The sequence below is a fragment of the Macaca mulatta genome, chromosome 1 (genome assembly GCF_049350105.2).
Source record: "Macaca mulatta isolate MMU2019108-1 chromosome 1, T2T-MMU8v2.0, whole genome shotgun sequence".
Taxonomy (NCBI): domain Eukaryota; kingdom Metazoa; phylum Chordata; class Mammalia; order Primates; family Cercopithecidae; genus Macaca; species Macaca mulatta.
In genome coordinates, this window is record NC_133406.1 from 2,047,320 (window position 1) to 2,335,677 (window position 288,358).

The window sequence follows — 288,358 nt, forward strand, 5'->3', positions numbered from 1 at the left end:
GGTAATTGCAGCGCACTGAGATTGCGCCACTGCACTCCAGCCTGAGCGACAGAGCGAGATTCTGTCTCAAAAAAAAAAAAAAAAAGTGGTGGGGAGCAAATCTTAGAGTTTGCATATTTCATTACTGCTTTAAAAAGTGAAATTAACAGCTTTAGGTATAACAGCCAAATAGTACAGGTCTATAGGAAGTGACTAAATGTATCATTTTATAAGGATAAAATCAGTCTTTAAAGGCCATTTAAAAATATATAACTGATTGATAAATTATGTATTCAAACACAACATAAGATTTTTTTTTTTTTTTTTTTGAGACGGAGTCTTGCACTGTTGCCCAGACTAGAGTGCAGTGGCGCGATGGCTCACTGCAAGCTTCGCCTCCTGGGTTCACGCCATTCTCCTGCCTCGGCCTCCCGAGTAGCTGGGACTACAGGCGCCTGCCACCACGCCCAGCTAATTTTTTTTTTTTTTTTTTTTAGTGGAGACGGGGTTTCACCGTGTTAGCCAGGATGGTCTCCATCTCCTGACCTCGTGATCTGCCCGCCTCGGCCTCTCAAAGTGCTGGAATTACAGGTGTGAGCCACTGCACCTGGCCAGCATAAGATTTTTATGTGAGTAATTGGGAAGGCTTCTATAAATATAAGGTAAAACTTAACGAGTTATTTAGAATGACATATTTTAATTTTTTTAGAAAAATTAAACAGTCAAATTATAATTTAGTCATGGGGATAATTCATTTTAAAGAATACTCAAAACTAACAATTATGAGCAAATTATATGAAACAAAAAGATTGCCTAAAAATAAATTTCTCAACCATATTCATAGTTTAAGAAATATGACTAGATTTGGAATGAGAAATTCATTTAGATAATTTCACCTAGCGAATGGGTAGTAAAGATTTCAGTAACATTTCCGAGGCTATCAATGAAAAACAATTTTCAAGGGGGTAAAAGTAGAGGAGAGCTGAAGGAGGCCTCAAGGATCTGTGTGGTATGATGCACATCCTTCCTGGAAATGGCAAAATCAAAAGCCCAGTCCCCTGGTTGAGATTCTTCTAATTAGGTAAATTACCCAGGATGCTATCCTGGCTGTGAAAAGCAGAATCAGGAGAAATGAGGGCTGTATTCTAAGTCTGGGTGTGGTCCCGTACCCCTCAAACCTCCATTGTCACCACCACCATCTTCTCCACATCTTCCCCCATATCACCCCCAAAGCAACAGGAACAATTCTAAAAACAGCCCCCCCAAAGGACCCTATTTTTGAATTATCTCCCCTCTTGGATCTCAGTGTTTCCTCCAGGTGTGTTCACACAGAGCAGGTCTCTAGGATCTGAGACAGATTCCAGAGGAAAGACTTCAGATCCTAGCCCAGGTTACATGTGTATTCCTGGAATGGATATGTACCTGACTACTGTAGACTTTGAACGGTCGTCAGGCTTCCAAGGTGAAACCATAGAAGTCCAACACACATGACCTCGTTTCTCACATTTGGATAAACAGGACCAGAGTCCACTTAAAAGCATTCATGATCACTGTATCTTACTGCATCCCATGCGGGCCACTGTCTTTACTGGAGAACATCATCGTACTGTGCTGCCAGACAAGTTCTTCAAGTCATTTCCCTGGACAAGCGGCTTTGGAAACACCTGAAAATTTGCAACAAAAGCAGACCAGACTGCTGAGTGAATAACATGAAGGAAAGGCCCAGCAACCCGTTATCCTACAGCCCTCCAGGTGGCTCCAGCCCATTCTACGTGCAGCAGCCTCTGCAGTACCTAAGCCATAGTTTATCCTGAGTTAGTGTAGTCATACTAGGAATACACCATACACATGTGGTAACATTAGAGTTGGACTCAAAACTCCGAAAATATGTGAACAAAAACAGGTCTGACCGACTCCACAGGCTTTATTGGTTTCTTGCTCTTTCCCATCTTCCTTCACTGCTTCCTTCTGTTCCTGGGATCACCCCCTTCAAGTAAATCACTTTTATGTGTCGCATCATCATAATGCAAATTAAAGCACTGTAATTTATTGAACATTTTATCAAAATGTAAAACATTACAAAAGATTAACAGGTTATGTTTGATTGTGGGATTGAATACTACATTCTCACTGTTGCGTTTGATCATTTTCATTACAAAGTCATAAGTAATCAAATGATTAGACAGCTCTTTAGTTAAATGTGTAAGAATAAGCATTCCATTTGCATACATAATTGTGAATCTGGGATGAACGTATTCTGAATTTGAGGGTTTTTTTTCATAACACCCTGTTCCAGTGCACAAGGGAAATAGGCTTTTTGTCAGAACTCATGATAGTACAAGTAGGAGCAGCCACTCCCAGTCGTGTTCTCATGTGTTCTGCTGTGCTACAGAGAAATGTTTCTGCTTATATTGGTGGCCAAGTGATAGCGTCCTGCTCAATGAGATTCAGAGAGAAGTGCCTGAAGAGGTTGGCCTTCTCTGAGTTAAAAACACTGGTTTTTAATAAAATTCCCTGTGTCCTCTCAGCTTCACATTTTTCTCCTTGTTGCTGTGTGGCATGTGGTTTGATTGCCTGGAGGTGGATCAGCCAACTTGGGCTCGCTCGAGCACAATGACCAGGTGTAGACAATTTCAGAGACAGGAAATGGAAAGAAACTGGTAAACTATAATGTCACTGCACTTCTGTATCAGTTCTGCTGCCCAAGTACGTGAGAGTACACCTTATATATTCTGATACTATACAAAAGTCTTTTCTTTATAGTTGAACACAAGCTAATTGCTTCAGAATGAGAAGTATGAAAGTTTTTAGAATCAAAATGAAATCACCAATGTCATAAAAACTCTGACAAATAGACATGCTGGAAGAAAGTGTTCTTAAGCTTATATGCCTGATAACAAAACCATCCTAAAAGACTTTTTAAAACCTTATCCTTTCGCCGGGCGTGGTGGCTCATGCTTGTAATCCCAGCACTTTTGGAGGCCGAGGCAGGCAGATCATGAGGTCAGGCTTTCGAAACCAGGCTGCCCAACGTGGCAAAATCCCATCTCTACTAAAAATACGAAAATTAGCCGGGCGTGGTGACAGGCACCTGTAGTCTCAGCTACTCAGGAGGCTGAGACAGGAGAATTGCTTGACCCCAGGAGGCGGAGGTTGCAGTGAGCTGAGATCACGCCACTGCACTCCAGCCTGGGTGATAGACCAAGACTCCATCTCAAAAACAAAAAACAAAACAAAAAAAAACGGTTATCCTTTCATAAAGACCTTCACAACCTTGTACAAAACATTTCTATCGAGCCATTAAAATACCACTGGGCACTGAAGAGTAGATTTATTTGTGCATATATGAAAGTTTTTGTTAGCTGGCACAAAGCTGTGTCTTACGTTTATATCTGGGGCTTGAGGGAACATAAAAAATGCTCGTAAACTTTGCAAATGACAGGGAACTGGGAATGATAGAAAATGTGTGTAATTGATCTGAGGTGGACTTCATAAGTATTGATATACTTTAGATATGTGTCCCTGCCCAAATCTCATATTGAATTGTAAATTTATAATGTCTAAAGTCTAAAAAGTAGCTGCTTCTCATTCTGGTTTTCTGAATTTTATAAAGGCAAATAAATTTTCAATCTGATTTGGGGGTCTCTTATTTGGCTTTGCATTTTCTCTTCAGGATAAATTCAGTGTAACTTATTCCTTTCTTCAAATGTTGTTTATTTATAGCAAATGTGGCCTACTATATCATTCCCACTGAAATAGAATATCTTATGTCTTTGAATGCCTCAAAGGAATTTAAAGAAATAATAACTGATCCTTGAGCACATATACCTACAGGGATATAGCAATCAGTGAGCTAAAGAATTAGCTAACTAAAAAATTGTTTTGCAAATGTAGAAATGACTATTTTCTTTTTTTTTTTTTTTCTTTGAGACGGAGTCTTGCTCTGTCGCCAGGCTGGAGTGCAGTGGCGCAATCTCGGCTCACTGCAAGCTCCACCTCCTGGGTTCACGCCATTCTCCTGCCTCAGCCTCCTGGGTAGCTGGGACTACAGGTGCCCACCACCATGCCCAGCTAATTTTTTGTATTTTTAGTAGAGACGGGATTTCACTGTGTTAGCCAGGGTGGTCTCGATCTCCTGACCTCGTGATCCTCCCGCCTTGGCCTCCCAAGGTGCTGGGATTACAGGAGTGAGCCACCACACCTGGCCAGAAATGACTATTTCATTCTTGTTCTGGTGCTTCTGTAACCTTGTGTTCTGTCCCGCATGTGGACAATGTCCCTTATCTAGTTTCTGCATAGATTTCAAGAAAGACATAAGGACAAGTTTGTCACATCGCACATCAGTGAAGATGCAGCTTAGGGCAGCAACATTACACACCAATTATAAACCAATAAAGTTCTCCTCCCTCGCTCTCCCTCAGCCTCTCCCTCACCAGCCAGTATCAGCAGATGGTCTATCTCATCCTTCATGGGAAAACAGAAATTGTTCAGCTTATGCTTGGTAAGCCTCTCTCCCTCAACCTTAAGATTTACCTTCAGAGATGCTCATTGCTTCCTTCTTCCCCACTGCCTAATAGAATAAGTTCTCTTCGCTTTCACCTCTTTTGAGACTTGGCCTCTTTAAAGATTCACTTTTGTTTTAGTTATCTTCGATTTTTCTTTCACTTGGCTTAATTCCCTCAGAGACATAATCATTTTCTTGATACTGTGTCTCCTGCTCAGTTTACACCTTAGCTTACTCCTTAGTGTCAGTCTTGGGAGGGTTGTATATGCTTCCTAGCTCCTCTGCCTCATGATTACTCCTCAGCCCTCTGCATTTGCATGCCAAACTCTGAACTTTCATGTTCTCAGCATGTTAGTAAAATAGCGTTCTTGTTTCATTTTACTTAAGTTAGAAGCACTTTGTTATTGCTCCCACAGCCCTCGGTCCAAAACTTCAGTGCATTGTAATTGTTAAAATCCTCAGCACATTGTATTTTAATGGTCTGTGTTCATATGTTTCCTCAGTAGACTAAGTTTCTAAAAGGCAGAAAAATGCATTTATATAGATTGCCTATTCCCTTTGGAGTTAAATGTAGGTCATGACACATAAATATATGGAAAATACATTATTCAATAAATTAATAATAAATACTGGTGGATGTAAGTGTTCCATAGTTACAATTTCTGCTTATATTCATTTTGCCAACAGTATGTCACTCATTTATTTATTTATGAATGCAGTACATATTCATGGAATGCCTACACTGTCATAAAGTCTGTCCGAAAAATTGGTATATACGGTGAATGACAATATATGTAAGGTTCCTTAGCTATGGAGCTCACAGTGTGGTTAAAGGAGACTAATAATAAATGCAAAAACAACTAATTAAGATACTTTCAAGTAATACTGGAGAAGAAAGATGAAAGGAGTCAGCCATACAAAGACCTGGAGAGAGACCATTCCAATCACCGGAAGTTACAAGGTTGAAAAGAATCCAAAGCAAAGGAAAGCTGGCCATGTTCCAGAAAAGTCAGTGAGGCCCTTGTGGCCATGGGTCAACAAGAGGGGTGGCGAGAGGAATGAAATGCCTGGGACTAGATGTGCTGCTTTTCTGGAAAGATGTAGGCTAGACAATGTCAACTTACCAAGCTTATTTCTATCTCAGAGTCCTCATGTACCTGTTATTCCATATCCACGTTGATTTTCCCTTTTCCCATTATCCTAGGAAACAAGGCATCTCCTCTCCCTCTCACCTGAATATTACTCTTCTGTTATCCCCACTCTCTTTTATAGTATAATATCTACATTTTTTATTTTAATTGTGGTTTTAAAAAGCCACATAATATGAAATTTACTCCCTTAAGAAAATTTTAGATGTATGATACAATATAGCTATATGTACATGGTAGTCCACAGATCTCTAGAACTTTTTTAGTACATTTGATCTTTGCCTCTCTGTTTCTTCTCCCCAGAGGTAAAAACAGGTGTTCATCTACTGTATCTTAGCTCTGGAGGGACTCATAACCCAGTATTTGGAATCCTAGACCAGAATTCTGATATTCCAGTGCATGCCAGAGATACTCTTGCTGGTCTTTGTGCTGGTCTTTGGGCTGGTCTTTGGATGGTCTTTGTGCTGGTCTTTGTGCTGATCTTTGGGCTGGTCTTTGGGTGGTCTTTGGACTGGTCTTCGGGTGGTCTTTGGGCTGGTCTTCGGGTGGTCTTTGTGCTGGTCTTTGGGTGGTCTTTGTGCTGGTCTTTGGGCTGGTCTTTGGGTGGTCTTTGTGCTGGTCTTTGGGTGGTCTTTGGACTGGTCTTTGGGTGGTCTTTGTGCTGGTCTTTGTGCTGGTCTTCGGGTGGTCTTTGGGCTGGTCTTTGGGTGGTCTTTGGGCTGGTCTTTGGGTGGTCTTTGGGTGGTCTTTGGGCTGGTCTTTGGGCTGGTCTTTGGGCTGGTCTTTGGGTGGTCTTTGGACGGTCTTCCTGAATAACTGATAGTAAGGTGCTCCTGCAGCGTAGCTCAGACTCTTTCCTCACAAGCTCTGTGGGTTCTTGTTAACATGTAATAAGTTTTTTGTTGTTGTTTTTCGTTTGTTTGTTTTGGTTTTGGTTTTTTTTTTTTTTTTTTTTTTTTTTTGAGGCGGAGTCTCGCTCTGTCGCCCAGGCTGGAGTGCAGTGGCGCGATCTCGGCTCACTGCAACCTCTGCCTCCCGGGTTCAAGTGATTCTCCTGCCTCAGCCTCCCGAGTAGCTGGGACTACAGGCGCCGCCACCACGCCCAGCTAATTTTTTTGTATTTTTAGTGGAGACGGGGTTTCATTGTGTTAGCCAGGATGGTCTCGATCTCCTGACCTCGTGATCCGCCCGTCTCGGCCTCCCAAAGTGCTGGGATTACAGGCTTGAGCCACCGCGCCCGGCCTTGGTTTTGGTTTTTTTATTCCAAGTAAGCTAGGCAGTTAATTCACAGTTAACAATGAATGGCCTGGAAAATTTCATTACCCAAGCCTTACATTATCAACACATCTGCTTATGAAAAAAATACTTAAAAGAGTGGCCTAAATATGCAAATTATTATTTCCAGGAAGAAGGAAACCACTGACAGGCAACCTGGGAGGGAGTGAGTGGGTGTACTGAGGCCATGAAAGGCACCGACATTCACACATAATAAGGTCATAAAAGGGAATTCACATCTATCGAGTACGTACATGGGCCAGGTATAATTTGGTTCTTAAGACGCACCAGCTTTGGAGTCCGTCAGAACTGGATTTGAATCCCAGTTCCATCATTCATCATTATGTGATTGTGGATGTGTTTTTAACCCCTCTGATCTTCAGTTTTCTCATCTATAAAAGATGCCTTTTTCAAGTTGTTATGAGGCTTAAATAAGGTAATTGTGTACAAATCTGGGCAAAATGCCTGTAATTTTGTGTCTAATACATGGAAGAGTATCATCCTTCTCTCATTTAATTTTTAGAGCAAACAAAGTCTGTGGTAATCATTTTTTATGGTTAAATTAAGGATCAGAAAGATTAAATCACTGTAGCCACATAGCAACTCACAGTACACATTCACATGATAATTGCTAGTTGCAAGTAGCAATGATAATCACATAATCTCACATTATGTAGTGGTTTTACTTTACATAAGCCTCCTTATTTGTTGGAACCATAGATTCTAAGTTGCTCTATCAAAGTGATCATTAGGAATATGTGATGTTCAGCTGGGCATGGTGGCTCACACCTATAATCCCAGCACTTTCGGAGGCTGAGGTGGGCAGATCACTTGAAGTCGGGAGTTCGAGACCAGTCTGACTAACATGGAGAAACCCCATCTCTACTAAAAATACAAAATTAGCCTGGCATGGTGGTGCATGCCTGTAATCCCAGCTACTCGGGAGACTGAGGCAGGAGAATCGCTTGAACCCGGGAGGTGGAGGTTGCGGTGAGCCGAGATTGCCCCATTGCACTCCAGCCTCGGCAACGAGCAAAACTCCATCTCAAAAAAAAAAAAAAGAAACAAAGAAATATATGTTCTTAGTGTACACATTTTAGGAAATTTCTTATTACTGTTCTGTTTGATTTAATGTGTGTGATATTTTCAGAGAAACATAAGAATTTATATAGTGTATACATTAAAAATATAAGTTGACATCACAGACTTAACTCATGACAAATTTTTTTCTGAAAGCACCTGCAGAAATCGGTGTTCTTTCTCATTTCTAAAAAGCTCAGAGGCTGCTGGGCTCAATGGCTCACGCCTGTAGTCCCAGCACTTTGGGAGGCTGAGGCGGGTGGATCACAAGGTCAGGAGTTCGAAACCAACCTGGCCAACATGGTGAAACCCTGTCTGTACTAAAAATACAAAAATTAGCCGGGCGTGGTGGCAGGTGTCTGTAATCCCAGCTACTCAGAGGCTGAGGCAGAGAATCGCTTGAACCCGGGAGGCAGAGGTTGCAGTGAGCCGAGATCGCGCCACTGCACTCCAGCCTGGGCGACAGAGGGAGACTTCATCTCAAAACAAGCAAACAACTCAGAGGCCACTGGGGAGAGGAGGCTTTTTGGATTCCCAGTAGTGCATAAGACTTAGATTTGATTACAGTAGTAATTTAAGCGTAATCCACTTTAAGGTGATGATCCAGAGATACTTCATAACAATGCAGAAACTTAAAAGCTCCCAGCAGCCAGAAAGGAAGGAAAACCGGAATTATGGTGGGGCAGGGCAACCACTTGGGGGGTCGCTGTGGGAGGGGACAGCCATAGGTTGGGCAGCCACAGGGCATTGTAAGCCAAGTGCCTGGGACAGGAACTCTAGGAGTGATTGGTTCCTGGTAACCAGGTGACCTAGGAGGCCTGGTTAGTAGGCACAGGGGCAGTCAGTGGCACGAGGAGGCGAAGCACCGGCCTCCTACAGCGCTTTCTTCCTGCGTGGTTGCGCTTCTCTGTGCTTGTTGGACTCCACCCATTTCAAATAAGCCAGCAGGGGGGCAAGTTATCTGAGCAGGAGGAGGGAAGGAGCTGAGGCAATCCCAGCACTTTGGGAGGCCCAGGCGGACGGATCACCTGAGATCAGGAGTTTAAGACCAGCCTGGCCAATATGGTGAAACCCCATCTCTACTAAAAATACAAAAAATTACCTGGGTGTGGTGGCGCACTGCGGACGGCAAGCCACCCAGGTGCTGAGGCAAGGGACCGAAGGCACAAGCTGTTCCAGTGTAATAAAGAAAATACATAGAATAAGAATAGTTATACTAGAAATAGATTATAGATATGATTATACATGAATATCATTAGTCATTAGTTTGTAGTATTACTCTTTATTCCAATATTATAATAATCTTTGTTCTACAGTTATAACCTAGGAAAAACCAGACCATACAGAAATAGGAGCTGAAGGGACACGGTGAGACGTGACCAGAAGGCGTGTGAGCCCTCTGTCATGCCTGGACAGGGCCACTAGAGGGCTCCCTGGTCTAGCGGTAGCATCAGTGCCTGGGGAAGGCACCTGTTACTTAGCAGACCTCCCTTTCCCCAGGGAATTTAGAGACGACTCTGCTCCACCACCTCTTGTGGAAGGCCTGACATCAGTCACACCTGCCCGCAGCTATCCGGAGGCCTGACCGTCTCCCTCTGATGCTGTGCTTCAGCAGTCACGCTCCTGGTCCGCTTTCATATTCTGCCCTGTACACCTGGCTCCACCTTCTAGATACCAGTAGTAGAATTGTGAAAGTACTAAAGTCTGAAATGCATAGAAGAAATAATGACGAGAGAGCTGTCCTCTCTCTCCGCCTGGGCTACCAAACAGGGAAGGGCCCCCTGTCCAGTGGACACGTGACTCACATGACCTTACCTGTCATTGGAGATGGCTCACACTCCTTACCCTGCCCCCTTGTCTTGTATCCAATAAATAACAGCGCAGCCAGGCATTCGGGACCACTACCGGTCTCCGCATTTAGGTGGTGGTAGTCCCCCGGGCCCTGCTGTCTTCTATTTCTTTGTCTTGTGTCTTTATTTCTACCATCTCTCCTCTCCACACAGGAGGAGAAAAATCCACAGACCCAGTAGGGCTGGACCCTACCGTGCACGCCTGTAATCCCAGCTACTGGGGAGGCTGAGGCAGGAGAATCGCTTGAACCCGGGAAGCGGAGGTTGCAGTAAGCCAAGATTGCACCATTGCACTCCAGCCTGGGCAACAGAGTGAGACTTTGTCTCAAAACACAAAAACAAACAAAACACTTTGTTTTTAGCCCTTCTACTAAGGGTCTTTACTCCTCACCCTAAGTCTTCAACAAGGGTTCTCCGCTCTGCATGGTAGGAACTCACATTTACCAGCCGTGTGTCAGATTTGGGGATTGTTTAGCTTATAGATTCCCATCAATTAATTGTTCCTTGCCAGGCTTGGTGAGTTTCACCTTATACATGCCAGATTAGTATTCATGAGAAGTCTCCAGGGGACTCGTATGCGGATTTCTGGAGCTCTCTTTACATAGCTTCTTCCTCTTCAATACTCTGCCTCACAAATTGCCAACTGCCTTAGCCATCCCCACCTCCAGTTTTTCCTCAACTCAGCAAGATCTCTTGGGCTCTGTTTGGATTCCTTACACAACAACTCAAAAATTGCCTTCAGGCAAAGAACTGGGGTGATTGTAGGGCTCACCGTCTCTGTTTTCCTCTTCTCAGAGATCACACTTTACACTACCTACAGTCCTAATATCTGAATACAGTTGTTTAATGTATTTTGTCAGTTTTCTAGTTGTCTATGCCAGAAGGGGAACATCTGTCTCAATCACTCTTTCATTGTCAGAACAGAAGTTACTGATTTGTTCTTAACACTAGTTTATTCTGAATTAATGTGTGCTTTAAAACTCAAAAACACTTGTGTTAGAAGAGCTGCTCTGTCTGCTAAGTGCTATGATAGCAATACTACAAAGGCTTTTAGAAGATACTCAAGTTGAGTCTTTAAGTATCTCTAACTTTACAAGGCCTGTGGTTTGGCTCTGTGTCTCCACCCAAATCTCATGTTGAATTGTAATCCCCAATGTTGGAGGACGGGCCTACTGGGAGGTGCTTGGATCATGGGGGTGGACTTCTCCCTTGCTGTTCTCATGATATTAAGTTCTCACGAGATCTGGTTGTTTAAAAATGTGTAGCACTTCCCCCTTTGCTCTCTCTTCCGCCAGCTTTGTGAAGATGTGCTTGCTTCCCCTTTGCTTTCCACCATGATTGTCAGTTTCCTGAGGCATCTGCAGAAGCAGAAGCCTATACAGCCCACAGAACCAGAAACTGATTAAATATCTTTTCCTTGCAGATTATCCAGTCTAACTAATACAGAAAACTGGTACCAGAGAGGTGGGGCATTGCTATAAAGATATCTGAAAATGTGGAAGTGACTTTGGAACCGGTTAACAGGCAGAAGTTGGAAGAGTCTGGAGGGCTCAGAAGAAGACAGGAAGATAAGGAAAAGTTTGGAACTTCCTAGAGACTTGTTGAACGGTTGTAACCAAAATGCTGATAGTGATATGGACAATGAAGTCTAGGCTGAGGAGTTCTCAGATGGAGATGAGGACCTTATTGGGAACTAGAGTAAAGGTCACTCTTGCTGTGCTTTAGCAAAGAGACTGGTGGCATTGTGCCCCTACTGTAGGGATCTGTTGAACTTTGAACTTGAGAGAGATGATTTAGGGTATCTGGCAGAAAATATTTCTAAGTAGCAAAGCATCAAGATGTGACCTGGCTCCTTCTAACAGTGTACGTTCATATTTGTGAGGAAAGAGATTATCTGAAACTGGAACTTACATTTAAAAGGGAAACGAAGTATTAAAGTTTGGAAATGTGCAGCCTGGCCATGTGTTAGAAAAGAAAAACCCATTTTCTGGGGAGGAATTCAATCTAACTGCAAACATTTGTGTAAGTAAAAGGAGCCATGTTAATAGCCAAGACAATGGGAAAAATGCCCCCAAGGCATTTCAGAGACCTTCCTGGCAGCCCCTCTCATCACAGGTCTGGAGGCCTAGAAGGGAAAAATAGTTTTGTGGGTCAGGCTCAGGGCCCTGCTATTCTGTGCAGCCTTGGGACTCTGCTCCCTGTGTTTTAGCTGCTCCAGCTCCAGCCATGGCTAAAAGGACTCCAGATATGTTTCAGGTTGCTGCTCCAGAGGGTGTAAGACACAAGCCTTCAAGGCTTCCAGATGGTGTTAAGCCTGCAAGTTCTCAGAGGGCAAGAGTTGAGGCTTGGGAGTCTCCACCTAGATTTCAGAGGATGTATGGAAACAACTGGATATCCAGGCAGAAATTTGCTGCAGGGGTGGAGCCTTTGTGGAGAACCTCTACTAGGGTACTGTGGAAGGGAAATATGGGGTTGAAGTTCCCACACAGAGTCTCCACTGGGGCACTGCCAAGTGGAGCTGTGAGAAGAGGGCCACTGTCCTCCAGACCCCAGAATCGTAGCTCCATCAACAGCTTGCACTGTGTGCCTGGAAAAGCTGCAGGCACTCAACACCAGCCTATGAGAGCAGCCATAGGTGCTGAGCCCTGCAGAGCCCCCGGAAGCAGAACTGTCCAAGACCTTGGGCGCCTACCCCTTGCATCAGTGTGACCTGGATGTGAGACATGGAATCAAAGGAGATTATTTTGGAGCTTTAAGATTTAATGACTCCCCCGCTGGGTTTCGGACATGCGTGGGGCCTGTAACCCCTTTGTTTTGGCCAATTTCTCCCTTTTAGAACAGGAGCATTTACCCTTATTGTATCCTAGAAGTAACTAACTTGCTTTTGATTTTACAGGCTCATAGCAGAAGGGACTGCCTTATCTCAGATGAAACTTTGGACTTGGACTTTTGAGTTAATGCTGAAATGAGTTAAGGCCTTAGGATACTGTTAGGAAAGCATAACTGTGTTTTGAAATGTGAGGACATGATATTTGGGATGGGCCAGGAGCAGAATGATGTGGTTTGGCTCTGTGTCCCCACCCAAATTTCATGTCAAACTGTAATCCTCAATGTTGGAGGAGGGGCCTGGTGGGAAAGTGATTGGATCATGGGGGCAGACTTCTCCTTTGCTGTTCTCATGATGAGTGAGTTCTCATGATATTTGGTTGTTTGTTTGTTTGTTTGTTTGTTTGTTTGTTTGGTTTTCTTTTGAGATGGAGTCTTGCTCTGTCACCCAGGCTGGAGTGTAGTGGCGCGATCTTGACTCACTGCAAGCTCCGCCCACGGGTTCACGCTATTCTTCTGCCTCAGCCTCCCGAGTAGCTGAGACTACAGGCGCCACCACCATGCCCGGCTATTTTTTTTTTTATTTTTAGTAGAGACGGGGTTTCACCGTGTTAGCCAGGATGGTCTCGATCTCCTGACCCCGTGATCCACCCGCCTCGGCCTCCCAAAGTGCTGGGATTACAGGTGTGAGCCACCACGCCCGGCCGATATTTGGTTGTTTAAAAGTGTATAGCAGTTCCCCCTTTGCTCTCTCTCCTACCAGCCATGTAAAGATGTGCTTGCTTCCCCTTTGCCTTCTGCCATGATTGTAAGTTTCATGAGGCCACCCCAGAAGCAGAAGCCTGTAAAGCCCACAGAACCGTGAGTTGATTAAACCTCTTTTCTTTATAAATTATCCAGTCTCAGGTAGGTCTTTTTTTTTTTTTTTTTGAGATGGAGCCTCACTCTGTTGCCCAGGCTGGAGTGCAGTGGCACAATCTCGGCTCACTGCAAGCTTCTGGGTTCCTGCCATTCTCCTGCCTCAGCCTTCTGAGTAGCTGGGATTACAGGCGCCGCCACCAGGCTGCCTAATTTTTTGTATTTTTAGTAGAGACGGGGTTTCACCATGTTAGCCAGGATGGTCTCCATCTCCTGACCTTGTGATCCACCCACCTCGGCCTCCCAAAGTGCTGAGATTGCAGGCATGAGCCACCACGCCGGGCCTCAAGTAGTTCTTTATAGCAATGCAAGAACGGATTAATACACAAAGCCAGGTCAGAACTCCTGATCTTCCGCTGAAACCTGCCCCTGCAAGTCTTCCCCCATCTCAGCTAATGGCAACTCCATCCTTAGTGTTTCTCAGACCCAAAACTTTGACGTCATAGTTGTCTCCTCTTTTTCTCTTTTATCTCCCATTCATTCCATTAGGAGAGCCTATCTGACCTTTAAGCTATATCCAGAATTCAACTATGTCTTGCCACCTCTACTGCTACCACCCTTGTCCAGGTCACCAGCATTTCTAGCTTGGATTTTTGCAACAGTCTTCCAACAAGTGTCCTTTCCTCTACCCTTGTCTTTTTACAATCTATTCTCAACCCAGTGGCTTTTTAATACATAATCCTTTTAATATGTAATGTTTAGGCTGGGTGTGGTGGCTCACGCCTGTAATCCCAACACTTTGGGAGGCCGAGGCAGGCACATCACCTGAGGTCGGGAGTTCAAGACCAGCCTAACCAACATGGAGAAACCCCATCTCTACTAAAAATACAAAATTAACCAGACATGATGCCTCATGCCTGTAATCCCAGCTGCTGGGGAGGTTGAGGCAGGACAATTCCTTGAACCCAGGAGGCGGAGGTTGTGGTGAGCTGAGATTGAGCCATTGCACTCCAGCCTGGGCGACAAGAGTGAAACTCTGTCTCCAAAAAAAAAAAAGTAACATTTAATATATTTAATATGACTTATTTAATATGTAACTTCTCTGTTCAAACCCTCCAATAACTCCTCATCTCACTATCTCACTTAGAGTAAAACCTTGCAGTGGCTCACAGGGCCCCCCCTAACTTTCTCATTTTGACTTTTTTTTCCTTTAAAGACAGGGTCTTGCTCTTTGCCCAGGCTAGACTGCAGTGATGTGATCATAGCTCACTGTAAACTTGAACTCCCAGGGTCAAGCAATCTCCCACCTTAGCCTCTTGGGTAGCTAGTACTACAAGAGTGTGCCACCATACCTAGCTGATTAGAACAAAGAATTGTAGAGATAGGTTCATGCTATGTTGCCCAGGCTGGTCTTGAACTCCTGGACACAAGTGATCCTCCTGCCTCAGCCTCCCAAAGTGCAGGAATTACAGGTGTGATTCACTGTGCCCAGTCTCACTTTGAATTTTTTTTGGTGGGGGAATGAAGTCTTGCTCTGTCGCCCAGGCTGGAGTGCCATGGCACAATCTTGGCCTGCTGCAACCTCCACCTCTGAGGTTCAAGTGATTCTCCTGCCTCAGCCTCCGAAGTAGCTGGGATTACAGGTATCTGCCACCATGTCCAGCTAATATTTAGTAGACATGGGGTTTCAGCATGTTGGCCTTGTTGGTCTCGAACTCTTGACCTCAAGTGATGTACCTGCCTCGGCCTCCCAAAGTGCTGGGATTACAGGTGAGAGCCACCACGCCTAATTTCACTTTGACTTTTATTCTCTCACTTGTTCACTGTCTTCAGGCCATCTGGCCTTTTTCTACTTCCTGGCACATTTGAAGTATGCCTCTGCCCCAGGGCCTTTGCCCTTATTCTTAACTTTTCTCTTAATATTTTCCTCCAAATACTCACATGGCTTGCTCCTTCACTTTCTTCAAGTCTTCACTCAAACGTCCCCTTTCATGGAGGCCTCCCTGACTACCGGTGATATTGTGATTTATAAAAAAATATATATATATATATATATATATGTATTTAATTTTCTGGCTTAGTTTTCTCTTGCTTATAACAGAATACCTGAAACAAGGTATATAAAGAGAAAGGAATTTATTTTTTACAGTTTTGGAGGCTGAGAAGTCCAAGGTTGAGAGGCTGCTCCTGGTAAGGGCCTTCTTGCTGTGAGGACTCCAGAAAATTTTTTTTCTTTTTCTTTCTTCGTTTTCTTTGCACTGTCACACAGGCTGGAGTGCGGTGGAGCGATCTCAGCTCATTGCAAGGTCCACCTCCCGGGGTCAAGCGATTCTCCTGTATTAGCCTCCTGAGTCGCTGGGACTACAGGTGCGTGCGACCACGCCTGGCTAGTTTTTTTTTTTGTTTGTTTGTTTGTTTGTTTTTTTTTTGAGACGGAGTCTCGCTCTGTCGCCCAGGCTGGAGTGCAGTGGTGCAATCTCGGCTCACTGCAAGCTCCGCCTCCCGGGTTCACGCCATTCTCCTGCCTCAGCCTCCCGAGTAGCTGGGACTACAGGCGCCCGCCCCTGCGCCCGGCTAATTTTTTCTATTTTTAGTAGAGACAGGGTTTCACCATGGTCTCGATCTCCTGACCTTGTGATCCGCCCACCTCGGCCTCCCAAAGTGCTGGGATTACAGGCGTGAGCCACCACACCCGGCCTACCTGGCTAGTTTTTGTGTTTTTAGTAGAGACAGGGTTTTGCCATGTTGGCCGGGCTGGTCTTGAACCCCTGACCTCAGGCGATCTGCCTGCCTCAGCCTCCCAAAGTACTGGGATTACAGGTGTGAGCTACCACACCCTGCCGACTCTGCAGAATCTTGAGCAGTGCAGGAAATCACATGGCAAATGGGCCAAGTGTCCCAGCTCAGGTCTGTCTTGCTCTTCTCATAGAATCATCAGTCTGATTCCCATAATAAATCATTAATCTGTTAACCCATTAATCCATGAGTAGACTAATCCATTCATGAGGGCAGAGCCCCATGACCTGATCACCCCTTAAAGTTCCCCCATCTTGCCATACTGCCACATTGGGGGTTAGGGTTTTATTTTCTAACTTATTTTTTATTTAAAAAAAAAAACCTTTTTTTTGGCCGGGCGCGGTGGCTCAAGCCTGTAATCCCAGCACTTTGGGAGGCCGAGACGGGCGGATCACGAGGTCAGGAGATCGAGACCATCCTGGCTAACACGGTGAAACCCCGTCTCTACTAAAAAATACAAAAAACTAGCCGGGCGCGGTGGCAGGCGCCTGTAGTCCCAACTACTCGGGAGGCTGAGGCAGGAGAATGGCGTGAACCCGGGAGGCGGAACTTGCAGTGAGCTGAGATCCGGCCACTGCACTCCAGCCTGGAGACTCCGTCTCAAAAAAAAAAAAAAAAAAAAAAACCTTTTTTTGAGACGGAGTCTCACTCACTCTGTTGCACAGGCTGGAGTGCAGTGCCGCAATCTCAGCTCACTGCAACCTCCACCTCCTGGGTTCAAGTGATTCTCATGCCTCAGCCTCCTGAGTAGCTGGGATTACAGGCATGTGCCACCATGCCCAGATAATTTTTGTATTTTTAGTACAGATGGTTTCACCATGCTGGCCAGGCTGGTCTCAAACTCCTGACCTCAAGTGATCCACCTGCCTTGGCCTCCCAAAGTGCTGGGATTACAGGCATGGGCCACTGCGCCCAGCCAGGGATTAAGTTTCAACATGAGTTTCTGAAGGGACAAACATTCAAGCCATAGCAATATTTGTCTCCAGTCCTTTGGCACAGAGTTCCTAAAACCCTTTAATTTCCTGAGTAATCAGGGCATTAGGAGAATCTTTTGTTCTGCTATGTGGTCTTTGATCTTGGTTCCTGACACAGAGATCCGAATCACTTGGAATTTCCTGGGTAATAGGAGCATCTTTTGTTCTCGGGGGCACCTCTTGATGGGCTCCTGGATAGGGCTGGTCACCAGAAAGACCAAGCCATGATTAGAAGCTTGGAACTTTCAGCTCCACTCCCCATCCTCCACGAAGGGGAGAGGGGCTGGAGCCTGAGTTAATAATTGGTCGTGCCTATGTGCTGAAGCCTCCATGAGAATCCCTGAACTGTGGGGTTTGACGAGCTTCCAGGCTGCTGAGCACATGGAGGTGCTGGAAGGGCGATGCACCCTGGAGAGGGCACAGAAGCCCCCTGCCCCTTCCCTCATACCTGGCCTGATGCATCTCTCCCATTTGGCTGTTCCTCTGTATCCTTTGTAATAGCCTTTCTAATAAACGGGTGAACATAAGTAATGTGATTTTCTGAGTTCTGTGATCCATCCTAGCAAATTATCAAATCCAAGGAGGGCACCATGGGAACTCCAGTGTATAGCCTGTCAGTCAGGAACACGGTTCACAGCCTGGGGCTTGTGACTGGCATCTAAAGTAGGGGCAGTCTTGTGGGACTAAGTCCTTAAGCTGTGGGATCTGACTCTAACTCCAGGTATATAGTGTCAGAATTGAGTTAAATTGTACATCACCCAACTGGTGTTGGAGAATTGGTCAGTGTGGGGAAAACTCCACACACATTTTAGCAACCGGAGAGAAAGTATTCTATGACAAGTATGACTGTAGAAGAGAAAGCATTTGGTTTTTCCTATTATACACCACTCCATTTAAAATCGCAGTATGGCCGGGCGCGGTGGCTCAAGCCTGTAATCCCAGCACTTTGGGAGGCCGAGACGGGCGGATCACGAGGTCAGGAGATCGGGACCATCCTGGCTAACACGGTGAAACCCCGTCTCTACTAAAAAAAAATACAAAAAACTAGCCGGGCGAGGTGGCGGGCGTCTGTAGTCCCAGCTACTGGGGAGGCTGAGGCAGGAGAATGGCGGGAACCCGGGAGGCGGAGCTTGCAGTGAGCCGAGATCGCGCCACTGCACTCCAGCCTGGGTGACAGAGCCAGACTCCGTCTCAAAAAAAAAAAATAAATAAAATAAAATAAAATAAAATCGCAGTAACCCCCACGCCCACTTTGGTACTCCCAGCCTTCTTCCCTGCTGGATTATTCTCAATAGCACTTCTCTTGTCATCTAGTGTAGAATTTACTTGTTTGCTCGCTTCATTGTTCCTCCCCTCCCACCACCATCACCACCACTAGAAGGGAAGCTCTACAAGTGAGGAAGTTTGCCTGTTTTTTATTTTTATTATTTTTTGTAAAAACAGAGTTTCACTCTGCTACCTAGGCTGGTCTCCAGTTCCTAGCCTCAAGCAATCTTCCTGCCTCAGCCTCCCAAAGTACTAGGATTACAGGCATGAGCCACTGCACATGGCCAGTTTTGTCTGTTTGATTCACTGACGCCCAGCACCTAGATTAGTGGCTGGCACAGTCACCTTTAGTAAACGTATCGTGAATAAATGAATGCAGAAGCAGTGGCAGGGGTGGGCTAGTTAGTGGAGGATGGCCACTTCCGGATGAGGGACTAGCACGGAAAAGCACTAAAGGCAGAGGAGTGTGACATGATCAGGAAATGGACGTTAGCTGAATATAGCTGGAATGAGGGGCATGGAGAAAGGTGGCAAGAGACGGGCTGGTTTGCCTGCTGAGGTGTTTGAACTTCAGCCTAAAGGCAACAAGGAATCATTGAAAGGTTTCAAGCTGGCAGAAGGGGGTCAGAGAGGTGGTGAAATCTGATGTTAGTAATTAAGAAAGATCATTTGCAGAAGACATCAGTTTAGAGGTGAAGAGGCCAGTCCCAGGGAAGCCATTTGCTTCTAATCTTAGTAACTCTGATGATCAGTGATGAGGACCTGAATTAAGTCAGTGGCCAGAGCCATTGAGAGGAAAGGGGATGGATTTGAGAGGTATTTAAGAAGTAAAATCTTTATGACTTGGCAAACAAATTGGCTGTGAGGTATGAGGCAGAGCAAGAGGCTAGGATGACAACCAGACTTCTTGCTTGGGTGACTTGAGGGATGTGATGCCATTCCCTGAACTCCGATGTGAAGCAATCGTGCTGCCTTGCCAGCCGTGCTCCTGTTACTGGGCCATGAGGGCCCAGTGGTGACGGGCACAAAGCTGAAGTCATTCGTCAGGATTCACCACGTGTGCAAGCCCAGCTGGCGACAGGAAGCCTGACCTGAGCTCCGTTAGTCAGCAGCCTCTCCTTCACTGGGAAAGACCAGACCTATCATATAAACATGGCTTTATTTGTTAGCCAGGGCTTTGCGGCTCCTTGCCACCTTGACTGCCCTATGAAGCAACCAGAGAAGGAAATTACGCGTGGATTTCCTTAAAGAGAAGTTCAGATGTCTCTAAGGTTATAAAGATACAGGCAGCAGGGCTCGTCACCACCATCGTCTGCCATGACAACTCGTATGTCTGGAAAGGACAGGCCCTTGAGGTGCCTCTCTATGCCTCTGCCTGCTTGAGATCTTTTCTCTTAATTGAATGATGAAGGGAGTGATGAAGAGGACCCTTTGCTAACCAGCCCGGTGAACACCGAAGTCAATGATCACAGTAGTCAGATCACCCTTACTACTAAGTTCAAGCTATCTGAAGTCCCTTCCGGGATGGGAACGGGGCGGCGTCCCTTCCGGGATGAGAACGGGGCAGGCTGCAGGATGTGGAGCCCAAGGGCAGCACCCAAGAAAACAGTCTAAAGCATCTTTCACCTATCTGAGGGACCCGGCCCGATGGGTCACAATTGGGTCTGAAGCAAAAGACTATAAGCAGAGGTAGCGAGAGGGACTAGGTGAATTCAGTAGAGTGGATGGGAAGCATCCTGGAAAGGTTCCCTGAGTGTCTCGGGAAGGAGAAGCAGAGCCTTCCAGTAAGTATGAAGAGAGCTGTGAAAGCAACACACTTAAACCCAAGCAGCTTATAGAACAATGGCCCTGCAGTTTGTGGAATGGAGGTGGCAGGGAATAGCAATAATGAGGCTTAGGATGTAAGAACATGCACTGTGGGAGGCAGAAGATTTGCATTCATTAATCTTAAAAGCCTTTATCAAGTATCTGCGTGCACAGGAAATAATAGGTAGCAATACAAGATTGTCACATGAACAAATAAACAGCTCATTATAGGTTGGTGCAGCTGGAGGTGACTTTCAATGCAGATATAATTCTAATGGAGTGTTATTTTTTTATTTTTATTTTTATTTTTTTATTTTTGAGACGGAGTCTCGCTCTGTCGCCCAGGCTGGAGTGCAGTGGCCGGATCTCAGCTCACTGCAAGCTCCGCCTCCCGGGTTTACGCCATTCTCCTGCCTCAGCCTCCCGAGTAGCTGGGACTACAGGCGCCCGCCACCTTGCCCGGCTAGTTTTTTGTATTTTTTAGTAGAGACGGGGTTTCACCGTGTTAGCCAGGATGGTCTCGATCTCCTGACCTCGCGATCCGCCCGTCTCGGCCTCCCAAAGTGCTGGGATTACAGGCTTGAGCCACCGTGCCCGGCCTGGAGTGTTATACCTAATTAGAGGAGTAACGTGTATGATTTTTGAAATCATGATGCTAAAGATGAGAAGTTTGAGTTATGTATGCATTATTTGATGTTACGTATGCATTATTTGATGTTAAGACTTATACCCCAGGATTCTGAAATAGCTAAGTTTCTTGGTCATCAACTGACCCTACTACGAATTTCAGTGACTGAATCAAGTCAGGAGGCCCACCTTCATCACGAACGTCTTTGAAATGATAATCGAAATAACATTTTTGAGCTGAAAAGACCTTCATAGATTCTTTACTTTTGCAGCTCTCCGTACCATTCTTTGTGTTGTTTTTTGTTTGTTTGTTTGAGACCGGTCTCCACCCAGGCTGGAGTGCAGTGGCGTGATCTCAACCAGTCCGGGCTCAGGTGATCCTCCCACCTCAGACTCCCAAGTAGCTGGGACTACAGGCGAGCACCACCATGCTCAGCTAATTTTTATATTTTTGTACGGACAAGTTTTGCCATGTTGCCCAGGCTGGTCGTGAGCTCCTGGGCTCAAGGGATCCACCTGCCTCAGCCTCCCAAAGTGCTGGGATTACAGGTGTGAGCCACCATGCCTGGCCTGTACCATTCTTTGTAGGATAGATAGCTGCCTTGAACTATTGAGAAATGATCTGAATTTGTAGACAGAAATGAAGAAAAGAACTTGTCTTGCATGACCAAGTAGGTCTTGTATAACCTTATCACTCTGAATGGAAACATAGTTCTCTGGGGCATATATGTAAAGAGAACATGGGCAGTATTCTGTACTACTACACAATACCAGCTGTCTTTACTTTTACATATATGACAAACAGCATCGGAGAAATTAGCAAGCCACTCCAAAAGAAACCCCGCTGTATATAACATACATTTTTCCCCAAACTGCAATCATATCAGCCTGCTTGAGTACAGCAAAATGCATCTAGGTTACTGGGAAATCTTAGGGTGGCAGTGTTGTTCAGTCTCTAAATATATTAGTGTTCCAGATAAAACTATGGTTCCCTTTTTGCTGATATGTTTACAATTTCTTTGAATAGAAAAGAGGAAGTATTACAATATGAGAAAGTTTCCTTAAATAATGACATGGCAAAATGTGTGAAATCTGACAGGAAAAGCAAGCAATTAAATTATTCATGAAGCTTCTCAACTGGGTTTTTCAATGAGATTGGTTTGTTTCAAATAATACATTGTGAAATGTATAATCTAACATACTTAGAGGAGTTGAGATTCAGTGAATTTGACTATTTCTTGAAGACAGCAACCTACCAGAATAACCACAGTTATGAAAACTCATACATTGCTATGGAGCTAATGGATCAGAAACACTGGAGAGTTTTTGCTTCTGAGGAACAGTCCACTTTCACCGCCTGTCTTCAGAACTGCTGCAGAGAGGGAGAACTGAGAACATCTAGCTGCTAACATCCTGCATCATTGGAGCAGAATGTGGCACGTTGTAAGAGAAAGTGACAAGTTCAATAGTCTGGGTTCTAAAAATATGCCCATTTTGGGCCGGGCACAGTGGCTGACACCCATAATCCCAGCACTTTGGGAGGCTGAGGCTGGTGGATCACAAGGTCAGGAGTTCAAGACCAGCCTGGCCAACATAGTGAAACCCCCATCTCTACTAAAAATACAAAAATTTGCCGGGTGTGGTGGCACTCGCCTGTAGTCCCAGCTACTTAGAAGGCTGAGTCAGGAGAATTGCTTGAACCTGGGAGGTGGGGGTTGTGGTGAGCCGAGATCACACCACTGCACTCCAGCCTGGGCAACAGAGTGAGACTCTGTCTCAAAAGTAAAACAAAAAAAATGCCCATTTTGGGCTTCTCTAGAATAAGCAGATAACGTGTTTTCAACATTTAAATGCTTATTTTCAGAAAGGAGATTTTATATATATATATATATTATTTATTTATTTATTTATATTTATTTATTTTTTTGAGACAGGGTCTCACTCTGTCACCCAGGCTGGAGTGAGTGCAGTGGTGAGATCATAACTCACTGCAGTTTCAAACTCCTGGGCTCAAGTAATCCTCCTGCCTCAGTCTCCCAAGTAGCTGGGAATACAGGTACATGCCCAGCTAATTTTTAATCTTTTTTTTTTTTTTAGAGACAGGGTCTTGCTATGTTGCCCAGGCTTGTCTCAAACTCCTGGCCTCAAGCAATCCCACCTTGGCGTCCCAAAATGCTGGGATTACAGGCGTGAGCCAACGTACCTGGCCAAGACACAGGATCTGATTCACTGACATCCAAGGAGAGTAATGATGGTTTACAGTGTCTGATCCGCTGACATCTGAGGAGATTAGTGATAATTTACAAGACACTTCTTCTTCCCCACGAGTGGCACTCGCTTTCTTAAATCAATAGCAAACATACGTTTTACCTTAGAGGATTTCACTGTCCCAACGTGTTACTATGGCTGCATAACAAATCACCCGAAAGTGGGGTGGCTTAAAGTACAATCGTGCATTACATCGTGTATTATCTCTCACTGTTTCCATGGTTAGAAATTCAGACCAAGCAGCCGGGCGTGGTGGCTCACGCTTGTAATCCCAGCACTTTGGGAGGCCGAGGGAGGTGGATCACCTGAGGTCGGGAGTTCAAGACCAGCCTGACCAACATGGAGAAACCCCGTCTCTACTAAAAATACAAAATTAGCCCAGGTGGTGGCACATGCCTGTAATCCCAGCTACTCGGGAGGCTGAGGCAGGAGAATCGCTTGAACCCGGGAGGCGGAGGTTGCGGTGAGCCGAGATGCGCCATTGCACTCCAGCCTGGGCAAAAAGAGCGAAACTCTGTCTCAAAAAAAAAAAAAAAAAAAGAAATTCAGACCAAGCATAGAATGGACGGCCGGTTTCTGACCCACGCTGTCAGGGATATCGTCTGGAAAACTCAAAGGCTGGGGCCCGGACTCTGACGGATCATTCACTCAGGATCATGACAGCAGCTGATGCTTGCTCATGGCTGGGGACCAGCTGAGGATGTCAGCTAGAATTCCTCACTAGACCTTTCTGTGGCCTGGTCTCCTTACCATGTGATGGCTGAGTTCTAAGGGTAAGCATCCCGAGAGAGAAGGAAAAATAAATAGAGGTTGCTTCATGTTTATGACCTAGCCTTCAAAGTCCCATATTTTGTCACTTGTTGCCAAACTTCAATACTTGAGGCAATCACAAGGCAAGTCCCTGCCTAGATTCAAAGAGACGAAACATAGATCCCACGTCTCTGTGGGAGGAATGTCAGACTCATCATAGGAAAGGCATGTAGGATGCATGTAGGGATAAATACACAGGTGCAACCATCTTTAGAAAATGCAAGGCTGGGCGTGGTGGCTCGTGTCTGTAGGACCAGGAGTTCAGGACCAGCCTTGGCAACATGGAAAAACCTGTCTCCACTAAAAATACAAAATATTAGCCAGGCATGGTGGTGTGTACCTGTAGTCACAGCTACTGGGGAGGCTAATGTGGGAGTCACCTGAATCCAGGAGTTCGAGACTGCAGTGAGGCAAGATCATGCCACTGCACTCCAGCCTGGCCAAGCTAAGTGACACCCTGTCTCAAAAAAACAAAGCAAAACCAAAAAAACCCAATCTGCCACAATGTGTTTCTAGAAAGGTATTGGAGGTTCATCTCATATTGCTACATAATTTGAATTTTAATATATTTTATTATAATATCTGCTCATGTGGAAAATTTAGAAAAAGATGAAAAGAATAGTCCAATATAGTCCTACCACCCAAATTAACCATAATTAGAGAAGATTAAAGTTTTCATATAGTCATATATACTATTTTCTGGTGTGGTTTCTTCCATGGCCTGTGTTCCCAATTTTTTTTTTTTAAGACAGTCTCACTCTGTCGCCCAGACTAGAGTGCAGTGGAGTGATCTTGGCTCATTGCCACCTCCACCTCCCAAGTTCAAGCGATTCTCCTGCCTCAGCCTCCTGAGTAGCTGGGACTACAGGCGCCCATCACCACCCCTGGCTAATTTTTAATATTTTCTAGTAGAGATGGAGTTTCACCGTGTTGGCCAGGATAGTCTCCATCTCTTGACCTCGTGATCTGCCCGCCTTGGTCTCCTAAAGTGCTGGGATTGCAGGCGTGAGCCACTGTGCTCGGCCTGTTCCCCAATTTTTAATGAAAAACTTGAAAGAGTAGTACAAAGAATACCATTTATTCTCCATATAGATTCAGATCATATTAACATTTTATTAATATTTGCTTTATCTTTTTTTTTTACTGAACCAATAGAAAGTTCATTTCACATTATCATGATACCACCTGTAAATACTGCAATCACAACATGCATCTCTTAAGAATAAGGACATTATACTGAGTGATCACAACAACACCGTCATCTAAAGAAGTAGGCCCAGCACAGTGGCTCATGCCTGTAATCCCAGCAACTTTAAGAGGCCAAGGCAGGAGGATCACTTGAGGTCAGGAGTTCAAGACTAGCTTGCGCAACACAGCAACACCACATCTCTACAAAAATAAAAATAAATAATAGTTTCATGATATCTAATAATATAGAATGGGCAATTCAATATTAAAATATCCCCAATTATCCCATGACCGTTTTTTTAATTTTTGGAGGCAGAGTCTCACTCTGTCCCCCAGGCTGGAGTGCAGTGGCATAATCTTGGCTCACTGCAACCTCCGTCTCCCAGGTTCAAGCAGTTCTCCTGCCTCAGCCTCCCGAGTTGCTAGGATTACAGGTGCCTGCCACTACACCTGGCTAATTTTTGTATTTTTTGTAGAGACGGGTTTCACTGTGTTGACCAGGCTGGTCTCAAACTCCTGACCTCAAGTGATCTGCCCGCCTCAGCCTCCCAAAGTGCTGGAATTACAGGCGTGAGCCACCGCGCCTGGCCCCCATGACCATCTTTTATAGATTTTTAAAAAATAATTATCCAATCAAAGTTAGTATCTGGCATGTGGGTATCTTTGGTTAATTTCCTGATCTGGCTCCTGTGCCTTGGTACCTAAATCTGTCACATAAAGGGTTAGTGAGGAGACCCTTGTCTACCCATGGAGTTCTTGTGAGCATCATATTCACTTTCTTCAGCTGGGAATTACTGAGCACCTTCTGTGTGCTGGATACTGTCTGGAAGACAGTAGTACTCTTAGGAGCCTTCATTCTAGAGAGATGGTAGAAAAGAATGGACTTTGAAAAGTTAACATTGCAAGGTAAATATAGGGGGTTATCATTTTAGGCTAAAGGATTGAAGCAAATCTTGGGGAAAAAACCTTTTGTACAAAAGAAAATGGATTTAGATTAAAATTCATTAGTTCTGTGTAGGTGTTTGTTTACAAACTCAATGAAGAGATCGGCAATACTGAGTAGAATGATAATTTTAGAGTTTAGAGTATATCAGAACACTGCAGGAGAGCTTCGTCTACTCTTAATTAAATAAAATTACTTATGTACATTTTGTCACGTAATACAGGTAAGCACCGTATAACGGCGTTTCAGTCAATGAGGGACCTCGTGTACGACAGTGATCCCCTAAGATTATAATGGAGCTGAAAAATGTCTATCACAAATACTTACCATTGTGTTATTATTTCCTTACACTATTCAGTACAGTAACATGCTGTACGGGTTTGCAGCCTAGGAGCAACAGGCCTGTATTGGTCCATTTTCATACTGCTATGAAGAAATACCCAAGACTGGGTAATTTATAACGAAAAAGAGGTTTAATGGACCCGCGGTTTCACATGGCTGGGGAGGCCTCACAATTGTGGTGGAAGGTGAAGGAGGAGGAAAGGCACATCTTACATGGTGGCAGGCAAAGAGAGAATGTGCAGACTTACTCACTATCCTGAGAATAGCATGGGAAAAACTCACCCCTATGATTCAATTACCTGCCACCAGGTCCCTCCTATGACACGTGGGGATTATGGGAGCTACAATTCCAGATGAGATTTGGGTGGGGACACAGCCAAAGCATATCAAGGCCTTACCTGATAGCCTAGGTGTATAGTAGGCTATACTATATAGATTTGTGTAAGTACGCTCAATGATGTTCTCACAATGACAAAATCATCTAACCACACATTTCTCAGAATGTATCCTGAGATGACTGTATGACTGTATTAAATTTTTGTTTTCTCAGTTACTATTTTCCTGAAAACTTAGTGAGCAAGAAAACCCTGTAAGAATACAGAGACAGCAAGTCAGAGTTTCGAGCTGCAAGTGGCCTGAGAGATCATCTAATCCAGATTCCACATTTTTACAGATGATCTGATCAGTGATCATTTTACAGGAATTTGCGTGAAACATAAGGCTCTAGACACACATGGTTTCCATATATAGAAGCCTGATTTCAAATCCTGTACATTAGACAAGACAATCAGAATCTTGTGTTATCCTGATCTTTGTTCTTCATCTTCCAGTTACATGGATTTTCTTGACTGTCTTGTGAGCGCTGAAATAATAGTATCACCTTTGTGGAATGGTGACTGCCAGTTTTGGATCAATCTTAGGCCACTGGAAGGTTGGTGGATCTTCTCCAGCAATATGGGCTGAACTCAAGCAAAGCTGAGTCTAAGATCAGTTTGAACCCTTTCCCCTGGAACAGTTGGCAGGCCTTGCCTGTTTCTGTCCTTGGCTTTCAACTGCTGGGCAATGTGTTTGGGGAGTGTGTGCCAATACTTGGGTTTTTATTCTTCTGGTTTAACAGTTGTTACTGCTGTTGGCTCTCAGGGAAATTCAGGACAAGCTCCTTCTGTAGCTTTAGGGTTGAACTGATTGGCAAGACAGTCTGTCCAGTTGAGGACAAACTGGAGTCATTTGTTCATTCATGTGCCGGCATCCTTGTGCTCAGAAACAGTTGTTTTAAGGATGGCAAAATGGCAGACTTCAGGATTTACGATAATACTGAATGGCTATCCTCTAGGGAGTCTTAGCAGAGTCCCAAGCTCTACGCTTACCCTGAATTTTAGGTTTCTTTGTTTTTGTTTGTTTGTTTGTTTGTTTGTTTGAGACAGAGTCTCACTCTGTTGCCCGGGCTAGAGTGCAGTGGCACAATCTCGGCTCACTGCAACTTTCACCTCCTGGGTTCAAGCGATTCTCCTGCCTCAGCCTCCTGAATAGCTGGGATTACAGGTGCCCGCCACCACGCCCAGCTAATTTTTGTATTTTTAGTAGAGACGGGTTTTACCACGTTGGTCAGGCTGGTCTTGAACTCCTGACCTCAGGTGACTCACCTACTTTGGCCTCCCAAAGTGCTGGGATACAGGCATGAGCCACTGCGCCCCACCAATTTCTTTGTTGGTTTTTTGTTTGTTTGTTTTTGAGACGGAGTCTTGCGCTGTCACCCAGAGCTGGAGTGCAGTTCAAGCGATTCTCCTGCCTCAGCCTCCCGAGTAGCTGGGACTATAGGCGCCCGCCACCATGCCTGGCTAACTTTCTGTATTTTTTTTACTAGAGGCGGAGTATCACTGTGTTAGCCTGGATGGCCTCAATCACCTGACCTCATGATCCGCCCACCTTAGCCTCCCAAAGTGCTGGGATTACAGGCGTGAGCCACTGCACCCCGCCCACTTTATTACTGAGGTTATTCTGTAGGTTTTCTGAAAATAAACAATCAGCATCTAGGTCCAAATTTGCAGTTTTTAATGACATTCCAAAATTCGTCAATGAATAAAACAATAGCTAGGAATGTCATGTTAATTATTTAAATATATTGGAATCTGCCAATGTTTCCTTAAGCCTCCCTCCAAAGGAGGCCTGAAGTTGAGCGTATGACAAGAAAATATATAGTAGAGTACAGCAAACTTAGTATTACACCAAAAGTCTAGGAAAGTATTACAATCTGACCATTGGGAACCTCAGAGAATTGTGGTGTGGACATGCCCTTCTAAATTGTGGCTCAAGTACGGTCAAATCCTTTTCCTAGGTTTTCTTCAATGTGGCTGAGACTGGCAATAATTTCTTTTTTAAAACAAAATTTATAGAGAGAGGGCCTCACTATGTTTCCCAGGCTGGTCTTGAACTCTTGAACTCCTGGGCTCAAGTGATTTTCCTGCCTCAGCCTCCCAAAGTGCTGGGATTACAGATATGAGCCACTGCACCTGGCCAAAAGTCAACAGTTTCTAAAAAGAAGTTGCTGAATACTGTTGAGGAATAAAAGGTGATTAAATATGGAGGATAAAGGAAGCATAACACCAGCATGCTGGAATGCACCTGTAGCCGCAGCTGCTCAGGAGGCTGAGGAGAGAGGATCACTTGAGCCTAGGAGTTCAAGCTTGCAGTAAGCTATGATTGCACCACTGTACTCCAGCCTGGGCAACGGAGTGAGACCCTGCCTCAAAAAAAAAAAAAAAAAAAAGCATAACATTATTTATTCTAGTCATTCATTCAACAGATATTCATTGAATACCTAATATGTGCTGGATATATGAACTGTGAACAAAACTTTATAGAAGGTTTATAGTTTTTAATATCCTATGTCTGATTAAAGAGGAAAACAACTGGCCGGGCGCGGTGGCTCACGCCTGTCATCCCAGCACTTTGGGAGGCCGAGGCGGGTGGATCATGAGGTCAGGAGATCGAGACCATCCTGGCCAACACAGTGAAAACCCGTCTCTACTAAAAATACAAAAATTAGCTGGGCGAGGTGGCGGCGCCTGTAGTCCCAGCTACTTGGGAGGCTGAGGCAGGAGAATGGTGAGAACCCAGGAGATGGAGCTTGCAGTGAGCCCAGATTGCTCCACTGCACTCCAGCCTGGGCGACAGAGTGAGACTCTGTCTCAATTAAAAAAAAAGGGGGGGCTGGGGAACAACTTGCAAACTGCAGGGAGACACAAAATAAATAAAAATGTTTAAATCACCTGTGCAAAATACAAAGCACACTAAAGAAAATTTGAAATGATCATCTGTGGTCCCTGCTTTCATAGAGCTTCCACTCTGGTGGTAGAAGTGGTACTTGGGGACTGGGCACAGTGGCTCACGCCTATAATTCCAGCACTTTGGGAGGCCGAGGCAGGCAGATCAATTGAAGCTAGGAGTTCGAGACCAGCCTGGGCAACAAGGCAAAATCCTGTCTCTACTAAAAATACAAACATTAGCCAGATGTGGTAACATATGACTGTAGTCCCAGCTACTCAGGAGGCTGAGGTGGGAGACTCGCCTGAGCCTGGGAGGTCAAAGCTGCAGTGAGCCAAGATCACACATTGCCCTCCAGCATGTGTGACAGAGCAAGACCCTGTCTCAACAAAATATAGTGGTACTTGGGAAGCCAGACAGTAAATGAAGATAAACTGGTGCTATGAAGAGAAAGCAAGGTAAGAGGATAAAGACCACCCTAGGTAGGGTGGTCAAGGAACCTCTTTGATGAAGCCTATGGGGCTCATTCTGTCCCTTTCTTGTCCCAAAGGGCTGGCCGAGCTCTGCCAGCACCTGCCTTACCAGGTCTCAGCAGTTCCCACAGGAAGCCTCCTCCACACAGAACCTGGCTTTCCTGACAACTTGGATCCTTGTAGCTAAGGACCAGGCCTCTGTGGTTGACCTGAGACTTGCCTCTTTGTTCTAGTTTCTGGTCTAGGAGCGTGTAATAGTCTCCTAAGGCTGCTGTAACAAAACACCACAAACGATGTGCCTTCAAACATCAGAAATGTATTATCTCAATTCTGGAGGCTCAAAGTCTGAGAAATCAAGGTGTCCTCAGGGCCTGGCTTCTGCCAACGCCTCTAGGAAAGCATCCTTCCTTGCCTCGCCCAGCTTCGGGTAGCCCCAGACATTCCTTGACTTGTGGCCACATCACTCCAACCTCCACCACCGTTGACGTGGCCATCTCCTCTCCATGTCTCTGTTTTCCCTTCTCATTGGATTAGGACCCACCCTATTCCAGCATGACGACTTAACTAATCGCACTTGCAATGACTCTATTTCCGATAAAGGTCACATTCTGAGACCGGGGGCTAGGACTTCAACATACCTTTTTGAGGAACACAGTTCAGCCCATAACAGAGACCAAGGGTCCAAGCCCAAGGGCTAGGGTGATTTCTACAATGATGACATAAGGACACATACTGAGGGTGTCTTGGTGCCTCCATTTCAGACCAACTATATGCAACAGTTAAACTGAGTAAAAAGCACAATATTCCTACAATATGAATTGCACTCATTCTGTAATAAAAGGAACATTAAGTCATACCTTTGTTTTATTACTAACTGTATATTGTTTGGTAGTAAACAAGTCGACATGACTTTGGAGAAATAAGGTATACCCGTTTAATATTTTTCAATTTGGAGTGGTCATAAGAATAGCTAATACTTCTTGAGTACTTGCTAGGTGACAAGTACTGCTTTAAGTGTTTTACACGTTTACTCATTTAATTTTCACAATAATCCTAGGAGGATGAAACTACTGTCTTTTTGCACTTTACAAACGAAGAAACTGAGACATAGAGTGGTCAAGTACCTTGTCCAAAGCTGCTCAACTGGGAAGAGACAGAGCCAGGAGAGCAATGAAGTGTTAATAGCTTTACAAATCCCTGTAATTGTCATCTGTTTCTATATTGGGTGGATTTGGGGTTTTGTTTGTTTGTTTGTTTGTTTGTTTTGAGATGGAGTTTCACTCTTGTTGCCCAGGCTGGAGGGCAGTGACAAAATCTCTACTCACTGCAACCTCCGCCTCCTGGGTTCAAGAAATTCTCCTGCCTCAGCCTCCCGAGTAGCTGGGATTACAGGAGCGCGCCACCACGCCCAGCTAATTTTTTATGTTTTTGGTAGAAATGAAGTTTCATCATGTTAGCCAGGCTGGACTCAAACTCCTGACCTCAGGTGATCCGCCCACCGTGGCCTCCCGAAGTGCTGGGATTACAGGTGTGAGCCACCACGCCTGGCTTGGGTGGATTATTTTTAAAGGATTATGTATAATCAAAAAGAATGACAAGTCTGAATCTTTTCAGTAATTATTTTTAAACCATTTGAGAGGCCTTCCTAGTTGTATATTCAAGCACAGTCCTTGGTCATAAGCACACACCAATTTTGTCTTTCTCAAATTATGAAACTAAGCAAAAGCAGGAGGCAACCAGTGGGGAAACATATTCTCCTTTTAATCCATAGACTCTTTTATGAGTTACATCAAGAGCTCATGAACTAATTTGGCTTTCAGTAACTGAAGCCTAGTATACGACTTTAGTACAATAAGATTTTATTTCGTAAAATGGGGCACGTCGCCACTTTAAAAATAAAGACACAAATATCTCTTCTGTGGCATAAGATAATAAAAATATTACTTAAGCAGTAATCTGAAGCCAAATTAATTCCGTATACATTTTCCTGCTACAGAATGTCACTTTTATATGATTATATTTAAAGACAAAATTGTTAGTATGTAATTGATGGTTATACTATATAATAGAGAAGTAATTAGTCTTTTCCGTTTGTTTGCAAAGTAAAAAAATAATATCTCAAAAAGTCACACTGACCACAAACTCAATAGCAAGAAGGTGTGGGGAAGTAAGGGACCTTTGATGAGGTGGAACGATCAGTCACTTTTGGGAACCTGTAAGAATAGAACATGCAGCTCAGTCAGGGAGGAAAATCCAGGGTTCAAGAGATGGAGCTAGAGTGCAGTAGCGCGATCTCGGCTGACTGCAACCTCCACCTCCCTGGTTCCAGCGAGTCTCCTACCTCAGCCCCCCAAGTAGCTGGGATTACAGACATGTGCCAACATGCCCGACTAATTTTTGTCTTTTTAATATGGGTGGGGTTTTGCCATGTTGGCCAGGCTGGTCTCAAACTCCTGACCTCAGATGATCTGCCTCCCTCGGCCTCGCAAAGTGCTGGGGTTACAAGTGTGAGCTACTGGGCCTGGCCCAAGAGATAGAGCTCTTTAGGAGATATTAGTCTCATTAGAGCCAACATAAATGGATTCAACCAGAGCTAAAAATTCCACCTGCCTCTCACAGAATTACTTTTAAAAGAAAATACCATAATATGGTGTTCCCATTTTCGCTTGTAGCAGCAGGGCCCTTCTGTTTCATCACTCCAATCTTTAATTCTTTTCTGGAGTTCTGGAGTTGCTGTTACCATTAGAAAAGTTTTGCATGTGGTAACTGTTTCCCTAAACATCATGCAAATATTCTTGAAAGCATCTCAATGCCGTTGAAGTGCAAAAAGGAAACTAATATTCATCAAACACTTACTACTAAATATCTGGCAGTATTCTAGGTGTTTTACATAGGGTGTGTAATTTCGTTCTCAGAACAGCTCTGTGAGGGGCGCTATTATTTCAGTTTACAGATGAGGGAATAGATGCTTAGGGAGAGGCAAGGCTTAGGGTCTTCAGAGCAATGAGGCAAATGGCAGGGTATAAAGCCCTTAGACTCTTACCTCTCTTGTCTTATGAACCTGTTGCTGGTTTTAAACTTGCTTGAAAAGTTTGCTCTTAGTGCTAAATTGTACAACTCAGGCACACTAAAAAAACTATTTATTGTACACACATCGTGCCAGACACTTTTCATGGATCACCATTAATTTAATCTCTACAGCAGCCGCCCTGTGAGGTTAGTCTTGTTTTCTAATTTTATTGCTAAGGAGCCTGGGACAGAATGTAAATCAAGGTACTGTTTCCTTCATTGAGAAAGTCTGACTTTGGAAAAAAAGTCAGCCAAATTAAGCAGTGTGTTGAGTGACATGGGTGATTTTATTTTCTGGTACAATCTCCTTATCTCCTTGCAGACTTGTGCAGACAGTTTGGGAACCACACTTGGAGTGGCACTGGCTGAGAAAAGGTCAGTTACAGCCGGGCACAGTGGCTCACGCCTGTAATCCCAGCACTTTGGGAGGCCGAGGAAGGTGGATTATTTAGGTCAGGAGTTCAAGACCAGCCTGGCCAACATGGTGAAACCTCGTCTCTACCAAAAATACAAAGATTAGCCGGGCGTGGTGGTGCACGCCTGTAATTCCGGCTACTTAGGAGGCTGAGGCAGGAGAGCTGCTCGAGCCTGGGAAGTGGAGGTTGCAGTGAGCCAAGATCACACCACTGCAATCCAGTCTGAGTGACAGAGTGAGGTCCTGTCTCCAAAAAAAAAAAAAAGAAAGAAAAGAAAAGGTCAACGATGTCACTCATCGCCTCACAGGTAATGAGTGGTGGAGACAGAATTCCAACGAAACTGTGCTCTTTCCCAATACCACATTATCTTTCCAGTATTCAAGGAATGACGCTGCAAACAACTCTGCAGAAGTTTCTCCTGCCACAGGGCTTTCCTTGTCCCGTCCCTTGCAATAATTTTGCAGCACATATGTTATATTAGAAAAACAAGAGCTACTTGTTTAAGTGTTCTATTAGAATTATAGAAGGCTGTGATACTGGTACATAGTAATTCATGGAGGTGAGCATGAGAAATTAAAGTAAGGGATAAGATTGTCCTCTGAAAATAAAACAAGTGGTGTCCGTACCCATTATGGATAGAATTATCCATCCGTGGGATTAAATCAAGAGATTGTGTGAATAAACATGTGGTTGAGATGCACGGAAACACCATTCACAGTGTCCCAGAAACAATGCCAGGGAGAAAAGCCTGACTGTAGCTTCATCAGCAAAAACCCAATCTGTTGTTCTGCGCCCTATGCGGAATGACCTTGTGCTTAGAATGGCAGTCGCAGCTCCAGTGTGGGAAAGGAAGTCAGAGACCCAGAGTTGGCTGTGTTGATCTAGAACAGACTGTTCTCTGTTGAGAGGCAATTGTGAGTCACCAGGCTTCCCAAACCTTCAAAACAATCCCTACCCCATGTGCAGTGGTGCATGCCAATAGTCCCGGCTTCTCAGGAGGTGAAGCAGGGGCTTGTTTGAGCCCAGGATTATGAGGCTGTGCTGCACACTATATGACAGGCATGACAGTGCCTGTGAACAGCCACCGCACTCCAGCCTGGGCAACAAAGTGAGGGTCTGTCTCTGGAAAAAAAAAAAAAAAACCCAACCCCCCCCAAAAAAAACAACCTTATCACCCCTTTTACTCCTTGATTTCATGTTCACCAAGCAATATTTTGATTACTCAGTTTCCCGCATATCTCACTATCTGAAGAGGGTTCTCTGGATCGAGCATACAGGAATCCCAGTTAAGGCAAAGAAGTGTCCACTATTATAAATCAGTAAGTTAGAATTTTCATTTCTAGATACACTTCTTAGGATTGTGGTTCCCCCAAGTCAGTCTCCTTGAGACAGATGAGCTCTAGGAGTCCTGGTATGACCAAGTTTTCTCCAAGAGCAAGACTGGAGCCAGGTTTGTGGTGTCCCCGGGAGGGGGCCTGCCTGGCTGCCAGCCAGATGCCACCTCTCTCATCACCCCTCCTCTCAGCCTTCACAAATGAGTGCAGTTGTTGGCTATATAAAGTGCCAGGAAGTAAGTAAAAGTCTGAGAGGGCATGAAAATTTATCAGAAGGCTAAAAATGAGTAAGAAATCAGATAGCATAAGAATTGAGAACGCAATAGGGACCATGTGGTTCCGAAAAGACGAAAGGCACACAGGCAAAGGCTTTGGAAGAGAATGAAAGTACATTCACGTTGTAGGGAGAGATTGTCATGGTGTGGATGGGAGATACTCTTATCATATAATGGTAGATAGACTCAAGAAAAATCAGCAATCAAGATGGGGTGGGACGTGGGGATTAGGAAGGTGAAGAGACTAAAATGCAGTGACGGGAGGATGATAGCCTCATCAGGTGTGACGGGCGGAGCATTTTCATTGTTCACTCTTTGGGGGAACGACAATGAGCTGAAAAATAAAAGCTCAAACCTCCCATATTTATGGAACTATTGTATAACCTTAGAGTACTTCATCTTTTTGCCATCTAAAACCTCGCAGAGGCCGGGCACAGTGGCTCACACCTGCGTGAATTTGAAATGGCAAGGGACAGAAAGACTTCTCCAATGGAAACGAGTCTTCAGTCAGAATCGGTTTAACACCTCAGCGTAAATCATATCCCAAGGAGCTACTCAGAACCTTCAGCTGCTTTTCTTTCTTTTTTTCAGGGTCCAGTTGTTGACCATGGAGCTGCTTTGAAGACCCTGCAGAGGTTCTGTCGCTTCTTGAACACAGCGCCTGGACTCCCTGCTCAGGCGAGTTTCCACCAGGTCCAGCTGAGTCAGCCCGAGCTCTCAATTAAAACATGCCTCTCACAGAATCTATTTCTAGTGGATGTAAAAGGAAGATTGTTCTTCCATGTTTGTTTCTGTTGAGATATCTCTTTTTTCCCCTTTTGTTTTGTTGTCCTAACTCCATGAATAGAAAAGAAAACGTATTGGCCGGGCGCGGTGGCTCACGCCTGTAATCCCAGCACTTTGGGAAGCCGAGGCGGGCGGATCACAAGGTCAGGAGATTGAGACCAGCCTGGTCAACGTGGCGAAACCCCATCTCTACTAAAAATACAAAAATTAGCCGGACATAGTGGCAGGTGCTGGTAATTCCAGCTACTCAGGAGGCTGAGGCACGAGAATCACTTGAACCCAGGAGGTGGAGGTTGCAGTGAGCCGAGATCGTGTGACTGCACTGCAGCCCTGCAGCCTGGCAACAGGGCAAGACTCCATCTAAAAAAAAAAAAAAAAAAAAAAAACCGGCTGAGATTCATGCCTGTAATCTCAGCACTTTGGTAGGCTGAGGTGGTCAGATCACCTAAGGTCATGAGTTTGAGACCAGCCTGGTCAACGTGGTGAAACCCCGTCTCCACTAAAAATACAAAAGTCAGCCAGGCATGGCACGCACCCATGATCCCAGCTACTTGGGAGGCTGAGGCAGGAGAATCGCTTGAACCCGGGAGGGAGAGGTTGCAGTGAGCTGAGATCGTGCCACTGCACTCCAGCCTGGGCGACACAGCGAGACTCCAACTCAAAACAAACAAGGAAACAAATAGACAAAAACAGCTGAGTGTGGTGACTCATGCTTGTAATCCCAGTGACTGTGGAGGCTGAGGCAGGAGAATCACTTGGGGCCAAGAGTTCACAACCCAGCCTGGGCAATATAGGGAGACCCTGTCTCTACAAAAAATTTTTAAAATTAGCCAGGCATGGTGGTGTGTGCCTGTAGTCCCGGCTACTTGGGAGGCTGAGGCAGGAGGATCCCTTGATCCCAGGTGTTTGAGGTTGCAGTGAGCTATGATAGCACCACTGCACTCCAGCCTGGGTAAGAGAGTGAGACCCTGAGTCTAAAAAAAAAAAAAAAAACTGAATGCCAACTCTATGCTAGTGCTTTGCTAAACATTGAGGAGAAAAAGATGACGACTTTGTTTGTTTCTTTGTTTTTTGTCCTAACAAAGCTCACAGTAGTCAGGAAAATAATTTACAAAAGGTAATTAGAACATAGCGTGATAGATGCTGTAATGGACCCTTGTTCCATTTCCTATTTCAAGGCACCAGGCTTCTCAAGCATGTGCAGAGAGCACCATGATTCATTAACTTCCTTTGTCTGGAGCGCCCCTTCCATTAATTTGGTGCTAACACATCAGATAATAGTAGCAATTATAGTGTAAGATTTTATTTCTAGTTCATTAAGCTGGAAGTGTTTTGTTTCTCTTTCATATGTAAACTGTTTTGTTTCCTATCTAATTATCCATGTTGATGTTTTAAAGTGGGCGCGATAATAGATTTTGTTTGCAGTTGTATCATAAGGGTAATTTCTTCTAAAGAGGAAAAAGAGAGACAGGGACTGAGGGACCGCTGGTGGTTGTCTGTCTAGGTTTACCAAAAACTAAAAATGATTTTGAGCAAAAATCTTCCCACTGAAACAAGATGGAGTAGGTAATTTTTGTTTGTTTGTTTGGTTTTTTTTTTGAGACGGAGTCTCGCTCTGTCGCCCAGGCTGGAGTGCAGTGGCTGGATCTCAGCTCACTGCAAGCTCCGCCTCCTGAGTTCACGCCATTCTCCTGCCTCAGCCTCCCGAGTAGCTGGGACTACAGGCGCCGCCACTGTGCCCGGCTAGTTTTTTGTACTTTTTTAGTAGAGACGGGGTTTCACCGTGTTAGCCAGGATGGTCTTGATCTCCTGACCTTTTGATCCGCCCGTCTCGGCCTCCCAAAGTGCTAGGATTACAGGCATGAGCCACCGTGCCCGGCCTAGAGTAGGTAATTTTTAAGGGCCTGACTCTGATAATCTATTATTTATATACAAAATTATACATTAGTTCGACTAACATTCAGAACCAGTGACCAGCAACTCGAAAGAAAAATCATAATACAGTGACGGACTATAGCCTGACATTTATGTAGAATAATTCATCCAAACCAATGGAGAAATGTCTTCCATACTATCGCAGTTTGTTGCGTATCAAATAACTCATTGAAGCTATAGAAATAAGAACAATATTTGCTATTGCACATGTTTGGTAGCAGTTCAGCTTACTATGTGTTTTCACACATAATCCTCACAATAGATAAGGAAACTGAGGCTTAGGTAGCTTAAGGTCTTTATCTATGGATGCACAAGTTGCATAGGATAGCATCAGAGATCAAAATTCAAATTTACATCTTTTTTGCCCAAATTTAGGACTTTTCATATTTCAATACACTGTTTCCCAGCTGTTTGAGTGACTCACACCTGTAATCCTTGTGCTTTGGGAGGCTAAGGTGGGAGGGTCACTTAAGGCCTGGAGTGGAGTATGAGACCAGCCTGGGCAACATCGTGAGTCCTTGCCTCTACAAAAAAGTTTGTAGGCCAGGCGCAGTGGCTCATGCCTGTAATCTCGGCACTTTGGGAGGCCAAGGTGGGCAGATCACCTGGGGTTGGGAGTTCAAGATCAGCCCAACCAGTATAGTGAAACCCCGTCTCTACTAAAAATACAAAATTAGCTGGGCATGGTGGTACACACCTGGAATTTTTTTTTTTTTAATTAGCCAGGTGTGTTGGCAGGTACCTGTAGTCCTAGCTGCTCAGGAGGCTGGGGTGGGAGGATCACTTGAGCATGGAAGTTCCAGGTTACAGTGAGCTATGATACAGCCAGCTGGACAACAGAGCAAGACCCTCAATCTAAAAACAAACAAACAACAACAACAACAAAAAACAGTACTTCTCAAAGTGTTTCTTATTTTCTTTTTTTTTTTTTTTTTTTTTTTTTTGAGACGGAGTCTCGCTGTGTCTCCCAGGCTGGAGTGCAGTGGCGTGATCTCGGCTCACTGCAAGCTCCGCCTCCCGGGTTCACGCCATTCTCCCACCTCAGCCTCCCAAGTAGCTGAGACTACAGGCGCCGCCACCACGCCCGGCTAGTTTTTTGTATTTTTAGTAGAGACAGGGTTTCACCATGTTAGCCAGGATAGTCTCGATCTCCTGACCTCGTGATCCACCCGCCTCGGCCTCCCAAAGTTCTGGGATTACAGGCTTGAGCCACCGCGCCCGGCCGCCTCCCGGGTTTTTACGCCATTCTCCTGCCTCAGCCTCCCGAGTAGCCGGGACTACAGGCACCCGCCACCTCGCCCGGCTAGTTTTTTGTATTTTTTAGTAGAGACGGGGTTTCACCGTGTTAGCCAGGATGGTCTCGAACTCCTGACCTCGTGATCCGCCCGTCTCGGCCTCCCAAAGCGCTGGGATTACAGGCTTGAGCCACCGCGCCCGGCCAAAGTATCAGGAGAATACTGCTTTTAAATAATGTGTTGGCCGGGCGTGGTGGCTTATGCCTGTAATCCCAGCACTTTGGGAGGCCAAGGCAAGAGGATCACCTGAGGTCAGGAGTTCGAGACCAGCCCGGTCAACATGGTGAAACCCCATCTCTACTAAAAATACAAAAATTAGCCGGGTGTGGTGATGGGCGCCTGTAATCCCAGCTACTTGGGAGGCTAAGGCAAGAGAATCGCTTGAACCCAGGAGGCGAACGTTGCAGTGAGCCGAGACTGCGCCACTGCATTCCAGCTTGGACGACAGAGCGAGACTCCATCTCAAAACAAATTTGAAAAAATAATGTGCTAGGCCGGGCGCGGTGGCTCAAGCCTGTAATCCCAGCATTTTGGAAGGCCGAGACGGGCGGATCACGAGGTCAGGAGATCGAGACCATCCTGGCTAACACGGTGAAACCCCGTCTCTACTAAAAATACAAGAAAATTAGCCGGGCGAGGTGGCGGCGCCTGTAGTCCCAGCTACTTGGGAGGCTGAGGCAGGAGAATGGCGTGAACCCGGGAGGCGGAGCTTGCAGTGAGCCGAGATCGCGCCACTGCACTCCAGCCTGGGGCACAGAGCAAGACTCCGTCTCAAAAAAAAAAAAAAAAAAAAAAAAAAAAAAAAAAAACTAATGCGCTAATGGGGTTAAGCCTATTGCATTTGTGTTAGGAGTCTGGTCTAGAATAGCACATGGCCCACTCTGAATGTTCTTGGCCTGTGGGCGCCTGATGGTCTCAGGGGAATTGAAGGCTGACAGGAAGTTGGAGATACTGTTTCAGATCTTCTCCATTCCAGGAGGTTGACAGTGTGCAGGTTTGAAGCGTGTCCCCTAAAATACCAAAGGAAAGAAATGATTCTAATTAAATAATGTTTACAAAAGCACTTAATTCTTAAGGACTTCACCAACAACTGTCATTGAACATCTTATTGAGATTGATACTATTTAAATGGTTTCTATGATACATCAGCTGGAATTACACTCAAGTTTACCAAAATTGTTTTTCACACATCATTTTATCCTTTAGTGTTTCTGCAGCATGACTCCATCTGAGTCTCACAAAGTGCAGGACCGTATTTCACTCTTTGAAACCTTCATGATCTTCAAACTGAAAAACTCCGGATTTTTTTTTTTTTTTTTTTTTAAGCAGAGTCTTGCTCTGTCACTCAGGCTGGAGTGCAATGGTGCGATCTCGGCTCACCGCAACCTCCACCTCCTGGGTTCAAGCGATTCTCCTGCCTCAGCCTCCCAAGTAGCTGGGATTACAGGTGCCTGCCACCACTCCCGGTTAAGTTTTGTATTTTTTGTAGAGATGGGATTTCATCATGTTGGCCAAGCTGTTCTTGAACTCCTGACCTCAACTGGTCTGCCTGCCTCGGCCTCCTAAAGTGCTGGGATTACAGGCGTGAGCCACCACGCCCAGCCAAAACTCTTCATCTTCTTTTCTTATCTTTGAAGACTGTAACTCAAAGAGAACAATTCTTAGACTATGGTTCTGGTGTATTTATCTCCGCCCTTCTTTTTTGGAGGTTAAATTTTCACACTCTCTACTCTCTATTCCGCTGGAATGCCATCTTCCCAGCCTTATTTACTAGAGATGTATCAAGTGTCGGCCGGGTGTGGTGGCTCACGCCTGTAATCCCAGCACTTTGGGAGGCCGAGGCAGGTGGATCACGAGGTCAGGATATCGAGACCATCCCGGCTAACACAGTGAAACCCCGTCTCTACTAAAAAATACCAAAAAACTAGCCGGGCGCGGTGGCGGCGCCTGTAGTCCCAGCTACTCCGGAGGCTGAGGCAGGAGAATGGTGTGAACCTGGGAGGCGGAGCTTGCAGTGAGCTGAGATCCGGCCACTGCACTCCAGCCTGGGCGACAGAGCGAGACTCCGTCTCAAAAAAAAAAAAAAAAAAAGATTTATCAAGTGTCTATTTTCCAAAAGCTGCTCCACTGAAGAGGCAATTTATATTTGAGATAGAATTAAAAGATTGCATAATAGACTGGACGTGGTGGCTCACACTTGTAATCCCAGCACTTTGGGAGGCAAAGGCAGGAGGCTAGCTTGAGCTGAGGACTTCCAGGGCAGCCTGGATGACAGAGTGAGACTGTTTCCAGAAATAATAAATAAATACAATTAAATTTGCCAAGTGTTTATGTCGGTGTTGTGGGAAATTTAAAAAAATAAAAGGCCGGGCGCGGTGGCTCAAGCCTGTAATCCCAGCACTTTGGGAGGCCGAGACGGGCGGATCACGAGGTCAGGAGATCGAGACCATCCTGGCTAACATGGTGAAACCCCGTCTCTACTAAAAAATACAAAAAACTAGCCGGGCGAGGTGGCGGCACCTGTAGTCCCAGCTACTCGGGAGGCTGAGGCAGGAGAATGGCGTGAACCCAGGAGGCGGAGCTTGCAGTGAGCTGAGATCCGGCCACTGCACTCCAGCCTGGGCTACATAGCGAGACTCCGTCTCAAAAAAAAATAAATAAAAAAAGATAAAAAAATAAAAATATTTATTTTTATAGGTTGCAGTGAGCCAAGATTGCACCACTGCACTCCAGTCCAGGCCACAGAGAGACTCTGTCTCCAAAATTAATAAAAATAAAAATATTAAAGTAAAATAAAATTTGCCAAGTGCATTAAACTTTCATGATCTGTAATGAAGGTAATGAAGGGTAGTTACCTAACTTTAAAATTAGGCCTTTTTAAAATAAGAGAATTCAGGGGCTGGGCATGGTGGTTCACACCTGTAATCCCAGCACTTTGGGAGGCTGAGGGGGAAGGATCACTTGAGCCCAGGAGTTCTAGACCAACCTGGGCAACATGGTGAGACACTGTCTCTATAATTTTTTTTTTAAAAGAAGTCAATTGGATGTGAAAAAAAAATTAAACATTATCTCTGACTGTGAAAAAAATAAAATAAGGAAATTCAGAATCATATGAGTAACAGAAGTCTAAAAGATGATTATAGAGCTGTCATTTGAAAAAGTGCCGCCTTTTATTCAACTGGTGGGGAATTACCCAACCACTTCTAGTGAATTAATGGCTGAACCAAAACCAGAATGTGGGGTTAGAACATTTCTATGACTGACTAGAATGCTGAGTGTTTATTGTAATTATCAGTAAGATACTTATGAGAGAACTGTAGCTCTCCTTAATTTTAAAGTTGCCTTTATAAAAATATTTCAAACAAAAAAATGTTTTTTAAAAATAAATAAAATTTAAAAGAAGAAAAAATGTTTTCATTGAATTATGTTGTTCTGATTACTTTGCTGAGGGACACAGACACTGGTCTTCTTAAGCTGTGGCTTGAATGATGCCGACCCCAAATATTCAATAAATATTTGATGGATGAACCACTGAATAAATAAATGAATGATATGCAACTGAAACAAAGTAACACTGTACTAAAAAAATACTACCATAGAATCATGATTTAGGCTGGGCGTGGTGACTCACGCCTGTAATCCCAGCACTTTGGGAGGCTGAGGTGGGTGGATCACCTGAGGTCAGGAGTTCAAAACCAGCATGGCCAACATGGCAAAACCCGTCTCTACTAAAAATACAAAAATTAACTGGGCGTGGTGTCGAGTGCCTGTAATTCCAGCTACCTGGGAGGCTGAGGCAGAAGAATCGCTTGAACCTAGGAGGCGAAGGTTGCAGTGAGCCAGGATTGCATCATTGCATTCCAGCCTGGGAGACAGAGCAAGACCCTGTCTCAAAAACAAAAAAGAATCATGATTTACAGTTTTAACCAAGTAATTATAGTTTAATTAAAGTTCTTTATTGTTTTCTGTACTAATCATGTGGTCTGCTAATAAATAATTCATTTCTAAATCCTAAAGATCTTTAACTCATTTTCAGAAGAGTGGTTTAGGGCATACCGAATTTTATTTGATACATTCCATTGCTGGCTCTCCACATATGGCATCCTAGTTAACGTCTTGTTTTTTTTTTTTGTTTTTTTTGTTTTTTTTTGAGACAGAGTCTCGCTATGTCGCCCAGGCTGGAGTGCAGTGGCCGGATCTCAGTTCACTGCAAGCTCGGCCTCCCGGGTTTACGCCATTCTCCTGCCTCAGCCTCCCGAGTAGCTGGGACTACAGGCGCCCGCCACCTCGCCCGGCTAGTTTTTTGTATTTTTTAGTAGAGACGGGGTTTCACCGGGTTAGCCAGGATGGTCTCGATCTGCTGACCTCGTGATCCGCCCGCCTCGGCCTCCCAAAGTGCTGGGATTACAGGCTTGAGCCACTGCGCCCGGCCAACGTCTTGTTTTAATTTTGGTCTGTGCACCATCGCTCATGCCTCCAATCCCACTGCTTTGGGAGGCCACAGCAGGAGGATCACTTGAGGCTAGGGGTTCAAAACCAGCCTGGGCAACAATAATGAGACCCCATCGCTACAAAAAATGAAAATGCATACAAATTAAAAATAATTTTTTTCTGAAACAGCACATAGTGAAAAATTGATACTGCATCACCTACACTTATGCCTAATCAAATCCAACAACTCTACCCAAAGTTTATTAAAGAACCATGTAGAGGACCCAAGAAATAAACATCAGAAAAGGCGAAAATCAAAAGAAGCCCTACCCCGTCACAGCACAATTTAAACCAAGTAGAGATATTGTTTTGACAAGCAATTTAAAATGCATTGAAACCTTAAAACACCATGCAAACACCATAATTAAAGTAAGCTGTGTAAGCTCAATAAGATTAAAATAAATTCACCAGACTGGGTGCGGTGGCTCACGCCTGTAATCCCAGCACTTTGGGATGCTGAGGCGGGTGGATCACCTGAAGTCAGCAGTTCAAGACCAGCCCGGCCAACATGGTGAAACTCTATCTCTACTAAAAACACAAAAATTAGCCAGGGGTGGTGGCCCGTGTTTATAGTCCCAGCTACTCGGGAGGCTGAGGCAAGAGAATCGCTTGAACCTAGGAGGCAGAGGTTGCAGTGAGCCAAGATAACACCATTGCACTCCAGCCTGGGCAACACAGCAAGACTCTGTCTCAAAAAAAAAAGAAAATTAAAATAAAATAAATTTACCAAACAAAATAAGACTGGGAATCTATCTAATAAACATGGCACAAAGCATTTGTTAAAATGGGTGACCTATTCCCTCAATGGAACGTCAGACTTGACTGTCCTCATTTCCATCACTTTCTACTACAGAACCAACTTGTCTTTTTTTTTTTTGAGATGGAGTCTTGCTCTGTCGCCAGGCTGGAGAGCAGTGGCGCGATCTCGGCTCACTGCAACCTCCGCCTCCTGGGTTCAAATGATTCTCGTGCTTCAGCCTCCCGAATAGCTGGGATTACAGGTGCCCACCGCCACGCCGAGCTAATTTTTGTATTTTTAGTAGAGACAGGGTTTCACCATGTTGGCCAGATGGTCTCGATCTCTTGATCTTGTGATCTGCCCGCCTCGGCCTCCCAAAGTGCTGGGATTACAGGCGTGAGCCACTGCGCCCGGCTGGAACCAACTTTTCTTACCTGGGTTTCCTTAGACAGAGGCAGGGAGCCTCAGGCAGGTGACAGATTTGCAGCTCATGAGCAATGCCTGCAATACCATTGACTGAAAGAAGCTTGTAACTCCCTTGTGCCCTCTGGAATCTAACATAACAATGCCAGAAGGCAAGCATGAGTCTTGAGGTAAAGGTTGAAAATAAATAAAAACCGCAATGGTATCAGAGTACACAGTTTATAGTCAGCAACTGCAGGGCAGTCATACGCTATGCCACTAGGTTTTGGTCAACTACTGACTGCAAATGTAACTATGGTCCTCGAAGATTATAAAGGAGCTGAAAAATTCCTGTTGCCCAGTGACATAGCCATCATTGATGCCGTAGTCTAATTACTTGATTTCTTTATAAATGTAGTGTAGCCTAAGCATATGGCGTTGATAAAGTCTACAGTAGAGTACAGTAGTGTCCTAGGGCTTCACATTCACTCCCCACTCCCTCACTGACAGCAACTTCCTGTCCTGCAAGCTCCATCCCTGGTAAGTGCCCTAGACCGGGGTACCATTTTTTATCTTTCATACCACATGTTTACTGTATCTTTTCTATGTTTAGATACACAAGTACTCACCACTGTGTTACAAGTGCCTACAGTATTTGGCACTGTAACATGCAGCACGGGTTTGTAACCCAGGAGGAACAGGCTGTCGCATATAGTCTAGGTGTGTAGTAGGCTATACCATCTATACCATTCAGGTTTGTGCAGGTGCACTCTGATGTTTGTACGACAATGAAATTGTCATTTCTCAGAATGTTTCCCCATCATTAAGTGACATGTAACTGTATTTCAAGAGCTGTCATTAAGGGTGTTTGTTGGGTTTAAGTAACGGAGAAATCAGAACCTGGATGGTTTTGATTTTTTTTAAAGTAACATTTGAAGAAAATAATATTAAAAAAATGGAGAAGTAGAAAGAGGAAATATTTTAAAGAACAGATTAATCGTGATGCCTGTTTATGACAAATATTACCAGTGTTTGGAGAAAGAAATATAATCTGTGGCTTTTGGGGGAGTACCAACCATGCAAACAATTTTTAAAATGCATAAAGACTATGATGAACGGCCGGGCGTGGTGGCTCACGCCTGTAATCCCAGCACTTTGGGAGGCTGAGGCGGGTGGATCACCTGAGGTCAGGAGTTCGAGACCAGCCTGACCAACATGGTGAAACCCCATCTCTACTAAAAATACAAAAAAAAAAAAAATTAACTGGGCATGATGGTGCATGTCTGTAATCTCAGCTACTTGGGACGCTGAGTCAGGAGAATCACTTGAACCCAGGAGGAGGAGGTTGCAGTGAGCCGAGATCATGCTACTGCACTCCAGCCTGGGCGACAGGGCCAGAGTCTGTCTCAAAAAAGTTTTAAAAATTTTAAAATTTTAAAAATTAAAACTTAAAAATGTTGAAGGGTGGCAGAGGATGCCACCCCAAAATATGCCACTTTGGCATAAGGATTATTTTGAGCTAAAGGCACTTGAGAAACAGCTGATACAAAAGGGACATGCGGCCTTCCTTGTCCCGGGAGAGAAGAAACATTCTGGTCATCAGAGATGTGGCGTCAAGGCTGAGAAAAATCTGAAAAAAGTTCATTGTTAAATTAACTTGTATGTTTAGCCTCACGACACATGTCCACAACCGTCACTCTTAGTTCAACCTACCATAGAAGCATTTAGTTTTTGTTATGTCTTTGAATCTTCATTTTCCTATGGGGGCTCCCATGTACATGTAAAAATCTGTATACTTTTCTCTTGTTTTGAGACAGGGTCTCACTCTGTTGTCCAGGCTTGAGTGCAGCAGTGCCATCATAGCTCACTGCAACCTCCAACTCCCAGGCTCAGGCTCAAGCAATCCTCCTGCCTCAGCCACCCACGGTATTGGGATTGCAGGTGTGAGCCACCTTGCCCAGCCCTTTTTCCTGTTAATCTCACTTGTATCAATTTAATTCTCAAACCCAGTCAGAAAGCCTAAGAGGGTAAAGTTTTGCTGCCCCTACAATGTTTTTTGTTGTTGTTGTTATTTCTTTGTTTTGAGCTAGGGTCTCTTGCTCTGTCACCCAGGCTGGAGCGCAGTGGCACAACCACCGCTCCTGCAATCTCGACCTTCCAGGCTCCAGTGATCCTTCCACCTCAGCCTCCCAACTGGCTGGTACTACAGGCATGTGCCACCGTGCCTGGCTAACTTTTGTATTTTTTGTAGAGATGAGTTTTTGCCATGTTGCCCAGGTGGTCTTGAACTCCTGGGCTCAGGCGATCTGCCTGCCTCATCCTCCCAAAGTGCTGGGATTACAGCTGTGAGCCACTGCACCCAGCCTATTTTTTAAACAAAACAAAAAATCCATCCCAAAAAATTTGTAGCAAATCATTTGACAATTCATTTCCCCACCTATAAAATAAGGTGTTTGGCCTAGAATATCTCTAAGGTTCCTTATAATCTAATATTGCATATTTTGCTCTTTTTTTTTGCATATTTTGCATATTTTGCTTATTTTTGCATATTTTGCTTTGAATGATGAATTATTATTTACTCAGTCACTAGACAATTATTTTAGTATGTATTTATGCTCTGGCCATTGTGCCATCACTGGACATATAGTGGGGAACAGGAAAAATATGATTGTTCATTCACCCAGTTTATGGTCAGTTGGAGAAGTCAAGGGTGGGCACTGCTTGCTACAACCAGTCATCTCCACAAAAATGATGAAAATGTACCTGTTAGGACAAAGACAATTTTCTCTATTTGAGACAGATAAACTCCATTTTTTCTGTTGTTAAAGTAATAAGGCTTTTCCTGTTACTTTGCAAAACAATTGGAGATCTAATTCAGAATGCTTCAATGAAGTCCTGAATTCCCTGAAATCAGATGGCTGCTAGTCACTCCCAGGATGCTGGAATGGTATTAAAATATTGCCTCTTGGCCGGGTGCAGTGGCTCATGCTGTAATCCCAGCACTTTGGGAGCCCAAGGCGGGTGGATCACTTGAGGTCAGGAGTTCAAGACCAGCCTGGGCAACATGGTGAAACTCCATCTCTACTAGAAATACAAAAATTAGCCAGGAGTGGTGGCACGGGCCTGTAACCCCAGTGGGAAGCTAAAGCAGGAGAATCACTTGAACCTGGGAGATGGAGGCTGCAGTGAGCTGAGATCATGCCACTGTACTCCAGCCCGCGTGATACAGTGAGCTGAGATTGTGCCACTGTATTCCAGCCTGGGTGATACAGTGAGATTTCGTCTCAAAAATCGATCAATAAATAAAATTTAAAAAAAAATTACCTCTTTAATCAAACATTCCAGATGGAAGCATGAGGATTCTTACCAGTTATTATCCATTTCTAGGCCTTTTACCAACATAACTTAGGACCATATAGGTGAAAACGGAATGAGGTTCTAAGGGAGGCACATACTTCCCTTCCATCTTTACAAGAATTCTGCAAAGTGACATGATCTTTTCTTCTTAGCTGAGAAAAAAGGCTCAGAGACTGAAGTAATTTAATAAAAGTCATGTTGCTAGAAAGTAGTGAAACGCATTAAAACCCAAGTTTGTCTGGCTCCAAATGATTTCATTCTTTTCACCACACCATGCTTCTTCCAGTGCGAGAAAGCTTGGAAGCTGTGTTTACCACAGTCTATTCTGTGGAGCACTAATAAGGCAAAAGATGTTACACAAGCACAAACGGATGCCATGGTCATGGTCAAGCAACTCTGGGGAATGCCAAGCATAGTGGAGCACTAACAAGGCAAGATGTTACACAAGGGCAAATGGATGCCACGGTCAAGCGACTCTGGGGAATGCCAAGCATATTAAAGCCAGTGAAGTCTTACAAAAAATACATTTTTATTTTTATTTAATCAGCTTTTCCCCTAAACTCATTTGATTACCAAATCTAGATTTTTCTTCATTTAACACTTATTAACATCTCTTGAAACCAATTAAAATAATCTGGTATTGGCTTAGTTAAATGACTGAAAGAGGAAAAAGGGTTGAATGAGAGCTTTAAATTGGAAATTCAGTTTGCGAAGCAACTAAAATAAAAAACTAGCAGTTATGGGGGAAGCATGTTAAGAAGATACAGTCTGTGCTCCCAGCGCAGCTGGGAGATGGAGATAGTGGGTGGATGGAGAGAGTCAGAGGCAAAAAGGGAAACAGACGTGAAATAATTCAGACAGCATATTTTCACTCAAGTTTTTAGTGATTCATGTGGGCTGAAGCTGAAGAAAAGATTGGGAAGAGCAAAGAGGCTTGAGCTGGCCCCTGAAGGATGTTAAGATTTACTCAGGGAGAGAAGAGGCTGGGAGACACTGAAAGAGAAAACAGGTTTGGAGAGTTAAAAAAAACAAAACAAACAAAGCGCTCAGGAAGTATATAGGGAAATAAAATAGGACAGGTAGAGCTGGTCTAGATGATAGACAGTTACACAGGCCGGGCCGGTGGCTCATGTCTGTGATCCTAGCACTTTGGGAGGCCCAGTCCAGCAACGTCTGTAATCCCAGCACTTTGGGAGGCCGAGTCCAGCAACGTCTGTAATCCCAGCACTTTGGGAGGCCGACTCCAGCAGATCGCTTCAGCCCAGGAGTTCGAGACCAGCCTGGGTAACATGATGAAATCCTGTCTCTACAAAAAATGCAAAAATTAGCTAGGAGTGGTGGTGTGCACCTGTAGTCCCAGCTACTTGGGAGGCTGAGGTAGGATGTCAAGGCGACAGTGGCCCGAGATTGTGCCACTGCACTCCAGCCTGGGCGACAGAGCAAGACCCTGTCTCAAAATAAGTAAACAAATAATAAAAATATAGACAATCATACAGAAATCATCCTGTCGATAAAGATGGAAAGGATTAAAATCTGAAAGACTACGTAGACAGTCAATCTGGATAATGTGTGCAATTGAAATAGATTTTTTAATTTCACAACTGGAAGGGCTCTTAGAGCAAAGTTAATAAATGTCTGTCTAATGAATCAGTCAATCCCTTGCTCTACACATCTGATAACTGAAGCCCAGAGAGGTCACTTGATTTTCCTGATGTCACACAGCTCACTAGCAGCACACCTGAGTTGATAATTCATGTCTTCTGACTACCCGAGAGGTATAGTACTCATGAACTGGGCATAAAATAGTGCCAAAGAAAGTGTAGAGGCCGGGCGCGGTGGCTCAAGCCTGTAATCCCAGCCCTTTGGGAGGCCAAGATGGGTGGATCACGAGGTCAGGAGATCGAGACCATCCTGGCTAACACGGTGAAACCCCGTCTCTACTAAAAAATACAAAAAAGTAGCCGGGCGTGGTGGCAGGCGCCTGTAGTTCCAGCTACTCGGGAGGCTGAGGCCGGAGAATGGCGTGAACCTGGGAGGTGGAGCTTGCAGTGAGCTGAGATCTGGCCACTGCACTCCAGCCTGGGCGACAGAGCGAGACTCCGTCTCAAAAAAAAAAAAAAAAGAAAAAGAAAAAGAAAGTGTAGAATGTGGAGCATGTGACATAAATCAGCACATCCAACAGAGGGTGGTTTCTGTTTGAAGAGGCCTCTTTAAAAATAATTAAGACAACGAACCCCAAACCTCCTATTGCAGAAGCAGTGCTCTTTTTAACTGTTTCTGTCACAACTTGGTCCAATACCTTGTGCAAACAAACATGATATGTATGCAGGTTGCTGTTACTAAAGAAACAAAAATTAGAGAAAAAAGAAAATTACATTTCCAAAAAGCAGCATTATCTCCAAAAGCATATGGGCCAGGCATGACATTCATGCCTGTAGTCCCAGCTGCTCGGGAAGCTGAGGTGGGAGGAGAGCTTGAGCCTAGAAGTTGGAGGCAGCAGTGGCACTGATGAGGCCACAGTGCCTGCGAATAGCCATGCACTCCAGTCTGAGCAACATAGCAAGACACAGTCTCTACAAAAATAAAAATAGGCTGGGCATGGTGGCTCATGTCTGTAATCCCAGCACTTTGGGAGGCTGAGGCAGGTGGATCTCAAGGTCAAGACATCAAGACCATCCTGGCCAACATGGAGAAACTCCGTCTCTACTAAAAATACAAAAATTAGCTGGGCGTGGTGGCACGCACTTGTAGTCCTAGCTACTCTGGAGGCTGAGACAGGAGAATCGCTTGAACCTGGGAGGCAGAGGTTGCAGTGAGCCGAGATTGCACCACTGCACTCCAGCCTGGTGACAGAGCGAGACTCTGTCTCAAAAATAAATAAATAAAATAAAATAAAATAAAATAAATTAATAGGGCGTAGTGGGGCATGGTGGTCCACACCCATAGTCCCACCTACTTGGGAGGCTGACGTAGGAGGATCATTTGAGCCCACGAGTTCGAGGCTGCCATGAGCCTTGATCACACCACTGCACTCCAGCCTGGGCAACAGAGTGAGACACTGTCTCAAAAATAAAATAAAAATAAATAAATTTAAAAAGCGTATAGGAAAGGTAACAGAAAAGTAGAAACTTTCTTGATAAAAGAGCATCTTCTTAAAATCCCCACTCTACCTCATGTTATAATCCTTTTATTTACTACTTAGTATTAAGGACTTGTTCCCTATGTGTTTGAAACATGTTTGGCGCTGGGATTCGCTTCAAAGGAAGATACTAACAATAAGAAATTCCACAATGAAAACCCGCAGTGACCAAAAAGATAATAGTGATTTGGGGTATAATTTTGACTAAAAAGATTAGGTCAGGCTGTGCGAGCATTTTTGGCCATGAAAGTACAGAAGGATGCTAGAAAAACACAGTACGGTGGAAAAAGCGTTTCCCCGGAAGTCTGGGAGCCCACCTTTGGCATGAAAAGCGGGAGCACAGGTTGTAGTGAGCTAAGATCGTGCCATTGCACTCCAGCCTGGGCAACAGAGCAAGACTCCGTCTCCAAAAAAAAAGAAAAAGAAAAAAAGAAAGTGGGAGCACAGAACAGAAAATACAGAATGCAAGCTGCCAATTATGGGGGAAAGATTATCACTCGGCCCCAGCTGGCAGGGCCACACGATAACGTGACAAGAGAGTCCGCCTGCAATCGCAGCCCTGAGGCTGCTGGTAGAGCCCGGCGCGACCCCCCGCGAAGACTACCACTCCCAACTGCGCACGGGGCGCGCCGCCGGGGCCGCCAGGGCGGCTTCACGCGCAAGGCACTGTGGGACTCGTAGTCTTTCTCCCCACCAGCTCCTCGGAGCGGGAGAGACCCGAATTTTTGTAAATGATCCGCCCTTCCAGGCCCTGCTTCTCTTTCCTCCCTTTCCCTCCCACCTCCTTCTTTCACCGAGAGTTTGAAAATTCCCGCGGAGCCAGCGCTCGAGCGCGGAACCATCGCGAGAACTCTGGTCCCTGCAGCCGCGATCTCCGCCGGTTCTCCCCTCCCTCTCCGCCCTTTTCCTCCGCTCCCTCCCTTCCGGGGCGTGTGGAAGTCGGTCTGTCGGCCCGAGGTAATGCGCAGAGCGGCGCCGGCGCTGTTCGAGGCGACCAGGCAGCGTTGCAAGGGGAAGGACCCAGAACCGCGGCGGGAGCAGCGACTGCGTGTTAGCCGCTGAGCGGTCTGCAGAGGCCCACAGCCCGCGAAGGCACCCTCGGGGGCGTGTGGCTCTCAGGTGGCCGGGGCGGTCGCAGGCGGAGGCCGGCGCGCGGAGGAGCGGCTTCAGCCGGGCGGAGGGGTGTGAGCCCGGCCCGTGGCGGCCACGTCTCCCGGGAGATGCTGTGACGGACCCGCACGGGAGGAGCTCGCGCCTGGCCTGGCGACCCGGTGGACTCGGCCCGCGGCGGCGCGCTCACCCGCCCTGCTCAGGTAGGGGGAAGGGAGGGAGGGGGTTGGGCCCGCGCGGCGGAGGGCGGGTCGCTCGGCCTGGGCCCGCGGCGGCGGCGGCGGTGGGGCTTCTGCTCCGCGAGCGCCGGGCCTAGGCCGGGCGTGCGCGGGGCCAACGGATGGGGCTCGAGGGGGCGAGCGCTGGCGGTGGCGGGTACGGAAGGCTCGCGGGCGCCGGGCTTCGTTACATAACCTCGAACCGGAGGAGCGGCGGCACATGGCGGCGGAGCGGCGCTGGTGGGTTCGCGTCCTGCGCCGGCAGCCGGGTCCTTTCCCGACCCGGGAGGGCCGGGGCCGCGACCCTTTCCCACTGTCCTCCCACGCGATGCACTCGTTGGCGGGCCTTTCCCCGAGGGAAGTGGCCGGCGTGCTGAGCCTGTCCTGTGTTGGCGCGTGTTCCACATGCGCCTGGGCCTGGCCGCAGTGAGTAGTCCGGGCGGGGAGAAGTTGGACTCGGGGCCCAGACGTGAGGCTCCAGCTCACCCGATTGGTCAGATCAAGGAGAGTTAAAAGCACATCTTGGGGTGCTTATTAATTTGCCTTCCTTGTTCCCACCTGGGAAGCTGAGGGCGATTACTTTTGCCACTGGTTGCCTGTTTTGGTTTGGGTGTTTTGTTTGGAGAGATGGGTAGATTTTGTTCTCAAAGCTTACGAGGTTCACACTATCTGTGAGCAGAGTTTTGTGAGATGAGCGTTTATTTCCAAATGGTCAGTTGTAGAAATTTTTGGAAAAACTGGGTTCTTTGTAGAACAAAACGTAGATCCTTTGGGGAAATCCTAAACGATAGTTTATTCTCAGAATACCCTAAAGAGCCTGTAGATTTTCACAACTGTCTTTACCTGGGCGCAGTGGCTCGTGTCTGTAATCCCAGCACCTTGGGAGGCCGAGACGGGAGGATCGCTTGAGCCCCGGAGTTTGAAACCAGCCTGAGCAACATGGCGAGACCCCCTTTTTTTTTTTTTTTTTTTTTAAACTGTTTGTGTGTGTGTGTGTGTGTGAGCTTTCACTGAGAGAGTCCCTTCGGAGAGAAGAAATTAAGAGTGATTTACTGATTTCGGAGGATTTGACCAGGGATGACAAGCCCAGTTAAGGTTAATACTTGAAGGGATGTTTTAAGTGTGCTAAGCGCTATGGGAAGTCTACATTGTCGCTTTCTCATCTTTCAGTAACATACTACCAAACTGTCACGAGTTTGCAAACAACAATAATTATCTTTAAAAAAATTTTAAAACACCATGTCAACCGGGCGTGGGTGGCGCCTTTAGTCGCGCGGCTACTCGGGAGGCTAAGGTAGGGGGAACATTTGAGCTTCAGCCTCAAACCGAGATTTCCAGGATTACAGTGAGCTGGGATCGCGCCGCTGCACTCCAGCCTGTGTGACACAGCGAGACCCTGTTGCTAAAAAAATAAAGAATAAAAATAAAAAAGATCGTTATACGTCAGTTTTGAGACTTTTTTTTTTTTATGCCTCTCCTTTTTCATAGGTACAGATACGTCTTAAGAGGACAGAACATTGTCTTTCACGCCTACCTTTAATATTTTCAGGGACTTCTCTTTCTTCCCAGAATGAAGTCTGACTTCCCTAAGTAAGCTCAAAGCCCTCTACAATAAGTGTATGCTACTATCTATCCTCATATATTCACAAATTTTATGCTTTTGCTATTCCGGAATCATCACCAATCCTGGGCCCATTCTGTGGAATGTTTCTTTGCTCATGTTTTTCATCCTGGAGTGCCATCTTTCCTTTTTTAAATTCTCAAATTTCAGGACCTCCTTCGAAATCCCATGTTTTCACTGTATTCTTTTTTTTTTTTTGAGACGGAGTCTCACTCTAGCCCAAGCTGGAGTGCAGTGGCGCGAATTTGGCTCACTGCAACCTTCGCCTCCAGGGCTCAAGCAATTCTCGTGCCTCAGCCTGGTGAGTAGCTGGGACTACAGGAACTAGCCGCCACACCTGGCTAATTTTTTTGTATTTTAGTAGAGAGGAGGTTTCACCATGTTGCCCAGAGTGATCTCGAACTCCTGAGCTCAGGCGATCTGCCCACCTCGGCCAACCAAAGTGCTGGGATTACAGGCGTGAGCCACCGCACCCAGCCCACTGTACTCTTTTATTTCCCTTTATCCCACTTTTTTTACTGGGATCTCACAGCATATTAACCTCTATTGTGGCATTTATTCGTTGTGTCTGATATTCTGATAATTGACTATGTATCTCCTTTTCTAGATTGTAAACTCCTTAAAGTCAGGAAGTAGGTTATCTTCTTGCCCTTGCATTCCTTTACTAACACGGTGTTTTAAAAGTAGTTCGTGATTTAAAAATGTTTGAATTAAATTGGAAAGAAATTTCTGAAAGGCTTGAAGTTTCTGGGTCCACTGGTAGTTTACATTTAAATGACAATTCGTCTTTTTATTAGTCAAAAAGAAAAAAAGTAAAATTGCATACAAAGTGGTTTATGGAAATGCTTGCTTGGTACAGGTTGCAATATAATTGTTGAACTAGATTACAGTTCCATTTTCTGTGGTGGAATTCAGTTACTGCAGGAATTTGTGTATTTCACACAGAAAACTGATTTATAGTATTCTGTTTTTAATATCTGGCCTAGTAATTTTAATAATTTTGTTTTGCTTAATACTGAACCAGTGTATACTTAAAAATAATTGGGCTCAATCTTGAGTTTTAAAAAATTGATTTTATTGTTTAACATGGCTATTCCTTGTCCCTGCTAGTGTCCTAATATCCTGCTACACAGTATCCTGTTATCCTAATTTATTACATTTAGGACCTATTAGTCCAAAGGCACTGTGACCTTGTCGAATGCCCAGGAATAAGATTTGGTGATTTTTGCCTTTTAGGAATTCGTAGTGTAGTGGAGAAGACAGGCAAGCAGAAGTAATGAATTTTTTTTTTTTTTTTTTTTGAGAGTGAGTCTCGCTCTGTCACCCAGGCTGGAGTGCAGTGGCGCGATGTCAGCTCACCGCCAGCTCTGCCTCCCTGGTTCACGCCATTCTCCTGCCTCAGCCTCCTGAGTAGCTGAGACTACAGGCGCCCGCCCGGCTAAATTATTTTTGTATGTTTAGTAGTGACGGGGTTTCACCATGTTAGCCAGAATGGTCTCGATCTCCTGACCTCGTGATCTGCCAGCCTGGCCTCCCAAAGTGCTGGGATTACAGGCCTGAGCCACCGCGCCCTGCCAAACATTATTTTATTTAATTAATTAATGTATTTATTTTTCTGAGGCAGAGTCTTGCTCTGTGCCAGGCTGGAGTGCAGTGGCGCGACCTTGTCTTTTTGCAACCTCTGCCTCCCGGGTTCAGCGAATCTCCTGCCTCAGCCTCCCAAGTAGCTGGGACTATAGCCCGCGCTACCGCGCCCAGCTAATGTTTGTATGTTTAGTAGAGACGGGTTTCACCATGTTAGCCAGGATGGTCTTGGTCTCTTGACCTTGTGATCAGCCTGCCTCGGCCTTCCAAAGTACTGGGATTACAGGCTTGAGCTACCACACCTGGCCATGAAAAGCCGTGTTTTCATTCAAAGCCGGTAGAACATTCCTGCTCTGCCTATCTAGACTTTGGAAAGGAGTTGAAACTTTGTAAATTACTTTCTTTTTTTTTTTTTTTTTTTTTTTTTTTTTGAGACGGAGTCTTGCTCTGTCACCCAGGCTGGAGTGCAGTGGCGTGATCTCAGCTCACTGCAAGCTCCGCCTCCTGGGTTCACAGCATTCTCCTGCCTCAGCCTCCCGAGTAGCTGGGACTACAGGCGCCCGCCACCTCACCGGGCTAGTTTTTTGTATTTTTTAGTAGAGACGGGGTTTCACCGTGTTAGCCAGGATGGTCTCGATCTCCTGACCTTGTGATCCGCCCGCCTCGGCCTCCCAAAGTGCTGGGATTACAGGCTTGAGCCACCGCGCCCGGCCGTAAATTACTTTCTATAGGTTGCGAATGCTGGCATGTCATAAAAGGCTGGGACTCTATTTAATTTTGTACAGTACTGAACGTAGATGTTTCATGTGTGTTTGTGTTTTCATATACCTTTGAGATATTCTTTCTACTATAGTTTTTTTTTTTTTTTAAGACAGTCTGGCTCTGTCGCTGAGGCTGGAGTGCAATGGCACCATCTCAGCTCACAGCAACCTCCACCTCCCGGGTTCAAGTGAGTCCCATGCCTCAGCCTCCCAAGTAACCGGGGTTGCAAGCGTCTGCCACCATGACTGGCGGCTAAGTTTCATATGTTTAGTGGAGGCGGGGTTTCACCATGTTGGCCAGACTGGTCTCCAACGAACTCCTGACCTTAACCGATTCTCCCATCTTAGCCTCCCAAAGTGATGGGATGACAGGCGTGAGCCACAGTGCCTGGCCTGTTTCTTTTTTTGAGACGGGAGTCTCGCTCTGTTGCCCAGGCTGGAGTGCAGTGGCAAGATCTCGGATCACTGCAAGCTCTGCCTCCTGGATTCACGCCATTCTCCTGCCTCAGCCTCCCGAGTAGCTGGGACTACAGGTTCCCGCCACCACGCCCTGCTAATTTTGTTTCTGTATTTTTAGTAGAGACAGGGTTTCACCTTGTTATCTGGGATGATCTCAATCTCCTGACCTAGTGATCCGCCTGCCTCGGCCTCCCAGAGTGCTGGGATTACAGGCGTGAGCCACCGTGGCCCAGCCATGCAGTTGTTTTTGTTTGTTTTGAGACTTGTTTGTTTTGAGACGGGGTTTCACTCTTGTTGCCCAGGCTGGAGTGCAATGGTGCAGTCTCAGCTGACTGCAACCTCTGCCTCCCGGATTCAAGTGATTCCCCTGCCTCAGCCCTCTTAGTAGCTGGGATTACAGGCATGTGCCACCACACCTGGCCAATTTTTTGTATTTAGTAGAGACGGGATTTCACCCTGTTAGTGAGGCTGGTCTCGAACTCCTGACCTCAGGTGATCCACCCACCTCAGCCTCCCAAAGTGTTGGAGTGACAGATGTGAGCCACTGCGCCAGGCCCCTATTTCTAATAATACAGTGTTTTGATGTTCTCTGTAGTGTGCTTAAATTGTAAAAGTCTTAAAACCAATTTTGCCCCATAGATTCAAAGGCTGTTAAATTTGGAAAACTTTGATTTATTAAACTTTTTTTGAAATCCTTTGTGCTGGGCACCATGATGAAGTCTGGAGAAATAAGTACTCCTCTTTTCTAGAAGCTTGGATATGAAAGGGAGGAAGACAGAATATAGTAAAGCACATTACATGTATTGTTAAGTGCTAGAACCTGGATTCAAAGTTTGAATTAGAAATATGTTAGGCTGTGTTGCTATAAAGGAATATGCGAAACTGGATAATTTATGCAGAAAAGAGGTTTATTTTGCCTCATGGTTCTGCAGGCTGTGCAGGCATGACACCAACAGCTGCCTGCCTTCTGGTGAGGGTCTCAGGAAGCTTCCAATCATGTCGGAAGGCAAAGGGAGAGCGGGATACTCACACGATGAGAGTGGGGAGTGAGGAGGTACCAGGCTTCTTGTTGTTTTTTTTTTTTTAAATACAGGGTCTCACTCTGTCGCCTAGGCTGGAATTCAGTGGTGCAGTTATGGCTTACTGCAACCTTGACCTCCCAGGCTCAAGCAATCCCAGTAGCTGGGACTGCAGGCATGCGCCACCACACCTGGCTAATTATTTTTTGTAGATACGAGATTTTGCCATGTGGTCCAGGCTGATGTTGAACTCCTGGGCTCAGTCAATCTGCCTGCCTCAACCTCCCAAAGTGCTGGGAGCCACCACGCGTGGCTTTAAACAGCCAGATCTCACGTGAATTCATTACTCTGGAGAGGGCACCAACCCATTCATGAGGGGTCCTCTCCCATGACTCAGACACCTCCTACCAGGCCCCACCTCCAACATTTCAGTATGAGATTGGGAGGGTACAAATATACAAACCACATTAGGTTTATTTTTTATATTTTTAGAAACAGAATCTTGCCCAGGCTGGAGTGCAGTGGCCTGATCATAGCTTACCGCAACCTCCAACTCCTGGTCTTAAGTGATCCTTCCACCTAAGCTTCGCAGAGTGCTGGGCGTACAGGCACGAGCCATCATGTCTGGCCACAGTTTAAATACTGTGGCTTTATTCTCTTTGAGCTAGTACTTCTATATCATCTTTGTTTTGCATTCAAACAAAGTAACAAAACTCACCCAGCCTAAGAAATAGAACATTTACTGTATTTCATTTTCCAGAAAAATGCTCATTGTGTGTTATCCTTTGGACTTTGGATTTTGTGAAAATCTTTCCAAAATTCTATTGGGATGATTTTGATTGAAGTATAGGGATCATGGAACTTTTTTGCTTATTATTCATTAGCACTCCTTTGAATACACTTTAGAAAAAGCTACTGCGTGGAATTCTGAAGGTTTTGGTTCTGGTTGAATTACTTTGGTTTTAAGTTTAGTAGAAAAAATGTGTTAACTTCAGTTCATCATTAAACTGGTTTTATCAAGCTTTGTAAAAGGCTGTCAGAGGGGAAAACAACATAGTAACAATGTGATTCTGGCCTTTTTCTTTTGTTTGTCTAAAAATTTTTTGGTACCTACTTAGTAGGAGATGAATAGGATCAATTTGTATAAATATAACAGCAAGTAAGGCTTGAGTATAGGACCCTCATGAGGGTTTTGTATTGGAGGCTAATGGTCATAGCTTCCTGTTGATGCACACACCCTTTATATTAGGTTAGACTTTTGGATCTGTTTTGGATAATAAAAAGCAGACTTCTGCTTTTAATGACTTGGAAATCTCAAACATAACTTCCTAGGGTTTGTGACTTAATGGTGACATATGTGGTTAAGTTTTTTGAGGCAGTCTATCAAGTTTTTGTCTAGGAGATAGCATTTATAGCCTGAACAGAAAATGATAACTCATGTATTTTAATTTTTTGAGTGAATCTTTGAAATGTTTTTTTCACATAAACTTTTTGGGGGGAAAGGACTCATGGAGAGAATAAGAATGACAAGAAAGAACGTTAGGTTGATTTTTGCCTTGTTCCCATCCTAAGGCTACATAAATATCTTCTGTATTTTTAAAGTTGTATAAGTAATTATTGATTTTATAAGAAATCCAAGCCATACGGAAATGAGCAAATCACAAATTTGCATCACGCAAAAGTAAACGGCACTAATGCTTTGTGAATATTTCAGACATCTCTGTTTGAAGATAAACAGATGGAAGAATTCATAGTGACTATTGTATGAAATGCTAATTTTTAGAAAAAGTTAATTTTATAAGATAACTGAAAGGAAAGGAATTGTTAAATTTATAATAGTTCTTTTAACATAAATACTTCGTTACAAACTTTTTTTTTTTTTTTTTTTTGAGACGGAGTCTCGCTCTGTCGCCCAGGCTGGAGTGCAGTGGCCGGATCTCAGCTCACTGCAAGCTCCGCCTCCCGGGTTCGGGCCATTCTCCTGTCTCAGCCTCCTGAGTAGCTGGGACTACAGGCGCCCGCCACCTCGCCCGGCTAGTTTTTTGTATTTTTTAGTAGAGACGGGGTTTCACCGTGTTAGCCAGGATGGTCTCGATCTCCTGACCTAGTGATCCGCCCGTCTCGGCCTCCCAAAGTGCTGGGATTACAGGCTTGAGCCACCGCGCCCGGCCCGTTACAAACTTTTAAAAGCTAAACGTATCTGTTAGAAGTGGCTGTTATCCTGTTATTTTACCACAGGTTTCAGTTTGATAGTATTGATTCTCTTCTATGAGAATGACTTGGGCTGAGTGTTAGAACTGAATGTAGTCCTTTCTGCACTCAATAGATAGGCGGAGGAGTGCTGAGAAACGGTGATGACTTGTACCTCGGATCTCTCTTTTGCCTGATTTATATTCTACGCCTTTGGGCCTTCACCTTTCTCCCAAAAAAGCTGCACAGTTCCCTGAAACATGGGCCTCTGCTCAGGTCCCGTGGCATGGTATGTAATTAGGGACTTCCAGACCTGGAGTTTTCCTGGAGTTATCTAATTCCCCCTTCATTTCACTTCTCCCCACACATGCTAAAGGATGTTAGAATTCTCTGGATTTTGTGAACTCACCTTCTTTCTTCTGTACCTGCTTCTGTGTGCTACACACACACACACACACACACACACACACACACACACACACACACACTTCACTTGCTAGATATCAGGGGAGGAATGTAATGTATCACTTCTACTGCTTCACTCTACCAGTGTGTGAAGTCTTTGCTGCGATGAGTAACACATTATACCAGACGTGCTTATTGAATAGTCCACATGTCCCCTCTGAACTGAAATATCCAAATAGCTTTTTATCATCTGCTGAACTTTGTGATTCTGTGTCTAGATTATCTGTTTCATTGACCTATTTGTCCATTACTAGCCTATATCACATTGTTTCAGTTATTAAATTACTTATTTTTGTAGGGGACAGAGTCTCACTGTCACCTAGGCTGGAGTGCAGTGACACAATTTTGGCCCACTGCAACCCTTGACTCCTAGGTTCTCGTGCCTCAGCCTCCCGAGTAGCTGGGATTACAGACACATGTCACCATGCCTAGCTAGTTTTTGTATTTTTAGTAGAGATGGGGCTTCACCATGTTAGTCAGGCTGGTCTCGATCTCCCGACCTCAGGTGGTCCACCCACCTCAGCCTCCCAAAGTGGTGCTGGGATTACAGGCATGAGCCACTGTGCCCAGCCTTTTTTTTTTTTTTTGAGACAGAGTCTTGCTCTGTCGCCCAGGCTGGAGTGCAGTGGCCGGATCTCAGCTCACTGCAAGCTCCGCCTCCCGGGTTCGGGCCATTCTCCTGTCTCAGCCTCCTGAGTAGCTGGGACTACAGGCGCCCACCACCTCGCCCGGCTAGTTTTTTGTATTTTTTAGTAGAGACGGGGTTTCACCGTGTTAGCCAGGATGGTCTCGATCTCCTGACCTAGTGATCCGCCCGTCTCGGCCTCCCAAAGTGCTGGGATTACAGGCTTGAGCCACCGTGCCCGGCCCTTTTTTTTTTTTCTAACTATTTGATTAAATAAGTTCGTCTTCATTCTCCTTTGGTTGTATTTAATACTAGTATTTGGCTGTTAAGAATACTATTGATAGGCTGGTGTCTCACACCTGTAATCCCAGCACTTTGGGAGGCTGAAGCAGGAGGATTGCTTGAACCCAGGAGTTTGAGACCATCATGGGCAACATAGTGAGACCTCATCTCTACTTAAAAAAAAAAAAAAAAAAAGGCCGGGCGCGGTGGCTCAAGCCTGTAATCCCAGCACTTTGGGAGGCCGAGACGGGCGGATCACGAGGTCAGGAGATCGAGACCATCCTGGCTAATATGGTGAAACCCCGTCTCTACTAAAAATACAAAAAAAACTAGCCGGGCGAGGTGGTGGGCGCCTGTAGTCCCAGCTACTCGGGAGGCTGAGGCAGGAGAATGGCGTAAACCCGGGAGGCGGAGCTTGCAGTGAGCTGAGATCCGGCCACTGCACTCCAGCCTGGGCGACAAAGCGAGACTCTGTCTCAAAAAAAAAAAAAAAAAAAGTTAGCCAGGCATGGTGGCACGTGCCTATAGTCCCAACTACTGGGGAGGCTGAGACGAGAGGCTTGCTAGAGCCCAGGAGATTAAGGCTGCATTGAGCTATGATAATGCCACTGCACTCCAGCCTGGGCGACAGAGTGAGACCCTGTCTCAAAACAAACAAAACCCAAAAAAACCGCAACACAATACTCGATATACAGTGTACATTCTTGCACATGTCCTTCCCCTTTTATTTGAGGCAGAGTCTCGCTCTGTCACCCACACTGGAGTGCAGTGCTGCAATCTCCGCTCACTGCAACCTCTGCCTCCTGGGTTGAAGCAATTCTCCTGTCTCAGCCTCCGGAGTAGCTGGGACTAGAGGCGCATACCACCATGCCCGACTGATTTTTGTGTTTTTAGTAGAGACGGCGTTTCACCATACTGGTTGGGCTAGTCTCGAATTCCTGACCTCAGGTGATCCACCTGCCTAGGCCTCCCAAAGTGCTGGGATTACAGACATAAGCCACTGTGCCCAGCCCTGTATTTGTTTTCACCATGGGTATGTAACAAAGTCTAAAATATATCAATATATCTTTATTCTCTCAGGCAGTAAGAAGACTCTGTATGGTTTATTTAAACCCCACGCAGCCATTATTATTGTTGTGTAGTCAGTGTTTAGATTTTTTTTCTGTATATGTACCAGTACTTTGACATCATCATTCTTGTTGCCTCTCAGACCTTCTGTCTGATCTCTGTTCTACCTGAAGCCTTCTTGAATCCTTTAACATTTCTTTTAGGCAAACTTTTTTTTGTCTAAAAACGTATTTCCTATTTGTTAAGGATCCTTTCAGTAATATATAATTATGTTGGCAGTTAAACTTTGGATTAGACTTCTGAAGATATTCCAGAATTCTGATTTCCACTACTGTTGTTGAGTCATTTCTCTTTTTTTATAGTGCGTAGGATTCATTGGACTTCCTGACTCAGGGAATCGGTGTGTCTCTACAAATCTGGGAAATATATTGCTTCTTCCTATTAGCATTGTATTTTGGGGGGAGATTCTGATTAGGCGTATCTGAGATCTTTATATTGTCTATAATTTAAAACTACTCATCCCTTTGTGCTGCATTCTGAATAAGTTTTTGGGACTTTCTAGTTTACTTTTTTACTTACCCTTTGAGTTTGTTTTTGTTGAATATTAAGTAGGTACAAAATAATTTATTTGATGAGTGGGTGCAAAAGAATATAAGCTAGAGAAGATCACGGTACAGTGAATACCTGTATACTCAGCACCAAGTTCTAGAGAAAGAACATTACCATTACTTCAGAGTCCCTCATCTTCTTCCGCTTTCCCTCTCACATCCACTGTGGATTCTCTGTTTATTTTTTCCTTGTTTTTTTCATAGTTTCATGTTTGCATCCTTAAGCAATATTTTGCTTAGTTCTGCATGTCTTTTTAACCTTATATAAATGTCATTTTGCATGTTTTTTTCTGCTGCTTTTATTTTTATTTTTATTATTTATTGTTTGTGTCAGAGTTTCACTCTTGTTGCCCAGGCTGGAGTGCAATGGCATGATCTTGGCTCACTGCAACCTTCACCTCCCAGGTTCAAGCAGTTCTCCTGCCTCAGCCTCCAGAGTAGCTGAGATTACAGGCATTCGCCACTACGCCCAGCTAATTTTTTTTTTTTTTTTGGTATTAGTAGAGATGGGGTTTCACCATGTTGGCCAGGCTAGTCTTGAACTTCTAACCTCAGGTAATCCACCCGCGTTGGCCTCGTAAAGTACTGGGATTATAGGCGTGAGCCACCGTGCCTGCACTTTTATTGTTTGTTTGTTTATTTATTTTGAGACGGAGTCTCACTCTGTCACCCAGGCTGGAGTGCAGTGGCATGATCTTGGCTCACTGCAAGCTCCGCCTCCTGGGTTCATGCCATTCTCCTGCCTCAGCCTCCTGAGTAGCTGGGACTACAGGCACATGCCACCATGCCCGGCTGATTTTTTGTATTTTTAGTAGAGACAGAGTTTCACCTTGTTAGCCAGGATGGTCTTGATCTCCTGACCTCGTGATTCACCCGCCTCAGCCTCCCAAAGTGCTGGGATTACAGGCGTGAGCCACCGCACCCGGCCAGGTTAATAATGTATTCTGACATTCATTCATAGTGTTGCGTGTAGCTGTGATTGATTCTCATTGCTCCATTGAGTTTTAGTTTTTAATTTTTCATTTTTAGAAATTTTATTATTTTTTCAAATCTACTTGATTTTTCCTTTATCACATTTACAGTTATTTCTTATCAAGCTAAATCACTGATTTACACAAATATATTAGCCATTTACTTTCTAATCTCTGGTAATTTCAATATCTGAAGTTCTCAATAATCTGATTCTGCTGGCTGTTGATATCCTTGTGTGTTTTATTATTTGGACTGTGAGCTGCTTTTCTTTTTTCTTTCTTTTTTTTTTTGAGACAGAGTCTCACTCTGTCGTCAGGCTGGAGTGCAGTGGCACAATCTCGGCTCCCTGCAACCTCTGCCTCCTGGGTTCAAGCGATTCTGCTGCCTCAGCCTCCTGAGTAGCTGGAATTACAAGTGTATGCCACCATGCCTGGCTGATTTATTTCCGTGTTTTTAGTAGAGACGGGTTTTCACCTTGTTGGCCAGGATGGTCTCTATCTCTTGACCTCATGATCCACCTGCCTCGGCCTCCCAAAGTGCTGGGATTACAGGCATGAGCCACCGCGCCCGTACCTGTGAGCTTATTTTCTTTCTTGCTTTAACTTTGAGAGTTCTTTGAGATTCCAGAGGGAGGGTGTGTGGTTGTTTCTGTGGATTGCTTGGAGCAGCCAACCTGAATATACTTGATAATAAAATCTTCTCTTGAGGATTTTTTTTTTTTTTTTTTTTGAGATGGAGTCTTGCTCTGTCGCCGAGACTAGAGTGCAGTGAGGCTCACTACAACCTCCACCTCCTGGGTTCAAGTGATTCTCCTGCTTCAGCCTCCCGAGAAGCTGGGACTACAGGTGTGCGCCACCACGCCTGGCTAATTTTTTGTATTTTTAGTAGAGACAGGGTTTCACCGTGTTAGCCAGGATGATCTCGATCTCCTGACCTCATAATCCGCCCGCCTCGGCCTCCCAAAGTGCTGGGATTACAGGCGTGAGCCACCACTCCCGGCCTCTTGAGGATTTTCATATAACATAGCTTGAATTCTGGCCACACATTTGTATGAAAGAAAATGTCTTTCAGAGTAAGAGACTCAGAGCCATGGTCAATGTGGACAGCTTTATTACTTCCCATCCTGTACAATGGGGATTGTTCTTGCTCACCTTTAGGCTGATGTGGCCTAGTGGAGTTTAATGGGTTTGAGGGAGGCTCTTATTAGTTGTCTTTGCCCTAAGCTTTATGTTTTGCCCCTGGATCTTAGAGTGCCCAGAATAAGATCAGGGTTCCCAGGAGTGGATTTGATAGCTAACCAACTCAGATGGCTAAAATCTTTCTGTATTTTAACTAGTATTTTTGGGTGTTTATAATAGGAATCTCATCTTCGAAATGAAAGACAATTTTATGCATATCTTTTTTCTGTCCAGCAAAAGATATGTACCAAACTTGATTTCTGGGGTTTCTGTGAATTTACACATTTTTCATGGACTTTCTACCCCTTTATTGAAGAAGTAATTTTTCTTTTTCTTTTTTCTTTTTTTTTTTTGAGAAAGAGTCTCGCTCTGTCACCCAGGCTGGAGTGCAGTGGTGCGATCTCCGTTCACTGCAAGCTCTGCCTCCTGGGTTCACGCCATTCTCCCGCCTCAGCCTCCCCAGCAGCTGGGATTACAGGCACCCACCACACACCCAGCTAGTTTTTTGTATTTTTAGTAGAGACGGGATTTCACCGTGTTAGCCAGATGGTCTCGAGCTCCTGACCTCATGATCCGCCCGCCTCAGCCTCCCAAAGTGCTGTGATTACAGGCATGAGCCACTGCGCCCGGCCTGAAGCAGTAATTTTTCTGAAAGACGCCAATCACTTTTTCTTTTTTCTGTGGGGAGGATGGTGGTGGTGAAGTGTTCTTTGCAAGGAGGTTAGACAGTGAGATGAATTGCACTGAACTAGTGTTTAAAGAATCTAGGGAATAATGTATATCCTTAATACATCTGGCTTAATGACTGTTTACTTTCCTAAAGCTGTTTGGGAAATATTTTCTTTTTTTGTTTGTTTGTTTTTGAGACGGAGTCTCGCTCTGTCGCCCAGGCTGGAGTGCAGTGGCGCAATCTCGGCTCACTGCAAGCTCTGCCTCCCGGTTTCCCGCCATTCTCCTTCCTCTGCCTCCCGAGTAGCTGGGACTACAGGCGCCCGCCACCTCGCCCGGCTAGTTTTTTGTATTTTTAGTAGGGATGGCGTTTCACCGTGTTAGCCCGGATGGTCTCGATCTCCTGACCTCGTGATCTGCCTGCCTTGGCCTCCCAAAGTGCTGGGATTATAGGCGTGAGCCACCGCGCCCGGCCTGGGAAATATTTTCTTAGGAGACAGTAGAATACCTTGGTCCCAGATGCACGTACTTGTTTTTGAGACTGGATTTTGCTGTGTTGCCCGTGCTGGAGTGAAGTGGCACAGTCCTAGCTCACCGGAGGCGGAGGGAAGTGGCACGGTCCTGGCTTGCCGGAGGCGGAGGGAAGTGGCACGGTCCTGGCTCGCCGGAGGCCTTGGACTTCTGGGGTCATCCTCCTGCCTCAGTCTCCCAAGTAGCTGGGACTTAAAGGCGTGAGCGTCCGCATCTGGCCAATATGTATTTTGTAACCAGATTTTAGTTTCTCTTTATTTTGTTGGTGGCTTTTACTGTTTTTCTTGGCTGGAGATAATCTAGTATATTGTTTACAAATGTGTCATAATAATGTTTTTTAAAAATATTTACAGTGGAAGTATGCGAGACTTAAGAGCTCAAGTGACTAGTGGTCTCCTGCCATTTCCAGAAGTGACTCTTCAAGCCCTTGGAGAAGACGAAATAACATTAGAATCTGTGCTTCGTGGAAAGTTTGCTGCAGGTAAACATAATGTTGCTGAACATTTACTAATACAGTTGATTTGTAAGTTAAATAATAAGTATATGTTTTAGTTTCTTTATGTGGAAGAAATAAAAACAGAACCTAAGTGATCTTAAATATATAACATCTACAGTTACGTATATAACATTTCTAAGGTCTTTTTTTTTTTTTTTTTTTTTTTGAGACGGAGTCTCGCTCTGTCGCCCAGGCTGGAGTGCAGTGGCGCTATCTCGGCTCACTGCAAGCTCCGCCTCCTGGGTTTACGCCATTCTCCTGCCTCAGCCTCCCGAGTAGCTGGGACTACAGGCGCCCACCACCTCGCCCGGCTAATTTTTTTGTATTTTTAGTAGAGACGGGGTTTCATTGTGTTAGCCAGGATGGTCTCGATCTCCTGACCTCGTGATCCGCCCGTCTCGGCCTCCCAAAGTGCTGGGATTACAGGCTTGAGCCACCGCGCCCGGCCATTTCTAAGGTCTTGAACACGTTATCAGTGAACCTCTGATTGGGGAGTTACAGTTAATTTTTCCTTATTAAAAATTTCATGTGTTTTGTATCTTAGTATTATCTATGTTTGGGAAGTAGAAGTAACATGCAACTAGTTTTTCTTTATAATTAGGGAGTTTTATTGGTGATGCGTTTGGATTAGAACTTGAACAGTGTCATGAGTAGAAAAATCTAGGGCCCTAGATGTTATAAAATTTTCAGAAAATCTTATTTTCTTATTTCACTAACCCTGAATAAGATCTTAATATGTAACTTAGATTGTGTAATACACCAGAGAACCGTACTGAAGAAGCCTTTCTCTTACAGATCTTGTTCTAATGAAAGCTATTGCAGAAGACTTTTCTGAAAATAAGCTTCATAGCCATCTTCCCAACAGGCAGACAGCAAAACATGTGTGTTAGTCATTTGTCTCTTTACAGTGCCATTCTCTTGAATGTTAAAAGGAGCAACAGTACTTTCTATATGCCAGGCATTGTATAATGACTTGATTGGAGTAGGTATAAAACTTTTCTAAGTAGCCGCTGTTCTGTGTAACTGAGAATGAAATGGTTTATTTGATCCCAGTTACACAGGTAAGTGGCAGAAAGGAGCCTGGAACCTTGGCATTCTCAGACCCCACTGTGCCATGCTACTTTCTTAAACTATGGCCTCCCTTAGCTATAAACTTACATATCCAACTAATGTACTTGGATGCTTGATGGACATCTCAAATTTAGAAGTTATCATTCATCTGGTTGCTCAAGCAGAAATTCAGAGTCTGTACTTTATTCTTGTTTTACTCACCTCCCTGTGTCTAATTCATCAGCAAGCAAATCCAGTTAGTTCTACCTCCAAGTTGAATCTCCATTCAACCCACTTTTCTCTATCCAGTCACCAAGCAGGTGTCATCTTCCACCCACTGCTGCTACTCTGTGCTTCTGCTTGTCCATTCTTTGCTTAGCAGCTGGAGTAACATTTAAAAACATGCATAAATCAGATAGTCACTGACTTGATTTAAATCAGATAGTCACCTGTGACTTTACCTTGCAGGCAGAGTAAAATCCAAACATGACTGACTAGTAGGTGGAGAAGAGGTTCTGATATTTCCTATTGTTATGCTAATTATGTCTTAATTTCTCAATTGGACTGTGAAGTCTTTAGGGGTAGAATAATGTGTTATATTTTATAACTGCCATAACTTCTAGTTTAAATTATTTAAGCTATAGTAGTTAAAGCATGAGTTTTGGAGTTAAATGGACTTGGGATCTCCCTCTGCCGGTGCTACTTTTTGACTTTGGGAAAGTTAAACTGTATTAAGGTTTAGCTGCGTTATGTCTGCATTGAGGTGTGATAAGGAAAAAATGAGATATGTTCAAGCACATACCATGGTGGCTTTTACTGAATGACTACTATTGTTGTTGTTATTATTATTATTATTATTATTATTTGAGATGAAGTCTTGCTCTGTCGTGCAGGCTGGAGTGCAGTCGCACAATCTCGGCTTACTGCAAGCTCCGCCTCCCAGGTTCACGCCACTGAATGACTATTATTATTGCAATGATAGTTGCTTGATTATAAGTTTGAGGATCACTGTGTTGTATAAATGCTTAGATTTCAATGTGGAGATAATATGTCAAGTTAGTTTTATGTAATGAACATATATTTGTATGTAAATGAGCTAACCGTTATTGCATTTTTTGTGTATATACAACACTAAGCAATTTTTTTTTCTTCTAGGGAAAAATGGACTTGCTTGCTTGGCTTGTGGTCCACAACTTGAGGTAGTAAACTCTGTAACAGGAGAGCGATTGTCTGCTTACAGATTCAGTGGAGTCAATGAACAGCCTCCTGTAGTTTTAGCTGTGAAAGAATTCTCTTGGCAGAAGAGAACTGGATTATTAATAGGACTGGAAGAAACAGAAGGGAGTGTTCTCTGTCTTTATGACCTTGGAATATCAAAAGTAGTTAAAGCAGTTGTTCTTCCTGGAAGGGTAGGTACTGTTTAAGATACCCGGACATTCTCTTTCAAAACTGAACCCCTGCTGGTTATACAGGTGTGTTACTTTGTGAAATTTCATTGACCTGCAACATTACAATTTGTGTACTTCTATGTAAATGTGTTACCTTAGGTAAAGTGTTTAGAATAAAAATGAGGTTAAAGATGATGTTATTCAAGGAACTTAACACTTAAAATGTAACTTTCTTATTGGTTAAAACATTCCAGAGTAAAAATAGCAGTGATGTCTAATGTTCTGATACTCTTTTTTTGTGAAAAGTATCATCTAAATCTTGTTCTTATCTCCAGTTGTCTTCTATGAGGACACTCAAAGTTTTTAAACATGTATTCATTACTATGCAATTTTTAAAATGTTTTTACCTTTTAAATTTGAGACTATAGTCTTGGATTGGAGCATTATGGAAAATATATGTTGGATTCCCAGAATGAATAAATTGAACTTGGTCTGTGCTTTTAGAGAGCTTATAGTCTAGTGGGAGAAGACAAATGAATAAGACTAGCATAAATATAGTGAATGCCTTGATAAACGTAAGCACTCGGAACGCAGAGAATGGATAATTTCTAGTCAAAAGAGTTGGACATTTTAGATAAAGAGGCTGGCATGGAAAAATAATAGTACATGGAGCATTTGGGAAACTAGACTTGATTTAGAATGGCTGAGGGAGGGGTAACGGGGAGGAAGAATGGGGGCCAGAAACGGTGAGGATTTACATTGTGAATGGCCTTGTTTGTAATTAGGGGCTCCTTTGAAATCAACGGTGAAGTAAATTTTTTTTTTTTTTTTTTGAGACAGTCTTGCTCTGTCACCAGGCTGGAGTGCAGTAGCACGATCTCGGCTCACTGCAACCACCATGTCGCGGATTCAAGCCATTCTCCTGCCTCAGCCTCCTGAGTAGCTGTGACTACAGGCATAGCTGTGACTACAGGCATGCGCCACCATGCCCAGCTAATTTTTGTATTTTTAGTAGAGACAGGGTTTCACTGTGTTGGCCAGGCTGGTCTCAGTCTCCTGACCTCATGATCCCCCTGCCTTAGGCTCCCAAAGTGCTGGGATTACAGGCGTGAGTCACCACGCTTGGCCAGTGGTGAAGGAATTTTAAGTAGAACCCTCATGTAAAAGACTTGCTTGGATTGGGTCAGAGAGGATATTGTGAGAATAGAAACAAAGAGACTGTTGCCATTCAGGTAAATAATGATGAGCTGAACCATGGAAATGACAATAGAGATGGAGAAGATGGGGCAGATTGAGAACACATACGGAAGGAAACATGGACCCTCATTGATCATTTGGATGAGGAATTGAGAAGAAACAATATTCCTGAACTGGTTGCCCAGTTGAATGGATGGTTGTTGTATGGAAGAGAGAATATAGAATAAGGAAAAGATGGGGGAGTAGCGATAGACACTTTCAAAAGTTCAACCTACTATAGCTATTTTTTGAGTAGGGTGCAGTATACACTCCTAAATATGGTGGGTTTTTTTTTTTAATTTTTATTTTTTTGAGACAGAGTCTCGCTCTGTCGCCCAGGCTGTCGTGCAGTGGCTGGATCTCAGCTCACTGCAAGCTCCGCCTCCCGGGTTTACGCCATTCTCCTGCCTCAGCCTCCCGAGTAGCTGGGACTTACAGGCGCCCGCCACCACGCCCGGGTAGTTTTTTGTATTTTTTGTATTTTTTAGTAGAGACGGGGTTTCACCATGGTAGCCAGGATGGTCTCGATCTCCTGACCTTGTGATCCGCCCGTCTCGGCCTCCCAAAGTGCTGGAATTACAGGCGTGAGCCACAGCACCCGGCAATATGTTTATTTTTAACTGTCTTCTAAAATTAAGGTAATATTATTAATCACTTCATATAGTATTTGTATGAGGAATGCAAACTTAGATTTTCTACTCCTCACTGAGGAATTGAATATGCTTTGGTATTTATAGACATTATTATAGTCATTAGAAAAGAAAAAATGATGAAGTTACAGCTTTCAGAATTAGAAACACTAAGTAATGTTTTGTATACTAATACAGAGAAAGAGCCAGGCTTTTGTCTGTAGTAAGTTACAGCCTGAAGAAAACTTTTAATCTTATTAACACATAAATCATTGATATCAGATATTTTCTTTTCTTACCAGAACATTCGTCAGTACAGGTTGAGAATCCCCTATCCGAAACGCCTGAGACAAGAAATGTTTTAGGTTTCAGGTTTTTGGATTTGGATGTTCAACCTGTATTAGCGTAGAAATCACCAAACATTTTATATATCATACCTAATTAATGTTTATGAATTAATAGGAAATTGAAGGAAAGCTAGGTATAAAATATGGATGACTAGTTACAGACATTTAAAATTTGACTCACGAGATGAAGGGGAAAAATATGACTCCATAAAATAGCTAAAGTATAGCTTTCATTAAATAATAGCAATTCTTGTTAAGTGTCAGTGATCCAGTGACTGCTAGAACTTTATATGAAGTCCAGTAGAAAGAAGGCTAGACCTCTTCAGTCTTTAAGGTATGAAGAGGACTTAAAATACCTTTTTTTGTTTGTTTTATAAAGAGTAAGCAGTAGGCCGGGCGCGGTGGCTCACGCCTGTAATCCCAGCACTTTGGGAGGCCGAGGCGGGCGGATCACAAGGTCAGGAGATCGAGACCATGGTGAAACCCCGTCTCTACTAAAAATAGAAAAAAATTAGCCGGGCGCAGTGGCGGGCGCCTGTAGTCCCAGCTACTCGGGAGGCTGAGGCAGGAGAATGGCGTGAACCCGGGAGGCGGAGCTTGCAGTGAGCCGAGATTGCGCCACTGCACTCCAGCCTGGGCGACAGAGCAAGACTCCGTCTCAAAAAAAAAAAAAAAAAAAAAAAAAAGAGTAAGCAGTACATTTTTCGAGAATGGTTAGTTTTTACTCTTAGAAGAGTCCATAGAATCCTAGAGTAGCTGTTTAAGAGCTTTAAAGTGAGAACAATTTAGGTTTGAGTTTTATGTGTAATGATTTTATGGCTTGAATAACTAGACTAACTTTCTAAGCCTTAGGTTATTTCATCTTTAAAGAGAAATAATCACACATAGTCTACTATCAAAGCGTTGTCTTGAACATTAAATGAGCCAGTTCACACAATGCCTGGCATATAGTAAGCTCTCCGTAAACATCAATGTTAGTCCAATTGCGTGATTTTTTCTGTATTGAGTGATGGTGTAATTCCTAGTATATCTGAAGATTTCATTATTCAGGTCACAAGTATCAAATGCAGATTTACTCTATTTGATAATCTTAAATCTATTATAATTGATAACCTGCTTTAACTTAAATGTATTGTGCTGTTAATTGTATTTTCTTACTTTGCAGTAGAAAAGCAAATCATGTATTATGTTTTCTAGGTGACAGCTATTGAACCTATAATTAATCATGGAGGAGCCAGTGCAAGCACTCAGCATCTACATCCAAGTCTGCGATGGCTTTTTGGAGTGGCAGCTGTGGTCACTGATGTTGGACAGATCCTTCTTATTGACCTATGTTTGGATGACTTGTCATGCAATCAAAATGAAGTTGAAGCGTCAGGTAATCAGTTCTTTACTTGAAACCAAAAATGGAGCACCTGGATATTCTGTTGCAATATTTTTTTAAATAGCCAAAATTTTTTATAGCAACTGGAGTAAAATAAAAGATATCTTCCTGTCTATTAAAAAAAAAAGGTATTTTAAAATCTTTTTTATTAGCTGGACCTGAGCACAGTGGATACTTCTTACATAAGATACTGTTTTGTTGATCAAGTGTTCATATGTTCTCAAGCAGGCCTTGAGAAAGGTAGTGATAATTGATTTTGTTTCCATGTACATATCTGAATAAGCTCTATTCTTAAGTAAATGCTGGAATAAGGGCTAAATGTAAGAAATCTTGAGCCTTATCAGCCAATATGAAATTATCCAGCAATGTACGATCTAACATAGTGTTTTTTTTGGGCATATTGTTTGTGTTTCTGTGGTAACACCAAGATAGAAATAAAGTAATAGGAAATAACAGTAATTAAAAGTCTTTCTCACAAAATGACATCCTAAAATAGAAGTTAATTCTATTCAGAGTCAAAGAAAATGAAACAATTTTTTTCCTTTAAATGCTTGTATTTATAAAATTAATTTTTTTAAGTGCTTTCAGTTTTTGAAAATTATGAGACTCTGGTTTATGAAGAAAGGAAGAGCTAACGTTAAAATGTGTTTTTTTACTCTTAGTTTTTAGAAAGGGACTGTTTGACCCTTTTTAAAACATTTTGACTTTGGCTTTGTGAGGACATTCTTGAATTTTTTTTTTTTTTTTTTTTTTTTTGAGACGCAGTCTCACTCTGTTGCCAGGCTGGAGTGCAGTGGCGTAATCCTGGCTCACTGCAACCTCCGCCTCCCGGATTCAACCGATTCTCCTGCCTCAGCCTCCTGAGTAGCTAAGATTACAGGCAGGCTCCACCACGCCCGGCTAATTTTTGTATTTTTTTTTTTAGTAGAGGTGGGGTTTCACCATATTGTCCAGGATGGTCTTCGATCTCTTGAGCTTATGATCCACCTGCCTTGGCCTCCCAAAGTGCTGGGATTGCAGGAGTGAGCCACCATGCCCAGCACATTGATTTTTAAAGCAAGCCTAGAATGTCAGTGTAGCTCTTTTCATTTATGGAGCAGCTCAGAAATAGATACAAACTATCAACATTTTATCTAATTTATAATGAACATAATAAAAATTGTCAGTGTATAAAAAAACTGATTAAGACTGCAAGTGGTGTGGAACTGGGATGGAGGTTACAGTAAACTGAGATCACGAGATCACAGAGGTTGCACTAAACCGAGATTGCACCACTGCACTCCAGCCTGGGCGACAGAGCAAGACTCCATCTCAAAAAAAACAAAAGCAAAAAAACTGCAAGTGGTAAAAACTATACTTAAGAAATGGAAGAGCCAAAATCATTGAACAAAACGTAAATATGCAAAATCAGACCTGAAAAAATTTGATTTGGCAGAAATAATGGTCATACACGCACTTTTAAAAATCTTCATAGAAGAGCTGGGCACAGTGGCTCATGCCTGGAATCCCAGCACTTTGGGAGGCTGAGGCAGGCAGATCACTTGAGGTCGGGAGTTTGAGACCAGCCTGACCAACATGGAGAAACCCCGTCCCTACTAAAAAATATAACATTAGCTGGGTGAGGTGGCGCATGCCTCTAATGCATGAGGCTGAGGCAGGAGAATCACTTGAACCTGGGAGGCGGAGGTTGCGGTGAGCCGAGATCGTGCCATTGCACTGCAGCCTGGGCAACAAGAGTGGAACTCTGTCTCAAAAAAAAAAAAAAAAAAAACTTCACAGATAGAAGCTATACCTTAACATTTGGTATATGTGGCCGGGCGCGGTGGCTCACGCCTGTAATCCTAGCACTATGGAGGCCGACGAGACGGGCGGATCACGAGGTCAGGAGATCGAGACCATCCTGGCTAACCCGGTGAAACCCCGTCTCTACTAAAATACAAAAAAATTAGCCGGGCGCGGTGGCGGGCGCCTGTGGTCCCAGCTACTGGGAGGCTGAGGCAGGAGAATGGTGTGAACCGGGGAGGCGGAGCTTGCAGTGAGCTGAGATGGCACCACTCACTCCAGCCTGGGCCACAGAGCAAGACTCCGTCTCAAAAAAACAAAACAAAACAAAAACAAAAATTTGGTATGTATACAAACCTGATTGATTAATGAAATTTTTATGTAAAGTTTAAATGATAAGAATTGATTAGCAAAAACAATAACTAAAAATGAATTTACAGATTATCAGAAATGGTATGACTGCTCTTCATAGAAGATTGATCAAAGAAGTAGGCTTGATGGGCTTTTGTTTCAGAGTGTATTTTGTGGTTATAGGTATAAGGCTAGTTACAATGCTTATATTCATAATGAAAACTCCCTTCAAGTCAATATGGTAGCGTTAAAATATCCTTCATTTCAGAGGTCAGTAATCAGTAGGTGCACAAGGATAATTTTGTAACAAAAGTCTCTGGATTGTGATCAGAACCATTTCTCAATTTTGAAAATTAGGAAGCAGTTGGACTTTATAGCACAAAAAATTAAGCTTTAGGGTTTAATGCAAAATAAATTTTCTTGATTACAAAAGTAATTTATGATTACAGCTGTTCAGGCTTCACTGAAATACACCAAGATAGGAAATGAAGTTCCAAACATACAGCATAAATACTGTTCTGCACCTTCCCCAAACTTGACCAGTTTCTTATATATCTTTCCACATTGGAACCCATAGGGCCTACCCATTTCTTTTGTGAACTGTTTGTTGTGGCAAAATCTAATCGCTTGTTTGAAAAAGACATCAGAAGCAGAAGTGATTTGGGGGTGGGGCCTGTTCTAGGACAGTATGATACAATTTTTCCTCTGTTATAACAATGAGAGAATCTGCTCTTGCACAGTGGTTATATTAATATATGAATCTGAGTTTTTTTCTTTTTTTATTGAAGATTTCAGACATTTTCAGATAATTGGAAGAATTCAAGAGTTCCCATATTCCCATCACCCAAATTCAAGTGAAGTTTCAACATTTACTATACGTGTGTCAGTTTAGTTCATTCCCCTTTCCTCCCTTCCCTCTTTTCTTCTGTGTTAGTTTAAAGCACATAGGGATATTTTATTCCATCATCATAATGCCAGTAACACTTCTTTGGTATAGTCTGCTATCTAGTCTGTAATCAAATTGATGTGATTATCCAAAGCATCTTTTTACGTTTGGATTGTTTGGATTGGAATTCAAACACGGTCCACACATTAATTTCATTTGACAGTTAAGTCTCAAGTCTCTTTGAATGTACAGCAATCCTCTTTCTGCCCTCTCTGTTTTTATTTTTAGTGCCATTGACTTGCTGAAGTTCTCTGATAGAATGTTCCACATTTTGGAATTAACTGGTTTCATGTGGTATCATATTTTCGATTTTCTGCAAATGTAAATTAGCTCTGGTTACAGATTAAGGTTTAACATTTTGGCAAGGTACTTTGGAAGTGCTGAGTACTTCATATTGTATCACATGGGTAGACACATAGTGTCTAGTAGTTTCAATGTAGTGATCAGTGTATTCACGTGGTGACAGCATGATCCATCCTTTTTAAAGTCTCTCATTAACTTTAAACTAGTGGTTCTCAACGAGGGGTGAATTTTGTCCTCCAGGAGATGTTTGGCAATGTTAGAAGACATTTTTGATTGTTGCTGCTGGTGTTACTTGCTACTAGTAGTTAGAAACTAATGATGTGGCTTAGCATCCTACAGTGTACAGGATAGCCCTCTGCAGGGTAGTCCCCTCTTATCTGTGAGGGATATGTTCCAAGACCCCCAGTGGATGCCGGAAACCACAGCTAGTATTGAACGCTGCCCACATGATTTTTTCCTTATTAAGTCAAGAACTTTGACCTTTTCATTTAAAGGAAGCACTTTACAGCCTCTCTTTGGCACATCTGAATTGGCAGTATGACTACTCTTGTGCTTTGAGGCCATTGTAAAGTCAAATAAGGGTTACTTGAACACAAGCACTACAATACTGTGACAGTTGATCTGATAACCAAGATGGCTACTAAGGGTGGCGTATACAGTGTGGATACACCAGACAAAGGGATGATTTATGTCCCTTTGATGGTAGCACATTTCTTCATACCACTCAGAGAAGCATGCAATTTAAAACTTAGGAATTTGTTGTTGTTTTCTTTTTTTAGAGGCTGGAGTGGTGCAATCTCGGCTCACTGCAGCCTCCACCTCCTGGGTTCAAGTGATTCTTCTGCCTCAGCCTCCCAAGTAGCTTGGACTATGGGTGCATGCCACCACGCCCGGCTAATTTTTTTTTTTTTAAGTAGAGACGAGGTTTCATCATATTGGTCAGGCTGGTCTTGAACTCCTGACTTTGTGATCCACCCACCTCAGCCTCCCAAAGTGCTCGGATTACAGGCATGAGTCACCTCGCCCAGCTGAATTTTTTTTATGTGTGTGTGTATATATATATGGAATTATCTGTTTAATATTTTTGTACTTTGGTTTACCACAGGTAACTGAAATTGGACAGCAAAACTGCAAATAATGGGAGGGAATACTGTAATGCCAAAATTGTAAAACCTACTTTGAACTAATTGTTTCATTCATTAAGATTCTTTTTCTTTTTTTCTTTTGAGACGGAGTCTTGCTCTGTCATCCAGGCTGGAGTGCAGTGGCGCAATCTTGGCTCACTGCATGCTTCGCCTACTGGGTTCATGCCATTCTTCTCCTGCCTCAGCCTCCCCAGCAGCTGGGACTACAGGCGCCCGCCACCACGCGCGGCACATTTTTTTGTATTTTTTTTTTTTTTTTTTTTTTTAGTAGAGATGGGGTTTCACCGTGTTAGCCAGGTTGGTCTTGATTTCCTGATCTCGTGATCTGCCCTCCTCGGCCTCCTAAAGTGCTGGGATTACAGGCGTGAGCCACCGCACCCGGCCTAAGATTCTTGGATATGTCATTTATTTCATTAAAGGCTGCAAAATGATGATTTTTACGTTCTGTCAATGTAAAGCATAATTTTCTCATTAATTAGGGGGTTTTGGTCACTCTGAAACACAATGTGTACAGAACAGGCAGGATAAATAGTATTTCTTAAGTACTAATTTTCAGAGTAAGCAGGTGATACCCAGTTACTTCCAGTTGTTCAATCTAAGGTCTTTTGTAGGTGGGGAGGGTAGGCTTCCCTCTTGCCCCACGCCTCTTTTTTTTTTTTTTTTTATTCCTGTGAATTTTTCAGGTTTGGCATGTTTACTATATTTCATTAATTTTATTGTTTTTGATGCCCACAATGTCCTTTCATTGTTAATGAGAGCCCCTTCATGTTGTCTGATACATTTCCTTTCACCTGTGATAGCTTCCTAGATTACTGGCATAAGATGTACCAGGCTCATTAAGTATTTTCTTCCCCCTGACCTGGAATCGGCCATTGCTCCAAGGAAGGTATTTAGATAGTAGTACTAAATTTCAATAAAGAAATAATCAGTTTTATTTATGATGGTTAACCCTAAAAAAATTCTACCATAGATAATATTTGAGATGTACTGAATTTTTTAATATTATATAATTGAATGTATTTTTTAAATTATGGCATTTAAATAGATAAGGATGGTGATTTTCTAGTTTAACGTACTTTTTTGTTATCACTAATCTTTTATTTTTTTTTACTTTTTATTTTTATTTTTATTATTTTTTTTTTTGAGACGGAGTCTCGCTCTGTCATCCAGGCTGGAGTGCAGTGGCCAGATCTCGGCTCACTGCAAGCTCCGCCTCCCGGGTTTACGCCATTCTCCTGCCTCAGCCTCCCGAGTAGCTGGGACTACAGGCGCCCGCCACCTCGCCCGGCTAGTTTTTTGTATTTTTTAGTAGAGACAGGGTTTCACTGTGTTAGCCAGGATGGTCTCAATCTCCTGACCTCGTAAGCCGCCCGTCTCGACCTCCCAAAGTGCTGGGATTACAGGCTTGAGCCACCGTGCCCGAACCATATCACTAATCTTTTAATTTCAATTAACTTCATTTGCAGCTTGAATAATGGATGACACATTTGTTTTTCTAGTTTTTTAACTTCATTTGTCTAATTTGTGGTTTTAGATCTTGAAGTTCTAACTGGTATCCCAGCTGAAGTACCACACATTAGAGAAAGTGTGATGAGAGAAGGGCGCCATCTGTGTTTCCAGTTAGTAAGTCCAACAGGAACAGCCGTTTCAACTCTTAGCTACATAAACAGGACAAATCAGCTTGCTGTAGGTTTTTCCGATGGCTATCTAGCACTTTGGAACATGAAAAGCATGAAAAGAGAGTAAGTATAACTTTTTTCCCTTATTTGGTTACAGGTAGTTTCTTTTTGCATATAGCTTGTACTTAGTTGCTAATATTTAAAAATTAGCGTAGTGAGAAAAGGGTGGGTAGATTAATGACTGAATGAATGATTATGACTAATTTTTCATGGCATTAAATCAATGTAATACCATAAAGGGGTGACTTAGCACATGAATTTAGCTTGATTTTTTTTTTTTTTCAGTGTTTATTTAAAAGGCATTACAATCATTGTGTTTAACATGCTAGTAAAGCATGACTTTGTAACTTGACGGTGTTTTGGTCAACAACAGACCTTATATAAGAAAGGGGTCTCATAAAATTTTACTGTATTTTGATTGTACCTTTTTAATGTTTAGATGCATAAATGCTTACCATTGTGTTATAGTTGCCTGCAGTATTCCATACAGTAACATGCTGTACAGGTTAGTAGACTAAGAGCAACAGGCTGTACCACGTATCCTCGGTGGATAGTAGGCTATACCATCTAGGTTTGTGTTACTACACTGTATGATGTTTGCACAATGACTGAATCCCTGATGAGCATTTCTCAGAACAGATCCCCTTTACAGAACAGAAACATGACTGTGTGTGTATAGTATGAGTTCTTTCAGAAGTACCTTCCCAGTCATCATCTGTGTAAAGTCACAGCTGAATAAAGAATTCGCAGTTGAGAGGGGAAAAAAAGGATTTTTAAAAATCAAAGTTACAAAATACTTGTGTTTTAAATTTTTTATGCTGTCAAAAAGTCCCAAAAATATAATTATATTGATACTTTGTAGCTAAGTTAATTTGTGTTAAGAGTTAAGTAGATGCTTGGCCGGGCGCGGTGGCTCAAGCCTGTAATCCCAGCACTTTGGGAGGCCGAGACGGGCGGATCACGAGGTCAGGAGATCGAGACCATCCTGGCTAACATGGTGAAACCCCGTCTCTACTAAAAATACAAAAAACTAGCCGGGCGAGGTGGCGGCGCCTGTAGTCCCAGCTACTCGGGAGGCTGAGGCAGGAGAATGGCATAAACCCGGGAGGCGGAGCTTGCAGTGAGCTGAGATCCGGCCACTGCACTCCAGCCTGGGCGACAGAGCGAGACTCCGTCTCAAAAAAAAAAAAGAGTTGGCCGGGCGCGGTGGCTCAAGCCTGTAATCCCAGCACTTTGGGAGGCCGAGACGGGCGGATCACGAGGTCAGGAGATCGAGAGACGATCCCGGCTAACACGGTGAAACCCCGTCTCTACTAAAAAATACAAAAAAACTAGCCGGGCGAGGTGGCAGGCGCCTGTAGTCCCAGCTACTCGGGAGGCTGAGGCAGAAGAACGGCGTAAACCCGGGAGGCGGAGCTTGCAGTGAGCTGAGATCCGGCCACTGCACTCCAGCCTGGGTGACAGAGCAAGACTCCGTCCAAAAAAAAAAAAGAGTTAAGTAGATGCCTATTTGGCCCTTAAGTTGTCGATTGATTTGTTTCTCCATTTTTCCCAAGGCATATTGATATATTTTATTGAGTAATTTATCTTATGGGAAGTGTATCTTAACTCTCTTTGCTGTTATCCTTTTATCAGCTCTTTTTTTTTTCCTTTTTTTTCTATTTTTTTCTTGAGGCGAGGTCTCACTCTGTGGCCCAGGTTGGAGTGCAGTGGCACGATCTTGGCTCACTGCAACCTCCACTTCCCAGGTTCAAGTGATTCTCTTGCCTCAGCCACCCGAGTAGCTGGGACTACAGGTGTGACCACTGTGCCCAGCTAGTTTTTGTATTTTTTTTTTTTATTTTTAAGAGATGGGTTTTCACCATGTTGGTCAGGCTGGTCTCGAACTCCCTACCTTGTGATCCACCTGCCTCGGTCTCCCAAAGTGCTAGGATTACAGGTGTGAGCCGCCGCACCCAGCCCCTGGTTTGTCAGCTCGTCTTTGAATTTGCTTCTCAAGAAATAACTGCAGTACCTCGCTTCTACAGTAGTGCCTTCTCTAACACTATCATCTCTTGGTCAATTTTTGCTTTTTTGGCAGTTTATGGGCACTCTTCAGTTTCTAACTCATCTTCTGTTGTAGTAGTGGGGAAACTGACGCTAAACCCAAACAGCTGAAAAGTCTTGTGGCAGTATCTTGTCTCTTTGTAGGGCACCTTTTATGGCTAAGCGGTATGTAGGAGTATACATTGAATATGACTCTTAGGACCAGTTTACACAGACATGAATGCGTATGCTTGAGTAATTCTAACTCTCGTCAGTTCTACCTCTCAGGCATTGAATACGACTCTTAGGACCAGTTTACACACACGTAAATGCATCTGCTTGAGTAATTCTCACTCTTCCCAGTTCTGTCTGGGGGGATGGGTGCCATGACCATAGTCTTGATGTCTTGTGCCCTGTGTATTTTTGCAGATAAGATGACTTGGCCATGACCTACAGATCACTTATTCTGGGGGAATATATGAACAGTGGTTGCCTAACCCAAATTCTTATATGATGTACCTTTTTCCTTTCTATAAAATAACTTAAAAATATGAAATATACTAATTTGTCTGTTTCAGATATTACATACAGTTGGAAAGTGGACGAGTTCCTGTGTATGCTGTCACTTTTCAAGAACCTGAGAATGATCCTCGGAATTGCTGTTATTTGTGGGCTGTTCAGTCTACACAAGACAGGTAGGTCTCATACAAACAGTTTTTTTGTTTGTTTTTTGTTTTTTGAGACGGAGTCTTGTTCTGTTGCCCAGGCTGGAGTGTAGTGGCGCAATCTCGGCTCACTGCAACCTCTGCCTCATGGATTCATGCCATTCTCCTGCCTTAGCCTCGTAAGTAGCTGGGACTACAGGTGCCCGCCACCACGACTGGCTAATTTTTGTATTTTTAGTAGAAATGGGGTTTCACCGTGTTGGTCAGGCTGATCTTGAGCTCCCGACCTTGTGATCTGCCTGCCTCAGCTTCCCAGAGTGCTGGGATTACAGGCGTGAGCCCCCATGCCTGGCCCGATACATACCGTCTTTAAAAATTAGTCAAAAATAGAACAGGTAGTCTATGTAGTTATGTAGTCTTTTTTAGTGAAGGCAACATAATTCTTTCAGTGAGTTAGTGAGTAGTAGTTGAAATTATTTTAAAACTTAAATGGTTGTTTCTACGTGCTTGAATAATTCTGAGATAACAGTTGGAAGAAATTGTGCCAATGTATTTGAATGTTTTTCACAGATTAAGAGAGCCTTGGAACCTTCCAAGTACCCTGCTGTCTTGTTCTCAATCTCAGTACCCTGCTTTCTTACTCTTCAAATGTACTTGGAGATTGAGAACAAGAGAGCTGGGTACTCAAGCAAAGGACTGAGGAGTGAAATAGTATGGTGTGAAGAACATTAGGAAGGTGTGGTGTGCCAGAAGCCAAATAAAAGAAATAATAACTAGTAATAGGAATTATTAAGAGGGATCAACTAGTAGTAAGATTCAAATTCAGATGATGTGGCTCCGGAATCTGTGCTCTTAACACTTACTGCATGCTTCGTGCTTGAGTTCTTCACTACAGGGCTGATTTAGTATCTTCACTTTGTGTCTTGATTGTATAGGCCTTGTCTTCATGGTCCAGGGCAACATCCACATTAAAAAAAATTTTTTTCCCTACCCTTCCCCCAGCAGCCCTTTCTCCTTCCCACACCCCCCACTGTCCTTTGAACCTCTGCATTTTAAGTAAAAATAGCAAGATGGAGGAAGAGACCAGGATGAAGCCACAAAGGATATTTTGTTCATTAAGGAAGGTTCTCTGAGGTTACTATGGGGTAATTCTGTTTACATCGTGGCCACAACTCTACCACAGGGTACTGCACCTAGCTGCAAAGGAAGCTGGGAAATGTACAACTTTAGGCAACCCTGTGTTTAAGTAGAGTATACCCATTGAGGAAGGAATATTTGAGAAATAATACTGAGTAATCAGTCTTTGCCACATACGATATCTCCTACAGTATGCAATCAGCATCAGTTTAGTTGATTAGAATCAATAAATGTCAGTTATTGTTTCAAAGGACTACATTTTATGAAAATGACCAAATAAAACTAAATTCTTCCCTGTGATCTTAGTTTTGTCACATGCAGTCAACATTGCAAGCAAACTAAACTTACTTGGATAGTAGGAGATGTTTAATGTATTAATGTATTTAGTGCGTCTTGGTTAATTTCTGTTTCAGTGAAGGGGATGTTTTGAGTTTGCATCTGCTGCAGCTGGCCTTTGGTAATAGAAAGTGTTTGGCATCAGGACAAATCTTATATGAGGTAAATGGTCATTGGACTATGGGTTTATATTCTTTTGTTGTTTTCTATTTTAAATATGCTGTCTTTGTTTTAAGATACTGAAAAGTGATTCTTTTTGTTTTTTTTTTTTTGAGATGGAATCTCACTCTGTTGCCCAGGCTGGAGTGCAGTGATGCGATCTTGGCTCACTGCAACCTCCACCGCCCGGATTCACGCAATTCTTTGCTTCAGCCTCCAGAGTAGCTGGGATTACAGGCGCCTGCCACCACGCCTGGCTAATTTTTTTGTATTTTTAGTGGAGACGGGGTTTTACCATCTTGGCTAGGCTGGTCTTGAACTCCTGACCTCGTGATCCACCCGCCTCAACCTCCCAAAGTGCTGGGATTACAGGCGTAAGCCACCGTGCCTGGCCGTGAAAAGCGATTCTTATATGCAAATTAATATTGTATGCATAATATAGTAGAAGTAGTGTTAAATTAGAGATCTGTTTTATCTATTTACCAAGGTAGCATTCTTAACTTCTCATATATAATTTTCCTCTACAATGAGTATATTGGACTAGATTCAAGCTTGTGGCTTAATTGGTACACAGGAAAAATAATTCCACTTTGTTGCTCTAACGTATCAAGCATTAAGCCAAGGGGTGATTTTTATAAGAGGGTATATGCATCTAGACTTTTAGATGGTACCTATTTTTCAGCTGAATTCCTGAGGAAGTAGGAGGGGTGCTGCTAATAGCTATATTTTGTACACCTTCATATACCTGTCTCTAGAACCGACTTTTCTTAACCTAATGTTTGAGGGGTATAGAAATGGATTTCAGGGAATCCATAAAGTCCCTGAATTATGTGTTGCATTTTTATGGGGAAGTCTGATAGCCTTTTGTCAAGATTCTTAAAGGTATCAATAAGCTAAAAGTCTAAGAACTCTTCTAGAGCAAGAATTTCTGTGAGAACACAGGTATAGTATTGCTGGTCTGGGATGTATGCATATATAATTTTGATGGTTATTCCACTTTACATATCAACCAGTAGTGCATGAGGGCTTCTGTGTTGAGTAACAACTTTGGAAGACTTGTTGGTAATTATTTTTGAGAGAGTAAATCTCACTCTATTTGTTTTAAAGTATGTAAAATTTTAGAACCTTTTCCCATGATTGGTTCTCTTCAGTCTAAATTGTTTTCTTTGTATTGTGTGAACAATCTTTAAATTTGGAGAATATTTAATTTTAGAGTGACCTTTTGCCTAGAATCAGATTAATATTTGCGTATATTTTATGTTACAGAGGTTAAATTTGGAGAATATTTAATTTTAGAGTGACCTTTTGCCTAGAATCAGATTAATATTTGCATGTATTTTATGTTACAGGGGTTAGAATACTGTGAAGAAAGATACACCCTGGACCTGACAGGTGGCATGTTCCCTTTGAGGGGACAGACGAGTAATACCAAATTGTTGGGATGCCAGAGTATAGAGAAATTTCGATCTCATGGTGACAGGGAGGAAGGCATGAATGAAGGTTAGTTAAAGTACTTGAAAATATGTCATGTGAAGGCTGGATTTAAAATTTATGACAGGTATTGTTTCCCAGATTTCATACTCCTGGCAGTTAAGAAAATTAGAATGGTAATTATGGAATTTATTCAGTTCTATATGAGATACTAGATATATCTTGCTCTCCAGATTGCTATGTATAACTAAAAAATAAAATAGGTTAGGGTAATGAAGGACCCTTTTATTTTAATCTAGTTCTCAGAACGAACAGGTGATCCCTAGTCTGAACTAGTGTGACTAGTCTTTGAATGAAGTTTACCTGTGTATTTTTTGAGCCGTGTATGGTATACATGCCTTGGTTGTCTTGAATGTTTTCTGTTTCCTTAGTATCATCGCTTTTTCCTGGCAATTTTTTTTTTTTTGCTTAACATTTCAGAGCCCTGTTTCTCCATCTGTAAGTGGGGTCATACAGTTAGACCTTTTGCAGTGGGTAGTTGTGAGGATTAAATCACACAGTGAATTTACCCAACCCAGAAATGCCCTTTTGGCTAGGGCCTGTATCTGTATTTCTGATCCAGTTTTCAGATCCGGTTAAACATGTGAAAAACAGAACTTGTCATGAGCTCACTTCTTTTTAAAACATTTATTTATTTATTTATTTAGAGACAAGGTGTCACTCTGATGCCCATGCTGGTCCAGGCCAGAGTGTGGTGTCACGATCTTGGTTCGCTGCAGCCTTGACCTTCTGGGCTCAAGCAGTTCTCTCACCTTGGTCTCCCAGGTAACTGGGACTACAGGCACACACCACAACGCTTGGCTAATTTTTGTATTTTTTATAGTGGCAGGGTGTTTTGTTGTTTTGTTTTGTTTTGTTTGAGACGGAGTCTCGCTCTGTCACCCAGGCTGGAGTGCAGTGGTGTGATCTCAGCTCACTGCAAGCTCCGCCTCCCGGGTTCATGCCATTCTCCTGCCTCAACCTTCTGAGTAGCTGGGGCTACAAGCACCGGCCACCACGCCCGGCTAATTTTTTGTATGTTTAGTAGAGACGGGTTTCACCATGTTAGCCAGGATGGTCTGCATCTCCTGACTTCATGATCCACCTGCCTCGGCCTCCCAAAGTGCTGGGATTACAGGCGTGAGCCACCACACCTGGCCTGGTTTTTTTTGTTTTTTTTTTTTTTTAGAGACAGGGTCTCACTGTCACCCAGGCTGGAGAGCAGTCGCACAATCTCAGCTCACTGCAACCTCTGCTTCCCAGGTTCAAGTGATCCTCCCACCTCAGCCTCCTGAGTAACTGGGACTACAGGTGCATGCCACAATGCCCAGCTAATTTTTGTATTTTTTTTTTTTGTAGAGATGAGGTTTTGCTGTGTTGCTTGGACTGGTCTCGAATTTCTGGGCTCAATTGATCTGCCCACCTTGGCCTTCCAAGGTGCTGGGATTACAAGCGTGAACCACTGCACCTGGCCATGCTCTCTCTTATTCCTCATTCTTTCTGTTTCCTTATAGTAGTGTTTCAGATTTTTACTTCCTTCTTCTCCTGTTGATGTCCCTTACTCTATTTCTGTCTTTCCATTCCACAGGCACCATCCAAGCACTTTTCTTTTTCCCCCTTTACCATGTAACTAGATAAGTCCCTCTCAACTAAGATTCATCATAATAAAGCCTTAATGCCCAAAGGCATCCATTTTAGGTAGTGAATTAACTTCTCTACTACTAGCTCTGTATCATTCTTGGGAGACTGTTCATTCAAATCATTTTCTACTTTGTGCCTCTAATACCTCAACGTTGCTCAGGTATTAACTGAAAACAAGCAAGGATATAACTTCCAATAAGTGAGTACTTTTTAATAAGGCCTTAAAATTGAGAAACAGTCAAAATGCAAGTGAATGAATCTGGTCTTACATACAAATGATATAAATGCGTTTTAATGAATCAAGGGGAATATGAGTTAAACCTCTTAATATGAGTTAAACCTCTTAAGATCTTGCTATAAGAAGACCTCGCTATAATTCTGTTGAGGTAATTTTACTTTGAGATTCTTTATTCTGTTTTTTAAAATTATCTTTTTTTTTTCAGCTCTATCTCCTGACACTAGTGTTTCAGTCTTTACCTGGCAGGTGAATATATATGGACAGGGAAAGCCTTCTATATATTTGGGGCTTTTCGATATAAATCGTTGGTATCATGCACAAATGCCAGATTCGTTAAGGTATGATTCTCTTTTTTCTTTCTCTCTCCTTTCTCTTTGTGTTTGTATATGTAGCTGATTAATGACTTAGTAATGTTTTAAATTTTCTTTTAGGTCAGGAGAATACCTACATAATTGCTCTTATTTTGCACTGTGGTCTTTGGAGTCTGTTGTAAGTAGAACTTCTCCACATGGCATCTTGGATATATTAGTACATGAGAGAAGTTTAAATAGAGGAGTCCCTCCTTCATATCCACCTCCTGAGCAGTTTTTTAACCCAAGTACTTATAATTTTGGTATGTATTTCCTTAACATTACCTCTTAAGAAAAGTAATGCACAAAAGTATGTAAATGTCTGTGTTGTGTAGTTTATTCATTTGGGTTATCCGTTTATATCTCACGGTTAGTTAACATATGGATAACTTAGGAAATTAATATATGCACACGAGAAATTTAGTATTTTTGTTTTATAAAGGAATTATGACTTATTTTGAACCTGCTAGGAAAGATATTAACTATTTCACATCTGCATTTTATAGTAGTTTTTATTTTTTTGCTGTGTTTCTCAGCTGTGCTCGGAGTTTTTTGAGTTTTGTTTTTTGCTTTTTTCTTGTTGTTTTGCTGTGTAATAGGTTTGTTATCTATTCTTAGGGTGAAAATACCTAGAAAAGTTTATTTAAAGATTTATTATATGTAATAATTTGATGCCTTGCAGTCTGTTATTTGGATAAATTTTGTTCTATTAATGCCATTTTAAATATATGTAAGTGGGTAATTTTTTAAATCTTTTTTATAGATGCCACTTGTTTGTTAAACTCAGGAGTTGTTCATTTAACTTGTACTGGCTTTCAGAAGGAGGTAGGTAACAATTAGTGATTTCTTAATTGAACCGAATCAGATCTTGGAATATAGTTGATTTATGGATTTAAGTTTGATTTAGTGTTAGTGATATTGACAGTTGTTTTGGCTTAAATGGTGGCTTCTGCTAGGTTTATGAGATTAGCAACTAGTAGTATCAGTTACCAATGACAACCTGCCAGAAGACGTATTGAATATTTTTAGCAACTAATGTATGTAGACGCTAGTTACTTGAACCTCAAGCTTTCTGTCTCCTCCGAAAGCTTATGAGGAAATGAAGTAATGCAAAGAAGGTACCTAGCACAGTGGTATAGTGCCTGGCACAGGGGAAAAAAAAGAATTTTGAAAAACACTTTTCTCTTTTTGAGACGGAGTTTCGCTCTTGTTGCACAGGCTGGAGTGCAGTGGCGCCATCTCGGCTCATTGCAACCTCTGCAACTCAGGTTCAAGCGATTCTCCTGCCTCCGCCACCTGAGTAGCTGGGATTACAGGTGCCCGCCAGCACGCTTGGCTAATATTTTGTATTTTTAGTGGAGATGGGGTTTCACCATGTTGGCCAGGCTGGTCTGAAACTCCTGACCTCAGGTGATCCGCCTGCCTCGGCCTCCCAAAGTGTTGGGATTATAAGCGTGAGCCACTGTGCCCGGCCTGAAAAATACTTTTCTAGGGAAGCATGATGTGGCAGACCTTTTCATTGAGAATCGACCAGATATGGATGAATTTATACTTCATATCAAATCTCTTTCACATTCGATAAAGAGGAATAGACTGCCAGAGTTTTTCTCTGTGTGTGTGAGTTTTGTCAAGATGTCACCAAACCTGTCAGCTTTAGAGAAGACAGCAGGGTTATACAGTTCATAAAAATATATAAGCTAGGCCGGGTGCGGTGGCTCACGCCTGTAATCCCAGCACTTTGGGAGGCCGAGGCGGGCGGATCACAAGGTCAGGAGATCGAGACCACGGTGAAACCCCGTCTCTACTAAAAATACAAAAAATTAGCCGGGCGCGGTTGTGGGCGCCTGTAGTCCCAGCTACTCGGGAGGCTGAGGCAGGAGAATGGCGTGAACCCGGGAGGCGGAGCTTGCAGTGAGCCGAGATCGCGCCACTGCACTCCAGCCTGGGCGACAGAGCGAGACTCCGTCTCAAAAAAAAAAAAAAAAAAAAAAATATATATATATATATATATATATATATAAAAGCTACCTTTTGCTTATATATATTTTGTATTATTCAAAACTGGCAAGCATTGGTTAAGCTTAAGAACCTATAAACTGTTTCTTGCAAGGAAATACAGTCTTTCATAATTTCCATTTGCTATCTTTAAATTTTACTTAAATTTTAAGTGTAATTTATTAATCTTAAATTTGATGATTCAAATTGAGTATTGATTGATGCCTTACTAATTTATCTGTTACAGACTTTGACTTTTTTAAAGAAATCAGGGCCATCACTCAATGAAGTCATTCCTGATGGTTATAATCGATGTCTTGTAGCTGGCCTTCTTTCCCCAAGATTTGTTGATATTCAGCCTTCCAGTTTAAGCCAAGTGAGATGATTTTTGACTCTTACTGTTTTCTTTCGGTTGGATCACGTTATTAGCTTTCTATTACAATAAAAATGTATTAGGTAATTTCTGCAAAAATAGGTGAAGTAGTGTAATACTGTGGGTGATCAGCAGTTGTGGTCTTAGGTTTGGCTTAAAATTCCTACTCCTAATACCCAATAGGCCATAACTTGGCAGCAGGTTGACTTAGCTGTATAGAAGGATATAGGACAGGAAGCACCTCATGGCTGCATCAGGCCAAATGCAGTGGCATGGTTCACTGTAGCCTCAACCGCTTGTGCCTAATGGTTCACTGTAGCTTCAACCGCTTGTGCCTAATGGTTCACTGTAGCCTCAACCGCTTGTGCCTAATGGTTCACTGTAGCCTCAACCGCTTGTGCCTAATGGTTCACTGTAGCCTCAACCGCTTGTGCCTAAGCAAGCGATCTTCCCACCCCAGCCTCCCCAGGTAGCTAGGACTACAGACAGGCACCAGTATGCTTAGCCTTTTTTTTTTTTTTTTGGTAGAGACAGGGTCTGGCTATGTTGCCTAGCTGGTCTTGAATACCTGGCTTCAAATTATCCTCCCACCTTGGCATCCCAAAGTGCTGAAATTACAGGCATGAACCACCTTGCCCAGCCTGTAATAATGTATTTTTACTGTACCGTTTCTATGTTTAAATACACATACACTTCACATTATGTTACAGATGCTTACAGTATTCAGCACAGTAACATGCTGTACAGGTTTGTAGCTTAGGAGCAATATATATAGCCTTGATACGTGGTAGACTACGCCATCTAACTTTGTGTAAGTACACTCTTAACCATGATTGCACAACAGCGAAACACACCTAACGAAACATTTAACAATGTATCCGCATCATTAAGCAACACATGGCTGTATGGAAAAATGCAATTCATTTTTTTATATTTATTTGATATCTACATAACTTTCAAGGTATGCGACCATCAGCAAATAATAGACTTTTTTCGTTTGTTTGTTACTACCTTTTTCTTTTTTTGAGACAGCAGCTTGTTCTGTTGCCCGGATTGGAGTGCAGTGGCACGATCTTGGCTCACTGTAACCCTCCAACCTCCTGGGTTCAAGTGATTATCCTGCCTCAGCTTCCTGAGTAGCTGGAACTAGAGGCATGTGCCTCCACACCCGGCTAATTTTTTATTTTTAGTAGAGACAAAGTTTCACCATGTTGGCCAGGCTGGTCTCTAACTCCTGACCTCAAGTGATCTGCCCGCCTCAGTCTCCCAAAGTGCTGGAATTACACTGTGAGCCACTGTGCCTGACCAGTTACTGACTTCTCTCATTGCAATGTGGTAGAACTTCTATAAACTATAGGATAATAATGTTAGTAGCAGACGTTTTTGTTTTGTCTCTGGTATTAATGTAAATGGCTTCAGTGAGTCTCCATTTAGAATCATGCCTTCTTGAGTTTTGTGGGCCATTATCATGTAATTCCCTCTGTACCTATTTAACTAACATTCATGTGATTCCTTTTTGAACATCTTTTTTTTTTTTTTTTTTTTTTTTGAGACGGAGTCTTGCTCTGTCGCCCAGGCTGGAGTGCAGTGGCCGGATCTCAGCTCACTGCAAGCTCCGCCTCCCGGGTTTACGCCATTCTCCTGCCTCAGCCTCCCGAGTAGCTGGGACTACAGGCGCCCGCCACCTCGCCCGGCTAGTTTTTTGTATTTTTTTTTTTTTTTTTTAGTAGAGACGGGGTTTCACCGTGTTCGCCAGGATGGTCTCGATCTCCTGACCTCGTGATCCGCCCGTCTCGGCCTCCCAAAGTGCTGGGATTACAGGCTTGAGCCACCGCGCCCGGCCTTGAACATCTTTTAATTTGCTCCTGTAGTGAATGAAATCAATAGATTCCTCTGATATTAAACCAGACTCAGTGATTTTCAAAATATCAGCTTTATTGAGATATTTCATATACCATGCAGTTCACATATTTCAAGTATACAGTTCAGTGATTTTAATTCACAGAATTCTGCAACTGTCATCACATTCCATTTTAGGACATTTTTATTACTTCTAAAGAAAGTTCTGTGCCCATTAACAGTCACTCCTTTTCCCTTACCTTCCTGCCTGCCCCATCTTGCCCAGCTTTATGTAACGACTAATCTACTTTCTGTGTAGATCAGCCTGTTCTAGACATTTCATATAAATGGGTCAAATAATATGTAATATTTTGTGACTGTCTTCTTTCATTTAACATGTTTTCAAGGTTCATCTGTGTTATAGCAAGTGTCAGTACTTCATCCCCTTTTATATGGCTGTATAATATTCTGTTGTATGAGCATACAAATTATGACCATAATTTCTTTATCTACAATTAATGGGCATTTGGGTTGTTTCCACTTCATGGCTATTAATAGTGGTGCTGGGAACCTTCATGTGAAATTTTTGCTTGGGCGTGTATTTTTGTTTCTTTTTGGTATATACCTAGGTGTGGAATTGGAGGGTCATGTGGTAAGTCTATGTTTAGCATATTGAGAAGCTGCCAAACTGTTTTGCAAAGTGGCTGTTCCATTTTACATTCCCGCCAGCAGTATATGAGAGTTCCAGTTTTAACACATCCTTATCAATGCTTGTTACTGTCTTTTGATTATAGCCCTTCTTATGGGTCATAATGATTTTTTTAGCCTTAAAATTTTTAAATTCAGAACCAGAACTTGCCTGTGATCTCACACCCTCTTTCTTTCCTTTCTATAATGCATGGTTTAGGAAGAACAGTTAGAAGCTATATTGTCAGCAGCAATTCAGACTAGTTCCCTGGGACTTTTGACTGGTTATATCAAAAGATGGATAACAGAAGGTAAGATTCTGATTTTTAACAAGTAAAATGTTTGGTATTTTTAAAGTTAGCAATTCGCTATTTGTTGTATTTTTTTCTTATTTTTATTTTGATATAATGGTAGATCCACATGCAGTTGTTAAGATGCAATAGAGAGATCCTACCCCCTTTAGCACATTTGCCCGCAGTGCTATGATCTGACACACCTTTAGTATAGTCAGCACAACCAGGATCCCTCACGTTGCCCTGTTATAGCCATACCCACCTTCCTTCTGCCTCATCCTTAACCCCTGGCAAGAATTTTGTCATTTTAAACATGTTCATAAATGGAATTATGCAGTATGTAACCTTTTGGGGTTACCTTTTTTACTCAGCAAAATTCTCTAGGAACTCATCCAAATTGTTGTGTGTATCACTGTTACTTTTCACACGCATACACACACACCCCCCAAACACATGGTTCAGAACCATTTCTGAACACATCTGTTCAGAACCATTTGAGAATCGTTTTTTTTCTGAACCATTTGATGATAAGCCATCATGCTTTTTTAGCCCATAAATATTTTGGTATTGCTGCTTCTAAGAATAAGGATACTCATTTACAGAACCACTTTGTGATCATTAAAAAAATCAAGAAAATTAAGACTTTTATCAAATCTAGAGACCTTATTGAAATCCTAGTAATGTCCTTTATTTCAGTTTAGAGGGGAGAGAGGGTTCAGAATCATGCTTTGTATTTAGTTTTTTGGAAAGAGATCTGGAATACTTTGTAGTTGTTTTTATAATTTCCCTTAATCTTGTACATTTTGTCACTTTGTCTTTCAAAAAATTGACTTTAAAAAAAAAAAAAAAAAAGAAATGCCTTATTTTATAGGCTGCATTTAAGTTTGTGCCTGCCATCTCTCCTCATGACTAAGTGACAGGTTTTAATTTTCGGTGGCAGTGCTACCCGACGTGATGTGCTCTGTGGTGTGATGCGCTGAAAGGTCCATTCTGCCTCCATTCAGTGTTGGTGTTCACTCGGTTAGGGTGCTGTCTGCCGTGTTTTCCCACCAGCAATTTAGAATTCTGTGTGTAATTAATAATCTTTATTTTTTCCCTTTTGTATTTACAAATAAGAACAACCAAATTCTGCTACTAATTTGCGCTTTGTTCTTGAATGGACGTGGAATAAAGTGGTTCTCACAAAAGAGGAATTTGACAGACTATGTAAGTATTAGAAGTCTAGATGTAGGACAGAATTTGTTATTAAAATACTAACCTTGGTTTATGTCTGAAGTACATAATTTTTAATCATTTTGAAGTTGTAAACTCTTATTTTGGTTGTTGTTTGAGACGGACTCTCGCTCTGTCGCCCAGGCTGGAGTGCAGCAGCATGATCTCGGCTCACTGCAAGCTCCGCCTCCCAGGTTCACGCCATTCTCCTGCCTCAGCCTCCCGAGTAGCTGGGACTACAGGCACCCGCCACCTCGCCTGCTAATTTTTTTGTAATTTTTAGTAGAGATGGGGTTTCACCATGTTAGCCAGGATAGTCTTGATTTCTTAACCTCATGACCTGCCCGTCTCGGCCTCCCAAAGTGCTGGGATTATAGGCGTGAGCCACTGCGCCCAGCCTGAAGTTGTAAAGTTGTAAACTCTTAAAATTTGAAGCTGTCCCAAAAGAAAATTATTTCTTTTTACATTAAAGTGATAAAAGTAATTTTTTTTTTTTTGAGACATGGTCTCACTTGTTGCCCAGGCAGTAGTATAGTGGTGAGTTCATGGCTCACTGCAGCCTTGACTTTTTGAGCCCAAGTTGTCATCCTGCCTCAGCCTCCTGAGTAGCTTGGACCACAGGCACATGCTGCCTCACCCAGCTAATTGTTGTATTTTTTGTAGAGACATGGTCTCACTATATTGCCGAGGCCAGTCTTGAACTCCTGGCCTCAAGCGATCCTCCTGCCTGGGCCTTCCAAAGCATTGGTATTACAAGGCGTGAGCCATTCCATCCAGCCAAAAGTAATTTTTGATCAAGATTTTGCAGCAGGTCATTAAACTGGCAACATGCTGATATGCCTACAATAGGAGGTTTTAGGATTATAACTTGTCTTTTTGGTCTTAGGAGTTTAATTTACTAAATATACTGGTGATGGAGTAAGGGGAATGTGCTAGGTAATGCTCAGAAGTTTCTGTACTTACTTTCTATTTAACATATTGATAGAAATGTTGAAGTTGAGTGGCAGGGTAAAAGTGCATCACCGTTGTCCTCCATGGACAGATGTCATTATTGTGGTGGCAAATCATTTTCCTTCTTGACAGTTTTGTTAGTCTCTTGTTCATTTTGATTGAGTCTTGGGGTATGTCATGACTATTAAAAACCTATCATGTCCAGTTAGGGCAAATACAAGGCTGAAAGTACTAGTAGTTAGAGATACAGCTGCACTGTAAGTGCAAGTAAAATTTAAGTTTATTTAGAGGTAAATGTTTTAGTCATTTCTCTTGTGTCATGATGAGTAAACAGATGGACTTTTGAAGTGATTTGACTATAGATAGCTTTTCACAATGTAAGTTATTCTTAGTAGAGAATTTTTATACCAATCAAGTTTGTTAGGAAGACATGGAGCTTTCTAGTGTGTTTAGGCTATACTTATGAAACTGTTGTCATGAATTAATTTAAGTATTTCAGTAATCAGTGTGATTGAGGTCTGGAAGAACACTATCAGGTGTTTAGGATCAGAGTAAAAATGTCTTTTTTTTAAAAGAGAAAAATGTTTGTTAGACCTCATTATGTTTTGTAAAAAGAAACTCAATTCATAAATCGTGTGACTGCTTTGATTCTTTGAGGATAGCGCAGTGTTTGGGAGTTTAACGTGGTAGTTCAGCTGTTGCTGCTTTGAGCTTTATTACTGGTAGGTTGGGTTTTTTAAAAAATAAAAACCTCGGCCGGGCGCGGTGGCTCAAGCCTGTAATCCCAGAACTTTGGGAGGCCAAGACGGGAGGATCACGAGGTCAGGAGATCGAGACCATCCTGGCTAACACGATGAAACCCCGTCTCTACTAAAAAATACAAAAAAATAGCCGGGCGAGGTGGCAGGCGCCTATAGTCCCAGCTACTCGGGAGGCTGAGGCGGGAGAATGGCGTAAACCCAGGAGGTGGAGCTTGCAGTGAGCTGATATTCGGCCACTGCACTCCAGCCTGGGCAACAGAACGAGACTCCGTCTCAAAAAAAAAAAAAAAAAACCTCTAAGAATAATTAAAATACAAAGCATAGTAAGTGTTTTAAATGTATTAGAGATTAGGTGTGGTGGCTCAGGCCTGTAATCCCAGCACTTTAGGAGGCTAAGATGAGAGGGTTGCTCGAGGCCAGGAGTTCAAGACCAGCCTGAGCAATATAGCAAGACCCCCGTCTCTGCCAAAAAAAAAAATTCTTTTTTTAATTAGCTGGGCATGGTGGCACATGCCTGTAGTCCCAGCTCCTTGGGAGACTGAGCCTGGAGGAACACTTGAGCCCAGGAGTTTGAGAGTGCAGTGAGCTGTGATAATAGTACCACTGCACTCCCACCTAGGTGACAGAGTAAGACCCTATCTCAAAAAAAGTATTAGAAGTAAAGCAAATTAGGTCGGGCACAGTGGCTCATGCCTGTAATCTCAGGACTTTGGGAGACCGAGGCGGGTGGATCACCTGAGGTCCTGAGTTCAAGAGTTCGAGGCCAGCCTGGCCAACATGGTGAAACCTCGTCTCTACTAAAAATACAAAAATTAGCTGGGTGTGGTAGCACATGCCTGTAATCCCAGCTACCCAGGAGCCTGAGGCAGGAGAATTGCTTGAACCTGGGAGGGAGAGGTTGCAGTGAGCCGAGATTGAGATTGCACCACTGCACTCCAGCCTGGGTGACAGAGCGAGAGACGCTGTCTCAAAAAAAAAAAAAAAAAGCAAATTAGAATTTGATTTGATTTAAAGAAGGATTTTAGAATGAAGACAGTTGTTTTCTAGACCAATAACACATTAAATATTAATGTAACTAAATGGGTCATTAAAGTAAATCCCTGTCTTTTGATGTGTACTGGTTGTGAGGATAAGCTCTAGATCTAGATGATTTGAGTTCATATTCTCATTCTTGGCTTTTGCTAGTTTTATATTGAAAGCACTTTTTAGGTTCCTTGGAAGTTTTGCCATGTCTAGCTTGTCTTTATAAATCTCATAATGAATAGAATAATTCTTTTGAGTGATAGCAGTTTGAGAAATTTTGCATTGTGATTCTAATTTATTTAGATTTACTGTATGGAAACTTATCTTGTATTTTATTCTTGACAGGTGTGCCATTATTTGATGGTTCGTGTCATTTCATGGATCCACAAACTATACAGTCTATCCAGCAATGTTATTTGCTTCTTAGCAATCTTAATATAGTCTTGAGCTGTTTTGCATCAGAAGCCCGAGAGATCACTGAGAGAGGTATCCTCTTTGTTTTATCAATTGATTGTTTTATTAAATTTTACTTTTTAGAGAAACGAATACATTTCTCATGTCTTAGATGGATCATTATGTAAAGAGAACATTATTTCTCCGTGCTAGGGTTTTTGTTTGTTTCTTTGTTTCAGTGAAAAGCTACAGAATGTTGTTAGACATGCTATGCCATAAGCCCATGCTTAAATAAGCTTGGGAAATTCTAAAGTTAATGATTATTAAGGTTAGTGTATTTGCAGTAAAGTTTCAAATTAAGTCATATGTATGTTTTTTATTCAAAGAAGTCATTATAATTTTTTTCTGTTTTGCAATTTCAAAACCAAAACAAGTCAATTTCATTTACAGGCCTGTTTTGAACAATCTATCTTAGTGATACTATACTAGTTTGTAATGTGTAAATTTGAGTTCTAGAATTAGCTGAATGAAAGTGTAGCTGAGGTGGAAGTGTATTCACCTAAAATGTCTATTTTAGGGAGTGACTGACTTATTTTAGCCTTTTGGAGATTTGCTTGACATCATTTTGGACCAAAGTAAACTAGATACAAAGGTGAATTAGTTCAAGAGAGATACATATATCTTGAACAAATGCATGTATGTGAAATATACATTTACATATATATGTAAATTACCAAGTGATTAAGTTTGAAAACTGTGGAGCATCTTGATTTTTTTGTGAGTAAACAACTGATGTTAACTCTCTTTACAGGACTGATAGACTTAAGCAATAAGTTTGTGGTTTCCCACCTCATCTGTCAATATGCACAAGTGGTTCTTTGGTTCTCTCATTCTGGGCTTTTACCAGAAGGCATAGGTAAAATATTTGCTTACTCTATAAGTATTAATTAAAACATTCTGAATCTTTATAATTTTGTTATTGTATTCTAATGCTTTCGGTTTCTTTTCTTCCACCTCACTTAATTTTCTCCTTAATTTAATTTATGCTTACCTTCTTTTCTTACATTTTCCTTACTTTGTATCTTCATCCTGTGCCTGCCACACAGTGCTCATACATGTTTATTGGATTGAATAACATTTAGAAGGAAAACAAATTTGAGAAAACACAGCTCCTGAAAATGAGTTCAGCAGTATTACTAGCTGTTATTTAGATCCATAGAACTATAGTTTCTATAACTCAGTTTTCCCGTTTCCTGATAATGGTCCTTTTAATATGGTTACTAATATTTCTTCAATTAAATTACCCCTTTTATCTAGTAATTTATGCCAGTACCAAGAATTAGAGAATTCTTGGTATTTGACTTGTGCTATATTTGTTTAGAATATAACTTGTAAAACCTTCGCTTTCTTGCATTTCCAGGAAGCCGTTAGATTTTATTTAGAAGTGCCTCTGCCACTGTACATAATTGTTGATCTTATTTTTTCATAATCCTCTTTAAATTTTGATTTGTAGTGAACATGTCTTGCTTTCAAATTATTATTTGTGCCTAAGGAATAAAGTTATTTAGAACAGTTTCCGGGGTTTTAAGCCACCATCCATGTTGTTAGACTTTCACGACAGATCGTTTTCTCACTTGCGCATCTGTAAATAAAAAGATATGTAGTAATCTTTTATTACTTAAATATAACCACCCTGTGGGTTAACCAGGGGTTGCTGTAAATATTAAATTACAGTAAAATATTAATATGTATTGTTGAGATATTTTGGAAATATTACCAGCTTTTTTCCCAACTCTTAAAAATCTAGATGATTCTGTGCAGTTGTCAAGGTTATGCTACAACTACCCTGTGATTCAGAACTACTACACCAGTCGTCGCCAGAAGTTTGAGCGTTTATCAAGGTACTAGTAAAACAATTTTAGAAATTACATCTGTAAGAAAAGTTTCTCAGAACAGTGTTCGGCGTGTGACAAAGTGATTGAATGGGTAGAATTCTCAGTAAAGTGTCAGAATTTGCTATTACCATTACTATTTTATTTCTCTCTTTTTTAAAAAAAGAGTACACGAATGGCCTACTTAGTTCCTTTGAAATAAAGAAGCAAAGGTAATAGACAAAGAAAGAGTGGTGTTTAGAGTCTGGACCGCACTTCTGGAAATAGTCGTCTTCCTCAGGTTGCAATGACAAAATTACAAAGCATGTAACATTAGAGCAATGATTCACAAACGTTGATTCCAGGTTTCTTACACCCGAATCACCTGGGAATCAGTACTTTAAAATCTGTGCCAGCTACGCCGGGCGCGGTGGCTCAAGCCTGTAATCCCAGCACTTTGGGAGGCTGAGACGGGCGGATCACGAGGGCAGGAGATCGAGACCATCCTGGCTAACCTGGTGAAACCCCGTCTCTACTAAAAAGTACAAAAAACTAGCCGGGCGAGGTGGCGGGCGCCTGTAGTCCCAGCTACTCGGGAGGCTGAGGCAGGAGAATGGCGTAAACCCGGGAGGCGGAGCTTGCAGTGAGCTGAGATCCGGCCACTGCACTCCAGCCTGGGTGACAGAGCGAGACTCCGTCTCAAAAAAAAAAAAAAATCTGTGCTAGCTGTAATTCTGATGCATGGCAATTGTGGGAACCAGTGCTTTAGAATGACCAAGTTAGGAGAGTGAGCATTAGCTTGGAAGATTGATTAGGATATTTTACAATTCTAGATCTGTTATTTCCTAAGTGTATATCCTTGGCGCTTTGTTATGCTTTCTAATCCTATTTGTTATATAAGTTATGAAGTCTGTATAAAGCTAAATAAAATAATGTGTGCAGGGCCTCTAGTGCAGTGCCTGACTCGTTGGACAACCTCAAAGAGTAGTAGGTGCTGCCGCTATTCACAATTAGAAAAGGAAATAAGGGAAAAAAAGAAGAGAAAAGAAAAGGAAACAGGGACAATATTTGCATGTCACATCATAGGCGCTCAGTAATAGATATTTGAGTAAAGGAATCACTGAGGATAAAAGACTAACCCAAGTGATGAAACAGAAACTTTAACTTTCTGTCTTTGAACTTCAGTATTTTCACTATGCTGGGCTTTATACTCTGTGGTAGTTTGCTTAATATGGTGAAAAATAGAATGGTCACTGGCTAGATGGACCACCTGGGGACCTCACCTTGACTGACTGGCTTGCTGATGACTGAACTGGAGGCAACTTAAGGGCTTATCCGACTAACTCTCCTTGATGTCTGTAGTTCTCATCATGTTAACTAGGGTCCAATTCCCAATTCTCTTCTCTCTCTCTCTTTTTAGAGACAGGGTCTCTGTTGCCCAGGCTGCAGTGCAGTGGCATGTGTATAGCTCACTTTAAACTCCTGGGCTCAAACGATCCTCCTTCCGCATCCTCCTGAGTAGCTAGGACTACAGGTGCACACCACCATGCCCAGCTAGTTTTTGTACTTTCTTTAGAAATGGGGTCTTGCTTTGTAACCCAGGCTGGTCTCAAACTCCTGACCTCGAGTGATCCTCCTGCCTTGGCCTCCCAAATCACTGGGATTACAGGCATAAGCCATCATGCCCAGACTCTTCTGTCTTTGATAGTTGGGATTGTTGCTTTTAATATTTTGATGCTGGTTGCTTTGATATTAATTAACAGTGATATTAAATAAGTCTTAACTTTTCCCTGATTGCAGAGGGAAGTGGAACCCCGATTGCTTGATGATTGATGGACTGGTTTCTCAGTTAGGAGAGCGAATTGAGAAGTTGTGGAAACGAGATGAAGGAGGCACAGGAAAATATCCTCCTGCTAGTCTACATGTAGGTTTGCAGTAATGTGCTATCACTTAGAGTCTACAAAGCTGGGGAGGGAGGAGACATGCTTAGCTGCGTGTCTGGCACAGACTTGGGAAAACAAGAAGCATGAATGAATGAATGACCTTATAAGATCCACTGAAGGTTTTATCTCTTTGTTTTATAGGCAGTACTTGATATGTACCTATTAGACGGCGTTACTGAAGCAGCCAAACATTCTATCGTATCCTTTTAAGTTTTATCCAGTGTTTATGTATTATTAAAATTATAAAATTTCAAGAGTAGTAGAAACCTGACATATCTAATGTGATCTCAATTGCAAGGTTGAATTTTGGTTTTGTTTTTTTAAGGAGGTATTAAGCCAGGATCTGTTGTTTGGGCTCAGATGGCCTATGATTAACCTAAAACTATATGCACAATGTTGTTTTATATTTGTTTTTCTAGGTATAGGGTACTTGGGCTTTTATCAGATACTTAAGTGTGTCCAAGACACTCAAAAAGTTAACAACAGTTGCTCTAAAATACTACTACCAAGTGGTCTCTCTCAGTGGCGTTAACCTCTGTGCTGGAAATGAATACATTATAAGTTAGTGTGATATTACCTTAGGTGTTATTTGAGTCCTGTAGTCTTTGTGATAATATTTTTGTGCTAATGTTAATTACTTAGTCTAAAAATGTGTAATTCCATTTATAATTTATAAGCTAGATGATGTCTGATTAAGCTGCCATCTTTTGCTGGATCACTAGAAATTTGCATATATCTTTGTTTCTTATTTACTGAGCTACTGACTTCATAAAAATTCACTTTATCTCCTTTGTGGTGCTGGTAATAAAATACTGAGAATGAATGGAGTTGGTGTGGGACCAGTTTTACCTACATTTACTAAAACTATCCTCTCATTGCTGACTCTCCATGACGGCTTTTAAACACTAAAAACGGGCCTTTCAGGTCTCTTAATGCTACATTTTGTTGCCACGTATTGTAAATACATATGTAGGAGGTTTTTGTTGTTGTATTTTATTGTCCTTAATCTGCTTTTTCAAAGACCATTTATTTGCTACTTGATATTATGTATTCCTTTCCCAACAAAACGGACACTCCCATTGAATCTTTCCCAACTGTATTTGCCATTTCTTGGGGCCAAGTTAAACTTATTCAGGGTCTTTGGTTGATAGATCATAATGACTTTGAGGTAAGTCTATTCACTTACAGCTTAAACTTCATGAATTACTAGAATTTTAGAAAATACACATAATTTAAATTGATATTAAAAGATATGATACAGTCTACTTCTTTTTTTTTTTTTTTTTTTTTGAGACGGAGTCTCGCTCTGTCGCCCAGACTGGAGTGCAGTGGCCGGATGTCAGCTCACTGCAAGCTCCGCCTCCCGGGTTTACGCCATTCTCCTGCCTCAGCCTCCCGAGTAGCTGGGACTACAGGCGCCGCCACCTCACCCGGCTAGTTTTTTGTATTTTTTAGTAGAGACGGGGTTTCACCGTGTTAGCCAGGATGGTCTCGATCTCCTGCCCTCGTGATCTGCCCGTCTCGGCCTCCCAAAGTGCTGGGATTACAGGCTTGAGCCACCGCGCCCGGCCTGATACAGTCTACTTCTAAAAATAGTTGAGGAAGGACTCAGTTTAATCAGTACCTTTACCAAGCACTATTTTAGAAGGCAAGAATATAAATGTAACAATTCAGAACCCAAGATTTCTTACTGTTTAAAGAAGGACACTACTAAGTAATTATGATAGTGCAGATACAGTGATTGTTATATTAGAGATATGTTTGGGGTGTTGGGGGAACCATGGAAGGCAAGATTTGGCCTTGATGTGTGAAATTGGGGATGGGACGATCTTATAAATTAGTGTGATACAGTCTCAGAGGTGTCAGGTTTTTGATAAGGCTTTTATTCTTTAAAATACAGTTATCGCTCAGTATCTGGGCGGAATTGGTTTCGGGATCCAGAAACATACCAAAATTCACAGAGGCTCGTGTCTCTTACATAAAATGGCATAGTGTTTGCATATACCTTATGCACATCCTCTTGTATACCATCGGCCCTCTCTGTCCATGGATTCCACATCCGTGGCTTCAAGCCACAGATCAGAAATACTCGGGAAAAAACTGGGTCTGTGCTGAATATGTACAGACATTTTTCTTGTCACTATTTCCTGGACATTACACTATAACAGTTATTTACGTGGTATTTACATTTCATTGGGTATTTTAAATCATCTCTAGATCACTTATAGTATCTAATACAATGTAAATGCTGTGTGAATAGTTTATTCTGTATTGTTTTTATTTGTATTATGTTTTATCGTTATACTGTTATTTTTTATTCTTATTTATTTATTTTGAGATGGAGTCTCGCTCTGTCACCCAGGCTGAAGTGCAGTGGCGTGATCTTGGCTCACTGCAGCCTGTGCCTCCCGGGTTCAAGCGATTCTCCTGCCTCAGCCTGCCAAGTAGCTGGGAATACAGGTACACACCACCCTGCCTGGCTAATTTTTACATTTTTAGTAGAGATGAGGTTTCACCATGTTGACCACGCTGGTCTTGAACTCCTGACCTCAGCTGATCTGCCCACCTCAGCCTCCCACAGTGCTGGGAGTATAAGCATGCGCCACTGCACTTTTTAATTTTTTTTTAAACTTACTTTTGTTTGTTTTAGAGACTGAGTTTTGCCATGTTGCCCAGGCTGGTTTTGAACTCCTGAGCTGAAGCAGTCCGCTTGTCTCAGCCTCCCTCCCAAAGTGTGGAGATTGCAGGCATGAGCCACCGCGCCCAGCCTTATTTTTGCAAATGTTTTCTGTCTGCACTTAGTTCAGTCTACAGATAAGGATCCTGTAGATACTGAGAGGCAACTCTATATACCACAGATTAAAGTAGATTTTTTCAGCTTATATTTGAATGGTCTTACCTTGATTTTTGTGGTTTTTTAGTGTTAGGTTTAGCTGCTTTGTCTAAATGTATAGGATTATGTTTATATTTAACACTTTTCATGTTATTTCCAGAGTGGTTTGGATCTTTTGTTTCATCCAGCTACTGCGAAACCTTTGTCATGGCAACATTCAAAGATTATTCAGGCATTCATGAGTCAAGGCGAGCATAGACAGGCCCTCAGATATATTCAGACAATGAAGCCGACAGTGTCCAGTGGTAGCGATGTTATCCTTCACCTCACTGTTTTGCTTTTTAATAGGTAAGTACATCTTTTGAAAGTATAAACTCCTTATCATATCTGTTAATAAAATGGAATTGATGAAATAGATAATGGCAATATACAGTTGGCCCTTAAGTCAGTAAATTCAGTCCTTTGTATTAGTGGGTTCTGCATCGATGCAGATTGAAAATACAGTATTCATGGGATGTAAAACCTGCATATGTGGAAGGTCAGCTTTTCATATACATAGGCTCTGCAGGACCAACTTTGAAACTTGAGTATGGGTAGATTTTGGTATCCTTGGGGATCCTGGAACCAGTCCCCCCACGGATACTGAGGGACAACTGTATAATATTTTACTTTGTTGCATTACTTATTGGTCTTTCAGTGTTAAGGAAAACATACAACACCTTTTATCTAGAATAAGATAAGTACCTTGAATAAAAGGAAGGGGTGCCAAATTGAGATTTACAGTTATATTTGTTGCTAATTGACAACATTGACAGTTGTCCTGCCTGGACAGCTGAGGGTTTAGTATGCTGAAAAGGAGTCAGGAATAGAGAGGAAGAATGAAGTGATACAGAGTTGCAGATTGAGAATTTGTATTCAGTAGTGGTACGCTGATATTTTTGTTAATATTGGTTGTTTGAGTATTGGAATTCTTTGTATTTGAATTTTGTCATTGCATTTGCCCTATTGCATCCTCATAGAAAGAAAATCTTAATTTAAGGAAGTGTCTGATTTCACGTCTTAATACTTCAACCAGATTTGAGCAAGTGATATCTTTGTTTCTTCTTTTTGCAGATTTTAATGTTCTCTAATCAGTGTATTTGCCATTTACATAATAATGATTATTATAGTCTCACCTACATAGTAACTGTGAGAAAGCTAAATGGCATGATTGGAAGTACAGTGGTGTGGTTATTGGGTTTTCTTATGAACTAAGCTGGAGACGTTGCTTGGAGCTGAAATTCCTTACTAGGCTTACTTTATACCACTTTTATTGGTTTTATTCAACCCTATTGATCGTTTTTATATTTTTAGAAATTACTTTACCTCACTGTGTTATATATGAACCAATTATCAATTCTGCATCAGCACTCTGAAAGTTACATTTTCTTGGTTCTCTTTGGTTAAATAGCATGTACTTCTAAGGATAAGAGGGTAAGATCTACAAATTTCAGGCAGAAGAAAAGTTTTGAAGTTTAATAATAGATTGATTAGACATAGAACCTTAACAGTAATGAATTAGCAAGTACTTGTTGAAATAATCTGGCTTAGCAAAAATGTTTAGATAGCTTAATAAATCTAGAATCAATACTGAAATTTTTTCTGAGATCAAAATTGTAGTTTCAAGAAGATTTACTGTAAGAACAATAATTTAAAGAAGTTAAATGTGATAACTTGAATAAATGGGTTAAGCATTATAGTACTGGGTTGGAAACCGGCATATAAATTTTTTTCATTTGCATATATCTCTCTTTAGTGATGTTAAAGTGTTGATACTTATCACTAATACTTCCATCAGAAGGGCAAGTGTTGGAACTTTGGAAGAAACATGTTTGGAAGTTTGCTGATTTTTTTCCTTCTTTTGATTCCAAGTGTCCTCCTTTAATTCATCCAGAGCATGTTTCTCTGATTTGCTGGGTTCTCATTTCCTTTACCTTTGCCATATAGTAAACAAACACTAATAAATAGTTTAATTTCTAAACCTTATTTCTCTTAAGTTGGAAAAAGTCTCAGTTATCGATTCCCCAGAAAACTAGCGCATTAAGGCTCCTATACATTAAATACAGAAATAAAAACAACCACTCAAAATTCTATTTGTGAGATAGCTTGTATTCAGATTTAAGAAATGTTTAAAAATAATTACTAGTCCTGTAAAATAGAGAATGACGTGAGTGTTGCTAAAAAGTCAGAGAACGCTGTTGGAAGTGCAGGTGATAGTTTTTATTGAAGCACCTTAAAGCTGCTTAAATGTTTGAACTGATAATTTTGCAAAAGGCAGCCGTGTTTATTGCCCAGGAGATTATATAACAGCATACTTTACACTTCACTTTTATCAGAGAGAAGCAAATAACAAGAAAACAAGCTGATTTACAAGGACTTATTCAAGAAAACAAAGTTTCTGAGTATCTCCCGCGGTCATACATAATCACCTAATTTGTTCAAGTACCTACAACTCTAGTCCAGCAGTGTTTAATCAGTATGTCCTTGAACCATGGATAGAGGTTACATTTGGGAAATTTGAACTAAAAGTCAAAGAAGTTAGGCTGCATCATGGTCTAACACTCAAATGATTTGATTGCATAAAGACAGTTGAAATGGCTGAAAAAGTTTTAATATTTAAACCATCAAGCCGGGCGCGGTGGCTCAAGCCTGTAATCCCAGCACTTTGGGAGGCCGAGACGGGCGGATCACGAGGTCAGGAGATCGAGACCATCCTGGCTAACACGGTGAAACCCCATCTCTACTAAAAAATACAAAAAACTAGCCGGGCGAAGTGGCGGGCGCCTGTGGTCCCAGCTACTCGGGAGGCTGAGGCAGGAGAATGGCGTAAACCCGGGAGGTGGAGCTTGCAGTGAGCTGAGATCCGGCCACTGCACTCCAGCCTGGGCGACAGAGCCAGACTCAGTCTCAAAAAAAAAAAAAAAAAAACCATCAAACACTAACACTCTCCCCACACTCACCGTCCTGACGGTACACCCTCACTTCTGACCTGAGGAGGTTTTGCCCTGTTTTGAACTATTTATTTATGTTAGTGATATTGTTTATTAATTTGCACCCTTACAAATAATGTTATTGAAACAGCCATTTATTGTAGCAAAGATGTTAAGAGCAAAATCTTTGGACTCAAATAGATTTGGATTTAAATCTAAACTATGCCACTTTCTGAAATAGGATCAAAAGCAGTTTAGTTATCCTCTCTGATTCTGAGTTTCCTCATTAAGAGCATCTTTGCATTTCTCTAAAACTTCATGCTGGTAGCTTTTCAGTTTTATGAGCTGTGTGTACGGACATACCATCACAACTGTGGCGTGGCTGTTTTACGTGCAAATTAACCATGATGCGCTGTACAGTGACAGACTGATAAATAAAGACTATAGATAATTCAGCTACTAACACTGATTATTCAGTCTTAGGATTATAAATGTACAAGAAACCTGAAAAATCCTTTTGTATAGGCATAATTTTTCTTCTTTCTATGTTACGTGGGTTTATTTTGCTGTACTTTTTTTTTTTTTTTTTTTTTTTTGAGACGGAGTCTCGCTCTGTCACCCAGGCTGGAGTGCAATGGCCGGATCTCAGCTCACTGCAAGCTCCGCCTCCCGGGTTCACGCCATTCTCCTGCCTCAGCCTCCCAAGTAGCTGGGACTACAGGTGCCCGCCACCTCGCCCGGCTAGTTTTTTGTATTTTTAGTAGAGACGGGGTTTCACCGTGTTAACCAGGATGGTCTCGATCTCCTGACCTCGTGATCCGCCCGTCTCGGCCTCCCAAAGTGCTGGGATTACAGGCTTGCGCCACCGCGCCCGGCATTTTTGCTGTACTTTTAACTCAGGTTGGGTGATTGTTTCATTTTCAGCTTTTTTTTTTTTTTGGTAATACAAAAATATAAATCGAATGTCCTACATAGCACCTTAGCAGCATCCCACCATTTTAATAGATGATTCTGTTCTAAATATTTTTAAATTTTCATTATGGTTATTTATTTTCCCTATGATTTAGAAGTTTTAATTTACAAATAATGAATTTAAAAAATTGTGTTGTTGGCTAATTATATTGTAATCATATAATGTGATCCATGTGGTACCTGACCTGTAAAATTTTGCTAAGACTTGCTCTGTTTAAAAGTAATAATAATAAAGGCCAGGCACAGTGGCTCATGCCTGTAATCCCGGCACGTTGGGAGGCTGAAGTAGGAGGATCACTTGAGCCCAGGAGTTCAGGACCAGGCTGGGCAACATAGGGAGACCCTGCTTCTTCTCCTTTTTTTTTTTTTTTTTTTTTTGAGACAGTCTTGCTCTGTTGCCCAGGCTGGGGTGCAGTGACACGATCTTGGCTCACTGCAACCTCTGCCTCCCAGATTCAAGCGATTCTCCTGCCTCAGCCTCCCGAGTAGCTGGGATTATAGGCGCCCGCCACCACACCCAGCTAATTTTTGTATTTTTAGTAGAGACAGGGTTTCACCATGTTGGTCAGGCTGGTCTCCAACTCCTGACCTCAGGTGATCGCCTGCCTCAGCCTCTCAAAGTGCTGGGATTACAGGTGTGAACCTCCTTGCCCAGCCAACCCTGCTTCTATTTAAAAAAATTTTTTGGGGTAAGACTTGATTTACCCACTGATAAGTACTCAATGTATTCTCCATTTAATAGGTGAAATGTTAAATATATTTGTCCCCATGATCAAGTTTGTTCGTTGCATGGTTTTAATCTTTCTGTGTCCTTAATAATTTTTTTTCCTGGTCTGTTTTGTGAGTTACTGAGTACGCGAAGTTGCTGACACTAATGGTGGATGTCTCAGTTCCTCACAGTATTGCCAGCTTTTTGTATTTTGAATTTTAGGTACATAAGAGTTTTAGTTTGTTCTTTTTAAAAATGACTTTTAAAATTATTATATGGTAACCTTCTTTATCATGAATAATTGTTAGTGTAGACACACAATCTTTTTTATTTATATCCTGTATGTGTCTTTCCCCAGTCTTTTTACTTTACTCTAGTCACGAGAAATCAGTGCTTGGTTGTTTACCTCTCTTGAATGTCTTTTTGTATTGTGGTCTCCACCGTGCATTTTATAATGCATGTTTATATTTCGTCTAGCACGTTTAGAGAGTTTGCCACAGGATGGGTTTTCAGTCTATCTTTGCTGTATTGCTGAGAACCCCCATGCATTCCTTATTAAAATGACTTCTATATCTTTTACTGCCAACATGCTAGCCTAGCCTTTCATAAATTAATTTTCTTACTCTTCTTCCTAGCATCATTATTGTCTTCTGTAGGAAGAAAGAGAATAGTGAGGATTTGGAGACTTTGTTTTCAAACATTTGCTAAGTGTTGGCAATGAATTTCTTGAAGTTGAAAGTGTTTTCCTGCTATGGGGGAAACTGGGAAAGAACATAATCATTTGTCATTTGTTGTTAAAAATACTCTGTATACGATTGTTAAATATTTGGTAAATCATAAAATAAGTTTCTTATTCCTGCTAGTATGTCTGAGCAACTGGGAGTAGATATCACAGTTTAAAGTGGAAATTTTTTTTTTTGAGTTGGAGTCTCGCTGTGTCCACCAGGCTGGATGGAGTGCAATGGCGCGATCTAGGCTCATTGTAACCTCCACCTCCTGTATTCAAGTGATTCTCCTGCCTCAGGCTCCTGAATAGCTGGGATTACAGGCATTGCCACCATGCCTGGCTAATTTTTGTATTTTTAGTGAGACGGGGTTTCACCATGTTGGTCAGGCTGGCCTCCAACTCCTGACCTTATGATAACGCCCACCACGGCCTCCCAAAGTGCTGAGATTACAGGCGTGAGCCACCATGCCCGGCTTAAAGTGGAAAATTTTAAAAATATATAATGCCTATGGGCTGGGGGAGAGACATATTATTTATTTTTGATGATAAGCTATTTACATGCTTCAGTGTTTTAAGAGGTAAGAACGATGACATAGTGAATTCCCAACTGCCTGTTTCCTCTTAGTACCCAGTACTGTGAATAACTTCTAGTGTATTCTTCCTAAGATCTTCTAAACAAATGTTAACAAATGCCTATATGTTCTCTCCCACTAAATCCTTTTAACAAATAAAAACAGTACACTGTATACCCTTCTGACTGTACACCCTTGTGCAATATACTTTTTTTCACTTTAGTTTGGTGCTAATTTTATAATTACATAAAGGATTTGCTTTTTAACTGTTGCATAGTAGTTCATTATTTGGATGGCTGTACCTTTATTTTTTTAATTAGTTCTCCCTTTTTTTTGGCGGGGTTGGGGGAAAAGAGTCTCACTTGTCACCCAGGCTGGAGTGTAGTGGAGCGGTTTCGGCTCACTGCAACCTCCGCCTCCCGGGTTCAAGCCGATTCTCCTGCCTCAGCCTCCCAAGTAGCTGGGATTACAGGCATGCGCCATCATGCCTGACTAATGTTTGTATTTTTAATAGCGACAGGGTTTCGCCATGTTGGCCAGGCTGGTCTCGAACTCCTGACCTCAGGTGATCAATCCACCTATCTCAGTCTCCCAAAGTGCTGGGATTACAGTCTTGAGCTGCCACACCTTGCCCTAATTATTAATAGTTCTCTGTAATGAACATTTAGGTTGTTTCGACCTTTAGCCATTTTAAACAATGCTATGATGAATAACCACACATATTGCACATGTGCCAATTTATAGAATAAAATCCTAACGTGAAAGGATGTTTGCCCTCGTAATTTTGGTAGTTTAATTTTGACAAGTAGGGCAAATTGCCCTCCATCAAGGTTATGCCAACTTAATCCTCCTCTCAATTACCATGTGCTATGTTTTTTATCAACACAGTGTACCAGGTATTTTTTGTCTCTTCATCTCATAGGTGAAAATGGTAGTGTTAGTATGTTTGGTCTCACTATAATAATAAAAGTATCTGTTTTTAAAAGAGCTATTTCTTTTGTGACCTGCCCATTAAAATCTTTGGCTTTTTTTCCTGTGTTGTTGGGATTTATCTTACTGATTTATAGCCGCTTTGTATACATTAGAGAAATCAACCTTGTTGTGAAATTTAATAATGAAATGTTCATTTTATTCTCTGTTTTTCTTTGTTCAAAAATGTTCTGCTTTTAAGGTTTCTAGATTTTGGTTTAGGGAAAAATGACCATATTTCTGTGCACATGGACACACAGATGAACACTCTTCTACACTCAAGTTATAATGATTCCACTGTCTAGTAAGAGAAGTACGAGGCAATTTCGGATGTAAATTTTTAGGGAATACCTCTACACATTGTGCTTCTTGACTGTTGGCCTGTATAAGCCCTGTGGAATATGTGAAAATATTCTAGTCCCAGAACAACAAAATTAGCAGATGGCCCTGATCTGCCAAGAGTGGTACCGTTTGCTTCACCGAGTAACTCTGTGTTCACAGACAGTCTGGGGCGGTGCAGGCTTGCCATTTTTATTCTACCTTGGAAGTCGTCAGCCTCTCCAAAAATTTTAACTGCCAGAGTGATCACTACCATTCTTAGTGTATATCTTCAGAACTTTTTCTTTTCTATTTAAATAAGTATGTAAACAGAAGTTTTATTGGTTAATTTTTAAAATTATCATTTTCATACTGTTTTTAACTTGCTTTTTAAAAAACTAATGATTGGCCGGGCGCGGTGGCTCAAGCCTGTAATCCCAGCACTTTGGGAGGCCGAGACGGGTGGATCACGAGGTCAGGAGATCGAGACCATCCTGGTGAACACAGTGAAACCCCGTCTCTACTAAAACTACAAAAAACTAGCCGGGCGAGGTGGCGGGCGCCTGTAGTCCCAGCTACTCGGGAGGCTGAGGCAGGAGAATGGCGTGAACCCGGGAGGCGGAGCTTGCAGTGAGCTGAGATCAGGCCACTGCACTCCAGCCTGGGCAACAGAGCGAGACTCCGTCTCAAAAAAAAAAAAAAAAAAAAAAAAAAAAAAAAAAAACTAATGATTTTCCAAGTTAATACATATTTTCCTCATATAGGGCTACATCATAATTCATTGTTTCACCATATATTCTTTTTTTTCTTGTTCTTCAAAAAGAGAATCTTGCTCTGTCTGCCAGGCTGGAGTGCAGTGGCATGATCATAGCTCACTGCAGCCATGACTTCCTAGGATCAAGCAATCCTCCCACCTCAGCCTCCTGAATAGCTGGGACGACAGGCACACACCACCACGCTGGGCCAATTTTTGTATTTTTTGTAGTTAGGGTCTCATCACATTGCCCAGGCTGGTCTTGAACTCCTAGGCTCAAGTGATCTGCCCGCCCTGGCCTCCCAAAGTGTTGGGATTACAGGCATGAGCCACTATGCCTGGCCCTCACTATATATTCTTATACTTAATCTTTATGCAATTTTTGCTGGTGTTTCTGTAGACTGTATTCTTTGCATTGGGATCATTGGGTCCTGACCTATATCTAATTATAATTTTTATAGATATGCTCAAGTGAACCTTCAAGACAATGCTGTTGGTGGGGTATGAGTTGAACACTGGCATTTAAACAAATAAATAATAATAAGAAAACCTCCCACCTGATTCTGGGAGACTTCTGTGTAAGAAACACTCCTTCATTTAAATGATCTTATTGCCCACCAAAGGACGTCTCAGCACCTCTGCATGGTATCTGAGACTGCCAAATTTAACCCAAGTTCTCCAATCTAATCTTGCTGCAAATCAACCAAAAAACATCTACTGCTAAGCTCTGCTCTCCCTTCCCCATGAACACAGTGTGCTTGACTCCACGTGTAGGTCTCTGTCTTTCCCACACTTCCCACTGAGTGTCACTGCTTTAAAAGCCTGACGTTCCTCTGTCACACCACACCAATCATTCAGCTCTATCCAGGCCACATTCGTTTTTTGTCTTCTTTGAAGTTTTGTGTACTTTGCGTTTTTATTATTTTATGTCTAAAAAGCAGCACAAAATTCTTTAAACGTGTCATTTTACTGACATTATTAGCAAGATTCTTTATACAATACTTAGTATTCAACAAATTTTTTAAAGTACTTTTAAATTATTTGTAAAGATACTTTACAAAGTATCTTTGAGATTCTACGTTTAGATTTCTTGTTTTGTACATTTAAATAAATTTTTCTAAAACTAAACTTTGATAAATATGCTTTCAGATGCATGGTTGAAGCCTGGAGTTTTTTGCGGCAGCATTGCAATAGGTTGAATATAGAGGAGTTACTAAAGCACATGTATGAAGTCTGTCAGGAAATGGGCTTAATGGAAGATTTACTGAAGCTGCCGTTTACAGACACTGAGCAGGTAATTACTTACCCGTGTAAACTTGTCAGAAATTCAAGGTAAATTGGTAGTTGACAGTCTATTTTGTTCTTTTTAGGAATGTTTAGTGAATTTTTTACAGTCCAGTGCCAGTGTTCAGAATCATGAATTCCTTTTAGTGCACCATTTGCAGCGTGCTAATTATGTGCCTGCCTTGAAGCTGAACCAAACTCTGAAGATTAATGTTATGGTATGATTCAAGTTGTCTTATTATGGGGGATAAGAGAATAAGGAAAACTGGAGACTTTTTTGGTTTGTTATATAAGAGATTACAGTTTGGTAACCACTGTGCCTAGCATTACTTTGAATCCTCAGTTATCTCTGTAACAGAATTGAGAACACGGTATTACTACCTGATTCTTTTATGTATGCCATTTGTGTTCTGATGTCTGCCTACAATAATGCCATTTCAGTCAGGGAAAACAAGAGGAAGATGTAGAGGCCAGCAGTAGGAGTTACATAGTACAAAGATCATTGTGTGGTAGAGGAGGACGTAGAGGCCAGCAGTAAGGGTCATATAGTACAAGATCATTGGACTTCGAGGGTCAGACTAATTCTTCATTCACTCTGTGTGCTTGGGACACACTCTCAGTCTTGGTTTTATCAACTATAAAATGATAACGTCTCCTTGTGAGGTGGTTTTGAGGATGCACAGAGATGTGTGTAAAGTAGAATGTTGCCTGACACGTATGGAGGCTTAATAACCATTGTTTTTATTAGTTGTGAAGAACAAAGGCTTGGTAGCAGAGATTTGGAATTTATTGATGGGTAAGGATTGATAAAACAATTAGATATGTGGATGAAGTTCTTGGTTTGGAAAAATGGATATGTAGGTAGGAGGAAGATATTTTTGGATATTCGTAGTTTTATTTTAAATGGTAGAATTTTATTTATTAAATATATTTTATTTTAAATATAGAATTATAGCACCTAACATTTTGAAGGTTAAATTTCTTATCAATTTTGATATTTAATAGAATGATCGTGATCCTCGTTTGCGGGAGAGATCACTGGCTCGAAATTCTATATTAGACCAGTATGGAAAAATCCTTCCTAGAGTCCATCGAAAATTAGCTGTTGAACGAGCTAAGCCTTACCATCTGTCAACATCATCAGTTTTTCGATTAGGTAAGAATTTCATTGAAGAATATCATAATCTATTGGATCAAAAACGATACTGAATAATTACTTTTCTGAAACCACCTTAAATTTAGCTACTTTCGCTAACACTCACAGGCATGCCTTGGAGATATTGCTGGTTTGGTTCCAGATCACTGCAATAAAGTGACTATCACGATAAAGCTAGTCTTCTCAATTTTTGGTTTCCCGTTGCATAATGTTTACACTATACTTTTAAGTGTGCGGTAGCATTATTCTTAAAACCAGTGTGCATACCTTAATTTTGAAATGCAATATTGCTAAAAAATGCTAACGATCATCTGAGCCTTCTGTGAGGTATAATCCTTTTGCCAATAGAGGATCTTGTCTCAGTGTTGATGGCTGCTGACTGATCAGCATGGTGATTACTGAAGGTTGAGGTGGCTGTGACAGTTTCTTATGATGACACAGTGAAGTTTGCCATGTCAGTTTACTCTTCCTTTCACTAGAGTTTCTCGGTAGCATGTGATACTGTTTGATAGCATTTTAGCCATAGAACTTTCAGAATGAGTCAGTCCTCTCAAACCTTGCCTCTGCCCTGTCATCTTAAGTTTATGTAATATTCTAAATGCCTGTTGAGTAACAAACTACTCTATAAGAAGGCAGGTTTTGGTCAATCGGACTTTTTATTATTTGGCTTCTAAGTAAGGAGGACAACACCGGGAGGATTCTCCAAAGCAGTGTCCAGCTGAGGGAGAGTGACAAGAGGGTTTTCTGGAGAGGGGAGAGGTGGTGTCGTTGTATGTGAAGGAGTGGTCCCGGTTGTGTAGACTTAGTTATTATGTCAGTATATAGGTCTCTGTCATGGTAAGGAAGCTGTAGCACCTCCTGGGGTGGAGACTTTAGTATGGTGGTAAAGAAAGTTCATTCTGGTTTATCTATAATATAAGTTGTTGGCCTGTCAGGAGATGGTTTTAACAAAGTAGGTGACTAATATTTTACATAGGGTTTAGGAAGAAACCGGCTAAATAGCGGGAGGCTGTAAAAAGGCTGATAGTTGATTAAATTTCTGTAATCCTGGGAAACTCTCTGTTTACAAATTTTCTCCCTGGAGATACGTCACTCGTCATTCTTGAGGGCTGAGAGATGGAGGTCAGTTTTTTTTGTAACTTTTTAATGTTGATCAGGGATGCGTGTCTAGAGATGTTAAAGGAGTGAACATTTTTAGATGCTAAATTTAAATATATTTCAAGATCTCAGGATAGGTTGTAATGGCTGGTATTGTTGTAATAAGAGCAGCTATAGTTGAATTTTTTAAATTTGGAAGATACAGATTTTATTGAGAGGTTCAAGACGTAGGGATAAGTTCATGTTAAACAGGGTGAAGGGAAGGAATCCAAGGCAGCCTGGCAGTGGGGTATATATTTTTTTGGGTGGCCGTTTCATGGCCACCACGTCAGGTTGGTTAGAAAAATGAGCCACCACCCTTTTTAGTGGTCCTAGCATTTGGAAAGTGCTCCCCCAGCTAGCTATTTCCTGCCATTTATGGGACAGATAAGTCAAAAGGTTTAGCAGGTTAAGCAAGGCTACAGTGGGAGCAGCAGTCACTTTTTGTTTGCTTAGCATGTAGAGGAATACATGCCTCAGAGGGACATGTATTTGTCTGAAGATAGAGACATTTAATAGTATGTTATTTGGCTTTAGGTGTTGTCTTTATATAAGGGAGACAGAGGCCCACATCAAAGATAGTCTTAGTCTCTTTAGTCAGCTGAAATTTTATCGTAAGTTGTTGGCATGTCTACTTGTATATACTAGAAACTGGAGTTTGGCACTCTTTGTCGTGAGTTTTATTTAGTGGGTTGTCTCTATTATTAAAAAATATTTTAAAATGCTAAATATTTTAAAATACTGTTTTTAATATTGAAATATGAATGGTGATTGTGTCAGGACAGTAGTGAGTTGTATTGAGGTGGCAGGTGGTAGTGTCGGAAGCAGCAGCCGGTACCTCCCTTTTGGGTCAGACTTACTACACTGACAGTGTCACTTACTACACTGACAATGTCACTTACTACACTGACAATGTCACTTACTACACTGACAGTGTCACTACACTGACAGTGTCACTTACTACACTGACAGTGTCACTTACTACACTGACAATGTCAGTGTAGTAAGTCTGTGTTGAAAGAATATCATAGTGCCTGTATATTTGACCTACAGTTGAATAGTTTAGTAGGACTTACACAGTAAGTAGTATTTACTATAGATGTGTTAGTCAAGGTGACATAAGGAACGTTTTTGTGGAGGGGATAACTGCAGGAAAGGGGAGCTTGCTCCAGTTTTGTGGGGTGAAAATGAAGTTTGAGGTCACCACAAATTGCATGGCTTGGACAAGCTAGGCTTGTGGGTGTCTATCGTATATTCAGTATTGGGACAGATTCTTTCCCTTTGCTGTGATGCAAGAGAAATCGACTAGTGTATTGTCTCTAGTATATTTAGTACTGGGACAGATTCTTTCCCTTTGCTATGATGCAGGAGAAATTAACTAATGTATTGTCTTTCCAGAGACCGTCAGTCACAGTAATAAAAGGGACTGAACGGTAGAGGGAGAAAGAGTTTATTTTTTATATGGTAATTTATCACCAGTTAAGATTTTTTTATTTTACAGAAGAGTAATGAGTATGGAGAGTTCTGTAAGGGGGAAAGTTTGAATATATCGAGTATGGCAAGGGCACGTTTTACTTAATGTGTAATATTCCTTCCCCAGAAGTCAGAGACTGGCTTATAGGAATAAGTTGAACCTAGTAGAGCCTGATCTGAGGGCTCTAGTGCAGCATCACTCAGGAATGATGGTTTTTAGGGTCTGAGCCCCTGAATTTTAGGAGAAGAGTGAGTGGTTAATAGCACATGGTCCAAACAGAGTTTAGTTGGTCCGGAGGTGATTAGGATTTTTGAATCTTACGGTGAACCCGGTCTGTAGGTTAATATGGGTGAAGCTTAACCTCAGTGGGAACTAGTAGACTGTGGTTTCACATATTTTGAGAGTTTGTATGTTTTAAAATCGACAGCATGTTTTACTCCCCTCTCGGTCTCAACAGCAGCTCATGTTGAAGGTTCCATCATGCCAAGCAAGCTCTTCTATATAGTAATCGGAAAGGGCCAAGTCCCACTTCCTTTCAGCACCCGTGATAGTGTGATGGGAAGGAGCTTTAGTCAGTTTTTGAGTTCCCTGGCATAGTTTGGCTAGCATGACCCTTATGGTGTTATTACTATGCTTGACCTTTTTAGATGACTGAGATTTCTTAAGTTGTGTGTAACCTCCTCTATTAAATTTCCAGGGCAGGGGACACCCCCTGAGTAACTTTGTAAATGAAGGCAGTTCTGTTGTCACTCTGGATTGGTCAGAGTAAGCCAGAAACCCCAAGACGATGTCTTTGATTAAAACTCTGACAACCTCGTTTGTCTTTTTGTGTGTGACAAGGGAAGGCTTTTATTTAGCCAGTAAAGGTGTCTACACTAGTAGGTACCTGAAGTTTTCGGGTGCTGGGGCATCACTGTAAAGTCTTCTTGTCAGTCTTTTCCTGGCATGCCACCCCAGCTGACAGCTTAGGTTAGTGGAGGCACAAGGGAGCCCGATCTGGGTGTTATGTTGTACAAATTGGAGACACCTGTTAGATCCTTGATGTTTTATCTTTTAGATCAGGTATCTTTATTAACTAATTGCATAAGATTTGTTTTGTTTTTTACCATGATGTGATGGTCTATGACCATATTTAGTTATAGACCACCCTAGGTTTTTGGGAATCTAGATTTTTTTTCTTTTTTTTTGTCATTAATAGTTCATCCTTCTGAATCTAAATGTGGAAAATACCCTTCCCATTTGGCTTTAATTCCAGAGGTGAACACTTGTGGAGTAGGATGTCCGGGATCAGGATCATTTGTAAAGTTCACATGTTTGGGTTGTCTTTTTAGTAGCTGTATCTTTAGGTTATTATTATTTTTAATAACCTCAAATTTTTATTTTTTATTTTTTTGGTGACCCTGGCAGTAGGCCACCGCTACCCTTTTAGGTAACTGTACTGCTGCCTCTAATAGCTGTAATATTTTTAATATGATTAACCTCCTTATTGTCTGCAGTCAGGAGGCCTCAAAAAAAAAATGCACTGTAGGCATGGATTACAGAGAAAGCATACTTAGAGTCTGTGGAGACGTGATGGCCTTAACCTGTCCTGAAGACAAGGCTCTATCTAGTCAGGGATTGTAGGCTGTTAGCCTCCTTAACTCCAGGTGAGGACAGCATTGTATGCTTTGTTTTTCTCGGCCCCTTTTTATGATGTTACTCTGATTTACAAACAAAGACTTTGTTAACTTCAGAGTTCTGAAAGGGTTTGTTTTTTATGTCCTTTTGACTAGAATACATTTTACCACCAGTCGTTGAGGATTTGTGTAGGGGCAGTTCCTGATTTTAGGTCCTTTTTTTTTTTTTTTTTTTTTTTGAGACGGAGTCTCGCTATTTTAGGTCCTTTTGAGGAGAATACGTTTTACCACCAGTGGTCGAGGATTTGTGTAGGGGCAGTTCCTGATTTTAGGTCCTTTTGAGGAGAATACATTTTACCACCAGTGGTTGAGGATTTGTGTAGGGGCAGTTCCTAATTTTAGGTCCTTTTGAGGAGAATACATTTTACCACCAGTGGTCGAGGATTTGTGTAGGGGCAGTTCCTGATTTTAGGTCCTTTTTTTTTTTTTTTTTTTTTTTTTGAGACGGAGTCTCGCTATTTTAGGTCCTTTTGAGGAGAATACGTTTTACCACCAGTGGTCGAGGATTTGTGTAGGGGCAATTCCTGATTTTAGGTCCTTTTGAGGAGAATACATTTTACCACCAGTGGTTGAGTATTTGTGTAGGGGCAATTCCTGATTTTAGGTCCTTTTGAGGAGAATACATTTTACCACCAGTGGTTGAGTATTTGTGTAGGGGCAATTCCTGATTTTAGGTCCTTTTGAGGAGAATACGTTTTACCACCAGTGGTCGAGGATTTGTGTAGGGGCAATTCCTGATTTTAGGTCCTTTTGAGGAGAATACATTTTACCACCAGTGGTTGAGTATTTGTGTAGGGGCAATTCCTGATTTTAGGTCCTTTTGAGGAGAATACATTTTACCACCAGTGGTGGAGGATTTGTGTAGGGGCAGTTCCTGATTTTAGGTCCTTTTGACTAGAATACATTTTACCACCAGTGGTGGAGGATTTGTGTAGGGGCAGTTCCTGATTTTAGGTCCTTTTGAGGAGAATACATTTTACCACCAGTGGTGGAGGATTTGTGTAGGGGCAGTTCCTGGGAGGTGGGCAGGAGCATGGCAGGGTTAAGCATCTGGCACACCTTGATGTGGCTGCCTCTTAGTTTAAGTTTCTGTTGTAACATCCTCCCCTCAGTAAGCAAATGGTGTCTCTGTTTTTAGCACTCTGGATAACTGAGGACCTAGACCATTAATGTCTGACCCATGGTTTGTTTCTAAGCTTTTCTCATTACTAGGCAACTTGTAACCACTGTCCTAAGACATGGGGGCCATTTCGTGGCCACCATGTCAAGCTGGTTAGAAAAATGAGCCACCACCCCTTTTAGTGGTCCTCGCATTTGGGTAAGTGCCCCCCCCCCGCTAGCTATTTCCTGCCATTTATGGGACAGATAAGTCCAAAGGTTTAGCAAGTTCAGCAAGGCTACAGTGGGAGCAGCAGTCACTTTTTGTTTGCTTGGTTAGTTGTTTTTAGTTTTTTGAAGGCTCAGTTGTATTGTTTATCTCATTTAAAAGGGTCTGATTCCGGCTCTTGTAGCTTTTTATAAAAAGGCTTTGTTAAAATACCCAAATTGGGAATTTATATATGACAGAATCTGGCCATTTTCAAGAATTTTGGGTTCTGAGGAGGCGGTATTTGATACACAACCGTTTTCCTGTCCTGGGAAAGACACCCGGTCCCTGAGAAAGTAAATAGCCTCGGGCTTTTTTTTTTTCAAGGGTTTTTTTTTTTTTTTTTTTTTTTTGAGACGGAGTCTCGCTCTGTCGCCCAGGCTGGAGTGCAGTGGCGCGATCTCGGCTCACTGCAAGCTCCGCCTCCCGGGTTCACGCCATTCTCCTGCCTCAGCCTCCCGAGTAGCTGGGACTACAGGCGCCCACAACCGCGCCCGGCTAATTTTTTGTATTTTTAGTAGAGACGGGGTTTCACCGTGGTCTCGATCTCCTGACCTTGTGATCCGCCCGCCTCGGCCTCCCAAAGTGCTAGGATTACAGGCGTGAGCCACCGCGCCCAGCCTTTTTCAAGGTTTTATACCCTCTTTTAGCTAGAAAGTTTAGGGTATTTTTACCAGATTACTCTTTAGAGGAGCTAGTAATTAAAATACCGCTTACGTATTATACTTTTCTCTTTTAAATGTGAAATTCCCGTAATCCCTGGAGACCCTCCATCTGTTTACACTTTATCATTTCAACACTGTAGATTCCATCTCAAGAATCCACTTGTTTGTCTATCTGTAAGAAGCAATTCATCATTTATTCATGTTTTATCATGAGATTACAGCAATTTATCACATCTTTAGTCTGTTTTTGTTTTTTTAAGAGACAAGGTCTTAGTCTGTCACAGACACTCTAGTACCGTGGCATGATCATAGTGCATTGTAGCCTTGACCTCCTGAGCTCAAGTGATCCTCCTGCCTCAGCTTTCCGAGTGGCTTAGACTACAGGTGTGTGCCACCATGCCTGGCTATTTTTTGTAGAGAGGGCCTCACTATGTCGCCCAGGCTGTTGTCAAACTCATGGCCTCAGGTGATCCTCCCACTTTGGCTTGCGAAAGTGCTGGGATTACAAGCATGAGCCATCATGCCTGGCCCAGGCTCTGCTTCTTTCTAGTTCTCTTGCTCTTTCCCCCATATCTGCGGTTGTTTTCTCCACTGAAGTCTTGAAGCCCTCAAAGTTATTCATGAAAGATGGAATCACCTTCTTCCAAACTCCTCTTATTGTACAGTTTGACTCCTCCCAGGAATTATGAATGTGCTGAATGGCATCTAGAATGGTGAATCCTTTCCAGAAGGTTTTCAAAGGACTTTGTTCAGATCTCTCAGAGGAATCACTCTGTGACAACTATAGCTTTATGAAATGTATTTCTAAATTATATCTTGAAAATCGAGATGACTCTGTGATCCAGGGTTACAGAATGGATGTTGGGTTTTCTTGCCTGCTAACAGCATTCGTCTCCCTGTACATCATCAGAGCTCCTGGGTGACCAGGTGCATTATCAGTGAGCAGTAATATTTGAAAAGACTTTTTTTTTTCTGAGTAGTTCTCAACAGTAGGCTTAAAATATTCGGTAAACCATGCTGTCAACAGATGTGTTTTCATCTAGGCTTTTTCCATGGATAGAAGGCAGGCATAGTAGATTTCCCATCATTCTTAAGGGCCTTGAGATTTTTGGAATGGTGATTGCTTTTAATTTAAAGTCATCGAGTACATTAACCCCTAACTGCAGAGTCACCCTGTCCTTTGAAGCCAGGCATTGACTTCCCATTCATGTGTTCACTGAAGTAGCACTTTTAATTTCCTTCAGGTTCTTTTTTGCATTTACAACTTGGCTAACTGGCATAAGAGGTATAGCTTTTGATTTAAAGTCATGGACATGCGACTCTTCCTTTCACATGAACACCTGAGGTCTTTGTAGGGTTATTTGTTGGCTTAATTTTTAGATACTGTCAGTCTCAGGGAATAAGGGAGGTCCTTGGGGAAAGGGAGAGACAAGGAGGAACAGCTAGTCAGTGGAGTAAGCACATGCTGTTGAAAAAATGGTGCCAGTAGACTTGCTGGACACAGGGTTGCCACAGACCTTCAATTTGTTTAAAACAAAACACATGGCTGGGCACGTTGGCTCATGCCTGTAATCCCAGCACTTTGGGAGGCCGAGGCAGGTGGATCATGAGGTCAGGAGATTGAGACCATCCTAACTAACACGGTGAAGCCCCGTCTCTACTAAAAAATACAAAAAGTTAGCTGGGCATGGTAGTGGGCACCTGTAGTCCCAGCTATTCGTGTGGCTGAGGCAGGAGAATGGCGTGAACCCGGGAAACAGAGCTTGCAATGAGCCGAGATCGCACCACTGCATTCCAGCCTGGGCAACAAGAGCGAGACTCTGTCTCAAAAAGAAAAACAAACAAATAAAAAATACAAAAATTAGCAGGGCATGGTGGCGCATGCCTGTAGTCCCAGCTACTCAGGAGGCTGAGGCGGGAAAATCCCTTGAGCCTCGCAGGCAGAGGTTACAGTGAGCCAAGATCATGCCACTGCACTCCAGCCTGGGCGACAGAGCAAGACTCCGTCTCAAAAAAAAAAAAAAAAGAAAAAAAAATTAGCCAGGCATGGTGGCTATGCGTGTAATTCCAGCTACTTGGGAAGCTGAGGCCAGAGAATCGCTTGAACCCAGGAGGCAGAGGTTGCAGGGAGCCGAGATCATGCCACTGCACTCCAGCTTGAGTGACAGCAAGACTGGTCTTAAAAAAACAAAAATTATATATATAATTTTTAGCTACTCTTACCACGTAATGTGTGGTTGTTTTTTGTAATCATTCTTTCATATGCTTTTATTAAAATCCTGTTTGTTAGAGATGCAGTTAATTCTAACATTCTTCATTTTACAGTTTCTAGACCCAAGCCATTATCAGCAGTTCCAAAGCAAGTTGTAACAGGAACTGTGTTGACAAGATCTGTTTTCATCAACAATGTGTTATCTAAAATTGGAGAAGTCTGGGCAAGCAAAGAACCTATAAGTAGCACCACACCTTACAATAGGTATGTTTTCTTACATGTTTCATGGTCACGCTGCTTGTTAATCTTTACTGGACATCAGCATCCACTCTCATTGCCTAAGTTTATTAGTGTTAGTGTATGTAAAAAAGATAAACTCTGTTTCTTAGAAGAATTTTTAAAAACCTTTAAAAGTGAAATGTTCGGCCGGGCGCGGTGGCTCAAGCCTGTAATCCCAGCACTTTGGGAGGCCGAGACGGGCGGATCACGAGGTCAGGAGATCGAGACCATCCTGGCTAACACGGTGAAACCCCGTCTCTACTTTAAAAAATACAAAAAACTAGCCGGGCGAGGTGGCGGCGCCTGTAGTCCCAGCTACTCAGGAGGCTGAGGCAGGAGAATGGCGTGAACCCGGGAGGCGGAGCTTGCAGTGAGCTGAGATCCGGCCACTGCACCCCAGCCTGGGCGGCAGAGCGAGACTCCGTCTCAAAAAAAAAAAAAAAAAAAAAAAAAAGGTGAAATGTTCATTGTTATTTGTAAGCAATGCGGAAATGTACAAAGTAAAAAAAAAATGAAAACCCTTTGTTCTCCCATCTAATCCACTTGTTACCAGTGCTCCTTGTGATACATTAGAAGTTAAATCTTTATTTTTGTAGTTCAAAAATAGAAGAACCATCTCCTATAGTGTATTCACTCCCAGCTCCAGAGCTGCCTGAGGCGTTTTTTGGAACACCAATTTCAAAAGCATCACAAAAAATTTCTAGGTAAGAATTTATTAAATCATTCTTAGAGACACAATGTTAGTTGGTAATTACAATTATAATTTTTAATTATCTTTAACATTTTATAGACTATCTTAAATTATTAAATGAATATTTTAATGTTTGCTTTTTATTATACTTTGGGCAGCAGTAATTTTAGGAAATTTTACATCAGGTAGTGTACTTAAAACATTTGTTTAATAATTTCAGACTGCTTAGTGGACAGGAGTGAAGTTTGTCTCATGAGCAAACTATTAACTTACTTTCCTTGTTACCTCCTTGTTACTAGACCTCTAAATGAAGGTTGTTTTTATACTTAGTTACAAATTAATCTTGGGTAGCTCACTGAAGCTTTCTTCTGTTCAGCATTGCCTACTAAAATGTCTTGTGTTGCTTCAGATGCAGCACTTTCACATCTTACCTGTGGTGTTACAAAAATAGTTAACTTGAAGTTTTGTATCCAAGATGAAATTGTGATTGCAAGTATTTACTTACGAGCATTGGTTAGTTGAAAAGTGTTCATAATTATCTACCACAGAGAACAGAGTATGTATCTTAATGTATTGATTATTATTAATATGCCCAGGATCATTGCAAATTTTTTGTTTTATCATGGACAAAATTACATTGTTTAAAGTATTTATAATGATTATAGATAATCATTACAAGATTATCTGAATTTTTGATATTAAGAAAAAGATACTTGAGGTAAGATCATAGAAAGAACTGAGGCCAAAAGTATAGAGTGTAATAATAGACATATTTTAAAGGTTGAAAGGATTTTTAATGGCCTCAGGTCCTTAAAGAAGTGTTATGAGAATTTTTTTTTTTTTGAGACGGAGTCTTGCTCTGTCGCCCAGGCTGGAGTACAGTGGCCGGATCTCAGCTCACTGCCAGCTCCGCCTCCCAGGTTTACGCCATTCTCCTGCCTCAGCCTCCCAAGTAGCTGGGACTACAGGCGCCTGCCACCTCGCCCGGCTAGTTTTTTGTATTTTTTTAGTAGAGACGGGGTTTCACCGTGTTAGCCAGGATGGTCTCGATCTCCTGACCTCATGATCCGCCCGTCTCAGCCTCCCAAAGTGCTGGGATTACAGGCTTGAGCCACCGCACCCGGCCGTGTTACGAGAATTTTTTAAAGCCAGCATTAGCTCAGATGGAAGAGAGCCAATTGGGTTTTGAATATTTACTTTATGTGTTTTTCATACTGAGTTTGCATTACTGGGTAGACAGTATATCTTGCAATGAAATACAGCGAAATAGATAACATCCGTGGGTACATCATATAGTAAGGCTAAAGTGCTAATTTATGAAATTGATATTTTTATGTGATATAGGATGCATTCTTTATATGGATTATAGTAAAAAAATATATTAGCTCTAACAAGTAAAAAGTTACATAAATCAATTTTTTAAATACCAGTGTAGATTTTTGTATATAACCTTGCAGATAGTAATGACATCAGAAAAGGTTAGTTCTGAAAGAATATTTGGTCTCAGGATTGAAGACCTGAGACCTAGTGCAATATTTCACATTTCATTTAGAAAATACCTTAAGAAGGTTTTCCTTAGAAGCTTTAATGTTAAAATACTAAGTCTCGTTGATGCAGGAGTTTTGCTTTGACTTGGTAGGTTGCTTTTGTTGCACAGTCCTTGCTTTTGAGAAGCAGTCATTCATAAATAGGTACCTTAAACATAAATATTAACACAATGCAAACATTTAACAATGTTCCTTTGGGATGGCTCAGTATAAAAGTGAACAAACTATTTTCCAAGTTTGAATTGAATCCAACTACAGAATTTAAATGCAAATGAGATAGAGAAAGAAGAGAATCTAGAAGAAAAGAAATGTCTAGCATTTCTAGACATTGAATATTCTTGGTTTGGTAGAAATCTAAAAGCTGTGTTTGATACAGAATAACAAGTGGGAAGACCTTTAAATATTTCCCCACTGTCACCTGTGTGGGTCTACCGCCCTGATAGATAGGATGACAAAGAGGGTCCTGCAACTACAAGTTTGTGTTTCTGGGCTCCACACCGCCCTGATAGATAGGATGACAAAGAGGGTCCTGCAACTACAAGTTTGTGTTTCTGGGCTCCAGAGCACACTCTGCTTTTCTGGTTATTCTCAGGTGAGCCGTGTTGGCATTTGGGGGAAATAAAAAGGGATTGTTTTTACTGCTAGGAAATACAACCAGAAGATAGACTGTTTATTAGGAAATCGAGAAAAGAGTGACCTGTGCAAATGGTCCACCAAAAATGACCACCTGAAAACTCGACTTTTGAGTTGAAATTTATCTGTATATTAAACTCTAAAACTTACTTGGATTATACATGCTCACCACAAGTAATCAGTGGGATCAGTTTTATCACTGGGACTAGGACATTACGGAAAACCTTGTAGTAGAGTCTTAACGTTGTACTTTGTCACCAAACTCACTGATTTGAAAAAGTTAACTTTTGGTTGTGGGGAGGGGCTGGTCAGTCTAGTCTTTATTGTAATCAGAACCATAAAGGCAAAATGAACCAGTTTTCATTATATGTATTACATGTAAGTGAATGGATATTTTGCATGTTAATGAATTGTAGTAAATGAATTGCCAGGGAAGCTTTGTCCTGTTTTTCTTAGTGTTTTAAATAATTGGCAGTTCATCTTCACTTGAAAATAGATGCTAGGCACATAGCGAGAGCTCAGTAAATGTAGGTAAAGGGAAGGAGGACGACACAAACTCCTTTTAAAAATCAGTTGCTACATGCAATTCTTAATTCTGTTTTGCTATGAATAATTTTCTGACTTTTTGAATGCATGGTGGCACTTTGGATTACATTAATATACTTGACTGAATTTGTATTTGCATGTGGCTGTCATAGTTACCAGTGAATATAGAGGTCTGATTAAATGGGGTACTAAATTCTTTTGGTTTTTCAGTATAACTCAATAAATGCACATTCTGATTACAGACTGCTAGATTTGGTTGTTCAGCCTGTCCCCCAGCCTTCTCAGTGTTCGGAGTTTATTCAGCAATGCTCCGTGAAATCTCCTTTGTACCTAGTATCCCGTTCACTGTCCTCAAGTTCACAATTAAAAGGATCACCTCAGGCTGTCTCCAGGACTTCAGAATTACATTTGCTTGAAACTCCTCTTGTAGTTAAGGTTAGTATTTATGCATCTAGCATTCACAATGAAACTGGATTGCTCTTATTTTTCAAGTAGCAAGGAGAAAAATAAGCAATTTATAACTGATACTTTTGGGGAGTGCTGGGAAATGCTTTAAGCATCTTTTTATATTTTCACATCTTCTAAAAACAGAGCTGATTAAATTTATCCCTTCCTGCTTAAAGTTAACAATTACATTTATTTTCTTAAATGTAATATAAGGTTCTGTGTGGTTATTGCAAATTTGCCTTTGTCATTTGTAATACTTTCAGGTTCTTGAGTTTGTTTGTTTTTATTTTTACATAAGCTCCATTTCTGATATCATTATGCTGTTATTTCTTCTATCAAATGCTATTTACTTCTTCGGTTTATTTGTATTTATTTAAATTCTTTGACTCCTTTGACAAAACTGTTACTCCTTCCTACTTTGGTATCCCTCTTTAAATTGCCTTTTCCCATCTCATAAGTTATTAGCTGAGAAATCACAGCACTCAACTTGTGATATCTGCTAGTGGTGGTCTTTTTAAACCTTTCCATTTTAAAAGTTTTTTTTTTTTAACATACTATCTTCCTAGCCCCTTGACTAATGTTCTGGATTGAAACCCAGAAGCTTTCTTTCTCCCTCACCCCTCCCCATTGTCCCTCGGTTCTCTGTTTGGATATCAAGCATTTATAGCGAAGCTAGGGAATCCTTATTTTTCAAGTTGAATAAAAGATACCTCAATTAATGCTCTTCCTAAAATAGTTATTAAAATAAGTTGAAAAGATTAGGTTTCAATAAGTTAATATTCAGTATAGTATTTTTCTTCATTTGTCAAAAAAAAAAATCCACTTTGTATCCTCTGCAGCTAGGTTCAAATGAAATGAAATTGGAGTAATTTTATACTTGCTGCCAGAATAGTCTAGAAAAAAGAATTGTTATGATCTTGTAACATGTCTAACAGAATTTATTATAATCTAATGGGATTCAGTAATTTGTTTACTAGACCTTTAGAGGCTAAGTGAAGGAATTATCTCTACTAAATAAATTTACATGCTAATTTCAGATTATTTGTATTCATTATACTAAATCTTCAGAGGATTCTGATACATAATTTGGTTATTATTGGATTTGTGTGATGAAATTTTTTTTTCTGAAACATACTACAGTCTTACTGTAGTTTTCTGTAATAGATTTGTATAATTCTATAATGTTAAGTAATTTATCTTACTAATTGGCACTTTATTTTTTAGTTGAATTTAGGTTGGAAATAATGCTTTTAGAAAAATTATGGATGCAGCTTTATGTTTCGTAGACTTACATATAAAAAGCTCTGGAAGAATTTTGTATTTTCTTTGCAGAAATCTGGAATAAATATTTCTGTTGATACGTTAATGGAGATGAGAATATAACCACTATTGTGACTCAGTTGACCCAGTCTGTTTTTATATAACCACTTTTCATGGTGTAATTCCATTTGCTCTTTACCATAGAAAGCTAAAAGTTTGGCCATGTCAGTTACTACTTCTGGATTTTCTGAGTTCACTCCTCAGTCCATCCTGAGGTCTGCTCTTCGATCAACACCTTTAGCATCTCCCTCTCCATCACCTGGAAGGTCTCCTCAACGACTTAAAGAAACTAGAATTTCATTTGTGGAAGAAGATGTCAACTCAAAATGGATTCCTGGAGTAAGTTTGATAATAATTGGGAGAAAAGACATTTTTTAATAAGAATATATTAGCTCTGACAAGTAAAAAGTTACATAAATCAATTTTTTAAATACTACAATAGATTTTCGTATATAACCTTGTAGCTAGTAATGAAATCAGGAAAGGTTAGTTCTGAAAGAAACACTGGGGCCATTGGCTAAACCAAACACGTCATCTTACAGATAAATAGGGCTCAGAAGCACCAAGTTGGCTGTAGTCAACTAGATATATGGTGGTAGAATTGGGACTAGTTTTTAGTCCTTCCTAGTTTTTAGTCCTTCTTTTATGTTTGTTTTTACCTTATACTGTGTTGTTTCTAGCTGGTTGTATATTTAGGAGGGTGTGTCTTTAGATCCACTGTAGATTAATAGGAACCTTTCAGTGACTATTGGTCATCTAGCCTGTTCTGTGTTTTAGTCTTCTGAAAATACTGGTATATTACCAATTAGGGAAACATTAGCCACCATTAACTTTTATGTACCAGAAGAGAATGGATTTAGAATAAATGAATTTTTATTAAGGAGAAAGTTTGGATAAAAACAGCAAAGAAAGCGTGGGTATGACTGGGATGGGTAGCTTAGGACTAGACTTAACTGTGATATTTATTAATTATTTTGTTTTCAAAATCTTACTTTACAGGCTGCAGATGATAGCAAATTAGAAGTATTTACTACGCCTAAAAAATGTACAGTTCCAGCAGAAACTGAATGGCTGAAGAGCAAAGATAGGACCACATCTTTTTTCCTGAACAGCCCTGAAAAGGAGCATCAAGAAATGGATGTGGGGTCACAAAGTTTAGAGAAACTGGATGTGAGCAAAGGAAACAGCAGTGTTTCAATCACATCCGATGAGACTACCTTAGAGTATCAGGATGCCCCATCACCGGAAGACCTTGAAGAGACTGTTTTCAGAGTCTGTAAGCCCAAAAGCTCTTCCACTGCACTAACTACTAATGTAACTGAACAAACTGAAAAGGATGGAGATAAAGATGCATTTGCGTCAGAAGTAACTCCTTCAGACCTGCAGAAACAAATGGGTAAGAACTCATTTCTGAATACTCCAAATTGTTATTAATGTCCCTCAATAAAGTTTATAATAGAATTTTTTCCACCATAAGAAAAGCATCATAGCCAGGCACTGTGGCTAATGCTAGTAATCTCAGCACTTTGGGAGGCTGAGGTTGGAGGATTGCTTGAGCCCAGGAGTTCAGCACCAGCCTGTTCAACATAGCGAGGCCCTGTCTTTACAAAATAAAAATTTAAAAATTAGCCAGGCATGGTGGGAGTGTTCAGAAGTTTGAAACCTCACTGAGCTGTGATTGCACCACTGGACTTTAGCCTGCATGACAGAGCAAGACCCTGTCTCAAAAAGAAAGCGTCAGAGTTAAATATTATATGCTCACAGTGTTCTAGTTCCTAGACATAATGCACAGATCTTACTCTTTCGGCTTAAAAAGTGTGGCTTACCTTGCTTCATGAGTAGGTATGAGATTTCAGAGGAGAACTTAGGTGTTACATTTTTTATTTGGCCATGAAATTTAGAAAAGAATAATAGTATTTAAGGAAGGAAACGTAAGATGCCATTGTCTGACTTGAAAGTCCTTCCAGTAGTTATAAGAAATAACTTTACAGAACAAATTATTACAATTTTTATGTATTTATTTTTTGGAGATGGAGTCTCACTCTGTTGCCCAGGCTGGAGTGTAGTGGCGCGATCTGCAACCTCCCCTCCCCCGCAACCGGGTTCAAGCGATTCTCCTGCCTCAGCCTCCTGAGTAGCTGGGACTACAGTCACCCACCACCACACCCGGCTAATTTTTGTATTTTTAGTAGAGACGGGGTTTCACCATGTTGGCCAGGCTGGTCTTGAACTCCTGACCTTGTGATCCACCTTCCTTGACCTCCCAGAGTGCTGGGATTATAGGTGTGAGCCACCGCGCCCTGCCAAATCGCAATTTTAAACTTATCCAGCAGTCTTACGTTTCTAGAATTCCATTCTACTCTCCGTCCTCACCTCCAAAATAATTACTGGATAATGAAAATAAATGTTCAGGCTGGGTACAGTGGTTCACGCCTGTAATACCAGCACTTTGGGAGCCCAGAAGTTCAAGACCGGCCTAGACAACAGAGGGAGACCCCATCTCTACAAAAATTTTAAAAAATTAGCTGGTCATGGTGGCCTGCACCTTTAGTCCCAGTTACTTGGGAGACCCCATCTCTACAAAAATTTTAAAAAATTAGCCGGGCATGGTAGCCTGCACCTGTAGTCCTAGTTACTCGGGAGACCCCATCTCTACAAAAATTTTAAAAAATTAGCTGGGCATCGTGGCCTGCACCTGTAGTCCCAGTTACTCGGGAGACCCCATCTCTACAAAAATTTTAAAAAATTAGCTGGGCATCGTGGCCTGCACCTGTAGTCCCAGTTACTCTGGACACTAGGGACTAGTGTCCGGAGGGGAGGATTGCTTGGACGCAGGAGGTTGAGGTTGAGGATGCAGTGAGCTGTGATTGCGCCATTGTACTCCAGCCCAGGCAACAGAATGAGACCCTGTCTCAAAAAGAAAAAAAAACTAGTTCAGTGGCTCATGAATTTATTATCTTCATATTCTTCTACCTATCAAAAAATGTTTTGAGTTCCTAATGTATGTATTCCTGTTAGCTCCTTCTGTGTTTTTTCTGGGTGTTGAAGATCAAACAGGGAGTCAGGTAGAAATGGCACCTGCTCCCTTGTCACATAGAGTATGGTGGACTATATTGACAAACCCTTATAATCCAGTTTGGTTAACAAGAGGGCCAGGGGAACCCTAGTTAGGGGGAAAGACTTGACCTAGAATTGGTGGATCAGAAAACAGCCTATTTATATGTTTCTTACCCTACACACAGTTTTAACAAGGTTATTTAAAGGTAACTCCTAACTCTAAAGCTGTAAAACCACATACTTACATAAAAATCTGCATCTTAAGCAGTTTAAGATGAGAGTCCACTGAAGTTTGGACTATGATATCTTTACTTAGTAAGCATGGGCATTATTAATTGCTCTAAGAACTTTAGCGCCATGCCATAAATAGCATATGTCTAGAAATTTACACTGCCTTATTTATATGAGGCAGAGTCTTGCTCTGTCACCCAGGCTGGAGTACAGTGGGGCTATTTCAGCTCACTGCAACCTCCGCCTCCCGGGTTTCAAATAATTCTTTTGCCTCAGCCTCCCAAGCAGCTGGATTACAGGCATGCGCCACTGCTCCTGGCCTACATTGCTCTTTAGATGTGCCTTGTTCTACTAACATGTTTAAATGGTAGCTATTAAAAGAATGTTCATAGCATTATCTTCACTGATTATTCTTACAATATGAGGCAGTCTCAAATAGAAATCTGTATTTTTTTTTGAGACGGAGTTTCACTCTTGTTGCCCAAGCTTGAGTACAATGGTGCGATCTCGGCTCACCACAACCTCTGCTTCCCAGGTTCAAGTGATTCTCCTGCCTCAGCCTCCTGAGTAGCTGGGCTTACAGGCATGCGCACCCACACCTGACCAATTTTTGTATTAGTAGAGGTGGGTTTCACCACGTTGGTCAGGCTGGTCTCGAACTCCTGACCTCATAATCTGCCTGCCTCAGCCTCCCAAAGTGCTGGGATTACAGGCCTGAGCCACCGCGCCCGGCCAGAAATCTGTTTTGTTTTTGTGGTAGGTGGAGTTTCATAAAACACAAACTCTAGAGTGAAGCAAGCTAGTTTTGAATCCTAGCTCGGCTACTTACTGAGTACGCTTCATGAGCTGGGATAGGCAGTATAACCTTAGGCTTCAGTTTTCTTACCTACTTTCTTGGATGTTGAGGATTAAGTGAGTTAATATATGTAAAACAGTTGCATTAGTGCCTGTTCAGCAAAAAGTAAAAAGCGAGAGGTTAAGGGGGGGGCTTTTGAGCTAGGTTCAGAGAATTCAAAGAAGAAAGTGTTGGCCAGACGCGGTGGCTCACGCCTGTAATCCCAGCACTTTGGGAGGCCCAGGCGGGCGGATCACGAGGTCAGGAGATCGAAACCATCCTGGCTAACACGGTGAAACCCCATCTCTACTAAAAATAAAAAAACTAGCAGGGCATGGTGGCAGGTGCCTGTAGTCCCAGCTACTCGGGAGGCTGCGGCAGGAGAATGGCATAAACCCAGGAGGCAGAGCTTGCAGTGAGCCAAGATCGCTCCACTGCACTCCAGCCTGGGCAACAGAGCGAGGCTCCGTCTCCAAAAAAAAAAAAAAAAAGAAAGTGTTAGCAGTCTGATAATACAGCAGCAAACCTAAAAGAACAAAAAAGCAGACCCAACAACTTTTTAAAAAGTAATAATGCAAGACTATCAGTAATCACTAAATATTTAGCATAAATAATATTCTTATTTGTATGACTTATAGGCCATTTAGAAGATGCAGAAACAAAGGATCTCTTAGTTGCAGCAGAGGCATTTTCAGAATTGAATCACTTAAGCCCTGTTCAAGGAATTGAAGCTTCTCTTTGTGCACCATCAGTCTATGAAGGGTAAGTTGATGGAGAAAAATTCAAATACTTTTTAAAAGAAATTTAATGAAATCGTGAACCAGAAATAAAATATTCTGTGCTTGTTAGATCTCACTTAGATCTTTAACGTCTCCATTTTGGTAATGGGTTTTTTTGTTGTTGTTGTTGAGACGGAGTCTCGCTCTGTCGCCCAGGCTGGAGTGAGTGGCGCGATCTCAGCTGACTGCAAGCTCCGCCTCCTGGGTTCACGCCATTCTCCTGCCTCAGCCTCCGGATTAGCTGGGACTACAGGCACCCACCACCATGCCCGGCTAATTTTTTTTTTTGTATTTTTTAGTAGAGACGGGATTTCATGTGTTAGCCAGGATGGTCGCAATATCCTGACCTCATGATCCGCCCGCCTCAGCCTCCCGAAGTGCTGGGATTACAGGCGAGAGCCACCGCGCCCGGCCTAATGTTGGCTGTTTTAAAAGAAATTTAGTTGTACAGTTGTATGTTATTTAGTAGTTACTATGAAATTTTGCAGTGCTGGCTGCTAGACATTTCGGAAATATACAGAGACATGATAAATTGAGGCAGAACTCTGGTGATTCTGTTTTTGTTGAAGACCAAAATTTCACTCACAGCTGTGCATACCTCTGTGCCCTCTGCTTTCCTGTGGTTTCAGGATGATCAGGCACAGGAGTCTTCATAGGTAGACCAAAGTAGAACGCAGGGGAGATGACAGACAGTTTTATTTCCTTCCATCTGGTCAATACATGACTCTTAAGTTTGTGTGTTTTCTTTGTTTTTTGGTTTTTGTTTGAGACGGAGTCTCTGTCACCCAGGCTGGAGTGCAGTGGTGGAATCTCAGCTCACTGCAAGCTCCGCCTCCTGGGTTTACGCCATTCTCCTGCCTCAGCCTCCTGAGTAGCTGGGACTACAGGCGCCCGCCACCGCGCCCGGCTAATTTTTTGTATTTTTAGTAGAGACGGGGTTTCACTGTGGTCTCGATCTCCTGACCTTGTGATCCGCCCGCCTCGGCCTCCCAAAGTGCTGGGATTACAGGCTTGAGCCACCGCGCCCGGCCTAGTTTTTGTATTTTTTAATAGAGACGGGGTTTCACCGTGTTAGCCAGGATGGTCTCGATCTCCTGACCTTGTGATCCACCCGCCTCGGCCTCCCAAAGTGCTGGGATTACAGGCGTGAGCCACCGCGCCCGGCCTAAGTTTGTGTTTTTTGAGGACTAGTTGAAACATTATATTCTCAAATAATTTTCATTGACAGTTTACTAGGTGACTTATTCAAAGTGTGGTCAAGCAGATTGTTGGGAGTGTCAGTTTATGTTCTGCAACAAGATAAACAGCTTGCCTTGGAATAGAAATCAGTGCACTGCTTCCTTTACGGAAAGTCAGCTGGACTGATGAGTATGATTAGTGAAGCAGTTGGTTCACTTTCTGGCAAGAGCTCCTTATCTCATTGCAAGCCTGACACCGACTGCATGTCAGCACTTTGAACAACACGTTGTAGAGGATGCAAAAAAGGGGCGGCTTCAATTATCAAGTGGGAGGAAGGGGGTGACTTAGTAAAATTAACCGGCACGGAACATAACTTACAACGTTATAAATGGTTCATTACTTTATAAATAACGAACGGGACTTATGAGACCGCCTATACAATTCAGTGTCATGATAGTTACCCCTCGTACCCTGAACTAAATCACATGCTTTACGCCTGAAAAGAGAAATCTAGGTTAGCTGGAATCTTTGCCAGGCCTGCATGGAAAAAGTAGGAGAAGCCAATATGAAAGGATTATCCAAATTATGTTTTTGTTGTAATGTTTTTTGAATTTTAATGAAAACTAGTGTTATTTATTGCAATGGCTTTGATGGATAATTGCAACAATTGCAAAGCAAAGAGCAGTCATGGCCGGGCGCGGTGGCTCAAGCCTGTAATCCCAGCACTTTGGGAGGCCGAGACGGGCGGATCACGAGGTCAGGAGATCAAGACCATCCTGGCTAACACGGTGAAACCCCGTCTCTACTAAAAATACAAAAAAAAAATTAGCCGGGCGTGGTGGCGGGCGCCTGTAGTCCCAGCTACTCGGGAGGCTGAGGCAGGAGAATGGCGTAAACCCGGGAGGCGGAGCTTGCAGTGAGCTGAGATCCGGCCACTGTACTCCAGCCTGGGTGACAGAGCGAGACTCCGTCTCAAAAAAAAAAAAAAACAGTCACATGAGAAGGAATCACATGAGAATTATCAGTGAGAACCCAGGTGTGTATTCACTATCTTGGCTAACTAGTTCCTTTTAAAATGTAAGCTTATTTGATATTTTGTGGTGATGTATCACTGTTACTTTACCTTTTTCTTGAATTTACTTTAAAATACTATTTGTCCTAATTTTTAAAATTAGCATGCTTTAATTGGGTTTTGAGAAAGGTCAGATTAGAATATTAAAGGAACACTGTCATCATATTCCAGGATTTATTTTCATCATATGGATTAATACAGGTTTCATTGGTCTCTTATTCTGAGTCATTTATCATAGTCTTTCCAGGTAGCATTAAAATATTGCCTTGCCTCTACTGAGTTCATAAAAAATATTCCATAATATTTGACAGACTTATTTGAAGACTGTGGCCACAGATTATTAAAAATTGGCTTAAATATAATGTATACTGACAGGCATTTTAAAATCATTTCATTTCTACTTTAAGGCCATGCCATTGTTGCCAGAAACATTAGAAAATGGGGAAAACAAGTACAGCATTGTTTCTGAATTCACTTTTAAATTTTCTATGATTGTTCAGAATGAGCTTGAGTTGTAATGAATTCTCTGAACCTCAGTTTACATCACCAAAATGACAGGCTGGGCAGTGGGACTAAAGCGGGTTAAAGCAGATGGGATCTTCTTACACACTAAGGTATGTATTTCTTTTTCTAAAGGAAAATGTTCACCCAGAAGTCCAAGCTACCAGTGTTGGATGAAGGATTAACATCTGTTGAAACCTACACCTCTGCAATTAGAGCAAATGACAATAAATGTATGTATTATTTTGACTTTAGGATTATTCCATTTTTGTGTTTTGAGTGAAGAGTTTTCTATTCTTAGAACAAAATAATCTATTCTGTTGTTCAGATTTTTTCTTCCTCAGTTATTCCTCTCTCTGGTCAGCTTTCCTGGCATAGAAGTATTCTAAGATGTATAAGCTGTCAGACAGTGGGTTGCTTGTAAGGCATTCTGTGGCTCTAATATTGAAAGTCTTAGAATGGTTTTTGTGGACATATTTTCCACAAAAAATATGAAAAAAGAACAAAGTAAATTACTAGTCCACAGCCAAATGCATCCCTGCTGTTTGATCTTCTTGGACTCAGAAGAGTTTTTATTTTGTGTTTGTGATAACTTAAGGCCACGGTTGACTTTTCATTATTAGAAAATAGTCACAAATGACTGAATATGCTCCAGGAAAATTAACAAATATATGGAATTTTTTTTTTTAAGCCCAGTGAACATTTTTGTGAAGGCCTATTCTCAGGCTATACAGACATGAGGAAGATAGGTTTTTAAGGAGCTTGCAGTTGGATTCAGGGGAAGCAGACACCTTGAATGTCTGTGCCCAGAATTGGTCTGATCATCTTGTATCTATTACCATTTAGTCCTCACAGCACTATACTGTGACATAGTTGTTACCTGACTCAGGAGCCCACGCTCTCAACTGTTACGGCTTTGTTCCCGGTACATTATGAATGGGGCTTAGGGAACGCTTCAGCAGGCTTGTTTTTGTCCCATGATTAAGGTAATACATGATTACAGAGTAATCCAGAGAGAATTGTCTAACATGTAAAGTAAAAAGCCCATCACCCATTTTAGGGGTCCATAATTAACTAAAGTCTCTTTCCTGAATTTCTGTTTTCTGTGCACATTTCCCCCGATATGTTGAAAGAGGAGACACGATGGTGCCTAAAGAGTGCAGGCGCCTGAACCCGAATGTTTGAGTTCCTAACCCAGTTCTGCACTCAGGGGCTTATACCTCTATTTTTTTGTTGGTAAAATTTTAAAAGTTTTAAATGGAAGTATTATTAATACCCATTTCATAGAGTTGTCAGGATTAAGCCACTTGCATGTAAAGTGTTTTGTGTAGCGCTTGGTACCTGAAGTTTAGTGAATGTTAGCTGTTAGAAATAATCATCAGTACATTTATTATTTAAGACATTTTTCTGTCAGGAATATAAATTAATCCTGTTGTTTTTAACAGCTCTAACAGTGTTCTGTAGTGAAGATGTTACATGCTTAACTAATTGCTTATTTCTGAACATTTGGGCCAGTCACCATTTTGGGGTTCATTTTGCTGTTTCTGCAGTAAATATTCTTGTGTCTTTGCACATTACATTCTGTATCAGTGTTTCTTTTGGGTAGATTCCTAACCATGGACTTGTTGGGTCCAGAAGTGTGTACAGACTTTTTATTTTTATTTTTATTTTTTTGAGACAAGTCTCGCTCTGTCACCCAGGCTGGAGTACAGTGGCGCGATCTTGGCTCACTGCAAGCTCCACCTCCCGGGTTCCCGCTATTCTTCTGCCTCAGCCTCCCGAGTAGCTGGGACTACAGGTGCCCACCACCACGCCGGGCTAATTTTTTTGTATTTTTAGTGGAGACGGGGTTTCACCATGTTTGCCAGGATGGTCTCGATCTCCTGACCTCGTGATCCACCTGCCTCGGCCTCCCAAAGTGCTGGGATTACAGGCGTGACCCACCACGCCTGGCCAGATTTTTAATATTTTATTGTTGTATCCAATAGTTTGTATACTACTTTTATGTATTTGATAAGAAGCCCGTAAAGTGGTTTTTTTCATCGTTGTCTTTTTGCCAAACAGGAAAACATTTTTCATTTTATTCACATGATAGGGATAACAGCCCCATTTTCCATTGAAAGTGTAGAAATATTTTTTCCTAGTTCATCTTTTATTTTTGTGCTTTATTGATTTTTTGTTGTTGTTCAGCACTAAAGGATTTTTAATTGTTATTTTCCCCCCTTGTAGTATTTTGTGTCATTCATAAACTTTACACCCAAATATTAATATCACCTATGATTGTTAATGACATATTAAACTTTAGCAAAGAGGAAGACGAAAGAAGGAATTTAAGTGAGCCCAAAAATTATTTTTTTTAAGTAGTAGAGTGTATTTGTACCCATTTGGATGCTTTCTGCCAAAAGAGATTCATTCTTTTTCCTAGTCATATCAAAGCCCAGATTGCATGTCTCTCATGTAATTCTATAATTAGTCTACAGGGATAACTGGTTGTCTGGTAGTCACCTGGTAAATACAGTTTTCAGATTAATAAGGAACAAGCACCTGAACTTCCTCGAAGCAGTTGGTCATCATATTAAACGTTTCCTGATATCATTTATCATTATCAGTTTTAACTGTGAAATTTTGCTGTTTTATCTCTGTGGAAAGGTGTGTACTGTTTAAGAAGTCGCAGACTTTCTGTCATTGTGATAGTTTATTAATAACTATTCAAGTGCAGTGTAGCCTTTTCCTTTCTCTTTGCTTCCTTAATTGTGTGTAGATTTATCAGTTTAAATGTAAAAATTCACCCATTTTTCTTTCAGCTGTGGCTGGTATCCTTGGTGATAGTGGAAACTCTTCGCTCACTGTCTCTGAAGGTCCTATTATCTCTGAGCGCAGGCTTAACCAGGAAGTAGTGCTGAACTTAAAAGAAGATGATGAAGTAGAAGTTGATGTACTAAAAGAAAGTGTTAACTTACCAGAAGAAAAGCTTCCAATTTCTGACAGCCCTCCTGATACTCAAGAAATTCATGTAAAAAAATTAATTTTTTACTTCTTTGTCAGTCTTTCAGTTTTGGTTTAGTTGTTTCAAGACAGTAGTTCAAACCTAACACGTTCATTTATTTGACTGCTATGTAAAAACTTATTTATAAAAATCTGGGTTCAAAAAATAAGTGTGTAAGTATTTTGTGGAATATAAAAACACGTCCTTTAAGAAATTGGCCTTCAAGGTGGGTGCTGTGGCAGTTGCCTATAGTCCCAGCTACTTGGGAGTTTGAGGAGGGAGGATCCTTGAGCCCAAGAGTTTGAGACCAGCCTGGGCAACATAACAAAATCCTGTCTCGGGGGGAAAAAAAAAAAAGAAATTGGTTTTCGTGAAAGCCAAAAGGAAGTGTTAAGCCATGGTTTTATCAATTTAATTTTGCTGATCTGGTTCAAATGAAAGGTCTTTTTAGTCGTAAGATCATATATTTGAAAATACATGGATACAGTTAAACAGGATTTCCCCCTACCCCAGGCATCCTTGTGGGAGAATGATAGTCAGCTGGTTGGTACTGAACATCCGTACACTCGGAAAAGGACTTTTTGCTACTTAATATGACTTACAGTTTTTAGAAAAAATTATGCCAAATCTTTTATTACCAGCAGACAACTTTTATATAATAAATTTTGAGATAAAAAACCAACTCTTCTAATTATTTATAGAAATTTGATTGTTTAGAATTTGGGAAGTTTCTTAACTCATAAAAATGTCATAGTTATCCATACTCATCTTAATGAGTATTCCCACTGCCATATAGATGAGTAAAGTTCCAATTCCTTTAGTTGGGAAGCTGATAAAAATTGTGGGGATGGTGTTAAGTGGGAATCCTCATTTCTAGGTTATTTCCAATCTGTCATCTCACTGAATGTTTGGGGAGTGGGAAAATGTCATTGTCTAGGTGGGTGGTAATGTTCTACCTTCTTGGTCAGGAGATCTCTCTGTTACTTTCTGCCTCCTCCTTTTTCTCCCCTTCCCTTACCAAAAGGTAAATGCAAGGACCATTCCTTCTTCCACCAAACCCTTGCAGGAGAGGTACTGAACTTGAAAGCCTTAGGAATTTCATGGTTTATGCAGCCCCAGCAAAGGGAAGAGGATTGAGTCTAGCCCAAGGGAGCTTATGTAGGTGAATTGTTCTTCAACCTTATGGGGATCATGCTGTTTAGAAAAGTGTGGATAGTTAGGTAATTTGGGGAATATCATTAAAACACAGTTTGGGGGTTGTTTTCTCCGGCTAACGTTTTTTCTTGGGTGAGAACAGAATAAGTTCTTAAATGTTCTCAGAACTGTTAGCATCGTAATTTTCAAGCTTTTGTTGACTGTCTTTTTAGCCAGGGAAATGTGGAATTTCTAGTTAAATTTCAGTCATAATCTCAAAATCTTTCTCTCTAGTTATTTTGACTGAATGAGAGTCTGATTGCTTAAAGGGATAATTTTGTAAAGTAAACCCATAAGTATATGCCATATTAAATATAATTTATGTTTTAAAAGGCACACAGCCAAGGGTCATCAAAAGCCTGTATGCTTCAAGTTAAAACATGTATTACAATTCTTTAACCAGTCTCTTATCTTTAATTCATTTAGGTGATTGAACAGGAAAAGCTTGAAGCTCAAGATTCAGGAGAAGAGGCTAGGAATCTTTCATTTAATGAGTTGTATCCCTCTGGAACACTTAAGCTTCAGTACAATTTTGATACTATTGACCAGCAGTTTTGTGACTTAGCTGATAATAAGGACACTGCAGAGTGTGACATTGCTGAAGTAGATGGGGAACTTTTTGTGGCTCAAAGTAACTTTACCTTGATATTGGAAGGTGAAGAAGGAGAAGTGGAGCCAGGCGATTTTGCATCATCTGATGTGTTACCTAAAGCAGCTAACACAGCAACTGAAGAAAAACTTGTATGCAGTGGGGAAAATGATAATCATGGACAAGTTGCAGATTTGCCATCTGCCATAACTAGTGACCAAAAGTCCCAAAAAGTAGAGACTTTACCATATGTGCCTGAACCTATTAAAGTAGCAATTGCAGAAAATTTACTAGATGTAATTAAAGACACAAGAAGTAAAGAAATTACTTCAGATACAATGGAACAGTCCATTCATGAAACGATACCTTTAGTGAGCCAAAACATAATGTGTCCCACTAAGTTAGTCAAATCTGCATGTAAGACTGCTCAGGAAACAAGCACAGTAACTCTGAATGTCAGCCAGGTTGACGTGGTTTCCTCCAAGACTCATACGAGAGGACAACGTATCCAAAACGTGAATGTCAAATCAACACAACAGGAAGCAGCAGCAGATGTTGCTACTCCTAAGATGCCAGGGCAGTCAGTTAGGAAGAAAACTAGGAAGCCACAAGAAATTTCTGAAGCTTCTGAAAACACCTATTCTGATGTCAAAGGAATATCTGAGAACCAGCAAATATCTCAAAATCCTATTACACCTAGGAGAGGAAGGAGAAAGAAAGAAGTTAATCAGGACATACTAGAAAATACCAGTTCTGTGGAACAAGAATTACAGATCACTACAGGTAGGGAATCAAAAAGATTAAAATCATCTCAGCTGTTGGAACCAGCAGTTGAAGAAACTATTAAAAAAGAAGTTACGGTTTCATCTGTTACAAAAAGGACTCCTAGAAGAATTAAAAGATCTGTAGAAAGTCAGGAAAGTGTTGAAATTATAAATGATCTAAAAGTTAGTAACGTAACAAGTCCTAGCCGAATGATCAGAAAATTAAGAAGTGCTAATTTAGATGCTTCTGAAAATATAGGAAATAAGCCAGATGATAAATCCAGCGATGAGCAGCTGCCTATTAAACGTATTAGACGGGTCAGAGGGAGAGAAGTTAGTCCATCAGATGTGAGGGAAGACTCCAACCTTGACTCATCTCAGTTGAGTCTTCAAGCAGAATTGGATATGTCTGCCATACCTAGAAAACGTGGTAGACCAAGAAAAATCCATCCATCTGAAGATGTAGGATCTAAGGCTGTTAAGGAAGAGGGAAGCCCCAAGAAGAAAGAAGCTCCCAGCATTAAAAGGAGATCTACAAGAAGTACCGCAGCTAAAAGTGAAAATACTGATGTTGGAAAACCAGCTTCAGGAAAATCCATTTTAGTGCCAAATAAGGAACTTTCGATGGTGATGAGCTCTAAGAAAAAACTTACAAAAAAGACTGAAAATCAAAGCCAAAAAGGTTCATTACAGTCAGTATCAGAAGAACGCACAGATGAAATGACACATAAAGAAACAAATGACCGAGAAGAAAGACTGCTTGCCACAGCTTCCTTCACTAAATCATCCCGCAGCACCAGGACTCGGTCTAGCAAGGCCATCTTGTTGCCGGATCTTTCTGAACCAAACAGTGAGCCTTTATTTTCTCCAGTGTCAGAAGTTCCAAGGAAAGCAAAAGGTACTTTTCTTTCTCTGCAAAACAGTTTTTCATCTCACTCACTCTTCAGCTTAAAATTGGGTTAATTATTTGTCCTAAGAATGGTTTTATAGGGAATTTTTCCCCTTCCCCCTCAAACCAAAATTGATCTTTTAGTAGTAAAGTTTAAAGGTTTCATGTTTCAAAGTTTGAGTTCAGTTATTCAGTATGGTTAACATGACTTCAGTCCTGTAACTCAAGTAACATAGATTTGTTTTTTAGAATAGTATAATTTCTCTTCTGTGACTTTTATAAAAAAGTGACTTTTAATTTTAGTTTCTTCCAAAATAGAGTCAGTATTTTTAATCTCCCAAGTACTGCTGCATTTGGCTCACACCCCACTGATATCCACAACCTGAAATTGTTTTGAAGGGAAACACTAGTAGCTTTTTATTAAGATACATAAATTATTTCAATCCATATTCACTGTTGCCCACAAACTGGTGCATCTGCATGCCCTCATCTTCAGTGAGGCCATCCTTCATTGTCACTGGTGAGCTGAGGACTGTGGTTGGTTGGTCAGACCTTCTCAACAGGGGTGACCTCTCTCCCCAGAGGGAGCACGTACATGTGTTAAGTATACAAACAGATACACAATAGATCTGCAGTGATAAAATGTCCATGGGGGTGCTTTAAAACATGTCTAAAAAGCTAAGACACTGGTGTGACTGAAGAGATCCCATTAGAGTAACTCTCTGTAAAAGTGTTAATGGTTAGGTAAACAAAATACAGGGTTTGTGTTTTTTGTTTTTTTTTTTTGTTTTGAGGTAGAGTCTCGCTTTGTTGCCCAGGCTGGAGTGCAGTGGCATGATCTCAGCTCGCTGCAACCTCTGCTTCCTGGGTTCCAGCGATTCTCCTACCTCAGCCTGCCTAGTAGCTGGGATTACAGACCTGGCTAATTTTTTCTGTTTGTGGAGACAAACAGAAAAAATTTGTTTCTGTTTCTGCACCCGGCCATGTAGTTGATTGTTTAAGTTACAGTTTAATGTTTGAATTTCAGCAAAGCAGCTCAGGACCTTATAAATAAAGTAGATGACTTGGCCGGGCGCGGTGGCTCACGCCTGTAATCCCAGCACTTTGGGAGGCTGAGGCGGGTGGATCACGAGGTCAGGAGATCAAGACCATCCTGGCTAACATGGTAAAACCCTGTCTCTACTAAAAATATACAAAAAATTAGCCGGGCGTGGTGGCGGGTGCCTGTAGTCCCAGCTACTTGGGAGGCTGAGGCAGGAGAATGGTGTGAACCTGGGAGGCAGAGCTTGCAGTGAGCCGAGATTGTGCCACTGCACTCCAGCCGGGGTGACAGAGTGAGACACTGTCTCAAAAAATAAAAATAAAAAAGTAGATGACTTGTTGTACTTGATATAGTTTGAGCCCAGGAAAATGCCTCTCCCCATAACAATTGATCATTTGTCCTAAAAATGATTTGTGGCTATAGGGGATCCTCTTCTCCCCTCCTCACTCAGAAAATTTTTAATTAGATCTTCGATTTTGGTAGTATAACTTAATTTCTTCGTGGTGTTAGAAAAGTGTGCATGGTTATACCTGTGTTTTGCATGAAGGAGAATGAAATGACAGAATGTGTGATATTTTAGTTACCTTTTAAAGTTCATTTTATTAGGATGTTATTAAAAAGTTAAAAAGAAAAAAAAGTTAAAATGAAAATCATTTGATTGGCAGGAAGTCGTTAACATATAACTTATACACTCCTCAGGACTTGGATAAATGTAGTAAACACCAACAGTGAGAGCTGTTTTGTTAGAGCCTAGCAAACATCTCAGTAATTCTGATTTTTGTCATCTTTACATATTTTTCATTTCTGTACCTACTAATTTTAACCGTTTTCTGTTAAACTAAAAATACATGGCAGCAACATGGCAAAAAAAAAAAAATCTCTACAAAAAGTACAAAAATTAGCCAGACGTGGTGGCATGGGCTTATGGTCCCAGCTACTTGGGAGGCTGAGGCAGGAGAATCACTTGAGCCTGAGAGTTTGAGGCTGCAGTGAGCCATGATCGTGTGCCACTGCACTCCAGCCTGGGCAACAGAGCAAGACCATGTCTCAAAACAAAAACAATACATGCCTACTTAGCAAAAACTAGAAAACAGAAGTATATAATCCAGCCATCGAAAGAATCGCTATTCACATTTTCCTGTATCTCGTTCCAGATACGTATGTGTGGTTGGTTTTAAAAACCTACAGTTTATGTACATGCATACATTCTGCTTCTTTCTCCCTACTTATTTCGTGATCATTTTCAGTTCCTTTTTTTGTTGTTGTTGAGATGGAGTTTTGCTGTTGTTACCCAGGCTGGAGTGCAATGGCACGATCTTGGCTCACTGCAACCTCTGCCTCCTGGGTTCAAACAATTCTCCTGCCCCAGCCTCCCCAGTAGCTGGGATTACAGGTGCCTGCCACCATGTCCAGGTCATTTTTTTGTGTTTTTAGTAGAGATAGGGTTTCGCCATGTTGGCCATGCTAGTCTCAAACTCCTGACCTCAGATAATCCACCCACCTTGGCCTCCTAAAGTGCTGGGATTACAGGCATGAGCCACTCTGCCCAGCCTCCAGTTAATCTTAAATATTCTTCAAAATCCAACCAGCCTGGGCAACTTGGTGGGAACCCATCTCTACAAAAGAAAAATTTTTAATGATTTGGGCATGGTGGCTGGCACCTGTAGTCCCAGCTACTTGGGAGGCTGAGGTGTGAGGATGGCTTGAGCCCGGGAGGTTGAGGTTGCAGCGAGCCATCACACCACTGTGGTCCAGCCCAGGTGACAGACTGAGATCCTGTCACATCCCCCCGAACCCCCCCCCAAAAAAATAAATATATATATATGTTTCAAAATCTTAAACGTAATTTTTTTTTCCATATTGGCATTTCATCTCACAAATATGCCACAGATTGTTTAAACCCTCTTCTGTTGGGTATTTGAATTACTTTCAGATTTTTTAATATTAGAAATAGGCACCTTCTAGAATGAGATGATGGGATTGGAGGAGATAAGAAACTTGGGATTGAGATCTCCCATTTCTGCCAGTTACTAGCTGGGCAGAAAATCATACAACCTTTCTGTGCCTTGTTTCCTCATCCTAGAATGAATGTGGTAGTGCGTACCTTACAGGGGTTCTTACGAGGACTCACTACTTTAGCAAAGCAATGACCACTCTGGGACATAGCTTCCTATCTTCCTCTGCCCTTTATACTGTTACCATACCTTGTCCCTTGTGCCTATTTATATTCTAAACTTCGTTTTACATAGGGATGGAGGTGCAGAGAAGACTGGGTGTAGGTCTACTATATGATTGGAAGGCTAGAGGTGGTCCTTTATTTTATTGAAACATAGTGAAGAAATTATCATAGAATTTTGTGTTTTACTAAATGAATATGAAACTTCACATTTCATACAGCAAATATTAAGAAGGGCTTGCTGTATACCTAAGGCCATGCTAGATACATGACGTTCATATATCATTTGATTCCCACTGCAACCCAGTGAAGTATAGGTACTTTTACTTCCTTCTATCCTCATTGAGGAACTTGAAGTTCATTGAGACTGAGCGTTCACATCACCCAGGGAATAAGCTGTGTTGTCCTGGAGCTACTAGTGCTGCTACTGGCTGGTAAGAGCCAATTGTTAAATATCCAAGAACTTGTAACCCAGCCATGGTTTGCACTGGCCACAGGAGGCACATTTATACCTTAGAAATCAGCACATGCTGTACATCAGCGCTCTCTGAATTCTCAGAGTCATTTACTCGCACACAGTTGGGTTTGAACCTAGGTCTTTTGAACTCCTTAATCCTCAAAACAGAGATGGGTAAAGAATTGACACACACTCAAAGTCTCATCTGTGCTATAATAGAAGCATATGGAAAAAATGGTGGAGGCTATTTTTGCATGTGATAGTATATTTTTGTATTTCTTTATATATTTGAAATGGAGTAGGAAAGCTTGGTGAAGATTATGAAAAGTGAAAGAAATTGTCTTTTCAGGTAGTCTAAAAGAGAGTTGTAGAATGTATAATTTTCGTTATAAAAATGTAGTATTTTTGTTAATCTGTTTCTTGAAACCAAAAGAGAGACCACCAGTAGACCGTTGCCATTTCTGCCATTTACAAACTGGGAGCAGAGATTATTTCTGATATCAACTCTGTTATTTCTTTTTTTAAGAATCATATGCTTATATATACCTACTGTGTACCCACAAAAAATTTTTTTTAAAGAATCATATACTTTAAAAGCAGAATTTGATATCTGATAGAACTCTTGACTGTCCCAGTAGCTGAGATAACATTGAACTATAATTTTATTTCAAGGGTTTATAAATGAAATGGGATTTATATAACAAATGCGAACATGTGTAGGCACTTACCACTACCATGCCACACATTGTTCTACTTCTTTCATCCTCGGAACAATTTTGAGATCGATGCAATTATTAACCTTATTTTATAGAAACTGATGCACAGACAGCTTTAAGTTACTTGAAGGTGGGATTTACTCCGTCAGACTGATTAAACTGAACTGTGCTCCTCTGTAATTACATTGATGATTGCTTTTAATATGGGGGCCCTATAGTTAAAAAAAAAAAAAAAAAGGTCTGTGTGGTAAATGTTTTTAATTCCTTATTTTAAACCAATTGTTGTTTAAACCATTTTTATTTATCTATGGAATATCTTCCTGTTAGCTTTTAACTCTGTTACCCAGGCTGGAGTGCAGTGGCACAATCGTGGCTCACTGTAGCCTCAACTTCCCAGACTCAAGCCTCCCAAGTAGCTGACCCCACAGGCGTGCACCACCACATGGGCTGATCTTTTTAGAACTTTTTTAGAGACAGGGCTCTCACTTCGTTGATCAGGCTGGTCTTGAACTCCTGGCCTTAAGCTGTCCTCCTGCCTCAGCCTCCCAAAGTGCTGGAATTACAGTGGTGAGCCACTGCACCTGGCACTTTCTCCTTTTGTGGACATGAGCTTTTCTGTTTGACTGGAACAAGCAGTTCAAAATGAACTGGCTAGAGTTTCTCTTTTTTGATAATAAAAAACCTACTTTGTAAATAACGTGTCTGGAATAGCAGTAGTTACGGCACAGACTAGCTCAGGTTACATATAGGATTAATGCTTTCCCTCCCCAGAATGCTTGAGGAGCAGTAAGGATTAAAAGAAATAGACTAAACAAACAGTTCTGTACCTGCTTTCATGGCCTGTCTTTATATTGTAGCGCTTTTTAGTTTGAAGCATTAAATCGTCCCACACATTTGGCTTACCCAAATGATGCTGGGATTTTTCCTGTCATTTCTCTGCTAACATGGATAATTAGGTTACAATACTAATGGTTTCCAGGTTTGGGGATGTTTGCATCTTTCTAAAGTACATCATTTGTTCCAGGTTTTTATTGTAGTTATATATTTGCACACATATATAAAGATACAAATAACAGTTTTTTCAACTTTTTTTAGCTAAAAAAATAGAGGTTCCTGCACAGTTGAAAGAATTAGTTTCGGATTTATCTTCTCAGTTTGTCATCTCACCTCCTACTTTAAGGAGCAGACAAAAAAACACATCCAATAAGAACAAGCTTGAAGATGAACTGGTAAGAAATGCATGATTTTATTTGTGTTTGTTAAAACGTACTTTTTTTTTTTTTAATGTTTTGTTTTAATTTTATTTAAATTTTAATGATTTTAAATTTTGTTTAAGTAAATGTCTTAAAGATAACAGTCATGTGTACTAAAAGCCAAAAATGGTCTTGTCTGCCCCTTTGGAGACCCTCCTTACCTTTAAGACACATTTGTGGTATGTTACCGATGATATTTTACTGGCAGTTCTAGTTTAAATTACCTGTTTGTGGAAAGGTTTTTAAATTCTAGTGTCCATCAGAATTACCTGGGTGTTTTTTAAAGAAATAGTTGAGGGGTTGAGTGCAAGTCCCTTATGTTTATGAATGTTAATTCATAAGCATTGATTGAATTGTCTGCCATGAGTCTGTTACTCTGTAAATTACACAAAATAATTCAGGCAAATTCCTTGTCTGTCAAGCACCTGCAGTTCAACTGAGATACACAGTTTCATTGAGATGAAAACAATTATTTCAAATCATTTATACTGAAATACTTTATAGACCAAGGTTAGAGGAGACAGGCATTCCTCCTGACAGGGTAAATGGCAGAGGCAAAGGCTCAGAGCATGGCAGTAGCAGGCAGATGAGGAGTGTTCATTGTGAATAGCCATGTGTATATTGCAGGTAGTTTCTATGAAAGATGAAATGTGGGTAGGAGAGAATAGTCTCTGGTTGTCTACTTAGAAACCGAGAGCCTGGATATGGACAAAGGGAGTGGGTACAGAAGGCAGTAGACAGTGGAAACATTCAAAAATAAAACTGATCGTAACTTGGAGATGAGTTGAATTGTAGGAATAAAGAACAGGCCTACATGACTAAGATTTCTACTAAAAAGCATCAGAAAAGGAGTCAGTTTTGCACTGGCAAGTTTGAATTCATCAGCAGTGTTTGGCTATAGTATTCCTTGTCTCAGTATAGAAGTTTTAAAATTAGTTTCGTGTTTAGTACTTAACTTTTTAAAATGTTTAACCCATAGAAAGATGATGCACAATCAGTAGAAACTGTGGGAAAGCCAAAAGCGAAGCGAATCAGGACATCAAAAACAAAACAAGCAAGCAAGTATGACCTTCTGTTCTGTTCTTGATTGATTGATTGATTGATTGAGACAGTCTCGCTCTGTCGCCAAGGCTGGAGTGCAGTGGTGTGATTTTGGCTCTCTGCAACCTCTGCCTCCCAGGTTCAGGGGATTCTCTTGCCTCAGCCTCCCAAGTGGCTGGGACTACAGGTGCTGCTGAAGGTGGATTTCTTTATTTCTTTATATATATATATATATATATATATATATTTTTTTTTTTTTTTTTTTTGAGACGGAGTCTCGCTCTGCCGCCCAGGCTGGAGTGCAGTGGCCGGATCTCAGCTCACTGCAAGCTCCGCCTCCTGGGTTCACGCCATTCTCCTGCCTCAGCCTCCCGAGTAGCTGGGACTACAGGCGCCCGCCACCTCATCCAACTAGTTTTTTGTATTTTTTAGTAGAGACTGGGTTTCACCGTGTTAGCCAGGATGGTCTCGATCTCCTGCCCTCGTGATCCGCCCGCCTCGGCCTCCCAAAGTGCTGGGATTACAGGCGTGAGCCACCGCGCCCGGCCGATTTCTTTATATATTAATAGCATGAAAGCCCAGTCCTTTTAAAAGGAGCATGGGGCCGGGCGCGGTGGCTCAAGCCTGTAATCCCAGCACTTTGGGAGGCCAAGACGGGCGGATCACGAGGTCAGGAGATCGAGACCATCCTGGCTAACACGGTGAAACCCCGTCTCTACTAAAAAATACAAAAAACTAGCCGGGCGTGGTGGCGGGCGCCTGTAGTCCCAGCTACTCGGGAGGCTGAGGCAGGAGAATGGCGTGAACCCAGGAGGCGGAGCTTGCAGTGAGCTGAGATCCGGCCACTGCACTCCAGCCTGGGCGACAGAGCGAGACTCCGTCTCAAAAAAAAAACAAAAAAACAAAAACAAAAACAAAAAAAAATAAAAAATAAAAGGAGCATGGGAGGAATAAAAATAAAATAATAAGAGGAGGATGGTAGGGTGGGGGCAGTTTAGTTCCCAGTGGATCTTTCTGGTTTTTGCAGAAAAACAAAGTAGGGGAGGGAAGTGTGATGGTTTACCTCTTTGTTAGGAAAATTACTAAAAAATAATGATACATTTTAAAATCCTGCAATTATTTTACAAAAAGCAATAAAACTGCATCCATGGGAAGATTACTCCATTTCAGATATATTTGTTACACAGAATCTTGTTTATGCTGTGCTTAGTAGGCAGGGTTGAATTTAATAAAAGTACAAGTTGATGCATTTTATTTAAAAACTGATTTAATAACACTATGACTAATATCACTATTTACATATATATATATACTGGCGTATCTATTTGAGAAACTCTTGTGTGTGAAATTCTGTGGATCTTTGCTAATTGCTGGTGTTTGATCATTCACAGTTCTGATGGGCCTGCGGGGCTCTCATCCCCTGGGCTGACTACTGGTACTCGGCCCATCCTTGTAATCCAGCAGTATTTTTTCATACATTTGAAACATTTAGAGGAAAATTCAATAATTGAATAATTGTTTGTAAATATTCTAATCGAAAAGGAAAAATTCCCCTTAATGAAACCTTAACTCTGCTTCTGATTAGCTTATGTGACTTAAAGCTTCACTTCAGTTCTCTTGAAACCATTACATCTTTTATAAAATGAAAGCACTAAGCAGTCCCTAAGGTTTCTCTCAACATGTTGGGAAGCCAGTTTTATTTTATAGCGTAATGTGTTTATTCTTACTTGATCATATCTTTTTTTTTTTTTCAGAAACACAGAAAAAGAAAGTGCTTGGTCACCTCCTCCCATAGAAATTCGGCTGATTTCCCCCTTGGCTAGCCCAGTTGACAGAGTCAAGAGCAAACCAAGAAAAACTACAGAAGTGACAGGAACAGGTCGTGGAAGGAGCAGAAAGAAACTATCTTCGTATCCAAAGCAAATTTTACGCAGAAAAATGCTGTAATTTCTTGGGAAGTTTTTAATGTACACCTATTTGTAAAGTCATCAGAATAGTGTGGATTATTAAATATCTAGTTTGGAAGAAAATAATTTATATAAATTATTGTAAATTTTTATGTAAACAGAAGGTCTTCAATAAGTAAGTAACTCCATATGGAGTGATTGTTTCAGTCCAGGCAATTTTTCTATTTTATATTAAGACTTCATACATTTATATAATATGTAAATATGGCTTCTTAATGGAATGTTAAATAAAATGTATACTTCACAGTTGTTTGTGTCTGTTGGTTTTTGAAAGGGAGGGGTATCTGTTTGGATAGTTTTATATGCTCATTGGTCTCATTTTCTCTATAATGAAAATATTAGACCAGTCTTAAAATGGGGATGATTGAACTATTGATATTTCTTTTTACAGTTACTATTTTATAATTTATGCACTTTGATTCTGTGATTCAGATTTCTAATCATAAAATGTTTTGTTTTTTTTTTGCTTTTGGCTGTTACTATGTTAAAATTGAATTATGGGCATGTAATTTTGCCATCTTTGTAGTTTCACAAATTTTGTGTAATCTACCTCAAATGAATAATCCAAGTATTGGTTAACAATATGTTGGCATCTCTTATTCAGCAAGCTTACAGACTCTTCAAAGTCTTAGTCAAAGACTAATCCAGGTTAGATTGACCGGTTCACTGCTCACTTGCAACCTTATCAAAGGGTTTCAAAGGGAAAGTAAAATAAACCTGTTTATGGATATGGAGTGCATCTTGTATGTGCCTAATATTGATAGGATGAGATGTCTGAACAAATTTTTATAATATTGCTGTGAAGGAGCTTGCTACCGAACCACAGAAATCCCTTAATATTCAGGTTTTAAAACTGGCAAATTCTCACAGAACCTCAGGCACAGATTATTAAGGTTGGGAGAGAGTGAGTAGATGTAGAAAAGGAAAGAAGCAGCACACGCCCTGTTCTCTACAGTACAACTGTGCAATTACGCAATGATACTTCGTGTAGGCTCTAACATTCATCAATAAATAAGTGTTGTAAAATAATTTATAACAGGCAATTGATAGTGTGTAACGAATGGACTATTAATAATTGATCGCCTAGAAACGAACTGCTTTTGTGGGCTAAGCTTTTAATGTTTTAATGTGAAGCATAAGCAGTGTGCTCTCTGCATTTATTTTTCTACCAAATAATATGGATAATGAGAAACTGATGAAAATGCCTACGCCAAGTATGGACAGTGTGAAAGTAGCAGTGCGAGTGCGGCCTTTTAGTCAGGTTAGTGATGGATGTTACGCTGCCTTGTTGAAAATTTCACTGACTTTGATTTTACTACTTTTTTAATGATAGTTATCAAACTTGTATTTAAGCTGCTTGTCATTTATGGAATATTGAACTTATTTAAATGAACTTGTTGAATTAATTTAAAGATCTAAACATTATTCAGCAAACAGTTTTACTCCTTTGCGCAAGTAGCACAATAAATATGGATGAGATGTTTGTCAAGTTAATGCTTTTTTAAACCAACGCAATTTGGTGAATATAGATGTGTGATACCTGTTTTTAATAAATGTACTTTTTCCCCCTCTGTGAATGTAGATCATAAGCAAACAAATTGCCTGTTCTAAATGAACTTTATATATATTTTAAATGAATGTATGTACTTATGTATAAATGTCTTTATATAGCTTGAATAAAAACACTGCTCATTAAAATGTGTTGCTACAGCATTTTAGGATAGCACATGAATGATATTCTCGGACCTTGTAGCAACTATGTATCTGATGATAACAGCACTGGTTAAACTAAGGTATTTAGTATCATAGTGAGGTAAACAATAGACTCAGATCAGGTATAGTTAATTCTGCCTGGATAGATACTGAAGGCTTCCTACATGTAGATAGAAGCATTTGAGAGGACTGTAAAGGCTTAGTAAAATGTCAGTAAAGACTTGCTCGACAAAACAATATGTAAAGGCCTGGTCCTGAATGGGCTGCAATGGAATGACCTTATATGAGGTCTTCCTGCTTTTACCATCATCAATATTACTTTGTACATCTTCAGCTGGAATCAGTTCTGTCTGTGCTGTGCCTCTGCATTCATCTATATTGTGGAGAATAGTTCAACAGCTGGGCACAGCTGTGTAATTACGTAACCAGGTATATGTATAACTAGGTAAGTGTAGCTGCTATTTAAGGCTTCGAAAGTAGCATGGTTTCTAAGGCAACTGATCAAAAAATACCCAAGAATGAATTTGTGACCAGTATATTAACTGCTTTGGCCCAAACAGACCGTCAGCAACGACGCAAGTGGTTATTGCTGCTGTCATTTTCACTGACGTCTAATATTGCCAGGATGAGTAACTGCAAGTTTTAAACAGTAAATAAGGACTTGTAGGATTAGGCACTAAAACAGTCATGTATTTACAGAACCTTTAGGTTCCCTTTACAAAAAGATTGCATTGTATTCAGGTTCACCACCAAAGTTGACTAGCTTGGACTAGAATGGTCTAAGCAGGGAGTACAGAGGATGGATTCCGGAGACAGCTTGCAGGTGCAGTGCTTGCTCTGTAGCCACAGGGGCTGTGTTCTAAGGCCCCCAGTGGACTCCTGAAACCACAGGTGGAACCTAACCCTATATATACACTACATTTTTTCCCTGTACATACATACCTGTGATAGTGTATAAATTAGTCACAGACTCTTGTACTTTGGGGCCATGATAAAAATAACAGGGGCATAAATACTGCAGTGCCACCACGGTCATCTGGTAACCAAGATGGTTACTAAGCGACTCCACATGGATATGCTAGACAAGGATGATTCACATCCAGGCAGGACAGTGGGATGGCATGAGATTTTCACACACTTCTTAGACTGGTGGCACAATTTAAAACATACAAGGTATTTCTGGAATTTTCCATTTCATATTTTCAGATTCTGGTTGACTGCTGGTAACAAACCACAGAAAGTGAAACTGCAGACAAGGGACTACCGTAGACAGAGATCATCCTGCCTAGACAACTGCAATACCTCCTACATGAACTTGCCACCCCCAATCCATTCTTTACCTAGCAGTAAGAGAAAACTACATGTAAAACTATCATGGAGCTCTCTGCTCAAAACCTTTCAGTTTATTGAAAATAAAGTTTTACAGTTTACAAGGCCTCGGTGACCTGGACACTGCCTAATTTTCTAACTCCATATCTAATGCTTATGTTCATTGTGGGATCAGAGAACCTAGTTTATGACACTTTCATTATAAGAAGCAATATATTGCTGGGTACAGTGGCTTACCTGTAATCCCAGCACTTTGGGAGGCCGAGTTCAAGACCAGCCTGGCCAACATGGTGAAACCCCATCTCTACTAAAAATACAAAAATTAGCCGGGTGTGGTCACGCACACTTGTAGTCCCAGCTACTTGGGAGGCTGAGACACGAGAATTATTTTAACCCGGGAGGCAGAGCCTGCAGTGAACCAAGATCACACCACTGTACTCCAGCCTGGGAGACAGAGTGAGACTCTGTTTCCAAAAAAAAAAAAAAGGCAATATATTCTCAGTATATTCTCTGGGCCTCAGTTTATCTGTAAAATGGGCTCGACACTTCCCAAGATTGCTATCGTAAGTAACAGAGGAAATACGTACGTATATCGCAGAGCACAGTGCCTGAGAACTATTTCAGCTGCTACGTTTTTCACCATAATCTCTTTTAAACAACTTTGGGGTAATACAATTCAAAGTATACAATTCAGTGGTTTTAAATATGTTCAGATATGTGCAACCATCACCACAGTCAATCTCAGAACATTTCCTCACCTAAGAATTTCTGTACCTTTTAGTTATCCTATTTCCCGTCCCTAAGCAACCACTAATGTCCCCTGCAGATTTCCCTTCCTGGGTGTTTCCTATGAGTAGAATCATATACAGTCTTTTGTGACTGACTTTCACACAGCGTGTTTTCAAGGTCCACCCATGTTGCAACCTATATCAAAATGTCATTCTCTATGGCTGGTGAATATTCAGGATTCTATTTTGTGGATACACACGGTTTTGTTCATCAGCAGGACACTTCAGTTGGTTCTGCCTTTTGCCTATTATTAATGACTGGTACACACATTTGTGTACAAGTTTTTGTGTGGGCATGCTTTCATTTCTCTTGGTTATATACCTAAGCATTGAATTGCTGAGCCATACGGTAGCTATGTTTAATCATTTGAGATATTCCCAGATTGTCCTCTAAAGCAGCTGTACCAACTTACATTCCCAACGGCGGTACATAAGGGTTCCAAATTGTTCACATCCCTGCCAACAACTGTTACCCGACTTTCCAATTACAGTCATCCTAGCTGAAATGAAGTGGCATATCGTGGCTATGATTTACATTTCTCTAGTGACTAATGGTATCAAGCATCTTTTTAGGGGTATTTATTTGTATATCTTCCTGGAGAAGTATCAATTCAGATTCTTTGCTCATTTTTTAAACTGGATTGTCTTTATTATTGAGCTGATCTTTATAGATTATGAATATGAATCCTTATCAGATACATGATTTGAAAATTTTCCTCCCATTCCGTGGATTGTATTTTTCACATTATCGGTGTTCTTTGAAGCAGAAACATTTTAAATGTTGGCAATTTTATTGCTTTGCTTTAGATGGCATATCCAAGAATCCTTTGTCCAATGCAAGGCCATGAAGATTTATTCCTGTTCTTCTAAGGCTTTTATAGTTTTAGCTCTTACATTTATGCTTTTAATTCGAGGTAATGTTGTATATAGTAAGAGATCAATTTTTTTTTATAAAGAAACAGTCTCCCTTTGTCACCCAGGCTGGAGGGCAGTGGTATGATCATAGCTCACTGTAACCTCAAATCCCAGGCTCAGGCACTCCCCGTACTTCAGCCTCCAAAATAGCTAGGGCTATAGGTATGTGCCACTGTGCCCAACATTTTTTTTTTTTTTTTTTTTTTAAATAGAGATAGGGTCTCACTATGTTGCCAGGCTGGTCTCAAACTCCTAACCTCAAGTTATCCCCCTACCTCAGCCTCCCAAAGAGTTGAGATTACAGGCATGAGCCACTGCATCCAGCCAATTTCATTCTCACATAGCTATCTAGTTCTCCCAGTATCATTTCTTAAAAAGGCTCTTCTTTTCCCCATTGGATGGTTCTAGCAGCCTTGTTGAAAATCAGCTGACCATAGATGTCAGGGTTTATTTTTGGACTCAATTCTATTAATTTGTATGTCTGCCCTTGTCAGTACCACACTGCCTTCATTACTGTTGGTTGGTATTAAGTTGTGAAATCAGGGAGTGTAAATTCCACTTTTTTCTTCATTTTCAAGATTGTTTTAGCTACTATGGGTCCTTTGCAATCCATATGAATTTCTGAAGCAGCTCATCATGGCCAGGCATGGCAGCTCACGCCTGTAATCCCAGCATTTTGGGAGGCCGAGATGGGTGGATCACCTGCGATGAGGAGTTCGAGACCAGCCTGATCAACACGGTAAAACCTCATCTCTAAGAAAAATACAAAAATTAGCCAGGCATGATGGGGGGCGCCTGTAATCCCAGCTACTCAGGAGGCTGGGGCAGGAGAATTGCCTGAACCCAGGAGGCAGAGGTTGCAGTGAGCTGAGACTGTGCCATTGCACTCCAGCCTGGGTGACAGTGAGACTCCGTCTCCAGAAGAAAAAAAAAAAAAATTAGCTCAGCATTTTCTACAAAGAAGTCGAGTGGGTTCTCACAGGGATCGCACTGGATCTGTATATTAGTTTGGTGAATTCTGCCTTCCAAATGACCGTAAGTCTTCTGATCCATGAACATAGGATGTTTTTCCAGTCTTTGGTTTCTTAGTTTCTTTCAATAAAGTCATATAGCTGGCGGGGATGGTGGCTCACGCCTGTCATCCCAGCACTTTGGAAGGCCGAGGCAGGCGGATCACGAGGTCAGGAGATCGAGACCATCCTGTCTAACACGGTGAAACCCCGTCTCTACTAAAAATACAAAAAATTAGCCAGGCGTGGTGGTGGTGCCTGTGTTCCCAGCTACTCAGGAGGCTGAGGCAGGAGAATGGCGTGAACCCGGGAGGCGGAGCTTGCAGTGAGCTGAGATCCGGCCACTGCACTCCAGCCTGGGCAGCAGAGCAAGATTGTCTCACAAAAAAAAAGAAAAAAGAAAAAAAAAAGAAAAACAGTCATACAGCTTTCAGAATGTGGTTTGTACTTCTTTCATTAAATGTATTCCTAATCTTTTATTATTTATTTATTTATTTTTGAGACAGTTTTTCACTCGTCACCCAGGCTAGAGTGCAGTGGCACAATCTCGGCTCACTGCAACCTCCGCCTCCCGGGTTCACGCCATTCTCCTGCCTCAGCCTCCCAAGTAGCTGGGATTACAGGCGCCCGCCACCACGTCCCACTAATTTTTTGTATTTTTAGTAGATACGGGGTTTCACCGTGTTAGCCAGGTTGGTCTCGATCTCCTGACCTCGTGATCCACCTGCCTCGGCCTCCCAAAGTGCTGGGATTACAGGCTTCAGCCACCGCGCCCGGCCTTATATATATATTTTTTTATTTTTGTGGGTCCCCATAAGAATGAACTCTATGTAACTGCTTCACAGTTAAAGGGAGGCAGAGCCACACGAGGAAGTACCAAGAACAGGCAAAAGAGAGGAGAGAGCAGGACTTACAGCATTTGCCGTCGTTTCTGCAGGAAGCAATGGGCAAGGCAGAGGAGACAAGTTTGACAAGGTTAGGATTGGATAGTATGAATAATTTTGGTGGGCTCTGACCTGTAAGAGTGGTCTTTAGTTGTTTAGTACCTGGCCTTGGGGGTGATTTAAAGCAGGGGAAGTACTGGCTTGGTGTAGAGGAGTTAGATAGAGGAGGTAGTTGGGGATGTGGGTGTAGAGGAGTTAGACAGAGGAGGTAGTTGGGGATGTGGGTGTAGAGGAGTTAGACAGAGGAGGTAGTTGGGGATGTGGGTGTAGAGGAGTTAGACAGAGGAGGTAGTTGGGGATGTGGGTGTATAGGAGTTAGAGGAGGCAGATGGGGATGTGGGCTTTGATTGGTGTATAGGAGTTAGACAGAGGAGGTAGTTGGGGATGTGGGTGTAGAGGAGTTAGACAGAGGAGGTAGTTGGGGATGTGGGTGTAGAAGAGTTAGAGGAGGTAGTTGGGGATGTGGGTGTATAGGAGTTGGAGGAGGCAGATGGGGATGTGGGCTTTGATTGGTGTATAGGAGTTAGACAGAGGAGGTAGTTGGGGATGTGGGTGTAGAGGAGTTAGACAGAGGAGGTAGATGGGGATGTGGGTGTAGAGGAGTTAGAGGAGGTAGATGGGGATATGGATTTTGGTGTATACCAGTTAGACAGAGGAGGTAGTTGGGGATGTGGGTGTAGAGGAATTAGACAGAGGAGGTAGTTGGGGATATGGACTTTGATTGGTGTGTAGGAGTTAGATAGAGGAGGTAGTTGGGGATGTGGGTGTAGAGGAGTTAGACAGAGGAGGTACTTGGGGATGTGGGTGTAGAGGAGTTAGACAGAGGAGGTAGTTGGGGATGTGGGTGTAGAGGAGTTAGACAGAGGAGGTAGTTGGGGATGTGGGTGTAGAGGAGTTAGATAGAGCAGGTAGTTGGGTATGTGAGTGTAGAGGAGTTAGACAGAGGAGGTAGTTGGGGATGTGGGTGTAGAGGAGTTAGACAGAGGAGGTAGTTGGGGATGTGGGTGTAGAGGAGTTAGAGGAGGCAGATGGGGATATGGACTTTGATTGGTGTGTAGGAGTTAGACAGAGGAGGTAGTTGGGGATGTGGGTGTAGAGGAGTTAGACAGAGGAGGTAGTTGGGGATGTGGGCTTTGATTGGTGTGTAGGAGTTAAACAGAGGAGATAGTTGGGGATGTGGGCTTTGATTGGTTGGTTTGCACATGAAAGGCAAGTTGTTTGCCATCTCTAGGAATCTGATAGCCCTGGTGAGCTGCAGGATATCAAACCATCATAAAGGGTAGATCTCCATAGGATGCCACAGTGAATAGTGCTATGTTTTCCTGGGGAGATATAAGACATAGCGACTCAATCATGACATAATCATGATTGGTAATGTGGGGAAGTAAATAAATGTCTCAAAGCTTCTATATGTATGTATGTATTTTTTTCATACATACAGAGAAAATTTTAAAATACAATTAATACAGTAATTTCCATTGTTGAACCAACTTTGAAGCCCTAGGATAAATTCCATTTGGTCATGGTATGCAATTCTTTTTGTATGTTGCTGGATTTAGTTTCATAGTATTTTGTTGAGGATTTTTGCATGTATATTCATAAGAGATAATGGTTTGTAATTTTGTTTTTTCTTTTTGAGATGGAGTGTTGCTCTGTCGCCCAGGCTGGAGTGCAGTGGCGTGATGTCAGCTCACTGCAACCTCTGCCTCCTGGGTTCAAGCGATTCTCCTGCCTCAGCTTCTTGAGTAACTGGGATTACAGGCGCCCGCTACCACGCCCGGCTAATTTTTGTATTTTTAGTAGATACACGGTTTTACCATGTTGGTCAGGCTGGTCTCGAACTCCTGACCTCGTGATCTGCCTTCCTGAGCCTCCCAAAGTGCTGGGATTACAGGCATGAGCCACCGTGCCTGGCATGTATTTTTGTGTTTGTTTTTTGTTTTTTTGAGACGGAGTCTTGCTCTGTGGCCCAGGCTGGAGTGCAGTGGCTCAATCTTGGCTCACTGCAAGCTCTGCCTCCCAGGTTCATGCCATTCTTCTGCCTCAGCCTCCTGAGTAACTGGGACTACAGGCGCCACCACCACGTCCGGCTAATTTTTTTGTATTTTTAGTAGAGACGGGGTTTCACCGGGTTAGCCAGGATGGTCTCGATCTCCTGACCTCAGGATCCGCCTGCCTTGGCCTCCCACAGTGCTGGGATTATAGGCGTGAGCCACCGCGCCCAGCCAGCATTTCTACTTCTATGTCTTCCCTTGTTCTAGGTCAATTTAGATTTTTTTCTTGAGTCAATTTCTGTTATTTCTGCCTTTGTAGGAATTTATTTCATCTAAGTTATCTAATTTGTTGGTGTTCAGTTGTTCAAAGTATTCCTTTATTATCCTTTCTTTAATCATAGTTTTCTTTCGTTCTGTGAATATGTTTATAATGACTACTTTAAAAGTCTTTTTCTGATGAATCCTGCATCTGGTCACTCTGTTTTTGTTGCCTGTTTCTTCCCCAGTGTATGGGTCATACTTTCCTGTTACTTTGCGTGCCTCCTAATTTTTCCTTAGAAACTGCACATTGTAGATGTATTGTAGCGGCTCTGGCTACTAGCTCTGCCTCTCCTCTGTGGCTTGTTCCTTTTAACTTTTATTTGCCAGTTTGTTTAGTGACTGGCTGAATTGTTTTAGGAAGTCTCTTATGGCCCCCAGCACCCACCCTTGTTCCTTAGGGAAGCACAGTTTTGGGTCCACCCCAGTCACGCTGGGAGAACAATGGTTTTGGTAGGTCCCCCTTACTGTCTTTCCTTGCCCATGCCCAGCTGTAAACTTCACTCTTTGCTGTCTGATTATTGTTTTCAACAATGTCCTGGGGTATAAATTGCTTTACAAATGAATCCCATCAAATTCTTTCTTTGAAGGGAAGTTTCTAAAACCAGTGTTTGATACTTTTGACCTTCCAATATCTTATTCTCCAGTTCGTCCCTGCCAGTTAGAGGGCGAACACTTTTACTTGTATGTGACTCTTCTCTGCTGTCTTTCATCCCAACTTCCACCACTCCCCAGGGCATCCTTAGGCTTGAACTTCCCCAATCTATTACAAATGAAGTCAGTTCCTTTAGGAAGAGATGTTTGGCACCAGGGGTTGTATGGCCTAATTATCGCCTCAGGCAAAATCTCTAAGCCAGGACTCTGGAAACAGATGTGTGAACAATAGTCAACTGCTCTTCACATGACATGCCTGCTCTAGGAGCAGAGTACTCCGTGGAGGTGGGGTCCTAGCCTAAGGTCCTCTCAGCTTGTCTCCCCTGGTGTTCAACCATCTCAGGACCCAGGGCAAAAGTAGTCAGTACTCCAGTAAGCTCAGCATGCTGCAACCAAAACAGAGCCTCCATTCCTCGAGTGGGAGCTGGGTGTGAAAGGGAGACCCCCAGTTAACCTGACACTTGACCTCACTAACAGGTAGAGAGAGGCAGAATGAGAAATGCTAATATCTCGATCTTCCTGGGAAGAAAGTCCTCCAGCTGGGATCTGGAGCAGAGACAGAACCGTGTGTTACTGGCTCCAGACGTCTGGAGTGGAGTCTCCACCTTCCTGAGCTGGCAAAGGAAAGGAAAGAAATGATCTCGCTTAAAATACCACAAACTCTTTTCTTACCAAATTTTAGTACATTTTCTTGAATAGATGCTTTTTTTTTTTTTCTTTTTGAGACAGAATCTCACTCTGTCACCCAGGCTGGTGTGCCATTGTGCCATCTCAGCTCACTGCAGCCTCCACCTCCCAAGTTCAAGCGATTCTTATACCACAGCCTCCTGAGTAGCTGGGATTAGAGGCGTGTGCCACCACACCCAGATAATTTTTATATTTTTTAGTAGAGAGGGGGTTTCACCATGTTGGCCAGGCTGGTCTCGAACTCCTGACCTCAAGTCATCCGCCCGCCTCAGCCTCCCAAAGTGCTGGGATTACAAGTGTGAGCCATTGCACCTGGCCACGAATAGATGTTTCTTCACATGCTGTTTGTCCTTAGGACCATTTCTAGAGGTTTTAAAAGGTGTTTTTTCTTCCATTTGTTTGTGTCCTCTTTTATTTCACTGAGCAGTGGTTTGTAGTTCTCCTTGAAGAGGTCCTTCACATCCCTTGTAAGTTGGATTCCTAGGTATTTTATTCTCTTTGAAGCAATTATAAATGGAAGTTCATTCGTGATTTGGCTCTCTGTTTGTCTGTTATTGGTGTATAAGAATGCTTGTGATTTTTGCACATTAATTTTGTATCCTGAGACTTTGCTGAAGTTTCTTATCAGCTTAAGGAGATTTTGGGCTGAGACAATGGGGTTTTCTAAATATACGATCATGTCATCTGCAAACAGGGACAATGTGACTTCTTCTTTTCCTAACTGAATACTCTTGATTTCTTTCTCTTGCCTGATTGCCCTGGCCAGAACTTCCAACACTATGTTGAATAGGAGTGGTGAGAGAGGGCATCCTTGTCTTGTGCCAGTTTTCAAAGGGAATTTTTCCAGTTTTTGCCCATTCAGTATGATATTGGCTGTGGGTTTATCATAAATAGCTCTTATGATTTTGAGATACATTCCATCAATACCGAATTTATTGAGTGTTTTTAGCATGAAGGGTTGTTTCCCTATTTAATAAATGGTGCTGGGAAAATTGGCTAGCCATAAGTAGAAAGCTGAAACTGGATCCTTTCCTTACTCCTTATACAAAAATTCATTCAAGATGGATGGGAGACTTAAATGTTAGACCTAATACCATAAAAACCCTAGGAGAAAACCTAAGTAATACCATTCAGGACATAGGCATGAGCAAGGACTTCATGTCTAAAACACCAAAAGCAACGGCAACAAAAGCCAAAATTGACAAATGGGATCTCATTAAACTAAAGAGCTTCTGCACAGCAAAAGAAACTACCATCAGAGTGAACAGGCAACCTACAGAATGGGAGAAAATTTTTGCAATCTACTCATCTGACAAAGGGCTAATATCCAGAACCTACAAAGAACTCAAACAAATTTACAAGAAAAAAACAAACAACCCCATCAAAAAGTGGGCAAAGGATATGAACAGACATTTCTCAAAAGAAGACATTCATACAGCCAACAGACACATGAAAAAATGCTCATCATCACTGGCCATCAGAGAAATGCAAATCAAAACCACAATGAGATACCATCTCACACCAGTTAGCATGGCAATCATTAAAAAGTCAGGAAACAACAGGTGCTGGAGAGGATGTGGAGAAATAGGAACACTTTTACACTGTTGGTGGGATTGTAAACTAGTTCAACCATTATGGAAAACGGTATGGCGATTCCTCAAGGATCTAGAACTAGAAGTACCGTATGACCCAGCCATCCCATTACTGGGTATATACCCAAAGGATTATAAATCATGCTGCTATAAAGACACATGCACACGTATGTTTATTGCAGCACTATTCACAATAGCAAAGACTTGGAATCAACCCAAATATCCATCAGTGACAGACTGGATTAAGAAAATGTGGCACATATACACCATGGAATACTATGCAGCCATAAAAAAGGATGAGTTTGTGTCCTTTGTAGGGACATGGATGCAGCTGGAAACCATCATTCTCAGCAAACTATCACAAGAACAGAAAACCAAACACCGCATGTTCTCACTCATAGGTGGAAACTGAACAATGAGAACACTTGGACTCGGGAAGGGGAACATCACACACCGGGGCCTATTGTGGGGAGGGGGGAGGGGGGAGGGATGGCATTGGGAGTTATAGCTGATGTAAATGATGAGTTGATGGGTGCTGACGAGTTGATGGGTGCAGCACACCAACATGGCACAAGTATACATATGTAACAAACCTGCACATTATACACATGTACCCTGGAACTTAAAGTATAATAATAAAAAAATAAAAAATTAAAAAATTAAAAAATAAAAGGTTTTTTTTTTTCATTTTTTAATTGATAATTTTTCACTAGTTTTACTGAGGAGTTCACCAGTTATGCAGGAATTCAGTCTCTCCACTACTGTAGTTATTGTTATTAGTATAGTTGGGTGTTAGAGAGCCAGCTCTTCTCAGAAAGTTAGTATGACTAGAGACAGCCTTTCAGAAATTCCGAGGGAGTGCAGGAACAACTGCTTGTCGTAACAACTGCTAGAAGTAACACAGTTAGAGAACAAACTGAGGGGAGGGTACGTTTCTGGCTTAACTTCTTAGTAGGTATGAAGACTTGCAAAACAACGAACTTGGATAACAAAGAGACACTGGAATGATTGACTCTGAATTTGTAATTTGACTGTAGAGAGAGAAGAATTCGGGGAGCAAATGTGTGATTTCCATGCATTCCAGAACCACCACCACTATACAGGACCCTAAGAACCCAGAGCATGTGAAGACATTTACTTTTGACCTGGCGTATTGGTCTCACGATGGATTTCAAAAGGATAAAGATGGTGTCCTTATTTCAGCTGATCCTAGTAGTAAATTTGCAGGCCAGGTAAGTTGCTTTAAAACACAGCTTCACTGTCAGTTTTTTGTTGTTTTATTTTTGATGATGTGTTCACAGTGTGAAAGTACAATAATTTTATGCAAGCATCAATATATGCTTCCATATGAGAATTTGACTTTAAATTTACTCCTTTTCTATGCTGAATATGAGGTCCAAAACTACAGCTATTGCCTAAGTAATGTTTAGATACTCAAATCAGTTCCTTTGCCAATGTACTGACATACCTTGAAAAAAGCATGATATGACAAGCAAAATAAGCAAACTGTGTGAGGCACTGAGCATCAGAGAACTTCTGTTTTAATGAGCATTTATCATGTGCTGTGCACTGCTCTGCCTTAAAGTTGCTCACAATTTGGTTTGGGGAGAGGCAAGAAAAGTGCACTCAGATGTTACAGGTTCTGTGATCAGATGTATGGGATACAGTGGGGTACGAAGGTGAGGTGGTCATTCAATCTAGACAGGATATTTGGTGAATGGTTTAACAAAGGCTGTGATGTTTAGGCTGAGTTTTGACAGACAAGGAGAAACAGTTATGGGGAGGAAATGAACACAGCCTCAGTGACCTGTGGGACAATCTTAAACTCCACACGTCACTGGAGTCACAGAAGAAATGGGAGGGGTGTGTGTGCAAGAAATACTTGAGGAATTTATGGCTGAAATTTTCCCAAATTTGATGGAAATTACAAACCCACAGGTCTAAGAAGAGCAATGAGTCCTAAGTAGAATAAACACAAGGAAAATCACAGTAAGCCCCATTTTAATTAAATTGCTATAATCCAGTGATAACATCTTAAAAACAAGTGAGAAAAGATGGAGGAACAACAAGAATGGCAGCAGATACATTGTCAGAACTTTGTGAGCTAGAACACAAGGGAGAGACTTAAGAGCTGAAAGCAGTTCTCAGGCTTGGGCAGGAGCAGTAGTTCATGCCTGTAATCCCAGCACTTTGAGAGGCCGAGGCAGGTAGATCATTTGAAGTCAGGAGTTCCAGACCAGCCTGGCCAACATGGTGAAGCCCCATCTCTCCAAAAAATACAAAACAAAACTAGTTGGGCATGGTGGCACATGCCTGTCATCACAGCTACTAGGGAGGCTGAGGCAGGAGAGTTGCTTGAATCCAGGAGATGGAGGTTGCGGTGAGCCAAGATTGCACCACTGCACTCTAGCCTGGGTGACAGAATGAGACTCCACCTCAAAAAAAAGAAAATAAATTCTCAACCTAGAACACTGTGCCCAAGAAATTTTTTTTCTAATTTTGAATCTTTCAGAAAGATCATTGATTGTCAAAGCAAGAATAATAAATTCTGTTGGGATTCAAAACAAATACAGAAATAAAATATGACAACACTAGAAAAAGGAGACAGGTACCAGAAGTATATTAAGATTTTGCATTATATAGGAAGTAATATAATATTTGAAAATAAAATATTTTAAAGAAATCTATTGTAACCCTAGAGCCCAGGGTTTGTTACAAACACAGGGTGATGTTTTATTAACATCAGTTAATAAAAACATTAAAAGTCCATTACTAGTAAACACACATAATATAAAAATATTTTTATGAAAAGTAATTTTCTTTTTTTTATTATTTATTTATTTTGAGATGGAGTCTCCCTCTGTCACCCAGGCTGGAGTGCAGTGGCACAGTTCCGGCTCACTGCAACCTCTACCTCCCAAGTTCAAGCAGTTCTCCTGCTTCAGCCTCCCAAGTAGCTAGAATTACAGGCATGCGCCACCACACTCGGCTAATTTTTGTATTTTTAGTAGAGACGGGATTTCACCATGTTGGCCAGGCTGGTCTCGAGCTCCTGACCTCAAGTCATCTGCCCACCTCAGCCCCCAAAAAGGCAGGTCCTCTCAGCTTGTCTCCCCTGGTGTTCAACCATCTCAGGACCCAGGGCAAAAGTAGTCAGCTCCCCTAACCCTTTTGGTGGAAGAATTTTTATCCCTTTCTCAAATATTACGTGAACGTTGGTTATTGTCTATTGTCCTCAGGTAAATCACACTATGTTGGTGTGTGCATTTTCCCCAGACACATGAAATAGATTATACAAATGTATATACTGTAATAAATGGAATATCTAATGCTTAGTGCTTTACCATTGCTATTAGAGAGTAGGAAGAAATACACGCTTTGAAACAGCCTCAAGTAAGAGAACTATTGCAGTCGATGGCCGCAGCCCAGATGGTAAAAGGAGCCACATGACATCCCCTCTCTTTCAGCAACTGTGGCACAAACATTTCTATTTTAACTTTAAAAAGGGGTGCGCGTGTGTGTGTGTGTGTTTCAGAACCACTGGAAAAAGTAGAAAAAGCGGAGACGTCACCAGAGAGGACTAAAATGTGTGTGGCTACATTGTGATGTTATTGTTTGAGTTAACGAATAAAGTAGTCGAAAATGCTTTGACTGGTTTCTGTGCCTTGACATTTTTATCTAATTGCTTAATTTTAAAGACCTGGCCCATGTTTTGGCAAGGCTGTGAAGTCCGCAATTTCATGGCCCATGGGGATTAGCTAGTTCAGGATGTACCCGATGTGGTCCATGAAGGTAAATGATCAGTGTTTTCCAAGTCGACAAATCCCTTTGTTTTCAGTTTCACTCCACCTGTTCTAAGCTGCATCTGAGTTGTATTTCAAGCAGGTCGTATGGTACGAATTGAGGTGGGATTTTTGAAAGCCAGGATATTTATTCGGATTTGAGAGGACTGAGAAAGCAGGGAAGAGGAGCCCTGCATGCCAGTGATGGTGCTGGCCACGCCACCTGTCGTCTTTCCAGAGAGATGTCTTCCACGACCTTGGCAGGGAATCCTGGACAGCGCTTGGCAAGGTTATAACGCAACCCTCCTAGCCTACGGCCAAACTGGCTCCGGGAAAAGCTATTCCATGATTGGGTTTGGTGCAAACAAGGGTATTATTCCAACTGTGTGTGAGGAGCTCTTTCAAGCAATTGAGAACCAGGGGAGAAATCAAGAACACCAGGTACGCATTCTCGAGTCCCTTCTCTAAGGGATTGTATTTTTTCATTCCGAACCCCTCCCCCAAATGGAAGTTCTCAGCGTCTCTATTTTAGGATAATGTTTGTTTTTCATACCAAAATGTTTATATGATTACAAAATCATGTTGCAGCTAAATAAGATGGTGGATTTTTCTGGTTATATGGAGGCAAATCCAAGGAAAGTCACTCTGGTGTAATATGCTAGAGTCAGACATCTTAATTGCTAACACTAACAAGGGATTATTATTGGATATTATTATTTGGTTTATAAAACAAAAGCTTAGCCGACTCACGTCTGTGGCTGCCTTTGCCACCCTCTTCTGCCAACGTTGTGGCTCTATGCTCGTCTTCATCAACGTGTTTTTAGTGCTGAAGAATATTACTTTGTTTTTAAATTGTTTTTTACACAGAGCATAGCCTTTTACTTGCCCTAGCACACGAGACCCAAGACCAAATTTTAGATTCACTGAACGTTGGTGATATTTTCAAGATGGAGTGTACCATTAACATAATTAGCTTTAAAACATGACAGGAGAATGTCAACAAATGCCTGTAAGCATAGTTCATGGTTCTGCGTTCCTAAAATGGTAGCACCGTTTAAGCTGCTGTTATGAAAACGAAATACTGCATATTTTTTATCTTATTTTTCTGATGTTAATGGTAACATGTTCAAGTTAGAGAATTTTATATTTATAATATCACCTAACTACCGCTAACATTTCAGTACCTTTCTAATATTTATTCATTTAGATTTATATATTTTGTAGAGATGGGGTCTTGCTATGTTGCCCAGGCTGGTCTCAAACTCCTGACCTCAAGCAATCCCTCCTCCTTGTCCTCCTAAAGCTCTGGGATTACAGACATGAGCCACTGTGCCCGGCCTCTAATTTTTAATTCAAATATTTTCAAAGGAATACAAGTCCAGTTTAAAACCTCAAATAGCCAAGAGAAAGAACATGTCCACACAAAAACTCGTACATGAATTTTCCATGGCAGCATATTTATAATAGCCACGAAGAGGAAACAGCCCAACGCCCATCCACCGATGAACGGTTGAATAAAATGTGGTCTATCCTTACATCGGGCAATTCAGCCATAAAAAGGAATGAAATTCTTTTTTTTTTTTTTTTTTGAGACGGAGTCTCGCTCTGTCGCCCAGGCTGGAGTGCAGTGGCCGGATCTCAGCTCACTGCAAGCTCCGCCTCCCGGGTTCCCGCCATTCTCCTGCCTCAGCCTCCGGAGTAGCTGGGACTACAGGCGCTGCCACCTCGCCCGGCTAGTTTTTTGTATTTGTAGTAGAGACAGGGTTTCACCGTGTTAGCCAGGCTGGTCTCGATCTCCTGACCTCGTGATCCGCCCGCCTCGGCCTCCCAAAGTGCTGGGATTACAGGCGTGAGCCACCGCGCCCGGCCAAAAAGGAATGAAATTCTAACAGATTACAACGTGGACAAACCTTGGACGTGTCATTCTAAGTACAAGAAGCCAGAGACAAAAGACCACACACTGTATGATTCCATTTGAAGGAAACCTCCAGGATAAGAAAATCTAGAGATAGAAAAGAAACTGGCAGCTGCCTTGGGCTGGATGTTGTGGGGAGGGGAGAGGAGGGGAGAGGAGGGGAGAGGAGGGGAGAGGAGGGGAGAGGAGGGGAGAGGAGGGGGGAGGAGGGGGGAGGAGGGGGGAGGAGGGGAGAGGAGGGGAGAGGAGGGGAGAGGAGGGGAGAGGAGGGGAGAGGAGGGGAGAGGAGGGGAGAAGGTAGAGAAAGGGGAGTAACAGTTTTGTCAGTAAACAAAATATTCTAAATTTAGGTTGTTGACAGTTTCACAGCTCTGTGAGTATACTAAAACCCATTGCGTGGAAAGTTGGCGAATTATATGGTATGTGAATTATATCTCAATTAAGCTGTCAAACTTCAAATTGTTCTGAAAGGCTTTAATGGAAACCACCAGTCTCCCGCCCACCCTTTCCCCTTTCCCGGTATTCTCGTTACTTTCTTCAATCTTTTCACTGTTTGCCCTGGTAGCCATCTCCATATTTTAAAATAATGTTGGTTTTTCTCCTCTGCAAAAGCAATTCTGGACACTATCTACTGTCTTCCCACAGTGGCAGAAGAAAATTTAACTCGGACACACCAATGCCCCCAACCACAGTACGTTCCCCCCACATATTCCCCAGCCACGGTACCTTCCCCCCCACATACTCCCCAGCCACGGTACCTTCCCCCCAACATACACCCCAGCCAGAGTACGTTCTCCACACACACTCCCCAGCCACGGTACCTTCCCCCCCATATTCCCAGCCACAGTACCTTCCCCCACCATACTCCCCAGCCACGGTACCGTCCCCCCACACACTCCCCAGCCACGGTACCTTCCCCCCACATACTCCCCAGCCACGGTACCTTCCCCCCCATACTCCCAGCCACAGTACCTTCCCCCCACATACTCCCCAGCCACGGTACCTTCCCCCACCATACTCCCCAGCCACGGTACCTTCCCCCCCCATACTCCCCAGCCACGGTACCTTCCCCCACCATACTCCCCAGCCACGGTACCGTCCCCCCACACACTCCCCAGCCACGGTACCTTCCCCCCCCCCCACATACTCCCCAGCCACGGTACCTTCCCCCCCCACATACTCCCCAGCCACGGTACCTTCCCCCCCCATACTCCCCAGCCACGGTACCTTCCCCCACCATACTCCCCAGCCACGGTACCGTCCCCCCACACACTCCCCAGCCACGGTACCTTCCCCCCACATACTCCCCAGCCACGGTACCTTCCCCCCACATACTCCCCAGCCACGGTACCTTCCCCCCCCACACAGTCCCCAGCCACAGTACCTTCCCCCCACACACTCCCCAGCCACGGTACCTTCCCCCCACACAGTCCCCAGCCACAGTACCTTCCCCCCACACAGTCCCCAGCCACAGTACCTTCCCCCCACACACTCCCCAGCCACGGTACCTTCCCCCCACATACTCCCCAGCCACGGTACCTTCCCCCCACATACTCCCCAGCCACGGTACCTTCCCCCCCATACTCCCAGCCACGGTACCTTCCCCCCACATACTCCCCAGCCACGGTACCTTCCCCCACCATACTCCCCAGCCACGGTACCTTCCCCCCCCATACTCCCCAGCCACGGTACCTTCCCCCACCATACTCCCCAGCCACGGTACCGTCCCCCCACACACTCCCCAGCCACGGTACCTTCCCCCCCCCACATACTCCCCAGCCACGGTACCTTCCCCCCCCACATACTCCCCAGCCACGGTACCTTCCCCCCCCATACTCCCCAGCCACGGTACCTTCCCCCACCATACTCCCCAGCCACGGTACCGTCCCCCCACACACTCCCCAGCCACGGTACCTTCCCCCCACATACTCCCCAGCCACGGTACCTTCCCCCCACATACTCCCCAGCCACGGTACCTTCCCCCCCCACACAGTCCCCAGCCACAGTACCTTCCCCCCACACACTCCCCAGCCACGGTACCTTCTCCACACATACTCCCCAGCCACAGTACCTTCCCCCCACATACTCCCCAGCCACGGTACCTTCCCCCCCCATACTCCCCAGCCACGGTACCTTCCCCCACCATACTCCCCAGCCACGGTACCGTCCCCCCACCCACTCCCCAGCCACGGTACCTTCCCCCCCCACATACTCCCCAGCCACGGTACCTTCCCCCCCCACATACTCCCCAGCCACGGTACCTTCCCCCCCCATACTCCCCAGCCACGGTACCTTCCCCCACCATACTCCCCAGCCACGGTACTGTCCCCCCACACACTCCCCAGCCACGGTACCTTCCCCCCACACACTCCCCAGCCACGGTACCTTCCCCCCACATACTCCCCAGCCACGGTACCTTCCCCCCACATACTCCCCAGCCACGGTACCTTCCCCCACCATACTCCCCAGCCACGGTACCGTCCCCCCACACACTCCCCAGCCACGGTACCTTCCCCCCACACACTCCCCAGCCACGGTACCTTCCCCCCCCACATACTCCCCAGCCACGGTACCTTCCCCCCACATACACCCCAACCACAGTACGTTCCCCCACATACTCCCCAGCCACGGTACCTTCCCCCCACATACACCCCAGCCACGGTACCTTCCCCCCACATACTCCCCAGCCACGGTACCTTCCCCCCCAACATACTCCCCAGCCACAGTACCTTCCCCCCACACACTCCCCAGCCACGGTACCTTCTCCACACATACTCCCCAGCCACGGTACCTTCCCCCCACACATACTCCCCAGCCACGGTACCTTCCCCCCCCATACTCCCCAGCCATGGTACCTTCCCCCCCCATACTCCCCAGCCACGGTACCTTCCCCCACCATACTCCCCAGCCACGGTACCTTCCCCCCACACACTCCCCAGCCACAGTACCTTCCCCCCACACACTCCCCAGCCACGGTACCTTCCCCCCACATACTCTCCAGCCACGGTACCTTCCCCCCACATACACCCCAACCACAGTACGTTCCCCCCACATACACCCCAGCCACGGTACCTTCCCCCCACATACTCTCCAGCCACGGTACCTTCCCCCCACATACACCCCAGCCACGGTACCTTCCCCCCACATACTCCCCAGCCACGGTACCTTCCCCCCACATACTCCCCAGCCACGGTACCTTCCCCCCCCCATACTCTCCAGCCACGGTACCTTCCCCCCACATACTCCCCAGCCACGGTACCTTCCCCCCACATACTCTCCAGCCACGGTACCTTCCCCCCACATACTCTCCAGCCACGGTACCTTCCCCCCACATACTCCCCAGCCACGGTACCTTCCCCCCACATACTCTCCAGCCACGGTACCTTCCCCCCACATACACCCCAGCCACGGTACCTTCCCCCCACATACACCCCAGCCACGGTACCTTCCCCCCACATACTCCCCAGCCACGGTACCTTCCCCCCACATACTCCCCAGCCACGGTACCTTCCCCCCACATACTCTCCAGCCACGGTACCTTCCCCCCACATACACCCCAGCCACGGTACCTTCCCCCCACATACACCCCAGCCACGGTACCTTCCCCCCACATACTCTCCAGCCACGGTACCTTCCCCCCACATACTCCCCAGCCACGGTACCTTCCCCCCACATACTCCCCAACTACAATATGTCCTCCTGCCATACTCCCTACATTTAGGACAATGCTTATTATAACATTTGGTTAAATCAATAATTGTTAACATCTTACTATTTTTTCTTAACAGTGTCTGCCTCAGAATTTAATTATGAACATTTTAACTGCACAAGTATTGTTCACTGCTGCACCAAATACCGCATACATCCTTTCCACATTTTATTTTTCTTGGAATTTTTAATTGCCATTTTAATTATGTTTACTTTTCTATAAATCTAAGTGCTCCAAATCACTGTCACATACCTATTGACAATCTTTTCCACACACTCCAATGTACTGGTACCATGATATTTGGGGTCTCCTTCAGCAGGAGTCCTCAGTTCTCCTATTACAACTGTGTTAATTGTATTAGCACAATTTGGAGCACTGTTGCTACAGAGCTACTCAACACTGTCATTCTGGAACTTGACTTCAACCTTCACCTTCGTTGGCTCCCCTGACTCCTGGACCCAATGTATTCTTCTTTTTTGATTTACTCTCTTTTTGCTGCAATTTTCTCAGAAAAGGTGCATCCAGAGTACATTTTTCTTTTCATCCTTTGCACAACTGAAAATATCTTTTCCTACCTCCACACTTGACTGACATTTACCTGGAATAGAATTCTCTGAGAATATTGAAGGCCTCCGTTATAGTTTAAGTTCTAGTGTTGCAGCTGAGAAGTTGGCTACCATTCTGATCGCCAGTTCTTTGTATGCAACCATTTTTGACGGTCAGTTTCTCTCTCGCAGCCTTCAGGGTCTTCTCATTATCCTTGATGTTCTGACATCTTTTTGTTGTTGTTGTTGAGACGGAGTCTCGCTCTGTCGTCCAGGCTGGAGTGCAGTGGCCAGATCTCAGCTCACTGCAAGCTCCGCCTCCCGGGTTCACGTCATTCTCCTGCCTCAGCCTCCTGAGTAGCTGGGACTACAGGCGCCCACCACCTCGCCCGGCTAGTTTTTTGTATTTTTTTTAGTAGAGACGGGGTTTCACCGTGTTAGCCAGGATGGTCTCGATCTCCTGACCTCGTGATCTGCCCGTCTCAGCCTCCCAAAGTGCTGGGATTACAGGCTTGAGCCACCGCGCCCGGCCTGATGTTCTGACATCTTAATGAGTCTTTTTTCATTTATCATGCTGGACACTTGGTGGACCTTTTTCAATTTGGAGATTCCTGTCCTTCAGTTCTGGAAAACTTTTCTTATATTATTTCTTATTTTATCTCCTGTATTTCTTGTTTTCCCTTTCTGAAATTCCTACTAATTGGATTTTGGGCCTCTCGTACTAATGTTGTAATTTTATTATCTTTTACAACCTATCTTCTATTTCTTGGTCTTTTCTTTTTTAAAAGAGATGGAGTCTCACTCTGTTGCCCAGGCTTGTCTTGAACTCCTGGGCTCAAGGGATCCTCCTGGCATCAGTCTCTCAAGTAGCTGGAATTCCAAGTGTGAGCCACCACTGGTTTTTTATTCTGCATTCTAGAAGTTTCCCTTAATGTTATTATAACCCTCCTGCATTTTTATTTTGGCTGTCATTCATAAATTTAATTTACAAGCACTTTCTTTTATTCTCTGGTTGTTCTTTCAAATAAAATTCTCTTTTTTTCCATGGGTATAATTCTTTCTTTGAGGCTATTACTTCTAGGGCTTTAAAAAATATTTCTAAGCTGAGCACGGTGACTCATGCCTGTAATCCCAGCACTTTGAGAGGACGAGGGGGGCATATCACTTGAGGCCAGGAGTTCAAGACCAGCCTGAGCAAGATGGAAAAATCCCACCTCTACTAAAAATACAAAAGTTGGCTGGGCGTGGTGGCATGATCCTATAGTCCCAACTACTCAGGAGGCTGAGGCAGGAGAATTGCTTGAGCCCAGCGGTTGAGGCTACAGTGAGCTGAGATCATACCACTACATTTCCAGCCTGGGCGACAGCAGAACCTTGTCTTAAAAAACAACAAAAAAAATGCTGGGCATGGTGGCTCACACCTGTAATCCCAGCACTTTGGGAGGCCGAGGCAGGTGAATCACAAGGTCAGGAGTTCGAGACCAGCCTGGCCAACATGGTGAAACCCCCGTCTCTACTGAAAATACAAAAAAAATTAGCTGGGCCTGGTGGTGGGCGCCCGTAATCCCAGCTACTTGGGAGACTGAGACAGCAGAATCGCTTGAACCTGGGAGGCAGAGGTTGCAGTGAGCCAAGATTGTGCCACTGCACTCCAGCCCGGGTGACAGTGCGAGACTCTGCCTCAAAAAAAAAAAAAAAAAGAAAAAAAAAGAAAAGAAAGAAAAAAACATTGCCTTTTACTCTCTCAGTCTGTTTCCTGAGTTCCTTCTTTCTACTTGTTTGTTTTAACCCCTCTCTCTATATTGCAGGCTTTCTCTGTCTGCTAATCCTTGGCCCTTTGTTCATTTTTAAACATGAGACACCCTTACATGGATATATTACATATGGAAAATAAAAATAAAAAACATGAGACATACGGAAGCTAACAGGAAGCTCTGTGGCTGCAAGGCCTGACTAGCAAGACTTACTGCGGGGTGACAGACAAGCCAGCTTTTTCTTGGGGGAGGTGGGAAAATGCCAGTACTCGAGGCCTTTGCTCTACACTAGAGCCATCCAGAGTCCCCCACTCCTGCTTAAGTGGTGCGAGGTTGGCTAGCAGGAGTCCGAGAGCATGGGCGGGTGGAGACCAGTCTCTCCACATATGTTCAGGTTGGGGCGTGAACATGAAAGAAGAGCCTTCCTCTGTCCCCAGTTGAGACCAAAACACATGTACTACTGTTTTGTATCTTTTTATTGTTGTTGTTTTTATTTTTGTGAGATGGAGCCTCACTCTGTCGCCCAGGCTGGAGTGCAGTGGTGCGATCTCAGCTCATTGCAACCTCCACCTCCCAGGTTCAAGTGACTCTCCTGCCTCAGCCTCCCGAGCAGCTGGGACTACAAGCACCCGCCACCACGCCTGGCTAATTTTTGTGTTTTTAGTGGAGACGTGGTTTCACCATGTTGGTCAGGCTGGTCTCAAACTCCTGACCTCAAGTGATCCACCTGCCTCGGCCTCCCAAAGTCCTGGGATTACAGGCGTGAGCCACCGCATCCAGCCTATATCTGTTTTTAATTATTGGAAGAACTTGCGCTATATCATTATTTGAGAACCTCATATTGCACATTGAAAAAGAGCTTTGCTTTATTTAGCATCAGCTTTTTTCCCGTTGTTCAACATTTATGTTGTTTCGCTATCACTTCTCTGCCCCCAAAATAACTGTTTCAAGAGAATATTTACTTTGTGTGCTCTTCTCCATGCAGGTTACGTTCAGTATGCTGGAAATTTACAATGAACAGGTAATAGAGATGTTTCTGACATGCAAATCTGGGCGACTCTGCAGCTCAGCAAACCCGTGGGACTCAGGGTCACCTGTCCTGCCCGTAAACTCTGGCCTGGCCTCAACCCCCCAGCCCCACCTACCTCTCCAACTTCATCAACGTCCCCTTCTCTTCACGCATGGAACTGTTCCTCCTTTCCAGAGCATGTTCTCCTTTCTCGCATCTGTCCTTTCTCTGCCTGGAGCACCGATTCTCCCTTCTCTGTCCTTAAAGAAACCACTAAACTTGAAGATCCAGCTCAAGGTCAGCACCTTGCTCTGTCTGAGGCAGGTAGCTTCAGCCGGCATGACACTGTACAGGGACTGGCAAACTTTACCCGCCAAGGGCCAGGTAGTCAATAGTTCAGGCTTTGGGGGCCACGCTGTCCCTGCTGCAGGCACTCACCTCTGCTGTCATAGTTCAACAGAAGCCGTAGACGAGACGGGAGAAGGCGCAACTGTCTGTGTATCAATGAAACTTTACTTATAGACACTAAATTTGAATATTACATCATTTTCATATGTCACAAAATAGTACTTTTGTTTCAGCCATTTAAAAACGTGATAAACACTCAGAGCTCAAGGGTCAAAAGCAGGCGGTGGGCTGAATTCGGCTCACAGGCTGTGGTTCCCCAGCTCCTGGAGAGTCGGAAGAGGATGGTTTCAAAGCCCAGCTCTCCTGTTTACTAGCTGTGTGACTTTGGAAACTCATCTTATCTCAGAGCTCAGTTTGCATTTTCATAAGGAAAATTTAAAATAAGACACTACATCTGAAGATGTACTAAATTTTTAAATGTCTAACACAGTGCCTATCCAAAGCTAGATCTTCAGCATTTTTTTCATTCTACCCTTTCCCCTTGCACTTATTACACTGTACTGTAAAATTTTATTTACATAGTTGTGATTTCCAAATAATCACATACTTTTTCATCCACAGGACTTATGCAATATTTAGTCTAGAATCGGTGCTTCCTAAATGCTTGCTGAATGGATACATTGACAAATGTACCTATAACTGTAGGTTTCTTATGGTCAGAGGCCATATGCTAATAGTTTTAGTGGAACCCCAGAAACTACCCAAACCCTGGACCTTACTCCCTTTACTACTGGGTTCTTATGGGGAAGAATGGGGGGAGAAGGACATCTTACCATGGTCCCCCTACTGACAGCCACTCATGATGATAATCTCTCTGGAATTCTGTTCCTTATCTCTAAGTAAGAGAATCAGGGCCGGGCGCGATGGCTCACGCCTGTAATCCCAGCACTTTGGGAGGCTGAGGCAGGCAGATCACGAGGTCAGGAGATCGAGACCATCCTGGTTAACATGGCGAAACCCTGTCTCTACTAAAAAATACCAAAAATTAGCTGGGCATGGTGGCGGGCGCCTGTAGTCCCAGGAGGCTACTCAGGAGGCTGAGGCAGGAGAATGGCGTGAACCTGGGAGGCAGAGCTTGTAGTGAGCCGAGATTGCGCCACTGTACTCCAGCCTGGGTGACAGAGCAAGACTCCGTCTCAAAAAAACAACAACAAAAGCAGAGAATTGGGCATCCTAAGTTTCACTCTTGTCCGTGTGAAGAGACCACCAAACAGGCTTTGTGTGGGCAACAAGGCTATTTCACCTGGGTACAGGCGGGCTGAGTCCGAAAAGAGTCAATGAAGGGAGATAAGGGTGGGGCTGTTTTATAGGATTGGGGTGGGTAGTGGAAAATTACAGTCAAAGGGGGTTGTTCTCTGGCTGGCAGGAGTGGGGGTCACAAGGTACTCAGTGGGGGAGCTTTTGAGCCAGGATGAGCCAGGAGAAGGAATTTCACAAGGTAATGTCACCAGTTGAGGCAGGAACAGGCCATTTTCACTGCTTTTGTGATTCTTCAGTTACTTCAGGCCGTCTGGATGTATACGTGCAGGTCACAGGGGAGATGACGGCTTAGCTTGGGCTCAGAGGCCTGACACTAAGATCCTTTTCAAGCCTCATTTTTCCGTCAGTTCTTTCAACAGTCAATTAAATAAGGTCTGTTAAATATCCTTATTGTTTTAGACAGAATGCTAGACTCTGAGGATGAATAAAACCTAAGACATGATTCCTGCCCTGGAGCAGCTCAGTGGAGGACGCAACACTCACTGCAGCAAGTAACACGATGCTATGTGTGCACAGGAGCGGCACCCGGGCGGAGGCTTGGAAGCAGGGGTGGAGCTAATACCACCACGGCTGTTCCCTGCCGTCCGCAGAGGAGCGAGGCTGGGCCTTGAAAGAGGGTTATGAGTTTGGCGAGGCAGAGAAGTGAGGGTGCAAGGTGCAAATAGAAATAGCGGCACTTCCGGCAGCAGGATGGGTATTTTAAATCCATTAACACATGAAAGTTAGCATTTACAGGGTGGGCAAGTACCCTGTGTGGTGGGAGTGGGTATGAGGCTGCTGAGGGTAGGGGGAGCATCCGGGGATGAAGCCAAAGATTGTTGCCAAGAAGGAAAGTCCTTCAATGAGCAGTCAACGGAGAACCAAGCAAGGCTTCCAAACGGGGGAGTAAAATATCAGATCGGGGTTTTAGGTATTTCTCCAGCGGCAGAGTGAAGCTGGACTTGAAGGAGTGCCAGACAGAGCAGAGCAGGAGTTAGGAGGCTCTCGATGGCCCAGCTCAGGGACAAGGTTGTGGTGATCTTTTTTTCTCTTTCTTTCCTTTTTGAAACAAGGTCTCTGTCTGTTGCCCAGGCTGGAGTACAGTGGCATGATCATAACTCACTGTAACCTTAAACTCCTGGGCTCGAGTGATCCTCCTCCCTCAGCCTCCAAGTAGCTGGAGCTACAGGCGCACACTACCACGCCCAGCTAATTAAAAAAAAAAAATTGTGGAGACAGGGTGTCACTATGTTGCCCAGGCTGGTCTCGAACTCCTGGCCTCAGGTAATCTTCCTGCCTCGGCCTCCCAAAGGATTACAGGCAGGAGCCACCGCACCCGGCCCATCGTCACTCTTGATCTCCAGGTATAACTTGAGGGTCCTGCTGCCAGCATCTGTCCCTGTCAGTCCCTGTACTTCCATTCCATCCAGATACACTTACTTGCCGTTTTTCTAATAAGCCTGATTCAGTCATGTCTTCAGTCTGATATGCCACTTCCTATCATTTCTATCACGGGGGAAATTACAGAAAGGCTTCCTAGCTAAGGCAGAAGTTGTCCCCATTTTGATGTTTTATCTCCGGCACCTTATGTCTGTCATCCTAATTTTGCTTCCCCCAAACTTCAATCTGCGATCTTGCCTGGACTCTAGGACTTAAAGCCACAGACGCTCGAGCTCGGGGAGAGCTTAGAGATCATTTAATCTGTCCTTCTAGAAGGAGAACACTGGTAATGTCAGAGACTTTCCAAAGGTCTCACATGTTGGAGGCAGAACCAGGACTGAGATGCCAGGTCTGATTCTCAGTCCGGGTCGCTCTGCACCACGTAACACAGGCTGCTCCGGCTCGACTGGGACACAGCATGACTCTGCTTTGCCTTCTTAGCAGTGGCTTTGAGAGTAAGGGGACATGGGAATTTCCCTAAGGCCCTGGTGTAAGCATCATCACACAAACCTCCCATAATAAAATCCAAAGAATTACCCAGATTTTCTGGTTTGGTTAGGCTGTTGCAAATACTGGGGTTTTGTTTGTTTGTTTGTTTGAGATGGAGTCTCTTCTGTCGCCCAGGCTGGAGTGCAGTGGTGTGATCTCAGCTCACTGCAATCTCTGCCTCCCGGGTTCAAGTGATTCTCCTGCCGCAGCCTCCTGAGTAGCTGGGACTATAGGTGCCCGCCAACATGCCCGGCTAATTTGTTTTGTATTTTTAGTAGAGATGAGGTTTCACCATCTTGGCCAGACCGGTCTTGAACTCCTGACCTCTAATGATCCACCAGCCTCAGCCTCCCAAAGTGCTGGGATTATAGGCGTGAGCCACCGTGCCTGGCCACAAATACTGTTGAGACTAAGTTTCCCTTGGAAGTAGAGGTCTCAGGGTAGTGGTATTTGTTGTGCCATGACTTAACCTAGGCAGAACGTGTCTTCTGTGCATGTTAGGTACTTTGAACATTACTAACTTCCAATTACTTTTATTATTTATCACTGTTCTTAGTAAAGTAAGACTTCATTACTTTGTAATACAGAATTTAGAAAGAGGCTATGGTGGTTTATTTTTATATTATATGCAAAGGAGTTGCTAATGAAATAGAGTTAATGAGATTGCCAGGAGAATATTTGTGTTAATAAGAGAACAATGTGTTCAAGTGCAAAAACTTCAGAAGCACCTATTTATAGACAGACCGCTGTGGACACCTACTCACACATCTCATCATGCTGCAAAGGCAGCTTCCCCGGCCCCCGGAGCAGTGAACTAAGTGTCAGGTGTGAGCCCAGCTCCAGCTGCACTGTGCATGCAATGCTCATCGCGCATGCTCTGTGTCAGGAACTGTGAGGATCCACTGGTAAAAAGACACACACCCTTAGGGAACTCAGTCTGGTTGAGTGGTCTAGGTATATACCTGACAATAATAAAACTGTATTTATAAAAGAAATTTTTTTTTTAACTTAAAAAGAAAAGCTGGCCAGGCACGGTGGCTCACGCCTGTAATTCCAGCACTTTGGGAGGCGGAGGCAGGCAGATCACCTGAGGTCAGGAGTTTGATACTAGCCTGGCCCACATGGTAAAACCCTGTCTCTACTAAAAATACAAGAAGTAGCCAGGCATGATGGTGCATGCCTATAACCTGAGCTACTTGGGAGGCTGAGGCAGGAGAATTGCTTGAACCGGGGAGGCGGAGGTTGCGGTGAGCCGAGATCACGCCATTGCACTCCAGCCTGGGCAACCAAAGCAAAACTCTGTCTCCAGTGGAAGCATGCTTCTGACTTCACTAATTACGGCAGTCTTCCTATCCTTTTGCTTGCAATTTCCCTATTTCTTACTTTGCTAAATTATGAAATACCTACAGAAATTTATCCATTCATCCAATAACTATTATTGAGCATCTATATAGGCAGAGATGCAGAACTGAAGTAAACAACAACCCCTGCCTTCCTGAGGTTTACATTATTTGTTCTATTTTCTATAGATAAGAGATTTACTGTCCAGAACCAAAAAACCTGGTGGGCTCAGAGTAAGGGAAGATCAACAGCTGGGCTTTTACGTGGAAGGCCTGAAGTTGGTGCCCTGTCAGAACTATGCCCAAATTGAAAGGCTGATGGAACAAGGAACAAAAATAAGGACCACGGCTTCGACCAACATGAATGCCAGCAGCAGCCGGTCCCACCTGGTCATCACCATCCAGTTCAAGCAGGTGAGAGCCGAGTGGACACCACTGTCCCCATCTCCAGAAAACGCCGCTCTGGGAGGAAGGCTCCCCCTGCAGAAGGCTCCCCCTGCGGAAGGCTCCCCCTGGTGGGATCTCCACACAAGGCTGCTCTGCGGAAGGCTCCCCCTGCGGAAGGCTCCCCCTGGCATAATGGGTTGGTGGGTATTACAGGATCCTGCAGATTTGACCTATGGATGAAGGTGGCTCTTCCAACCACAGCATATAGAGCCAGAAACAGGAAAAGGGGACATGTGTGCCCTTTTCCTGCCTCCCTCCCACCTCAATGGTCACACCCCACCCAGCCTAAGTGAGCCTATCAGAGCCCCAAAGGGCCCCATAGGACTAAGAGCTGTTTTCCCTCAAGTACATTCCAGGGCTTGGAGGAATAAGCTTTGACCCCAATTTGATCAAGGAGCAAATTGTGAAGGTATGAGAGTGTCTCCATGGTTTATCCTGGAGAACTGCATCAGCAACACATCTGTTCATTACCACCGTGAGACCAGCATTCAGACCCACGAGCCTGAGGACTGCCAGGTACTGAAGTACCCTTTCCATGCGTGGATGCATCAAGTTTTTTTTTTTTTTTGAAACGGAGTTTTGCTCTTGTTGCCCAGGCTGGATTGCAATGGCACGATCTCGGCTCACTGCAACCTCCGCCTCCCAGGCTCAAGCGATTCTCCTGCCACAGCCTCCCGAGTAGCTGGGATTACTGGCGTGCACCATCATGCCTGGCTAATTTTGTATTTTTAGTAAAGACGGGGTTTCTCCATGTTGGTCAGGCTGGTCTTGAACTCCCGACCTTAGGTGACCTGCCCACCTTGGCCTCCCAAAGTGCTGGGATTACAGCGTGAGCCACCGCGCCCGGCCGCACCAAGTAAGTTCTTAGGAACCAAGCAGTGCATGTAACATTCCACTAACTAGAATCTTAGATCCACTAGAGCCCACTTTGATCCTCCACACCGGTACCTCGGTGGACATCAGAGGGTGATCCCTACAGTGCCACCAGTTTGATCTAGAAATGGCTATTCACAAATCCTGGGTCAATGTTACATGTAGCTATGATCCTACCACCTCTGTCCCCTAAGTCTTAGTACCAGTAATAGAACAGTAATCCATGAAAAGAATCCCATTCTATGCAGGAATAAGGGGAAAGCACGGGACTGTGTTCAAGTCTGGACACCTCTGTTCACCAGCTCTAAGCCTTTGGGAAATAACCTCTGAGCCTCAGTTTCCTCTTCTGTAAGATGAGACGAGATACTCTCCTTGCAGTAACGTCAGGAAGCTTGAAAAATATATTGCATTTGAAGGAACTTTGTAAACTTTTAAGTACTATTCACTTGATTTCACAATGTTAGTAAAATTCACCAACTTTATACATGGTTTGCCCTGATATTTTTTTAACTTGGTATTTTAGGGGCAAGTGAAGAAATGAGCTAGGAAAAAAGGAGTGAAGAGAGTTAGCACCGTACTCTGTATATTGGGATCAGTAGTGATATTAACACCTGATATTGTGTGCCAGGTGTGTGCTACAACCATCACCTCTATGATCTTTAACCCTCATAACATCTCAGGAATGTGTTCCTATCACTGGTTTGCCACTGTGAAAGCTGAAACTCTGAAAAGATAAGTCGTTTGCACAAAGTCACGGAGGCTGCAAAGGAATCTGTAGGATCCTGAAGTACATGTTCTTTCCACATGACCACACAGTCCTGAAGAGCTACTTATTTTGCAGATTTCACAGTGATTTATATTAAGAATTTATTGGTCATAGAAATAATGGAGCACTAATCGGTATCTAGCGTTTTACTGGAAAGGAGATTTACAGAATGGGAAGAGGAGACTGAGATATTTTATTGTAAAATGTTATTGTAGGGAATGGCATTTTATGTTGCAGATTTTGTTTTTTCAGACTGAAATACAATGAAAACAACCATTTAAGGCCAGGCGCGGTGGCTCACGCCTGTAATTCCAGCACTTTGGGAGGTTGAGGTGGGTGGATCGCTTGAGGTCAGGAGTTTGAGACCAGCCTGTACAATATGGTGAAACCCCATCTCTACTAAGGATACGAAAATTAGCCAGCTGTGGTGGCAGGTGCCTGTAGTCTCAGCTACTCAGGAGGCTGAGGCAGGAGAATCACTTGAACCTGGGAGGTGGAGGTTGCAGTGAGCCAAGATCATGCCACTGCACTCCAGCCTGGGAGACTGGGAGACAGAGCAAGACTGTTTCAAAAAAAAAAAAAAAGACCACTTTACATGTCAAGGGGAGTGCCCGCCCATGCAGCCTGCCACCTCCCTGATACTGTGGCATGACCTGTGATGCTTTCCTCCAGGTTTTCCTAGAAAGAGACCTGACCAAACAATCCAGCATTAATTTGGTGGACCTTGCAGGAAGTGAGAGGCAGAAATCTTCAGGATCTGAAGGAGACAGACTGAGGGAAGGATCACGCGTTAACTTAAGTTTAACCAATTTGGGAAATGTTATCAGGTAAATCATCAGTGGACCGGTATTTGTGTTATAAAAACGACCTCAGGTATGAAAAACTGGACTAATGATAACCCTTGGTGCATGATCCGCTGGTGTCACTGGCTCATGCCTGGGTGGCCTCCATATTTTATCTTAAACCAATTACTTTATTTTTAAATAGAGTAACACCAATACAACTGCCATCCAACCCAAGAATTGTTGGTGTTCCTCTCCTATGCTCCCCTTGGAGGTAACCATCATCTTGAATTTTATGTTCTCTCCCCGCTCAGCTCTCTCCTTCCTAGTTTTATCACATGTGAATATTATTGTTTAGTAACTCTCATTTCTGAACTTTATAAAAAGGGTGAAATTCCATTTTGTCTTCTGGAACTTTAAAAACTTTTCTCATTAAGGTGTAAACTACAGTAAAGTACACAAATCCTACGCGTTCAGCACATAAGTTTTTATAGATGTATATACCTCCGTCATTATCATCCAGATCAGAGTATAACACATTTCCAAAACCCACACAGCTCTTCATACTCCCTCCGGATTGACACTCCCACCAGAAGAAATGGACCTTTGTCATTGTGGATTAGATTTGCCTAATTGTAGTGATTTTCGTATAAATGCAATCATTTTTATGAGGTCACCGACTTAACCATCTGGCTTCTTTCACCAAGGATTGCGTCTATGATATTAATCAAAGTTGTTTCATGTACCAGTTATTATTTTCATTGTTATGCAATATATCAATGTGTGAATATCTCATAATTTACTTATCCATTCTCCAATTGAGGGGCATTTAGCTTATTTCCAGGTTTGGGCTGTTATAAAGTTGCTGTGAATGTTTTTATACGTGTATTTTGGGGAAAATAGTCACTCATTTCTCTCGGGTATGTAGGCAGGAGTAGGACTGCAAGGACTTGCTTTTAGACTCAACGGTATTAACAGTATATATCCACATGATGCTGTACCTAGAGTGAGTTTTCCATTCTTTCACTGAACATTGTCTATGAGATTCTTCCACGTTGTTGTGTGGAGCAATCGTTGTTTTTCATTGTTGCATAGGATTCCGCTGTGGGAATATGCCACAATTTATTCATTCCCTGACTGGCATTTTGATTGTCCCCAGTTTGTTTTTTGCTATTATAAGTAGTGCTATTATGAGCATTCCTGTGCAAATCATTGGGTATTAACACAGTCATGCATCGCTTAACAATGGGGATATCGGCCGGACATGGTGGCTCACGCCTGTAATCCCAGCACTTTGGGAGGCCAAGGCAGGCGGATCACCTGAGGTCAGGAGTTCAAGACCAGCCTGACTAACATGGAGAAACCCTGTCTCTGCTAAAAATACAAAATTAGCTGGGCATGGTGGTACATGCCTATAATCCCAGCTACTCGGGAGGCTGAGGCAGGAGAATCACTTGAACCCGGGAGGTGGAGGTTGCAGTGAGCCGAGATGGCACCATTGTACTCCAGCCTGGGTGACAAGAGTGAAACACAGTGTCAAAACAAAACAAAACAAAAAAAACGCAACAACAACAAAAAAACAATGGCAATATGGAGGCCAGCGTGGGTGGATCACTTGAGCCAAGGAAGTTGAGACCACCATGGGTAACGTGGCAAAACCTCATCTCAAAAAATTTTTTTAAATTAGCCAGACGTGGTGGTGCCTGCCTGTAATCCCAGTTACTCAGGAGGCTGAGGTGGGAGGATCACTGGAGTCCAGGAAGCAGAGGTTGCAGTGAGCTCTGATTATGCCACTGCACTCCAGGCTGGGTGACACAGTGAGGCCCTGGCTCAAAACAAAACAAAACTAACAAAAATCCAGTGGGGATATGTTCTCAGAAATGCATCAGTAGGCAATTTTGTTGTGTAAACATCATAGAGTGTACTTACACAAACCTCGATGGGATGGTGTTGCCTGCAGAGCACCAGGCTCTTTGTTATAAAAGATTGCTCCCAGCTGTGCTTATACTGCAGTACAGCATGTAACTGGGCTGAATATCGCAGGCAACTGTAACATAACAGTAAGTACTTGTGGCCGGGCGCGGTGGCTCAAGCCTGTAATCCCAGCACTTTGGGAGGCCGAGACGGGTGGATCACGAGGTCAGGAGATCGAGACCATCCTGGCTAACACGGTGAAACCCCGTCTCTACTAAAAAATACAAAAAACTAGCCGGGCGAGGTGGCGGGCGCCTGTAGTCCCAGCTATTCCGGAGGCTGAGGCAGGAGAATGGCGTGAACCCGGGAGGCGGAGCTTGCAGTGAGCTGAGATCCGGCCACTGTACTCCAGCCTGGGCGACAGAGCAAGACTCCATCTCAAAAAAAAAAAAAAAAAAAAAAAAACAGTAAGTACTTGTATATCTAAACATAGAAAAGATACGGTAAAAATATGGTGGTTTCATCACTGCTGTGTGTATAGTCTGTGGTTGACCACCACATGGTTATGGGATGTGTGACTGTATTAAAGTTTGCATATAGACAAATAACTAAAATTGTTGGGTTCTAAGGTATATGAATACCCAATTTTGAAAGATGTTAACAGACTTTTCCAAAATAGTTGGACCAATTTAATTCCCAGCAGCAATGTATTAGATATCGGATTGATCTACATCTTTTCTAAGACTTGGTATTATCAGATTTCTTTATATTTACCAATTAAGTTGGTGCAAATAAATCTTACTATGGTCTTGATGTTCCTGGTTACTAATGAGTTTAAGCATCTTGATATGCTTCTTAGCAATGTACTTCCTCTTGCAATGCCTGTTACTTTTTTTTTTCTATCATTCTCTTGAATTATTGCCTTTGTATTGACTTGTAGGCATTCTTTACAGATTTATTATTCTTTTCTCAGGTAAATGTATTAAAAGTATCTCTCCCAGTTAACTTGTCTTTCCACTTTAAGGTGTTTGTTGATGAGCAGAAGTTATGGTTAAGGTTTATGTTTTGCATTTGTTTCCTGTTTAAGAAAATTAGAAGGCCGGGCCCGGTGGCTCAAGCCTGTAATCCCAGCACTTTGGGAGGCCGAGACGGGCGGATCACGAGGTCAAGAGATAGAGACCATCCTGGCTAACACGGCGAAACCCTGTCTCTACTAAAAATATAAAAAAATTAGCCGGGCGAGGTGGGGGCGCCTGTAGTCCCAGCTACTCAGGAGGCTGAGGCAGGAGAATGGGGTAAACTCGGGACACAGAGCTTGCAGTGAGCCGAGATCCGGCCATTGCACTCCAGCTTGGGTGACAGAGCGAGACTCCATCTCAAAAAAAAAAAAAAGAAAAGAAAATTAGAGTTAGAAAGGTAACTACCTGTATTACATTTAAGTTCCTATCCATCCTGAGTTGATTTCTGTGTATGATGTAAGGTAGGCATGCTTTTCATCCTTTTTCCTTATAGATTACCAATCTTTCCAGTTCCATGTGTTGAGTAGTCCCTCCTTCCCCCAATGATCGTCTATGCTACCTCTGTCATATCAAAGCTCGATATACGCTTTTCACTTTTTTTTTTTTTTTTGAGACAGAGTCTTGCTCTGTCACCCAGACTGGAGTGCAATGGTGTGAACTCCACTCACTACAACCTCTGCCTTCCAAGCTCAAGCGACATTCCTGCCTCAGCCTTCTGAGTAGCTGGGATTACAGCGCACACCACCATGCCCAGCTAATTTTTGTAGCTTTTGTAGAGATGGGGTTTCACCACGTTGCCTAGGTTGGTCTCGAACTCCTGAGCTCAAGTGATTCTCCCTCCTCGGCCTGCCAAAGTGCTGGGATTACAGGTGTGAGCCACTGTGCCCGGCCAATGTAGACTTAACTCTGTTTCTTGGCTCTTAAATCTGTGGTCAAAGTCTAAATGTAATAAATCCTCCTGGATAATACAAGAATCTTCATCCTACATGTGACAGTTACATATTTTTTTCTTTGTTATGTATTTCAATTCTTCCTTCACCCCAAAAGACATTGTCACTATTTTACACAGTGTTCATTCACGTTTATCTTTTAAAAATGTTCTCATTCTTATACCTCAGAGCTGCTCTCTTAGGTCAGTTTCCTTCTGGTTGAAGTGTATTATTTAGGGTTTCCTCTAGTGATGATCTGCTGGTGGCAGTCTGTTTTTGTTAGGTTGAAATATCTTTATTTTTACCTCATTCTTTTATTTTTTTTGAGACAGGGTCTCACTCTGTCACCCAAGCTGGAGTGCAGTGGCACAATCACAGCTCACTCCAGCCTCCACACCCCCAGGCTCAAGCAATCCTCCCACCTCAGCCTCCCAGGTAGTTGGAACCACAGGCACATTCCACCACATCCAGATAATTTTTATATTTTTTTGTAGAGACAGGGTTTCTCCATGGTGCCCAGGCTGGTCTCGAACTCCTAAGCTCAAGCTATGCTCCCACCTTGGTCTCCCAGAGTGCTGGGATTACAAATGTGAGCCACTGCACCCAGCCACCTCATTCTTAAAAAGACATTTTTGCTGGGTATGGAATTTTAGATGGGTAGTATTTTCTTTCTGCACAGAAAGCATTTTCCTATTGTCAACCAGTTATCTAACTGCTTTTTCTTGAAGACAATCTGTCTTTTCTCCCCTAGCTGCTTTTAAGCTTTTCTCTTTATTTTTAGTGTTCTCCAGCTTCACTATGTTGTTGCATCTGAGTGTAAACCTATTTCTTTTCCTCCTCTTTGGAATCCCTTGGGGCCCTCATGACTTTATGGAGTAGTGATTTTTTTTTTTTTTGAGACAGAGTCTGCCCAGGCTGGAATGCAATGGCACAATCTTGGCTCACTGCAACCTCCGCCTCCTGGGTTCAAAGGATTCTCCTGCCTCAGCCTCCTGAGTAGCTGGGACTATCGGTGTGCACCACCACACCCAGCTAATTTTTTTGTATTTTTAGTAGAGATGGGGTTTCACCATGTGGGCCAGGCTGGTCTCGAACTCCTGACCTCGTGATCTGCCCACTTTGGCCTCCCAAAGTGCTGGGATTACAGATGTGAGCCACAGCATCCAGCCAGAGTAGTGATTTTCATCAGTTCTGGGAAATCCTCAGCCACTATCTCTCACCTATCACCTCCCTTTTTTTTTTTTTGAGACGGAGTTTTGCTCTTGTCGCCTACGCTGGAGTGCAGTGGCGTGATCTCAGCTCACTGCAACCTCCACCTCCCTGGTTCAAGCAATTCTCCACCCTCAGCCTCTGGAGTAGCTGGGATTACAGGCATCTGCCACCACACCCGGCTATTTTCTGTATTTTTAGTAGAGATGGGGTTTCACCATGTTGGCCAGGCTGGTCTCGAACTCCTGACCTACGGTGATCCGCCCGCCTCGGCCTCCCAAAGTGTTGAGATTACAGGCGTGAGCCACCGCACCTGGCCTTAAGTGGTTCTTTTCATTGTATTTCAGACTGAAAAAACGTAAAGTCTGCAACATAAAATGCCATTCCCTACAATGATGTTTTACAATAAAATATCTATCTCCTCTTCCAGCTTTAGCTCCCATTTCTTCCTCGCTTCTAGGACTTCAGTTAGACTACTTGGGGGATCTAACTCTGTCCTCTGTGGCTCCTAAACTCCCTCTCTTGTTTCTCATCTGTGTCACTGGGCTGCAATCGGAATAATTTATTCAGAACTATTCAGTTCACTAATTCCAACTAGGCAGTGTCTAATTTGCTGTTAAACTTATCCATCATGTTTTTAATTATTATATTTCTTCCTTCCTAAAAAAAAATCATTTTGTTTCTTTTCCAAATCTGCTAGATGAATTTTATAGGTTTCCATTTGTGGTTGTAATTTTTTTCTTTTTCTTTTTACTTTTTTTTTTTTTTTTTTTTGAGACAATCTGTTACCCAGGCAGTGGTGCCATCTCTGCTCACCTCAACCTCCACCTCCTGGTTTCAAGCAGTTCTCCTGCCTCAGCCTTCCGACTAGCTGGGATTACAGGTGCCCCCAACACACCTGGCTAATGTTTGTATTTTTAATATAGACAGGGTTTCGCGTGTTGGCCAGGCTGGTCTTGAACTCCTGACCACAAGTGATCTGCCCACCTCGGCCTCCCAAAGTACTGGGATTACAGGATTATAGGCTGAGCCACCGTGCCCGGCCGGTTTGTGGTTATAATTTCTCACAGGCGGGATCTCCCTGCATGCTTCCCCACTCTCTTCAGTGCCGACACTGCTTTCTTTGTGGCCACTGGAGCAGGGCAGGTGCTTCTCATTCACTCCTATCCTGAGGCTATAGTCAGATGAGGTCCTAACTTTATGGGATCTTAAGGCAGCATGAGAGAGGCAAGAAAAGGCCCTAAAACTACCCTGCACACCTATCTGCACACTGCCAGGCCTGGCACCTCCTTCCTTGAACTGCAGCTCCTCCTCTGCACACAAACTTACAGTAACCTGCAGGTTCTTCGGGTTTTCCTCGCAGCTTTGGGTGGTTTGTTCCTCAGACCTGGGCCTCCTCCTCTAGGTTATGGCTTCTCCAGGGCTGATTTTGGAGGAGTCAGGCCGGTGTTTAGCTAGATTACTCCAGCACTGACGACAGAAGGCATCTCCACTATTGGATATAGTCATCAGGCTTATGGGGCCAAAGAGGGGATTTGAGAGCTGTGTCCGACGTATCCCAAAGGAAGGCGGATTTCTTCTTGAGGCATTCTTTTTCTCTGTCTTGCATTTCTTTTTCTTCCAGTGCTCTGGCTGATGCTGCCGTGGGGAAGAAGGTCTTACACGTTCCATACAGAGATTCTGTTTTGACCAAACTGCTCCAGTCAGCTCTGGGCGGGAACAGCAGAACCGCTCTGGTAAAATACCTTTCTTACAACGTTTTACACTGATTCTGCTATTGTAGTTGTTATTGTTGTTGCTGTTGGGATTAAAATTATTCCCAACACACCTGTAATATAATACAGTACTTCGCATTGACCTAGCCTAGCAATTTTTTAAAATTTTTTAGACGGAGTCTCACTGTGTCAACCAGGCTGGAGTGCCGTGCAAGCTCGGCTCACTGTAAGCTCCACCTCCTGGGTTCAAGTGATTTTCCTTCCTCAGCCTCCCGAGTAGCCGGAGCTACAGGCATGCACCATCGCACCTGGCTTTTTTTTTTTTTTTTTTTTTTTAATTTTTAGTAGAGACGGGTTTTGAACTCATCTCTACTAACGAGTTGATGTTAGTAGAGACGAGTTGTTGGCCAGGCTTGAACTCCTGATCTCAGGTGATCTGCCTTTCTCGACCTCTCAAAGTTCTGGGGTTACAGGCATGAGCCACTGCACCTGGCCTTGTTTTGTTTCCCCCTCAGGACTAACAAATGATGACCTACCATTATCTCGTAACTTCTGGTCCTCTAGTACAATGTCCAATGTTTCTATATTACTAATTTTTAAATTTATTCTTTTCTGTAGTTTAAGTTCTCTACAAGGAATACACGCTACTTTTATTATCAGGAAAAAAACTAGTACAATTAAAAAAAACAACTAGCAATGTCATGTTATTCTAAGTTAGCAGAGTCGTTCCCCGGCAAGGCTGGAAATCAGTGTGACTGTGTTTCTTCAGCCTGGAGAGTAGCTGCACCCGTGTTATCTCAGCAAAGGCTCTAGAATCTCATTATCGAATGTTCGCCAAGTGGGCACAGCGTGGAATGTGTTAAAATCAGGACTCTGCTCTTCAGCTTCAGCTGCAGGGAGGGACAAAATGTGGTGAACTCTGCCCCCAGCCCAGTGCTGGCCTCCACTCTGCTGCCTGCTTAGGAGAGAAATGCTCCCTGTCGGGACCAGTTACATGCATTTCTCTCCAAAATCCACAGTAAAACACACCCTTACTCTTGATCACTTAATCCTGTTTTCAATACTTCATTTTAAAGTTTTTCTGGTTGTCAGTTACCTGTAGGTCTCAATGGGACATCCCCCCAAAAACCTGGGACACAAGAAGGCACGTAAGATGCTCTCTGAACGTTAACCTACAAGATTCAACCTAGCGGGTCTCAGCAGATGTGTGCAAAGCCACTGAGACCCGCAGCACGACGCCCGGACCTGCGAGACTTGACAGGGGCTGCCTGATGGCAGTGCAGTGCTTTGACAAAGGAGCGTGCTCGGGAGAGGCCGTGGGTGGCATCCTTCATCTCGGGAACCTGCAAGCTTTGACAAAGGAGCGTGCTCGGGAGAGGCCGTGGGTGGCATCCTTCATCTCAAGAAGCAAAAAGAACAGAGGACCTGCAAGGTCAACAGCCAAGCTCTCCGGTCTCTATGGCGCCAATCCCAGTTTTAGCACGAGTGTCTCACAGCCTTAATTTTTAGTGGTGATAATAAAAATCCACCTGAAAATATTGCCATGATGATTAAATGAGACGACATAAACGAACAAGCTTTATAGCTGTGAAGTTAGACAAACGTAGATAATCACTTCCCGGGCTCCCAGTACTCTGGGTCACGGGCCTCCCGGCCCACAGAGGATGTGCTGCTACATAGCAGCTGCCACAGCCACCCTCAGCCACCCTCCACAGCCACCCTCAGTGATCTGCCCACCCAATCATCACAAAGTTTGCTTCTGATTTGAAAACTTTTCTGAATTCTGGAACAATCAATCCAAAGTCAAGGCCGGGCACAATGGCTCATACCTCTAATCCCAGCACTTTGGGAGACCGAGGTGGGCATATCCCTTGAGCCCAGGAGTTCAATGCCAGCCTGGGCAACATAGGGAGATCCTGTCTGTACAAAGAACACAAAAATTAGCTGAGTGTGGTGGTGCATGTCTGTAGTCCCAGCTACTCTGGAGGCTGAGGCAGGAGGACCACCTGAGCCCAAGAAGTCGAGGCTGTGAACCATGATTGCTCCACCATACTCCAGCCAGGGTGACAGAGTGAGTCCCTGTCTCAAAAAAATATAAGTATAAATAAAGTCAACAGCCAGACTTGAAACCATACAAGTGGCTGTCAGGAAATGAGCAAGGTCTCTAAGGCTAACATTCAACCGTCACTCAAGCCCCTGAGGGGGTCCACAGAGGACTCAGTCCTGAGGGCGGCCAGTCCCGCGACTGGCAGCACAGGTATGAGTTAGGCAGGGGTAGGTTCGAGCCCCAGCTTAGCAAGTGGCCTCAGGCATTCCTCTAAGCCTCCATTTCTAAACTGTAAAATTGGAACAATATCACAAATTACAAGATGCCAAACTGTTCTGTGAATATGAGCTGCTTTAGTAACAATAAATTCCTCTATTAGTAACAAAGTCTGAACGGGATGTTTTTACAGATTGCCGCCGTAAGTCCAGCTGACATCTGCTACAAGGAAACTTTATCAACACTAAGATACGCGGAAAGGTACGTCTGAATATTTATCATCCATGGTGGTTCTACGTTCTAAATCTAGCAAAGTCTTAGTGCTCTTAGACTGCAGGGGTTGGCACTGGGAAGGGGGTCCGGGAGGAGAAGGAAACGATGTGAGAGAGAGGAATGAAAGGAACTAAAACACGAGGGGAAAGAATGGAGACCTGGAGCCTCGGGGCAGGGCTGTGTCGCTGGGTCCTGGATGGGAGCAGAGCTGGGGGCTCAGGGATGGGGGCGGCGCGGATGCCAGTCCTGACGTGATTGGCCTGATCTGTCCCTGTGTTTTCCTGCCGAATAGCACGGCTGTTTCACAGCTTTCTCCTTCGGTTGCACAGGGCACCGGTAGAGAATGGTGCCAGGCAGGGGATTTTTGTGCTAATGACAAATGAAGATGAGCTCTGTGAGCGACAGCTTCTTGGTCAGAGCCACTCGCGGGGCCGCCCTGCAGCCCCTGCGCAGACCAGCTCTCCACACTGTCAGTTACCGTACTTCCCAGGGCCCACACCGCACACTGCAGTCTGGAGGTGGCCTGATGGCCACAGGAGTCACCGGGCCGGGGGGCGGCTGTCACTGCCAGGTTCCTTCCCACCCACCTGGCTGGGAGACAGGCCCACTCGGTCAGCACTACGGGAGGCTGCCCCTCGGCCTCTGCAGCTCCTTCCAAGCCTGCTCTCCTGAACCTTCTAAGATAGAGAGGCGTGGGGAGAGGGGAGTCTGTGGCCACGGTAGGACCCTCCCCACATGCTGCCCTGCTCCTCCTCAGGCGAAGGCCAGCCTTGGGAATCCACCAGAACAGCTCCCCACCGAGTCTGGGCAGGAGCTTGGGACTGTCAGACCCGGTTCTGGGCAGCTGGAGTTGGCACATGAGGTGAAACTGACTTGCCAGCCCTGATATGTCATTCGCCAGGTCTATGGGCTTAGAGGTCAGAGTCTGGCCCTAGCAGCTGTGACCATGGGCAAGAAATAGAACCTCTCCCCCATCCCGTTACCCTGAGCCAGCATTCCTCATTCTCAGCACTGGGGAGAGCTCTGACCGCGGGAGGTAGGTGTGAACTGTGCCCAGCACTGGGGAGAGCTCTGACCGCGGGAGGTAGGTGTGAACTGTGCCCAGCACTGGGGAGAGCTCTGACCGCGGGAGGTAGGTGTGAACCGTGCCCAGCAGAGTTCTGCCTGGTGTGTGAGGGAGGGTGGGGAACTGTGGTCACAATGATGCCACCCAGGAAATGCCTCCCCTTCCGGTCTTTTCTCTGGCCCTCTTCTCAGCACAGGAGCACTTGCATGTTGGTGACAAACGTCTTCCTTCTCATTCTTCACTGCACAGCCTCAGTATTGTCACACCATGAGGCATTTTCCTCCAGCATCTGACACAAGCTCAGGTTTTATTTTTATTTTCTGAGATAGGGTGTCACCCTGTCACCCAGCCTGGGGTACAGCGGCACATGGCATCCTCAACCGATCCTCCCTCCTCGGCCTCCCAAAGTGCTAGATTACAGGTGTGAGCCGCCGCGCCCAGTGCAAGCTCGGAGCTTTAGATCGAATTTTGCCTTAAGCGGTATCCAGAACGTTTGTTTTCTCCCTGCTTATCAGGTGCAAATCTGTGGCTCCCAGTCTGTACAGGAGGGACCATGTGATACAGGGGAGAGAGAAAATGGTGCCCACAGCCCGTGGGACTTGTAAACTCTGATTCCATCTCCCCTGTGTGAAATGAAAGGGGTACAGTTACCAGATTTAACAAATAAAAATACAAGGTGCTTAGTTACATTGAAATTTTGGAGAACAAGGAATGTTTTACTGTATATCCCATGCAGTATTTGGGGATATCTGTTTTCTCTGACAACATTGGAAGGAGCGACCTGGAGCACCTCCGAGGCGCCTCCCAGCCTGGCGCATGCGCAGAGCAGTCCCAGCAGCCTCCAGGCCAGGAGTTATTTCAGCAGCAACAGGGATTGGGCAGGTTCTTAGGTTAACCAAGTCAGCCCAATTGGCTGAGTGTGTTCAGGTCCCAGGACATGTCAGGGGCCGAGGCCTGGCCTGGCTGAGCTGCTCGTGTTTATTTGGACTGTGCAGATGATTCAATCACTTTGGTCTTAATAGTTGAATGGAACCAGACCCGGTGTGGAATCTCAAGTCACCTGGGGCAGGGGGCCTGGGGGTGCTGCTGCTCCGGCAAGGGGCTCCAGGCCTAAGAGTGTGTCCATCTTTGCACATGAAAGGGCTAAAAAGATCCGGAACAAAGCAGTGGTCAACACCTGGACACTGATGAGAGAGTCAAGGGCGGAGAACAGCAAGCTGCTGCCCAGATGTAGACACTCCATAATGTCAGGTAAACCGAGTCAGGGGCCGATGCCCTGAGCAATGGGGGGGTCTGAGCTGGGCTAAGCCTGGGGCCAGGGGTGGAGGGAGCACCTGGATTCGAATCTGAGGGAGTGGTTAGGGCACAGTGGGGGGCACCGTGGGGGGTACTGGGGCTTTGTCCAGGATATTGTGATTCCATCCTTTAAAAAAAAACTGAGATAAATGTAGACTCATTTGCAGTTGTGAGAAATAGCCCTGAATTTTAAGATGGTCATCTTACTCTCATTTTTATTGACATTTTATTTGGTATTTGAGACAGGGTCCGCTCTGTCACCCGGGCTCGAGTGCAGAGGTGTGATCACTTAGGACAGCCTTACATCTCCTGGGCTCAAACAATCCTCCTGCCTCGGCTTTGCAAAGTGCTAGGGTTACAGGCGTGAGCCACCGCGACCAGCCTCATTTTTATTTTGAGGTCATTGTTTCTCCCAGGATGTTTTCCCTTACCGGATTTGGACAGTGGCCACCTGATGTCTGCCCGCTGAGGGCTTCCTGCGGCGAGATGACGCCGGAAGCCCATTGAGGGTTGGCCACCTCCTCCAAGACGGAGTTCCATCCTGGCTGTGCATCACAGCCGCCTGGTGACAGGGCTCCCCCCAACCTCATAAACCGGAATCCCAGGCAGCGGTCAGCCCTAAATCCCCCAACCTCATAAACCAGAACCCGGGCAGCCGTTAGCACTAAAGTGTCCCAGGTGATTCCAACACGCACAGTTATCCAGAGCCCCCATGATAGGTGAAGGCCTTCGATTGCAGTTTGGCAGCATAAAGATATATATCGTTTTATGCTTATTAATGATTTAAAATGAGATGGACAAAAAGGTAAAACTACTGGGTGAAATTGGCATGAGCGTCCGGCATCAAAGCAGCAATATCGAATGGGCTCCCTCCCTCCTGGGGGCCCTCGGGTGGTGGCGGGACCTCCTGTACCCCTTGCCCTACCGGTCATGCCAGGCTACCCAAAGGACGTGTGGCTCAGACAGAGGGTGGGCCAGCCCCGAGCCCCACCTGGCCCTTCCCAGGCACACGACCGGACTCGCTGAGGCTTCAACCTCAACAAAGCGCTCCCTAAATCAGAATCAGCGCACACGTGTGTGTGGCTGGCCTGGGCCTGGCTCTGCCTGTCGCAAATCTCTGTACCATCAAAACCTGACATGCCAGATGTGGACCTACACGTAACCCGTAACCCCCACTGCTCTCCAGCACAGACACGGACTACGTGGAAAACAGTGTAATCCTATGAATCTTCCCGAATCCCCCCACCCCATGGGAGTTCCCCGTAGCAAGAAATCATGTGAAACGCCCTCACAAGCCCGAGCAAGTACAAAAATAAGAGAGCACTGAACTCCTGCCTCCCCATTAAAGGACCTTCTTGCCCTAACGTCTTACGAATTAGGAGGATAATTAGTCCTCTTTGTAGGACTTACCAAAAGATCTCGTCTTCACGCATAAGCGTGGTGCATTCCTGCTGCTGCCGGGATCCCGGGCTTTGAGAAACGAGCGGAGACTCCCTGGTTATCCCGCGCCTCCCTTCGGCACTGCAGACCCCCTGCTTAAAAAGCCTCCCTCCTTCCAGAGCCTTCAGCCTGTCTCCGGGCAGAGCCGCAGCTGGGGACTCCTGCTGATCAGGTGACCTGGGCACACCTGCTGGAGCAGGCCCAGGTGAGCTTCACTCCTGGCACCTGCGGAGGCTGAGTGAGCCCAGGGCAGGGGGCCAGGCCCAATTGTGTCGAGGCTTTTTCGGTGCATGTGTAACGTGTGACTGGTAATGATGCTACTGGCAGAGCTAGGGAGAGAACATCACGTTGAGCATGCAAGCGAGGGAAGCAGGGTGGCCTCGGTGCCTGGCGGGGCGTGAGGCCAGGTATCGATCCTGGCATTTGCTGATATCACACCCTAAATGGGCTATGATGTGAATTTCGGCCTCCCCTCGCCACCCTGGCTTCCACCCACCCCACTCCCTGTGGCCACAAGGCCCTGGGAAAATCCCGAAGTCGAGAATCAGACCTGGAGTACTTGGGGACTGGAGCTGGGGATTCAGGAAGCTCACGCTGCCTAACCACGGCCTCAGGGCCTGGGGGTGGAGCAGGGTGGGGTCTGTGGCATCAGGAAGCCGGACGGTTAGAGCCGTGCTGAGTCACGTTCTGTGTAAGTGGTGGCTGGGACTCTCAGCATCAACGGTCAAGTAGGGTCACATGGAGGAATACGGGATTTGGGGTTCTGCATATACAGTAAAATTGGAAGGATTTTTGCTCTGTTTACTCCTTGTCAGAGAGGATTGCAAGATGTAAAAGTCTTCCTCATGCCTGCATAATCATCCCCGTTTTGTTTACTGTTAAATCCCTGCCCACCATCCATCCATCCTTGTGTGGACGAACGACATGTGCTCAGGTTCCCAGGCGAGGGTTCGTGCCATACCCCACTTTTTGCCATCAACATCTGATTCTCAACCAGCCAGCAGCACTTCGGGAGAATGAGAGGCTGCATGGAGACCTGGGGGAGGGGCTGCCCAGGCGGGGGAGCAGACAGCTGGGGAGAGCAGCGGGGAGAACGGCTTCTTGGAACTGTCCCATCCAGATGTACTCGGACTCCTGACGGCTGGCCCGCCTGAGACTCCACCCCGCCATCAGCACTGCCCCAGCCCCTCTGAGCTTTCCTCCCTCCCCAGGCGGGCTGACCAGGTGGATGGAGACGGGAAAGAAGCGTTGCCCTCCCGGGTGAGCGGGTGCGGACTGGCGATGCCCACCCTCTCCACTTCTCCTGCAGGAGCGGCAGATGGTGACCTTCCCTCACCTTCTTAATGCCAACGAGGACCCACAGCTCACCGGGGTCCTCAAGTATTTCATTCAACCTGGTACTCCGCCGGCCCCCTGTCCCTGCCCTGCCCTGCCCTCTCCCCACCCCACCCTCCCCCTGCCCTCCCCTGCACCAACCCTGCCCTGCCCCTGCCCCTGCCCTCCCCCTGCCCCCACCCTACCTTTTCCCCACCCTGCCCTCCCCCTGCCTCCACCCTGCCTTCTCCCCACCCTGCCCTCCCCCTGTCCCCTCCCTGCTCATGCTTCTTGCCCCACAGGCATGTTTCTTTTCTTTCTTGTTTTTTAAATATTTTTCATTTTGGTAAAATATACATAAAGTTCACCATTTTAACCATTTTAAGAGTACAGTTCAGTGGCATTAAGTACATTCATATTGTGTGACCGTCACCACCATCCATCTGCAGTACATTTTCATCTTCCCAGACGGAAACTCTGTACCCATGAAACGCGAGCTACGCCTCCCCCTCCAGCCCCGGGAGCCAGTGTCCCACCTTCTGTCTGTGCGTTTGACGATGGGGGCCTCAGATAACCCCTCCCCCTCCAGCCCAGCAGCCACTGTCCCACCTTCTCTCTGTGCGTTTGACGATGGGGGCCTCAGATAACCCCTCCCCCTCCAGACCCGGGAGTGTGTCCCACCTTCTGTCTGTGTGGATTTGAAGATGGGGAGACCTCGACCTTTTCATCTTTCTCTGACTGCTTTATGACCTCAGGAGAATGTCCTCAAGGTGCATCCATGTAGCATGTGTTGAGAATTTCCTTCTTCTTGTTGAAGGCTGAAAAGCATTCTCTCCGATGTATACAGCACGTTTTATTTATCTATTATCCTGGCATGGTTCTTGTTACATTTTTGTTTAGCGGTTTCTAAGGAGGGCATCAGCCCTTAAGCTGTCTTCCTGACCTAAATGAACAGGCTGGAACACAGCGCCCAGAACCTCAAGAGCCCCTGGCTTCCCCTCCCCGGCTGTGCACCCCAGGACGGCCGCGAGGGCTCCGTGCACCCCAGGACGGCCGCGAGGGCTCTGCACCCCCAGGACGGCCGCGAGGGCTCTGCACCCCCAGGACGGCCGCGAGGGCTCCGTGCACCCCAGGACGGCCGCGAGGGCTCCGTGCACCCCAGGACGGCCGCGAGGGCTCCGTTCACCCCAGGACGGCCGCGAGGGCTCCGTGCACCCCAGGACGGCCGCGAGGGCTCTGCACCCCCAGGACGGCCGCGAGGGCTCCGTGCACCCCAGGACGGCCGCGAGGGCTCCGTGCACCCCAGGACGGCCGCGAGGGCTCCGTTCACCCCAGGACGGCCGCGAGGGCTCCGTGCACCCCAGGACGGCCGCGAGGGCTCTGCACCCCCAGGACGGCCGCGAGGGCTCCGTGCACCCCAGGACGGCCGCGAGGGCTCCGTGCACCCCAGGACGGCCGCAAGGGCTCTGCACCCCCAGGACGGCCGCGAGGGCTCTGCACCCCCAGGACGGCCGCGAGGGCTCCGTGCACCCCAGGACGGCCGCGAGGGCTCCGTGCACCCCAGGACGGCCGCGAGGGCTCCGTGCACCCCAGGACGGCCGCGAGGGCTCTGCACCCCCAGGATGGCCGCGAGGGCTCCGTGCACCCCAGGATGGCCGCGAGGGCTCCGTGCACCCCCAGGATGGCCGCGAGGGCTCCGTGCAAGATGGCCATGGGGGATGTGGGGGTGTGGAGGGTGACGTGTCTGCACTCCTTGGGGTCAGTCACTACACAGAAACGGAGCTTCAAACACCAGAACCTCTCCTATGGCCAGTATTCAGTGGGTCTCCTAAGGCTCAGGCCTAACGGTTTCTTCTTCCAGAATGCTCATGAAGAAGGTGGAATTTTTAAAGTTAGCAACTCCCCCCCACTGCCCCACTACACACACACATTCCCCCCCACACACACACATTCCCCCCCACACACACATTCCACATACACACACACACACACACAAGGCGGAAAGAAAAGTATGTCCAAGTACCACGATGATTGCAAATCCCAATTGCAGAAATCCCTTCAGTGCCATCCCGCTGTGGAGAAAGTGTCACGTCCAACACATCAGACATGTTAACTTCTTAGGGTCAAATTCTGAAAGTGTCTGATTTATTTTAAAAATAAATTATATCTTGATTCTTTTCAGGTTCATGTGACGCCGGTCGGGCTGCCTCAAATGCCATCACGATTCAAGGTTTGGGGTGAGTTTCCATGCATCAGTGTCCTCGTCCAGCATGAGAGAACTGTGACCCCTCCATCTAGACAGCTGCAAAGCCACAGTCTGCAGGACCAGCAGGGCCACTTCCCAGGTCTCCCCGGGCCACCCACTCCAGGGCTGGTCTGAGAAAGCTGAGGGCAGGGCTTTCGTCCGCTGGCTGAAATCCAGGGTGCAGTGCTGGTTTGCTTCCTGGGCTCCAACCCTGGGAGAAAAGGGAAAGCTGGTTTCTAGGTTCTGTGTAATAATTCTTCACAAACAGATGTAAGTAGAGCTGGCCAGGGAACGAAGGGAGCTGAACGAACACGCCCACCAGGGGTGGCCCAAACATAAGCGCATCCTTGGATCTCTCCTGGTGCTTGGAGCCCTCACCCACTGGACTACAGAAAGCCCAGACTGCGGAGTGACCCCAAGGGCTCCCTCACAAGGCCCCTGCAGGAGCCCTGGGAACCCCATGACGGGCCTCCCGCAGTCAAGTGCTGTCCCCAGCTCTGTGGCTACCCTGCCTGGGAGGCCGCTGCTGGAGGGTCCTCCTCCTGCTTCCAGCTCCCCTCCCTGTCGGGAAACCCATGGGCCTTCGTGGCGGGAGGGGTGCTGACCCAGGGCCGGCGGGCCCCGCCTCGTCCTGCACTGCCAGCCTCCTTCTCGGGACACCTTCCTGGGGATCCCCTCAAGTCCCTTTCCAGAACACGTCCTCAGTCTAACACACGGTGCGTGAACGTCTGAACTCCAGCGAGGAGGCTGAGACCTTTCCCACAGGATCCCTGGGCCCCACGCAAAAAAGGGTTTGGATGAACATGGTCTCCACATCCAGAACATTCCATGATGGCCAAGGAGTGCAGGAACATGGAACATGCTAAGGCAGGGAGCCAGTCATTCAGGACATACAGATGACATCCGGTGCTGGGGAGTGGGGTGGGGACGGGGGATGCCAACCTGACACCCCTGATGTCCAGCCCCAAGTCTGATAACATAAGGTCTGAGCGTGTACGGCGAGGACGCAGAAACAGCCCCAAATCTGATAACATAAGCTCTGAGTGTGTAAGGCGAGGACGCAGAAACAGATCGAAATTGGATAACATAAGGTCTGAGTGTGTAAGGCGAGGACACAGAAACAGCCCCAAGTCTGATAACATAAGCTCTGAGTGTGTAAGGCGAGGACGCAGAAACAGATCGAAATGTACCTGGAGTAGGTGAGGCTCGTTAAGAGTCGCCTCCTGAGCTGAGCGTCTCTTCTGAAGCTTGCTTGCTGCCGTTTTCCCACCACCCCATCCCGCTGGCCTGGGAGGGTGAGGACTCCAGTGTGGCCTTGGCCGGCTCCCCGCAGTGCTGGGCCTGCGGCTGGTGTTCGTTCTGTTAACGAAGCCCTTGCCTGCTGTCTCCCAGCTCCCCATGCTCCCCAAGCGCAGGGTCCGTCGACACCCGCTGCTTTCCCCATGCACCGTGAGCCACAGCACACAGGAGGCCCCGAGATGCCACCTGCCGTCCTCGACAGCTGTAGATCTTCCCTCCTGTGCAGATGAGAGAGATCAGCCTACCTGCTCACAAAAGCCGCCACTGGCTGGGCGTCTTAGACTGACTCTTGTCTTCTTAGAATTTCAGATAAACACGCTTCCTTCACAAATGCCGACGGTAAAGTGACGGTCACTCCACACAGCAAATGCAAGGTTGCCGTTAACGGGGTGCCCATCGCCACAAGGACAAAGCTGCAGCATTTGGTAAACTTTCCTGCAGGCCCACAGAATGTCCTAGGTCCCCCCCAAGAGCTGGGAGGGGACAGTCATGTGAGGTGCCCACATCACAGACGTGGCAGGATGGGGCGTTCACACCGGCTCGTCTGCCACCATGGTCCAGGGACGACATGGCACCGCTGCTGGAGGGACAGGCCTGCTCCTGACTCGCTGTGTGGTCTTGGGCAAGTCACTTCACTCCTCTGACCTCACCTGGAAAACAAGGAGGGCTGAACTAGGTGTTCTCCAAGGTCCCTTCCAGCTCCAACATTTTGTGCCATTTTAGATTTTTCTTTTTTTTTTTTTTTTTTTTGAGACGGAGTCTCGCTCTGTCGCCCAGGCTGGAGTGCAGTGGCCGGATCTCAGCTCACTGCAAGCTCCGCCTCCCGGGTTTACGCCATTCTCCTGCCTCAGCCTCCCGAGTAGCTGGGACTACAGGCGCCCGCCACCGCGCCCGGCTAGTTTTTTGTATTTTTTAGTAGAGACGGGGTTTCATCGTGTTAGCCAGGATGGTCTCGATCTCCTGACCTCGTGATCCGCCCGTCTCGGCCTCCCAAAGTGCTGGGATTACAGGCTTGAGCCACCGCGCCCGGCCAATTTTAGATTTTTCTAAGAGCCTGTCGCTGAGAGGGGTTGAACAGCATCTTGCAAACGTCGCTGCCTCTTCCTCTCCAATCTGCCAACTCTGGGGCTGCTGCCAGCTTCCCAGCAGCCCTGGCCCCTCCCTGGTGGCCAGAGCCTTTCAGACAGGACAGGGACGTGGGGACTGGCCACTCCCCTTTTGGAAAGCCCCTCAGTGACCTCCCTCAGCCTCCTGTCCCTGGCCACACCGCCCTTCTTTTGGTTGTTCAGCAGCTGTCTCTGCCCCACCAAGACTCACCAGCTGGGAGGGCTTAGCTTAAGCATCACCCCTTGGAAGACGCCTTCTCTAGCCTACAGTCTGCGTTAGTCCCTGGTGTCCCCGCAGCCACGGCTGCACTCGCCCAGCCCAGCCTGGAAACGCGTGGAGGGAGGGCCTGGCTCTGGGTGGTCCACACAGACCCCCAGGGCCAAGGGAGTCACGCCCTCAATGTGTGCGATGAAGGTGAATGCAGGAGCCGGACGCCACCTGCCCTCCTGTCTGGGTCTCTCCCTGTCTGTGGGATTCCTGAGGGAAGGACATTCCTCAGGTCCTTCTCACTGGGGAGGTTCACCTTACCCTCCTTGGTCTCAAACCCCTCCTAAGCCCACCGTCTCCTCCCCAGGACCGCCTGATTTTGGGATCCAACAGCACCTACCTGTACGTGGGATTTCCTTCGGAGCGGGGCAGTGAGGACCTGAGCAGGTTCGATTACGACTTCTTCCAGTTGGAGAGGGCAGCCGCGGAGGGAGTCAGCACAGACAAACTCGGTGACCCCTCCTGACTGCTGGCCTCTCCCGTGTGCTGATCTGACAGCAGCGATTTCACACTCTGTCTCTCTGCTTTCCTTAAGAAAATCATCATTTGTTTTGTCAAAGTCTAATGTTTACAAAATTGAATTATGATTTCCATATAGAGTGAGTACACGTTAAACATTCAACTCGTTAAATGACGAATGAGGGTAAAGATGGTTCAAAGGGGTAGAGAAGAGAGTGGGGTACACAGCAAATGAGGAAGAATGCTGAGCTAGAGAAGCCGGTGAGTGACCTCCGGCCGCCCCCAGGGGCCTGCTGGGCCTGCAGAAACAGTGGCCCAGCTCAGGAGGGGCCGGCTGGGGCCTGCTCTGGGCTGGAAGTGCATGGCCCAGAAGAACGCACAACCGAGGCCTCTGAGACGGAATCTCCCCTTCTCCTCTGAACGCAGCCCTCGGCAATACCTGAGGCTGGCCGCCCGGCGCTGCCTGTCTCCTCTGGGGCTTTCACAGGCCTTCCTGCTCCTCTTCCTGCCCCGATTCACCGTGCTCCGGGTGGTTCCCCCAGAATCCAGGTGAGGCTAGAGCCCGCTGAGATCTCAGTGGTGTGCGGGCTTCCTGGAGGGGCCCAGGCTTTGCTCAGCAGCGGGACTGTGCCTGAACTTGCAGTAATGACACCGCTGGTGGAAAGTGGGCAGACCCACCTGTGTGTATGCACGAGTTCCTCCCTGTTCCCTACACCACAGTGTTTCTCTCAGAATTTCGGCAAAATATATCGATTTGAAATTCACCTCCTTGCTCTTCCGCTGCCGAAGTTCTCAACTTTTAAAAACGAACCAGGCCGGACACCGTGGCTCACGCCTGTAATCCCGGCCCTTTGGGAGGCCGAGGCGGGAGGATCACGAGGTCAGGAGTCCAAGACCATTGCAAACATCGATGCCTCTTCCTCTCCAATCTGCCAACTCTGGGGCCCCTGCCAGCTTCCCAGCAGCCCTGGTGGCCACAGCCTTTCAGACAGGACAGGCACGTGGGGACTGGCCACTCCCCTTTTGGAAAGCCCCTCAGTGACCTTCCTTGGCCTCCTAACACGGTGAAACCCTGTCTGTACTAAAAATACAAAAAATCTAGCCGGGCGTGGTGGCGGCGCCTGTAGTCCCAGCTAGTCAAGAGGCTGAAGCAGGAGAATGGCGGGAACCCGGGAGGCGGAGCTTGCAGTGAGCTGAGATCCGGCCACTGCACTCCAGCCTGGGCGACAGAGCGAGACTCCGTCTCAAAAAAAAAAAAAAAAAAAAACAACGAACCAGCAAGACTCTCATACCAGGCCTGGAAAAGCCATCTGTTCATTGACTTTCTCTCCGAGGTTGACTGTGCCGCTGCCCTCGTGGCCCTGGTGGCGCCATGAAGCTGAACCAGCCCCAGACCCTGGCTCGGACCCTAGTGAAGACTTGGGTCCCCAACAAGGCAGCAGCTGTGTGAGCAGTTTGGAGTCAGACCTCAGGGCCAAGGGCACTGTGTGCACCCACAGGCCAGGGGTCTCTAAAGAGTTGAGATTTGCTGATTAGAGTCAGTACCAGCCTGGGTTTGAGAGGGAGATTGATCCTTCCATAATTTCCACAAGCCTCTCCTTCAAGCCATCCCAAGTATAAGAAAAGCACAGGTCGCTTGCTATGCCAGCAGCAGCTCGAGGTCACCTCCAGGCCTTGTGTCTAGCCAGCCATGTCTCACCCCGCCCCACCCTCCTCCAGTCTGGAGCCACCTTGGCTCAACGACCCTGAGACCAAGAATGGTAACTGGGGGCAGAGGGTCTGCTGCCTGCGGCCAGGATGCATGGGTTGAGATAAGCAGCTACATAAGGAGAAGTCAGGCAGTGTCGTTTTCCCCTCAGTTTTTTTTTAATTACATGCTTGTAATTTTAAAATGTAGATATTTGATGAGCAGCTGAATGAAGGAACAAATAAGCATACAAATTTATTCATGGTGACTGGGCGTGGTGTCTCGTGCCTATAATTCTAGCACTTTGGGAGGCCAAGGCAGGAGGATCGCTTGAACCCAGGAGTTGAAGACCAGCCTGGGAAACAAAGTGAGACCTCATCTCTACAAAATATTTAAAAAATTAGCCAGGCATGGTGGCTTGCACCTGTAGGCCCAGCTACTCAGGAGGCTGAGATGGGAGGATTGCTTGAGTCCAGGAGGTGGAGGCTGCAATGAGCAGAGATCATGCCACTGAAGGCTAGCCTGGATGACAGAGCAAGAAAGCTAAAAAAAAAAAAAAAAAGAAAAAGAAAAAAAAAGAAAGAAAAAGAAAAAGAAATAAGAAAAAAAAAAAGGGCCTGGTGTGGTGGCTTATGGCTGTACACCTCTAATTCCAGCACTTTGGGAGGCTGAGGCAGGCAGATCACCTGAGATCAGGAGTTCAAGCCTAGCCTGGCCAACATGGTGAAACCCCGTCTCTACTAAAAATACAAAAATTAGCCAGGTGTGGTGGCACACACCTGTAATCCTAGCTTCTTGGGAGGCTGAGGCAGGAGAATCTCTTCAACTCGGGAGGTGGAGGTTGCAGTGAGCCGAGATGGCGCCACTGTACTCCAGCCTGGGCAACAAGAATGAAACTGTGTCTCAAAAAAAAAAAAAAAAAAATTCATGGTGGAACAAGTGACTGACTTTCACCTCCCCTGTGATTGTTGCCAAGTGCTGCGGATGGTGGAGACGGCAAGGCAGACCCCAGTGTCCTGGCTGCATTCCAGGACTACATCAAACTGATGCCGCTGGTTGCAGAAGCAAATCAAATGAGTGAAGAGCTGAAGAAGGTAATTTAGCCAGAGCCAGGAGCTGGTATGCCAGGTGCCCCTTGTGGGGCAGGGGCGCCTTCTCAAGGACTCTCAGGGAACTAGCGACAGAAGCCAGACTGCCCAGCCCAGTCCCGAGCACCATTCCTTTCACCAACAGCCTACCAGGGCCATCAGGATCCCAGACCAACTCTCACTGGCCATGAGCAGGCCCTCCCAGATGGTCCTGGGGCCTCTCCGGGTCTAGGCACCCTGATGGCTGCTGTGCCACAGAGACCACCCGGGCCGGGGACAGCTCCCTGGAGACATGAGCTCCCATCGGCCGGAACCTTGTAAGAGATTTAATCAATTTGGTAGGGACTCCAAGTGTTAGTTCCAGGATATATCGGAGAAAAACTGGTGCTCTGTCCTTCCTCTTAGTGGGAAATCCAAGGGGCAAGAGTGGGACACCTTCTTAGAGAAAGTCTTATCCATTCGTTGTTTAGGAAGCTGGAGGGTGGGAGGATGAAAAAGCAATTGCAAAAGTGGTATGAGCTGTGAATGTAGGATTGTTTTTTTTTTTGACAGGGTCTCACTCTGCTGTCCAGGCTGGAGTACAGTGGTGCAGTCGTGGCTCACTGCAACCTCCACTTCCCAGGTTCAAGTGATCCTCCCACCTCAGCCTCCCAAGTAGCTGGGACTACAGGCGTGCACTTCCATGCCCGGCTAATTTTTGTATTTTTAGTAGAGATGGGGTTTTGCTATGTTGCCCAGGGTGGTCTTGAACTCCTGGGCTCAAGCAATCCACTCGCCTCAGCCTCCCAAAGTGCTGGGATTACAGGTGTGAGACACTGTGCCCGGCGAATGTACAATTATTGAGTGAGAAGTGTTTCTTTTACCAGGGACTTAACATGGAATTGAAGGTGAAGAATTTGGCATCATCAGATTCCAAGGGCTATGACCTACAGAAGGAGGTCTTGGTGAAGGTGACGCACCACGGGACTCACGAGGTGAGGCCCCACGGGGACGGGACTCGGGAGGGGAGGGTCCGCGGGGACGGGACTCGGGGCGGGGGGAGGGTCCGGGGGGAGGGGACTGGAGGGGGAGGATCCGCAGGGACGGGACTGGGGGGGTTGGATCCGCGGTTACCTTTACCAGCTGCAGCCTCCGGAGACCCAGTCAAGGGCAAAACGTATTCCAAGTGTGAGCTGGAGCTCTGGGGAACAGGGGGATCCACTCTCCCGTTCCCTGTCCTGGGTCCTCCCTCACAGCACCAGCCATTCCCTGTCCTGGACCCTCCCTGGCAGCACCAGCTCCTGGGAGCTTCCGAACCTACCCTGCACTGAGCATCTGTTCATGCTGAATATGACTCAAAGGCTTTGGTACCAGAAGGGGGCCTGGTAGTGGTGTCTGTGCATGTACATGTGTGTGTGTACATGTGCACGCGGGAGCACAGACTGCCTGTCTGCAGCAATGAGAAAAGCCGCCCTCCTAGGTGCTCCAGAAAAGGCCGTTTCACCAGCTGCACTGGCTGATCCACTGGACCTTACTGTCAGGAAGGTCAGTTTTAGAAACTGAAGACCCTGCTTCCTCTCCCTCCGCCTCAGAGGAGGAAACAGAAAATGCAGGCCCGTCTTGCAGTGCTCCTTGCGCACATCAGGCCCCTGGAGCAGCCCTCAGGCTTCGGGCTCCAGCACACTCAGCCGTAGCCCTGCCAGGCTGCTCCCTCCCTGCTCAGCAACTGGAGCTTCACTTTTCTGCTCCTCTGCTCATTGCCCGAAAATTGCCAAAATGTTCTGGGCCAAGACTGATTTTTGTAAAGCTTTTAAAAATTGTGAAATGAAATATGTGTGTCCGTGCCATGTGGTCAGCACCTGTGCACCCACCACCTTGTCCATGGGAGTTTCGCCCTCCAGATGCTGGGGCTGGGCTGCCAAGATCCCGCCCCAGGGAGGAAACCAAGCAAGGATCCTCCTGGAGCCCAGGTCCTCAGAGACCGGCCCCTTTCCTGCAGGTCTGTGTGATGTCAGACACTGGGGAGTCAGGCTGGACTTCTCTGCCATGTTCTGTGGGGCCCTGGGAGGGGATCCCTCAGTGTGTTTGTACTTTGCATTTTTCTTTTTTTCCAGCAAAGGCCACTGGGGCAAAGCGGCTCTGGTGCCCCGATATTCCATGTGCCTCTTTTGGGCCAGGCTTTCCCCTAGAATTTGGCTTGGCAGTTTCCTGTCTCGTCAGACCTTGTTTTAAGAAAATTTGTAATTCTAAAAAATCCTTTTCTATGCTATTCTATTTTGTATTATAGTCTAAGATAGTTCGAAAAATAGCCTTTTAAACTATTGCTAGCAGAAGAGTTACTGAGTGCACATGAAGGCATTCGTGAGCTCCTGCTTGTCATTACCAGAAACAGGACAGGCGACGGAGTTTTCACACTATCATTGGGAGAATTGTATGGGAGGGCTGAGGGCCTGGATTCAGGTGAAATGTCATTTTCCTTCAGCCCAGCATCCTGTCACTGGGACAGGCAGCTGTTTGATAGGACTGTCACTGGGACAGGCAGCTGTTTGATAGGACTGTCACTGGGACAGGCAGCTGTTTGATAGGACTGTCACTGGGACAGGCAGCTGTTTGATAGGACTGTCACTGGGACAGGCAGCTGTTTGATAGGACTGTCACTGGGACAGGCAGCTGTTTGATAGGACTGTCACTGGGACAGGCAGCTGTTTGATAGGACTGTCACTGGGACAGGCAGCTGTTTGATAGGACTGTCACTGGGACAGGCAGCTGTTTGATAGGACTGTCACTGGGACAGGCAGCTGTTTGATAGGACTGCTTCTGCTTAAACACACCAGGTTCTCTGTTAAGGGGTTGTACAGTTTGGTTTTTTTTCCATTTTTCTCATGAAGATATGAATCTTACCAATCTGTCATCCTCAAGACTGTTCATTTTTACATTAAAACAAGTAAGATTAGGCCCGGCACAGTGACTCCCATCTGTAATCCCAGGATTTGGGGAGGCCAAGGTGGGTGGACGTCTTGAGCTCAGGAGTTCGAGACCAGCTTGGGCAACATGGTGAAACCCCATCTCTACAAAAAATACAAAATTAGCTGAGTATGGTGGTGAGCACCTGTAGTCCCCGCTACTGGGGAGGCTGAGGTAGGAGAATCACCTGAGCCTGAGGAGGTCGAGGCTACAGTGAGCTGTGATCATGCCACTACACTCCAGCCTGGGTGACAGAGCGAGACCCTGTCTCAAAAAAACAAGCTTAGTGCCAGTGACCTGTCCTCAGATGAAGCCCTGCTTTCCTCAGGAGGCTTCTGGAAGGCTGTAGTGTGGGGGTCTCTTGCGACACGGTATGTAGATGGAAGCTTCTGGAAGCCTGTAGTCTGGGGCTCTTGTGACACGGTGTGTAGATGGAGGCTTCTGGAAGCCTGTGGTCTGGGGGTCTCTTGCGACATGGTATGTAGATGTGGGCAGTGCATGTGAGACAGGTACTTCTGAAGACTAGAAGACCAGCAGAGACAGCTGTGGGTCCCAGCTAGACACACGAATGGTACTTTGCTGGCTGATCGTGTACGTGTTCACCTATCCTCCCCGCTGACCGTGTGGACGGCGACTGCTGCTGCAGCTCTCAGGGAGGACGCAGTGTTGTGTAACTGTTGGAGTCACACATCACAGACAAGCCCAGGAGCAAACCAGGGCTGTGTGAGGGTTGGGGAGGGTTTTCTGACTGGCATGCTGCCAGCTTGTGGTTACTTTTCAGCAGTATTCACCCAACAGCTGTTGGCTCTGGTGAGCAGCACATCCCACCAGGGAACTCTGAGTCAGGCCTGCAGAGCCCACCCGGGAGCGGGCGGGGGTCAGCATGGCCTTGCAGCCTGGCCCGGAGCCTCGCCGACCTGTTTCCTCCTCAGGCCAAGGATGACATGCAATTTTAACTGACACCAGGCCTGTGGTCTGATATCCACAGGTAATGAGGCAGTGAATTCATTTATTATCTAGATTCCCATGATCTTAGTTCCCTAAAGTCTTTAAGAAAAAGCAGAATAAGGCGGTGCAGTGGCGCACGCCTGCAGTCCAGCTACTCCGAGGCTGAAGCAGGAGGCCCGCCTGAGCCCAGGAGCTCGAGGCTGCAGTGAGTTAAGCTTGGGCCACCGCACCCCAGCCTGGGTGACAGAGTGAGATCACGTATTAAAAAGAAAAGAAAAACACACAAACAGAAAAACCACAATGACTAGAACTCCCGTTGTTCCCTGCTGCGCCACATTCTTTTCTTTTCTTTTCTTTTTTTGAGATGGAGTCTCTCTCTTTTGCCCAGGCTGGAGTGCAGTGGCGCGATCTCGGCTCACTGCAAGCTCCGCCTCCCGGGTTCATGCCATTCCCCTGCCTCCACCTCCCAAGTAGCTGAGACTGCAGGTGCCCGCCACCACAGCCGGCTAACTTTTTGTATTTTTAGTAGTGACGGGGTTTCACCATGTTAGCCAGGATGGTCTCGATCTCCTGACCTCGTGATCCGCCCTGCCTCTCGTGATCCTAGACTGCCTCTAGGAGAGTACTATGGTTCTTCACTTTGAGGCCAACAGAAAAAGATGCAATCTGTTTTCAGAGTCCTGAGAATGTCCTTTCTATGAAGAGACATCATACATAGAATGACTTATCTGTTGATTTTTGCTTTTGCTTTTCAAGTTGCCCAGAAAAGGAGTTCCTAGTTTTACCTGACATTTATGGTCTAAAAATTACCTACCTGGAATCCCTTATACTGTGGCTTCAGGTTTTGTCCCCTCTCCAGACCCAGTGTTGACAGAGGCTCTGTCCCTCACACAGTAAGGTGGAAGACAGTGGCAGGCTGTTGTCCTGGATCTGCTGCGCACTGGGTGTGAACCCCTGAACAGGGAAGGACACCTGCTTGGGTCTCTGCAGAATGAAGCTCAGCATGCCTGCCATGCTGGGCCGGGAGGGCTGTGGGAGTGTCTCCTGTGCGTGTGGATGTGTGCCCGTGTGCACACCAATCACGGCAGGGGAGCCACCTCTCAGCTCTTCTCCAGACTAATACCCCTGCATCATCTTCCATGGTTGCTGTTAATGAATGACCAGGCTCATTAAATGACACAAACTTACTACCTTATCGTTCTACACGAGAAGTCCAAATTGGGTCTCACTGGGCTAAAAGCAAGGTGTCGACAGGGCTATACTGCTTTCCGGGCCTGAGGAAGAGAATCCGTTTCCCAGCCCTTTCCAGCTTTTAGAGGCCACCTCCCTCCATCTTCAAAGCCGCCACATGGCCTCTCTCTGACCCCGCAGGCACTGTCGTCTCTCTTTCTGACCCTCTCTTATGCCTCTCTCGGCCACACTGAAGACGCTTGTGATTTCACTGGGGCCACCTGGATACTCCAGGCTAATCTCCGTATTTGAAGGTCAGCTGATGACAAACCTTAATTTCCGTTTGCCGTGTAAAGTAATATATTCACAGGTTCTGGGGATTTGGACTTGGGCATCTTTGAGGACCATTCTGCACATCACGAGCCCAAACCTTCGTTTCTCCTGAGAGGGTCTGTTTTCCGACCCCTTCATCATCTCCTCTAAGTCATTTCCTAGGCTCAAGCGATGCTGAAGCAACAGGTCCAGGAACGAATATGGTATTCTTGACGTCAGCAAAGCTAAGTTTGGAGAGAGTGGGATGTGGCCATGAGTACCTCAAACCCAGTCAATGGAGGGAGCGTGCTGGCAGAAATCAGAGTGATGAATTGTTAAGAGCAGCAGATGAAATCAAACACTGGTGACATACCTCTGTGTTTCCAGGTGTGGATATGGTCAAAAGCCAAGTTCATCAATAGGAAATTCCTAATGGAGGAACTTTACCAGCGCTTTCTAGATGGAGACAACAGCCCTGTGGCTCCAGAAGACGACCCTTTCTGGGATCCTGTCGAGGTCATCCACTTGGGCTCAGCTCCGTCTGGCTCCAGTCGCTGGCCTACTGCATGAAGCTGGAGGAGCAAGTGGAGTTTCTGAACTGTGACGGGCTGGAGGCGGCGGTGCTGCACATCTGCATAGCGCCCTGCTCCCCGACAGGACAGTGAGTGTCTCCTTCCCCTGCCTACTTCTGGGTCAGTCACACACGGAAAATCCGGAGCAAGCCTGAGTTCTCCTGACGGGTGGTCAACTTGGTACCCTGAACAGGTCATTCATAAGACAAACGAAAGAGCTCATTCATTCACCATTTGGCCTCAACAAATTTGATTTTTGCTATCCCCTGGGGACCTAAGGAATGAGGAGGACATCTAGCAAAGAGGCAGGTGTAGTAGAAAGAGTCCTGGACAAAACCGAAAGAGCTGGGTGGGTTCCAAACAATGGACCCTCAGGAGAGAAGCCAGGTGGACTGTGGGGCCTCCCCAGCCAAACTCCCCTCCTGGCCCTGTGGGCCTGGCATCTGCCGCACAGGACGCTTTCCCATGCTGAAGTCCCAACCTGCTTCAGGAGCCAGAAGTAGAAGCTGATTTTCCAGCTCAGCCCTTTTCTTGAGGTAGGGACTGTGAAGCCCGACCTCATTCTGTGCTGTCACCTGACCTTTCTGTGGGCACAGGCTTGTTCTGAGCTATCAGCTCTGTCCTACACATTGCCTCCTTACCCTTTACTGTCCTTTCTGGATACTCATCTGTTTTCCCTCTTTCGGCCACAGGCAGTTTTTACAAAAGCTAAAGTCTTTGAGCAATCCTAAGCCAAGAGGCCGGCGGGGCGTGGTCTGGGTGCCAGGGCCCTCACAGGCACTCAGTGCAACCTTTCCATCTTTCTGAAGAAGAAATCAGCTCAAGAAGAGAACCTCAAGCTTCCATGACCAAGAAACCAAGCTGCCCAACAACTCACTGCCTTTACCCCAAGCAGCGCTCTGATCACACATTGTATTTCCTGTTGCAAATTAATGAATTTAATTGGAAAGGTTTCAGACTTTGTGAGCCTGGTTGATAGGACAGCAGTCCCTTGTTGGAAAGCTGTCCACGTCAGTGTCTGAGCTTGTAGGCCTGGGGTTCTCTCTTGACTATAAAGAAACAGAGGAAAAGGAAAATGACAACCGGAGAGGCTGCATCTGGGCGGCCGCTGGCTTTCCCACTCTGTCCCACTGTGGACCTACCTAAGTCTTCGGTGTGAGTTTAGCATCCACATCTGTGTGCATCTATCGCATGAGACTGTCTTCCTTTTCCTCCCGGCAGGGAGATCCTTCAGAAGCCTGGTCTTACTTTGACGTGCCAGGGTAACGGGCTCTTGTTTAGTGCCTCTTGCATGCATGAATGAACTCTACTGTTGGTGATATTAACTATCCTGTCTTCAGTGAAATTAGCTCTCTTAAGGATTCTGTTTAATCCCCTTAACATCACAGTCTTAACTTGCTTGGACCCAGCCTAACCCAAGGTCAACGTTCACCTCTTCTGTTTGTAGAACACATGGCGGCCGGGCGCGGTGGCTCAAGCCTGTAATCCCAGCACTTTGGGAGGCCGAGGCGGGCGGATCACAAGGTCAGGAGATCGAGACCACAGTGAAACCCCGTCTCTACTAAAAATACAAAAAATTAGCCGGGCGCGGTGGCGGGCGCCTGTAGTCCTAGCTACTCAGGAGGCTGAGGCAGGAGAATGGCGTGAACCCAGGAGGCGGAGCTTGCAGTGAGCCGAGATCGCGCCACTGCGCTCCAGCCTGGGCAACAGCGTGAGACTCCGTCTCAAAAAAAAAAAAAAAAAAGAACACATGGCGAGGAGGATGTGGTTATCGACCCTTTGGAGCTGCTAGGCAAGAGGATGGATTTTCAGATTCACATTGTCCGGTGTCTTGGTGTCAGCTGGATGAAGGAAGATGCAAAGCGGGGCATTCAGATAGGGTGCCAGCCTGCACCGCGGAACAGAGCCACACACGCCATCTGCCATGTGGCCCCTGGGGGAGGCAGCCCAGTCTTCCTTCAAGTTTTAAAAATGAGCTTATCACAAAGTTTTCTTAAGTTTCTGTTTAACTTTAAGATGACTATTTCCTCATCTATTTAATAGAGAAGTTTCTCTGTTTAAAATGACTATTTCCCTCATAGTTTCTCTGTTTAACTTTAAGTGACTATTTCCCATCTATTTAATAGAGGGGCCACATGCCTCTCCAGGTCTCTGGCCTGTGGTCAGTGTGTACTGAACTTTTTTTTTTTTTTTTTTGAGATGGAGTCTCGCTCTGTCGCCCAGGCTGGAGTGCAGTGGCCGGATCTCAGCTCACTGCAAGCTCCGCCGCCCGAGTTTACGCCATTCTCCTGCCTCAGCCTCCCGAGTAGCTGGGACTACAGGCGCCCGCCACCTCGCCCGGCTAGTTTTTTTTGTATTTTTTAGTAGAGACGGGGTTTCACCGTGTTAGCCAGGATGGTCTTGATCTCCTGACCTCGTGATCCGCCCGTCTCGGCCTCCCAAAGTGCTGGGATTACAGGCTTGAGCCACCGCGCCCGGCCTTGTACTGAACTTTTTACTGAACTTTTTACTGAAGCAGAAATTCTAATTATCAGAAAGAATATCCAGTAAAACCGTATTATCTAAGCAAAACAGTTTTTGGGTTTTAGTTAGAAACAAAAGGACCGTATTATGATATGGCAGAAGCATCAGATATGCTTAAACAAACTAGGCTAAAGGATATTGAAAGATAATGCAGGCCAGGTGCGGTGGCTCATGCCTGTAATCCCAGCACTTTGGGAGGCCAAGGCTGGCGGATCACTTGAGGTCAGGAGTTTGAGACCAGCCTGCCAACATGGTGAAACCCCTGCTCTACTAAAAATAGAAAAATTAACCAGGCGCAGTGGCATATGCCTGTAATCCCAGCTACTTGGGAGGCTAAGGCAGGAGAATCGCTTGAACCCCAGAGGGAGAGGTTGCAGTCAGCTGAGATCACTCCAGCCTGGGCGACAGAGTGAGACTCCACCAAGAAAGAAAAGGGGAGGGGAGGGGAGGGGGAGAAAAGAGAGGAGAGGAAGAGAGAAAGAGAGGAAGAGAGGGAGAGAGAGAGAGAGAAAGAGAGAGAGAAAGAGAGACAGAGAAAGAGAAAGAGAGAAAGAGAAAGAGAGAGAGAGAGGGAGAGAGAGAGACAGAGAAAGAGAGAGACAGAGAAAGAGAGAGACAGAGAAAGAGAGAAAGAGACAGAGAAAGAGAAAGAGAGAGAGAGAGAAAGGGAAAGAGAGACAAAGAGAGACAGAGAAAGAGATAGAGAGAAAGACAGAGAAAGAAAGAGAGAGAAAAGAGACAGAGAAAGAGAAAGAGACAGAGAAAGAGAGAGAGAGAAAGAGAAAGAGAAAGGGAGAGAAAGAGAAAGAAAGAGGGAGAGAAAGAGAGAGAGAGAGAGAGAGAGAGAAAGCGAAAGAGAGAAAGAGAGAGAGAGAAAGAGAGAGAAAGAGAGAGAGAAAGAAGGGAAGAAAAGGCAATAAAGGGAGACTCTGAAGAACAAAAACCAAATCACTGCCTCACATGGAAAATTAACCATTTTTGATTATCTAAGTAGAAGGGATTTATTGAAATCCATTTTGTTTGTTTTTTGTTTTTGAGACAGAGTATTGCTCTGTCGCCCAGGCTGGAGTGCAGTGGAGTGCAGCAATCTCAGCTCACTGCAACCTCCGCCTCCTGGGCTCAGCCTCCTGAGTAGCTGGAACTACAGGCATGCACCACCACACCCACCGAATTTTTGTATTTTTTTACAGAGATGGTGTTTTACCATGTTGCCCTGGTATTCCTGAGCTCCTGGGCTGAATTCCTGGGCTCAAGCAATCTGCCTGCCTCAGCCTCCCAAAATGCTGAGATTACAGGCATGAGCCATTGCGCCCAGTCTGGCCTTTTAAAAATTTTATTATTATCTACATAGTGATGATATCCATGTTGAACAAGGTGCTGGAGGTTGATAAACATGAAAATCAATCACAGGTCATCTTTTATCTGACACATGGGCTGTAAATCTTTGGCTCATCTGTCCCTTTTCTTTACAAATGTGTCCCTTCTGGTTTTAAATTTTATGTTCTTCTCAGGTACAGAATTTACGACCTTCCAAACACTATCTATACCAAACCTGTATGGAAAAGTGTGAATCCACAAATTGAAGAGACTGTCCAATTTGCAGCCTTAACTGCATCTCAGGAGTTTCTGAATTATCTGCAGACAAATGCCCTTATTGTTGACCTATGGGGCCTTCAAGGTACCTTGCTCACGTATTCTTTCATCAGATATACCATACACTGAGGGCTGCAGAAGAGGCAGAGGAGCGAGGCAGTCAGGGTCCTAACAGCGGTGGGCCAGAGCCATCTGTTCCCCTGGGCTCCCGGGCTCTCGTCCAGCAGGGTGGTTACTTTAACAACTTCTCACACGACACTGGAGCTGGGCGACTGGGATGTTTCTTTCTTTGACTGTGTGTCTCCCCACTACAGAAGGCTGCACCGTCCCCACTACAGAAGGCTGCACCGAGCTGAGCTGCTCTCAGCGGGGCCTCAAGGTCACAGGTGAAGGCCACATCCTGGTAGACACCAAGAAAATTTCCACTGTGAAGGATCCAAGCCAGGTGTGTACGTATGACATTAAAATGGGCATCCCAGGTGGCTAGAAAATCTCTGACAGCTGCTTGACGTTCCTTCCCCCTTAACAAACGTTTTCTTTATTTACTCCTGTGTACCCTGAGGTGCTTAAACCCTGCTCACCATACACACACCCCCGTCCCATTTGATTTTCCCATGGTAGCAAACATTGCTGGTCTCAAAGGATATGCAAATACAGCAAAAGATGAAACTGACATGTTTTCTCGTAGGCGGCCTCAGACCAGATACCAGAACTTTATCTGAAGCTGCTCAAGCTAGAGCAGGAGACAGAGCTGCTCAGGAACATCAACAGAGCCCTGAGAGAGGAGAACATGCTTCTCAAAGAATCACTTGCGAAAACTGCTTCTGGGCAAGGTGAGAGACTGCTCCAGGCTTGGCTGTTTAGCTTATCCCTTGCCTCCTACATTTGGGATGTGTATTTGTCTTTTAATAAACAAACTTTTAAATGAGTTAATTCACATCTTGTTTCATAAACAGAAAATGCAGGACACTTCTTTTCTTCTGCCCTGTGAGATTTCTCATTTCCCTTGGATGGATCCAAACTGGTGCCTGATAAATGCTGATGTAGTAGAATGTCACCAAAATAAATAAATATAGAGATGCCCAAAGAAAGAGATCCATACATCAACGCTGCCTTTTCTTTCCGCCTCAGCCCGGAAGCCTTCCGACACTCTGAAGGTCAGCGGGATGACTGCGCAACTGCCCTCCGCCAGGGACACGAGTCGAATGTGCACACAGCAAGCTGGCTCCGACCGAGAACTCGCCCAGGCTCTGAAGGTGTTCTACCAAAGCATGAACACGGCAAGAGGGCAGCTTTTCAGACTGAGACAGTATAAACCTCCTGTAAGTAACTGGAATCCTGGGAGCACGCAGAATTTCTTTCCATCCAATTTAGACATTTGATGTAACTGTACTTCCTGAGCTTGGAGATGTGTGTGCTGATGCAGAAGAGCAAGGCCAGGGGGCCTTGCTTGACCTGCTCTGTGAGCGCGAATCTACCGCCCTCTCAGGCCGCCATCCGTCTCTGCTCTGACCTTTTTATTTTAGTGCCACATCCGGCTGCTTCCATGCAACCATGTCACTGCATGATTGAAATCCATTCACTTTACAATACAATATACAGACTACCCTGTTCGGTTTATCATTATAAAACCAAGTGTAATTCATTAAGAGACTACAAGATAAAATAATTTGATGACTTCAACAGATGCAGAAAAAACATGTGACCAAATTAAACATCTTATGACAATAAAAATTCTTGGCAAACTAGGAATAAAATGGACATTCCTCAATCTGATAAAGGCAATCTTAAGACAAACACACAGTGGACAAAATGCTTAGTGATGAATGACTGAAAGCATTTCCTTTCAGATCAAGAGGTCAGGAATGCCAGCTTTCTTGACATCTGTCCTTTAGGTTCTAACCAGTGCAGTAAGGCAAGAAATACAAAGTATGATTGGAAAGGGAAAGAAAAGTAATTACAATAATAGCATACACTTATGTAACACTAAGTGCTTTACATTTACTGACTCGATTCTCGCAGCAACTCTATGAGGCAGGTACTATTATTCACCTTATTTTACAGTTCATGGAACATGTTTAAAGACACATCACTCATCTGTGGCAGGGCTGAGGTCCAGACCCCAGTTCCCGAGTCTATACTCTCCCACCACACTGCGCTGCCTCTAGTATTATCCCGGATGACATGCTTGTATAGACAGAAAATCCCCAAGAATTTATAAATGAATTACAAAGTTGCTGGATACAAAAATCAAGATTTAAAAATTAACTGTATTTGAATATAACAGCAGCAAGCAGAAAATTACTTTTAAAATAAAAGACACCATTGATAACTGCATCAAATATATGGAATACTTAGGCCTATAGCTGACATTAAATATGTAAGAGTTGTATGGAGAAAATTTTAAAACTTATTTGAGAGATGTTTGAAAGGATATAAATAGATAGAGAAATTGACATCTCTCTGTGGTTTGGAAGATTTGTTACTGTACATCTGTCAACTCTCCCCCAAGAGTCAGTGTAATTCCAATGAAATGTAATATAACCTAACAAGATAATTCTACAATTTGTATGGAACTGCAAAAGCAAAACCTAGCCAGGATGAGAGCAGACCCAAGAAGAGGACAGAAACACTTGCCCTACCTGACATCAACACTTCATTTCAATGCCACTGTAACAGAGGCAGTAAGGTATGGTGTTGGCCCAAAGATAGATAAATCACCAAAGAAAAAGAACAGAAACTCAGAAACAGATTTATTCAGGACTACAGACTTGATATACAAGCAAGAGGAACTGCAAATCAATGTGGCAAGGATGGACTTTTCAATAAACAGTGCTAGGGGAATTAGGAATATGTATGGGGAAAAATGAAACTGGATTCCTATCTAAAACTACCCCAGAAATCAATTTCAGGTGAGAATTAAAGAGCTAAATGTGGAAGGCACAACCCTAATGCTTTTATTTATTTACTTATTTATTTAAGTATTTTAAAAATAGAGATGGGGTCTTGTTATGTTGCCCAGGCTGGTCTTGAACTCCTAGCTTCAAGCGATCCTCCAGCCTCAGCCTCCCAAAGTGCTGGAATTACAGGCATCAGCCACCACGCCCTGCCTCTAATACTTTCAGAAGATACTTTAAGAGGTTGTCTTTACCACCTCACAGTGGAAAAGGATTTCTTTTTTTTTTTTTTTTTTGAGACGGAGTCTCGCTCTGTCGCCCAGGCTGGAGTGCAGTGGCCAGATCTCAGCTCACTGCAAGCTCCGCCTCCCGGGTTCCCGCCATTCTCCTGCCTCAGCCTCCAGAGCAGCTGGGACTACAGGCGCCTGCCACCTCACCCGGCTAATTTTTTTGTATTTTTTAGTAGAGACGGGGTTTCACCGGGTTAGCCAGGATGGTCTCGATCTCCTGACCTCGTGATCCGCCCGTCTCGGCCTCCCAAAGTGCTGGGATTACAGGCTTGAGGGAAAAGGATTTCTTATGCATCACAAACACACACACACACACACACACACACACACACACACACACACATACACACACACACACACACACACACACACACACACACACACCCCTAGCTTTAAAGAGGGAGACTGGTAAATTCAGCTAAATTAATATGGTGAACTTTGTCCATCAAAAGACACCAAATGAAAGAGCCAGAAGGAATGGGAAAAGTTCTTTGTAACACATTTAACATAGAATGAACTAATATCCAAAATAAAGAACTACTACTACCCAAAAAGAAAAATAGACAACTCAGTAGAAAAAAAAAACGGTCAAAAGATTTGAACAGGAACATCACCAAAGAGGAGATTAAAAATGCCAATCAATACATGGAAAAGTGCTTCATCGCATTAATAGTTTGGAAAATACTAACTGATACCACCATGAGATACCATTATTAACCTTCCATACTGGCAAAAACTGAAAAGCCTGACAATATCAAGTTGTGGTAAAGACATAAAGTAACGGAAACTCTCACGTATGGCTGAGAGGAGTATAAACTGGCATAACCATTTGAAAATTACTTGGCATTTACTTATTAAAAGCTGAAGATACTAGAACCTAGAAGGCTGCAATCCAGCTCTTCCTCCTTCACGGGCGAACTGGTTCTGCAGAGACTCAAGCCCTAATGCCTCAGGCAGAGGTTCTCAAGGTGAGCCCTATGGCCTGGCAGCTTCAGCAGCATCTAGGAGCTTGTCAGAAATGCAAATTCCAGGGCCCCACCCCAGACCTACTGAATCAGAATCTCTGGGTGTGAGGCCTGGTAACGTGTGTTTCAACAAACCCTCTCCATGATTCTGCCTTCAAGTTGGAGAACCTGCTGCACTGAGGCATCTGGCGTATGAAATACGCTCACTCTGTCAGACACGTCTAGGACGGCACTAGTTACACAGCATTCTTGAAAGAACAGAGAAAATAGTTCTTCAGATCACTTCTGTTCTGTGGTTCAGATGAGGGGCCAGTTGAAAAACACGACCGCAATCTTAGTTCATGTGCACTGCTGTTCTAAAGCCCTCTTCCATAGTAGCCCCAAACCGGAAACATCCCTAATATACGTTCACAGAAGGCGGTAAACGTTGGCGCCTCTATGCTGTGTAACACTACAGTGCCATGAAAATAATGAACAACAGCCACAGGCAACACGAACAGTGTCCCAATAGTGATGGAAACCAAGTTATGAAAGATGACATCCAATGCGATTCTATAAACATCCAAAGAGGGCAAAATAGACTGTTCAGGGATATACTCCAGGTGGCAAAACTACTGAGAAAGGCAAGAAAACGGGGACCACACAAGTCAGGCTGGCAGCTGCTTCTGGGACGGGGAGGTGGTGACAGGAGGCGTTCCAGGCAGTGGGCTCTCTAGAGCAGGTGTGTTCACTTCATGCCGGTCAATACATTTAGGGTACTTTTCTGGTCTACGTATCTCACAATAAAAAAGAATAACTGGTTAAATGAAAGACCCCATAAACAGAGTTTCAAATAAACCACAGCCTGGAAAATATATTAGTATTATTTAGCAAGCATTAGTATTCAGAACAAACAATTACTTTTAAGATAAAAAAAAAAGATAATATGTTGGAAAGCACATTAGAAAAAATCGGCAAAGGATTTGAACAGGCATTTCGCTAATACTCAGGGAAACAGAAACTGAATCCCAGTGCCGCGTCATACTACCTGCTCTCTGCCATTCTCATCTGCAGCCAGTGCGGTGCCAGCTCCTCCACCATCTGCCTCCAGGACTCTGCCCCAGGCCATCCCCAGTTCTCAGGGGCACTTGTTCCACTGGTCAGGGGAAGCACTGGCAAAACCCTACCAATGGGAGAGCTCCCACATCCACTGGCTCCTTAAGACTCCTTTAGTACTCCTTTGACAGTGTAAAACACTATGTAAGTAACATTCCAACTGAAAATATCTGAATTACCTCGCTCGTTTTCCCTACTGGCAGTAACTTAGGGTCATCTGAAACACAGCCGCTCCGAGGTGACGCTCTGCCTCTGCTAGCAGCTTTCAAATGCAGTTTTCTATCCCTGAGGGGAACTTACTGGGCACCCCACTCACATACACACAATAGTCTTTACTCTGATGACATGAAGTCTATCACTATCATTTTTTTCACTTCTTTTTTTAGGAAGATGATCAAATGCTTCGACCATTCGTAAACCAACGGTCACAGATGTTTAAGGATTTGGGGGATCTACTTGAATCCAGCTTGTGGAAACTGAAAAAGGATGTTGCTCTTATAGTGAAAAAGAAGAGAGAATATTTACTGCATGTCAAGTAGTGAAGACACACCAACTAAAAACTGAAGATATTCAAGCTTCAAGTTGTGAAGATGATTTGTGTAGCTAACAAGCTTACCTCATTTCCCACTTACTTTACCTATTTCTTCTACCAGTTTTAAGCAAAACCTTCTTTCCATGTGATTGTAAATCATCTCCGTAACCTAAAGGCTGCTTGAATGGCCCTCCGTTCCTGACGCATAGAGGGGAACCACACACACTGGGGTCTATTTGAGGTTGGAGGGTGGGAGGAGGGAGAGGGCGAATGATTAGCACTCGGAGCTCTGGGATCAGACTGCCGAGGTGAAATCCCGGTTGACTCCATCACTTACTAACTGCAGGATTTGGGGCCACTGACTTTCCCTCTCTAAGCCCCTCTTTCCTCATTTGTTTTATGGGAAGGATAACAGTATTTATTGCAAATGGTTAATGAACGTAAAGCACTTAGAACAGTGCCTGAAACACAGACGTGATTGATAAGCATTCACCATTAATATTTTTATGGTAAACAGTTCAAAACTTCAAATGAAGCTCTTTTATCTATATTGCTTGCTGTCAGACCAACAGACAATGGTTATTTCATGTCTCTCATTTTGTATCTTGCTCTGAGCAAGTTTGAATTCTACCTCTACTTATTATTCTCTTCTCATAAGTTTATCTGAAATACTGTTATGTTCGATTTTTTCAGCAGCAGGAGTGCCCGTATGATGGGACCTTTTCAGTGTAGGGTCTGCGGTTCAAGGATTATAACTGTTAGTGAAAGCTCTGTTAGGAGTTAGTCTATCTTGAAGCCAATCTTGATTCCACAAATTGACTGATGGGTGTTAGTCAAGGATATGATAAAAAGCTCAACACCACTGATCATTAGAGAAATGCAAACCCAAACCACAATGAGACACCCTCTCACACCAGTCAGAATAGCTATTACTAAAAAGTCAAAAAATAAAAGATGCTAGGCTGGACATGGTGGCTCATGCTTGTAATCCCAGCACTTTGGGAGGGTGACGCAGGCGGATCACCTGAGGTCGGGAGTTTGAGATCAGCCTGACCAATGTGGAGAAGCTCCGACTCTACTAAAAATACAAAATGAGCCGGGCATGGTGGCACATGCTTGTAATCCCAGCTAATTGGGAGGCTAAGGCAGGAGAATCACTTGAACCCAGGAGGCAGAGGTTGTGGTGAGCCAAGATCGTGCCATTGCACTCCAGCCCAGGCAACAAGAGCAAAACTCCGTCTCAAAATACAAACAAAACACAGATGCTGGCAAGGTTGCAGCGAAAAAGGAATGCTTACACACTGTTGGTGAAAGTGTAAATTAGTTCAACCGTTGTGGAAAACAGTGTGGCTATTCCTCAAAGACCTCAAAACAAGTACCTTCCGACCCAGTAATCCCATTACTGGGCATATACCCAAAGGAATATAACTTGTTCTATTATAAAGGCACACACGTGTGTATGTTCACTGCAGCACTATTCACAATAGCAAAGACATGGAACCAACCTAGAAGTCCATCAACAGTAGACTGGATACAGAAAATGTGGTGCATATACACCACGGAATGCCACGCAGCCATAAAAAGGATGAGATCATGTCCTTTGCAGGAACATGGATGGTGCTGGAGGTCATTATCCTCAGCAAACTAACGCCAACTAATGCAAGAACAGAAAACCAAATGCCACATGTTCTCACTTATAAGTGGGAGCTAAGTGACGGGAACACATGGACAGAGGGGAACAACACACACTGGGACCTCTCAGAGGGGTGGAGAGTGGGTGGAAGGAGAGGGTCAGGAAAACTAACAAATGGGGACTAGGCTTAATACCTGGGTGACAAAATCTGTATGACAAACCCCCTTGTCACTTTACCTATATAACAAACCTGCACATGTACCCCTGAACTTTAAAAAAAAAAAAAACCTTTTGGGGCCAAAGACAGACTTCTTCTTCTTCTTCTTTTTTTTTTTTGAGACGGAGTCTTGCTCTGTTGCCCAGGCTGGAGGGCAATGGTGTGATCTCAGCACACTGCAACCTCTACCTTCTGGGTTCAAGCAATTCTCCTGCCTCAGCCTCCCTGAGTAGCTGGGATTACAAGGCACCTGCCACCAGGCCCAGCTAATTTCCGTATTTTTAGTAGAGACGAGGTTTTACCATGTTGGTCAGGCTGGTCTCGAAACTCCTGACATCAAGTGATACACCTGCCTTGGCCTCCCAAAGTGCTAGGATTACAGGCATGAGCCACCGTGCCCAGCCCAAAGACTTCTAATAACAACAGTAGTGATAATGTTGAAACTTAGTAAGTGCTTACACCATGTGCCAGGCACTAATCCAAGTGCTAACCATGTTAGCTCATTTAATTCTCACAATAATCCGATGAAGTTGAGTAACTTGCCTAGGCCATTGTAAGCACAGAGGCTGATGCCAGAGCCTGCATCCCTAACCATGATGGCCTGCTGCCTGACGGTGCAGGACCATACCTGGGAGTCCTGGCTGATATGCAGAAAAAATCAGGAAGGAGAAAATAAGGGGGTGACAACCTCACTCCTTGCTCCCTAAAATATAAAGTTAAGGAAGTCAAATGGGATGACGCTGAAGCTGCACTGGCAGGAGAGGCTGTCAAGGGCTCCAAAAAGGAACCTCTCTAGAAAGCCAAGGGAATCCGGGCTAGTGATTTCAGCTTAATAGCAGGGTCCAGGGATTCGTACGGGAGGCATGGGTTTTGCTTGCAGCTCAGGTCCTGACCACACACACAAGTGAACTGAAAAAACTGCTGTAACCGTGGAGCCCACATGTGGAGCACCTCGTGGTGACAGCCAGGACAGGGCCAGCAAAGGCCTCACAGAACCCTGGTAAGACTCTGTTAGTGAGACGCAGCAACAGTAGAGGCCGGGCAGACTCAGTTCAAAAGACAGAAGCCTTTCCTACTCCCAGTGGCCAGGCCGAGGGAGGTCTTTTGAACTGAGCCTCAACGTTTTTGACAATTAGCAGTTTACTCACCTGAGGTGAGTCATATACTTTCAGCAAATGGGAGCAGGCAGAACCTTGGGGGATTAAAAGGAAAATCAGGACGAGACACACACGTACCTCAAGCCAGAGGATGGGGTCACACTGCTACCTTCAGAATCAGGGTCAACGCTCGAGCATACATTGCAAAAGCTAGAAACAGGGACAGGATAGCTTCACCTAGCGGTTCCCAAATGCGTATCAAAAACACAGAGGCTCCGACCTCCTGACCTCCTGAATGCAAACTCCTGGAGGCACTGAGGAACCTGGAGGCACTGAGGAACCTGGAGGCACCGAGGAACCGGGAGGCACCGAGGAACCTGGAGGCACCGAGGAACCTGGAGGCACCGAGGAACCGGGAGGCACTGAGGAACCTGGAGGCACTGAGGAACCGGGAGGCACTGAGGAACCGGGAGGCACTGAGGAACCTGGAGGCACTGAGGAACCGGGAGGCACTGAGGAACCTGGAGGCACTGAGGAACCGGGAGGCACCGAGGAACCGGGAGGCACTGAGGAACCGGGAGGCACCGAGGAACCGGGAGGCACCGAGGAACCTGGAGGCACCGAGGAACCGGGAGGCACTGAGGAACCTGGAGGCACTGAGGAACCGGGAGGCACTGAGGAACCTGGAGGCACTGAGGAACCGGGAGGCACCGAGGAACCGGGAGGCACCGAGGAACCTGGAGGCACTGAGGAACCCACTGCTGTTCTGTGACTCGGATGTGCAGCTCGTCGCGGGCTCGATTGCTCCGGCACCACTTTCTAATTTTAGAGCTGGTAAAACCTTTCCTAAGGTCCCACAAGTTAGGGCACAGCTGAGGATCTGTATCTTGTGACGACCAGGCCAGGACAGAGGAAGCAGAGGTAGGCTGGGCAGTACTGCCACCAAGAATCCCCGTCGTCGAGTTAGATGCCCCCCTTCTTCTTACAGGCAGAGCAGAAGGGTCTCCCAACACGAATCATAGTCCTAAATATTTCATGTTCCTCACTGTTTAGTAGAAATTCCATAAAGGAGTGGCTGTCTTGTTTAGTTAACGAACAACATGATCGCTCTGTATATATGTGTTTATTATATGCTTATTACAAAAGGAAAAGTCTTTTGCCTTATTTTAGGGCTTCCATGTAAAACCTAGTTAAAATACAAAAAGTAAATTAGAGAAAAATTCTGCTTAGGCAGTGGAAATTGACAGCAACTTATAAGCTGTATCCTTAAACCTAGTCACAGACATAGAATTAGGTAAAGATAAAATGATAAGCCCACTTATTGGCAAGAAACAGGTTAGGCCACTTAAGCAGCACGTTTCTACCACTATACAAATACGCAGGCAGGTCCAAACATTAAACCACCATTCAATTGACAACCCTTTATTTTTCAACTTAGGTAACAGTCCAAAATCAGTGTAGATGGGTGAAAAACTAGGCAAAAATAGCAAAGAGTGCAGTTTCATTTAGCAAAGGCTCAAGACAGCACGTGGAGACACTCACTGGAAGGTGAGATTCCCTTCCCGCTGCAGTAAGGCAAGCGGCAGCTCCGGTCGGACACTAACGCTGCTGCGCGCCCTCCGGAGCAATGCTGCTGCAGCACACGGCGGGCACCGCCTCCCCTTAGACCTGCCAGCTCATTCATGAACACCTACCAGGAACACATCAGTGAAAAATACGTCAAATATGAGTTCTCTCTTATAAGCAATAAAATCACAAAATCAGCTGAGATTTGAAATTTAGGGTAAGCTAGGACAATTTCCTGCTTTTTAATATATAGATATTTTAGATTTGACAATCGTTTCCACATATACTCAGGCTTACAGAAGAGTTTCAAATATCAAATAGAGAAGCTGTTAATTCGCGCATGTTATGACTTCAGTTAATTCTTCTAGTGTTCAGACTTCAGAGCTGCTAATAACACTAAACTCAATACCGTGTTTGTTGAGTCTGTCAATCAACTTTGTTTTGGAAAAAGCTGCTCCAGGTGTGAAGACCCCGCCCCTAGAAAACAACAACAAGAAACAGTGCACTCAGCTCCTCTCCAGTCTCCTGTTTCACAGGCCTCACTATCAAATTGCTACAGAACCCAGGAAAACTCGAGTCTTCTTGCTCATCACGGCTACCTTTGATTCCTTCCTAAAACCAGCCAAATGAGCAAGTAGCTATTAGTCAGGAGAAACCTGCACCACAGCCAACCCTATCTAGACTGGCTCCGTTCCTGGTGATCCTGTTTCCATTCTATGCCATTCTATTCCATTCTATGCCTGTGTCCAAGGCGCACACTGTGCGCCATCACCCTGAAGAACCGCTGTTGTTTATAAGGACAGTCCTCAGACTCGGGGGGGATTAAAGAAAGACCCAAATGGAATAAATTTAGGTAATCAATTATTATTAAAGTGTAAACAGAACTTAAATTGGATGAAAAAGAAGTTTTTAAAAATGTGATAGCTAACATTCATAAATGCTAAATATTTTCAAGGGGGACCTAAGTATTTGAAACAATTGTATATAGGTTTTACTATGTACAAATTTTACTTTTATTAATCCTGTTTTGGGTCATGCCCGATTTACTTCTCAGCAGCAGGACTCTGCTCATTTGAAAAGCCGGCCTCGTTTCAGGTGAGAGCTAAATGCTCCAGTAAGACAGTACGTCTGATCACCATCTAGCCAGGATCTCATGGGTCCGCTTTTTGCTGGTGTCAGGCAGTTCAGCACTGACTGGAGGCTCCTAGTAATACTACTTAACAACAGGGACCTGTTTTGTGTGGCTGACTCTGGACTTGAGCTATTTTTATAAAGAGCTGAAGTTAACTTATGGCTCTCCGACTTTTCTGTCTCCTCTCATTTACCTCCACAGTTGTTCCTCTGGGACCAGCTCTGGGCTGGTAAGAAGCTGTCCTTCTCAAAGTTTTAATTTACCTATATTTTTGGAGCAAAGGAACTGAACTATAAATGCTTATGTGCAAACCCAAAGCCTGAAAATCAAATCAAAATAAGCTAAAATATAACACAGATAAAAAAGATATCTTCTAATTGGAAGAAAACCAAACTTACGCCTTAGGCAGATCAGAAGCATCATTTAGAAGAGTCATGGCTGCCTGGACCATAGCTATGGGGGTAGCCACATAGCCAGCCTCTGCAGAAAACAGTTGATCAAGGAAAAAGAAAGCATTCATAAAGTATCCATGCAGCGACATCAAAAATCAAATGGTAGATTTTATATCTAACTCTAGGTGTGCAGATTTCTTTTCAATAGATACTCTAGTCACTTAACAAAAATAACATTTCTATAGTATTTATTAAGTGTTAGGAACTGTACTGTTTTAAATCTATTAAACTCATTTAATTTTCATAACAAGTATTTAAGGTCAATATTATTTTTATCCCATGGAGAGAGAGGTTAAGTGACTTGCCCAAACTAACAGGTAGTGACTGAGCCAGAATCGCACCCAGGCAGCTGGTTCCAGAGGCCACACTCCCACCCACTGCACCGCACTGCTTCTTGACAATCACTGAAGCCAATGATCCTGGCCGATCCCTATCTGTATTCACACACTTCACTTAAAAACAACAACAACAAAAACCCTCTCAATGTTTTTCTTAAAGAAAAATGACTAAACACGAGTAAGTTAAAAAAATGTTTACAAACAAATGGAACGTTAGCATTTATAATCCTGTCAAATAAGGAAAATACAGTCAACTTACCTTAAAAAGTCAGGTGGGAATTTGAGAAAAGGGCAAGATGGAAACATACTATCATCTGGCTTGATTAAAATCCCTGCGGGCCAGGCATGGCAGTTCATGCCTGTAATCCCAACACTGAGGATTGAAGGCTGAGGCAGGAGGATTGCTCGAGCCCAGCCTAGGCAACATAGTGAGACCCCGTCTCAATAAAAAATAATAGCCTGTGACCTATCAGGGCTGACAGTAATTATACCACAGTTCACAAGTGGACCTGTCTGTCTCTGACAGTAATTATACCACAGTTCACAAGTGGACCTGTCTGTCTCTGCATAGTTCTCTAAAATGTATAGCAAAAGTTCTTGAATGTTTTTGGGCAACATTCTTTTAACAACCTATCAGAAGCCATTCCCTTCCCTTGAAAAGTGCACGTGTGCATACACATTTTACAAACAATGTCAGGGTGTTCGGAGACTAAAGAAATCCTAGACCACATATTTGACTGATGTTATAATTACATTGCTTGCATATGAGACTCAAACAGGTAAATACCAAACAATCCCTCTTCCTATTAATACTAATTAAAACTTGCCATTCGGAATTATTGAATCATACTCCAAAAAAAGCCAGAGGGAAGGATGCACTAATAAAATTGGATTATATCAATAATTTCAATCTTCTTTTGACAGAATAATTTTAAGTTACTTAATTTGTACAAATGTATTTCTAAAACAAGCTTTAAAAAGAACATATTGTAATGGCATTCTACTTTACAGCTAAGGGTACAAGATTCCCAAGCATTCTTAAGTGATATATGAAATACCTGGTCCTTTCACCTGCGTACAGATTTTGATATTTGGTTTGTTCTTATCAGTACCAAGGCCTTGGCTGTATCCTTGACCAAAGAACATCAACGTGAATGAGGCAGCATCAATCTGTGGAAGAGAAAGCAAAGGGTGCATTTCATAAATACGTCATTTCCTCCTGGAACATAGTAAAACCGACTATTCTATTTCAAGGGAGACATTTTCAACAGATGCAAACATTATTTTATCGGCCAGAATATCCTGTCATCATTTAAGCATGGAGCGAAAATGAATTCTTTGAAGCTGTAAGTTTTGAAGACTGATGTGATGCTGGGGGGAAGGGGAGTGGTAAGAAATAGGGAAGAAATAAAGATGAACTGGAAATAGTTTTTATTGGGGGACAGAATATAGAAATCTGGTTTTAGATACCTATTTGAGGCGATAAGACAAAAATAACCAGCAAGTAATGGAAATATGGGCCTGGAGTACAGGTATATAATTGTTCCATAATTGTTCCACTTAAAGATGTAAAAATTCGACTCAAAAAATTAAATTATAGAGGACTTATCCTAGCATGTTTCACAATCACTAAATTTAGGAATGAGGTGATAAAGAATTCAATCATGAGCAACACATTTTTATTAAGTATTAACTAAGGGTCAGAGACCATGTTAGGCCCTGAGACATAAATATATGATCACTGCCTTTCCTGGAGCTTACAGTTTAATAGGAGGGAAGGGGGAGAGAGAGAGAACCAGATTAAATGACAATATGAGACACGAACTAAAACACACAGGAATAGCTCAGAGGAGGGTGTTACTAATCTACCAGGCAGAGGGCAATGGTTCTGAAGTGTACACACACACACACACAAACACATTTTAATATCTTTTTTTAAAACCCAAAAAGTAGATGGATTCCAGAAAGGAGAACCCATTATTTAAAGGGAAGAAGGGATGCAATCGCATAGCCTTTTCAGAACATACAATTCAAGAGGTACAGACGAGGTCAGATACACAGGCCACACTTGTCCCCTCTCCTGCTATGGCACCCACACTCATGGGTTCTAATCCTCCCTCAGGCTACACACACTATCCAACCCAGCATAGTCTCTGGGTGGCTCCTACCAATCAATCTCAAAGTTGGATGAAACATGAAACCGATGTGCTACCCAGAACTAGATCATGAAGGGTCTAGGACGGCCTCACATCTCTGAAGATGGACTTCCGGCCAGTTGTGCTCCAGGGATGGGTACCAAAACCACTCAGATCTGGAACCTTCTTCCTTCCTCCACAGCAGTGATTCTCAACCCTGGCAGCACATCAGCATCACTGGGCAGGTTTAGAAAGCCCCAGTGCCCAGGCTGCATTCCAGACCAACTGAACCAGAGTCTCTGGTCATCTGTTTTGGCTTCTCTTCCACAGTTGGGAACCAATGCTCTATGCTTTCAGGCCCCACTCCAGACCCACTGAATCAGAATGTCCAGAAGCAGGATGAGGGCATGTGTAGGTGAAAAAAGCTCCCTAGGTGATTCTTTTTATTATTATTATTATTATTTTGGAGACGGAATTTCACTTTGTCACCCAGGCTGGAGTGCAGTGGCATGATCTCGGCTCACTGCAAGCTCTACCTCCTGAGTTCAAGCAATTCTCCTGCCTCAGCCTCCTGAGTAGCTGGGACTACAGGTGTGCACCACCACGTCCAGCTAATTTTTGTATTTTTAGTAGAGACGAGGTTTCACCATGTTGGCCAGGCTGGTCTCGAACTCCTGACCTCAAGTGATCCGCCCTTCTCAGCCTCCCAAAGTACCGGGATCACAGGTGTGAGCCCCTGTGCCCGGCCATGATTCTGATATATGAAATCTCAGTTAAGAATCACTGCCAAAGCAGTGGGTCAGGATGGCCATGATTCTGATACATGAAATCTCAGTTGAGAATCACTGATACAGCAGTGGGTCAGGACGGCCATGATTCTGATACATGAAATCTCAGTTAAGAATCACTGCCAAAGCAGTGGTCAGGACGGCCATGGTTCTGATACATGAAATCTCAGTTAAGAATCACTGCCAAAGCAGTGGTCAGGACGGCCATGGTTCTGATACATGAAGTCTCAGTTGAGAATCACTGATACAGCAGTGGGTCAGGAACATTTTATAAAGAAGGCAATGACAAGGTCAGATTTTCTGTCTTAGAAAGATCTCTTGGACAGCAGTGGGAAGAAAGAAAGCATAGGAAGGCTATGAAAAGTTGAAGCAAGAGACGGAAGCCTGCACTACCAGCCACGAGCCGGAAGCCTGCACTATCCACAAAGTAAAACAGCAACCCAAAGAATAACAGAAAATATTTTCTAGTCCTTTTGTTCATTTTTGAATTGGGTTGTTTGTTTTTTGTTGTTGAGTTCTAGGAGTTCTCTTTATTTTCTGGATATGAATCTTCTGTCAAATATATGATTTGAAAATATTTTCTCCAAAGAAGACATACAAATGGCCAATAATTACAAATGAAAAGATGTTCAACACTAATAATCATCAGGTAAATGCAAGTCAAAAATACAGTGAGATGCCTCCTCACGGCCATTACAGAAAATAACATGTCGGTGAGGAGGCGGAGAAACTGGAACTCTTGTATACTGCTGGTGGGAAGGTAAAACGGTGCAGCAGCTCTGCAGAACAATTTAGTGGTTCCTCGAGAAGTTAAATATATAATTTACGTATGGTCTAGCATTCCATTTCTGAGTATACACCCAAAAGAATTTAAAGCAGAATCTTGAAGAGGTTGTCTGTACACCCACGTTCGCAGCAGCATAACTGGCAATAGCCAAAAGCTGGAGGCAACCCATGTGTTCACTGATGAATGAATGGATGCACAAAATGTGATCCCAACAGGCAACAGACAATCATTCATCCTTAAAGAGGAAAGAAATTCCACCATATGCTACAATGTGGATGAACCTGGAAGACCTTATGCTAAGTGAAATAAGCCAGTCACAAAAAGACAAAGACTGATTCCACTTACATGAGGCACTTGGAGTCATCAAATTCAGAGAGACAGAAAGTGGAATGTGGCTGCCAGGGGCTGGGGGAAGGGGGAAATGAGGAGTTACTGTTTAATGGGTGTAGAGTTTCAGTTTTGCAAGATGAAAAGTGTTCTGGACATGGATGGTGGTGATGGCTGCACAAAAATGTGAATGTACTTAATACCACTCAACATTTTAAAATGGTTAAGATAGTAAATTTTATGTTTTGTGTATTTTACCACAATAAGAAGAAAAAAGAGGCTGGGTGCGGTGGCTCACGCCTGTAATCCCAGCACTCTGGGAGGCTGAGTCGGGTGGATCACGAGGTCAGGAGTTCAAGACCATCCTGGCCAACATGGTGAAACCGTGTCTCTACTAAAAATACAAAAAATTAGCCGGGCGTGGTGGCGCATTCCTGCACAGTGCTTACCTTAAGTGCACAGGAGGGGGAATTAGCCTTGTACAAGGGAATATATCATCCAGAGAGGAGGAAAGAAGTCAAGATGGGAACAGTGATGATAGGTCTGAAGGTAGGAATTTGAGGGGATCCAAAACGGTGCTCTCAGTTATTTTAGTGAGGTAGGAGTTGGGATAATTTGCAGATAGGGAAGACAGCTGCAGTTGGGTAGATTTTGAAAAAAGCCACTGAGAGGAAATAAGAGGCAGGACTAACGAAAAGGAAAAGAATCAGCAAGTGATGCTAACATTCCACAGAGGGGGAAATGGGAACCTGCTGCTACCATCTGTTCAGCAGTGGGATTTCCCCCGGGGTGCCTGGTGTCAAGGAGATGAAAGCTGATGACCCAAGGCCTGAGCCAGGGCTGGGATCTGTGAGCCAAATGGTAGAAAATGAGGCAGTCCTATTGTTAGGGATACTGGACACACAGAAATTCACTTGCTCCACCATCGGAATCCAGGGGGTGTGGAAGAGGAAGTGAAACTGGGGCAGAGGCGGCACAGAGGAAAAGATAACAGAGGAGAGAAACTAGGAGGAAAAATATTTGAGATTTCTAGAAGTAAAGAGAACACAATTTCTGGAGCTAAATGGCTGGTTCTCATCCTAGCTGGGGCATGTACTAGCCGGAGAAACTTGGGCAGGTTTCTTAGCCTCTGTGTGCCTCAGTTCTCTAATCCATGAAATGGAGATAATAATAATACCTGCATTCAAGGGTGTTTGAAAAGATTCAATTATCTAATTTACATAAAGCACTTAAAAGAGTGTCTGAAACACAGTGCCCTGTCAAGTGCTAGATGATACTGTCATTGCACTGAGGATAAGTAAAAACAAAGAAAAATATTATTTTAGTGTCTGAATACAAAAGAAAGGATTACCTGTTTTTGTGTTGGGCCTTGTTTTGAAAAATAGCCAAAGGAGAAGAACCATGGGAACTAAAGGAAAAAACAAAAAACAAAAAAACACCTCAGTGATATTTTTTTAAAACCCATGGAAAATACTTCTAATACAAATAATCTAATTTCATAAAATCTTACTTACTTTTATGAGAAGTTGCCTTCCAATTCCAAACCTCACAAAGAATAAAAAGAAAAGTCCTGCAAACATCAGCTTAATAACAGAGGTGATTCCTCCCACAGTTACGTAAGCAGCATACTGAACCTGGATGATGGAGAATACAAAGTTAGAACAGTACTCCCTGCATTTTAGACCAAGTAATACAACAATGTTAGCTACCTGTACCTTTCTCTTCCATCACAAATGTGGAACAAAAGCAGTTTCCACTTTACAAATGCATTATGTTCTGAAACCTTGTTCAGAAACCAGACACTGGGAGCCTATTTTCTGTCTTGTTTGTCAGACCTGGTGAACAGGAAGTGTGATAGTCTACTTTTTAAAGAAAATTGTTTATAAATAGTAATTAGCTTCCCCTACTTGGACACAAAAATCTACATAATCCCTAATGTATCTGAGCTTAGCAATCACACATTACAGAATGCAGAGAATTTCCTAGGAGAAAATGCCCTCCACCTTTTAACTTGAAATATAGTTTCCTCCTGAAGTCTCGGCAATGAAAGCAATTACTTTCCTCACCAAAAGCAGCAGGACGGCACTCCAGGTGTGGCAAGGAGAGAAGGACAGAAAGAGTTCCAGACATTTCCACAAGCAAAAGAGTTTCTAGCAACTGAAACGCTAAACAGGGATTCTGGGGTGCTTATGACAGCAGGATTTCCCATACTGAATTTGCTGCTATTGTGTTACATTAAAAAGATATTCAGCAGCCAGATCTGAAGCAAAAGACAAGGCTGTAAAACACAAAATGTTCTACCCTAATGATTCTGTATATTTCCAGAGGCTGAAACGTATTATTTAGCTCTTCCTTTTTCTGCCTTATAAACAAAAATATCCCACACTGAATAGATAGGGGAACTGTAACACACACAGAATATTCTTTATTGATAAATAAACCATATATACTTACTGGTGATTCCTCTAAATTTTCATACAAGTAACGTTGAGTCCTCTTTACAACAGACACATCAGATCCCATAAAAGGAATGGAATAACCTTTGAGTTCCCGACAATAAGAAATTGGCCACCTGCAAGACAGGCCTATGAATATTTTGCATTTCCTGCAGTTACAGCTTTGGCTGGTAAATGTCTGAATAAGCAGATCAGTGGCCGGGCGCGGTGGCTCGTGCCTGGAATCCCAGCATTTTGGGAGGCGAAGGCAGGAGGATGACTTAAGGCCAGGAGTTTGAGACCAGCCTGGGCAACAAAGAGAGACTCTGTCTCAAAAGGAAAAAAAAAAAAAAAACCAGAATGCTCCTTTCAACAGCCCAACCCTAAATTCTTATCTCTGAACTCCTCACATATGTCCTGCAGTACAAAACTAAAGTACATTTTTAAAAAAGAAAAAAAGTTCTCACATAAAATTTAGTTGACAGTTAATTTCTACATTGATAGGCAAAAGTCATAAAATTCACTTATTTCCTAGGATTCAAATGTTTTATTATATATGAAGTACTTAAGCTTATGGTAATGTATTAATTATAACTTATTTATCTGTGAAAACAATTCTGAACTTACTACAAAATAGTCCCCAAGCTTTTCTTAGTAACATACTTTATTAATAGCCAACCCAACAACAATATACTTAGACTACATATGTAAAAAATGGATTTTAAGTAAATATACCTTCTCTTCAATTTTGGACCAATGAGTGGGACAGGTTTCAGATTCGACGCATTTCGTAGTTTTCTCAAATTACTCTGATCTCCAAAACCATAAATTGCTGACTTCCAGGTACCATCATGAATGCTCAACCCCTAATAAAATATTTCAAGAGTTAAAGAAACGTGTCTTAAGGGATAGTTAAAAACAATATTTCACTTACATTTGGACAAGACATAATCCCTTATTTAATAATCTTGAGGTGAATTTTCATGACCAGCTAGGGAGCAGTCACATTCATTAGCTTGATCATACTCAATATTTACACCAAGAGAAGCCCTTTCTTTCCCCCTCCTATCATTCTTTATATTCTGTAATAAGTTACTTAGTTTTACTTCACCGATTTTACTCAAGTAATTGACCATATTCCTTTAAGATCAGCCACTCTAATCCTTTTTTTTCTGCCCCATATGATCTGCAGAATAGCCACTCTAATCCTCTCTCGATCCTACACAAACTCCTCGACATTTCCGGATATGGCCGTGTGCACATTTATGCATACATACACTGCGTACTGTGCATCTCTCCATCCTGCTACACCTGGATCCCTGTCTACCTCCAACACCTCTTACTCCAGCCCCAAGTTATAGATCTGTCTTCCTACAGAAGTCTTGGTAAAATAATCTTTTAAAACATTTAAAGTTCACTAATATGATTTGTATTTTAATTGCTTTCCTCAGTCCCTTGATTTCTTTTTGGTATCATAGCCAGTGCAGAGTCCTTAGTATTTGCTTGATCTTACTCAGACTCTCATTTATTCACTGATTTTTCATCCTTTCATGAGACTTTGGGCTGTCAGTGCCTTCCATTCTACCAATACTCTTTACACCTTCCGCAACCCTTACCCCCAGCGCCACCGAGAAACAAGTGGCTGAGATGAGACCCTGGGAGAGGACATGACCTCTGAACTTAATATCACAGCGCTGGTCTTTTTTTTGAGACAGAGTCTCGCTCTTATCGCCCAGGCGGGAGTGCCAATGGCACGATCTCAGCTCACTGCAACCTCCACCTGCTGGGTTCAAGCAATTCTCCTGTCTCAGCCTCCTGAGTAGCTGGGATTACAGGTGCGTGCCACCACGCCCAGCTAATTTTTGTATTTTTAGTAAAGACAGGGTTTCACCATGTTGGCCAGGCTGGTCTTGAACTCCTGACCTCAGGCAAGCCACCCGCCTCGGCCTCCCAAAGTGCTGGGATTGCAGGCGTGAGCCACTGCACCTGGCCTAGCGCTGACCTTTCTTTCCCAACCTCTAGGTGGGCCTTTTAATTCTCTATTACATGAATAAACTTCACTTATTATATCGATTGTACATCATTGTATTATGTCCTTCCTTCCATGTTGTTTACATTGTTTAGGTGAACAGAGTAATTCAGAAAGATTCAAAACCAATTCTGTCACAAGATTTTCAAAGAGGGATATCCGTGAGGCAGATATGACAGTACCTTTCATTGTTAATAAACAAACTAAGAGCAACAATAAAACCATCAAAAGATTCAGGTTTTCCTATCTCAGCTTTGATGATACTGAAAAGCAGAGATACCAAATCTAACTTTCATTCTGGTACAGATTTATTTCTTCTGTTTTATTAAAACTACAACAGAACTAAAGTCTTAAAGGTTTGATTTGTTGTCTACTCAGTCTGAGCCTAGCCAAAAGGGCCTATGTGAATCTCTACAAATGTGAAGATTCCAAGCACCAGGAGAAAACAGCTTTTTAAAAATCTAAAAATATTTTCTTATACGACTAAGCCATCAAAAATTACATTCAATTAAAAAAAAATTGCCTTTCACAGAAAAATATAGAGATGTACCTACTACAATTTTATTAAATTGTATATTGATATATGTTATGAAGCCAACGTACATGTAAACATCCAGGCCAAGAACTACAGGTGGCCAGCAACTAAGAAGGCCCTCCTTCCATCCTGCCTTTACAGTAATCAAGAAAAATTCTTTTCTTTAGAGTTTAATCACCTAAGAATTCATCCCTAAGCATTACAATTAGTTTTGCCTGTTTCTAAGCTTTACAGAAATGCAATCAAGCATGATTTATTACTTAGCATTTGGCTTTTTATGTTTGAAATTATGATGTCAGGATTTATCACGGGTTGTAAGTAACTCCTACACTGCAGCCAGCCTTTTGACTTTCTTACCCGTGTGTTTTGGGAAACATTCTCAATTTTAAAAGTACACAAGTACATCACTTTTTCATTACATTTAATGCCTCTTTGTCTTTTTGTAGAAGCCATTCCCAACCATGAGGGCTTCCATAATCCATCTAAACTTGATTTTTGTATAGGGTGCAAAAGTATGAATCCAATTCCATGTTTTCTCCAAGCAGACACTCAATTGTCCCAGCATCATCTCCTGAAAAGCCTCCTTCCTGTTCCTGCCATCTTGAAGCCTGGAGGCCTGCTGGGAGGAGGAATTCTAAACGACAAGCATGTCTGGAAAGCTGTGGTCCAAGGCCATTTTTGCTATGAGCGGGATCTCCCGAACCAAAGGGAGGACACAGCTCTTCTTAAAACTGAAGGTATTTATGGCTGAGATAAAATGAGATGTGATTTGGGCAGGAGATGCGCTTATGTGTACAAAGAATAATACTGACTCCTGGCAGCAAACCAGGCAAAACCACAGTAACATGGAGAAAGGTGATGTGTGCCCACGGGCACAGTGGCACAGTGTGCCTAATTCCAAAGCAGCTTCCTGCTGAGGCCACTAGACATAGCAGCTCTGTGATGCTGTACTCCTCGAGGATCTGATCGAATGAAAAGTAAATAAATACAAATAAAAGTGGATTTGTAAAAAGAAAAGAAAAATGATAGGAAAAGCCTCTCTATCATATATCAAGGGTTTACCCTGACTTAATACCAGGTCTTCGTACCCAGGAGTGTCTTTCTGCCTTACTCTCTCTCAAGAATATCTTGCCAGTTCTCAGCCCTTTGAGTTTCCACACACATTTTAGAAACAGCTTGTCAAGATGCACATCAAAACAAACAAACCAAAAAATCCGTTTGTGATTTTGATGGGAACTGTGTGAGATTATAAACAAACTTGAAGAAAATTAACAACTACAAAATGGATTCATATTTTAATCCATGAATACGCTGGATCCTTCAATTTATGTCTTCTTTATGGCCCCTCAATAAACGTTTACAGTTTTCTTCACAGAAATCTTGTACACTTTCTATTACTTACTCTTAGGCACTTGATTTACTTAATGCTATCATAAATGGTCTTTTTTACAAAAATAATCACCTTCTAACCATAGCTGACATACAGAAATACCGCTGATTTTTATATTAATTTCATATCCAGGAACAATAAAAACTACTGTGGAAATAAATGAAACAGAATAGAAAAACCAACAAAACCAAAAGTTGGTTATTTGAAGAGGTCAACAAAACTGATACATTTTAGCTAGACAGACCAAAAAAAAAAAAAAAAAAAAAGAGAGAGAGAAAGAAAACCCAAACTACTAAAATCAGGAATAAAAGAGGGAACATTATTACCAACATTATCGAAATAAAAAGGAGTATAAAGGAATACTATGAATAAGTGTATGCCAACAAATTAGATAACCTAGGTGAAACGGACGCATTCCTGGGAAGACACTGTTAGGGGCTGAATTGCATCCCCACCCAGAATCAGAAATTGAGATGTTGAAGACCTAACCCCCAGCACCTCAGAATGTGACCTTATTTGGAAAAGAGTTTTACCAGCAGTTCACAAAACTCTTCTATTAATGCTAATGTTATCTGTAAGTTCTTTTTAATTTTCTACATTCACAGTTATATCAGCCATCGAAAATAGTTTTGTTTCTTCCTTTCTAATCTATTTGCAGTTCATTTCTGTTTTCCCGCCTTACTCCCCCGGCTAGGATCTGGCTGAAGTAATGATAATGGGCATCTGTGTCTTATTCCTGATGTCAGAGCAAAAGTTTTTAATGTTAAACACTGGGCATCACACTTCTTACAATTTTTGTTTGTTTTAAAGAGATGGGGTCTCTTGCTCGGACATTCAGGGTGGAATACAGTGGTGTGATCATAGCTTACTGCGGCCTTGAACTCCTGGGCTCAAGCTATCCCCGCCTCACCCTCCAAGTAGCTGAGACTACTGGCGCACACCACCACACCCAGGTTGTTACAGCTTTTTTAAAAAAAATCTTCCCTGCTATTGTTAGTTTGCTGTAAAAATTAAAAAAAATTTTTTTTTTATTATTATACTTTAAGTTCTAGGGTACATGTGCACAACGTGCAGGTTTGTTACATATGTATACATGTGCCATGTTGGTGTGCTGCACCCGTTAACTCGTCATTTACATTAGGTATATCTCCTAATGCTATCCCTCCCCCCGGTCCCCTCCTCACAACAGGCCCTGGTGTGTGATGTTCCCCTTCCTGTGTCCAAGTGATCTCATTGTTCAATTCCCACCTATGAGTGAGAACATGTGGTATTTGGTTTTCTGTTCTTGCGATAGTTTGCTGAGAATGATGGTTTCCAGCTGCATTCATGTCCCTACAAAGGACACAAACTCATCCTTTTTTATGTGCTGTAAATTTAATCATGGATATTACACTTTATCTATCTACTTTTCTCTACTGACATGATCATATGATTTTCTAACTTTAGCCTGTAATGAGGTAAATTATAGATTATACAGTGCCAAACCTTGCGTTCCTGCTCTAAAACCAGTTTGGTCAAAATATATTATTCTGTGTATATATCGCTATTTTTAATTTACTAAATTTTGTTTAGGATTTTTACATCTATGTTCCCATGAGACTAGACCGAACTTTTCCATTATGGAATTGCTCTTGCAGGGTTTTGAAATCAAAGTTACGCTAGCCTTGTCCACTGAATTCATTCAACAAACAACTATTGAGATGCTATTATGTGACCAGTACTGTTTTAGGTGTTCAGTGAATTAAATGAGGACGATCCCTCCTTATGCGGTGCTCGCGTTTAGAGACAGTGATAAAGCTAACAGAAAAGGTCATATCTAGAATTTAGAAGGTGGGAAGCACCACAGCAGAAGAGAAAAAGGACAGCAGATAACATGAACTGCTAGTGCTAGGCAAGGGAGGTGGTTTGCAATTTTAAATAGGATGGTCAGGGCAGGCTTCAGTTAGAAAAGTGACATTTCAGAAAAGACGTGATGGAGGTGAGGGAGCTAGGCATGCAAATATCTGGGAGAACTGTTTGTAGGCAAAGGAAACCGCCAGTAAAAAAGCCCTAAGGCAGGAGTGTGCAGGTGTGTTCAAGGAGGAGAGCAGAAATCAGTGTCAATGGAGAACAAACGGGCAAAGTGTGGGGGAGAAGGCTGGAGAGGTCACTGGGGCCAGATCGTTCACAACCATTCAAACTACTGTAAGGACCAGGCTTTCTTTCTGAATGCAGCAATTCTGAGCTGAGGAGTGACACGGTCTAGGTTATGTCTGAAAAGGATCACAGTGGCCGTTATGTTGAGCATAGACTGTAGAATAGGTGGTAGCAAGGGAAGTGGCTAAAAAAAAAAAAAAAAAAAAAAGGGGTTGGATTCTGACATGTCTTAAGGTAGAGTCAACAAATTTCCTGACAGGTTGCCAGGTCTGGCACTAGACTGCTGTTCTGCAGCTACTCCTTATCCTTCTTCTCTTAAGCTTTTTATTTATACATAAAAACTTGTAGCTGGGAGTGGTGGCACGCACCTGTAATCTTAGCTATTCAGGAGGCTGAGGCAGGAGAATCACCTGAACCGGGGAGGCAGAGGTTGCAGTGAGCTGAGATCGTGCTACTGCACTCCAGCCTGGGCGACAGAGTGAGATCCCATCTCAAAAAAAAAAAAAAAAAAAAAAAAAGAAAAGAAAAAAATTGAATCATAGACTGATTCTGATTGTTCTTGTCAAAGGCAAGTATCTTGGGCCCCCAAAATCACTAAGGAAAACTCTAGCTGAAAACTGCTTAGGGCAAACCTGCCTCTCATTCTATTCAACGGCTCACTGAGATAGATGCATATCTGACTGCCTCCTTTGGAAAGGCTAATCAGAAACTGGCAAGAATGTAACGGCTGTGTCCCACCTGTCTGTGACCTGGAAGCTCCGTCCCCACTCCCAGGCTTCCTGCCTTTGCTTCAAGCTGTCCCGCCTTTCCAGACCGAACCAATGTACTTCTTACATGTAGTGACTAATGTCTCATGTCTCCCTAAAATACAGAAAACCAAGCTGTGTCCTGACCACCTTGGGCACACGTCGTCCCGACTTCCTGAGGCTGTGTCACGGGATGGGTGTGTCCTCAACCTTGGCAAAATCAACTTTTTTTTTTTTGAGATGGAGTCTTGCTCTGCCACCCAGGCTGGAGTGCAGTGGTGTGATCTCAGCTCACTGCAGCCTCCGCCTCCTGGGTTCAAGTGATTCTCCTGCCTCAGCCTCCAGACTAGCTGCGATTACAGGCACCTGCCACCACACCCAGCTAATTTTTTGTATTTTTAGTAGAGATGGGGTTCCACCATGTTAGCCATGTAGGATAGAATAAATTCCTCTTCAAAGGTTTCAGCCTGTAAATTGTTAAGTACAATGAGTTCTGAGATCCTCTCCAAGAACCAATGTATCAGTATGTTCCACTCCCGTTCTTTGTTCTTTATTTTAAAAGTTTAACTTCCTCGTTCTTTATGTCTCCTTGCCCCTAGTTTCAGTAAACAACCCCCACTTAGCCTCTAGCACCTGCTGGGACCTTAGTCACTCCTGGTCACCTGCTTTGACCTTAGTCACCCTTGGTCACCTGCCCTGACTTTAGTCATCCTTGGTCACCTGCTCTTAGTCATCCGAGTCACGTGTTCTGTAACCATTCTTCCTGCCAAGCTACTCACCCCATCACTCTGGCTTGTACCCCTGCTCTCTTTAAAATAGTCAACCGGATTTAGCTTAGACTGTGTGGTCCAACCCTAGCCAACAGGGGTAGGGGCCCTGTGTCAGGGATAAGAACCCCTTCTCCCTTGTTCAGTTGTGCTCTCACCATTGCTCCATCCACGAGACACACCCTTCTACAGAAGTAACGTTGCCTCAAGGAAGGAGACCACCCCAGTCTGTCTTATGCCCAATTACTGCCTCCAAAGAAAGAAGTAAAAACTAAAAGGCAGAAATGAAATCCACAAGCAGACGGCCCGGCGCCGCGCCCTGGCCTGGTAGTTAAAGATCGACCCGACCTAATTGGTTATTTGCATAAAAAAAGCACTGGGAAGATCCCTATCCTGTTCTGTTCTGTTCTAATAACTGGTACATGCAGCCCCCAGTCACGTACCCCCTGCTTGGTCAATTGATCTCGACCCTCTCACACGGACCCCCTCAGAGTTGTGAGCCCTTAAAAGGGACAGGAATTGCTCACTCGGGGAGCTCGGGTGTTGGAGACGTGAGTCCTGCTGAAGTTCCCGGCGGAATAAAGCCCTTCCTTCTTTAACTCGGTGTCTGAGGGGTTTTGTCTGCACCTTGTCCTGCTACGGCCTTGCTAAGAAAATTTATGTTCGAGTGCTATTTCTTTTGCGGCCCCCAAAATTTATTTCTAACAAACCTGGGAGCCCGCCCGGGATTCCCATTCTCCTCTGGGGAAGGGTCTGGTCCTCCCCAGTGAGGAGGCGCGCCCCGCTGCCTTGTTGCAGTGGCCTCAGGGGTAAGGAATCAACACCCACCGGGTGAGACAAATAAACCCGGACTCTCAGCAACGCGGAAAGGAGCTGGCCGGCAACCTGGGGAAAGGGATCCTCACACACCGCAGCGACAAGGTAACTCTGTGCACAGAGCGGCAATTACTTCCTTGGTGGTTGGGGTATTCTGGGGGTGTCGGGAGTGTGTGTGAATGCACGGAGCCTCCAGCAGGCGGCGCTAAAGGACAGGCGAGACATCTCTAATACGCGAGATCGCGCCGAACCAGGACCCAGTGTGGGAAATACCCCGAGCGAGGCAGGGAGCAAGAAGGATAAAGATGGTAACAAGCATATTCCCCTTGACAGCCCCCAGGTCTCGTGTTAAAATACTAGAAGGATAATGGGAAGACCAAAAACAAGAAAATGCAGCTGCTGTCCCAGACCCTTCTCCTGTCCCCACTGTCCCCTCCTTATAACCCTGCCTCTTGGGAACGTCCCAAGCGCCACTCACTACAGTGCTCTTTCCTGAAAGGGCTTCAGCACGAGATGGAGCAATGCAAAAAGGTTCTTCAGAACTTCCCTTTCCCCTCTTCCCAGGGGAAGAAAGAGCCATGATCCGTAGAGCTGCTATGGGAGCCTTGGAACATGAACACCCTCCTGGCCAAAACGTTCCTACAGCAGATCAAAACTTTCCCGCCCAAAACCTCAGGTGGGACAATGACAACGGAGCCCATCAAGAAAATATGCAGGACCTTAGGGAATCGATAATAAAGGGGATCAAAGAATCAGTATCCCAGAATCGTACCCGGACATTTTATATACAGCAAGGGAAAGAGGAAGAGCCTGTAACATTTTTTAGATTAAAGGAACAAATGAGAAAATATGCTAGTCTAGGTCTTGAGGATCCTCTTGGGCAGAGAATGTTAAAACTTCATTTTGTCAACAACAGTTGGCCAGATATTAATGAGAAATTACAAAAGATAGAGAACTGGAAAGATAAACCTATAGAAGAGCTTCTAAGAGAAGCCCAAAAAGTATATGTAAGAAGAAATGAAGAAAAAAGCAGAAAGCAAAAATTCTGCTGTCTACCATACAACAAAGTACCCAGGGGGCCAGAACCTGTAAAGAACCTAGACTCCCACTCTCCAGGCAATATAAAGAGTACGGAAGAGTAAAGCCAGGAGACTCAAAGGTAGAGAAAAAAAATCTTAGAGGAGAGAGAAAGACTGACAGAGGGAACAGAAGGAATCAAAGAGAGAAACAGAGAGAGAGTCAGAAAGAGAGAGAGAGAGAAAAGCAGAGAGAGAGAGAAAGAGACAGATAGGCAAAGAGGGAGTCAAAGAGAGACAGAGAGTCACAGAGAGAGAGAGACAGAGAGGGAGAGGCAAAGGGAGAGAAAGAGGACAAATGTTTCAAATTAAAAATAGGTCACTTCAAAAGAGAATGTCCCAAATGGGAAAAAGAACAAAAGTCATATATAAAAGCAAATCAGCTCATATTAAATTTCTGTTAATTCCAGAGGCAGGAACAAACCTATCAGAGAGAGATTTAATGCTAAAATTTGGCTTAGGCCTCTATATCGATCAGGGAAAATTCCTCCCCTCCCTATACTTGCTCCCCACTGCAGACAAAGAACACATTCATCCCAAAGTATGGTCAAAAGACGGGAATGGAGGGGAGTTACAGATTCCTCCGATTCGTATTAAATTTAAAAAATTAAAAACCTCTGGGGAAGTAGAAAAGAGAAAGCAATACCCTATTCCTTTAAAAGCAAGGGTAGATTTAAAACCTATCATTGATAATTGAAGGTCTTCTCCGTGATGGGCTTCTCCAACCCTGTATGTCTCCCTGTAACACTCCAATTCTGCCTGTAAAGAAGCCAGATGGGTCATACTGGTTAGTGCAAGAACTTAAAGCTATTAATCAGCCAAACGGGCTACCGTTTCTTAGCTCTACAACTGGCCTGCTTTGCAGCTAGGTAAAACCTAGGACGTATGGAGTTAAATGCTAGAAAAAGTCAAACCTTATCTGCACGTCTGTCTAGGTTCTAGGCTCTACACCTGGCACTAATTAAAATCCCAAACTTACAAGGTTTTCAACAAAAGTAAAGTTTGCTAAAAGTTAACAGTGTAACATGTACTATCCTAACTTCTAATCTTGTGGCCTTAGGTAGTCTAGTCCACAGACATGAAGGAAGTTTGCTTTGGAAAAGAATGGTTATTATGTTTGACATTAAAAAAAAAAAAAAAAAAGGAGAATTAGCCAGGCACAGTGGCTCATGCCTATAATCCCAGCACTTTGGGAGGCCGAGGCGGGCAGATCACGAGGTCAGGAGATCGAGACCATCCTCGCTGATACGGTCTCTACTAAACATACAAAAAACATACAAAAAAATTAGCTAGGCCTGGTGGCGGGCGCCTGTAGTCCAGCTACTTGAGAGGCTGAGGCAGGAGAATGGTGTGAACCCAGGAGGCGAAGTTTGCAGTGAGCCGCAATCACGCCACTGCACTCCAGCCTGGGTGACAGAGCGAGACTCTGTCTAAAAAAAAAAAAAAGGAGAATTTATGTAAAAAGAATCTTACATGGTAAATTCTTGTTCTAAAGTAAATTAACTGGTTGTTTAAAGAAAGGAATATTTACGACAAGTCAGAAAGTTAAGGCATGTCACAGATTGTCTGTGAAAGTCATGAAAAATGTTATAAAAGGGAATTTATGCAAGAAATGTTGTATAATTTAAAAGTAATTAGGCCTCCTGAATGTAAAACTATTGAAGAAACAGTTTATGTGCAAGGTGTGTAAGGAAAGTAAAATACACTTTTGGTAAAAGGATTACAAGGAGGCATAAGAATGTGAATTTTTACCTAAATTAAAACGTTAAAAAATTGTTTTGAAGGTTTAAGCAAGTTTTGAAACGTTAATTGTAAAGGAAATTCTGTGTGTCAACATGTTGGCTAAAGTTTCTGTAAACTGGACATTAAAATAAAAGCACAATGGGTTTTTCTTAAAGTACTAACCTGTTCTTTAACAAAAATTATAAAGGGTTGGCTGGGCGCGGTGGCTCAAGCCTATAATCCCGGCACTTTGGGAGGCCGAGAGGGGCGGATCACGAGGTCAGGAGATCGAGACCATCCTGGCTAACACGGTGAAACCCCATTTCTACTAAAAAATACAAAAAACTAGCCAGGCGAGGTGGCGGGCGCCTGTAGTCCCAGCTACTCGGGAGGCTGAGGCAGGAGAATGGCGTAAACCCGGGAGGCGGAGCTTGCAGTGAGCTGAGATCCGGCCACCGCACCCCAGCCTGGGCAACAGAGCAAGACTCCGTCTCAAAAAAAAAAAAAAAAATTATAAAGGGTTAAAAAGAGTCTATAAAAATCTTAACTTATGGCCAGACATTACAATTGGATAAATATGTCTAAAAGGTTTTATTAAAATTGAGTTTAACATTAATAGCACACTAATAAAAAGGTGAAAGGTAGCTGATCTGGTATAAAATCATACAGGAAGCATTGTCAAATATAAAATGGTGTTTGGCTTTCTGTGGTCTAAAAACTAATGAAAATAGGTGCTAAAGAGAATTCAGAAGGAAATTGGATATTGCCAGACCAGAGAAATGTTATCCAAACCCCTTATGAGAGAAATCTTGCTCCAGCTGTACCGAGGGACCACTGGGGGCCCCAAGCCCTGTGTGGCGCAGTCCTCGGAGTTTATGGGTGCATAGGAATTTACACCCTGGCCAAACGGGTTACAGACAATTGCTCAGTATGTAAGAAAACCAATCAACAAACTATAAAAGGATTACCCCTTGGGGGAAGCAGTCCAGGCTTAAGGCCATTCCAAAGTATCCAGATTCATTACACAGAGATGCCTCCAATTGGTGGTCTAAAGCATCTATTAGTAATAGCAGATCACCTTACTCATTGGGTAGAAACTACTCCCTTCTCAAGTACAACTGCTAGAAATGTAGTCAAGGCATTAGTTGAAAATCTTATACCCAGGTTTAGACTAACAGAAAGCATTGATTCAGATAATAGGACTCATTTCACTGTACACGTCATGAAGAAATTAGCCCAGGTACTGGAGTAATTTCGTGGGAATATCATACTCCCTGGCACCCACCTTCATCAGGAAGAGTGGAAAGAAAAAAACCAAACTCTAAAAAAAGCCACCTAACCAAATTAGTCTTAGAGACTCGGGTGCCATGGACTAGCTGCCTTCCCACTGCCCTGCTGAGAATCCGAACTGCCCCTGGGAAAGATGTTGGCTTATCCCCTTATGAAGTGCTGTATAGGTTGCCCTGTTTGCCCTCCACTGCTGACATGCCCACAGTCAAAACAAAAGATCAGTTCCTCAGAAATTACACATTGGGTTTATCTTCCACTTTCTCTTCCCTCAGAACTACAGGTCTTTTAGCACAGGTACCACCCCTAGAGTTTCCAGTACACCAACATCAGTATGAGGACCATGTCCTCGTCAAAAGCTGAAGGGAAGGAAAACTCGAACCAGCTTGGGAAGGACCCTACCTAGTGCTTCTCACCACGGAGACCGCAGTTCAAACAGCAGAAAGAGAACTCATCACACCTGGGTCAGAGGAGCACCACCGCTCCCGAATCATGGACAGCTATTCCAGGGCCAACTCCAACCAAGCGAAAGCGAAAGCGAAAACGGGTTTGAACCTCTTACCTTGCATCTCTTTCTTCTCCCCTTCTACTGCTAGTCCTCTCGTTATTAGTGTGACCAGGTCAAGTTCACCCCAAACCACTACTTTTGATGCTTGCCTTCTGATGCCCTGTGAAGATGTGTCAAACCAGAGGCAACTCTCCACTTCAGAAAAGTATCTTTATCCTTCTTCCTAGCACTCCTCAGACTGGAAATCTGTTAACTGAGATCAGTTAGTTTGGGCGGGCATTGACGAAGAATCCAGTATGAACTGGGAATCTTGTCCTCCTAGAGCAGAGCTTCTCTGCCGAAATGCGTCCAACGCGCTATAAAAGACCAAAGAGCAAGGATGGACGGCCCCAACTAGTACTTGATGTTTCTTAAAACCATATATTCATTTTACTGAAGGAGTCTCCCCTCCCCATTGTTAGCTGAGCCAATGTAATCCAGCACAGATTACCACCTCTGCGCCCCAGAGTTCTCCCCCTTCATTGGCCGTTTCTATGGTGTAGAAGTCTCAGGGAAGGACCCCATAGGATCTTTTGAAATGCGCTTCATTGCCTCCTCACATCCTGCACCTCCTTCTCCCTCTCCTAAATTCTCTGCTAACCAAACCTTCTCTCGTTATATACCCAATGATAAAACCTAAGTAGATGTTGTAGAGGTTAAAGATTTAAAACAAACTATAGCAATTGAAACAGGGTATCTGGACGCAAATGCTTGGCTGGAGTGGATTAAATATTCTGTTGGCAAGCTAAACAAAAGCAACTGTTATGCTTGTGCAACAGTCAGGCTAGATACCCAAATTGTCCCCTTTCCACTTGGGTGGTCCTCTCACAACCGGGCGTGAGCTGTACAGTAACTCTCTTCCAGAACCCCACAGCCCGAGGCGGGGAGTCATGCAAGACTCTTTCATTGCTGTTCCCTGAGGTCAAGAGCCCTGTGGGCAGCCCCCGAGGGCCATCTGGCCTCCAGCCCCTGATATTAACTTCACCTCCTGCCTTTCACGGCAGAGGGAAAAGTTAGCATTCCCTGGAGACTTTAGGGGGTGCAGCGAAACCAAGACTCTTCAAGAGCTTGCCAACCAGTCTGCCCTTGTTCATCCCCGAGCAGGTGTATGGCAGTACCGCGGGGGATACTGCTGGGTACTCTGCAAGTCATTAGAGCAGCACTTGTGCTCTAGTCCAGCTGGCCATCCCTTTCACCCTAGCATTCCGTCAACACGATCAAAAAGAAATCATGAAAGAAGTGCCCCACATGGGTCCTTTGACCCTCATGTTTTATATAAATGCTATTGGAGTTCCATGAGGAGAACCAGATGAATTTAAAGCCCGAGCTCAAATAGCTGCAGGATTTAAGTCAATATTTTCATGGGTGACAATTAATAAAAATGAAGACTGGATAAATTACATCTATGATAATCAGCAGTGGTTTATTAATTACACCAGGGATACTGTCAAAGGGACAGCAGAACACTTGGGGCCCACTGGCCAGATGGCCTGGGAAAACAGAATGGCCCTAGATATGATAGTAGCTGAAAAAGGCGGTGTTTGTGTTACGATAAAACTCAGTGTTGTACCTTTATCCCAAACAACACTGCCCCCACTGGGAGCATAACGAGGGCCTTACGAAGACTCACCGCTTTATCCAATGAACTAGCTAAAATGCTGGAGTCGATAACCCTTTATCAGGGTGGTTAGAAAGGTGGTTTGGTAAATGGAAAGAACTCACAGCCTCAATTCTCACTTCTCTTGCAGCTGTAATAGGTATACTCATTCTTGTTGGGTGCTGTGTCATACCGTGCATCCATGGGCTGGTACAAAGACTTATAGATGCAGCACTTACTAAAACCTCCCATAGCTCTCCTCCATCTTATTCAGATCAGCCTTTTCTTTTAAAGCACAGAGTCGAGCAGCAAAGCCAAGACACGTTTAAAAAGTTTGAAGAGGAAATAATATGAAAATTGAAAGGAGGGAAATTGTAGGATAGAATAAATTCCTCTTCAAAGGTTTCAGCCTGTAAATTGTTAAGTACAATGAGTTCTGAGATCCTCTCCAAGAACCAATGAATCCGTATGTTCCACTCCCGTTCTTTGTTCTTTAAAGTTTAACTTTCTTGTTCTTTACGTCTCCTTGTCCTTAGTTTCAGTAAACAACCTCCTCCTAGCCTCTATCACCTGCTCTGACCTTAGTCACCCTTGGTCACCTGCTCTGTTCTTAGTCATCCTGAGCCACCTGTTCCATAACTGCTCGTACCCCTGCTCTCTTTAAAAGAGCCAATCAGAATTAGCTTAGACTGTGCAGCCCAACCCTAGCCAATATCGGAATGACACAGCAGTAGGGGCTACCTGTGTCAGGGATAAGAACCCCTTCCCCTCCCCTGTTTAGGTGTGCTCTCACCATTGCTCCATCCGCAAGATGCACCCTTCTATAGAAGAAAAGTTGCCTTGCTGAGAAAATTTATGTTCGAGCAAAAGAAAATGTATTTCTTTTGCGGCACCAAATATTTATTTCTAACAGCCAGGCTGGTCTCGAACTCCTGACCTCAGGTGACCCACCTGCCTCGGCTCGGCCTCTCAAAGTGCTGGGATTACAGGTGTGAGCCACCAGGTCCAGCCTAACTTTCTTAATTAACTGAAACCTGTCTCCAGATTTTCTGGGTTCACACTCTATTACCCCAGGTCACATTGACTGGCTTAAGAACAAGCAAAATGACTAATCTTCTCTATTGTTTGACATATAAACTGGGCAGCTCTTCCCAAGAAATCATGAACCTTTATGACAAAGTATACCTGAGGATGCCAGTACTTCCCTGCTCCATCCAGAGGCTACACAAAGAAAAGTAGCAGAAACGAAAGAGACAAAAAAGGAGAAACAAGAGGGGAAAAAAAGAGTTCGGACAGTATCATTTGAACATCTAGATCCAGCCATATGATTTACCTTCAGGCATGTGGTTACATGAATCAATAGATTCTTTTTTGTTTTGTTGGTTTAAGCTGGGTTTCCAACATATGCTACCAAGGGCCCCAAGGATGCACTTCTCATTCCTGTTTCTGAGCCTTTGTTCCAGTTGCTGCCTTTCACCTGCCAAATGCTATTCACTTTTCAAAGCTAGTTTCAATAAGGCCTCTATGGAGCATTCCCAAATTACTCCCACTATCACTTATTTTTATTTTTGACACAGCCTCTTGCTCTGCTGCCCAGGCAAGGGTGCAGTGGCGTCATCTCGGCTCACTGCAACCTCTGCCTCCCAGGTTCAAGCAATTCTCCTGTCTCCATAACCTGAGTAGCTGGGATTACAAGCATACGCCACCAGGCCTGGCTAATTTTTCTATTTTTAGTAGAGACGGGGTTTCACCATATTGGCCAGGCTGGTCTCAAACTCCTGACCTCAAGTGATCCACCTGCCTCGGCCTCCCAAAGTGCTGGGATTACAGGCGTGAGCCACTGCGCCTAGCCATTTATTTTTATTCTTATAAGGGAGGAGAACACCCCTAATATTGTCTTATGCCAAATTTCTGCCTCTAAAGAAAGAAGGAGTAAAAACTAAAAGGCAGAAATGAAATCCACAGGCAGACAGCCCGGCCGGCGCCCTGGGCCTGGTTAAAGATCGACCCCTGATCTAACCGGTTATGTTATCTACAGATTTCAGACATTGTATGGACAAGCGTTATGAAAGTCCCTGTCCTGTCCTGTTCTGTTCTGATCACCGGTGCATGCAGCCCCCAGTCACGTACCCCCTGCTTGCTCAATCAATCACGACCCTCTCACGCGGACCCCCTTAGAGTTGTGAGCCCTTAAAAGGGACAGGAATTGCTCACTCGGGGAGCTCGGTTGTTGGAGATGTGAGTGTGAGTCTTGCCAAAGCTCCTGGCCAAATAAAGCCCTTCCTTTTTTTTTTTTTTTTTTCTTCTTTTTTTGAGATGGAGTCTTGCTCTGTCACCCAGGTTGGAGTGCAGTGGCACAATCTCGGCTCACTGCAAGCTCCGCCTCCTGGGTTCAAGCAATTCTCCTGCCTCAGCCTCCCGAGTAGTTGGGACTACAGGCTCCCACCACCTCGCCCAGCTAATTTTTTGTAATTTTAGTAGAGATGGGGTTTCACCGTGTTAGCCAGGACGGTCTCGACCTCCTGACCTTATGATCCACCCGCCTCAGCCTCACAAAGTCCTGGGATTATAGTTGTGAGCCAGCATGCCCAGCCAGCCCTTCCTTCTTTAACTCGGTGTCTGAGGGGTTTTTTCTGCGGCTTGTCCTGCTACACTTATACTCTACTAAAGAGTCTGTGTAACCACAAGTGGTAGCATATTTTACATAGCTCTTTATGTTAATCTGAACCCACAATCTAGACGAAGACAGTCATTCCTCTTATTAAACACATTCCGCACCACTCCACCTTTGTCTTTGATTCACTATTTCCTCTTCCTTCACATCTCCACAGCACCAGCCCTTGAAATTCAGTCTATATCCCAGCTTCTCCAGAAAGTTCTTGATCTCTGGACTCTTAGTTAGATATATTCACCATACTCAGAATCCTACAGTATTTCATCTGATCTCTTCAATAACAAACATTTTTTTCTTTCCTGCCAAACTAAATTATTACACTTTAAAGGTAGGGTTTGTATCTTATTCATTTACATGCCATTTTCTCCTGCACAGTTACTGTATGCATTTGCACTACTATACAATATTTGTTGAATGAATATAATTTAGAACAAATACTTTGGAAGCCACAGTGCAGACCTAGAACTGGGTTAGGCACTATCGGCAATAAAAGTCTTGTCATAAAACATGGTCCTTTCCCAGAAATGCAACTGTCTTATGTTCCCGACGCCAATGTCTTCTGTTACCAAATACACTGTAAATTCAGTGAGACTAGATTTACCTCATATACCTCTTTTTGGTCATGACAGTACCTAAGTTATGCTCAGGATAAAAACTATGCTGACTTGCACTAAGGTGAAAATTTTCCTAGCCAACAACATTTACTGTGCACCAATGATAAAGGCTTTAGTGTTGAGATCATGATAATTCATTCTAATACAATGAACACTGCAGTTGTTTTTAGAAGAAATTATATTTTAGGGGCCCGGCGCAGTGGCTCATGCCTGTAATCCCAGCACTTTGGGAGGCCAGGGTGGACAGATCACTTGAGGCCAGGAGTTCTAGACCAGCCTGGCCAACACAGCAAAATACCAACTCTCATGAAAAAGAAAAAAAACAAAAATTAGCCAGGTGTGGCGGCACATGCCTGTAATCCCAGGTACTCAGGTGGCTGAGGCAGGAAAATCACTTAAATCTGGGAGGCCGAGATTGAATGAGCCAAGATCACACCACTGCACTCCAGTCTGGGCAACAGAGTGAGACTCTGTCTCAAAAAAATAAAATAAAATAGCAGGGCACGGTGGCTCACGCCTGTAATCCCAGCACTTTGGGAGGCTGAGGTAGGCGGATCACCTAAGGTCAAGAGTTCCAGACCAGCCTGATCAAAACCCGTCTCTACCAAAAATACAAAAAAATTAGCCAGGCATGGTGGTGTGCGCCTATAAGGCTGACGCAGGAGAATCACTTGAACCCAGGAGGCAGAGGTTGCGGTGAGCTGAGATTGCGCCATTGCACTCCAGCCTGGGCGACAAGAGCGTAACTCCATCTCAAAAATAAGTAAATAAAATAAAATAAAAAGAAAATAATGTATATTAAGAGTCAAAGTAATCTTGGTATCTTTTAAAAAATTAAACATGGTGACTTTCACACATTAAATATTACACATACATAAAAAGTTAGTCTAAATATGTTTTAAGACACATGTGTCATTTCCAAAATATTTTTAATATTAACTTGAAACAACACAAGACAAACAGAAAACCAACCTCAGGGCCTGAATGTATAGTCAGGAAACTTTCCACAGCAGTCAAAGTACCTAAAAGAGCAGGAGAATGGTAAAAAGCAAAATAAAATCTAAATTATTTAGGACAAGTAATAATAAACAATGCCTATTCACTTAGAGACTAGCTTTTCTAAGCCTACAGCTGACAGAAAATCTGTACAGATAACAGTTTTATTATGTTTTTGTACACAGACTTAAGAAGTAGTTATGGCCAGGTAAACCATCAGAAAGACTAGACTAGCATAAACTCTATTCGCTAGTACTGACAAAATCTTTTCTAGTATTTAAAAACTGATGACAGTAAGAATCACCCCCAATAAGGCAACAATTGAGCTCACTCGAATCCTGGTGGCACAGGCCTATAATCCCAGCGTTTCGGCTCGAATGCTGGTGGCACAGGCCTATAATCCCAGCATTTTGGGAGGTCAAGGCAGGAGGTCACTTTCTTTCTTTCTTTCTCTTTTTTTTTTTTTTGAGACGGAGTCTGTCACCCAGGCTGAAGTGCAGTGCAGTGGCGCGATCTCGGCTCACTGCAAACTCTGCCTCCTGGGTTCAAGCGATTCTCCTGCCTCAGCCCCCTGAGTAGCTGGGATTACATTTTTAGTAGAGACAGGGTTTCACCATACTGGCCAGGCTGGTCTCGATTTCCGGACCTTGTGATCTGCCCACCTCGGCCTCCCAAAGTGCTGGGATTTCTGGCCCCCATCTTTTTTAGAAAAATTAGCCAGCTGCAGTGGCATGTATCTGTAGTCCTAGGGACTACTACTATCACCGTACTAGGGAGGCTGGGGTAAGAGGACTGCTTGAGCCCAGGAGTTCAAGGCTGCAGTGAGCTATGATCGCGCCACTACACTCCAGCCTAGCCTAGGCAACAGAACAAGAGCTTGTCAAAAAAAAAAAAAGAAAGAAGAAGAAAGAAGTTAGATCCATGGGAATTATTCTGCTTTAAAATATGACAGCTTTCAAGAGGCTTATTAACAATGGGTTACAATGAATGTACACAAAAACTATCAAAACACCCTTTGTGATAGCTTATAAAACACTAAGACTACTAAAATGAAACAAAAATAAGTATAAAATAAAAATTGGAAACCAAGCCAGGAAAAAGCAGACATCAAGTATATTAACCATGAAGACTAATATGCAGGCATAGTGGTTAAGCATTTAATTAATTATTGAGTTTCTCAAGAACAATGAGGCAAAAGAAAAATATAATGGCTGGCTAATTCTCAAAATCTGATAAATGAAATATATTCATTCCTTAAGTGACAATGTTCCTGCTTTTAATTCTAAGAGAAAATTAAAACATGGGGCCTTACAAAGTTGACACCAAGCAAAATAATAAATAACCACATAATCAACAAAGCTGTTACAGCAGAAGAGAACTATAGCCAGGTAAACGTTATTAGTCTGGCCACAGACAAAAATAAAAAACAGATCATTCAAATATAACTCACTAGAGGCGATTCCAATGGTTACTAAAAGAATGTGGCCTGGGTATGTGGCTCTGTGATCTAACCCCATCCACAGAACGCCTAAAGCGTAATCTAATAAAAGTGGACCACCTGCATCAACGATCAGTTGGCTGACTTCTAGCGTTCAGTATCCGAAAAAAATGTTTACACAAACCTTAAACTAATATTTCTCCCTTACGAAGGAAAAAGTCTTATTCAAATAAAAGCAGAGAACAACCTCAAGAAACAGGATTATCGTGAAGAAAACTAAACTTCACAGACTTTAAAGAATTATTTTAATAAATGGAGACATATTAGGTCTAAGGATTGGAACACTGAATATTTTGAAGATGTTCAATTCACATTTCCCTTTTTAATTGGAATGGTTCTAGTGTTTAACTATTCATTACGTATGATACAGGCTACTGCCTTCTGACATTCATTCATTCATTCGTTTATTTGAGACGGAGTCTTGCTCTGTCGCCCAGGTTGGAGTGCAGTGGGGTCATCTCGGCTCACTGCAACCTCCGCCTCCCGGGTTCAAGCGATTCTCCTGCCTCAGCCTCCCGAGTAGCTGGGACTACAGGCGCCTGCCACCACGTCCTGCTAATTTTTTTTTTTTTTTGCATTTTTAGTAGAGACAGTATTTCACCATGTTGGCCAGGCTGGTGATCCAACCGCCTTGGCCTCCCAAAGTGCTGGGATTACAGGCGTGAGCCACCATGCCCAGCCCTGAAATTTATTATGTAAGAAACTATTCTATTCCTAAAAATGTAAAATCACTAAATGGTGTGAATTCTCAATTTTCAAATCATTTTTTGAGATGGGCACATAGCTGCTCACCTCTGATATGATTATATAACTTCCTAATGCTAAACCTTGGTCTCAATATATTGTTCTTCTAAAATGCCACTGGATGAGCTGGGCATGGTGCCTCACGTCTGTAAATCCCAGCACTCTGCCAGGCCAAGGTGGGAGGATCACCTGAGGCCAGGAGTTCAAGACTAGCTTGGGCAACATAGTGAGACCCCATCTCTACAAAAATTTTATAAAATTAGTTGGGTATGGTGGCATAAGCCTGCAGTCCTAGCTACTTAGGAGGTTGTGGAGGGAGCACTGCCTGAGTCCAGGCGTTTGTTACAGTGAGCTATGGCACAGCAAGATCCTGTCTCTTAAAAAACTTTTTAAATGACACTGGATTTATTAAAATTTTATATAGTATTTTCTTTTTACTTCTAATTTCACAAGCAAGCAAGATCTGTAGTTTGTGTGTGTGTGTGCTATTTTTGTTGGACTTTGGTTTCACAGTTATGCTTTTTAATATACGCTGGAACATTTTCCAATTTTTTAAGTCTAGAACACTTTATATGGCACCGAAGTTACCTGTTTCAGGTTTGTTTTTTGTTTTGTTGTTGTTTTGTTTTGTTTTTTGCTTTTTTTCTAAGAGACAAGGTGTCACGCTGTAACCCAGGCTAGAGTGCAGTGGTACAATCACAGCTTACTATAGCCTCAAACTCCTGGGCTCAAGTGATCCTCCTACCTTAGCCTCCTGAGGAGCTAGGACTGACTACGGGTGTGTACCACCACATCTGGCTAATTTTTTATTTTATTTTTTAGAGACGAGTCTTGCTATGTTGCCCAGGCTGGTCCTGAACTCTTCGCCTCGAGAGATCCTGCTGCCTCAACCTCCCGAGTAGCTAAGACTTGGGAGCAAGCCACCACAGCCTGCTCAGGGAATTTTCTAAACCAGACACTCTTAAATATGTAAAACATTAGTAACTTCAAATGTTTTATTGTAATATTCATTATTTTATCCATTATTAAATAACTGTCTCCAATTCTGTGTTCAATACTTTCTAGCTTTGATGGTTAAAAATTTAAAACCTTTTTAAACTATAATATGCAAATTATGCTTTAAAATGTGCTGATTCCTAAACAAAGCAAGCTTGAATTTATAATGGTCGCCAAAGGTGTTTTCCAGAAATTTGACAGCTCAAACCAAACTATACTGAGACAATAATATATCACTGTAAAATACAGTGTTATCCATGTCTCAACAATAGTCTCAATAGCATTTTATTAAAAGTGCAGCTATATTAAAAACAAAACGTGTGTTTTAATATTACCCATTTATGGCTATGTTTCTTTTTTCAACTAGATTTTAGTTCACCACAGTTACAAACATGAAGCCCTTGCACCGTACCGTTAAGTTCCATGATTGCTTATTGATCAATAATTACCATTCATTTTATTTCTGGTATATATCACTCCCAGATCTGCCGGAATGGAGTCAAAGCCACTGCTTCCAATGATATAAACCCCTTTGTCTGCAGCTTTCTCATGATACTTCAATTGCATTAGTTCCAGAAACTAAAAAATTCAGGATAAGAATTTTAATTAGAGTTATGCAGAAAGACATAGACCAGTATTAAATAATGTATCTTTAAAAACAAAGCAATCAAACTTTGAAAATGCTAACCAGTGTGGCTCTGCAGCAAAATATTAACTGTCAAAATATTTTTTCACTTATTCAGCAAATACAGCACCTACTGTGTACCAGATGGCATGGAAGATATGCTCACCTGACTTTATGACACTTAGTATTTTTAGAATGACTTTTAAATATAAAAGTAATGCCTATTATAAAAAATTAAATAAAACATAAAAAATAGAAAGTAAAAAAAAATTACCCCAAACGGCATTACCCAGATGAACACTGTCACAGACACAGAGCTCTGCCCACGCACAGACAGAGAGCGGGAAAGGAGATGACGGCAGAGGGCACAGGGGAATAACGTCCGCTCTGCTCTTCCGCCTGTTTTTAGAAATTACTTTTTAAAAACAATGTAAGATTTACAGAAAAATGGAATAGGAGAGAGTTCCCAAGTACCCTGCAGCCCAGTTTTCTCTATTTTTAACATCTTTTACATGAACGGTTGTTACAATTAATGAACCAATACTGACATATGATTTAATTCGCTAAAGTTCACAGTTCATTCTGATTCCCTCAGTTTTTACTGAACCCCTTTTTCTGCTCCAGGATCCCATCCAGGATTACAGTCGGTTGTTACGTCTCCTTCGGCTTCTTTTGGCTGCGACAGTTTCTCACACTTTCCTTGTCTCTGATAACCTTGATGGTTTTGAGGAGTACTGGTCAGGCATTTTGTAGAGTTCCCCTCTACTGGAATTTGTCTCATGTTTTTCTCATTATTAAACTGGGGTTATGGGTTTTGGAAAGAGACCACAGGGGTAAAGTGCTATTCATTTCATATCATATCATATCATATATCATATCATATCCTATCAGGACTACGCACTGTCAACATGATTTACCAGGGTTCGTCAGGTTTCTCCACTGTCAATTTATGCTCCCTCTTCCAGAGGGTGACACACATACACAATCACACCTGTTCAGGCACATACACAGACACAAACACACACCACATACACACACACTCATTCATGCACATACACAAACACGAACACAATCACACACACATTTGCTCATGCACACACAAACACACGTTAACAGTCACACTAACACAGTTACACTCACACATACACACAAACACATTAACACAGTCACACACACAGCTGCTTGCACATCAATGTGGAGAAGTTACATAAATTATGTGGAATTCTTCCACACAGAAGATTTGTCTCTTCTCATCCCCTGCCCTTTTTGTTTTGTTTTGTTTTGAGACGGAGTCTCGCACTGTTGCCTGGGCTGGAGTGCAGTGGCGTGATCTCGGCTCACTGCAACCTCCACCTCCCAGGTTCAAGCGATTCTGCTGCCTCCACTTCCCGAGTAGCTGGGATTATAGGCATCTGCCACCACACCCTGCTAATTTTGTATTTTTAGTGGAGACAGGGTTTCTCCGTGTTGGTCAGGCTGGTCTCAAACTCCTGACCTCAGGTGATCCACCTGCTTCGGCCTCCCAAAGTGCTGAGATTACATCCCCTGCCCATTTTAAAAATAAATTGTCTTTATTATTGACTTGTAAAAATTCTTTATATATTCTGGGTTTTTTTTTGTTTTTTTGTTTGAGATGGAGTCCCACTCTGTTGCCAGGCTGGAGTGCAGTGGCATGATCTTGGCTCACTGCAACCTCTGCCTCCCAGGTTGAAGTGATTCTCTTGCCTCAGCCTCCCGAGTAGCTGGGACTACAGGCGTGCGTCACCATGCCCAGATAATTTTTGTATTTTTAGTAGAGATGGGGTTTCACCATGCTGGCCAGGATGGTCTCAATCTCTTGACCTCATGATCTGCCCGCCTCGGCCTCCCAAAGCACTGGGATTACAGGCGTGAGCCACCTAGTCCGGCCCTCTGGTTCTTTATTAGGTTTCTTGTTGTTGTTTTGAGACAGGATCTCACTCCGTTGCCCAGGCTGGAGTGCAGTGGCTCAATCTTGGCTCACTGCAGCCTCCACCTCCCGGGTTCAAGTGATTCTCATGCCTCAGCCTTCTGAGTAGCTGGGATTGCAGACATGCACCACCACACCTGGCTGAGTTTTGTACTTTTAGTAGAGAAGGGGTTTCGGCATGTGGCCAGGCTGGCCTCAAACTCTTGGCCTCAAGTGATCCACCCACTTTGGCTTCCCAGAGTTCTGGAATTACAGGCATGAGCCAACGTGCCCAACCCCTTATTAGGTTTTGATATTATGGCTGGGCACAGTGGCTCATACCTGTAATCCCAGCATTCTAGGAGGCCGATGTGGGTGGATCACTTGAGGCCAGGAGTTCGAGACCAGCCTGGCCAACAAGGTAAAACCCTGTCTACTAAAAATACAAAAATTAGTCAGGTGTAGTGGTGTGCACCTGTACCCCCAGCTACTCAGGAGGGTGAGGCGGGAGAATCGCTTGAACCCAGGTGGCAGAGGTTACAGTAAGCCAAGATCGTACTACTGCACTCCAGCCTGGGCGACAGAGAGAGACCTGTATCAAAAAAAAAAAAAAAAAAAAAACCCAAGAGATTTGATATTACTTTTATGATAGTTTATAGATGACTTAAAAGGTTTTCACCATGCTCTGGGTTATTTTAAATAACACGAGAATTGTTTTTTGTTTTTGTTTTGTGTTTTTGAAGACAGGGTCTCACTACGTTGCCCAGGCTGGAGTACAGTGGCGTGATCATAGCTCACTGCAGTCTTGACCTCCCAGGCTCCAGTGATCTTCCTGTCTCAGTCTCCTGAGTAGGTGGGACCACAGGTGTGTGCCACCAACTCCTGGCTAATTTTTTAACTCATGGGCTCAAGTCATCCTCCCAAAGTGCTCCCAAAGTGCTGGGATAACAGGCGTGCGCCCCCTCACCTGGCCTTTTTCAAAGCGCTGGGATAACAGGTGTGCGCCCCCTCACCTGGCTTTTTTTTTTTTTAATTTGTTTCCTCCTCCTTCTTGAATCAATTTTGGTAATTTACACTTTCTCAGTATTTTCCAGTATTTTAACAATTGATAAACTGCAAATACATATTAGTATCATATTGGCACACTGATGATGACAACCAGTAGTTACTACAGAGACACATGATGTTACCATTTTAAAGGCTGAAGAAGAGCTTAATGCCTGTTAACACATAACTTCCTGTGGTCAGGCAAACCTCAATTGAAGACCTAGTTCTTCTACTTACTAGATGCATTACTGAGCCAGTTATTTAAGCTTCCTCAGCTTTAATTTCCTCATCTATAAAAAATGGAGGAAGATAACTACTCTATACGTATTTTTTAAAAAGTTACATAAAACACTTAGCACAATGTTGGGCATATGGTAAGCATTCAATAAATGTGAACATTTAAAATCTTTAGGTTGATTTTACACTAGTGAATTTTACCTTTATTTTTATGTAATGTTATAAAGGTAACTGATTTTTTTTTTTTTTTTGAGACAGAGTTTCGCTCTGTCGCCCAGGCTGGAGTGCAGTGGCGTGATCTCGGTTCACTGCAAGCTCCGCCTCCCAGGTTCACGCCATTCTCCTGCCTCAGCCTCCCAAGTAGCTGGGACTACAGGCGCCTGCCACCCCACCCGGCTAATTTTTTGTATTTTTAGTAGAGACGGGGTTTCACCGTGTTAGCCAGGATGGTCTCGATTTCCTGACCTCATGATCTGCCCGCCTCGGCCTCCCCAAGTGCTGGGATTGCAGGCGTGAGCCGCCGTGCCTGGCCTAAAGGTACCTGGTTTTTAAAAGGGAATTCAAAATTAAAACCTTACAGAAGTGAGATTCTAAGAGTTATGCACAGTTCACTATTTTAATTGATTCAGTTTAAAGCATGAAGTAGTTGTCATAAGCACAGACCTAAAAGAAATGATGCTGTAGAGAGGAAAAAAATTCAAGAAAACTGAAGCTAAGACCTTACCATCAGTGCTCTCCTTTGAGCTATCAATGGAATACCATACGCATACCATCTCTGAACGCTAGAGAGGAGCTGTCGGCTTCTCAGTATGTCTGCAAAATTGCACTAAATATTTCCACTTCATGAAACAGAAATGTATGTGTTAATTCTACGTTGTTTCCTTTTCATTTTATATACCTGAGGTTCTCCACTGATGTCGATACAACTGGCTCCATTTTCAATACACGCTTTTATTACAGGTTCTCCATAAAATCGATACTAGGGAAATAAGAAGAAAGAGGTTTATTCTTGCTTGACAAGTTTAACTGAATAAAATGCCATCTAATCCTGGAAGTAAATGGTCCTAGTTATCAAGAAATCATCTGCTAATAAAATAGCCTAAAGATAAATTGAAAAAGTGGCCAGGCACGGTGGCTCACACCTGTAATCCCAGAACTTTGGGAGGCCGAGGCAGGCGGATCACTTGAGGTCAGGAGTTTGAGACCAGCCTGGCCAACATGGTGAAATCCCATCTCGGCTAAAAATACAAAAATTAGCCGGGCATGATGGCGCACACCTGTAATCCCAGCTACTCAGGAGGCTGAGGCAGGAGAATGGTTTGAACCTCGGAGGTGGAGATTACAGTGAGCCAAGATCACGCCACTGCACTCCAGCCTGGGCGACAGAGTGAGACTGTCTCAAAAACAAAAAGATAAATTGAGAAAATAAGATAACTGCACAAAAATACCTCGCACAGTGTGAATACATAAAGGCATGATGGAATTACAGAGGAATGTACGCTTACCTCTACCTGAAGACAAAAGGGAAAGTTTCATACAAGTGATTCCCTTGAGTTGAACCCTAAAGAAAAAATAAAAATTTTCCAGGAAAAAGAAAAATCTGGATACAGGAAAAAGTAAATGCAGGGGTGAAGAAAGAGGAGCTTTTCCTGTTACTTGAAGCAGGAATCAAATACACTGGAGTAGGAAGTGGAAAGAGATTAGTCTGGAAAGGCAGGCTATGGCCACATCAGGAAGGACAACATGTGCTATGCTAACAGGTTTCAACTTTATCCTTTCTAGTTTACTTGGCCTTCCTGGAGAATTTTAAACAGGATTGTGGTATAAGACTTACAGCACAGATGATATACTAAAGATAGACATACAATACTAAAAAGGCGGAAATGACTGGATTTCCAGACTAGCTGGGCTGGACATGGGGGCCAAGAACCCGTGGTACCACTGGCCAAAATTAAAAACAAACAGGAAGAAGAGAGTATGCAAAGGATAAGTTTGATACTGAACAGAGCAGATATTCTGAGCCTATATGACACTAGATCTCTCGTATTATCTGTTACTCAAACTCAAGGAATTAAAATAAAATTTTCATATGTAAAAGCTAATACATCAGAATTCAGTCCCATTTCCGAAGAAGCACGACAAATCTCTCTCTTTGTGAAGAAGTAGATTTAGAAGCACAAACTCCTCTGCTTTATTCATTCCTGGCAGCAACAGATGCAGGAAGGAAATCGTTTCTTTCTTCCAGCCTTCGAGAAACAAGGGACACTTAAAAGACAGGGCAATGCAACAACTGACCTTTACAAATAGGTCAGATGGGCTGTCCTCTCACCTAACTCCAAGACCTCACGCCTCTTACTAAGAATGGCGGATAACACTGGAATTACAGGACTGGGAGAAGTATGTGAAATTCGAGTTCCTAGCCTTCCATTAACCACATGAAATGAATGAAGAACTTTACTTCTCAGGCAGTATGGTGTCATGGAACAAAGGATTTCAAGGCAGTGGACCCAAGTTCACACCTGGAATCCATCACCTACTAACTATGTGAATTTATTTATAAATCACTTAAATTGTCTACCAAATGAATAAAATACACACTTTAAACATATTTAAATAGAACTAAAGTTGAGATTAAAACATAAGTTGAAGCTCTATATTCTTTCTGCACCCAGTGGATTATCCTGGTTAATCCTTAGGGTTTGCACACATCCATTTTAAAATTCATTTGGAGCTTTCTCGGCCTGTCTCTGGATATTTCACTCCCAAATTTCTCAAGTTGGCCATGAGTCCACCTGCTTTAGAATCACCTGGGTCGCGTGCTGGTCACAGTCCCACTCCAGACCCCCAGAATCAGGCTTTCTGAGGTAGACTCCAGTAACTTGCATTTTAAATAAGCCTCACAGGTGACTCTTGCGTACTTCAAAGATGGAGAATCACTGACTTGGACATTCTCCCAGGAAATCTCACCTACTCTCCCAACTTCAATCAAATCTGTGCTGTGACCTCCAACCTCTACGTCTAGAGTTGCTCACTGAATGGGTTTCCCTATGTTTTTTGTTAGAAAGGTCAGGACCAGTGACAGCACAGGACATGTGGCGTGAGTCACACATAAAACTAATTTCACTTTGCCTACATTTTCCTTTTATTTTCTCTTCACCCTGACTTTCTCACTTACTTATAAAACATCATATACAAACAATATATTATTTGTATTTTCCGTCTTGATGCAAGGTATCTAGCAGACACCTCAATTTCAACAAGTCTAAAACTGAATTCATCATCTCTCTCTCTAAACCTATTTCTCCTCCTCCACTTTCTAGCACATGCTTCAGTGTGTAGCCTCTAGGCCGGGTGTGGTGGCTCAAACCTGTATCTCAGCACTTTGGGAGGCTGAGGCAGAAGGATCGCTTTGAGACTCTGTCTCTCTAAGAAAAAAAATATGTGTGTGTGTGTGTGTGTGTATATATATATATAAAAAAAATACGATGCTGAGGACTATATATATGCCATTTATATATTTTATATATATCTATAAATATATAATACATATATTATATAATATATATCTATAAATATCTATAATATGCATTATATCTACATGTAATATAGATATATAATACATACAAGGACTATATATATATGGCATATATGTATAAACACATGGCCAGGCACAGTGGCTCACGTCTGTAATCCCAACACTTTGGGAGGCCAAGGCGAGTCAATCACTTGAGCTCAGGAGCTAGAGACCAGCCTGGGCCACAGGGCAAAACCCTGTCTCTACAAAAAATACAAAAAGTAGACAGATGTGATGGCCCAAGCCTATAGTCCCAGCTACTTGCAGGGCTGAGGCGGGAAGATCACTTGAGCCCAGGAGGTTGACACAGCAGTGAGCTGTGTTCGTGCCACTGTACTCCAGCCTGGGCAACAAAGTGAGACCCCCATCTCAAAAAAATAAAAATACAAAACAAAGTATAGCCTCTAGTTCAGCCTGCCTGGGTCCCACTTCTAACGTCTTTCTGATGTGCTCAAATGAGGAAAGACTCTGAGACAAAACTGTGCAAATGGCTGAACAGCAGAGTGGCCTAGAATGTGGGCTTTAAAGTCAGGCCAGACTTACATCCAGGCTCTGCAGCCACTAGCTGTGTGACCTTGGGCAAGTCACTTTACCTAAGCACCAACCTCTTCAATCAAAGAATGGTGATGAATACCACCACCCACTTCCCTGGGAGTTGTGAGGATGAAATAAGAGAATACAAAGAGCCTGGCGCAGGGCTAGGCACATGGCACTCAGATGTCTTCTTTTTTGTTATTATCAATGGCATTACTCCCCACATAATTCTCAGGTTAAAACCTGGAAGCAGGCTGGGTCATGCCTGTAATCCCAGCACTTTGGGAGGCCGAGGCAGGTGGATCACCTGAGCACAGGAGTTCAAGACCAGCCTGGCCAATTTGGTGAAACCCCGTCTCTACTAAAAATACAAAAATTAGTTGGGTGTGGTGGCGTGAGCCTGTAGTTCCAGCTACTCAGAAGGCTGAGACGGGAGAATTGCTTGAACCCGGGAGGTGGAGGTTGCAGTGAGCCGAGATTGCGCCACTGCACTCCCGCCTGGGTGACAAAGCAAGACCCGTCAAAAAAAAGAAATCTGGAAGAAGTTTCTCATGCTACCTATCCTGGAAGTCACCAAGTTTTATCGATTCAGTCTCCTAAAAATATCTCAAATCAGTCTCCTCTCCCCTACACAATTATATCTTAGTTCAGACCCCATCAACACTCATCTAATTTACGACAAATAGGCCCTAACTGGTTACACTGCAGCCAGCTAGCCCCATCTCCAAATACATAACAAACTGTTATTCTAAAATAAAAATCTGATGTCACCTTTCCTCCTGCCTCACTCCTGTAACATATCCACTCTTAAAACCTGATAGACTGGATTAAGAAAATGTGGCACATAAACACCATGGAATACTATACAGCCATAAAAAAGGATGAGTTGACATCCTTTGCAGGGACATGGATGAAGCTAGAAACCATCATTCTGAGCAAACTATCACGAGGACAGAAAACCAAACACTGCATGTTCTCACTCATAGGTGGGAATTGAACAATGAGAACACATGGACACGGGGTGGGGAACATCACACACCAGGGCCTGTCATGGGGTTGGGGGTGGGGGTAGAGATAGCACTGGAGGAAATACCTAATGTAAGCGACAGGCTGATGGGTGCAGCAGGCCAGCATGGCACATGTATACCTATGTAATGAGCCTGCATGTTGTACACATGTACCCTAGAACTTAAAGTATAATAAAAATAACAAAAACAACCTCTACAATATATAGTACAAAGTCCAAACTTCTTAGCATGTCACAGAAAGTCCTTAGCATCGTATCATACCACAGTCCCTTAATTCTCATCTTCCAGCAGTTCTAAATTCCATGTAACTCCCCAAGCATGCTGCTGCTGCTCCACACCCAGTGTGCTTGCTTCCACTGCCTGGGGCATCCTCCCTCCGTTCTGCCAACTCCCAGCTCCTCCAGGCTCTGCCTCACAGCCACAGGCTCGCTCTCAGTCTGCCCATTCCTTACTTTCACTGCATTTTGTCACATCTGGCCCACTTCTTTGAGTAATCTGGAGTTGAGCCTTCTCACTTATTCCTATTTTATGAACTTGCTAGATTTTTCTCCACTTCGTACCCTGTGCTTGTCTGAGATAGGTGAACAGAGTCAGAGCAGCAATCCTTCATCTCGGGGAGATCCTTCTCCTGTGAGGCCAATTAGCTTAGAGGTCAGAACTGCAATCCCGCTCTCCATGCTCCATCTTCTTCTTCTTTTTTTTTTTTTTTTTTTTGAGCCGGAGTTTCATTCCTGTTGCCCAGGCTGGAGTATAATGGCGTCATCTCGGCTCACTATAACTTCCGCCTCCCGGGTTCAAGCGATTCTCTTGCCTCAGCCTCCCGAGTAGCCGGGATTGTAGGCACACACCACCATGTCCAGCTAATTTTTTGTATTTTTAGTAGAGGCAGGGTTTCACTATGTTGGCCAGGCTGGTCTCGAACTCCTGACCTCAAGTGATCTGCCTGCCTCGGCCTCCCAAAGTGCTGGGATTCCAGGCATGAGCCACCGCGCCCGGCCCTCAAAGCTCCATCTTCTAACCCAGTGGTCTCCCAAGTAGTCTTCCCCCAAGGGAAGCACAGAATGATCCACTGAGGGTGGAAGCAAATATTAGAACTTTTATATTTCACGTTAATGTTTACAAAAAACACAAAGAAAAACATGATGTTCTATTAACAGTTACCATATGGACTGACTACGAGACATTCCCTGGGCCACGTTAAGTGCTCATGTGTTGAAGGCAGGACACAGCAGGTATCCTGAGGGGGTTGTGGGAGAGTTTCCATCACACAAAGGGGGCCGCAGCACCACTCTGCATTTGGTCATTTTCACTTTACTGCAACCTAATGCCTGAATGAGGATACTGAGGTTCTAAAGCTTGAACACTGAGGCCTCAGGCATTTAGAGTGGGGAGGATAAAGACGCAATGGAGGAGACTAGGACTTCCAGGGTGAAGCTGGTGGACAGGAGGAAAACTACGAGAAGATGACAATGCAGAAGCCAAGTAAAGAAAGGAGAAAGTGGTCAGCTGGATCAATGCCGAAAGCTTTCAGATGAGGACTGGATTTGACAGGATGGGACTTTAGCAGAGTACTTTCACTGGAGGAGGGAGGAGGAGGGAGGAGGGAGGAAAACAAAAGCCCAACAGGAGTCGTTTGAGGAGGAGGTGAAGCAGCAGAGATAGTGAGTCATGAGAATTCTTTCAAGGAGGTTGCTAAAAGGGGGGCACAACAAATAGAGTAGTTGGAAGGTATGTGGAATCAAGCAGCTTTTCTTTAAAGATGGGAGATATCACATATTTAAATGCTGATGGAAATAATCCAGTAAACAGGAGAAATCCGAGAAAAAGATAATGTGTAACTGTAAACATGAAGTGTTGAGGGAAGTCAGGAACCCCGAATGGAGGGACCGGCTGAAGCCGTGGCAGAAGAACATAAACTGTGAAGATTTCATGGACATTTATTAGTTCCCCAAATTAACACTTTTATAATTTCTTATGCCTGTCTTTACTGTCATCTCTGAACATAAATTGTGAAGATTTCATGGACATTTATCACTTCCCGAATCAATACTCTTGTGATTTCCTGCCTGTCTTTAATCTCTTAATCCCGTCATCTTCCTAAGCTGAGGATGAATGTCGCCTCAGGGCCCTGTGATGATTGTGTTATCTGTACAAACTGTTTGTAAAACATGTGTGTTTGAACAATATGAAATCTGGGCATCCTAAAAAAGGAACAGGATAACAGCGATTTTCAGGGAACAAGGGAGATAACCATAAGGTCTGATGCCTGTGGGGCCGGGCAGAACAGAGTCATATTTCTCTTCTTGCAGAAAGCGAACAGGAGAAATATCACTGACTTATTTTCCCAGCAAGGAATAACCCTGGGAAGGGAATGCATTCCCAGGGGAGGTCTCTGAAATGGCCGCTCTGGGAGTGTCTGTCTTATGCGGCTGAAGAAAGGGATGAAATATGCCCTGGTCTCCTGCAGCGCCCTCAGGCTTGCTAGGATTAGGAAATTCCAGCCTGGTAAATTCTAGTCAGACCCTTTGTCTGCTCTCGAACCGTTTCCTGTTAAGATGTTTATCAATGATAATGCGTGCCCAGAGGGACATGGAACCTCATCAGTAATTCTCATTTTGCCCTGGCCTTGTGATCTTGCTCTGCCATTTGCCTTGTGATATTCTATTGCCTTTTGAAACATGTGATCTCTATGACCCACTCCCTATTCGTACACTCCCTCCCCTTTTGAAATCCCTAATGAAAACTTGCTGGTTTTGCAGCTCAAAGGGCATCACGGAACCTGCTGACACGTTATGTCACCCCCAGAGGCCCAGCTGTAAAATTTCTCACTTTGTATTCTTTCTCTTTATTTCTCAGACTGGCCGACACTTAGGAAAAATAGAAAAGAATCTACGTTGAAATACTGTGGGCTGGTTCCCCCGATATCTGGCACTCAGCGTGTTTTTTTCTTTTTCCCAAGCGCATGTGGGAACCTGATTCCCTTTGGTAGGTGCGGAGAAACATCATCAGTTCGGTCCACAGAAACGCTTGTTCTGTTCCCTGACGAGTGGTGAGTCTGTCTGTGTATTGTCCGGGTTAACTATGGGTCACGTGGAGTCTAAACATTATACTTATCTCTTCTATATTAAGCTCCAGTTAAAACAGAAAAGGGTTCGAATGCCCATGGAAAATATGGCCACTCTATTCAGGGCAGTAGAAACATACTGTCTTTGGTTTCCTGAAAAAGGAAACTCAGATGTACACCTGTTAAAACGGTGGTGTCCGAGTAACCATGGAAAATATTTTCCTGAAAAAGGTACCTTAGATGTAGAACTATGGGATCGTGTTGGTGCAACATTCCAGGAACTGGTCTTGACCGGGAATTTTGTTCCCATCACTGTCTGGGGTGATTGGGCCTTGGTACGTGCTGTCCTAATGACATACCAATTCTGTGACCCCCTGCAGTTACCACTGTTTTCTGAATCTGATGACCCTCCACCTCTCTCCCTTCACCTACTCCTCCCCCACCTAACGATACTGAGAATTCATTATCTAATTCCAGTGACTTTGGTTTAATGTCACCCCTTGATGATCTCGTTTCTTTTCACGAAGAGCCGGTACTTTTAGCTCCCACGGCTCCGACTCAGACAGCCCGGGACCACATATATGCTGATTCTTCTCTTTTCAAACCTCTGGAGTCAGCTAATAGCTCCAGGACCAAACTACAATTTATCTATAATTCTGCAGGCCCTCCCACATCCATTGTAGCCCCTCACCCTCCAGTCGTTTCAGTTTCTCAACCAGTCACTTTGCCATCCACTTAGCCAGCTTCTCTATACCCTTTTCCACACATGGACACCAGTAATCACCAGTATACTTCTGCTCCTTCTGCTCCCCCAATGCTCTTTCCTCACACTGTCATACTGGTCTGACCCCCTCACCCTCAGTTTCCCTTACCTACACATGCTTTTCCTGTCATTTCTATGCTAACTCCATCTTGGATACCTACTCTTAAAACTTCAATGCAACGCTTATTATGCCAAAACAAAACAAAACAAAAGTGGATAGATGTGTGGGCTTATCTGGTCACACTAGAACCTCCTGACACCCAAGGGGTACAAATGTGTCATTATGTACCTCTCAGTCTTACCTTTTTAAAAGAATTTAAGGATGCTTGTACTCCGTATGGTCTTACTTCTCCTTTTGTTAAAATGGTATTACAAACTTTTTGTACTGAGGTCACTTTGCTTCCCTTACACAGGGACCTTTTGGCAAAAGCTGTTCTGACTCCATCTCAGCATTTACAATGCTGTGCATGGTGAGCAGAGGAGGCCCGTCTGCAGGCTCCGCTACATCGGACTAATGGCATTCTAGTTACTCAGGCTCAGCTCACAGGCTCCGACAGCTTCTCTGATACTTACGCCCAATTAGTCTTTGATGCTCTCACCACAAAACACGTAACAAAGGTGTGAATGAGAGCTTGGGACAAATTATGAGCCCCCAGGCCAAGCTCCTGTTTCTTTTACTAGGGTTAAACAAGGTCACAATGAATTATACCCTGATGTTTTAGCTACATTACAAGACGCTGTTGAAAAACTTGTCTCTGATGAGCACACTCAAGGTACTCTCCTTCATATGTTAGCTTTTGAGAATGCGAACCATGAGTGTAAAACGGCCATGCGTTCTGGCCAGTAACAAAATTTACCTGATCACAACGTGTTGCCTGCATATATTAAAGCTTAAATCTGACACAACTGTTTGGATTGAGAAGTGGCCACTCTCTAAAGAAAAACTGGAGGCTTTGACTCAATTGGTTTCTTAACAGTTACAACTTGGAAATGTGGAACCTTCTCTTTCCCCCTGGAATGCTCCTGTGTTTCTACTAAAAAAGAAAAAAAAAATCAGGCAAGTGGCAGATGGTAACCAATTTAAGGGCCATTAACGTTGTCATTAAACCTATGGGGGCCATCCAACCCAGCATGCCTGCCCCTACTTTAATACCTAAACATTGGCCTCCCATAGTTATTGATCTTGAAGATTTTTTTACTATTACTTTACATAAATCAGATTGTGAAGAATTTGCCTTTACTGCACCGTCTCTCAAGAGTCAGGAGCCTGCAGGTTGTTGCCAATGGGAAGTACTTCCTCAGGGAATGCCGAATAGCCCACCATCTGCCAGCTTTCTGTTGGACAGGTGCTTTCACCAGTGTGAGCTCAATTTCCCCAGGCCTATATTCTTCATTATATGGATGATATCTTAATTGCTGCCCCCACTGATGAAGAATTAATAGACTGTTATCGAATTTTAAGCCGCTGTGTTACAGAGGCCGGATTACACATCGCTCAGGATAAAATTCAACAGACCACTCTTGTTCAACATTTAGGAATGGTGGTTGATAAACAATGTATTCAACCTCAGAAAGTTCAAATTAGGAGGAATTCTTTGAAAACTTTAAATGACTTCCAAAAACTTCGGGGTAACATTATTTAAGACCTACTTCAGGCATTCCAACATATGCGCTAACTTGTTTTCTGTGCTGTGTGGAGATTCCAATCTCCGCAGTCCCAGCACTTTGACCTGAGGCTTCACTAGAACTGGAATTCGTAGAGGAAAGAATCCAGACCGCCCAGTTATCTAGAGTACAGCCGTCTCGCCTTTTCAGCTTCTGGTTTTCGCTTCCTTACACTCCCCTACTGGGCTAATAGTTCAACATAATGATTTAGTGGAGTGGTGTTTTCTTCCTCATTCTGTGTCAAAAACTTTGTCTGTTTATCTGGACCAAATGGCCAGTCTAATTGGACAAGCTCGGTGTAGAATACTTAAAATTTCCAGATGTGATCTGAATTTAATTATAGTTCCTTTAAATCGGCTCAAAGTTCAAGCCGTTTTTCTTTTTCTTTTTTTTTTTTTTTTTGAGACGGAGTCTTGCTCTGTGCCCCAGGCTGGAGTGCAGTGGCGTGATCTCGGCTCACTGCAAGCTCCGCCTCCCGGGTTCACGCCATTCTCCTGCCTCAGCCTCCTGAGTAGCTGGGACTACAGGCGCCCGCCACCTCGCCCGGCTAATTTTCTTGTATTTTTAGTAGAGACAGAGTTTCACCGTGTTAGCCAGGATGGTCTCGATCTCCTGACCTCGTGATCCGCCCGTCTCGGCCTCCCAAAGTGCTGGGATTACAGGCTTGAGCCACCGCGCCCGGCCCAAGCCGTTTTTCAACATTCCATATTGTGGCAAATTCACTTGACTGATTTTATTGGCGTTATTGACAATCATTATCCAAAAACAAATTGATTTTATAAAAATGATATCTTGGGTGGTCCCTTGATTGACCAAAGATCAGCCATTCCTGAGGCTGTTACACTGTTCACTGAGGGCTCCAGTAACAGAAATGCTGGTTATGTGGGTCCTACAGACAAGCTTATTTCTACCCCTTATACCTCTGCTCAAAAGGCAGAGTTAATTCCTATAATCACTGCCTTACAGGATTTCCCCAAACCTTTAAATATTGTCTCTGATTCTGCTTAACGTGGGAAAGAGGACATGCTTTGTTTCACCAGGAGATCATCAGTCCCCTTCCTGGGTGCCCACTAAAAGACTTAAACTTCATGTGAATGAAACCACAGGGAAAAGACGTCCGTGTCAGAGACCGCCCTCAGACGTGGCGAGATCTGTGCCAAGTCCTCAGAAGCAGGCACACCAAATCAAAATGGGTCTGGTTCAATCCTCCCTCATGGCAACGGAGACCCATCTAACTCATCCCACTTCTCCAAATTACCTTTCTTTTTCTCCTTACAAACCTAAAAATCTCACCATTTCTATTAGCCTGAAAAGAACATCCCTCTGCTCTTCTCTTCCTCCTTCAGCACTCAATCTTGCTTACAATAGGTTTTATTTAATGATTCTCCTTCTTATACTTTGTGTCTCACCAGTTTCCTCTCACACTGATTTACCTGCTACACAAAATTATTCTTATTGGGCTTATGTGCCTTTCCCTCCACTTATTCAACCTCTCACCTAGATGGATGCTCCTGCAGAAATCTACACTAACGATAGTGCATGGATGCCTGGAGCTACAGATGACCATTGCGCCACTTAACCAGGAGAAGAAGGCACTGCATTTAATGTTACCATAGGTTACAAACACCCACTCAGTGCCTTGGACATGCACCTGGTTGTATCCATCTAGAAACTCAAGTCTGGGCTGCTTATCTTCCGGAGAAATCAGCTACAGAGGAACTGGGACATTCGGTCTCTGGCCTCTCCCTTTCTCCTTTAAGACAAATGAAAGGGGGAGTAAGGGAAGATACCCCATACTTTCAATATAAACCTGCAGGAAAACCATGTCCTAAAAATGTTGAGGGCCCATCTAAAACTTTAATTTGGAAAGACTATGTTAACTCACATGCAGTAGTATTTAAAAATGACTCATATGGTTTAGAAATAGACTGGGCACCAAAGGGCTATTTAAAAAACCATTGCTCCTCTGGTAGAAAAGAATGCCTGGAGGCTACTTATTTTATTTCTTATGGGAGAACGAGAATCATCCTTCTACTTTGCATAGGAGATTCAGCTCATTCTTTCCCTTAAAATGGGAAGATAAAGGCATTATCACCCCAGGCTTCATATGATATTCCCCATTCTGAGCCCGAACTTTGGAAATTGGCTATTGCCATGTCTGGACTGCGACTACGGGAAGGGGAAACTCTTCTGTCTGTTGTCCCCGCTATCGTCCCCCTCCCTCCGTATCAATGTGGATTCAGACATTCTGCTTTGCTTACCTCCAACCTGACTGTTCCCATACAGAGCTGTGTTAAGCCTCCTTACATGCTGTGAGTGGGAAATATCAGAATTTGGACAAACAAACCGTCCAATGCATTAATTGTCATTTATACACTTGCATTAACTCCCGTTTTGACTCCAGGAAAAGTGTAATGTTGGTTCGAGCTCGAGAAGGAATCTGGATTCCAGTAACTTTGCCCAGACCTTGGGAATCTTCCTCCTCGATACGTTCAATTAATGAAGTGTTACAGAAAATTCTAAAAAGATCTAAGAGGTTTGTTTTCACTTTAATTACTGTGATCATGGACCTAATTACAGTCACTGCACTGGCCACCACTGCTTGAATGGCGTTACGTCAATCTATTCAAACAGCTCATTTTGTTAATGACTGGCAAGCCAATTCCACCCAAATGTAGAATCCTCAACAAGGCACTGATCAAAAACTGGCTAATCAAATTAATGATTTAAGACAGTCTGTTACGTGGCTTGGAGATCAGGCAGTGAGTCTCGAACACCGCATGCAAACGCAGTGTGACTGGAATGCCTCTGGGGCCCAGCTGTGAAATTTCTCTCTTTGTACTCTTTCTCTTTATTTCTCAGACCAGCCGACACTTACAGAAAATAGAAAAGAACCTATGTTGAAATATTGGGGGCTGGTTCCCCCGATAATAAAGTCTTTGAAAACTGTGTCCAATAGGAAGAGGACCAGTTTTTCCTTGGAACAAGAGATACGGCAGACTACAGGGTACGATGCGGATTGGCCGACAGGTAGGTAGGTAGATAGATCTGGTGGTAGGAAGATGAAGAAAGAAATTCTGTTATTAACCAGCTTCTATTTTCATAGTTAAAAAAAAAAAATCAGATAAGAACAAGGAAAGAGAGATGGGATACTAAAAGTGCATGGAAAACAAGGTTGTGAGCTACTTCAGAGAGCAGGAGAGAGAATTCCTGAGAATTCCTGAGCAGAGCTGCTGGAGGTGCTGAGCACCACACGAGGTTTGTAAACACATATTTGAAGGGTGATCAGTTAGCATGGGGATATACTTTTCTCCAGCCACATTGGGTTACTCACGTTCAGGTGAAGAGAAGGTAAACAGAATAACCAGGGCTGGGATTTTTCCAGAGTACTGAGGAGAAAACGGCAAGGGAGATGGATGAGGGCCTCCATTACAGAGTGGAGCAGTGGACCTCATGGATGGAATCTAAGCTAGTTAAGAATGAGATGAATCTAAATCCACAACATTTTTATTTAATAGCAATTCACAAACCCTTTTGCTCTCAATTAAAAAGTATTAATATTTTAGAAGTTTAATTTTTAAACATCTTGCCAACTGTGATGGCTTCTTCAGATCACTAAATGTCACCAACACTCACCTTGTTACACAGGCCAAAAGTCTGATGGCCTGTGACTTGACTTTTTCATACTCAGTACAACAGCAAAAGCTGTTCTCCTGGCCGGGCGCGGTGGCTCAAGCCTGTAATCCCAGCACTTTGCGAGGCCGAGACGGGCGAATCACGAGGTCAGGAGATCGAGACCATCCTGGCTAACATGGTGAAACCCCGTCTCTACTAAAAAAATACAAAAAACTAGCCAGGTGAGGTGGCGGGCGCCTGTAGTCCCAGCTACTCGGGAGGCTGAGGCAGGAGAATGGCGTGAACCCGGGAGGCGGAGCTTGCAGTGAGCTGAGATCCGGCCACTGCACTCCCGCCTGGATGACAGAGCCAGACTCCGTCTCAAAAAAAAAAAAAAAAAAAAAAAAAAAGCTGTTCTCCTTTGAAAATATACTCTGAACCTAACTACTTCTCAGCACCTCTACCACTACTACCCCAGGGCTTGTGCTTGGACCTTTCCATTGCTCATCCCTTGTTATCTATTTTTTCAATCAGAAGCCAAAGAACTTCAAATTTAAATCAGATGAAGCCCTTCCTTTCAACCATTCAACGCCTCTTGGTCACACTTGGAAGAAAAACCCACGTCCTGACCACGGCCGGTAAGATCCTACACAACCCAGCTCCTGGGTTTCCCTCTGATCCACTCTCCACCTCCTGCCCTGCCCAGCCACACTGGCCTCTGTCACACTCTTCCGTCTTGCCAAGCACACTTGCGTCTCAGGACCTTTGTGCCTGCTCTCCCTGGAAAAGTCTCTCCTCAAAAGTTCATGCAATTTGCTCTCATTTCATTCAGATCTTGGTTCATATGTCAATTCCTCACAGAAACCTTCCCTGACCATCTATCTAAAAACACCGACATGCCAACACCTTTTCTCCTTTCTCGGCTTCACTCTTCTTCAAAGCACTTTTCATTACCTCCTATTACAATCCTATTTTTCTGTCTTCCCCACAAGAATGTAATCTCCATGAGGGATTTTCTGTTTCGGTCACCATTGTGTCCCACGTGCCTGCAATAATGCATTTTACATACGGTAAGTATCAATAAATATTCATTCAATAAATGAGTCCTTTTTATTCTTTTTGTGCATTTAAAAAATATGTTTACCCAGTAATACAAGAATATAATTTATAAATAAAAAATATACCAGGGATACACACTGAAGGGGCAGACAGTAAAAAGGAAAGAAAATTCTGATAATCACAGATGTAACCAATCAACAAGCCAGTGCACATGCCCTAAGGATAGGGTCATAGAGAGCCTGTCAATCTCTCTCAGGAGACTTTGGTAATCTCCATTTGCTCCTCGCAAAAAGGAAAAACTCCCCATACGGGGTTAAGGCCTTCAACCAACAATTCTGTCCTCTGCCCTTATGTTCCTCTGGAATATTTTGCTAGAAATGAATGGATTGTTTGTTCTGATACAAAGAAGGGTTGATTACTTACTGGTCCTACGCAATTGAGGACAACTGTTGCCTGTTTAGCCATTTCATCAAGCGAGGCTGGATTAGCGATATCACAAATGATGATTCCAACTTCAGACGACAGTGTTGGTCTTCCTAAAATAAGAAACAAATGAAGTAAAGAAAATTCCGGTAGAGGATTACATCTTGCTTGTCTTCTTTTTATAGTAATCAGTGACCAGCAAATTACTAAATACACTGATATACTGAAAGCTAGCTCTCCCGTTTAGACAAAAGATAAAACTGTTTTTAATCAGGTAATAAAAAAGGAAAAGGTTATGAGGAAAACTGAGTTAACACTAAGCGTTACTAAAAACCTGATCTTTAAAAAAAAAATCTAATAAAAGCGTTGTGTAAATAACAACCCTGTGTAACACGACAATTTAACGATCAAGTTTAAATGCTGACCAGATAACTATCCAGATTTCCTCTCCAACAAGAAATTTATGTCATAAAAATAGTTTCTTGGCCAGGGGCAGCGGCTCAGCACTTTGGGAGGCCAAGGACTTCTCGAGCTCAGGAATTCCAGACCAGCTTGGGCAACATAGCAAGACCTTGTCTCTACTAAAAAAAAAAAAAGAAAAAAAAAATTATCTGACATGGTGGCATACGCCTGTAGTCCCAGCTACTCAGGAGGCTAAGGTGGCAGAATCACTCAGACACAGAGGTCGAGGCTGCAGCGAGCTGTGATCACGCCACTGCACTCCAGCCTGGGTAGCAGAATGACACCTTGTCTTTAAAAAAATAAAGTTCCTCATCAACTACTAAACAATCACTATGCATGATTTAGTTGTAGGTGATGGAGAGTCTCGGACTGTTAACATGAAAACCATTAGGGCCAGGTGTGGTGGCTCACGCCTGTAATCCCAGCACTTTGGCAGGCTGAGACGGGCAAATCAGGAGGTCAGCAGATCGAGACCATCCTGGCTAACACGGTGAAACCCCGTCTCTACTAAAAATACAAAAAATTATCCGGGCGTGGTGGCGGGCGCCTGTAGTCCCAGCTACTCGGCAGGCTGAGGCAGGAGAATGGCAAAAAAACAAAAAACAAACAAACAAAAAAAAATTAGAACTCTGAGGTGAAAAGCACACGCTACATAAACATACAGGCTCATAAGAAAATAATTGGAATTAACTGGCTCAACTAAGTGATGCAGGTTTCAATAGGTGAAGGTATATCCCCCACAATAAAACTGGATTTGGGCATTATATATGGTAAGTGACTAGGCTGTACCGGTACGATCTTGCCGAGCCGGAAAAAGAAATGGAAGCATATATTTTAATAGTGAAATTACTTCTCTTGGAAAAATAACGACCAAAAAGCTCTTTGGTCAGAATTACGTGTTGGTAGTATCAGCATCAAAAGCTGTGGGAGAGTCCAGCCTACGTGGTGTCTTCTGTACATAACCACGAACAAAAAGCACTCCGAGCAGGGCATTGTACGAAAGTAGATTAAACAGAAAGAATGTAGTATTTCCAGAACTCTAACGGGTGTCTGTGTAAGGGAAATCTACGGTGGGGAGTTAATAGCCAAATTTAAAGGCTACGGAGTCGTAAGTCAGATGTCTCCCCAGCCATGAAGGCAGCAGGATCCCTGCGTCTGTCTCCTCTCTGTCCCATCCTGCACCCCAGACTCGGGACAGGTCTCAGCAAGGACAAGGTCACTCAATAAATAGACGCTACCCGAATGCTTACAGAATCAATGAATATATGCTACCTGAATGCTTAGAATAAGTAAGCGTCTAAACCAGAAATACACACTTTTTATTCTCTGAAGAGGAAGGCTGCTGGAGTATTCTTACACACAGAAAAGAAACTAAAACAGAATAGCCACAAAGACACTGTCAATACAACTCTTAAGTTTGCTCTCCCGTCCTCAAAACACGAGGCAAAGGGAGACTACGATCTCCAAGAGACCAAAGCCCTCCCCTCCTCTCCGACCAAATATTAAGAAACCCGCAGACTCAACAGGTGCCCCTGCTGCGGGGCAGGATGAAGCAGAGAGAGGGCAACTCAAGTTCTTGGCCATTTCGCCGGGAGAACTCCCCAAACTGAGGCAGAAATGCAAATGCGGGAAACAGGAGGAAGTGTGTGTGTGTGTGTGTGTGTGTGTGTTCAGTGTATCCCTGGTGTATATACACACACACGTATATAGCTAAGGAGGTGGAACAAAGCTGTGGCAATACTTGAAACATCCCTCCCTCTCCTCTTCCTGTCCTCACGCAGGGCTCGGGGACACGCACCCCTGCGGAGAAACGCTGGTTTGGGGCGACGCGGGGTCCCCGGCCCAGCCACCGCGCAGCCCCGTCCCGCCCGCCCCTTTACCCAGCTTCAGGGCCGCCTTCTCCAGCACCCGCTGCAGCTTCTCCCGGGAGCGGCCCGCCACCGCCCAGGGCAGGCGGGAGCTCCGCTCCGGGTCCACCTGCTCCCGGGCCACCTCCTCGGTCACGAACTGGCCGGTGAAGCCAGAGGCGCCGAACACCACCAGGTGGAAAGGCCTCTGCTCGGTCGCCATGACGAGTCCACTGCGAGCCCAGGCCCGGGGCGCGCTGAGTCCACGGCGCCTGCGCCTCCGGCAGCGACCCCAGTACCCGGCGCAGCAACCGCCGCGTCGCCGCCGCCAGCGCCGCGCTCCCTTCACCCCGCGCGCGCCACCGCGCCAGGGCCGCGCCCAGGCCCACGCCGTCTGGCGCCGGAGCCGCAGAGCCGCTGCTTGCCCGGGTGGCCTCGGACGCGAGGCTTCCTTGGCCGTGGCTCTGGCTGCCAGTCCGCTTCCAAGCCTGGCAGGCGCCCACCGCGGCCCATAGTTCCCTCCTGCCGTTTTTCCCGCACGGCTCTGGCCGCCCCGCGCAGCGCATCTTCCCGCCCTGCTGGAAGCTGGAGGCGGCAGCCGTTTCTTCTTGTTGCACGTGGGCGTGGCGCAAAGAGAGTGCGAGAAAACCTGCCCGTGGCCCACGCCAAGAACCTTTGAGCTTCTTTACTTGCTTGCTTTTCTTCCTTTTTTTCCCTTTCTTTTTTCTTTTCTTTTTTTGAGACGGAGTCTCCCTCTGTCGCCCAGGCTGCACTGCGGTGGCGCGATCTCGGCTCACTGCAACTTCCGCCTCCCGGGTTCAAGCAATTCTCCTGCCTCAGGCTCCTGAGTAGCTGGGATTACAGGTTCGCGCCCCCACGCCTGGCTAATTTTTGTGTTTTTAGTAGAGATGGGGTTTCACCTTGTTGACCAGGCTGGTCTCAAACTCCTGACCTCAGGTGATCCAGCCACCTCGACCTCCCAAAGTGCTGGGATTACAGGCATGAGCCACTGCACCCAGCCCATTCCTGATTTTTAAAAACTCTCATTAAAATAGGAATAAATGGATGCTTTAAAAAATTATGAAATATATTAGTCTTGCAAAAAAGGTACAGCCAATAACAAATATGTGCCCTCAACACAGCTTAAGAAAAATATTCCAGATAGCGAGGTTTCCAGGTATTCATTCCTGAATACATTTCCTTTCCTGTCCCCGAGGTGGCCACTTGCCTGAATTCAGTGTTTATTATTCCTATTCCTATCTTTCTGCTTGTTATATATGTATTTATAAATATAGTACTGTTTTGCATATTTTGCATATTTTGTAAATGTTAATCCTGCAACTTTCTTATTTGGTCATGATGTCATGAACTTATTCCCAAATGATTCAGAATTTTAAAAAATGTCTGTGATACGTGTGTGGAGAGAGAGAGAAATACACCAAATTCTACAATGCTTTTGAACAATTTTGTATAGTGCTTTTGTACAATACAAAGAATGCTACAATAAAATTCTTGTGCATTTCTCCTGAAGCACCTGTGCGAAAGTATATCGAATATATGTCAGGAATGAAAATGGTTGGTGCTAGAATATTCACATTTGAGTTATCTCATTGCTCTTTAAAGCACACGCACTAATTTTCACTCTCAGCAGGATACTAGAATCCTCTTGCTTTACATCCTTGTCAGCACTTGGTATTCTCAAGCTTCATTCATGTCCATCTGGTGGGTATAAAGTAGTAAGCATTCAAGTATTTTACACACTTAACTATATACTAGGCACTAAGAATAAAGTACTGGGGATATGGCAACAAATAAAGCCCCTGCCCTCAAGAAGTTTACATTCTAGTGGAGTAAACAGTCGCTACAAAATAATCTTACAGAGCCGGGTACAGTGACACGCACCTTTGGTCCCAACCTGGTTGTTGGAGGTTATAGTGAGCTACACTCCAGCCTGGGTGACAAAGTGAGACATTGTCTCTTAAAAGAAAAAAAAAAAAAAGGCCAGGTGCAGTGGCTCAAGCCTGTAATCCCAGCACTTTGGGAGGCTGAGACGGGCGGATCATGAGGTCAGGAGATCGAGACCATCCTGGCTAACCTGGTGAAACCGGGTCTCTACTAAAAAATACAAAAAACTAGCCGGGCGAGGTGGCGGGCGCCTGTAGTCCCAGCTACTCGGGAGGCTGAGGCAGGAGAATGGCGCAAACCCGGGAGGCGGAGCTTGCAGTGAGCTGAAATCTGACCACTGCACTCCAGCCTGGGCGACAGTGCCAGACTTCATCTCAAAGAAAAGAAAAGAAAAGAAAAGAAACCCTAAAACTAAAAACTATATGTGTGTGTGTGTGTGTGTGTGTGTGTGTGTGTGTGTGTGTGTGTGTATTTTGGCAACAATGCTTGCCATGGTTTGGATGTTTGGCTCCCCCAAATCACATGTTGAAATGTCATCCCCAGCGCTGGAGATGGGGCCTGGTGGGAGATGTTTGGGTCATGGGGGTGGATCCCTCATGAATGGCTTGGTGCCATCCCCAGGATAATGAGTGAGTTCTCTCTGTATGAGTTCATACAAGAGCTGGTGGTTGAAAGAGCCTAACTCATCCTTCTCTCTCTCGCTCCCTCTCTCACCATGTGGTACATTAGCTCCACTTCACCTTCTGCCACCACTGGAAGCTTCCTGAGGCCTCACCAGAAGCACATGCTGACACTATGCTTTATGTACTTCCTGCAGAACCATGAGCCAAAATAAAACCTTTTTTCTTAATAAAGTAACCAGCCTCAGGCATTCTTTTATAGCAACGCAAAAATGGACTAACATAATGGTCATTGCAGCATTGCTTTGTAATAACAAAAAGTAGAAACAAATGCAATGTCCTTTATCAGAGGAATTATGAAATAAATCATTGTGTCCTATTCATTCCATAGGAACTGTACAGCTATAAAGAACGAAGTATGACTATTCAGGTGGTTCTAGGTAAAAAACACACAACAACAACAAAAAAGAATGAAGTTGGCTGGGCACAGAGACTCAACGCCTGTAATTCCAGCGCTTTGGGAGCCCAAGGCAGGAAGATCACGAGTCCAGAAGTTTGAGAGCAGCCTAGGCAATGTAGCAAGACCCCATCTCTTAAAAAAAAGTTTTTTATTTTATTTTATTTTAACTAGCTGGGTGTGGTGATGTGCCTCTGTAGTCCTAGCTACTTGGGAGGTTGAGGTGGGAAGATTCCTTGAGCCCAAGAGTTCCAGGTTATAGTAAATCATGATCACACTACTGCACTGCAGACTGGGCAACAGAGCAAGACTATGTCCCTAAAAAAAAAACTGTGTATAGTGACATGGAAAATTGTCCATATCTCCTAACATTACAAGAGTATATTTAAGACAAAAAAGATGTATGTATATGCACACAGAATGTTAAGAATACATTATAAATCTTAATAACTGTAAAATGCTTAGAAACATGTCTTACACATGGTAACTACTCAATAAATGTTAGCCATTGTTAACAGTAACAGTGATTATTACTGGGAAGTGGGTTTGTATAAATTATGCAAGAGAAAGGGGTTCATACTTTTTACCTTTCTATATTGTTCAAAATTTTTAAACAATTTATATGATAATTATTTGATAATTTGTAATCGTAAGTTTTTTAAAGGAGCAGGGGCTGATTTTCAGAAGGGCCCGAGGGGCGGCTGTGGGAATCGCATCCCACCATCTGCAGTTCTGACACTGAGGCCTGTTCCTGTTGCTTCCAGGGAACTTAATTTTTTTGTCCATCATAACACGCAACAATATGAATGAATCCCACAAACACTAATCCGAGCAGAAAGCCAAACAGAACGTCTATGTCATTTCTTTCATCTAAAGCTCAAAAGCAGGCAAAACCAACTTACTGTGACAAGAATCTTGGAACAATTTGCTTTTGTGTAGAGCAGTCCCAGGTCTGGCCCTTCTTGAAGTAATTCTTCATCTAAAGGAGTTCGAAGGAATTCATTTGCTCCAGGGGCCAGGAGACAGCTTAATTTCTGCACCAAGGTTAGTGCCAAGAAAAAGGGAAGACCCCCTCCTCCTCCAAAAGAAGACAAGGTTGGCTTGGGGACAGGCTGTTAACCATCACCGTCACAAAGCCAGAAGCCGGGTCTTCTGAAGCTCGAGAATGAAGGGTAGAACTAGGGGCAGGAGAAGAGAGAATAATACCTGCAACATCAGCTGTGACTGTTTCCTAGGTGACAAAGATCCTCTCCTCAACCAAGCTCTAATCAGGTGACAAAGATCCTCTCCTCCAACAAACTCTAGCCAGGTGACAAAGATCATCTCCTCGACCAAGCTCTAGCCAGGTGACAAAAATCCTCTTGTGTCTGGAATTGGTTCCTTCCAGCAAGTTCTTGGTCTCACTGACTTCAAGAATGAAGCTGCAGACCCTCGCGGTGAGAAAGTTCTTACAGATGGTGTGTCCAGAGTTTGTTCCTTCAGATGTTCAGATGTGTCTGGAGTTTATTCCTTCTAGTGGGTTCGTGGTCTTGCTGACTTCAGGAGTGAAGCCGCAGACCTTCACAGTGAGTGTTGCACCTCTTAAAGGTGGCGCCTCCAGAGTTGTTCGCTCCTCCTGGTGGGTTCGTGGTCTCGCTGGCTTCAGGTGTGAAGTTGCAGACCTTCATGGTGAGTGTTACAGCTCATAAAGGTAGTGCACACCCAATGAGTGAGCAGCAGCAAGATTCACTGTGAAGATCAAAAGAACAAAGATTCCACAGCACGGAAGATGACCCAAGCAGGTTGCTGGGGCTGGCTTGGGTGGCCAGCTTTTATTCCCTTATTTGGCCCCGCCCACATCCTGCTGATTGGTCCATTTCACAGAGCTCTGATTAGTCCATTTTACAGAGTGCTGATTGTTCCATTTTACAGAGCACTGATTGGTCCGTTTTTACAGAGTGCTGATTGGTGCATTTACAAACCTTTAGCTAGACACAGAGTGCTGATTGGTGCATTTTTACAGAGTGCTTATTGGTGTGTTTACAAACCTTTAGCTAGACACAGAGCACTGATTGGTACATTTACAATCCTTTAGCTAGAGAGAAAAGTCCTCCAAGTCCCCTACCAATTAGTTAGACACAGAGTGCTGATTGGTGCATTTACAAACCTTATCTAGACACAGAGCACTGATTGGTGCATTTACAATCTTTTAGCTAAACAGAAAAATTCTCCAAGTCCCCACCCTACCCAGAAGCCCAGTCGGCTTCACCTGTCACTCTCCTCAACCAAGCTCTAGTCAGGTGACAAAGATCCTCTCCACAACCAAGCTCTAGCCAGGCTCCTCTGAGCCCGGTTATGCACGAGTCTCATCCTTGGCCTGTAAAGACTTGAACAAACAGTAATGCAGTTTCTAACAGCTCAAGGCCCCTTTGCCGGCATGACCCTACCCCTATTCTTCACATAGCTGCCTGAGAGAAAGCTCAAGCCTGCCCCAAGAATTTGCTGCTTGTTCTAGCCAACACCTGAAGACAGAGCTGCTGTCACCCAGCCTCTTTGGGGGGCTAGGTGCCTAGCTTCCAAAAGCACCAGTGAGTTAGCAAACCCAGAGAAGTTTCACGGGGATCGAGTCCCCCAGTGTAGTTTGAATGCCTGTCCCCTCCAAATCTCATGTTGAAATGTGATCCCCAGTGTTGGAGGTGGGGCCTAGTGGGAGGCGGTTGTGTGTCCAGAATTGGTTCCTTCTGGTGGGTTCTTTGTCTCGCTGACTTCAAGAATGAAGCCGCAGATGCTTGTGGTGAGTGTTACAGTTCTTAGAGATAGTGTGTCTGGAGTTTGTTCCTTCAGATGTTCAGATGTGTCCAGAGTTTCTTCCTTCTGGTGGGTTCGTGGTCTTGCTGACTTCAGGAGCAAAGTCACAGACCTTCGCAGTGAATGTTACAGCTCTTAAAGGTGGCACGTCCAGAGTTGTTTGTTCCTTCTGGTAGGTTCATGGTCTCGCTGACTTCACGAGTGAGGCTGCAGACCTTTGCAGTGGGTGTTACCACTCAAAAAGGTAGTGTGAACCCAAAGAGTGAGCAGCAGCAAGATTTATTGTGAAGAGCAAAAGAACAAAGCTTCCACAGCGCATGGAAGGGGACCCTAGCGGGTTGCCACTGCTGGCTTGGGTGGCCAGCTTTTATTCCCTTATTTGGCCCCGCCCACATCCTGCTGATTGGTCTGTTCTTACAGAGTGCTGATTGGTGCATTTACAAACCTTTAGCTAGACACGGAGCCCGGATTGGTGCATTTTTAGAGTGCTGATTGGTGCATTTACAAACATTTAGCTAGATCCAGAGCACTGATTGGTGCATTTACAATCCTTTAGCTGGAGAGAAAAGTTCTCCAAGTCCCCACCCGACCCAGAGGCCCAGCCGGCTTCACCTCTCAGTTGGGTCACGGAAGCAAATCCTTCGTGAATGGCCTGGTGCCATCCCCATAGTAATAAGTGAGTTCTCACTCTATTAGTTCATGCAAGAGCTACTTGTTTAAGACAGCCAGGCATTGCCTCCTCTCTGTCTTGCCCCCACTCTCTCCATGTGACGTGCCTGCCCCCTCTTCACCTTCTGCCATGATGGTAAGCTTCCTGAGGTCCTCACCAGATGCGGCACCATGCTTCTCATACAGCCTGCAGAACCATGAGTCAAATAAACCTCTTTTCTTGATAAATTACCTGGTCTCAGGTATTCCTTTATAGCAACATAGAATGGGCTAATTTACCGCCCCCCCACTTCTGCTTTTTGTAATTTTTTTGTTTCCCTGACTCTCCTGAGCCCTCACTTACCCTTGCCTCTTCCCTCATTCTTCCTTTAAAATGCCTAGTCACCTCCAATTGGGTTCAGAAGTTGAGTTCAGTTCATGCTAGACTCTTTTCACATTGCATTAGTGTATAACTGATTATCTGTCCTTCCACCTTGTTTATCTTTGACATAGGAAATCAGAAGAAGACAAATAAAGGAACACCCAGGTAGTCCAAAAGTCCATTTGAAGCTGAAAGTGAGAAGGAAGCTGAACTTGCCACGCTTAGGAAGCGGTTTGGCAGCTGTGGCTAAATGTGAAGGGAAGAAGTCATGGGGAGTCATCTATGAAAACTCATGTTTTTTTTTTGTTTGTTTGTTTGTTTGCAACTTTTGATTACCTGCATTATTTGCTGATCTCTAGTGGATAATAAAAAGAAACAAAAGGCAAGGAAAGTAACTAACCCAATTCAGAAATTCCATCATATATTGCCACATTTTATTTTATTATTACCATTATTTTTTGAGACAGGGTCTCACTCTGTCACCCAAACTGGAGTGCAGTGGCACTGTCACAGCTCACTGCAGCCTCAACATCAGGGCTCAAGCGATCCTCCACCTCAGCCTCCTGAGTAGCTGAAACCTTAGGTGCTCACCATCATGCCCGGCTAATTTTCAAATTATTTGTAAAGACGAAGCCTCACTGTGTTGCCAGGCTGGTCTCGACCTCTTGGCCTCAAATAATCTGCCTACCTCAGGCTCCCAAACTGCTGGGATTACAGGTGTGAGCTACCATGCTCGACCAGCTGCCACATTTTGGAACATGTTGTGGTCTCAGCATACTGAAAGTTGTACAGTAGTACAACACAGCCCTACCTCCCAATACCTGGTCCTTCTACCAACCTCTGCACATCATGCTGGAATGATGCAGTGAAAAGGAGTTAGTCCAGGCTGACCTTTTAGGTATGCAACATAAACTAAGTGCTTTTATTGTCAATTAAGGCAGCTACTTCTATTTTTTTTTCCTTCTTTTCCCTTCTAGGTATCATTTTTTCCTTTTTTCTACTATTAAACTAAAAATCTATTTGTCATTAAAAGTTCTTTATGCAAATCCTCAGAAGTCTAGGGCTTTATTATTTTTAATGTTTTTATTTTTAATAAAGGAGGCATCCAATGGTGAAGATCACTCATACCACCTTTATGAAAGCCAACTGTGAAATTTTCAGCACCGTTGGAAATCAGACATGGTTTACAGCCATGGCTGGATTTACACCAGGGCTCTGGCATGCTCTACAAATCGTGTTTCTCCCCACAGAGAGTGGATTGTTAAATACTTATCAGCAAACTAGAGGAAGGAGGGAAGGAGGGAAGGAGGGAGGGAGGGAGAAGGAAAGAGAGAAATCAAGGACTTTGTAGAAATCAGAAACTTGCAAAAATCTCTTTTATTTTTTATTTTTATTTTTTGGTATGGAGTCTTGCTCTGGTGCCCAGGCTTGAGTGCAGTAGTGCAATTTCATCTCACTGCAACCTCTGCCTCCCGGGTTCAAGCAATTTTCATGTTTCAGCTGCCCAAATAGCTGGGATTACAGGTGCACACCATGACGCATGGCTAAGTTTTGTATTTTTAATAGAGACGGGGTTTCACCATGTTGGCCAGGCTGGTCTTGAACGCCTGACCTCAAGTGATCCACCTGCCTTGGCCTCCCAAAGTGCTGGGATTTCAGGCGTGAGCCACCATTCCCTCCAAAAAATCTCTTTTAAAAAATTAAAAATTGATTTAATAGAGTAGGGAATCTATTCTTCCTGATTCCCCCCTATCAGTGATTAATTTTGGTACAGCTAAGTTACTCAGCTTCTGGTTTCTTGGTTTCCTTGTGAGTAAAAAGATAATAGGGCCTGATGACAAGAGCCTGTTTTATAAAAATCTAACAAAGCATGTGTATACTTAAGCAGTAATAATATTCACTTGTGAAATTAACGTACATCATGATATAAGTGGTATAATTTGGTCAGGCAATACCATCTTCAAATAATGACCTGAAGAATCATAAATCATCTTTCCCAATTTACTTCTTTCTAAATTTAAAAAAAATGTAAGGACATGATCCTGTGAAGCAAGATTTAATTTACTCTTCCAATATGCACAAAAATTTACCAGAAATATCTCAAAAGACTTTGTCTTCACCAAGCAATGTGACCTTCCTGCCAAGGCCCAAGGGAGGCCAGCACACATCCACAGAGTATTGTATTGATGTTTTTATGCTGCTTTCTTTAATTTTCAATGAGCATGATAGTTTTGAAACACACACACAAAAATTAACCTTGTGTGAAACTCAGTGCCTACTATGTTAGGAAGCAAATCCACTTTGGACACTGCTGTTTTGCACAGAGGTAGAGGATTCATTTTATTAAGCTACAGTGAAAGCAAGCTCTTCAATCAACCTTTGGGCCTGTGTTACAAAGATCAAATTTTGAAACATTTGCTATTAGAAAATTCTAAACCACACCACACTACCAGTGTCCTGGTAGGATGGGCAGTTAGACACAACACTCATTCTGCATTTCTGAGGGACTCACAGTAATCCCATCTACTTGGGAGGCTGAGACAGGAGAATCGCTTGACCCCAGGAGGCAGAGGTTGCAGTGAGCTGAGATCACACCACTGCACTCCAGCCTGGGTGACAGAGCAAGACTCCATCTCAAAAAAAAAAAAAAAAAGAAAGAAAGAAAAGAAAAGAGAATCCCCCTTTAAAAATGTTATTTAACTTTAAAACATTTTATTTATGCATTTGTTCATTTCTCCATCCGTTTCTTAAATAAATGTCTCTAGCCTGAAGCAGGCCCTGGT

At 43.8% G+C, this 288,358-nt stretch overlaps 3 protein-coding genes and 1 pseudogene across 17 annotated transcripts; 2 read left to right on the top strand and 2 right to left on the bottom strand.

The window, feature by feature from the left end:
* Positions 1-52,445: 52,445 nt before the first annotated feature.
* Positions 52,446-152,655, top strand: AHCTF1 (AT-hook containing transcription factor 1). 9 transcript variants are annotated; one of them, XR_013415861.1, is made up of 37 exons: positions 52,854-53,083; positions 67,229-67,356; positions 69,577-69,830; positions 73,219-73,399; positions 79,467-79,674; positions 82,215-82,331; positions 83,852-83,936; positions 85,283-85,433; positions 87,488-87,620; positions 87,714-87,895; positions 88,396-88,457; positions 89,875-90,003; positions 92,747-92,837; positions 93,936-94,025; positions 97,112-97,252; positions 97,971-98,075; positions 98,967-99,060; positions 100,831-100,954; positions 101,115-101,171; positions 101,995-102,141; positions 103,967-104,154; positions 112,946-113,090; positions 113,167-113,298; positions 114,086-114,236; positions 122,880-123,030; positions 123,642-123,749; positions 126,705-126,897; positions 128,374-128,568; positions 129,229-129,625; positions 132,991-133,114; positions 136,019-136,116; positions 138,688-138,896; positions 139,894-140,027; positions 140,490-142,314; positions 147,792-147,925; positions 148,929-149,011; positions 150,745-151,203. XR_013415861.1 is itself a non-coding variant. In XM_015127953.3 (36 exons), exons 2-36 carry the CDS (start codon positions 67,236-67,238, stop codon positions 150,935-150,937), a joined length of 6,798 nt encoding a protein of 2,265 aa, XP_014983439.1. In that variant the 5' UTR covers positions 52,446-52,828; positions 67,229-67,235; the 3' UTR covers positions 150,938-152,655. The 9 variants fall into 9 exon arrangements, 7 of the variants coding, with proteins under 7 accessions (XP_014983439.1, XP_077854063.1, XP_077854058.1 ...); XR_013415862.1 differs by having other exon boundaries at positions 139,936-140,027; XM_015127953.3 differs by lacking the exons at positions 52,854-53,083; positions 139,894-140,027 and adding an exon at positions 52,446-52,828 and having other exon boundaries at positions 150,745-152,655.
* On the top strand, positions 152,174-222,377 carry LOC100428043 (kinesin-like protein KIF28P). The gene is given in 23 exon segments (XM_077997610.1): positions 152,174-152,218; positions 163,939-164,133; positions 166,922-166,943; positions 166,946-167,124; positions 175,592-175,627; positions 180,721-180,945; positions 183,290-183,444; positions 190,095-190,206; positions 192,642-192,709; positions 194,929-195,012; positions 197,841-197,972; positions 201,677-201,806; positions 203,063-203,207; positions 205,877-205,995; positions 206,856-206,963; positions 211,750-211,897; positions 211,900-212,023; positions 213,680-213,814; positions 215,969-216,135; positions 216,389-216,495; positions 216,739-216,883; positions 217,182-217,372; positions 221,684-222,377. Coding segments are annotated over 23 exon segments (2,925 nt in total). The 3' UTR covers positions 221,837-222,377.
* LOC114678648 (uncharacterized) lies at positions 200,966-205,883 on the bottom strand (annotated as a pseudogene). Its single transcript, XR_013415879.1, has 2 exons — positions 203,096-205,883; positions 200,966-202,031 (listed from the first exon to the last, which is right to left on the bottom strand). The product of XR_013415879.1 is annotated as an uncharacterized LOC114678648 (transcript).
* Positions 222,378-226,182: 3,805 nt separating the features above from the next.
* On the bottom strand, positions 226,183-279,013 carry SCCPDH (saccharopine dehydrogenase (putative)). 6 transcript variants are annotated; one of them, XM_028849090.2, is made up of 13 exons: positions 278,810-279,013; positions 276,468-276,580; positions 261,641-261,721; positions 257,356-257,485; positions 253,645-253,694; positions 235,472-235,602; positions 234,756-234,873; positions 233,816-233,935; positions 233,653-233,709; positions 229,323-229,434; positions 227,873-227,954; positions 226,752-226,819; positions 226,183-226,466 (listed from the first exon to the last, which is right to left on the bottom strand). In XM_028849090.2, exons 1-13 carry the CDS (start codon positions 278,997-278,999, stop codon positions 226,453-226,455), a joined length of 1,266 nt encoding a protein of 421 aa, XP_028704923.2. In that variant the 5' UTR covers positions 279,000-279,013; the 3' UTR covers positions 226,183-226,452. The 6 variants fall into 6 exon arrangements, 5 of the variants coding, with proteins under 5 accessions (XP_028704923.2, XP_028704928.2, XP_014983255.3 ...); XR_013415877.1 differs by having other exon boundaries at positions 226,183-226,819; positions 227,873-228,773; positions 228,818-229,434; XM_028849095.2 differs by lacking the exon at positions 261,641-261,721.
* Positions 279,014-288,358: the final 9,345 nt, after the last annotated feature.

What these genes read in the sequence shown, in the direction of transcription:
- AHCTF1 (XM_001087893.5), top strand. Translation starts at nt 53,172, where the DNA reads ATGCACTCGTTGGCGGGCCTTTCCCCGAGGGAAGTGGCCGGCGTGCTG. An exon ending in CCCAAGTACTTATAATTTTG is followed by an intron (nt 87,896 to 88,395) that starts GTATGTATTTCC and finishes TCTTTTTTATAG; the next exon opens with ATGCCACTTGTTTGTTAAAC. An exon ending in ATCCTCCTGCTAGTCTACAT is followed by an intron (nt 100,955 to 101,114) that starts GTAGGTTTGCAG and finishes TTTGTTTTATAG; the next exon opens with GCAGTACTTGATATGTACCT.
- SCCPDH (XM_015127769.3), bottom strand. Translation starts at nt 278,999, where the DNA reads ATGGCGACCGAGCAGAGGCCTTTCCACCTGGTGGTGTTCGGCGCCTCT. An exon ending in TCCTCAATTGCGTAGGACCA is followed by an intron (nt 261,722 to 276,467) that starts GTAAGTAATCAA and finishes TTATTTCCCTAG; the next exon opens with TATCGATTTTATGGAGAACC. An exon ending in ACATCAGTGGAGAACCTCAG is followed by an intron (nt 257,486 to 261,640) that starts GTATATAAAATG and finishes TGAATTTTTTAG; the next exon opens with TTTCTGGAACTAATGCAATT.